This window comes from Streptopelia decaocto (assembly GCF_964273445.1).
Source record: "Streptopelia decaocto genome assembly, chromosome: 4".
In the NCBI taxonomy this organism is placed as follows: domain Eukaryota; kingdom Metazoa; phylum Chordata; class Aves; order Columbiformes; family Columbidae; genus Streptopelia; species Streptopelia decaocto.
The window spans coordinates 44297914-44523950 of record NC_138658.1 but is presented as its reverse complement, the minus strand read 5'-3'; the positions used below and the strand labels follow the sequence as shown (position 1 = coordinate 44523950).

General features: G+C 39.6%; 8 protein-coding genes across 24 annotated transcripts in view; 4 read left to right on the top strand and 4 right to left on the bottom strand.

Moving 5' to 3' along the window:
- Positions 1–14395, top strand: part of PDLIM3 (PDZ and LIM domain 3) — a 21732-nt gene extending 7337 nt beyond the window's left edge. For 2 of the 6 annotated variants that reach the window (XM_082051507.1, XM_082051506.1), the window contains 5 exons: positions 4452–4519; positions 7822–8085; positions 10193–10320; positions 11476–11587; positions 12415–14395. In XM_082051507.1, coding sequence (XP_081907633.1) covers positions 4452–4519; positions 7822–8085; positions 10193–10320; positions 11476–11587; positions 12415–12604 — 762 coding nt within the window. In that variant the 3' untranslated portion in view covers positions 12605–14395. Of the gene's footprint in view, positions 1–3832; positions 4021–4451; positions 4520–7821; positions 8086–10192; positions 10321–11475; positions 11588–12414 lie in introns of all 6 variants that reach the window. The other 4 variants (XM_082051508.1, XM_082051511.1, XM_082051510.1 and 1 more) reach the window with 4 other exon arrangements.
- Positions 14396–24235: 9840 nt separating this feature from the next.
- On the bottom strand, positions 24236–36181 carry CFAP96 (cilia and flagella associated protein 96). 4 transcript variants are annotated; one of them, XM_082051013.1, is made up of 9 exons: positions 36060–36181; positions 35191–35377; positions 33510–33698; positions 32255–32474; positions 29194–29331; positions 29030–29105; positions 28433–28612; positions 26284–26456; positions 24236–24449 (listed from the first exon to the last, which is right to left on the bottom strand). In XM_082051013.1, exons 3-9 carry the CDS (start codon positions 33604–33606, stop codon positions 24401–24403), a joined length of 933 nt encoding a protein of 310 aa, XP_081907139.1. In that variant the 5' UTR covers positions 33607–33698; positions 35191–35377; positions 36060–36181; the 3' UTR covers positions 24236–24400. The 4 variants fall into 4 exon arrangements, with proteins under 4 accessions (XP_081907139.1, XP_081907140.1, XP_081907138.1 ...); XM_082051014.1 differs by having other exon boundaries at positions 35260–35377; XM_082051012.1 differs by lacking the exon at positions 35191–35377 and having other exon boundaries at positions 36060–36136.
- A 123-nt stretch (positions 36182–36304) lies between these two features.
- UFSP2 (UFM1 specific peptidase 2) lies at positions 36305–49005 on the top strand. Of its 2 annotated transcripts, none has more exons than XM_082051327.1 (12): positions 36305–36383; positions 38162–38240; positions 38344–38524; positions 38601–38667; positions 38996–39150; positions 39930–40122; positions 41584–41730; positions 42179–42343; positions 43643–43767; positions 45871–45947; positions 46512–46636; positions 48029–49005. In XM_082051327.1, the coding sequence occupies exons 1-12, from the start codon at positions 36342–36344 to the stop codon at positions 48113–48115; spliced, it is 1443 nt and encodes a 480-aa protein (XP_081907453.1). In that variant the 5' UTR covers positions 36305–36341; the 3' UTR covers positions 48116–49005. The 2 variants fall into 2 exon arrangements, with proteins under 2 accessions (XP_081907453.1, XP_081907452.1); XM_082051326.1 differs by having other exon boundaries at positions 38993–39150.
- ANKRD37 (ankyrin repeat domain 37) lies at positions 48749–51614 on the bottom strand (the record flags this gene model as incomplete). Of its 2 annotated transcripts, XM_082051328.1 has the most annotated exons (5): positions 51303–51614; positions 50810–50962; positions 49998–50089; positions 49265–49485; positions 48749–48885 (listed from the first exon to the last, which is right to left on the bottom strand). In XM_082051328.1, the coding sequence occupies exons 1-5, from the start codon at positions 51327–51329 to the stop codon at positions 48872–48874; spliced, it is 507 nt and encodes a 168-aa protein (XP_081907454.1). In that variant the 5' UTR covers positions 51330–51614. The 2 variants fall into 2 exon arrangements, with proteins under 2 accessions (XP_081907454.1, XP_081907455.1); XM_082051329.1 differs by lacking the exon at positions 48749–48885 and having other exon boundaries at positions 49257–49485.
- A 3458-nt stretch (positions 51615–55072) lies between these two features.
- Positions 55073–65133, top strand: LRP2BP (LRP2 binding protein). Of its 2 annotated transcripts, none has more exons than XM_082052033.1 (9): positions 55073–55096; positions 55203–55619; positions 55995–56110; positions 57261–57374; positions 58785–58927; positions 59001–59106; positions 59585–59808; positions 61445–61610; positions 63984–65133. In XM_082052033.1, the coding sequence occupies exons 2-9, from the start codon at positions 55247–55249 to the stop codon at positions 64047–64049; spliced, it is 1308 nt and encodes a 435-aa protein (XP_081908159.1). In that variant the 5' UTR covers positions 55073–55096; positions 55203–55246; the 3' UTR covers positions 64050–65133. The 2 variants fall into 2 exon arrangements, with proteins under 2 accessions (XP_081908159.1, XP_081908160.1); XM_082052034.1 differs by having other exon boundaries at positions 55076–55096; positions 55998–56110; positions 63984–65093.
- A 33-nt stretch (positions 65134–65166) lies between these two features.
- Positions 65167–149549, bottom strand: SNX25 (sorting nexin 25). Of its 2 annotated transcripts, XM_082052031.1 has the most exons (19): positions 148816–149549; positions 136433–136505; positions 127285–127501; positions 114386–114558; positions 113343–113529; positions 107989–108059; positions 97323–97513; positions 93136–93267; positions 90918–91193; positions 86885–87040; positions 83135–83266; positions 77255–77395; positions 76551–76664; positions 75887–76051; positions 71079–71196; positions 69800–69866; positions 68182–68363; positions 66949–67049; positions 65167–66176 (listed from the first exon to the last, which is right to left on the bottom strand). In XM_082052031.1, the coding sequence occupies exons 1-19, from the start codon at positions 149263–149265 to the stop codon at positions 66102–66104; spliced, it is 3021 nt and encodes a 1006-aa protein (XP_081908157.1). In that variant the 5' UTR covers positions 149266–149549; the 3' UTR covers positions 65167–66101. The 2 variants fall into 2 exon arrangements, with proteins under 2 accessions (XP_081908157.1, XP_081908158.1); XM_082052032.1 differs by lacking the exons at positions 113343–113529; positions 114386–114558 and having other exon boundaries at positions 65170–66176.
- Positions 149550–155430: 5881 nt separating this feature from the next.
- On the top strand, positions 155431–186478 carry CFAP97 (cilia and flagella associated protein 97; the record flags this gene model as incomplete). 5 transcript variants are annotated; one of them, XM_082050747.1, is made up of 7 exons in its annotated part: positions 155500–155539; positions 161687–161745; positions 163756–164628; positions 164718–164789; positions 175282–175544; positions 183630–183780; positions 184484–186478. In XM_082050747.1, the coding sequence occupies 5 exons, from the start codon at positions 163776–163778 to the stop codon at positions 184609–184611; spliced, it is 1467 nt and encodes a 488-aa protein (XP_081906873.1). In that variant the 3' UTR covers positions 184612–186478. The 5 variants fall into 5 exon arrangements, with proteins under 5 accessions (XP_081906871.1, XP_081906873.1, XP_081906872.1 ...); XM_082050746.1 differs by lacking the exon at positions 155500–155539 and adding an exon at positions 155688–155709; XM_082050745.1 differs by lacking the exon at positions 161687–161745 and having other exon boundaries at positions 155431–155539; positions 184484–186477.
- Positions 186479–191472: 4994 nt separating this feature from the next.
- Positions 191473–194338, bottom strand: SLC25A4 (solute carrier family 25 member 4). Its single transcript, XM_082052057.1, has 4 exons — positions 194121–194338; positions 193319–193805; positions 192664–192804; positions 191473–192308 (listed from the first exon to the last, which is right to left on the bottom strand). The coding sequence occupies exons 1-4, from the start codon at positions 194229–194231 to the stop codon at positions 192151–192153; spliced, it is 897 nt and encodes a 298-aa protein (XP_081908183.1). The 5' UTR covers positions 194232–194338; the 3' UTR covers positions 191473–192150.
- Between the last annotated feature and the right edge of the window lie 31699 nt (positions 194339–226037).

Sequence of the window (226037 nt, the reverse complement as noted above, 5' to 3'; positions counted from 1 at the left end):
GGTAGATGTTTTAAAGTTCACTAAGAAAGTTTCACAAAGGGAAGTCAATAATTTAATGCACATTATAAGCCAACTGAATAACAATAATAGACAAAGACATATACAATCTTCTTAGTAAGTATTGAATTTCTATTTGCAAGATAATTATAAATGAAAGTAAAACATTTTAAATTGTTCAGCAATTTGGCCCAATACTTGGCCAAAGAATGCTCACTTTAGCATCAATGAATAAAAATTATTCTGTGGGTGTTTGGACATAGCTATGCGAAAACGGATGAACTACATTCTCTGCCTACCTGCAGCTATGGGACAAAGAAACTTCACACCACAGCAAACTTTTGCATTAGGCTGAGCATCCCCAAAGAGTCATTTGGAGATTCACAGAGGCAATTGTCATAGCACAATGAAATCTCTCACTATTTTTCTTCTGAGGAGAGGAAGCTGAGGCAACAATTCTAGTAAATAATTTGCAGCAACAAGCGGCTGACTGAGATCCACTCTTGAAATCTACACTTTGCTACATAAAAACCCACCAGCTAAGTCTGTTTGTCTGGAGCAACCTAGAGTGTGACGGATAAATAATAAGAAAGTATTACTAATACAATCATATGGTATTCTGTATAAAAGCAATTTAGAACATAAGGTTCACGAAGAATATAATTAGGAAGAGAAGATAAAATACAACAATCTAAATGGCAAACTATCTTATAAAAGTATTTTTAAAATCCTTTCTACTGTATTGTCAATGTAAAGCAATACCATGACTTGTAAATTTTTTCATCTTAAATGAATTTGTTTCCATTACCACAATTTCTTGAATTGTTTTTATTTGGGCTTTCCTTTTTTATTTCTAACTTTGCCTTTGAGGATTTTGTTCAGTGTGACCAGCCTTTCAGCCATGAAAGACATTATACATTCCTGGGAGATATAACTATGCTATTCCATAGATAAGTATTAAAAAAACAAAACAAAACAATAATAAAAAAATAAAAAACCATGACACCACTATTCTAAAACGTAAGTTCACAGTCTATTACCACTTACAATCAAGTTTTGAAACATGATATCTCGAAACAGAAAACATCTGTGTACTCTCATAGCAATTATCACCAAGGAATGCCATCATATGGTCTCTGTTGGATGCATTTCTACAGACTTTAGGGGCTACATTCACTCTATTCCTGATACCTGTACCAATGCAAAATGTAGTTAGCCCTGCAAAAAGGACATCAGTCAGATAGAAAAAAAAATAAGAAATGAAACACTGTAATTCTTGAATATTCCTGATTAGGTATTTCAATAACCTCCAGTTCTCATTTAGCTTTTGAACTACAGGAGGACTTTTCACAGATTCAATGAGATCCAATAAACACAAGAGCTGGACTATTTTTGCTGCTGTATATTCTGTCACTGACGTTTTATATGAATAGATGAGTTAAAAGAAAACAGAATTCAGGTCTAACTAACTGCAAATACTTGTTTCAAAACTGTTATATAGTAAATGTGCTATTATGGTGCCATGTCTTCTGTGCTGTTCATTTGTCAACAAGAAACAAAAAAAGGGGATGAAATTACAATGTTCATGATTGGTTTTGTTCATTTTGTATCATACATGGATTTAAATCCATTTTAAATACTTTGACATTAATATCTTTCATTAAGTAGACATGAACCTAAACACTACTGGATTATTTCCATTTACTAATACATTTTGTTAATCGCAACCCAGTTCTATTAGACAGAAATGAGGAATTGCAAGTAAAATCTTTGTGCTCATTCATCCGATTGCTGCTTTCAGTATCCTCTCACAGTGCAATGCTGCTAAACATTTTCATTTAATAAAACTGCTTTTTACTGTTTGCATTTTCTGGTTGCACATTCTATATAACCATGACTTTTCTTTAGGTCTGTTCCTAAACGTATTTCTGAAACTGTTGTTTTAAATTAAAACAAAAGGGCCAACTCACACTTAGGTTTTCGTCATTTTTATAAGTTACTCACCAAAACTTCAAACAGAGACTTGATACTGTCTGAGAAAGGAAATGATGCTCTGAAGAATGAATAAAAACCTAGAGATGTCCAAATTGTGTCCATGTTTATCCAATCTGCTCTTATTATATTGATTTATTCTGTGATTTGACTATTCAAATATCTATTTTGGGTTCTGGTTGTATTTGTTCTAACCATTCCCAAAGGCTAAGGTAATTTCAAAAAGGCATTTCTGCGTCAAAAAACCTTTGTTTAGAGTTTTATTTAGCAGAACAAGGAGACTAGTTTGTACAGCTTGCAAAGCATAAGTGAAAGACCACAATTGCACCTGAATAATTTTAGAGCTGAAGATGTTGGGTGTGTCACCACTACAAATATGTGACAGCAAATACCAGACAGCAGAAACTGTACACAGTGATTAAGCCAAAAGCTCCAGTACCTAAGATACAAGCTTCAACAATTTGAAATAAAGCTCATTCAGCAGTATTGAAACTTGGACTGTCCATAGGTCATATGACAAAGTCGTATAGCAGCATAAATACAGAGATGGTCTACAGCATTGTAGATGGATTCCTAGTACACCAGTCACACTCAAAACCGAAGCCAAAATACAGAATTGGCAATGATTTCTGTGAAAATTGAAGTATAAATGACTGACACTATCCAAACATTAGAAGTTCCAGTCTCTAAAGAAGAGACCAATTCAAATTGTAAAAACTTATTTGTTAGGAACAAGAGCTTTTTATTCCATATGGATAAAAGTTCAAGTGCTCTCGCAGCACCATCTCCAAAGAGCGCTGCAGGACATCAGGACGAGGTGATGAACTACAGCAGCAAACGCTCTTCTCTCACTAGCACAGAAGGTAAAAAAACCCAAACCCTCAGCATATGACACCACCATTTTTTCCAAAGTCTGTATTTCTGTGGATTAGTGATGGATCTGAGGTGACAGGGACTCAAAGGAGACCATAATGAATCTGCACAATGCAAATAAGTGAATTTGCACACAGACAACAGTCTTTATCATTCCTGGCCTATCACTACAGGAGAACATTGTAAATTATCTGAAAGGTCATCAGATATTTTGTTTCCAGATCTTATTCCTATGGTTTCCACAACTGGAGGAAATTACCTGGGCCAATATTAAACAAAATCATATTCCAGAAATAAACAAACATAGGCAGAATGTTTTCCAGTTTACCCATTTCTGGCTTTTACTTATTTATGATGATTTCACATTATATTTAAATTATACAGCATCAAATTTCTGATGCACAGCTATGCTTCAAAGTATGGCATAAGTTCAGAAGAATGTCCACAATCTGATGTACGTTCAAGACTATTTCAGTTAAAAGAAATGTTAAAAAATCTGTGTTTTCTAGGTAAGACACTTACAATAAAGTCTTCATACTTTTGCAAGTCCCTCCATCAGTACGTGACAAAAATGCAGAAGCCGGAAATTAGCACTAAAGCAAAGCAATTAAGCTAACTATACATGAAATGTTTCTAATAGAATGTAAACAGTGCAAAATCTAGAGAGCAATACAACAGATTACTATAATATTCATCCTTCCCATTTCTTCTTAGAATTGCACACTATTTACAAATGTGGAATGCCTTCTGTTTGCCCTGAGGCAGAAAAATAATGGTTTCTGAATGTGTATGGCTTAAGTAGGATATAGAAAATTCATGGGAAAATATAGTATGCTTGCACCAGATACAAAATAACAGTCGCAAAAGTAAAAAATGCAGAGATTAACAATACTGATGTTATCAGTTTTACTCATGAGTAGCTTTGGTGTGCATTGTAGCTTTGTGTATTTTGTCTGCCTATCATGTACAGGAATTCAAGCCTATTGGTTCAGCTCACAACAGAAGGGCCCAGCCTTTTGTTGCAGCAGCAAATATTGATGACAAAAGACAGGTAGTGAGTTCCGCCTATAATTCTCCAATTGGGCTTTATTCATCTGGCAATATTCAAGATGCACTCCATGGACAACTGAGGAGTCTCATTCCTAACTCATCGCAAAAGTGAGTACTGGTATTTACTTATAATACACAGTCATTTGTGGTATATCACTATCTGTTCTGTTTTCAATTGAAAAGTCCAGCTCTTGCTGTTTTCTCTGATAATCAGGAGTTTATTGATTATCCAAAAACACGGTGATAAACGAAGAAATTTTTTGCAACACAAACACTATCCACTCAGGTCTGTAGTAGCAATGCTGCAGGTAGCTAAAATTCGCCCTCTGTGCTAGGCTGCACCATCATCCTCTCTTAGAACTGCACTTTACTCTGAATGTTTCTCAGCAACATGGTAAACATATTTTGAGCACCAGGAATGTACAAAATAAACACGGTTACTTCATGGTTACAATTTTTAAACTTTGTTAACTACTTTTTAACTAGAAATAAGCATTTGTAAGTCAAAGAAAGTTATGCTAACCCTCTTTTCTTTACAGGATATCAACTACTTTGAACACAGGCATAATATTCGTCCCAAACCCTTCATAGTCTCAGGCCGAAGCAGGTTATAAACTTTGAGTGCTGTGCTGGATTTGGATGCATGGTGTTATTTTTTAACGGATACTCACTATTCATGTAATAAAGCATACTGATGCATTTGAAATTCACTTATAGTAGTTTATAGGCTAACAGTGACATTGAAAAAAAAAAACCAAACAAAACCAGAAATGGCTGACTTGCAGAGATCAGGCTTGAAATTCAAATTTCTATTTGCAAAAGAAAGCAGATCCATGCTCCATCTCAGTTATACTGACAAGTGTCTGAAGCAACCTTATTCAGTTTACAGTGTAGCACCAGATATTGTATAGTTATAAATCTATGGCACTCTGAAATTCTTCTGTCCAAATGCAAATACATGTAATCTGTTAACCTGCTAAATAAAAGACAGATAGTTATATAAGTTATTATCCAGGCTATTCAGAGATTTTAAGTTTGCTTTTCAGCAGACCTCTATTCAGAAGGCAACCTAACTCATAGCTAAAATACAAGAACTATCTTTAGGAGAACTTTAGGAGACATGTAAAGCTCTAAAATACAGAAAAGCTTATATATAGACATCCAACAAATTAGTGTAATGTCCCTCTATCACAACTGAGAATGAAATGCCTCACTATTATTTACATTATTGAATACAGAGGGGGAATAAACAATGTACTCTATGGCTTAAAACAGAAGGAAATTTAAAAGCACCTGGGTGATGCCATCTATTGTGATGCCACCCTTTATACTTTCTTGCAGTAGCAGTTTTTACCAGCAGATTTAGTGTTCTGCGTTTCATTCTGAAAGTTTGATATGCCTGCATTTCAGTTACACTAATTTAAGTCTGAGAAACTAGACCAGAAAAACAGGATGGTAATTGATTCCTGTGTACAAAGGACAACCTTTTGTGGATGATCAGTTTTGTGAGATGTGTCAAATTTTTCAAGCACCTGCGTGATAAAGACTGTAGAAGGTTGGTAGAGTCCATCCTTCTGTGAACAAGAACTATCAATGCAGAACACCACTGCAGTAGAGAAAAGGTGCGCATCTCTCCTTGCAGTTTAATGCTGATACAGGGTAAATGACAAAGCAGTCCTTAGCCAACATGCCTGGCCTCTAGCCATAGGCAGCACTTACCTAAACTGACTTTGGGACCACGGGGTACCATTTACAGGTACCTAATCAGAGTCACAGAGAATCAAATGAGTGTATCAACAGCCTAATCTCCTCATTTGGAAACCTCAATTACACAGTATTTTCCATTAAAACATTGAATTAAATAGCCATTTTCCAGCATGTCAGATGTGGTAAAAACCTGCAAAAATTAACCCGATAGCGATGAAATAAGCATCAAGACTTCAGCTGGGCAAGGTCTGTCAGGTGTTCTAGCATCAGAGAAGTCTGTGTCTACAAACTGCAGAATCTCTGACGTGGGCTGCTACATCTACAAAATCTTTGTTGTCACAGTCTTTGCTACTTTTTCATCAATCTGGCTTGATATATATCCTCTGCTAAACACAGCAACAAAGAAAGAGCCACCTTGACTGTAAGCATCCCTTTAGGACAGAGAGCTGAGCCTAAATAGGACTTTGATTCAAAGAAGTGCTGATTCTGGAGTGTGGGTTTGAGCTGACAGGTTGGACACTAGCCACAATTCTGGACTTTACCCTGGCAAAACTAACTGGAAATTACATGTACTATATAATTGTATTTATGCTTATAATTTATTCTGTTTTAACATTACTTTGGCTGCTCATAGCAAGAGTTGTGCTTTTTCTAGCCTTTTCCTGCTACTTCCCATTTACTAACACTATCAGCACTGACAAAACTTATTCTACTGCAGGATTAAACATGATCTTGATTATTCTAAAAGAAAAGACTGTAAATTTCTAAGTTGCCCCTGTGTGAATTTTTTGGCTGGCTCATGCTAGGTGATGATGCAGAACTGTACTTTTGCTGTAAGGTCTGCCTATCATTTCTGGAATTAGCCTTCTTTTGATATGTCTTTGATGGTAGAGCATATATTTCCCTTCAAATTTTTGAGAAAGTGGTCCTACACAAATTCCCCTCTGAATCAAAAGGGAGGATTTTGGGTCATCTTCTCCACCCAAGACTAGCTACTTGGCAGGTACTGTACTATCAAACTGTGAAATAGAGTATTCTCCCAGGTTTACACAGAATCATTCAGCTCGGAAAGAACTAACCACAAACCTGGTACGCAGGTTGGAGAGAAGAGATTAAGCATTTATCATCTCATAGCTCTGAATGTCACATAAATGGTAACCATGACTGTGGAAAGCCTGGGTTATGTGCTGTTACAGAGCGAAAGCAAAGAAATATCCTGTAACAAAGAAAGTCTCTGAGGTGCTATGAAGGAAGGACTGAAGTGTTCACACAGTGACACTGAAGAAGACTTTGGGCTTAATGTTCACATTATTTACTAATCCTGTTCCAGAGATGTCAAATTGATGTTCAGCAACTTTACTTCAGTAATGTCAAGCAACATTAATATTTCTAGAAAACTGTACATCTTTTTCATTATATATAAATTATATGTAAAATCTACTTTGAAAGCAGTAAAATTAGTTCTCTGAATAACCCACTGTTCTTGTGAAGGACCACTTTACATTCTACTGGAAACACTGTAATTTAGAAATGCAAAAGTATGTCTGTCTGGTTTAGTATCTCTTCTTTGAAATGTTCAGCAACTATAAAAAAAAATATATGTTGTTAAACTAATTTTAAAGTATTAATAAATATCTTATTGTAGAACTGAAGAAAGTCTAGGAAATATCACATTCATTATTTTACACTACTTTATAGTAGTTGCTTCAACTGTGGACTGAGATGGTTGTGAGGTACAGGACTGGAATGATGTGTCTAGAATTCCAGCCCTGCTGGTGTCTATTCTGTCACTGACACAGACGCCACACATAACCTTTGTATGCTACGCTTTGGTAGATGTTAAGAATTACTCATCCAGAACAAAGAATTTCAGGGAGGCTTAATTAATGAATAAAATCCAGAGTCAAAAATGTAAAGAAATTACTATGCTCTGAATGATACAATCAATCAAATTATTTTCACTACCTTAAACGCATGCCAGAATTTTAAGGACTGCTTTATAACTGGCATTGATACTTTTTACAGGAAGATACTTTTAAATGAATACCCATACTTTTGCTTTTCTCTACTTTCACTTTTCTGCATCTGTTCTATCTACACTTTTCAGCCCCGTTAACATCACTGTATTCCTGTACTTTTGTCTTTATTCTCTATAATGCGACACACGTTGCACCCTTTCCTGTAATCTGACTATTAACCCAGTGGATGCAGCACTCCCTCGGGGATTGACTGTGGCAGTGGACGCAGCACCCCCTCCTCCATTAGCACGGTCAGCTCCATCTGCCCCACCGAGCTGAAGGCCGTCTCCAAGATGGCCCCAAACATTCCCCTGGAGATGGAGCTTCCCGGTGTCAAGATCGTACACGCTCAGTTTAACACACCTTTGCAGTTGTACTCAGATGACAATATCATGGAAACACTGCAAGGCCAAGTGTCTACAGCTCTGGGGGAAACACCCATAATAAGGTAATTAGAGGAGCATCTTTAATGTTTATGAATATCCAAATTTAGAATATACCAAAAATCATGAGCTTTAATATCACATTGTTTCTATGATAATGGGTAAGAGCGTTAGGAAGAACTTAAGTCATTTAAAGCCATTCTGTATTTTCATTAAAATATTAGTAATTTATGACTTTTAACCCAAAGTATTAAAGGAGTCTTTCAGAATTTACAAATAAATACTTCATAGGAAATAATCCTCTATTTGTAGCTAATAAATAGAAACTGATGATACTACCTGGACTATTAGCTGACTGAACATTCCAAGTCAAGATTCTGATTCCCTCCAAAATTCAAAAGTATTTATTATTGGTATAATAATTATTTATTTAATAACATCTAATAATTTATTAAGAATTAATAAAATACTATTATTAACTCACGTTTCTTTCAACTGTTGAAATTCAAGTTATGAAGATTAGTAAATCTTGTAGATGCTTATAGTGTTCTAGGTATGTAACTCCCATTCAGGACAATTTGTTCAGTACGAATAGCTCTTATCCAAAAAGAGACAGCATCTACTTTATAGGCCTACTGATCCACCTCTGACTTATGAATTTTATCCATGGCAATAACTAAGAGTCAGGTAGGAACATTATGTATCTGGACAACAACAATGATTAAACAATACAAAGTTTTAAAGCAGTCTCCATTTTTTTTCAAGAGACAGTTCATCATTTACATTTCTTTACTTTTGCATAATAGTAGCTTAGTTTTCTGGTTTACAACAGTACTTAATAATTAATAATATGTATGGTGTAAACTAAAGCTAATTACTAATATTTTGAATAAGTAATAATCACCAATGAGCCTTTTCAGCATCTTGCAGAATTGGGCTGTTACTAACCACAAAAATCACATTTATATAGAAGTATTCGAGTTCAACTTATCTGATGAAAACTGTAGTTCATAAAGTCTTTGCAAAGTGATGTTACTCTACTGCATGAATATTTTCCCTCAGTCACAACAATTCAAGAACAATACAAGAAAAATTTGCTTTTTCTTTATTCTGAAATAATGGATTAAGCCCAGAGTAATGAGATTTCACAAACTCCTGTGGCACTCCCAGTGTGAAATCTCTCTTTGGTTGTGGGATTGGTTTTCACTCTGTATGCACTCAGAAATGTTATCTCACACATTTATGTAGAGGTTGGTTTTGCCTTCCGTATGTAATTGTATTATCACTTGTTTGATGCTTAGAAATCTTAGAATTTTAGCGTTTTATTAGCCTTTGGTGAGAACTGTAAAAACCAAGCTCCTTCAATATAAAAGCTTGTGACTAGAGAAGAAAGTGGTAATTTCTTTACTAGTTTAAAGATGGCTCAGAGAAATCTGTTGTCTGATGAAGATGTGAACAATTAACATCAGCAACAGGGGCCACTGCCCAACTGCGGCTGCTCTTACTGTGCCATTTGACAGCTTAGATGTTACCCTGGGAAACAAACCAAACCATATAAAGCAAAACCCAGTCTAATTCCTTGTGGAACTAGTTGCTTATTTCCAGTGGAAATTTACCTAAGGTTCAACAGACAGTAGGAGGCCAGTTGTAACAGGAAATTTTACCTGAACATTTATGTATATGTTAGTGAGATAACAGACTTCATCAAAGTAAATTTGGACCTTTCTAATTAGCCCCTTACCTTACATAAAGATATGAGCTGTGATTTTAACAACATTCTTGAGACCAGCTGCCATGAAAATGGAACTTCTGGAGCAAAGAGCATCTGGTAATACAGCAGCTGATTGCAGAAATGCAACTGCTTTGAGGTTAAACACAGGTACCAGCTTATTTCCCAATGCTGTAAGAGCCAGAACAGTAGTTATTGAAATACTTTCATTAGTTTGTAGATTTATTTTTGTAACAATTGCACAGATATTTTTTCCAGCATTTTTTAGATCTAGAGAAGGCTATATAAAGCAATGCTACCTGGAAGAAAGAGCCTTTTGGTAGCTGTCAAAACACATTGTCTTAATGTTTGTTTCCTGAACCACATTCTGTGCCTGGTAGAGCTATTGCTCTGAAGTCACATTTGTTAAACTGCTTTATCTGCTCTTTGTCCCTGTGATACAGTGACCCATCTCCGAACGCAGTGCCTCAGTCTGACGTGTACAGGATGCTGCACGCCAACCAGGAGGAGCCCAGTCAACCTCGCCAGTCTGGCTCCTTTAAGGTGCTCCAGAATTTAGTCTCCGAGGAAGGTGGTTAATAATGACATATCCTACCTGTTCAAAGTATTTCTAAATGTTTGTGGGAAGGGGGAATCTGAGAAGAAAATACGAGAGATGAGAGCTTTAAGAATTTCTGAAAGCTCAAGTCATTCTGAATCTTCTAGATTACACACCAGCCTCCTAACATTTTTCACCCTTGCTTTTATAGTTAGCAATCTCCCATGTGAATAAAATGGTAGTGTTAATCACATTTTTCAGAATTTCTTCTCAGATTTTAAGGTTGTTAATGTAAAAGTTTACTTAAACTGAATGATAATTTTTATGTGAGAGAACTTTCAGGACAAGCTGCCTACACTCATGACACCAAGAAAGAAAGCACTCTCTTCCACATCCAGGAAAAGAGAAACTAAAACCAACTCCTAAAACAGGTTTCACTTATCCCCTCTTCATTCTAAATAAAAATTGAAGAGGACAATAAAATTTACAGTCATATTTCCTTCAAATGAAGACATTTTGAAAATAGCATTAGTAAAGGCTGCAAGTCTGTTATATTTACAGTAAGTGCACATAATGAAATACAACCAAAATTAATCTAAAAGGTAAACATTTAAAATTTTAATTTTTACTCCTCAATATTTACCAAAGATGTGATAAATACATCTAATAATGTGTATATATATATATATATCTATATATCATTGTGGGATTTTGCTTGGCATTTTCTTGTGTTTTGCTAATAATTTTGTATTCATATCATGTTACTAATCTTTCTGAATTTGTTGTATGGTTAGTTATATGAATGCAAATCTAATGATAGGTCTTGACTATGTTATGTTGCTGTATTAAAGCTAAATCCTCCTCCCTCTTCTGCTATATGCAAGACCTACTATCAGAGAATTAGACAATGTCACTGAGACAGAGAGCACTATGTATATATTATATGTACATATGTATATGTATACATATGTATATATTCTTGCTTTTTGGCTACAGCTACACAATATTTTTCCCAGTTCCAAAGAGGTGGAATCTGGCCCAGTAAACCTGTAGAGAGAAACTCCATTGTTTGTTGATACAAGTGGAAGCCTGTAAATACATCCAGGAGTGTATTTACAGGAAAAGTATTTAAGTGCACCAGATGCTTTTGTATTAGCCTGCACATAACAGGATTGTTTTGATTCTCAGAAGGACGCCCCATGGGTACAAGAAGTGTGAAAGCTCCTGTAACAAAGATACCTTCTGCCATGCCTGGTGCCCAGAAAGTGCCACTGTGTGACAAGTGTGGGAATGGGATTCTGTAAGTTGTTTCTTTTTAAGTTTTAGGAATCTCTAGTTCAAGCACATGTCCTGAGACACCACTGCAGACTACAGGCACGTTTTCTCAGTGGTGGTCTCAGTCTCCATTTGCACTAGTAGAAAAAAGCTTCTAGAGAACAGAGATATAAAAAAATATTGTTCTAAATCCCAAATTATTAACTTTCACCTAAGACACTTTAGAAACAGATTATTTCAGTTTCAACAATGTACCATCAATGCTTTAATTAAGATTTCTCAGGATCTCTTACAAGTCAATGTTTAACACATACGTAATGAAACCAGCAGTTACCTGTGCTGCATTGTCGCAGGCTGTGAATTCTCAAAAGTTTCATGGTAGTGTAAAGCATCCTTCCCTCAACCCAGCAGGAGTATCCAGAAAGCTCTGTGGGCCTGTTTTAAAGCTACCAGATTTCTATTTGAATGACATCACTAACTTCAGCAAAGAAGATAGATACTGGTGAGCTCAGAGAACAGAGTCACTGAGGAAAATAAATGTGTTTTTAAAACTCATTTTGTCACCATTTTGATCGGTTAGACTGTACTTTCTGTGTTGTGACAAAATGAACATGTTTCTTCAAACTCTTGTTTTCTGATGAACTATGTGATCAACTCTACAGCATTTTATGCCACTTACTCAAATGCACCTTCCAACCTTAAATTATATAGTAGTTGGCAAAGCCCTGAGATGAACAACCTAAAAGCCTTAAGATAAATACAGAGGAGCTTACTTTGTGTCATACTGTAGTTTCTCCTCACTTTCAATTTATATGAATTAATTTTTTTTTTCTTTTCATTGTTTCCATACAGAGGAACAGTGGTGAAGGCACGTGATAAATACCGGCATCCAGAATGTTTTGTGTGCTCTGACTGCGGCCTCAACCTGAAACAAAAAGGCTATTTCTTTGTGGAGGGCCAACTATACTGTGAAGCTCATGCACGAGCTCGCATGAGGCCACCAGAGGGATACGAAACAGTTACCGTTTACCCGAAATGCTAGTCTTATGTTAACACACAAATCTATGCATGCACACAAAAAGCCACTAACAGCTTAGAACTGCAGTACAAGAGTCAGGACTTCTGCCTGATTTCAAAGTAGCAGCTTTTAAACCTTTTCTTCTGGGATTCTGAGGGAGGTGGAAGTCCCTGTTAGGCAGCAGTAGCATGTTTATACCAGTAAAATTCTGCTAAAATATTATCTTTGAAGTTGCCAAAATAACTCAATGAAGTATAAGCTAAAACATCTGTAATGGACTAAAGAAACTGAAACAGCTGAGGTAATACATGATTACTACAGCATATACATAAGTGCTCTAATCAAGACATTATTTTTAACAGAAATTAAATATCTGTGCAAACACCAAAGCCATCCAAGTGTTACAGGCTGGGCCCTAACAAATGTAGAACTTTTCCACATGATTAGAAAAGCAGATATTTTACATGGATAGTACAAAACAAGCAGTTGTTCCTGTCCGCTTCTACCATCCATTATTCAACCATTAACGTACGCCAAAACCAGATTTTGCTTACTCTGCTTTGAATTTGGGATTATATTGACTTAATTTTCTGGTGCAAAAACTGTGACAAGGAATAAGTACCAATTCATACAATAAAATGGCTTGCATAATAAAGACTGTTCAGTAAAAGGCAAAATAGAAGTTCTACATTGTTTTAATGATTTGCAGTGAAATCAGCTTTCACATCACTTAGCAGGAAATTGTTCTGAGGCATGCACACACATGTATTGGCTTTTGGAGGAAAAAACAAACAAACACACCAACCCATGTTCTAATAGGAACTCGTATGAGAATGAAAGTAAATTTAAAAACTTTTCTGCAGAAAATGGTACTGGTTTTTTGCATCTTCATCTTTCAATTTCCATAATAGAAACAATGGAGAAATATCTTCATAATATCCTTATTACTGGTAAACTAAAACTTGGACAACTTTAAAAACAAATGTCAAAATATGAAAAGGAAAGATCTTTTTAAAAAGCCTGGTGAAGTCCTAAGAAAAAAAGGCTGGAAGAACACATTTTTTTAAATCCATTTCTGAAACTCTTTAAGGGCTACATTGCTTTCAGGTAGGTGGCAGCTACGCACCTGAATGACAAACTGAACCACAGCATTTTCAAAAAATATCAATGCAATTCATAAATGATTTATTGGGGTATTCTGAACCAACTTTAAATAGAAAAATCCACAAAATTTTCTATCAAGTCTACAAGACTAGCAGAAATTAACAACTTGGTGGCAAAAACAATTTTACATACTTTTCTCATTCTACAATGAAAGAAGCTTAAAATGTAAGAAAATGGAATCAAAACAAGAAGCTGTACATACTTTAAATCTATTTTTAAAATTCAGATGAGTCCCAAAGCTTGAAATACAATGCCACATATTCAAAGACTTTAAAAAATGTCTTCAAAGTATTATTTCAGAATTTAAATGTTTTTAAAATGTGTGTCACTGCATTTATAATTTATGTCTGCATATCAAAAGCAGACATAAAGAAAGTGTTGCACCCTTTCAAAGGTTATTTCCCAAATCATTTTTGGACACAAAACATAATTCTGCTCCCCATGTATCATTGAGGATATGTGTAGCATTTATAGCATTTATATTTTTTCCACTGATAAAGCCCATAATCTGAAAATTCTTTTGAAACTGAGAGTGCATATAATGCCTATTTTTACAAACCTAAAATGTCATTTGTGTTTTAAAATATTTGCTTAATGTTCATTTATTTGTGGAGTAACTAAAGATAAAAATAAATCTACATATGACAAAGATTCTGTATTTCTTTTCAACTGGTATGAAAAATGAGAAAGTGTGAGTGTCAAGTGACTTGATAATAATAGAAGTTTGGCATTTTCAGCCTGACAGAGCAGTATGCTTCAGATTCACCATATCCCTGGCAAGAATGAAACTCAATTTTTGTATGCATTTGAGTATGTAATCTGGGCAAAATTAGCTTTCTTTTCTAAAACTGAATGAGATCACGTGCTTTCAAAACTGAAGACCCAAAACTGTTCTCTCTTTAACAGGCCAAACACACCAATGGTAACTGTGGGTAAACTCTCCATAATGTAAAGATAGGAACTGTTAGGTTAAAATAAAGTAACAGAACACGACCTGTTGCCAAAACTGGGGACAGTGCAGTGGTCACTGCACTGTCATCACACACTGCATCATCACATGGTGCTACTTTGAGGGGTTTGAGGTTAGACATGACTTTGACAGAATTAGAAGGTAAACCTATCTAACTGCAAGTACCAACCTATGTGAAAACCTTTACAGCAATATAACATAAAGGAAATGAAGATTTTTATTTAATGCAGATTCTAAAATCCTTGATCCTGATAGAGGAGAAAAATAGGAAATCTCATCCTACAGTCTCTTCAGTCTGGGGGACTTGAATATAGAGATTAAAATGCAAGAGAAAGATAGAGCGATTCTCTGTATCCCATGCTCACAGCCCAGTTCTTTATCTCAGCAGAGTGTCAGTGGTTCCTGGCACAAATCAGTGTCCAGCTAAAGGACTATCTGCTTTATCTTCTGGCTTGAGAATGGCACAGCCATTATATCATTATAGCTTAATGCTGCTATGCCTCTCAGCTGTGTCTGGACTTTTAATATTTATTACAAGCTGAAGAGAGCCATGGCATTTATTTTTAGATGGAGAGAAAGATAGTAAGTGTGACTTCACATGCTCGTTATCTCAACTCTTCAGATGTTGATCAACAGGTGTGAAAAGCTTTCCTCAGCTATGCTACTGCTGCATAAACAGAGAGGCTCTTCTGGGAGATGTTAAAAACTTACATGAAACTGTAATTGTCCAAATGAGCAAGGCAAGAATTACATCTGAAAACACACACGTTAATTTACATGGTACTTTTGTATCAATTTTTCCAAGACCAATGCTTTTGGTCTTTTAAGTAATGCTAAAGTGCTGCCAAAAATTTGAAACCTAAAAAGTTCTCTGAAGCATTTAAAAGAAATTATGTTGTTTCCACCAACTCAAAAACATTTTTCAGTTTTTTCAAGCACATTTTGTCACTTAAAAAAATCAGACTAGCACTTTTGTTCAGATCAGAAGTATGCTATTGAAAGAAAACCCCCCATCACTCCCAGTTCCTGCATTCTGGTTCACACCACACAACAGCTTTGGAGTACACAAAGTGGTTTCCCTTACAATGAAATTCAGGTGGAAGATCATCTTTGGGAGGACTACTAATGCACGCCAACCACGGATGGGAATCCAGCCCATAGAATCAAACTAAAGCTAAATAGCTCCTCCCTGAAACACAAGTTAGGTAGATGTCCTCAGTGCCAACTGATCTGCTTCTACTGCACCACACTGCCTGCTTGAAGCATTTCTTTCAACTTTCATAGTGAAAAAGTTTCTTAACAGAAATTAAATTACTGACTGTTTAAACCCAGAGATACACCCAGTATTTGTACCTGGCTTCAGATGTTCCAAAGCTCCGAAGTGTTTGATCAAGAATTCTGGTTCTAATTTCTATAAACCATATAAAAGGAAACAACTGGGAAGTTTGGTATAGTTCTGACTTGCATTTAAAATACATGCATTTGATTAGAACTCTATTTTGGGGGGACGTTTTCACAAGGACAAGATTATTATTTACCTAATGGATTCAAATATTTATAATAAAATGGTGGAAATAAAACACATTTGTTGACATCAATCCAGCAAACGTTATCTCCAAAGGCAATCATAGTCTGCAGATTTGCCCTTTTGTGTTTCTTTTTTTTATCCTCTCATCCAAGCAAACTATTCAGATAACTTCTTTTGAAACTGTTAACAAGAAACATCCACAAGCCAATTATTCCTTTTTTCTTAATACATGAAGTTTTAAAATAAAATGCATAAAAGCCTTCAGCCTATCCTCAGTACCACCAGCTAAAATCTTTGTCTCCACAGCATATACTTGATAAGTAATATTACCCACACACTGTCCAAGTTCACAAAGCATTTGCTTTCTATATATGGTAAAGCTCACATTTGTTTCAGCACACTAAGTGAATGTTTTTAGTTACATTTGGTCTACCTAATCCCCCCCCTCCTCACACTAGGGCATGATCCAAAGATCAGTAAAGATTTTAGGAAAGTCTTGCAAGATTGTATATTATATTACTCTGAAAAAAAAATGCTCACTGGCACAGGCTAGGACAGTTGTCCAAAATAAACCTTTAAAGAAACACTGTTACATACAGTTCATGTGCTGACAAAAGTACAGCTGTGCTGGAGTGACAAAGCCAGAAACACAGAACAGAAACAGTGGAGTCGTTAAAAATTATTATTTATTACTCAGAAAACCAATCATTCAGTAAACACCCAGAGGGCTCTGAGCGAGAGGAAAAATCTCTTGTAAGTTTTTCACAGTCTTGGCTCTTTCAGCAGCCTATAAAATCTAAATATTAATTAGACCAGATACACTAAAGAGATATGACTGGAACAATATGTTCAATGAAAAAAACAAAACAAAACAAAAAAACAAAAAACAGGTTCCATATTACCACAAAGAGCAGTGTTGTTTATGATTTCACACAAAACCTGTAAGGTGTCAGTAGGACCTTACACTTCCACCACAAGGTACAGAAATATTCAATCCATTTGCAAATGGAAAAGAATCTCAGTTTTCCAGCACCAGCTTTGCAGCCAGTGCAATTACAAGGCGCCTGCAGGTTGTGCAGACACCCAAAGCACAGGCATGGGTAGTTTCCTTCAAGCAAGAGATCCCAGAGAGAACCTGACTGCACAAATCACAATCAGTCTTTCAGTCTCCTTACAGCTAACATAATCTGTTCAAATACAAATTAATGACTACACAACTTCAGGGATTTCAGGAGATGCCTTGATCCTAATATAGGATTATAATTCTAAAAACATCCACTTATTTATTTTCTAATTCATAATTCATCCATCCTTTTCCATTCTCACTATGACTTCTCGTGAGATACTTCTCTATGAACACATACATCACACAGCTCTGATAATTGTCTTTCCTACCTAATTCCTATTCACTTCTTACTAACAACCAGCCTTCCTGAACCAAGAGCTACTCTCACCATTGACAGAGTATGAAAGAGGAGCAGTTTAGAAATGACGCACTGAGATACAGTGCCATCTCTCCTTACAGGTCCACAAAAATGCTAACGAGGTAAGCCCCTTTATTAAGAGTGGAGTTCTAATGACCCTGTGACATAACGGCTGTTCTTTGAAAGTCACACCTAAACACAGATGTAACTTCTTATGTTTGTTAGCAAAAAATGTACCAGCTATTGCCCTGCTCTAGGTAGAAGTAAGGATTGAGTAAAATATGCTTCACAGTGGTAGCTTCTGGGCAAATAAAAAGCTGTCAAATCAATCATGGTTCTACTGTGGCATGTAAGGGAAAAAAAGCAAAACCTTTGAGGCATTCAGAGTGCAGTGCTGCACTGGATCTCATTGCTATTTCCTAAAGGCCATTTCATGGCAATTAAATTTCCTAAAAACAACCGTTCCTCCTGAACACTGAAAGGGCTCACACTCATATTCTCACCACGAAACAAAAGATAATACAAGCTTTTGAAAGTACGACAATCTCTTTTTTCCTCCAAATTCCAAGGTCAGACAGACAAAAATTTTAAGGGTCTAACCTTACATCTTAAGTACCAATAACAGAGGATACTGGATACATGGTAAAAATTAATTAGTAGACTACAACAATATAGTAGTTACACTCATATAGATTCCTACACATAAAATTGGGCAGGTTTGCCATAATGGTGACAAAATAATTCTCTTTTGATTTTATATCTTAAATGACTCTGCCCTTGATACTTCAGGTGTCTCTGAAAGATGTCAATTCACGTAAAAACTGACAGTAGCTCTGACTTACACATTGTCTCTCAAGTTAGAGAAGCAAACTGACATCTCCAAATATTTAATGTATTCTGGCCCTATGATCAGCCTGTCACATCCCAATGCCTCACATACTTGAGTACTTACTGCTATCGTGTTTTAATAAACCTGTCTAGGTTGCACCTGTTCAAAGGTCTGTAGAACATGTCTACTCATCATCTCACAATAATCAAGAGGTGACAGCTGTCCCTGTAGCTGATTCTAACATTTCTGTCATATTTAGGGACACAGACAAATTCAATCAGCTGTTCATGTTTAGCCCACATTTCCCCAAGAAGACCCATGGGGCTATAAAGACCTGAGCCATGCAGTCTCAAGACAGGTTGGCATCTGATACTGCAAGTTATGAAAACAATGGACTGTTTCCAGATATGTCTCTCTCCTGTTTTTCTTTTATTTTTAAATAGAAACAGTGAATGCTGTTGCTCACTCTTTCTGTGAAAGCTGTCTTTAAGAAAAAGACAATCAATGTCAAGTATCACTTATGGAAAATCCTAGTAATCCTCAGTAATTTTTGCACCCTCATATTAGAATAGTAATGCCTACCATTCACCTGACATTTTACATTAGATGATGTTGAAGTGTTTTGTGAAATAAATCAGTATTTTTGCAATCTTTTCAAGAGAGGGGAATGTGTTCAGCACCAGTTTAAAAAAAAAAAAAAAAAAAAGAAAAGAAAAGCAGAATTCTCCTTATGTCTTCAAGAAGAAACAATTTACCTTCCCCTTCAGTGAATGGCTCTTCCATCCTAAAATTACTATCTGTAAGAGATAAGAGAAAGACTTAACTGAAACCATAAGATGAAACACTGTTTCACATCCCTGGCTGTTAGCAACCTCTTCCAAAGGTTTCTTTTTTCTGCTTAGCTCAGCAAATCAAGACAAGGGCTGAGCAAGCACAGGCTTTTTCCCAGGCAAAACATTCGCTCAAAATATATCACTTGCCCTTCCCCCAAAGATGAGTGTTTTTATCCAATACACATTTTTCTGAAAATTGAAAATGTTTAGATGTTCACAGCTAAATTACTATAGTTGGAAGAGGCAAGAAGTTGTTACATAAAGGATGCTTGCTTTCTGCTCTGCTGAGGTGAGACCTGAAGTTTTCTCCCATCTCTTTTCTCTATCTGCTTTTGCACAGTAAATCCACCAAGGGAGTAACTTCATGACAAACAACTGACTACTTTGTACATATGTTTATCGAAAAAATACATTTTCAAATTGATCTTCCTCACTTATTGGAACTTGTTCTACAGTTTATACACTCTTCTTGAGGCCTGGAATAGGTACTCTTTGTCAGAAAAAATATTTACTTTCTCTTTTCTAAGTCAGGTTTTACCTCCATATCCAATTCACTTATTCACAAAGCAGAAATTACTTTCCTGTGATGTGACCAAGCAATTACATACTTTCATGCCATGACTTTTTTTTTTTTCACCAAAACCTTTAACATGAGATTAGGTATCACACTCACCCATTGTAGCACTCCCATCTCAAAAGGGATCCAGTTGGCAGCCCTCATCTCTTAAAGCAAACAATAGTGACTGAGATGAGTGGGACACCCTAGGTACCACACAAGTATAATGGCATCCACATGGTCCCATTCAGAAACTAATGCCAAAACCATCTTCTGGGGCACAAAGGGGATCTCCACTACCTGTACCTGGAGACTGGGACTGTGCAACAAGGGTTCAGTTGAGAGATTTCTCCCCTGATCCTGCCTTGGTGGCCACAGAAGTCCTGGTCTGGCAAGCTCTCTGAAGAACATCCATGTCCTGAGTCATGGGAGAACACAGGCAGCTGGGAGGTCTTGAAAATTACCCTCTCCATCGCACAAGGTGCTGTACATTGTTTCTTTATAGGTTTGTGCTGTCCTTGTTTGTGGGCTTTGTTAAGATGGTTTTTGTTCTTATACATACCAACTGCTCACTGTGTTTTTTTATTTATAAGACTTCCATTAAGTGCATGCCAAGCTCATCCCTAAAGTGTAACTGCTGCATCATATCATCTCCTCTTTGTGATTTTTGCTTTGCAGATTTTCTTTTGTTTTCTTTTCCAAAATTGCAATTTGATAAACTCAATTTATGAAGCCTGATAAATTCCAAAATATCATCTTTAAAGTGAACATGAGGCTCTTTCTACCAGATTTTTCCTCATTTTTTACTCTCTGTTCACCACTGAAATTTGAGGCTGAATTAAGCATTCTATCAGCTCTTCCAAGTTAGCTGAACTGCCTGAAAATTGTTAAGGATACTTCATAAATGTCTTCGTATTTTAAATCTGTCATACAAAATGGATACCTTTTGGAAGTTGTTGGTGTTTTTCCTCAAATATTATATTATTCCCCCAACTTAGTAATAGTCTCACAACTAATAGCCTTGTCCTTACTCAGGTAACGGCATGCTGCTGAACAAATCCTGTATCTCAGAATTCTGACTACTCCTTTCCTCATTTCACTTGTCAGTGCTTCCTGGATTTCCTCTACTCTTTGCTATGCTTCTGGCCATTGTTCAGATGCACTGAATTTTTAGCTGCTGCTCCATTACGTCTACTCCTGTCCTTAGTTTTCAGTTTCTTTTCCTTCCACATCTCTTGTGAAGATTTTTGGTGGTTTTTAACAAGAAGCCTTTTGCATTGCAGTTGCAATTTAGATGAGACTTTAGCTTAAAAACAGGTAAACAAAATATTATGGAAAAGAGTTCATGAGAGAAGGAAGGACAGCTACACATATCTCCACTGGCTGCTAACACAGAACTAACACAAACTGACTGAACCAATTCTTCATTTGTTTTCTGTGATTTTGTGCAGTGTTCAACTTCCTGGCGCTTCTTTCCGCACTGGAAAATCTTCCTGTACATTCAATAAGAAATCCAAAAAGAACATTCTGTTATTGCTGGGGAAAGAGACAACCTCTTATGGGTCAATTTCCAGATGTGTTTATATAAAATGAAGTGCACAATATAGTTTATTTCTAAACAAAACAAGGCACTGGTCTTGTTTCAAATAAATATGTACAACAGAATTTAACAATTATCAGATTGTTTTCAGGCCAAGGCTTCCATAACTAATTCTCCATTTATCCCAATTTGTGACTAGATGCTTCTCTCTATTTAGGAAGCTGTTTTATTTTCAGTTTTCAAATAGCTGATCTTTTTATTTAACTGCAAACAAGAGCTGACAATTCCAGAAGGTTTTTGTTGTCCTTACTGGCTTTTCAGGAATCTGGGAAGCTCACAAGAACATACCAAGAACAGTCTCTATAGCAGACACACCCTCTGATGGTGCAAACAGGCAGCAGAATACCACAAAAAACCTTCCAACTCATTGTTATTTTTCAGAATAGATTCATAGTTTCATTATTGAGAACCTTTCTTCAGTCTTTAAATTGGTAGTATACCACATGATTCGCTCTCCACTGACTGAGATTCGCACATAGACTCCTGGTAATACTAATTTGACGTGTTGTATATGTCAATTCCTACACGTATCAGAGGGAGAACTCACTGGTCTTAATGGTTCTGACAAAGATGATGTAATATTCTGAGAATTTTCCACAATTTATACCAGAATCATTAAGGGGCTGAGCCTGAAAATTATTTTTACTTTTACTCAGTTTATTCTTCTTGCATCACTAGTTCATTCTTCTTCCTCTTGCACTGCTTGGCAGCAAAGCCTTCTGTTGTCTTACAGATCTTTCATGGTGTAATAGTGTCTTCCACAACTTATAAACAATTTGTAAGTTATCTTTGATAAAACAGCCTGATGTAAAAAAAGCCATACTTGATTTGCTAGCATAGCTTAAGGGCAAGCTGAAATGCCTGTTCAAAAATAAAAAATATTAACTATTAAAAAGCCATTCTCAAAACCTTAAGGGCAAATTTCTCCATCAGTGACTCCCACTAAAAGGTTCTAATTCTAGTTCACAGAAGAGTACTGAAGAAACCCCTCTGGAGACAACATTGTCACTAGTGTTAAAAAGGATCCATAAAGACCTCAAAAATTGTAAACAGGGAACATATTACAGTGACAGATTTCATGTTCTGTTAATTACAGATTGTGAACATAAGCCCAAACTTCTTTTTCCCCTTATGATGCCACAAAAAATGAAAAAGAAAAAAATATCTGGGTTGGAAGGTAACTAGCTAAAGAGAAGATTTATTTTTGTTGGTGTTGTGTAATACTGCTGGACTAATTCCAGCCATGAAACTCTTCAGCTGTCCCTTGACAGGTGTAAAGCGGTTTCACTAACTTTGTACTTCTGCAAAAACACGTTAGAACTATTTGGAGAGCCTGAAAACCTTGAATATTACAGCTATGCCATTCTTAAGGACTAAGAGTCATGATCCAAACTTAGCTCTTTTATGTACATAATTGCAAACTAACCTTGCAAAATGATGTTCAAATGTACCACTATCAATGTCTGTCTCAGCCGGTGGAACTATAATCTTCCAATGCCATAAGCACACACGTAAACTTTTAGCGTAAGTGCTGAATGACAAGTCCCATGACTGAAAATTAAAAAACTCAAATGTCTTCAACATCACCCACAACTAAACTATTTAACCAACTCTATTATAGATTTCACCCACTCACTCTCTGCCCACCCCCCAAAAAAAAGTTAAAGAAAATAACTACAAACAATTTGAATGTGAAATAAAAAGGCTGAGGCTTAGTTTGTTCTTTTATCAACAAATCCCACCAGATCCTTACCTTTTATGCAATGTTTGGTTTAAAAAATATATAACTTCTACCAATACACTGTCATACAAGCTTTAAAACCTGACACAAGTCAAATTTAAAATAAAATTAAAACACTTTGACTTTGGTAGCACTGCTTTCCAAAATAATGTCAATGACAAATGTTAGCAGTTGCTTTTGCAACCAAAGGCTTCCCATGTATGTTGGCCTTACAGGTGCTTTAGGAGAAGCAATGGGGCTTAACAACCTGTGTCTAATTTACAGACTTTATTCACCTGAGCCCCCTAATTAGGTGAGGAGTCTTTCAGTGAAGTTATTCATAGTGAGCACCTGCTTTTGTACTTCAAGCACAGAAAACACAATGTATATTGTTCATATATATTTTAGGAGCTCCAAATATTTTGGTAGGGAAACCTTTTTTTTTTCCCCCAGCAGGATGAAACTACATTCATTGTGATCTCTTTTTAAACAATGTATGGCAGAATATTAATTTTCAAATGTAAATTATAAAAAACATATCACAGATACAACTGCACTGTAGAGCAAGACTGCCCACAGTCACAACGCGTGGAGATGTGTGCAACAAAAAGTAAAATAAAATAAAATAAATAAAATAAAATAAAATAAAATAAAATAAAATAAAATAAAATAAAATAAAATAAAATAAAATGTAAGAAGGAGGCACCTGGCACGCAGGCGCACTCCCCTCCCGGCTGTCAGCGGTGATTCCGAGCAGGCAGCTGGCGCCGGCCCCTCAGTGATGGGGGAGAGGCCAAGCGGGTCCCCCCGGGGCTGTGGCAGCACAAGGGGCGGTGGGGCAGGAGTTCCTGCTGGGACAGCCCCCTCACGCCCCCTCCACCGCCCCGCGGGCTCTGTGAGGGCTGCGAGGGGGTGGCCAGGGCCGCCTCTGAGAGAGACACTGGGCGGGTGAAACGTTAATTCTCAGTGTTCGTCATTCACATTTCAAAAGTGCAGTCAAGCAACAGAGATGAAAATTTGGACTTAATAAATAAATTATCTTAAATTATTTATTATAGATTTATATTTAGAAACAAAAGATCGCACCCAGAATAATCAGACTGGATTGCCATATATACTTGAATGCCACTTTGCATGTTTTTATTTCCTTTGTTGACAGCTCACAGTCTAAAAAATGTACCCTTCACCTTTTGTATTTAATAAAATGTCAGCTGTGGATTCTTGTAGTTGTTTGAATTTAATGATCTGAAATGTAAATGAAGAGAAACGTATTAGATTTTTGTAGAATATCACTGTAAGTTACAAGAGTTTTTGTAAAAATGAAAAACTGTGGTACACCCACTCCTGCAAATAGATTTAATTACTTGGATCCTCGGGAAGTTAAATTTATTTCAATACAGCTCTGTGTGAGAACAAGAATCTACACTAGCAAAATCCAATTATAGGATTACAGTCCAAATATCAGAAGATTTCCATTGGAAAGTACATAAAGAACTGTAATTCAGTGGGGAAGCAGATGAAGTGAAAAATGTCTTACCATGTTTCTTAAAATCTGTGAGCCTCATACTTAGAGTAAATTCAGTTCACAGTTCTCATTTTATTAAACCTAGTAATAACCAACCAAAGATAAATACATTCCTTGCAATTATTAGGAAGGAAATAGTAGTGCAGAATTTGAAGCACCGGTTTTTATTTCTCTCTGTGGAATTTCTGTTGGATATGTGAGACTTTTCTCTTTAAAAACATTTTTAATGTGTCCATCATAAATGTATCAGTGAGCAGGTACTGATACTTCACAATCAGTCCCCACCTTTCAATTTTGAAACCTATTTCACATACAGTTAGGGTTTTTTCCAATAAAAACATTCCATTTGGGAACATGAATATTTATTCTGTTGATAAAACAATAATGCAAACAAATATACTGATAAGAAGGCTACTCAGGCCAAGCTACCACTCTTCTTTCCTTTTACTAGTTTAACAACACCTGTGCACAACTCATGGCAGGTTGTGTTTTCTTACATGAGTGTTGGTAGTTACTGTGCTTTTTGGTGTACTAAGAAGCTACTTTCAATTCTTTCTTATTTTCCATTAGTAATGAAAAACAAAGTGGAGTAATATATAGCTTCTGGTTCTGCCTTGTCATTGTAAATAAATCTTCAAACCATACCTGCAACTTAAAAAGTGATTACGCAAATGCCAATACATGGTGAAATAAAGGAAATAGAACAGCAATGGGTGAATAAGGGAGGTGCATATCTTGGACTTTACATATGATATGTAAAAGGTAAATCACAAATGTGAAGCAGACTCCTCTAAGACAGTTTTTCAAATTTTAATCAAGTATTTCTAAAATATTTCATGCTACTCATGGAGTATGCAAAATAATATGCTTAACTGATCTACATACAATCTTAGAAGTCTGCATTTGAAAGTGATTTCTCTAAATAACTAAAGAACAGTCTTGATTTTCTGCTTGAATTACAACAGAGCCAAAACCAGAAAATAAATTTAAGTACAAAGGTTATAGCTTAGTAAGACAAAAAAGCAAAGAATTATGTGCTTATCTATCTAGACACATACACTGTGTACTATAGATCTTGTCTAACATTGCACAGTGAGATGTTTGGAGTTAGAAATCCAATCTGAGTGCCATTGTTTCAAAAACTTCCCAGGCTTAGGGAATAACACGTTTGCCTAAGAACACGTTTGCCAGCAGAGGGAGCCAATCTTATTCCATAAACTTAATGGAAGACAAAAAACAGATTTTGTTTTTAACAGGAACTTTCCTGGTCTTTTTATATTTACCAAGTCAGAAAAGAATAAAAAACAATTTTTCAGTGACACCTGTATACCATGACCTTGAAGGTCTCTATGATATGTATAGCCTTATAACATAACCTGAATTTGCAGAAGAGAGCACGAATAAATTTTGAAAGCCAAGCACCTTATACATTTCTTACCTTTTTGTTAATAATTCATTCCTTCATTTACTCAATTATTTTAGAGAGTAATAAACAGCTGTGCTACAGACTTGTGGTAGAGAGCATACATGAAACATGAACTCAAAGGAGCTTACCTTGTGACATTCAAAGCTATTACGCTTGTAACAGGTCTGCTTTTTGGGCCAGGAGAAGGATGAAAAATTTTTCGTTCTGTACTGCTTCTGAAAGGCTGAGTTTTTTTAGTTATATAAGGTTCAGCTGAATGACTTGGGTAAGGATCAAATGTGCCTCCTTTCATGCCTCCTGGCTGAAAAAAAAAGAAAAAGACCTTTTCAAAGTGCTAATCTACAATATAATTGAGATGATTAAATATTTTTCATGCAAAAGCAAGTAAGAATACTGAATAACAGACTACATCATATTATATATTAAAAAAAAATCTTTAAGTCACAATGGAAACTTTAAGGAAAATTTTAGTTATTATTTTGATGAATTCTTAGTTTAAAATGTTCTTTTCTAAGTCTAGATTTTGAGGAAAGGATCTTGAAAATGTGACAGAAAAAGTAAAAACATAACTAACTGAAATGAGCTATGTTAAGAAGGGAATTCCAGTGTCACTATTAGTTTACTAGTACACCTCCATGTTCAGTACTGGTGCAGGGATTTTAACGTACAGCAGGGCTCAGACATTATTATCAACATGCTTTCTGACATACAGGATTGAATACAATATTGGCTTTTCCCAGAATGTTACATCCACTAGTACTACAAGAGGGGCAAATTTTAATTAAAAAACATGCAGATACCTGATTCATTCTTTGCAATCCCCTAGTACAGCTAAACCCCACAGTCTGCTGAGGCTGCATTCCTGAGAAGTGCAGCAGTAAGTGATTCAACCAACAATAAAGCAATTTTTCCTGTAAGAATTTATACAGCATAAAGTATGCAGCAGCTTGGGAAATACAGCTAATTTAAATATATGGGAAAAGCATATATGGTAGTGAAGGATGTGGTGCATGGAGCAGGATCACCAGCACCGTCAGCCAGACGAGGTGCTGAGTTGTTAGCAGCTAACATTTCTGAACAGATTTCCATTCTCAAAGATCTCAGCTGCCTCATCTATGAGGCCAAACACCCAACACACTTATTCATGTGTAAGCATTTTTGCTGTCTTTTTCTGAACAATTATATTTTCCTTGCTTTCATCATCTTCCTCAGATGAATTGATGTCAGTCAAGTCAAGGGTGAAGGACATCACAACAGGAAAACAGTGGTTAGCACAGTACTAAATGATTGACAATGGAACTCCAAAATGAAGAGCTGAAAAGTGACAGATTAAGGGGTGTTACTGTATTGAGTATCTGGAGTCACTGAAGAGAAAGATATTTATGCAGCTGAAACCCATTTCAAAGTGAAATTAAGGTTTCACCTAAGGAGAATGGCATAAACAGAGTATCTCATCTCAAAAAAAATATATCAAGATGGAATGTTTTATGGAATGGGAAAATATCCATTTAGCTTTTATGAAACAATGACACTAAACAACTGGAACTAATGAACTATATTCCTATATAACCTTCATAGTAATGCCAGGCTTTATTTCTTATGCCCTCTAAGCCCTTACACGTATATTTATTCCTACCCTTTTCCTCCTTTTCTCCTAACTACTGAGGAGTTGGCAAATTCTAAAGTGGATTCCAAATTTGTGTCTGCTGATGAACAAGCAACAGGTAACTCCTGAGTTTATTGTTCAGCCTTTCCCTGAGCAGAGGGACTAACCTGAGCTTTTCTGCTCCTTCCAGCTATCCATTCCCACAACACTTCTGGGAATTCTCTTTTAAATGCTTGTCTATATAGGCTGAGAGCAATTAGCAGGTTCAAAAATAATATGAGTGATTGACAAGATTCCAAAATAGGACAGTATTTAATTTTGCTACAGTAATCTAGTCTTACTGTCATTTATTGCGTAACCTTCTGCTTTGTATCTTTTTATGGTCTATGCAATCGATTAACTGTATGTTAACCACACTATACACAGATTTTTAAGAGAAACACTTTTTAGGCTACATGAAAGTGGTTAGCAATTGTTGTTCGGTCTAAAAAGATTCCATTGTTTTGTAAATTGAAAACAAAGTAAATGGAGTAATATCTTTTCTAATAAAAACAAGACATCATTAGCAAACCTAAGGATTTATTTCTATCTTATGTACTGCAAGCAAAGCTTTTAACAGGAAATATCTGAACACTTATCTTTTGCCTCCAGTAGCTAAAAGACAAACTAACCTTTTTAGCAGGAGAAGGTGGTATGAAAGGTGCTGCAATTAGCTTCTCTGGAAGTGGTTTCTTCAAAGGTGGCAAAGGTTTGTCACTAAAATAGGGATTCTCATCAAAATACGCCTGGGGATATAGATTTAACTTGAAAGGCCCTCCTTTAAGCAACCGTATATGTTCCTCTCGCGCTTTCTGTAAAACAAAAACTTTGAAAGAAACAATCTTGAGGATTTTTACTCTAGGTTATTCTAAGAGAATAATGGAAAGCATTGGAATTTAGTCTTGGAGAATGTTCACTCTAACTTTCTTTGCTCTTGTTTGATGATGGAGGTATTTTATATACCCACCATGTATAACTGAACATAGCTTCACTGACCAGGAAGCACAATAATCACTATGAAGGTATGGTAGGAAAATGTCAGGAAAAATGCTGTGCATTAAACATGTGTCTAACAGTATTGTATACCTGTATCTTGGGCATATACACATACATGCTTGAAAATTCTGCCTGCCTGCATCGCAGCTGCTCACACTTGGGTGGGCACAAACCACCAACTTTTAGGTTAACAGCCAATTACACTAATATATAATAAAGACAAATATTTTTACCTTTGCATTTATTCTTTCTACTTCATACCCATCAGCTGCATGAGGATATTGTTCACCTATGGTAAGGTTCGGATAACTGTAAAAACAAAATGAATTACTTAGATGTTCAAAACTCAAGAAACATTTAATAAAATACTCTGCAAGAAGGAATATTGTGAAGTTACCCATATCCAGTTCCTTTCTTTCCTGGATTAGTATAAAAATTCTTCCCAGGAGGAACGTATTTTTCTCTGCCCCTCAGTTGTGGAGTGAAGTATGGAACTGGACCTCCTATGGTTCCATAATAGGTGCCAAACCCACATCTAAAAATAGCAAATGAACACATTAATTAATGTTTTGCAAATATTTCAGGCTTTCCATATCTAGAATGCTAAACCCAAGTAAGCAGAAAACCCAAGCAATAAATACATCCCAAGAGTTAAACATAAAACCGGATAGGGTCCACTGTCCATGGCTCTACTACTACAGCAATTCCGTGTGCAGTATTATGGGCAAAAAAGAAACAAGATGACAGCAGAGATGGAGTTTTAAGGAATCGTAATAATATAAATATGCTTAATAAAGGTTGTTTTAATTTTGCACCAACAAGGTGAAGTAACAGTGGTAGAGACAGATTCACAAGCAGAGACCCAGAGGACAGGTTAAACAGGCTTGATGCTTGATGACAAGAAGACAGTCTTTCCCAGAAGTTTACAGAGAATAGTAAGTTAGTGTGATAATGGAGTGGCAGGCAACATTGGGTACCTGTCTGAAAGGGTATTTTTCTGGGAGATGTTAGGACTAGTTAGCTTTCTGTCTTGTCACAGAAGGAAAGTAAAAGGAGGCACAGCTCATATAGAAGAAACACCTCTGCCTACAAAGCTGCAGAAATTTGTAAAGGCTGTTTTTCAAAGACCACCTTGGAAAACAGTATTTGCTGACAAGCGTATGACGTGCTCTCAAAGTACATGATCATACAGTTGCTAAAGGAGAAAAGGACCAAGACAAACTAATGAAATAGCTGAATGGCAATTTGGTCCACTAAGCTGCAGCTACAGTGGTCAGAAAAAAGTCCAACCAGCCAAACCTCTGTCCCCATGTCCCAAAAACCCAAAACAACAACAACAACAAAGTAACAGGGGCTACTGTATGAGATCTGGCAACTACTCCAGATAGTCAAGGTAATCTGCTTTACCTGTACTGTCTCCAGTTATCGTGGGGAGAGAGTAAAGTGTCTCAATGAGTTCCTACTTAAAAGGGCAATGAGTATTGACATGACTAGGATGCCAAGATAACCTTGTCATCTTTGCACAGAACACTAACCTGCCTGTTCATTACCCTCTCTTTACTTAGGGACTTCACATATCCATATGTAGAAAAAAACAAGCAAACTGACAATGCACAGACAACCTTTATCTTCGTGTTACGCAGCCCTTAAGCTCATTTCATATTCTTTAAATGTCACTTTTGTGTGTAGGCTTTTTACATGTCAGTAACAAAATAAGAGACATATGAAGAAAACAAAGGCCCAGGTTTCAAGTCACATATCCAGATTACAGCAGCCTTTACATTTGCAGCCAACAACAAACATGGCTGCAACGTAAAAGGAAAGATTCCCAAGAGCTGCGTATCATTCAGGCAGCCAAGAATAATAACTCAGTGAACAGCAACAGAGCTCTGCACTAGTTCCTTAGTTATGATGGGAGTCTGTTTTGGATGTAAGAAGCATATAATCACTCTCAATAATGGCTTCAGGATTCCATTAAAAGACAACCTAACCACTTTCCCAGCCTCTGCTTTGTACTGCTCTGCCAGTACAGATTATAGGGAGGATAAAGATAATAAAAAACCTGTCTTAAAGTTCACATCTAGAAGAATTCAAAAGTCTTACAACAAGAAAAAGAGCACTAGCTGTTGCATCCACAGCCAACAAGTGCATTTGTGGAGGCAGTACATGGAAGAGAATGCATTAGCAGGTTTTCATTGTAAGCGAGACTCGCACTTTTGGACTCAGAACACAGCAAGTAAGTAAACAGGACTCTCACTGATTGACGCAAATTTGAAATCAGTGCCTAGCTGTTTCTGACAATTAAGCCTTTATAAATAATTCACTGCTATAAAGTAAATCTTTAGTTGAAAGAAAGTTTTGAACACAGGGCTCAAACATTGTCTGTCCCATCTGAAATAGCACATGAATATCCAACAGAAAGCCTACACACTATGTCTTACATTCCTATTAAAAGCTAAGATTCTTCTGTAACACACACCAGAACATACCTAATCCTTGCATCCTAACATACAGATATAAAATAAACAAGAGGTTACTCTCCAAACTTTCCGAAAGCAAAGCTGCAGAAAGATGTGACTAAATATCACCATGAGACTGCAAGAACTAGGCCCTGCACACAGACTGAATCCTCTTGTCTCATATTGCAACAAGAACAAAACAAGATTGTACAGTTATAAATGCCTAACCAGGATCTGTCTGGTTTTACATGTGAATTATAATAGTTATATGACATCAATTGAACTAGTGTAATTTTGTCATGCAATTAAAGTGGTGCAAATAGCAAAGATGTATTTATTTTAATATTATCCACATATTCCTCAGCTCTGTAACATCTTCTGATCATCTGACAGGATAATTGGTATTTTTTCTAGCAAAAAGATAATGGATATGGATTTGCTGAGAGGAAAACATTGCACATGGATAATGGCCCCTTTTCCTAATGTCTGTGCAATATATATGCCATCTCTATTTTTGAAGGCTCAGAAATGGGAGGGAGAAGATATTGTATCTGACAAGCTCCAACAGATTTCCTCCTAAAACAAAATGAAATATTCATTTGTTAATTATTCACACCCTTTCCCCATAGCCATCTTCATTTTCATTGAAAATAAAACACTAAAGGGTAAGAAAACTGCTTGCAGGGAAAAAAAAAAAAAAAAACACACAACAAAAAAAACCACAAAAAACAAACAACCACAAAAAAAACAAACAAAACCAAAACATAAACAAACAAACAAACCACACAAAAAAAATCCAGTAATTACAAGCAAGCATCAGGACCTGATTTCTACCTGCATTCAGCCTTACCTGTGTTGCTGCTCACAATTCTTTGCTCAGCACTAATGCTACATTGTATAAAACAATACTGTAGTCTCATTACAGGCTTTATAAGAAACAATCTGTGAAAACCACCTTTAGCATACAGAAATAATTTAAAACATTTTCACAACACTTACGGCCATTTGTCTCCATTACTGGGAATGAAAGCTTTGCCCAAATTTTTCTTTGCTTCTGCCAATCTATAGCGTCTCCTTAGCTGAACAGGGTCTGAGTAGGCTTCACCTTCGAAAATCCTCACAAACTCAGGATCAAAATAACCTGCCTGCAGAGCTGACATTGTTTTGGTCCCCCCAGGTAGCATCTGTCTGTTCTTGGTCGCAGCTTCATTAAAAGGGCCTTTAAAAAATAAGCACTGTAAATAACTGTTCAATGTTAAGTGCTTCTCTTAGCCTGCATTAAAAAACTAAGGTCTGGATCTGGGCAGCTCAAAGAATATACTACAGAGCATTTTACTTGTAAATCATGCTTGTAAATGGTTGTGTCTGAAAGATGATGCTTTGAGAAGGTATTTGTAGCACTTAATTTTAGTTTTCTAACCCCTGCACTTGCTTTAAGGCAATGGAGAGAGACTGGTTACTCCAGACTACAACCCACAGCTAGAGCTGATGCCTATTTACATACTACGAGTAATACTTCAGAGGAGCATCTCTCCTTCCCACTGAGCACAGCCGAGCAGAATAGATGAAGTGCCTTTGGTTGGGTTTTGAATGCCCAGCAGCTCAGTGTGGCAGAAGCATATCAGCCAGGGTTCTGGTGGACATGTTCATCACTGACACAACAACACAGAAGAAATGTCTGTATTGAGAAGCCAGGATTATTTTGCTTTATCACTTCAAAGCAGCTACTGAGGGTTAAACTTCGTAACCTTACTAATTGCAAAAAATACCTTTCTCCATGGGTATTTCAGCTAAGCAACAAGAAAAGGAGGGTACTCTTTAAAAAGACAAGATGGGGAATCTCACACAAGTCAGCTCAGAACAGAAAAAAAATTGCAACACTAATTTTAAAATACTGACAATGTAATTGCCAATAAAATAAAACCTGCTGAAAGAGCACACCAAAAACACTATTGTTTTTCACAAGGAAAATACTGGCTACTTGCAGATAATTAATATTAAAAATAAATGTATACACTAAAATATTTTATCAGCCTATTATGCATATGTATCTTTCAGTTTTACTGGATTTTTTCTTTCTTCAACATATTCATTCCAACATATCAAGCCTTTCTCTTAATAGTACAGACCTGAGCAAAAAATATGCATAAAAAAACACTTTCCTCTAGCAAATAAAAAATAAAATTAGAAAATAGTGATTCTGAAAGTAAATGGATACTAGGGCTGGTCTTTATCAGTGATTAAATGTACTTACGCATATAACTTGATACATATTTATCTCCGATGGTGACATAACTCATTTCACTGAAGAGGCCAATCCTCTCCATATCACTTTTCCCTTCCACAGGCATGGCTGGATCTGTGTGACAGTGCACTGCACTAAAAAGGGTTGAAGTATCTTTGTTTATTTGTTCTGCTGCAAAAGTCTATAAGCAGTCCACACCTGTAAACAAAAAGTTTATTTAAGTAAAATGCAAGAAATTTTGGTTAACAGTGTTAGCAATAAATATAATTTGAAGAAAGTAATCTACAATATGATTGACAGCTTTGGTGCTCATAAGACAAATGGACTATTTGGCCTTTAGACACCATTGTATCTCCTCTATTAAACAAATTCAAAACATGAGCGGAGAGAGAAAATCAAACACATTTGCAATAGAACTGGAACAACTTCTTTAATTCATATAGTTCGGGTCAAAATTTTATATCAGGTATCTTCATGAAGAGTACTAAGATGACAGGGTTTCATGGCATTAACAGCTAGTGATAAAACATGCTGAGCAGCCTCCTTCTTCATCTTGTGGGTTGCCTCTAGCAATAGTTTTCAGTCACTTTCTAATAATGGTACAGAAGGTCAGTGTATGGACAAACCTGGGGTAAAGCATAAAAGTGCAATTTTGGAAGCTCTCTAACTACTCCAAGGCCTGATCATGGTAAATATGTCCAATTTCTTCTTGTTTTTAATGCAAATGATTTATGGTAAATATTAGGTTTTCCTCATCATCGCCATCATTGGAGTCTGACAGAACTAAGGAAAATGCCTGGTCAACAAGTGTAAGGAGCTCAAGGGCTTGAATAGAGAGCAAGCTTAGTACAAGGATTACCAGGATCTGATTCCCAGGAGCAGAGATGGGAATTAGAATCAGCTAGAGGATGAACTGCCTTGAGGAGGAAAACAATGATGTATGGTAAGTTCACCAGGAATGGAAATTAAGTTCAAAGAAATTGGTTAATATGCTAGGAAAGCTACTTCTGTAAAGTCATGAAATATAAGAATTATCCAAAAATTCAAGGTTATCTGAACAAAGAGCTGAAGTATCTGTGTCCATACAGCTCAAAAGAGAGCAGGGAAGTTAAGACATTAGGGTGGAATACAGATTAAAGACAATATAGATTGAGCCCCATGTTGGTATTAACTATGGGGGCAAAGGCAAGATGGAAGAATGAAAATAACTTGAGCAGCAGAGAACTCTGAGAGATTAATATTACACATTAGCTGCACCTGGCACAGGAGCACAGAGTAGAAAAGCAGCAGCATAGCAGTTGAAATATACATAATAACATAGATTTTATGTCTCTTATTATATGGACAGGTCAGCCACATTTTGCTTATGCTCAGCACGCAGGATGAACAGCATACAGAAGTTTTAAAAAATTCGGAGCAATTTTTTTTGCAACATGCGGAGGTTCATGCAGCATAAGATGCAGCATACCTTCATTAGGTAAAGTCAGTACTGTTCTTTGATTATTGGCAAATCTACACGTTGAGTAAGGACCCAAAGGGCAGATAATAACTAATAGCACTGAGATCACAGAAACCTGACCCTTGGAAACAAACTTAAGGGTTCACTGTTATGTAGCTAGTTGGCATTAATGAGGAAGCTAGGAACAAATTATTAAAATTTATCAAATCTATTAAAAAAAAAATAATAGACCTGGCAATAAATTCCACAGTGTAATGCAAAGATTGCTGATCAACGGATTAATGGGAGGGATTTTTGGACCTCAGCAGTTCAGTGCGACTGAGGAGATGTAACAAGGTGGACGAGCCTGGCCCTGAAGCAGCAAGTATGGTGGGGCAGCAGGCAGGCTGGCACGAAGCTGGAGTGTCTCCCAAGGAATCTGTAGGAAAAGTGAGGAAATACCAACACTTTGCCACCAAGCGCTGATGCCAAATAAATTGGACTAAGTATAGCAGTGGTTGCCCAAGCTAAAGAAATCTCAACTCTGCACACTGCCCCACAGCCCAGCAGTGAGGGCAGCTGCACCACAAGGTGTGGAAGGCCAGTGAATCACAGAACAATGGAATTGTTTGGTTGGAAAAGGCCTTCAAGATCATAGAGTCCAACCGTTAACCTGACACTGCCAAGTCCACCACTAAACCAAGTCCCTAAGAACTTCATCAACGTGTCTTTTAACCAACTCCAGGGATGGTGACTCCACCACTTTCCTGGACAGCCTGTTCCAATGTCGGACAATCCCTTCTGCGAAGAAATTTTCCCCCACCTCCAACCTAAACCACCCCTGGCACAACGTGAGGCTATTTCCTCTCATTTGTTACTCGGGAGACCAACATCCTCCATGCTACAACCTCCTTTCAGGTCGCTGTAGACAGCGATAAGGTCTCAGCCTCCTTTTCTCAAGGCTAAACAGCCCCCGTTCCCTCAGCCGCTCCTCATCAGACTTGTGCTCCAGACCCCTCACCAGCCTCGTCGCCCTTCACTGCGCTCTCTCCAGCACCTCAATGTCTTTCTTGTAGTGAGGGGCCCAAAACTGAACCAAGAAGGCACTGAGCGGCTCGTACTTGCCGGAGCCGGTACCTCCCGCGCACGAGCACTGGGAGCCTCCGCTCGCCCTCCGCTGGTGCCGGTTGCTCAGGAGGTGGGAAAGTCCAACCGGCGGAGGGGGGGCAAGTCTCTCCTATTGTTCCCCCCCCGGCTCCCTGCGTTGGTACAGGCCAAGGCGATGGCGACTGTACGGGGCGGGGGGGGGGCCCTGGCGGTTCCAGCTGTCACGTGATTCCCGTGGCCGCCTCTGAGGGGCGGGCAAGCTCTCCTCCAGGCGGGAGCGCGCATGCGCGGGGAGGATGCGGGCGGGTCCGGCCCCCTCGGCGTCGCTGACGGACGTGGTGAGTCCGCCCCTCCCGGGGCCTCGGGCGGGGCGCCGCGGGGAGTGGGGGTACCCGCTCGGGCTGGGCGAGCAGCGGGGCTGGGGCTTGACCTAGAGGTTTCCCAGGCCGTTCCCCCCAACACCCGAAGCGGCCGCGGAGAGTGGCCTATGGCAGCGGCTGCCGCTGTGGCGAGCGGGGGGGGCTGGGCCCGCCTGGCCGCTCCAGGTGGGTCCTCCGCAGCGGTGTTCGGGCTTACGGCCCCCAGGGACACCCGCGGGGAGGTGCTGGGGCCCCTTGGGCAGCTCAGAGTGCGAGGCCCGGGGGGTGTCAGGCGGGGCTGTGGCACCTCCCGTGCTGCCCGGTCCATCCCCCCTCTCCTGTCCACCTTGGGAGTCTCAGACAGGGCTGCGTGGCTTTTGACAGGGATTTGTCAGATGACGTCATCATCCATGCTGAGCCGCTATCAAAAGGCCGAATCCTGCCTTACTCTTTTTGCAGAGCTCCTATTTTAATTCGTTAACCTTATGTTGTAATCATTCAAATAAAAAACATCTTTTGCATCAAACCAAGTTAACTGTTTTTTCACATGATGGCACTTGTGCATCCCCCACTCAAAGACCTTTCGAGTGTAGATAGCTCTGTTATTTAAAATAATATCCAAAACGTTATGGACACTGCAATCTTGCCTTTTTTGTTTATTGGAGTAAACTTTGGCTCTCCAGAGTTAGGGAAACCTGAGAATCTTTCAGCCAAGGTTAAGAGTGTAGATGCCTATATATTCATTGGTCATGCATTATGTATTTCTCTTATAATACTTTTAATGGAAAGAAAATTAGGTCTACATTTTGATTCTTTTATTTCATTAATGATAGCATTGCATCTGGAAGTTTCCCATACTTTGTAAACAAACGGTTATGTGACAAGCCTTTCCAAAAGGGTTTCGTGTGATTATTCTTACAGGCGTTTGGTGGGGTTTTTATTTACATCTGTGAATTATTTCTTTTGTGGACTAGTAGATTAAGCAATACCCACCTTCTTCTGGGCTGGCACTTCTTGTTCCTCCCTGTACTGGCCAAACTGTTTTTGGAGTGGTATGTTGAACTTGACTGGGAATTCATCTAGCTGAAAAAGTCTTCTCTCAGTAAAAGGGTGGTTTTCCATCTGCACGAGTTCTCTGATGAAGTTCATGTTAAAATGTCTGAAATGAGCAGCAGTGGGGACACAAGGCGGGGACTTCAGAAGGTGAAGGAAACAGCTGGGTGGTCCCTGTGCTGGCATAAGCAGCTCTTCTGTCAAATGTGAAACTCAGTCTGGGTTCTAGAGGTTGTTCCTCCCGCCCCCCTTTTTTTTACTCCTCTCCCTGAAGCTGTGATTTCCTAATCAAGCTGAGTGCACGCTTATGGATGTGCTTACTTAGCTTTCTGTTCTAATGCTCAGAGCAGTCCTTGGTTTACTTGAAGGAGAAGACAACTCATAAGATGGAAAACATATGACATTTGGATAGAAACAATGATGTTTTAACCAAAATATTTCTAAATGATGAAAGTATAGAATTAAGACTGTCTTGTTTAGGTAGGAAATGTGTTTTAAGGACCATTTGTATCAGCACTTGTGTAACTGAGGTACAGGCTCTGCAAATATGTGCTGCTGCGCTGCTTGGTTCCCTGTTTATTCACCCTGAGCAGCTGCAGTAATTACTGGTGTGCTCCTACACTGTGGCATAACAGCCAATTGTAACTTCAGAGAAAACATGTTGAAATAACTGTTCATTTTCATGGCTTCTTTTTTCTCCTTAGGTAATTCTAGAAGCTATGGACATAATCTTTAGAATAAGAGGAGGCCTGGATCTTGCATTTCAGCTAGCAACTACTGATGGTGTGTCTGTAAGACAATAATAGATTTCTTAATAAGTATGCCCAACAGCTATAACAAAAGTGAGGGAATTTTCTATGCTAATTGTATCCTTATTGTATTTCAGAGGCATCAACAAAAAAGGCATTAGGATATGTTTTCAGTGATCTTGCAAACAAACTGTCCTCTGATGTTCTTGTATTAAGAATTTGCCACAGTTCAGTGTATGTGTGGCCTAACAATGGTATGAGCACTGTTCCAGAGCTGACTGATGATTCTGCTTGTAAGGAGATAAGACGATTTATACAGTGAGTATATTTATTTTTTTTTTTTTAATAGATCAATTTCATATTATATAAACTTCTCTTTCTGTTGATACTTCAGATTTGATCAAGATGATGAGACAAAACGAAAGCTTGGCAAAAAAAAGGATAAAAAGTTACAAGATACGGTATGTGTCTCACCACACTAATAAATTATATCAGACAACCTATCATTTAAACATTTATAGATCTCTCCTCCCTAGGCTTGTCTGTACACAAATGGACATTGACATGACTTAAAATAATCCTTTTAAAGTCGTTGAGGCTCAGCATGAATGCGAAGTTCCATTTACAGTAGATCAGCACATAGAAGTTTGTCTTTAACATTATGAGGTGTTGTGTTTTTTTAACCCAAATATTTCATCACTGGGTTTGATACCAAATATCAACAATCTTGCCTTCTTGGTGGATGTGTTGTTGGAGATGTACTATTGGTGTCTTTATTCTCTGCAGCAGCAGATAGTCAATATAGACCTCATGCTGGAAATGACGTCTTCCTTAGCTGCTTTGGCTCCAGTCATTGAAAGGGAAAATAAGGAACACCATTACATTAATATGACGTTACCAGTTGATGTTGTTCTATCTGTTTCTCCAGAAGAAACATGGGGAACGTAAGTGTTATCCTGAACCTGTAATTTTCAGCTTCATTTCTACCTTTTTTTTTTTTGAAATAATGAAGTAAAGCTATATCATTAATCAGTGTAATGAAGTGGCATATAGTATTTTTGTAGTGGAATTTAACTGCATAAATTATAAAAGCTCCTGTAGATAGCTGTTAGCTTTAATGATCTTGAGACACAATCCTTTTGCTGTCTACAAAAAAATCTGTTTATCCATGACTGATAGATTTGATAACTTGTAACCATCACTTAGCAAGGAATTGAGAAAGTTTTGTTCTAAAAATTCTGTTAAGTACATGAGTATGTGTAAAAGTGAGAGTTGGAGGGTATTTGATGAGCCTCTCAGTACTACGTTAGGGGCTGAAGTTGGGTAGGTGAAGATGGAAAACATTCGTCTTCCTCTGCATTTTTTTCCATAGAATTTGACTCTGAAGGATGCTTAATGAGGTGAATAAAATGCAACAAACCCCCGTATAGTCATATATGTAACTTTTATTCCAACAAACTCTAATAATGGTTGTGTTTCTGACCAGGGTACCTGCGCTTTGAAGGGTTGAATCACTAGGGAGTAGTTTCTGTGTATGGACATGGTTTGAGTAAAGCACAGTGAGGTTCTTCTGTCTTTCTCTGTGAGAGTGGAAGCATGGAAATAATTTCATCAGACCAAGTGCAAATATGCATATAAGTATTGTATAACTATTGGACCTGTGAGAGAAAATGATCCACCATCAGTGTTCTGCTCCTTAAATATTCTCCCTTGTATATTGCAGGGTACAAAATCTCCTGGTGAAAGCAATTCACAGGCAGTTAAATGACATGGAAAGGTGTATAATGAAATACATGAAGGGAACATCAATTGTCGTGCCAGAACAATTTCATTTCATGATACCAGGAAAAAATCACCTTGTAACAATCTCGTATCCTATGGGTATTTCAGATGATCAACTGGAAAGTTACAGAAAGGTAAAGCCAACAAATACTAACAGAACCTTATGGGTTTTTTTATAATTACTAATATTGTAACCAAAGCTGTAGTAAAGCTTTTCACTTAGCCAACATAAAATAAATACTAACAGATACTGCTATTTTAAAAATTTATTTTTATTATAACTGATGCAGTACACTGAATGTGGAAGCTTGATTTATTAGAAGTTACTTTATAAAATGTGCAAGATCTAAATTTTGTAAGGGAACAATAGAAGCTTTAAAACTACATAGGATTTGTTTTAGATAGGTTTTATCTAAATTATACTTCTGGTGCTGGATTCTTTGAATTTCTCCTCTTCCGTGGTAGAATATCAGATTACTTGTGGCGTGTTAGTACTATCAAGTTCTAATATGTGTCCTGAAAGGATTAGGCTTGGGGTTTTTTTTTGTTTGTTTTGGTTTCTCCTTGGGATTGTGTGTTGCTGAGGTTTTGTGTTTGTTTTCTGAGGGCTGCTTTTTGTGGCTTACAGCTGACCAGCCTGAGCTAGCTTTTGTTAGGTTGTTTTTTGCCTTCTGGGCTGGCACAGCTAGAGAAAGGAATATGGGTGAGGTGGATAAGTGTTCAGATATGGTGATCCTTTCAGATGGAGACATGTATCTGGCAGATGGCACCTGAGGTCCCATAGTTACACATGCTGAGTGTGGGGAGTGCATCTTCTGCTGCTTTAGAGGTGTAGAAGCCACAGGGATTTTTCATCTTCTGTTTAAAGCATTACTGGGTATATAAAGCCTAATCTATTCCTTGCACTTGCAGAAGCCTCAGGCGGTGGCACATTAAGTCTTTCCTGCTCTCTCCTGTTCACTCCTCTCCACTGATTGCTGTGTTACTCTAGGTTCAGTGTTGCATCATCTGCGTAAAATACATTACCTGTGCTACACACATCATCGTAGGTGATCTCATCATTCCTTTCACTCTTAAGCTCTGTGAAGTAAGACAATAGATCTCTTTAAATGCGGCTGCTGTGTTGTAAACAGTGCTTCAGAGATTTAAAAATACACAATCTGCTTACACCATAAGTTTAGTGTCTTTGTCTCAGTACACAGTATTTGTATGTCTTCAGTAGCATTTAAGATTATAATTTAGAGTGTGTCTGTCTATACTCGTGCATAGATAAAACAGTAATCCATTTCTAGTATGGTGTATTTTATCATACTTCCATAAGACACTTGTTGCTCGTGATCTCTTCAGCGGGGCTCCAGTGGCAGGTGTTATTTAACAGAACTGCACAAAATAGTGGGCCCATTAGCTGAGAGCTAGGCCTGCACAAGGGGGGAGGTGCCATAGTAAATGTACATGCTGAATGTTTAATTAAGCATATTTTAATATATTAATTTGCTAAACTAATCTCTTAAACTTGTTTTTTACTTACAATGTGATGTTTCTTTTAATCCAAAATATGAATTGTGCTCTTTATTTTTATTCTAACTTACATGTAGGAGTTGCATGGGTTATTCAATCTGCCTTGCGACAGGCCATATTTCAAGAGAGCAAATGCTTATCATTTTCCAGATGAACCATATAAAGACGGATATCTTAGAAATCCACATTTACATCTTAATTCACCTGGTATGGAGTCTGGTATGGTACGTGTAAATTGAAACATTTGTGAGGAAGTACTTTTATTTTACTTGAGATTTATTGAAAGAAGTAATTTAGAGAGTATTGTATAGATGAGAACGTGAAGTAACTGACTTGGCCTTTCGAGCAAAAGGGCTTCTTTGCCCAAAACAGCATTGCTTGAGCTATATTTGTCCTAAAGAAATTGCATTTTCCTGGAAAACAGTGTATACATTTTTAGCATTTGTTTTAAGAGTTTCTTAGAACCAAGAAAGAAATGAAAACTATGAACTGAGACATTTAGGAGACAAAAACAGGAGGAGTAATCATTTGTGAATAACAACCCTTCATTTCTTCCAAAGACTTGCAATTCCCACCTAAAAGCGCTTGCAGTGCAACTGATAAGTTATGTGACTTCTCTGAAAATTGATGTGAGTGTGATCAGGTGCATTTGTATTATGTCTTCATGTGCAGGTTTATTTAGTGCATGGTGTATATAGTTATCACCACTATATGCAGGATCGGATTGATGACAGTGGTTGGGGCTGTGCCTATCGGTCTTTGCAGACAATCTGTTCTTGGTTCAAGCACCAAGGTTACATCGATGCCCCTATACCAACGCACAAGGAAATCCAACAGGTACAGAACATTTAAGCAGATTAATAATGTTATGCATATGTGTCCGGAAAAATTTGTATAGATTACTTTTAAAATACCAAATTCATAGTCTTTGGATTTGCATGTTATTTTTAATTTATATCATAAGTTGAACTACAGCAGCTCTGGATTACTATTCTTAACAAGTTTTATTATAGGAGGTCTTTCTCCAAATGTTTATTAGTGTTGGGTAACATTAGCTGTACAAATAAGACTCATTAAAATAATCTTCTAGATATTTCTCTTGATTAATGTTCTATTAGAAGCTCAGATTATGATATTTTTACTGCTTTTACCAAATGAAAGAAAACAACCCAATGTGTCATATTAAAATCAGTTTTAATACTGACTTTTGTATTCAGTGACAGCTGGGTTGGTCCCCAGATGCTATGCATTGATTCCCTGCTTGCTTTTGCAAAGTTGCTTTTGAGAGTAGTGGGCTCTTTCTTTTTTTTTTTTTTTTTTTCTACTGTGAATTCAAATACATACCTGAATATGTTCATTTCTGTTAATAGCACTGTAGAAAAACTGTAGGCTTGGGTAGCTAGTTTTGTACGCCTAGCAAGAAATACTGCAATTAATTTTCAGTCTTCTAAAAAGTTGTATTTATTCAATGAACATTTTAAGCAAAGTTTGATTAGTCCATAAACCAACTTTGATCATACCTAACAGGGATGTGAGCACTGAAGTTGAAAACTGCATTTCCTGAACATTTCTGAGTCCCACACTTAAAAGCAACTGAAGTCCATATGCTCCCATAGTATTTTTAGACATCTAGAAGAGTGTGGTGGCCTTCAGGAAACTTTGTGGGCTTTGTATCCTGAGTGGAAAAGGCCCCTCTCAAGTGCTGCATATAGCATACAAGCCTCAAAATGGAGAAGAGTTTAAAATAAACCGCAACCCTCAGTGTATTTCAGTGGCCTCTTCCTCAGCGCAGTATTTTATGGATCCTCTTCAGAGATGCGTTGCATGGGACTCCAGGTACCTCAGTCTGTGAAGTGGCCCCTGCAGCACAGGCGATTGCAGCCCAGCCTGAGCTCTGCCCGTGGAGCTGGAGTTAACACTCTGTGCTTCAAGGCACTATTCTATGGTAGTGTTCAAGTGACCTTTCTGAAACGGAACTGGAATGAATAAATTCAACATCCATTTGTCTGCTTTTGACTGGCTAGCTTTAAAACATGTTCCCATATATATAAACCAACTTAGTTCACAAAAAATGGTAGAATTGCCAACTATATGTTGTTGATGTTTGTTTTTCTTGTTCATCATGATATTGTGAAGGCGCTGGTTGATGCTGGAGACAAACCTGCAGCATTTGTTGGGTCACGGCAATGGATTGGTTCAATTGAGGTACAGCTTGTTTTAAATCAGCTTTTTGGAATAACATCAAAAATATTATTTGTCAGGTAAGAATCAGTATCTGTTTAATAGCTCAGTAATTATTAAAAAGACTGCCTTAAAATGCAAATTACCATTATAATATGTGGAAAAATAGGATAATAAAAGAGATAATAAATCTTTTAAGGATTCCTTGTTCATAAACCCTTTGTTCCTGCCTTTGATTGTGCTAAGTGCTTACAAATGAAGATGTTGCTAAGTTTATTGTGGGCTTGGGGTTCCAGTTTGCAATTGCTGTAAATTGCTTAACGATATGCAAACTGATGTGGAATTCAGCCTGTTCCTTCGCCCCACAAACATAATTTTTGAAGCAGGCACACAGTCTGGCAGTCATAATGAACAGAATGTACACTGGCCATAAATTATTACTTCATCTGCAGAGCTAACCTGTCAGCTCAGGATTGAAGAAAATTGCTGAGCAGCCTGGAAATATTGTTCTCTTTTGTGGATTTGTACGACAGATAAAACAAGGGATATATTTCAGTTCTGGCAATGTGATGGTCTCATACACAATAAAGAACCTGATGAATGTATTTGGGAGAAAAAGAATAAAGTTCAGCATCTATCAGAAGTAAAATTACTGGACTTTTAAGATTTTGGGCAACACTAAGCAGGCTAACAAATCCCTGAACATTTTGTAATAAATACAGTAATGAAATAAAGATACATGCTAATGTAGCATATATGAAAATTCTGGTCTAACAAAATACTGCTTATGAGTTGTATTTATTTAGAATAAATTCTACTGTAGATATTCTAAAAGAGCATATGACCATGGTGACGGTGATTCTAAATGGTAGGAAAATGGTTCAGTTCTTCAATATTCTGTCAGGATTTATATAGAAATTTAAATGGTTTTTTTTGTTCCAGAGCTTATATTTGCAGATGATCCACCTATTGTTTATAGCAGCTGCAACAGGCCCTGCCAGTATGAAGGTTTTTGTTCTTGCACATAAGACTATAGAGTAGATTCCTTTGTGGACTGAGTAAGGTTGCTCATAGTGCTGCTATAAGGAAGCACCAATGTTTTTCAGGGTTCTGAAAAGCCAATGTAACTAACAGGCTAAGAAGTGTCATGCATCTTTTTCAGCTGGTCCCTGGCAGTGGACAGCATTTCTGTCTTGGGCTTATTTCCAGCTAGCACCTCTAACTCTGCATAGAAATAAGACTTCACAGCTGCACCAGCAACATGAGTACTGAATTCATTATTGTAAATGCGCCAGTTCTCAGAGTTGCAGTTTTGTGTTCTGTCTGCATTTAATCTGTCTCTCCAGGAACTTGAGAAGCAGGCATACAGGCTTTCTTTGGGTTTTCAAGAGAAATACAAAGACCAGATATTAAATATGTTTGTATTAATTTTCTGCCTAGCTTCTGTCACCACTTTGGGGAGTACTGTCAGTCTTCTAAGGGGCATAGGAGTCTCCATCACACATACTGTCTTCAGCTTTGAATCCTGGAGTGTGTGCATGTATTATGTGCGTGCCTTTCCCTTCCTTGTAGACTTTTGTCTGTGGCTGGTCTCCATAGTTGAAAGCAGGGAGGTGATAGCAAAGCTTAGTCCAGTTTTGCTTTGAACAGATTACTACTGTTATTTGAGATTTGATTTTTAAAGCCAGCTTGGGACTGAGTACTGTAATTGCTTGTGCAATTACAGTGGAAACCTATCTATCTTAAGAGATGTAATTATAAACAACTTTATCAATACCTTATTTTTGTTATATTTCTGATAAAGTTCTGTCACTGCAGGCTCTCCCTTGCTGACAGACATAGTCTGTCTGTTTTTCAGCCACTTTAAGGGAGCCAATGGGGTTACCAGCTGTCCCCGCTGTGGGAGACAAGCAGCAGTCACGTACAGAAGCTGGTGACTCCAGGTGCTCCAGTGGGAACTAGGCTTACAGCAGACTCATTGGTCTGACCAGAATCTGTAAGTTGCATTAAAAAAAAGGTTTTTTAAAAAGAAAACACTTCTTTTCAGATTTTCCCAGGATGTTTACACAAGAAAACTCTGAGCAACTTTCTAATCAGTTACCTATGCACTTAATGAGTATAATGGATAATTAGAGAATTAAGCCTAGTGAGGATGACCAACCTATTATTGTTTTCTTACCTAGCCAGGGTTCTGAACTAGCATTGCAGGGAAGAGAGCTTGCTAATCATTTCAAGACTGAAGGAACTCCAGTTATGATTGGTAAGTGCTCAAGTGTTGAAGAACACCAAGGAAAGTGTGTGGCCTCTCTGCGCTGAACTTAATTTCAATTAGAATTCATTCAGTTTACTGTACAAGAGTTAATCAAAACTCTAGCTGAATTAAAAATTATGCTTTTCCCAAGTGAGACAGGAAAATGATACAATTTAGTCTGGCTGGTATCTTTTCACTCAATATTAAAGCTGCTAAAAAAAAAAGTCCATCTCAATGGTGTTCTTAAAAGCTGCTGTGAGCAAACCAGCTCTTTGAAATATTCTTGACTTCATCTGGTGGAAGTGCTGAGGATTTAACCGTCCTTGCTGGCATGGAAAAAATTTGGAAAATAAATTCTTCAGTTCTAGTAATTAAAATAAGTAATCTTCTCTAGTTGAAGTAAAGATACGTTGTTTAAGAATGTGAAGAATCTTACATAGGACAGCTTCAGAATCATTTTGATAACCAAGCTAATCTGATAATAGAAAGTGTTGGTGTGCTTTTATTTTAGGCTTGCATATTTAGTCAATCTCAGTGAAAATTTTTTAGCAATTTGTGTTCCTCCTATTTTAGGTGGAGGTGTTTTGGCTCACACGATACTAGGCGTGGCTTGGAATGAGATGACAGGGCACATAAAATATTTGATTCTAGACCCACATTACACTGGAGGAGAAGACCTGCATGTTGTTTTGGAAAAGGTGAGACTCGATGCACTTAGATACACACACACATAAATAAAATACAGCCAAGTATGAACTGGTCATTCTATGGCTCTTCAGTTCTTATCCCAGTTAACCTGCATATATGCTTCTTATTGTTAGTTACTCAAACTTGGTGTATTTGGAGAAAATGCACCGAGTCAGCAACTACATAAAGTTATTATAGTACAAAGAAATGTTCTTTACTTCCACTGAATTAAACCATCTCCCCTTTTACCCAGTAATATATACAATAAATGTGTTTAGTATTTTGGATGGAACAGAAAAATCTGTTCAGCCTGTAAAATGCTGTTAACTGAAGCAGGGAAGGTAACTATTTATTTATTTTCAAATACAAAACATAGACATTCTCACATCAGGCATTAAACTAAGGCAAGTATTGGGTACTGAGCTATTTGGAAAACCTGGGAAAACTCTGAAGAACTAAAGGATATGTAATGTTATTTCCCTATTTAAAGCTACTGAAAGGGATGACAGTGCATGAGAAAACAGTAAATGTAGTGTCAAGAAACTTAAACTCTGAAGGTGGCTAAATCATCCTGTAGGTGTTAAGCAATCCATTTCTTTTCTGTTCTTCATACTAAGTTGCAAATACCAACTTTTATTTTGTATCTTGGATACTCTTGGGTTGGGCCCAACCGGAAAAGCTGTTGAGGAAACATTTTGCTAGCCCCAGAAGGATCAAGGCTTGAAATAAATACAGGAAGAAACAATTTACAGCGGACATGTAGAACCAAAAGCTTTTACAGGTACAGGTTGTTCAGGAGTCATCCAGGAGGATAAAATAGATGCTGAACTCCCTTTCCTCATCAAAAGTGGGAGGTGAGGGGAAGACCTGAGGTGGACTGTTAAGTTTGTAGCTTTTCTTCTTCAAAAACACCTGATACAATTATGTGGCATTATGCAAACTTCAGAGCTTTGCTAGACTGTTTTTCTGCTAAATCATCACCAACAACCCACCTGTTTGGCTGTGAAATATCAACAGTTACCAAAGGCTGCAAGGATTCTTCAAGACAAGAGAAATAGAAACAGAGAATGGTAGATCCAGAATATTAGTTTCTCTGTAGCAGCAGAAGGTAGTGGGAAGTGGGGAAACAAAGAGGGAGAAAAAAAAACAAATGGAGAGAGATGCTACTTTTTAGAAACTGGGGCAGGGCAGAGAGAGAGAGACTCTGTGAAGTGTTTCCCATTTATGTGTTTCCAGGCATGTAGAGAAGTTTCTGAAAATTGTGTCGCTGCATTCTATACACATTTTAAAAGAATTCATACAGCTTAGATTAAAATCAGTAAAATAAATATATCCAGTAGTAGTAGATAGGAAAATTGGAATTTGTACTGGATTTAAATGCTCTTTTGCTTTCTCTTGGACAGGGCTGGTGTGGATGGAAGGGCCCGGAGTTTTGGAACAAGGACGCCTATTATAATCTTTGCCTACCTCAGCGACCAAAAACTATTTAAATTCCACTCTTATGCTGGAACATGCTAAGCCAGAATACTAGCTGATCTAGATATAACTGTCTTGTTATTTATCAAAATAATGCTTTAAGTCAATCAAAACCCAGTTTGAAATATACATGTTGCTTGAATAATTTGTTTTGTTGTTTGGGTTTTTTTGTTTGTTTTTAAATGAAACCTCTAAAAATAAGAGTTATCTGATGTGAATTATATTTCTTACAAATACATTTAGTAGGTAACTAATACTCTATTCTTTTGGCTAGGACAACTTTATATAGCAATTTTTGTTATGCTAAAATCTTTACAGATTAAATGTCCAATCCTTTCATTTTATATAATTATTTCTTGCCAAAAATATAACTGTCCTCTACCTTTCAGGTTCCATACAGCCAGTTGTCTTGTGCACTATGAATCTGTTGCTGCAGGTATTGTTGATAACAGCATTTTAGAAGAGGAGTTGGAGAAAAATGGCTAGATGTACTAAATTTTATGAACTTTGTTCTTATATTTACACAGAAAAAAATGTGAGAGAATTATTACATGCTTATTTATTTATAGCTGTATGAATACAACTATGCTAGGAAAAACCCCACAACAGTCTTCTGTAAGAAGTAAAAATAAACAAGCTTTCCTCCTTCTCAGAAGGAGACAATGTACCAGCATCCACCTGTCTTCTCAGTGCACAGTCCAATCATATTTCTTCAGACTTCAGATTCCCCTCGATTTCATTTTGGGATTACAAGCTGTTTCTTTTGTCAGCTAGGAGACAAGATCTGTCATATGAAAAAAACAAAAATAAGTCTCTATCTATGCCATCAAAACATGAAGATAAACCTGTGATGTTGGTAAAGATGCTGTCTTTGTGAACTACACCATTAGTACATCAGTAAAAGCGCCTATGATGCACTGGGGTTTTTTTTTGTTTCCACCCCCCTCGCCTCCCATTTTAAAGTCACCTTTTCAGTGGCCGTCCCCATGTACAATCCTTTTATGACAAGACCATAACCTTAAATAACCAATGCAAGTTGATCTTTACTGGGAGGCCTCTAAATCCAACTTCTATCTAACACCAAATTTACTTAAATGCCAAAAGCATTAAATATATATATATATATATATTCTGAATTGCAGTAAGCAAGTGGTATTACACACCATCTGATCTTCTCCTCTTCCTGCTTATGCATCTGCCACTTTGTTCCCGTGCAGCTGGCTCTGCTCTCAGCAAGCCACATTTGTCACTTAGTGAGCAGCCAGACTGTCCTCTCAGTTTCATTGTCTGAGTGTGCTCAATTGTTGTGAGGAACTTGGCACATTCCAGAAAACCATAAGCCAGTGCAAGGTCTGCTGCTGTTTGCCCACTGTTGTTGCACAAGCTGAAATACAGAATTAACAATAACCATTCAATTAAAGTGGAATATGTATGATGAGCAAGCATTAATCAAGATTAATTAAGTGGTAACTTTAGTCTGAAGTATAAAATTTAGTATGGGCATTCAATACCAAGACAGCTTGTCAAGGATAGCATGGGGCTTTCCTCATACAGAGGGCTGATATTAAATGGAAGAAGGAATAATTACTTTAAAATAAATTTGTCACTGGACTATGACTGGCTTAGCATATCAGACAGGCAAGAGGAAAGTGAGCACAGCATTACTCAGAATGGAAAAGTAGCAAGGAGAATTAATGCTTAGGAATATTCTCTTAGCAGTTACTATTAAGGTCTTCAACATGGAACTAAACAACAGTGTATGATCTGTGCTACTCTGGTCCTTATGGCAATTTTTAATACTGCTGGTATTACTATAGACATGGTATATTTACAGTCATAGAATTTGTTCAGGGTGTGCATACTGTTACTGAAGTGACTAAATGCAGTTCAACTTACTCAATTCTGGCATCACCAGCAACAAGAAGAGCAAGACATTCCAAACTCCCAACTTTTGCTGCTTTATGAATCGGGGCTTCTCCGAGGCAATCCTAAAAATGCAATTTATATGTAGCAGTTATTTGAAAGAAGGGTAATAGGATGTAGCTATCTTGTTCTCCGCCATGACTGTTTACAGGGTGTTACTCTGTATACTAGTTTGTTGTGAATTGGAGAATTAAATTAAAGGAATATAGCTAGTAAAGTGTGCTCAGTAACTGCCATTAAATGTTTAGCATATTCATCACAGCAAAGGAGAAATACTGTCCCATGCACTACACACTGTTTAACCTTTACTTTCTAAAAGATTATTTACACAGAATACACTCTGTACACTGATGAACAGCATCTTTCAGCACTGTTCAGGGGAAGGCTGTGACCAACAGCTTGCTGCTACCAGCTCAGAGGCATAAGCAAATTAAACTTTGCAGCTAGAGGAAGGATCCTTACGTTTACTGGAAGTAGAGGCAAAAATTCAGAGGAAAAAGGAATACTCATTTGTGTAAAAGAATTAAGTTCCTTTGACATCTGCATGCAGCACTGCGAGTGTGGAAATTGTATTATACGTATGGAATGAAATCATTAACACAATATGGATAGGATTTCTGGTTCACACTGTAATAAAGTTACTCTAAAAGAAGCAACCCCAGATACCTTATGCACTACAACTGTGTATCTAAAGCTTCTCTTAGATAAATTATGTATATAATATTAATTGGATTTACAGACGTGCCACATTAGAAGTGGGAGAAACAAAATTTCTCTATTTTTACCTGTTGGTTCAAATTTGCCCCTGTCTGCAGTTGCCAAAGTAGGAAAAAAGCTTCACCACCACAAGCAGCCAAGTGAGCTGGAGACTGACCAGAGGCATCTGCAGGTGCGTTCACACCAGTTCCTGCCTCGAACAGATCGCTGACACTGCCAGACTAGAATAAAGAAGATATTACAAAAAAAAAGGCACTAAGGCACTATGTTATTGCCAATCTAAGCCAGGGCTAGTTAAAGGACACTGCACCATAGCAGAAAACATCCCCCTCGGAAATCATTGGAACTTTACGTTCCTTGAGACTGCCCTTCTAAATAAAATAAAATGAGAAAAACAATTTAAAAAAAAAAAAAAAAGGAATCCAAGCATGACAGAAATACTGATCGCCCCGGGCAGCGCCCCATCATATCTCGCAGCAGCGCAGGCAAGCTGCAGTTCATGGAGTTCCGCAGCTGGCTCCTGAGACAGAAACAGCCCGACCCTGCGCAGAGCTCACTCACCTCGGCGCTGCAGCCCAGCGCCAGCATCGCCGCCCTGCTGCTGCGCGCTCCTCTCACGGCTGCGGGGCGGCCGCGCTGCGGGGCCCGGCGAGCAGCTGCCACAGAGCGGGAGCCACCGCCCGCTGCCGGCAGCGGCACGTACACAAACAGCAGCACATGGGCGGAAAGCCGCCCGGCCGGCCCTGACTGGCCTCCCCGGGGTCGCTGCGAGGCCGCCGTCCCGCCCAGCCCCGCCTGTGCCCGGCGGCGCGGTGCCGGGAAGCGGAGCAGGGCTGGCGGCGGGCGGGGCGGCCATGGCGCGCGGGGGGCCCGGCACGTCCCTCACAGGCGGGCAGGGCAGGGCAGGGCAGGGCAGGGCAGGGCAGGGCAGGGCAGGGCAGGGCAGGGCAGGGCAGGGCGGGAACGGCGGCCCCGAGCAGAGCGGCCGGGCCCTGGGGAGGCGCCTGTGGAAAACTCGTCACGCCGTCGTCATCAAGCGGCACACGGTTTCAGTCGAAAGCCAAGCCCTGGGCCATATGTTCATCATTTTATTTGCCTCGTTTGTTCGTTTGAGGGAGCTGTGTCTTTTCAGCTTGGAGAAGAGGACACTGAGGGGGTGACCTCATTAATGTTTATAAATACCTAAAGGGTGAGTGTCACAAGGATGGAGCCAGGCTCTTCTTGGTGACAACCAATGGTAAGACAAAGGGCAATGGATGCAAACTGGAACACAAGAGGTTCCACTTAAATTTGAGATGAAACTTCTTCACACTGGAACAGGCTGCCCAGGGAGGTTGTGGAGTCTCCTACTCTGGAGACATTCAAAACCCACCTGGACACCTTCCTGTGCAACCTCATCTAGGTGTTCCTGCTCTGGTGGGGGGATTGGACTAGATGATCTTTCGAGGTCCCTTCCAATCCCAAATATTCTGTGATTCTGTGAAGGGCAACTTCCACAGTGGTTCTGCCAACTATGTTAACGCTGGTTTGTGAAGTACACATCAAGGCAGACTTGGGTCTGGGAAAGCAAAATATAGAGGATTAACTTAGAGTTCTTCCCCCCAAAAAAGCCGGAGTCGGCGTGAAGAAATCCCTGCTATCTTCCTGCCCAAGCACAGCCAGGAGGTGAAGGAGATGGAGCAAGTGAGACAAGTGCGGCCGCCCATGACCCGCGGGGCTCCTGTTGGGTGCGGGTTACAGCAAGTTCCTCACCTGTCTGAGGGGGGCTGGTGATCGCAAGGGTTGAGAGAGTCGCCTATTACACCTCTGTTCAAAGCAGTTTTGCAAAAATTGAATTTTCATTTTCAGTTCCTTGAGCACTGAGTATCAGAGATACAGTCAGACGTACTCTATGGCCTAAGAACACAGACAGCCTTTCCACCTATAGACCAGTCTGTGCTGGAGACATGAACCAGCCACACTCAAAGACAGTTACCACCAAAAATAAGTGCTTGAAATCTCTTGAACGTGGTGACAGTGACGTTTCATGGCAAAACCAGCTTTTCCCTCACAAAACTCCAGTACTGGTGTCCGTGGTGGCTGGGGAAGGCAGGGGTGGAGGAGCTGAATGTCCATGCGCAGATAAACCACACTCCCCATCATGGACTGCTTTCAGTTTTCAAAAACAACTGCAGAACTACATTTTGCATGGACACAGCCTTTGCCCAGATTATGTTTAAAAGCAATTGCCTGTCCTTTCCATGCTATAAAATCCAATTTGACAAAGGATTCAATTACCAGTTATCACACCTCGCTATTAAAAGCCTCACGTGAAGAGCATCTTAACCCAGTGTCCACGGCATACAAGGGTGTTTCCTTAGCACTGTAGTGTGTCAGATGCCTAGATGTTTCATATGGAAGTTACTCATAATTGCTACTATCATTTTGAAAAAAAGAATCAAAGTCATGTTAAAAAAAAATCATGGTTTTGATAAAACGGAGTTAAGGGAAAAGAAGCTTAACAGTGTTCCTTTAGGGTACATATAGTTCTGAAATAAACACACAAACGTTATGAAAATTACCTCCTGCTTCACCTTTGGGAAAGCAAATATAAATTATTTAGGTAGTGGAATATGAACATACATTATATAATTTTTAAAGGTGCAAAAGTCCAGGTAAATAGGCAACGTATAAATTCAGCAGAATTATTTCAGTAAGTGACAGTTTTCACCTTTCCTTTCATACGGAAGGAAATACACCTGAATAATTACCAAATGTTTCTTTTTCCTGAAGAGCTAGCCACGCAAATTAGTTAATAAACAAATAAAACCCCAACTCTTCTACCTGTGCATTGTTAGGGATTAAATAACTCTGCACAGATGCCAGAAATCCACAGTCATTGTTTATGTAGCTATAAAGACTCTTCTGAAAACACACATATCCAGAAGTAGCTTAAGAGTAAAAAGTCTTGGATGGCCCCAGAGGTATTTTTTAATTAAAAACTCTCCTCCCCTACATTACCTCAACAATTCGGAGGTTTCAAGCTGCACCCCAGGAATCCCGTGTTTCCAGCCCAACCACATGTGCAAACTCTCACATCCTGCTAGGCACAACTCTCTTCAAATTCTTGCTATTAATTAGTTCTTGAGCTTCATGTCACATTTTGCCCAGCTCATTAGCACCTGCAAAACTCTTCTGCCTCTGAAGAACCGATACTTGTATTGGTTATAAACACAGCTGCAACAGTTCTGATGTATTTCTTTTGTGGCCCAGTCCAAGTGCCACTTAAGGTCGAGGCTTCCAGGCTGCAGCTGTTCTCCTACAAAACTGGCTAAAAATTCCTCTGCGCTTCATATCTCAGACTACTCATCTTGCACAGGTATCCAGAAAGTGAAAAACTGGCTCTAATAAATCCATGCAAGCAATCGGACAAGCCCAGGTGTGCTGTTGAATCTCACACCTTTCAGCATCAAAAGCAGCAACCCAGCCCGGTGTTAATGGCCTTTGCTGAAGGGTATTGCTCTTCACTCTGCCTGTTAAATCAAATAATTCACTGATGCTTTAAAAATAGTTTATTTTCCTGTAGACTTCTTAGGCTGTGTGACCCCCACAAAATGAATCAGGGTGAGTTTTAGGAGTTTTTTGTCACTTAAAGTCAATTGGGACTGTTGGAAAACATCACACAGAGCCCGCAGGTTTAACCGCACCAATGCACAAGCATTCCTCTGCTGTTTTCACTGTTGCCTCTGTCCCTGTTGCTAGAGAAACAGATTGCATAGCCAAAAATGAAAGCATGATAATCATCTGGGGGGGAAAAAAACCCTGGGAATGCAGCTAAAGATTATTACTTACAGCACTCTCACAGCATTTTGGTATAATCTCCCTTTTTATATGAGAGAGAGCCCAAAGCTGTCAACAGAAGTAGAAACAATGCCTTACATTTCAGGATAAATCAGCTTCAAACAGCATTTTCTCTCAATTATGCTTCTAACTTTTGTAGTATCTATATGGGGAAAACAAACTACATCACAGCAAACTGTGATCGCTGGCAGTAAAGAAGTCCCGTCTGCCAGACTGAACTTTCATGGCCTGGTGCCTTTTTAATGGAATGGCGCTCAGAGTTTCTGTCATTTTCCCCTATATTTGCTTTCTGCACAGCAGAAAGGCTGAGGGAGCTGGGTCTCTTTAGCTTGGAGGAGACTGAGGGGTAACCTCCTTCTCTGGAGACATTCAAAACCCGCCTGGACGCCTTCCTGTGTAACCTCATCTGGGTGTTCCTGCTCCAGTGCAGGCATTGGACTAGATGATCTTTCAAGGTCCCTTCCAATCCCTAACATTCTGTGATTCTGTGATTTAATGTGCAACAGGACAGGCAGGTAATAGGAAAGCCCCTATGGATGCCCAAGCTGCAGCGCGTCCTATCCCGTCATGTATTTTCACATTTTTTGGCACTGGCCAACACTAGAATTTTTATTTCCACAGACTCCCGGCCTAAATGACACTGTCACTTTCCCGTCTGTCGGAAAATGGACCCCGTTTTCCCACCTTGTCGAAGGCTGTGGGACACCAAGGCCTGGCTGTGGAGCGGTGCTTGTTGCCGCCGCAGCCCGGGGCGCCGGGACAGCAACGGGGACAGCTGGGACAACGGCCTCCACCCGCCGCCTGGAGGCGGCCGCCGCTTCACTCGGCGGGGCGGCAGCCGCCACGGCCGGGACGCGGGTAGCCCGACACCAGCAGGCCCGAGGCGCCGGTGCCCGGCGGAGGCGGCGGGGCGGACCCGGGATCCCGCCGGCCGGCAGCCCCGGGGGAAGGAGCCCGCTCACCGCCGGGGCGGGATGGAGCTGCGGAGCGAGCGGCTGCCCCGGGCCTGCAGCGCTCGGCCCGCCCGCGGGCCGCCAGGTACGGAGCCGGCAGCGGGGCCCACCCCGCCCCTCAGCCGCCGCGCGGGCCGGGTTCTGAGGGTCCCCCAGCCTTGTTGCTTCCCAGCTGACATGGAAAGGCGTTTTGTGGTGAAAGACCCCCTCTTTTGTTTGGGTTGCCTTTTAAGCTCTTCCATGGAGAACTGAACGTTCACAAGGGTCAGCTTTTTATCAAATAGCCCTTTCTTTCAACTTAGTCTTTAAAAAAATAATAAAAAGGGGACACCACCAGCTTCAGACCTTTAGTGTGCTTATTGATGCCGTTCCACCTGTTTCAGGGGCGGGGGGGGGAGGCTGGGAAGGGCAAGGAAAAACAAAACAAAACACAAACCCCAAATGTATGTCTATTTTTAAGCAGAGAATTGCAGCCATGCTGCTTTATTTGCAAAAGCAGAAGAGCTGTTGGAGAAGAGAATAGCACGTGGAGATACTCTGGCACGTTTTCTGAAAGGACAACTGTACTACGAAGAGGTTGTTGTTTCCTTCTTTTAAGTAAATACTATAAAGCCGACAATATTTAATACCATTTCAGTGGAAAAAGAGACACCTTAAAAAAAATGCAATGTCTGGGGTTTTTCCACCATGAAAATCGTCAGGTGTTGCCCCTAAATGCATTTTTCCTACACTTTCCCCAAGCATCTAGTGGTGTCTTCCAGTTCCCTCCCAGGTCTCACAAGTCTGTCCCTACAGCTAACTTCCAAGCTGAGCTGGTTTTTAGCCAGCTGACAGCCCAAACACAACACGCAGTGTTTGCAGTTATGTGGTACTTGGTCCCTGACCAAAGATGCAGCTTTCAGTCTTTGTTCGCTAGCTAACAACTGGTTTTGATGAAACTCATTGAAAAATGTTATGTTGGAGATTTCTGTACCTGCCTACTTAAGCTAAAATTGGTTGCCCCTGTATTTGAAAGTAAATGCTCAGGAAACGCTGTCTGTCTGACAGGTTACTTGAACATCAATTTACTGTGGAAATTAGAATAGCTCAGTTCAAGAAGATGCAAAGAATGTAGTACACATCCTTTCAAATGTGACGTGCATGGATTCAGTACTGTTTATAGTGCAGAGGTGGCACAGTGTAAATCACTTTCAGGGTTTGCATCAGGAGCAGAATTAACTCACTCAGGGTTTCTGCTTCCTGGGCCCTGTTCTTTGTAATGTTCTCCTTAATGAATTGCCTGATTTTGGCATGATCAAGACCCCATGGAGCAGAAGACCTGCCTGTTTCTTGATGAGCTGGCTTGGATGTCTGTGTTACATATTGCTGCCCATACATAAAAAATGACAATACATTTAAAAGATGGCATTTTGAGGGAGGGGAAGAAAGGGTATTGGAATGTCTTTTTGTTTCAGATATGATGTCTGTATAACACTACTTATATGTAGGGGTTTTTAAATATATGTAAAAACAATGAAAGCTAGTGCATCCACCCTATCCAACTTTCTTGGGGTTGTTGACTTACTCAGTTTCTGTTTTCTGCCACTTCTATGGTTGCAATTTTTTGTTCTTTGCTCAAGAGGAAAACGCTCCAGGTTGAAAAACTGTAAGAGTACATACCGGAGAGTTAAACTGCCATATATACTCTTTGTTATGTGTACTTCATTGTTTATTGTGTCTTTCCTAGGGGCTCTATGAAGAAGCATTAATACAATTTGAAAAAATCAAGGATACAGACTTTCAAGCAATGTATCAGCTCGGTGTAATGCACTATGATGGACTAGGCACTAGAGAAAACCCTGTGAGTAATCTAGCTATACACTTTTTACTTTTCATATTAGCTGATAATTACTAAGAGCTTCTTTGTAAACTTGATTAAATATTTAGTTTAAAATAAACATGTCTTTGCTTTGGTTTCATTAAGTACAGATGTTTATTAAGTGTCATTAAAGAGGGTTCTGAGCTGAAGAATTTCTCAAAAAGTAGCTACAATAAAATAGGTTTATCTGAAAAATATGATCATTTGTATTTTAAAATATAACTTATAAGGGTTTGTGGAAACTATGTTTAAAAATTGCTATTAGTTACTTTCTAATAAGCAGTGTGTAGAAATGAAAATGTGTAAAAATGGAAACAACTATATTTCAAAGTGTAAAACATCTGTTACACAAAGACCTTTTTTTAAGGTACTTTCAATTCTCTTAATATGGGTGCTATAGCAGATTGTGCTTCTGCCAGTGGTTGGCAGTAATATTTTTAAATTAGACAAATGAAGAATTACATTTGCAAGAATTTGAAGAATTAAAATTTTAAAATTACATTACAAAAAAAAAAAAAGGACGACAAAGCAAAGAATTGCTACAATAAGAAGAAAAATAGTTAATTTATTGGAGAGCATGACCTTAAAGAGTGGTATGAGGAAAGAATACCAATAGGGTGAAAGAAAGGGTAGATATCAGGATGGGAGGACAAAAAAGTGAACCAAACAGTATATTAGCAGATCGGACTTGTCTGCGGCTTAGAGGATTGTCAGCAGAGCAGAAAATATTCTGGTGCTTTTTAGAGGTGGTTCATTTGTTCTGTGTGCATGTATAATTACCACACTGGTTTCCTTGCAAGTAAACATTTTAGTAAATTTTTTCTTCTTTTTTTTTTTTTTTTCATGTATTGCAATATGGGATGTGAATACAAGAACCTTTCATGAAGGACAATCTCTAGTGTATTTTAACAGGGTGTCCATACTAAATCCTAACAGTGTAAATTTTGCTTCCAAAATACTTATGAGGTCCTTGGATGATACACTGTACAGCTGCTCATATGATTTTAGATACATTGTGCAATATGAAAAAGTTACAGAAGTCTAAAATTGAAAATGTAGCAAGTTTACGATGTTACATTCATTTATGTAAGCGAAAGAATATTTTTGACAAAATATTTATCAATGAAGAGTAATATAATATCAGATGACCCTTTATAAGGAAATGTTTCACATTAAAAATATATTGGAGTCAAAGATCATGGGGCTGTCTGGTAACCCAAGATGAGTTCTGCTTTGATATGATGCTGTTCTCCAGACTGTCCTACCAGTATGCCTCAGCCTTTCTTCAAAGTGGAAAAATTACCTGTCTTGCAGAAGTTAGTGGATTCTCAGGTTCTTTAATTACATCCTCTTTGCAATCTGAATGTTATAACTAAAATGTCTCCATTTTAGGAAAAGGGAGTGGAATACATGAAGAAAATACTCTCTTCTGATTCTCCAAAAGCAAGACACTTGAAGTTTGCAGCTGCATACAATCTTGGCAGAGCGTATTATGAAGGATGTGGTGTTAGGCGGTCAACTGAGGAAGCTGAGAGGTAACAGCAGTCAGTAATTCTCCTGACAATTATAAGATGCTGTATTACTTAAACTTTCTCCCCTTTTCCTTAGGTTGTGGCTTATTGCTGCAGACCATGGGAATCCAAAAGCAAGCGTAAAGGCCCAGAGCACTTTAGGACTGTTTTATTGTGTGTCAGTTCCAAAAGATCTGAAGAAGGTAAAGCCCACTCATAGCTCTTGAGTTTCATGAGTCCAAATTAATTCTGAATTTCACAGAAAGATTACGGTGATGCATTTGACTCTGAAAGCTGTATTTTAAGTACTGCTAGGCATTATCATCCATTTAAGCCTGTACAAACAGATGGCCAGAATCCCTCATTTTGACTCACTTGACACTGCTCAGGAAGGTTTGGTTTTGGGTTTGTGTGTTTGTTTTTTGTGGATGTATCAAGGAGAATGATGGAATGGGTTGAGGTTTTGTCAGCTTTGGTAACCTTCAGAAATCAAGCAGGTGTCACTGATTGACAGCTCTGACTGTAAATGAGGCAGGTTCAAAAGCCTTACAAGGATTCCACTTTCTTTTATGTATAAGCACACTTCTTGCAGGATGGGTGATACGAAAACTTTGATGGAAAAAGTATGCAAGAAAGACAGCTCAAATAAATATATCCTCCAACTTTGTGCCTCTTCTTTAGGCTTTTTTCTGGCATTCAGAAGCATGTGGCAATGGAAATCTGGAATCACAGGGAGCACTTGGTGTTATGTATCTCCATGGACAAGGTGTAAGTCAAAACACCAAAGCTGCTGTGGAGTGTTTGAGAGAAGCAGCAGAACATGGAAACACCTATGCTCAAGGCCATCTTGTGGAATATTATTACAATAGAAAATTTTACTCAACAGCTGTTGCATTAGCCAAAAGGTGAAGTTAATTTTGCTTTATTTTTTATTATGGTTCTTCATGTAAGATCATGTAACTGGGATTAAAATGATTAGGAAGTTCATGCTCTTATCTCTCAAAGTCAAGAGATATTTGAGACAATGAATTACAAACGCTCATCTTTAAAGAAGGAATAGCAAATCACAGACAAAATTAATAGTAAAAAGTTTTTAGTTACTCAGTATAGTTGGACCTTTCTTTCTGATCCTGTGGAGCACAACAGCCTTTAACCAGAATGCCCAGTAGGCAGCCACACGCAACCCTGCCTTCCCATCTCCTCAGTCCATGACCTCCTCCAGGCTCCTGCCTCCACCGTTCCCTTTTAAACCCCTACAAGTATTATTCTGCTCTCCATCTCCCCCATCTTAGTGTCATTTCTACCCTCTGTCTTCTACTCTATCACTTCCTTGCTCTGTGGCTCAACGTGCTTTGGTCCCATTCCCATGTCCTTTACAGGAAATGCAAGCTTTGATACCAGGTATATATACTGGGTGTTTCTTAGTACATACAACCTGTATATTCCACTGCATAGCAACAGCTCTAGTAATTCAGTAGTTGGGCTATGAATGCTGTTTGTTCCACTCATTGCTGAAAAGGATTGTTTTCTCTCTGAACTGCCGCTTTTCTTTCTCTTGCACTGTAAGAAGACTGATGGCTATTCAGTCTAGTCCAGCTTGTCTTGCTTGGAATGCATCCCCTCCAGTCAATGCTGCACGGTAGATTATTCAGACAAGTGAACAGCGCACTTCATCAGCTGCAATTGTGATTGCAGAAAACAGCAATGGAATTCCCACACTGCAGCCAGCAGTGACAATTTCTCAACCAAATGATGCTGCCACCGGACTTGAAACAGTTCCACCGAACTGGGATTGCAGTTGGCCTTGAGGCAAAAGTCTCATAGCAGTTCAGCCAGTTGTATCAAGCACCTTTCCTGCTAAAATTTGTTTGGCCTCCTACGTTCATACCAACTATGCAGGTTGTTACATTATGTACAAACATACAACCATTATGTGATTATGTACAGTACAACCTTGCCTATATAATAATTGAGCTGAACTAGATGTAAGTGGTTGTCATAAGTGGGTCTTATAACCTGAGGCTCTCAAGTATGTTCAAGATCTTCAGACTACTATGACTTGCCAATATCCTAGTAAGAACCTGAAATTTTAGAATCACGAAATCATGGAATGGTTTGGATTGGTCATCAAAGGACCATCTAGTTCCAACCCCCCGGCTGTGGGCAGGGACATCTTCCACTAGATGAGGTTGCTCTATCATATTAAGAGCTTTGCCTTTCTTCCACATAAATATTAGTTTCCATGAAATATTTTAATATAAACAATTGGCATAAAATATGCTGCTTTTTATAACTAGCATAACTATATCAAAAGTGACTGCAAAAGTAACGTATTTTTTTACTATGTAATATCACAAGATTCAAATAAGACTAAAATACTGAACAGAAGAATCCTCATCAGGCTGCTGAATACACATAAATTTCAGCTTATTTTGGACAATGATGGAAACGGAAAGCAGGCATTGTCAAGTCATATGTGGCCAACTTAGATGATTGCTCGAAATAACATTATCTGACCTAATGCTGCAAATTCCACAACAGGGCTACAGAAAACGATGACATCGCTATGCTGGCAAAGATCACTGATTGTCTTCCGACATACGTAGCCAAGGGGGCTGCTATGGCTGCTTTCTACCTGGCCAGGTGCCTCCAGCTTGGCCGTGGTACACAGCAAGATCAAGCTGCTGCTGAAAAATACTATTCTAAGGTAAGCCGGGGAAGTCTGTATCTCATGAAATTGAGTGACACCTCAGATTTGAATATTTGAATTTACTGTCTGGTTAAAGACTCCAACATTATGTTAAAAAAAAGAAATCTGTGCAAGAAAATGAAGAGTGATAAAATTACATTGAAAACATCTAAAAAGAGCCTTGAAAGGATACCATCTGCCCACTTGCTTAACCAAACAATGCATTCTGCCAAACAAACAAAAAAATCTGTGATAATCGTGACAGCGCAGCTTGGTAACCTGCAAGATAAATTAGCTGAACTATTTTAATATTTTTTTCCCCTATTGATTTGCCATCTGTCATTCTCTCAAACTGAAAAATCATAACTTATCTTCTACTATAGATTCTCTAACAATTACAGCCTTCATTAACAATACTTAAGTCAGTCATAACTACTTGTCATGCTTATTTTTATGTTTACATTTTTAGCGATAGCTGAGGATCTAGTGTTACTTGATATACGGGGGGGAAAAACAGGTCACATTTTTTGAAAGTTCTGAAGTTGAAGTAAGATTTATTGCTTGAGGAAGAAGATCAATAATGGCTTCTAGAAGATGAATCTGCTAAATAATATCAGTGATGCCTAAAGGTACAGTCAAGGCAAGATGATTATGCCAACTAAAGGGCGTGTAGCAAGACTAGATCTGTGCTTCAGTGAGATTCTATGATTTCTGTGCATGTAGACACCTTTTGTTTCTGCAAGTAGAATACTTTGATGTCCAGCTTGGTGCAACACAAATAAATGGAGAGTTATGTAAATGATAAGTTGTCAAATAACAGGTTTCATGGCTCCTTACTCAGTGAAGCTGCTGATACAAGAGGCCTGGCAGAGCAGGTGATCCTCTGAATGCGAACACTGCAAACATTTTGTTCTCCTGCTGTGACAAGTGTTCTAGAGGACAGGATGAGGAAGAGACCACAAAAGGAACACAGGCTGGGGTGTTCCAAACACTGTAGCCAGCACTACTGGTGAGAACCCATCTAGAATATTGTGTCCAGTTCAGGGCCGCTCAGTTCAAGAAGGACAGGGAACTGCTGGAGAGAGTCCAGCGCAGAGCAACAAAGATGATTAAGGGAGTGGAGCACCTCCCTCATAAAGAAAGGCTGAGGGAGCTGGGTCTCTTTAGTTTGGAGAAGAGGAGACTGAGGGGTGACCTTATTAATGTTTATAAATATATAAAGGGTGAGTGCCACGAGGATGGAGCCAGGCTCTTCTCGGTGACAACCAATGATAGGACAAGGGGTAATGAGATCAAGCTGGAACACAAGAGGTTCCACTTAAATATGAGAAGAAACAACTTCTCAGTGAGGGTGACAGAGCACTGGAACAGGCTGCCCAGGGGGGTTGTGGAGTCTCCTTCTCTAGAGACATTCAAGACCCGCCTGGACATGTTCCTGTGCGACCTCACCTAGGCGTTCCTGCTCCAGCAGGGGGATTGGACTAGATGATCTTTGAGGTCCCTTCCAATCCCAAACATACTGTGATACTATGATAAGTCTTTGGGAATGGAAGGGCCCACCAGGCTTGTGCTGCTGCATGGCTTTGTGGGAGTACAGCCCTTCCCATCAAGTCTAGTGTAAACACTACAGCTGAAAGAAAATTACAGCTTTCACTCATCATTCACTAGCGGTACATCTGAGACCGGTCTAGGATTGTCACTAGCTTCTTAATACAAAGAGAGACAATTTCCGTTGCCTGGAGCCATGTACCTCTCCATCAGCAACAAAAGCGAAAGGATGGAAAAATACATTAAGCTACCTGACACACAGTAACTGTAAAACAAGACAAAAGCTGTGGGTGTGTTAGGTTTCTTTTGTATCTGGAAAAGAACTCTCATGTTAACTGTACAATTATATACACTTAAATGCAAATCATGTTCGCTTTTTTTAATGAACTGCTCAGCTGCATGGTTGGCCTACCGTTCTTAGACCCAGTCAGTTTTGAAAGAGGCGAGAACGAGAAGATGGGTGTCCCAGAGGGTACTGAGGTAGAAGGTGGAAGTGAATGAAAGCCATGCAATCTGCACACAAATTCATGTCTCTGCCTGTGGTACCAGCACATGCCATACCCACAAAAAGAATAAAAAAATAAAACCAAGCCTAACACTACAGTCAAGTATGCTCATTTTAAATACTGCTCAAGTATGCTCATTTTAAATATTTTCTTACGTGGCATCAGAAACGGATTTAAAGCTGAATATATTAAGTCTTTAATATTTTAACAAGTCAATTATCTGAGATACTGCCAACAAAACTTAAAGAGCTTATTAATGTTATATTGACAACACACAATTTTATTTTAGCTGTAAACTATTAATATGAATAGAACTCCCTATTCTTTGTTTTCAAAGGCATGCCTTCTGGATCCTGCTGTTGCTTCTGACCTTCAACTGGCAGCTAATCTTGGAAGAATTTAGTGGTTCCTTGAACTGCAGTATATAAATGCATTTCCAACAATAAACCATCTTTAATCTCCAGCAATTATAGACTGCTCATAACTTACTGTTTGCTCTTCAACTTTCTATAAATTATTACTTAAAGCAATTTACTGATTCTTTTTCATCAAAAAAAAAAAAAAAGAAAGCAAAAAGCTCACACTCATTCTTTAACTGAGTAGAGGCAAAGGCAGACTTTTAAAAATGCTATTGAAGACTTCAGGTTTATTAAGGACATTTTACTGGGACAGATATCCTATGTTGTCTTCATGTCATACTGCTATATAGCACATGAATCAAACCAAGACCAAATAAAAATGGTTGGTTCCTTTTTTGAATTTTTAGTATTTAAACATTAAATTGTAAGCTGAAAAGCCTGAACCCAAACTTGTCTAGTCTTCACATACAACCCACTCAGAGGTCACAGCCACTCTTAAATCTTCCCTTTGTTAGCGGTGTGTATACTTCCCTTTACATGCTTTTCTAACACACCTTGATCTACTTACGTGTCTTAACACATTTTACTCTTGGACTGCAGAGATTCAAAGTTAGAAATTGGCCTGTATGACACTAAGCTTCAAACCATGTCAGCTTCTAAAACTAGAAGATAACTACTTACAGAACTGTGCAAAAAAACATTAGTATGGAAACATCCTACATACATGTCCTCTGCACAAAGCCCATGCTCCTCAATCCTTCTTCATATTGCATTTATACTGCCTCTGCTTGTACTACAAATAGTTGAAAACCTTTTGGCTATGAGTGTGTGTCCCTGAGCAATGTTATGCTGAATCTATTATCCAAAGATACTTTGATTAACCACTAGTAAATTTTGCTGATTGCTATGACAGGTTTGCACACTTTTAAACATCTGTTTACTTGTAAAACTTTGTATGTGCAAAAATCAGCCTGTTTCCTAGGACTCTGGCGTGACTTACACTTTTTTTAAACTGTTGGAACAGAAGGCTAGATGTTACTAAAAACATTGATTGAAAGACAGCATAATGGGTTTATGTACCTTAACCTACAGCCAGTCCTTACTGCAAGCAGTTTTTCTAAGAGCACAACTGTACTGAATTTAAAATAATGAGTGTCATCTAGGGATTTTTGATGATGTTTAATTATTTAGATGTGCATTAAGACCATATTTACATATTTTTACATAAATTAAAAAACCCACCAAAGACATAGTTTTCTTTCCTTGTATAAAATAAGGGAAAGATTTGAAGGTTGTTTGAAATTGGAGTATTTGAATAAAACAGCCCTGAGTAATATCAGGGAAGTTATTCGAATGGTTTAATTAAATGTCTACTTAATCATTCATAGAAGCAATTCATAAGCACTAATCTCTGAACTAACATTTAACACAGGCATTCTGTTAGGACATACCAGTTTACAATACATATTTTGACACAGACTTCAAAGTAACGTAAATATTCCTTACGAACCTAGTGCTGTCAAACGCATTCACTAGTTGTCAGTACAGCTTCATTATCAAGTACTGCAATCCAGTTGTGTTATTTATTGCTTACAAATGCTTCAAACTACAGGAAATCTTTGGTAAAAACAAAATCGATAAAATTCTCACGATAGCTTTACATGTAGTATTGCACGACAAGCTTTTTCAATACACAAGAAAAAAGGAATGCTCAAATCCTCAGTGAGGAGATTAGAACTGTACAACATTCATTAGTTTACCACTATAAGCAAAATTTCTTTTCATAAATGTTTAAAATATTTTCTGGTTTCTTTCAGATTATATGAACATTTATTTTTCAATCTATATTTGAAACAGAAGAGTAGTCAAATAGAACAATTTAAATAAAAATTGGCAACTATACAGCATTATCTTGTCTACCCTACTACAGCATCAGATCTTTTCAAGTCTGTTTACTTCACAAAAAACTCAAGACGAAAGAAAAATGCTAAAAATAATCATAGTCCTCAGCCCTCTATGGAAAAGAGGAAAATAAGTTTCATGTCTATTATTGGACATAGACATTTCTCTAGTGGTCCAATTGTGCAGATTCAAACCTAAGTGGCATTAAGCTGCTCTACGTGAGCTCTTAGCTCAGGACACAGTTCAGTTAGCAGCAGTTCCAGCAGAACCTGAAAAACAGAAAGGAAGTAAGATCAGCATGGGTGCCAAACGAGAATTTGTTTTTCCCTTCTGACGCGTTCAGAGCGTCACACATCGCAGAGCACGCGGGGCCACTCTATGCAGCATTCACACAACTACTTGTCTTTCACCCCAAAGTAAGCACGTGCCCCACAGATGACACAGGGAGTGTCTTCAGGCTGAAGGAAGGCAAGTACCGTGGGCAGATGCTTTCACATGGGTATTGCCACCCGGTATAAACCGGTGGTGCTCTGCAGCAGCCGCAGCGGCCACACCAGCACCGGGGCGCGTGTGGGCTGCGACAGTCACTGGCTGCTGCGGGACTGCACGTGGATCCAGTCCCAACAAACAGCAGGGGAGCGGGACTTCTGGAGAGCGGGCAGGTCCAAACTGTGAGGAAGTCCTGATGCTCTCCTTCCCTAGGGCTCCCCAAGGTATGTTTGTTATTCTCAGCTGGATGAAGGAATTAGTTTGCAATTTACAAAGTCGGGCAAGTTGGATGTGGTAGAGGATGTCTCTTGGACAAACGCAATACTGTTTTTAAACTTAAACAGCTTTTTGTTATTCAAAATTAGTTAAATGATGGAACCCAGTATATTTTGTCTGACTTATTTTAATACCAAAAAATGTTACTTGCACACAGAACAACAGTACAAAATAAATCTCTGCAAAAACACACACCCCAAGTTTTAATACTGAGTGAGCAGAACTCAGCAATTAGTAGGATTATAAAGTTAAAAGGCTACTTTTCTGGTTACTCACATAGAGTAGATGCTTGTTAGCTTTTCTTTCTTGCAACGCATTGAACACTTTCACTACACCGTGACGGGCATTTTGTTGTCCAACAAGACTCTGCAGAGTATCTGCAACAAACGGTACTTCAGCTTATCTTGTTTCACTCAAGCTGGGCAGAGCCCAGAGCTAACACTGCTACCAACAGCGCTGCCCACGGAGCGGGGAAACAACCACCCGCTCCATGGCCCTTGGTTACGAGATCCACTGTGCCCATCACCAACCTTTCAAAAACACACAGGTAACTCAGGTCACGGGTTGAAAAGATACTCTTATTCTCAAGTAACCCCAGTTAAATAATAGAGTATGCATCTCTGTGACAACATTTTAAGTGTTTTGACATGATACATACTATGTTCATCTCACAGAGCGATGTCTAACCTCATACATTATTAAACCATTCACCTAAATGTACCTTCAGCCACAAAGACAGAATTCCTACAACACTTGGAACAGATTTAGGCCAACTGTCTCTCAGTCTTTACAGAAAATACTTCCCACAAGTACAGCAGATAAGAGAATTCTAAGTCAATTATTTAGATTTTGTATTAAATTAGAGAATAAATAGTGATCCAATGCTGCATGATTGAAGTGCATTCAGCAAAACCACAAATGAACTACGGAAGGCTATTCTGGGTAAATAGGTGAGTATATAACAGGGAGAGTAAATGGAGGGTTGTTTACACATCAAATGACAAATATTTTGCCCACATACCTTCTGCTATTTTTGCAGTAAAGGCTGATTAAACAACCTAATACAAGGGGTATACAAGATATCTCAGTGAAGCCATAAAGTAGCTCATTAAAGTGCATTCTATACAGATAAAAGGGAAATAAAAATCATTCAACCTATGCTTAAGTGCATTTCCAAGGGCTAAAGGGAATGAACTGTGTTTCTTCCCTGTTAGATGCCTTTGGATTTAAAGGTTCTCTGAAGAGTCAGAATTGCATAACTGGCCTCCAAGGCACGTGCTGAAGATGACACTGCCGGGGCTCGGGAGATGACAACAGGCAAAGGGAAGTGCTGGAAACCCCACTCAGTCCAGGATGCTGAGTAAGGCCCCAAATTATCCTTATTTATGCAAATAACTGTAATTTACAACTCTACAGGGAAAATCTAAGATGCGGCAGAACAGTGTTTGATTAACCAGCTTCCTTACTAGTTATTAAATCTGTGACTAAGCAGAATGAAAGTGATCTCACCTGGAATGTTTTCAAGTAGTTTTTGCTGTGCTCTCTGTTTTGTCTCTTGCTTTTGTTCGTTGCTCTTGGGTCTTGGTGGTGGCGCTAACTTTCCATTTGGCCAAAAAGCATCTCTAAACACCCCAATGTAGTAAACAAGCATTGGTTCACTGAACATCCAGTGTACAGTGTCACGGATTTGCCTGTAAAGAAGTGTAGAAGGGAGCACATTAGAGCTCGTCTTTCCCATTTTATGCAGATTTATTATTTTTACTCCTGAAAAAATAAGAAGTGATGCTCATTTTCATCCCATTTGTCTAAGCTGATTTCACCAGCATCACAGCAAGTCTTATTCAGCACAGTGTGCTCTAGGATCTGTATCACTGCAGACACCTGACTGAGATGTGGAAAAGGCTACATTTCAATATAATCCATTTCAAGGATGGACAGTACAAGGGCTCCACTGGATAAAGCTATAAAAATCAGCTAATTGTAGAGAACTCCAAACAGATGTGCCTGGTGGGATGAAAACAGATGAAGTTTTGTATAACAAAAGCACTGTAAGTTCCCTTACAGATACCAAGGGGTCACTAGGGAAGGGATTACAAATGGAGGCAGCAGCCTCTACGCCAGAGCCTCCAGCACAGAGCCCCAGGCAGACAGCAGGCTCTGGGCAGCGCTGCCCAACTGTGCCAAAACCCTTAAAATCAAATACATGTAAAAATTCAAACAGCTCAGGAAAATCTAGAGAGCCGCTTGGCATGCGTGCTGTGCTCACACACACACTCACTGTCCTCTCTCAGGTGTTTCTTGTGCTGGTTATCAGGAGCGTGCAAACAAATGAACCGATGAATTTAAAACTCAGCGAACTGAACTGTTTTAAAAGCCATGCTGGCCTGGGCAGATTTAGTCATTGACTGGCCAAAGGAGCAGCCTGGCCTGTTGGTAGAATACTCTTCCAAAATTTTTCTGACCAGTGACACAGCTTTCCACATGTGAAAGGTGCGCACAGCCACGCACGCTTTCTCCATAGCCTCGGCCAGGCCTCACTTGGCAGACGCCTTCAAATGATACAGAAAAATACCTTTATGAAAACACATCACTGTTACACCTGTACAGGTTTCATGCTATAAATTAATAGTTCTCATAATGTAAAAACACTATTTTAGTCACTGTAGATAAATATGTATTTGATGTGAAAGAAATTACTTAAAACTGAAACCTAGGTTCAGATCTGGCAAAAATTCTTCATGAGACTGTAAGATAAAGCACAAACTAATAAAAGCCATTCAGAGCCATTCAGAAAAATAGGATAGGATAGCAATTAACATTTTTTACATATGTATGTGTATATACATATATGCAAAGCTGCCTCACTAAAAAGAAAGAAGTCTCTTTTTATAATTCTGCCTCCCATAAAATACTGTGTTCTTCCAAAAGCAAAGCCCTCTGTAGGGGAAAAAATAAGGAAAAAGATAATTCATGTATCTGTGTATTGTCTAATCAACAGAATATATTTGCAAACTGAGCAGATTATGATATACAACAGAATGTCCAGATAATTGTTTTAACCATTCTGCTTTCAGCCCTTTTTTCATAGAACAACGATGCACGTTCAGTTAAAGTAACAGCTACTTACTTGTTGATAGTTCTTCCAAAAGTGACTTGTACTAGTGCAATTAATGTCTTTCTGACCCACTTGAACACTAGAATAATGAAAAATGACAGAAAGGTTAATAACAAGAGGTTAATAACATTAGGGAACTCATGACCATATACAAAACCTTCCCAACCTGTCCCCCGCAACCCCCCCAAAACACAGCCCACCCCTACAGTAAATATATCTGTTAGAATCCTAAGATTTCACTAATTGTACATGAGTCTCATTTTTCTTCACTGCTTTCCCTGTACTATTTGCTATATGGTTTTTAAATCCTGCAGATTACATAAACATATCTATAATATGCATTTGTAGTTTATACTGTAAACTTATATGTTTAAGACTATTTCAAGTTTATTGAACCTTACAACTACCCAAGCCTCTTTCTCTGCTGGAAAAAAGAAAACCCCTCAAAATTCACATCCTTTTCATACCTACTGGTACATTGTTGTACACACAGCAGCAGCATTAAAATTCTGAAAACATGTTCACTCAAATAAACCAAGCAGTTAGCTTTTCAATACAAATAAAGGAAACACGTGTGCCTCCTAGCAATTATTGGTTCTTTCATGCTGTTCAGCATCAGCACAAGAAAGTCTATATTTGGGAGATACATCTGCCATTTTTGGAAGGTGCTGCATTTTGTAATAGTTACCCTGTAAATAATTTTATAGGGCATCAAGTATGGCTGCACATTCAAATAGAAAAAAAAACCTGTTTTCTTTATTACCATAGTTCAGTTACGTAAAGGAGGAAAAGAAAAATCTGGTACTGAAAGACACCAGAATTCTAGCATCTTCCCCATTATACAAATTTTAGAACTAAAATGAATACATAATACACTTAAAATGAACATTAGAATTATGTTGCTTTGTCAGTGACATGTTCTATGATAAAGCCGTCTTTCCTTCCTCATAATTCATACATTCTAACATGCAGCCTATTTACAGAAAACATGCTTTTGTACTTCTTTTTTTTCCAGATTGTTTTTCTAAATGAAAAACTTAAGAATATTGAATGTAAATGCTCTCCACTACCAGTTACATTGTTATTGCCATGTTCTATTGGACTTCAACTTTTGAATAAAAGCTCTAAAGTTATGAGCTACTGAAGAACAGCTCTGTTCCAAACAAACTGGCTATAATAGATTGCAAGAACATTTCCACTTATTGAAATAGCAGAAAAATCCAAATTACAAAGCGCCCCAGATTTCTTGGCCAACGGATTCCACTAGCAAATAAGCAGGTTTGCAGCTTACTTCCTCGCAGCTCAAAAATCTCTCCAATCAGCATGAAACATGGTTCAGCAAGAGAGTCCCTTTTCCCATCCATCTCCTCTCCGTAGTCCGACAGGTCACTATCCTCTTCTGTTTCTTCCTGGGAAGAGACACAATATGGGTATGCACTGCAGCTCCCCATCCTGATTCCAGAATGGATTTAGGTATTGCCACACTCTCAGGAAAGGGCACTGGAGCCAAAAACTCTGCTGCTGGCAGGATCTGGCAAACGGGAACATCACCAGGCAGTTTGCAAAGGGACTGCACCTCCCACCAGACAAGAGCTGGAAGGAGGAGGTGGCACTCAGAAGCATTTGTGATTGCAAAGCCTCCTCCGACACAACACCCAGGAAGGATATGCAGGATGGGGAGTGAGCCAGCTGGAGCTGTTTTCAATGCGAGCAGTGAGGAAGAAAGGGGGAGAATCTGGTTATGGCACAGGGAGCAGCAGGTAGGTGTCTCCCCTGGAGAGCAGACTGTGCTCAGCAGGATCAGGCACCAGCCAGCTGTCCTTGCAGTAGAGCCAGGAACCCAGCCTGGCAGCAGAAGAGGAACTGGCCACTGCAAAGACAAGCACCATTAATGGGTACCAGTCACAGGCAGAAACATCATGTGGTGGTACTTAGTGACCTGAGCCTGAGGATACCCAGGCTTGGGACAATGAAGGGAGTTACTCAGAATAGACCCACAGGAGAAGAATGGATTGAACCACCTCAGTTTTGGTAGTACCATTTATTCAAGAATAAAGCGCAGACACCAGGTTGTTTCTCAGTATTGTCAAGATCTGCTTCAGCATCAGGACTACACCACCGAGCATTACTCATGGCAGCCAGCACATCCCTTTGCTTTCCTGGATCTTCCCCTGCCCATCGGTGCTTAGAGCAAAGCCACAGTGAGGGAGACTCGACCCCCACAGAGGCCGGGGCAATGTCCCAGTCTGCTTCACGGATGGTCACAATGGCAAGCGGACAAATTTTCTTTGTTCAGCCCTGGTTTTCAAAGAAATCAGTCATCTCTTCCTTTGCCTTCCTTACCATTCCATCATCTAATATTGCTTTCCCCCCACCTTACCATCTAGACTGGAAAAGCATGGCTCTCTTTCTCTTGCATTACTTTGGTATTTTTCTTGGCCTTATTCTTATGGTCACAATCTTTAGTCATCCCTTGCCCATCACTTGATCCCTGCTATATAGAGAGTACCCTACAGTATCTCAGCTGTACATCAGTTTGCCCTAGTCCTTCCTCACAGCCTCCAAATCCCATCTAAAGTGCCTCATTGCCTTTGGGTACGTTTTCAGTCCCTGAATCTTCTCTAGGCACAGCACTGCAGAGTAGTCTATAAATAAATAACTCCACAGCGCCGCGTATTCCAACACATACAGATCCTGTAGCCCTCACTCCCTGTGTCACATTTGGCATTTTCTCCAGCACTGCTCAAGATGTTGCTTCTCTCCTCATAACCAGAAAAACAAAAGAAAAAACCCCACCGCACTGAAGTGCACTGTTAGAAGTTCATGCAGACTGCTGTTTACTGACTTCCACAGCTTGATGACTCCCCAGCTTTTAAAAGTTTCTCCTAATGCTAGGCTAAAGCTGTGACCGAGGGCAGGGAACAAAAAGCCACGCTATACTGACAAGAAATGCCACACAAGGAAACCACAAATCATGACCCATCTTACCACAGAGGCACACAAATTCACTGATGATGAACACAGTTTTCTCCAGGGACAGAGTCTAGAGCAAACTTCCTCTGGTCAACAGGCTTCTTGGCCCTTCATCATTTTAATTATTCAAGAAATAAGGTTTTACTTAATTATTCACAGTAGATATCGTTCCATATTTTCATTAAGCGCTTCAGCAACAGAACAGAAAACTGAATTTGCAGGTGAGCTTCCTGAATGTGTAGTTGAGCCCACAAGGTGCAGTTTGATAAAGTCAGATGCAAAGCAGCAATAACTCACCATGCGAATGCAGGAAATAGAACAATTGATATTGATAATACTAAAGAAAAAGATCACAGGGCCATACTGCTGTAGAAAAGGCAAGTGTCATACCATGATGTTTAAGCATTAACATAATTTCTATGACATACATATATAGATATAGAAGTTATTTTCATCCATGGGAATAGGAAAACCTAGTGGGAGTCTGGTGTTTCAAATTTTAGTCACCACATTTCTGAGAAAAACAGGGATAATCAGATAAGCCCAGAGAAAACCATAAGAACTAAATAATACACAACCTAACAAAAATCAGGAGACATTGGGACTGCTCAGTTTAAGAAATAAAAGAATAAAAGACAAAAGGAAAGTAGTGACTCCTGATAACTGAGATGATCCTAACCCAAACTGTTCTGTGTTTGCTGCAGACAGGACAAGAGATTGCTGGCTAAAGAAGGAAGATTCAGGTTAGACAGTAAGGAAAGGTTTCTAACCACAAAGACAGCTGAGAACTGGGATATGCTGCCTTGCTCAGCTGGAGAACATGGGATACCAGAGACTTAAAAACACATTAGACAAACGCGTGCCAAGAATTTTGCCAATACAGTTGAGTCTGCGTGGAGCAGGAGAGTAAACCCGACAACCTCTCTGAGGTCTCTGCTCTATTTTTCTGCTGTTCAGTGAATCCCCCGTCATTTAGAAAATGCAATGAGAAGTGTAAATTATTACACCGCAGTATCTTTTCATTAATATTTCATAAACCTAAAAGCCCTTCCTCTAGACGATATCAACTGCATTTTTTCCTCTGATTTGGTTTTGGTCTTGAGAGCTAACAAGTATGTTCTGAAGCTAGCCCCATCTAAGGAGCTGTATAGAAGAGATCTGAAATCGCTGCAGTATCAAATCCTGAAAATAGCTCTCAAGAGTTAATGTTGTTGCTCTAACGCATATTTGAAAAACGTGAGGTGAGAGGTAAAAGGCAAAAAGAGAGCTGTATGAGAGGATTCCCCTCCACAAAGTCCAAAATATGAACTAAACCAGGAATTCTTAGTTACAAAGAGGACACAACTGTAACAGCTTTGTAATGCCTGGTTTAACAGAACTAACTCCATTAACGACCTGTACCAAATGATTTAACCCTAGTTTAACCGCTTTAGTAAATTATCCAAAATGCTGTCACTGGGCAAGATCAAGCTGATCTAAAGCTCACACTGAAAGACAAGGGTAAACGACAAAAATTAGAGCTGATCCCAGACCACCTCACAATTCCCCTCCCTCCATTTAATTTTATCATTATTTTTAAACCAGGACAAACATTTGCCATACTGATTCAGAGTCTAACAGTTTCCTCTTCTCCCTCCATCTGTATTCTGTTGTCTCACCTTATGTTTAAGCTTGGGGAAGGAGGGGGAAGGTGAATGTGAACCAGGAAGGTCTTTGCATTTGCACAGTGCCTGGCATAATACAGTCCACCCAAAATGAAGCTCCTGGTCCCACAAGTAACAAGTAAGAAATAGTATTAAATTTAAACTAAGAAGCTATGTTCCAACCCCTCTGCTGCCACATTCTCTGGGAAATTTTGCTGTGCTTCCTTCAGTTTTTCAGTACCAGTTCATTCATTTCTGCTTCATTTCGTTGTTCTCTCTCCTTTCTTACACTTACTACAAACTCCCTTTCCTTCTCCCATATTTCCTATCTATCTCCTCCTACGCACTCACATAATACAATATATATATGTGCAGCCTGGCTTTTTTCTCAAGTATGTTTTTCAATTAAATAGCAAAATACAAATAGCTTAATGGTTTATGCTTTTATGCTACTTCTACCTAAGAGTCACTTTTGTGAACATACTTTTATTTTTAGAACTGCAGTACTTCTATCAAAGTGTAAAATCAGTTTCTCAAACTTTCTTTGAATTTATTAGCCTGAAATGAGACACAGGCATTCAGCATCTAGGTGCAAATACAGTACATTTTCAAAAATGAAAATATACGGGATTTTCTTAATCCCATGAGATGCAAGACCTCCTTTTTGCCCATTAATCAGCTAGAACTGCATAAGTTCTCCAAACTCCATTTATCCCGCGGAAGACCCGTCTGCTGCAGACAACTACAGCATGTAAGAAAGTAATTATTCATATAATGTATAACTAAAAAGGGGAATAGTCACAGTTCCTTGGAGTCTGCACATCTGCAGCATGAATGACACAGAACAGAGAGCCATGGAATTGTGGTCACATTTAGCCAATGAGCTATTTTAGTCTCTGATCTATTCTTCACTGCATTGTGAAAGACAATGGCTTTCTATGGCTTAGTGTCAGATTCTCCAACTGGTTTGCCCACATGGGCTCCCACCTGTATCTGCAAATTCCCTTAGTGAGCCTGTACCATTTTCTGACATTCTGTGTCAAAACTGGCTTTGCTTCAGAAGTTGTCCAGAAATTATTAAGGACACACAGCTGTTGCCTGCCAAGAGAAGCTTCCTAAAAAATAATTATTTTTAACAGATAAAAACCCTCTGAAATATGCATGTCAAGAGCACAAAAAGTAGGAAATTCTGCTATAAAAAATAAGCAATCCCACATGGACTGCCATTTTTTTAGTTATGATACGTTACACATTTGCCTACATATATTGAGCAAAGAGCAGGAAACTTTTTTTATTAATAAACACTTTTTAAATTTGTAGACAGCTCTTATTTCTGACTCTTTGTTCACTTACAGTAATTAAAAATGACCTTTGGAAATGCCTTCCAATATTACCTGCCATTCAAATGCAATATATTAATGGCTCTCCCTGCTTAGTTTGGATAAGTAATTGAATTTGAGACGATTGCTTTTCTACCACTTACCTCCTGATGAGAAAACAAATCACCAGGAAGTCGCTCTAGAAATGAGGAGAGTGAAAAAGACGACTTCTTTCCTTGCACATCAATAACTTTGAGGTGCTCTGGGGAAGGGCTCAAGAAGGCGTAAAGTGCTTCACTCTGGCAGAGTCTTTCATCAGAGAGCAGTTTCTGTGAAAGAAAAATAATGACACAAACAACACATCAATGAAGTATTTCTTGTTACGGAACAAGATGTGTCATGCCATCCAATAAAACCGATTAAGACTTGGCTCAGAGGTAGAGTGAGAAAAAACCCCTCATGTCTCACAAAGATACTTCAAAGACAGTTTAGGAAGCTAATTCTTTCTTTCTAAATTTAAAAGTTTTAATTTGTAATAAATTTGTTGTGAAGTGTTGTAGTTAAAAGTGGCAATTACAGGATTCATTATTTACTATTTCTTAATTAATCAAGGTTTAAATTTACTTACCACTAGAGCAATGGTTACTATCAGCCAATGGTTACTATCCAGGCCTCTTAGACAACTTTGACATTTATAGTGTCAAACTTTACATCTGACCTATTTGTTCTAGGCTCTCTCTTTAGTCAACAGAGGGAAAACATCCACTCCAGATGAACAACTCAGTTCTCTTGTTTAGACATGTGTTGCTTTTGCCTTGGTTTTCTTACCTGCAGAAAGTTATTAAGCTGGTTCTTAGATTTCTCCATGAATTTCTGGTCTACAGATTTGAAGGGCAGCTTGCTGAGGGAAGGCAACTGAACTTTCTTTAATGATGGAAAACACTGTGTAGGAAAAGGAAAGCTCACTTAACATACATGCGCAGAAAAACATACGTGGTTCAGAATGGAAATGAAAATGTTCCTTTGTAATCCCACCTCCCTTTCACACCCCTCTCAGCACCTTGGAAAAAAAACAAACCTTCCCTTACCCAGTATGGGCTGACACGTCTAAATCCCTTCCCTTCACACCACCATCATTATCTATCCCTTATCCGAGAGGTTAAAGCACTGTAAAAGGAAACCTTCCCTGTCCCCAAAAGCTGTCTTTTCTAATATCTCCCTGGAAGCCAGAGACAAAATCTAGTTTTTAAAGCAGGCTGTTGCATGACAGTGCAGAACACATACTATTTTGACATTGGGTTAGTCCATTAAAACAGTAATTATTAAGAAAAAAAGAAAGTAACAAGTTCTATAAGCATCTGGTAAGAGGACAGAAATACAAAGACAGAAAACTAGCTCTAAAAGGCTATAACCGAAGGCTGGCATACAAACTGGCAATATTAATGTTTTTATCTAGTTTTCCCCTCTCCAAGCATCATTCTGACAAATATTAGCGATTTGCATCTACTCCCTCCCCTGACTACGACTCGTACCTCACTGAGTTTCCGGTGCAGGTTTTGAAACTCACTGAGCTTCCTGGGAACGGTCCAGTTCTTAGTTTCAGCTCCACCAACTTCTTGTAAACTCACCATGACAGAGTAGCAGGGCACTTGTTCTCCATTCTCTTCTAAAACCTTGTGGGGAAGAAACCAACAGACGAGGTATTACCTACTTTGGAAGCAAACAGTGGAACATTTGGGCTGGCAGGTGACTGGCTCGCAAATTCAGTTGTCATCACTGTCCCATGCTTCTCCTGCAGTTTGAAGGCTACACATGGAGCAATACTCTTAATAGACTAAATTTTACCCCAAATGCTCTGTCAGTCCTGAATCGGCCCCCCAGCTAGCCACTATTCCACTTCACATAGAGCTTCACAACGCTGTCCACCAGCAATCAAATCTCTCTGACATATCTTTCAGCTTTTAAGGCACCTACCGCACAGCTTCCTGCTTGTTCACCAGTACTCCATCTCTCTCGCCTGTGTTTTCCTGACTGTTCTCCCACTGTTCCCATCCTTCTTCCCCAGTGCTGGTACCCGGGCTCCCCCACACGCTGGGCACAGCAGCTCCAGTTTCAGAGCGATTTCTCTGCTCACTCGAGCTGCTCTACGTGCACAGAACATTCACTACCCATGTGGCATTTATTTCTGAGGGCTCGCAACTTTACAAAAATACTAATAAATCAACAGCAGCCAGAGGAAGGGCGAGCGACTAACCACATCGTGCAAGTGGGATGGGAAAGGTACAGCAAAGAAGTTAAGTGATTTTTCTCGAGACAACAGCAGCAGTGTGACCGTATTCTTTCTTAATTTGATGAGCCACCCAGAATTTCACCCTTATGTCCTAAAGATAACAGATTTTTGTTTATTTATTTTAATGAGACAGCTAAACAGATTATGAAAGGCAAATAAAGGACATGCATAAAATACACAGCTTTTTTTGGCAAAGCCAAACTCTCAAATACTTGGTTTAATATATGTGCAAATAACACAAAGGTAATTACAAAATACCACTCTCGCACAATCTTTTTGAGGAAAATAATTCTTTTTAAGCTTTTGGGACTTTTTTTTTTAAAGAATATTTAACTAATTAAATCACAGTAAGAATAAACTTTAAAATTCATATAATTATGACACATTTTCTGAAAAGCCTGTAAAGGTCTGACAACACTTAATGCTAGTGACAGATAATTTGACAAGCAGCTGCATCACCACCATAAAAGAGACACAGCTAAATGTATCTTCATATTTTATGACTGTTCAGGGCTGTATGTACATGGATAATATTCCCTGCACTGCACTCCTCCTGAAGCTCCACATGGATCACAGGGAAACCCAATCTGAGGCCTGGGTTTCACATCTCTCTCTCAAAAAAAAGCTGCAGCAGCACCTGGACAGAATATAAAGCACCAGTTTGAACAGCTGAAAACGTGCCTGGTCCCCAGCTCAGCTGTTTGGGGAACTGCCTTTCTCCTGCTGCAAAAAGAGACACCTGAATAGCCTCAAAAACGTAGGTCAGAGGGACCTGGCACAGAGCAACTGGGATCTCCTGGGACAGGCCCTGTCTACCCCATGCTAGATTGGATTTGTGTTTGTAGGTGACACAAACACCTCCTGGCAGCTGCTTCTGAAGAGTGGGAGATCAGAGCTGAAAATGCTGATTTGAATCACCCGTATCATCCTCCATTACACATTTGTCCCCAGGGCAGGGATTCGCGTGTGTGTAGGATCACCTGAACTGGAACTGTCAGGAGAAAGTCATTCCCCTGGAAGCACGATCTCAAAATGGGAGGACTTAGCACTCCTGCTGCTTCCAAGTTAGCATCCATGTGCAAAATAATTTAAATTCTAATTACTAGATGGAAACACATTACAAATTCCTTCAAATAACCTCATATAAATATCTGAAAGTCTTCAGGATCTCCTAAAGAATGCAAAAGTTTTCACCAACTTAAGTACTTGTACATTTGTTTTTCAAAATTCATGAGTCAACTGGAAAACACAGAAAAATGGGATGTTGGGAGGTCTTCTAAACCAGGAGATCTCATCCTTTGCTGTAACAGGCACCATCTCACGCAACTGCTATCCTGAATTAATTCAAACTTGTGAAACAGTTTTTATTCCATCCTTGCTACACTAAATGTCTGATCTAGACCCTCACCCTGGTCCTTGGAAGTTTCCTTTCAATTTCTAAACTCATTTCCCATTTGTTCCAGCAACTCTTCACCCCTCCCTTGTGTTGCCTTATCAATGTGTTTCTATAGACAGTCTTATTCCTCTGTTTCTCCCTTTTGCTAAGCTAAGCAAACGAAAGTGCTTTCACAATCACTTCTCATGGGAGAAGTTCCTCATTCAACCCATTCGAGTCCACCCTTCTCAAACACATCGGCCCAGCACCTGCAGAGCAACTGTAACACTTCCTCATCTCAAATGGAATCTCCTTCCTGATGTATTCCAGGGCCATGTTTGCCTTTTCCACACCTGCAGCCCACTGGAGAGGAACCGCACATCCAGCTGGAAGCAGTAGGAACACTGGTGGCTTCTCAGAAGGTGCTCCAGTGGGTCACAGCAAAGCTCAGAGCTCCTGCAGAAGGCCGAACCTCGCACACCACACTGTGAAATTTCACCGTACTTCTAAGAATCCTGTCCTAAAAATTATCCAATGCTTTGAGAACCATCCTAACCCTCTTCCGGCTCTGCTTCTTCATGAGCATAAACTTAGTGTTTGCACTCTGGTTTGGTTTTCCCAGTCCAAAGGTCCCGTGACAGCCTCAGCCCTGTCTCACAGCACTGGCATGGGCTCTCAGAATTAGCCCATAGGATGCCATTTCCACAAGGCTTCTCCTCAGCCCTTTTCTAAGCCCCTTTCCTCAGCTTACACATGAGCCTTTCAGGTTATTTGCTGCTAATTACCTGGCAAGGACAGAATCAGCCCTCAAGTACTCAAAGGGGCTCAAGGCTATGGGGGCTTTTTGCACTGGCAGCAACTCCATGGCCTCAAGACAACATAAAGATGAATTATTTCAGAATTTGATGTCTACCAGTATGCCACAGACACCTAGTCCACAAAGGGTAAAGATTTCTACCTTCTTTATATGAGGCACAAAGTTCTGAAGCGGATAGTGATATAAACAAGAATGTTGACACACCTACATCCATTAATAAAAACTGTAAGGCGTATGCCAAACATGAGCACCTCTTACCTGGGTGTGTGCTGTGCTAACAGTAAGAAACATTCAATGAAATATTGCAAAAACAAATGAGGAACAAATATTATTAAATACTTTCCAGGAGAAGCTAAAGCTATTAGCTACAGCAGGTAAAATGTAAACTTAACATTTGCCAAAACTGTAACAATAGTTCAATAAAGTAACAAGCTGCCACAGAAAGCCCTTGAATCACCTGTTAGAAGCACTAAAGGCTGGCCCAGACATCCATCAGGAACTATTAAACATTAATAAAAATTAGGCCAGTCATTAAGCCAGTGAAGACCTGCATGATTCACCAGGAACTTCTTTCAGCCAAAGCAGCTCTCTGAAGGAGCCCAACCAAGCTGTGCAGCAGTGAAACTGGGACTAACCAGACTGCTCTTAAAACAAAAAGGTCCCACAGAAGTCTCTTTTAAACAGAAGGGCCATGCAGAAGGTGTATCGGGCACACCCTTTTCTGCAATTCACAGGAAGCTAATTTTATTAACTTCCACTGACCACAAACATCCTGAATTCCAGTATATTTAAATGAGTAGGGCAAACTATTTTTTCACCTTATTCAAATCTACAACCTCCATTCCTTATGAAAGGAATAGATTTTTAAAAAGACGTCCTGCTCTGAAACAGAGGAGGCAGAACAGCTGCTACAATATGAAATGATACAAGTCCAAAACCACTAAAGCAAGTAGAACAGGTTAGGTTATGTAGCTGTAATTTTTTACATCTGCTGGCATGGGGAAACGACTCACAGAAATAGATTTGTTATCATGAGTCCCCTAACTCTGCATGTTCCTACTGTCTTTTTCCACCTTCTTCCAACCAGCCAAAACACTGAGTCTCCAAAGATGTTTTATCAGAAATATCAGTTACCAAAAGACACCTGTAGGTTATTCCATTTACATTGATTTTTTTTAATATATTTCACACCCACACACAGCTAGTGCACTTAAATGATTCAAAACTATAGAGACTGAAAGATTCAAGCTAAGAGGGTACAAACAACAGTTTTCCCCAAGTTTAAAGTAATTCTAGGTTTTTATGCATTATCTATTAACTGGTTTAATAAATCAGTTTAAAAGGTTGATGACAGGCTATTACAGTTTCAGCTCAAATCCTATGACAAAATTTACTTTGACTAGGCTTTTCTGCAAGAAACATAGGCCCACTAGGTTCTTCTCTCTCTGAAGTCACAGAGCTACAAACTAGGATTAGCAACAGCATCTTTAGCAGCTAGGTAGACAATGTCACCTCATGTCTCCCCAAATCAACAATGGCAGCCAGAACATTCCCGAGCAATTAACTAACACGGATAACTCCAACACTGACGTTTTCTCCAGCCTACCCTTTGAAGCACAGAGTTGCTAACAGCACAATTAATGCAAGCCTACATTTAATTATCTAATCCAGTGCTGTTTACAAGCTATAGTTAAGGCAGCAAGTAATTAGAAGCCTCTCCCAACCTCTCTCTTGCTGAGCCCACACCTGGGGTCTGGTGAGCAGGGAGGCGCTGGGCAGCTGCTGTTCCACAGTCCTGCCGCACACTCACAGCATTGCTGGGTTTCAAAACCAGGCTCCCAGAGCTACAAAAAAGTCTTACTAAGAGCCTCACTGCTCTTAACTGTGTCACCTGCAAACACCATTAAACCTAAACCAAACCCAGATGTTTACGCATGGAGAATCTGGTTTTAAAAATGGCACCTTAAGGTTTTAACCTGTTGGATTTCTATTTATTTCTTCTTTTACAGACAACGAGTTTAACTGTTGACAGACCTGCCAATAGTTCACAAGAGCTCAAGACACAAGTAAATAAACTCAATAGGATGTAATGTTTTTCCTCCAAGAAAAATTACCTCAAGGAAACTGCTTATTTAAGGAACATTTTCTTAACAGCACAGGAATGCAAGCCACTAGAAATCAAATCAATCTTTAATTCTCTGAAGTGATACTGTCAGGATGATTGTTTATGGAAGGTGTGAGCCCACAGTTACTACATAACAAGCGTTTGTTGGATTCCTTTCATGGCACATGATAATAGAAAGCCATGGGATGGTAACACTTTGTTTCCATTACAACTTTTTTTACATTCATTCTACAATTGTCTGTTCATGCCCAAACAGAAGAGCAGAACAAGACAGAAAAAAAAAATGAAAAAAGAAAAATTTAACTTGAATTTAACTTGTCTCTCAACTTACAGATTTAAAGCACCTTCTTTCTGGGTATTCCAGTCCCTTGAAACTGTACTGCCATTAAGTATAGTAATACAAAACATAAAAAGTTTAAGTACTGCATCTTTGAGACACAGCAGAGACAACTGCACCCAAGTGTGATAACATGGTAATATAACAAGAGACAATTCTTATTAAAAACAATGCCCCTAAGATAGCAAATTACTTTACTCAATGCCAATGCCAGTTCACATACACGTAGGTATTTTTGTAACTCCACTACAACAGTGTCTGAGGACTAGAAATGTTGTTTATGCCTCATAATAGTCACTGGGGAAACAGAGAAGTTCAGAAGAGGTTGGGGTTTCCTTCCTCCCTCAAGCAAATATGAAATATACACAGTGTACACAAAGGTGTAAGGAAAGTATATACAGGTTTTTATTCTTCTCTTCTTGCAAGTTTGAACTGACCCAGAAGATAAAAAGCCACAAAACCCCATACCTCGCCTGAGACAATGAAGGCTTTCCACATGCCAAGATTCTCACACCACCAGTCTGTTCTTGCAATGTGCAGCTGAAGGTCGCTGTGCTCTCTCTCCATCAGAGTAATTTCATCCTTCAGCTTAGAAACAATCTGCAGAGAAAAATGTATTGATTACAACTCGTAAGAAAAAGCTTGTGTAACACACCTAATTGTGTCTTTAGGGACACTATTCAGAAAGGAGAAAAAGCACAAAAGCAGGGGGAGAAAGAATAACTCACATTAAAAAAAAAAAACCAAGTCAGAGAATCTGTGATGCCCCTTATGAACTTGTAGGACACACAGTAATCTTAAAGGTCAATCCCGACACTATAATAAAAAAAAAGTTAGAAGGATATGCTACTATCACCATAAAAGGCACTTTAGACAGGATTATATAGTATACATTATATGTTTTATATAAACTTGTAATTGCAATAACTGAAATATGGACTACTGAAGACATTCTCCTTACCATTTTCAGATGTACATGACACAACCAAAGAACCTAGGAATAGATTTCATTTCTGTGACTTAGCTATGATAACGATCACTCAGGAAGTTACCACTTAATTCATTTTAGTTTTGGAAAGGGAACAATTTATCATTGTGGAAAGCACACATTTAAAAAAATGTTCTTATCAAGACATAGCTCACAGTCATAATCTCATAAAGGAGAAACAGTGAACCTCATCACCTCAGCCAGAAATAAGTAAACATAAATACTACCAGCAGACAGTATGACAAGAAAAGGTGGAAGTATACATAAGATGTAACATTAGAAACACAGCAAAAGCAGCTGACACTTTTTTAAAAATTATGATAAGATTTATGAGACTTAGTTGTACGACTTGAACCACAAGTGGTATGTTCGACAAAGCTAAAGAAAATCTTTTTCAGAATTTTTGTAAGATGTGAAATATTATCTATATGACAGCTATGTAACAACCTTCTACCATATACCTAACCTTCAGAATAATTTTGTCGTTAATTATATTTACTGTTGACATACTGTTTTCTCTGCAGTCACCTTCCATGGACTTCTGTAAGTGGCATCCAGGAACAATCAATAAATACAGAAGAACTGGTAAGGTTTCATTGTAAGTCAATAGCTTCTATGCTTATAAAACAAATATTGAGACTTAATAAGGATACTGGATCCATTTTATTATTCTGTTTTAAGTAAGTGTACATTTTCAAAGACAAAGAATATTTTAGGATTAAAAAAAAAAATACAGGGAAAAAAAATCACCACTTTAGAAGAAGTACAATCCCCACCTCCCCAATGGCTTAAGGTACAGAAAGAATATAACTATTATTTCTCAAGAATGCAAAGGGAACATTCAAGTGGTACATCCACGTAAATGCAACAATATATAAATGTTTAGTTATATAGCATAGTACTTTTCATATCAAAGAAGAAAAATCAAAGCTATAATGCTACAGAAACAAATGCACACCCACTTTTGTTTAGTACTTGTTTTGTACTTCTGTTTTTACCCATGGTGCATATTTTAACTGAAAACCTAACTGGTTATAAGAGCACCTTTTACAATTTTTCACAGTGAGTTTTATGTTAACTCCTGGTACAGCTCCACTGGAAATGCAAAAGATCTCAACCATTAACAAAAACCCCTCCAGCTTCCACATAATTCCTGATATAGACAGAGGCATTTTTTCTATTCAGTAAAGTTCCATTTAATTTCAATAATTGCGTCACACAGTTTTGTTTGAAAATACAGCTTAGAAAGCTAAAGAAAGTGCTCTGGGTGGAGAACATTAAGGTTTCGCCTTGCCACTGAGGATGACAAGATTGGACTCTAGAAGGAATGTGGTCCCTGCACATGTACTGTGGCTGCACAGGATGGCAGGAGATGTCACAGATCGCAGGGAGACACAGGCACTGAGCTTCAGGCAGGAGACACGCAGCCAAGGTGGCACCACAGTGACAGACCTCCAAAGGTGAAGCCACCTTCTATGGCAGCGGACCTTGGACTCCAGAGACGCTGCCTGAGACTGCTTGTCATCTTTTCGCATCATGTTTGCTACTCTTTATATTCCACAGAAAGAACTGAAATAAGACTTCTCCCTACAGAGCATTTTCTTTTAAAACTAGCATCATTCCACAGGCAACTCAAATGAGCAGTTTTCTTCCTTGACTGTCTGGCATCTGAGTCACAGAGTCCTAGAAGCCACTTCAGATGTACATACATGTTTTGTATGAGTCTCGTGGCAAAGGGATTTCAAAAAGAGGAAAAAAAAAAAACAACCCAGGAAAAGCTTGAGGTTAAACCTTCTAATACAAAATGTGCATTGCATTCATCTTCATATGGCACAAAACTAGAATTTTTAGAAACATCTTTTTTTATTTCATATGACCAAGAACCAAAAATGTTTACCTGCCACATCCACAGGAGAAAAAAATAAAGTCTCTGTCACAAGGTGGTATCACACTGTCTACCCTAAGTGTCCATTTAAAAGTTCCACAGGTAAATGCTACTGCAGTAATACATGCAAAGGATACATCTGTGCTTTTACCACTCTGAACAGGAGTATGGTAGATTTATTTTCTGCCAGCTGAGAACACACACAGCAGAGCAGCTGTGAGAGGGACACCCCAGAACAGCTGTGGACACATTTCCAGTTGTCCAGCAACCTCTGGCAGCAGGGGGATGTGGAAGGGACAGAGGGAACACAACCAGTCAGGGTGGCCTCCAACACCACCATCCACATCTTTCTCTTGGATGTAGCTACCCCCCAGAGCTGGGGCAGCAGAGAATGAGCAGGGTGGCCACTTCCATCCAGACCAGCACCTTGGCACTCACCGTGAGCACAGGAACAAATGTACAAAGAACCTGGGTGCTGAGCAATGACTAATGCCCAGGTACATTTTTGCTGTCTCTACCAGGAGGCCGTTTTTAGGGAGACACCTTGACTACTTGATCATCTCACCCACCATCTCCATTTGCAAACAGTCTTATTACACCCAAAAAGCTTGGCCCAGCTACATCTGAACAACAGTCGTGCAATATCCTTGTTAGCAATGCAAACCAGTTGGCCTAAGCCAAATGCAAATCACTCGCTTCTACCTGAATATGTTCTTATATTGCTTAACTGTTGCAATTTGCAAAAATATATGGTTTTGGGTTTTTTTTAATCCAAGTCCAGAGAGCTGAAGACTCACACCCCTTAGAATTTTTATTCTGATGAAAGTGTGCCCTGCAGATTTCTCCTAGCTCCTTACAAAGGAAATCAGCCACTTCTATAGGTTTGGGTTTTCCCCCCCTGCCCCGCATTTGAGAAAGCCCATCACAACTGTAGAGATTGTGAAATTGTGCTGTAGTGTTTCAAAGCCAGCAGAGGGAGCAGCAGTTGAGCAGCACAGCCCTCCGCTGCAGTGCTGCAGATGAACAGGTGAACAGGGACATGAAACCATCTGCCTTAAAAAATTATCCAGACACAGGTGGGTTGGGATGGAAGGAAGAAATGCTATTTGCCACCAACCAAGGAGCAAGACCACTGGGAGAGATGTCATTATTCTATGACAACCAAAGCAATATAGATCTTATTTGCAATTTCAGTTATAATAGTTTTAAAACAAACAAACAAACAACAAAACCAAACCAAACAACAACTAAAACTAAGCTCTGATTTCATTTTCTATAGCAGGCTGATTGAAATAGCAATCTGTTCTGTCTAAAAAAAAAGACTGAAGACACCAAAAGTACTTACCTTTTTGTCTGGTTTTGGTGAATTACATATGGAATTTAGAGCCTGTTTCTTATACTCAAGTTTGTCATTTAGCTGGCGAAGTTTATTTACAGCATAACTGGCCTGTTCATTGATTCTTGTGCTGCATTCTTCAGTAGTTTCTTGACAACCTTGGCTCTAGGAATGGAGGAGGGGAGTAATTGCATCATTAATGTAAAAAAGGAGACTTATTTGCTCCATAAGCATTTTATTTATAACTTATTCTTGATACAGACAAAAATGTAGATATAACAGATTCTAACAGATATTTCAATCATGAGATCCAACATAAAACAAAATTGTTAAAAACAAACAAACCAACAGACAAAGCCTCATTACCATTTATACAACAGCTCTTTGGCAACTCTTGCCAACTATGTAAAATGACCTTTAAGCCAAGGCTTTAATATGAATGAGAGGAAGAATCAAAGTTTATTTCAAAAGCAACAACAGCTTAATCTTTGGAGCCAGGTAGAAAGGCAAATAGTTAACTCTGAGCTGAAAGATAGTGAGACTGGGCCAGGGGGGGACAAAACAAAAAAAAACAACCAAGCCACCAACCCACAGTTCTAAGAAACAGTCCTGCCTCCCACAAACCTTCACAAAACAGATTTATCAGCCTGCAGAACAATCTAAACCAAGCCCTTTCTCTTCATAAACAGATTATACTGCTGTTTTTAGAAGTGTTAATAAAAATGTGTTAAAAGCACATATGCATTACCCTAAATAATTTTCTTATATTCATTCAGACTAACCAATAGCTTCTTCCATCTTGTGTACTACAGGCATGCAAAAAAACCCAGAAAACTTCACACCTTTCAGTGACATTCTCTTTAACATCTTTTGGCATTTGCCTCAGCCCCCTCTTTCTTACTGTACTTGCCCAAATCAGCATGAAGACCTTGTGATCCAGCAAACGCAGCCCTGTGATGTTACTGTTGCCATGTTCAAAGATCTTTGAGGTCTGCTTGTGATTGAGTAAATTTCAATTTATCTGTGGGAGGCTATGAATCTAATCTCGTGAACAGAAGCTCTGTGTTATTTAATGATATTCCCACTAAGTAAGCTGTATCTTTATATAATTAACAAAAAGGTAACAGAAGGAAGCCTCACAGTCTATTAATTCTGTGAGTTTTAGAGACAAACCTACTGTAAATTCTGCAGTATTTTACATATTAGTTAAAAAAGTCTGAGACACAGCAGCAACAATAATTAATCTCCTTAGTGTGATCCTCATAAGGGATGGTAACGTAATGCAGAAGTCAGGAGTTCTAGGCTAAGAAATCCATGCCCTTTTCCAGCTCTGCATTTGCCTGCTCTGTGGCTGAGTAAATAACATTAACCCTATGCCTCATCCTTTCTTCTGCCTGTTCTGCATGGACAGTGAACTCCTGAGGTCAGAGGCTGCCTCCAAGCTCAGCTCATGGAAGCTTGCTGCTGTCTCCTGGCACTACAATAATACAAAGAATAATCAGCAACACTGGGTGTTATTGAAAATGCCTTTGAACACAGCCATAAAAAATAATAAAACAAAGGTCAAAAAGAATAAAAAATTCTATTTTCAACACTGAAGAATTAAAAGACTTTTCATATGAAGTCTGGTTCTAGTAATCAAAGGATTGCAATTAATTACCAGTCAGTAAGGCTCTGCTCCCAGAGGCAGGCTACATGATTTCTTTGTCATTAACATTTCAGACAGAGCAAAAAACACTGCTGAATCACTAGGTTTACCACAAAGGTGCTAGAATTACAAGATAACAAGTTACCTGTATTCAAATTATCAAACAACCAACCAACACACTCAAAGCTGAGTTCATAAAGGATTGTGCTATTTTCCCCTGCTTGCTGAACTGATCCTGACTTCCATTTCTATGAGCGCTGCAGAACGCACACTCAGGGCTCATTTGACCCTCTTTTCTTCAAAATGCTGAATGCAGGCACTGCTTGCTTCAGTATTTTTATGTCTACTCATGACCTTTCAGAGGAGGTTTGTCCGAGGAGCAAAAAGTGATGACAGATTGGAAGGAAGAAGGAAGAACAAAGAGCTTGTTCCACGTGCAGCAGAACCAGCAGAGTTCAGCCTTGCCCTGATTCCTATCTTCTGATTTGATCTTTGCACGTTTAATCAGGGCTCATCCTTTTGTCCTCCAGTTCATGAGGACACCAGATGGCTTTTTACCTATCCAGCTGTAACAGTGAAATTTATAGAAAATTAACATCAGTAACTCCCACAGTGTCCCAGGAAGCGAGGACACAGACCTCCAAAACACAAACTAAAGTGAAAACAAGTAGTATCTGCTAACAATACGAATCCCTCCAGAAACATCAGATTTCTCAGCTGTGATTTCCTACAAACAGGGAGGAAAAAAAAACAGGGATATTAGCCAGTAGTGCATTTTTGCCAACACTTGAAAGCCCACTGGAAGCTTCAGGAAGAAAAATTTCTTGTAATTTATTTTCACCACAAAGACCCTGAAGCATGGCACAGAGCCATTACGATTGCTCTGTTCGAGAGATGCTCTAACAGTATATGCAACTTCAGACGTGGTTTGTCGTTAAAAATGCAAAACCACTTTAACCATATAAGCAAACTTGGCAATGTGTTAGCCTTTAAGGTTTCACAGCAGATGCAGCCTTCAAGTCTGGCACGTATATATCCAAGGACTCAGAGGAAGGACAGATGATGCTGATGTCAAAAACCTAATTTTTCAGCAGCTATAGTAAATGTTATCTGACAGAGGACAGCTAGCCCTCAAGTGTTGTGTCAGTTTTCTTAGAGAAATGGTTCTCTGTTAGACTCCAAATAAAATATATAAAGAGATTAAAAAGCACAACGTTGTAGACAAAACCAGTAACAGTCTTCTCTCAAAGTCCCAAGGACTGCAAACACAAGGACAGAAAGTCTTTGAAGTACCTACCACCCTCAACACACAGCTGAGTTAGCAGTGAGAAAAGTAGAAAACGTGTCTTGAATCTTTTATGAAGGAAAAGAATACAGGGAGAAACAAACAACGAAAAATCCAAAAAGCTCTAAAAGTTTGCCTTGGAAGTGATTTACCTATAACAGCGCATCTCTGCAGACTACAGAAACTATACTAGCTCACATACAGAAATGAAAGTCATATTTAAGCAGTAAATACTGCAGCCTTAGGTTCTGGAAAAATTGTTTCTAAATGGCAGAATGTAGATTAGCACCTCTGGATTCTGCTTCTTATTTACCCATTTAGATCCAGTTTTAGACAAATTATTACACATTGTGTTCTGAGCAAGTCCACATGTAAAATGAAGATATTCATGCTGATCTGAAGCGGCAGCCTGACGGAAAGATGCTCACTAGTCTGAGAGATGCTCTTGTCAAAATGTTCTTGGATAAACATAACACAAGTTGCCCTGACATGACTGATTTAGAGAACCCACTGAAAAACCCTGCCCCAAGAGAGCTGCCATTGGGTTATTGCTTATGACATTTTGAATGCTCGGGTTTAGTATTTCCAGTTCTAGTGTTATTTCAATCAGTTTTATCTTCCAACATGGCCTATTAATTTATTTAATAAATAAAAAAGCATTACTTTTTCTTCTATTTTCTGCAACTTTTAATACCTATTTAGTACCTAGTTAACGCACAATGTCTAGATAGAAACCTACTGATGTTCCTGTGAGGTTTCCTCATTGAAAAGCAGAGCAGTTGATCTCATATGAGGTGTGTTTTGTATTCTCTTGATACTAAGGAGCATAACAAAAGACACAGAATACAAAAGGCTTGGAAATCTGAAATATCTACTTGAACTAATTTAAAGTTTAAGCAGTCAGTCATTTTGTACCACTGTTTCAAAGAGCTTGTAAACATACAAGGATTACCTGATTTATTTGAAAATATCATCACTCCTGTAGTTTCATCAGAAAAAAAAAGAAAAGTAGTCCAAAGCTCAAGGACAGAAGATGCTACTGTGCTTTTCTTGGGATTGTCTTCAGATCACCTTAAATAACAGTGAAAGAAACTGTCCATGTGACTCACCACTTCATCTTTGTCCTCAAGAGTTAGCTGAGCAGAACCTCTTTCTTCTTCCTTCTTGACTGATCTTTCGTACAAATCACTGACAATGAATGAGGGGTAGTATCTGTCCTTTAGAGTTTCGTAAACATCTGCCTGAATTCTGTAGAATACTTCAATGCCTTTATTTCCCACGAGACTTTGCTGTATTTCTTTATAAAGGGATTTTTCCACAGGTATTTCTCTGCTTTCCACAAAAAAATTCTGATAAATTTCACTCACTAACTGAGGTATTTCAGCCTAGGAAGTAAGAAGGGAGAGGGAGAAAGAAAAGTATAATAAAAACATGTTAAAAATATCAGGATGACTCAGAATCCAGGTGCATAATTTGAAGAATGATAAAGCTAATTTCACACCCAGATGTACGAGAACACATCTGTGAATCTCTTACTGAGATCAAGCACTCAGCTGCACACCAATGCTAAGCAGTCAGTTTCACAAGATAAATATCGATATTTGTTAGGTGAAGAAACAGCTGTGCTCTAAAATCACCATAGCTCCCACATGCACAGCTTTTAAAAGTATACTCCAAAAGCTGTTATTAAAATAAAAATAAAGTGCTAGAGCAACACTGCGGTCACCATTTTAAGTTCAGATTGTGGAGTTCAGCTGTATCGGCTCTCCTGTCTTCTGCTGGATAGGATCAACTCACTTTATGTGTGACTATGATTTTTAAGGGGGAAAAGAAAAAAAAAAAAAAAAGAAAATAGAAAAAGCGCACTTGAAGACGTTTACCAGTACATGAGGCCAGGTATTCCCAGTGAGCACAGAACAGTGCACAGGATTGAACTTTGCAGTAATAGAACAGGAGAGAGCCAATGCAGCACAGCCCATGATCATCATCCCTCTGAATTATCATCTCTCTAAACTGGCCCGAATTAAAAAGGTTTTACCCACTCCCTAAGAATGGCACAATGTGGCTGCCTGCCTTATGTGACAATACCACAGCCACATGGCTGCATGATGCCACTTTTTTGTAATCGAAACTGCCCCTATAGTGGCAGAGAACTCTCACGTTCTGTGGAGCAACAGGAGCACAGAATGGTAGAACCTCTTTAAAAAAATGGGAAGTCTTGAATAAGGCACTCCACATACTGTTTTGAAAGCAAGGAGAGAAATCACAGCTGAAAGCTCAGAAAATGATTTATAGCACCTTTTTTCAATCATGAGCAGTTTGCAAATCAAAACTAATTCATCCAACTCTCCTCACAGTGCCTGACAAACCCTTTTTGTGAATGCCTTCTAGCCTGAGCTGGTTGTTCGCCATTTCTTCAGATCATGCGAATGGCTCACTACTCATGCTCCACGATTGGCCACTTTGGTTACAGGATATTATTTGTGTTTTCCAATGGACTAGAATATTTTTACATAGAAGAAAATTACAGTGAACAAAAGTTAAGTGATACTTAATAATTAAATTTGTATTCCATGCTAGTGTGAACCCTGGAAATTTAGAAGTTTCTGCCCAAAATCCACCCCATTGCTCACAAGCAGCAAATTTGTCCTCTACATTCTTGCTCTGCACCATTGCTCCAGGGTACTTCTTGCATCTTCAAGCGATATTTCCTATCCTTGTTTCAGGGTTATCATTACTACTTTATTTTCGCACAAATTACAGTATAACATTGTTTCTTCCCTCTAGCAGCATTCCCAGAGAAATGTAGCTGCTTATACACCAACAGAACAGGGAGAAGAATTGGTCTTTCAAAGTAAAATTTCTTTTTCTAAACGATTTTAAAACATATATACACATTTTCTCATGGTTTTGGATTGAATGGGCTACCTGTAATTGGCAAGATGAGAAGTTTATGTACAGACTATCAAACAGCAATGTACTTTTAAGTTTCACATGAACTCATACAACTAAAGCCAATACATTACTGCAAGTTTTTTCTCTGGTGGAGAGGGAAATAATTCTACTACTTTTGCTCATAAAGTATCCTCCTACAGGTCACGTTGCTACACAAAACAACAGTAAACCATCATCACAACAGCCCACAATTTTTAGTTGCCAAATTATCCCCAAACTTTGATAGAAGGAGTTAAAAAAAATGCTAAATTGCTTAACACCCATTCCATGCTATGGCTATATTTAAAACATCAATACAAAGACATTTCCTAGCAGCGAGACCACAACATGCAGAGATTCCAGTTAATGCACAAGCCACATGGACTTGCAAACCTTGTTAGCGTTCTTCAGATGCTCCACAGACTCCCAAAAACAGATAAGGGCCATCTTGTCCATCCTTTCCATGTAGATTCGGAAGTGCATTCGGTATGAAGGGTTGGCCAAAATTTCTTCAAACTGAAGAATCTGAAGAAAGGAAAATTAAGAGTAAAATCTGGGAAAATACCTAACTCCAGCTTCTCTCCATTCCTTACAGAGAAAAATCTTTTTGCTTGATGTGCCTCCAGAGCACCATGCATCCCACAGACATGTGAACTGCATTAAATTGCACAGACCTTCTACAGTAAGAGATTTTTTTCATTTAAAAAAAAAAGAAAAGAAGATAAATGCATCTATGCTCCTACCAGATAGAAAATGTTTCCACATGTTTTCTGTCCAAGAGTTAGGACTACCTTTCAAAGGACTAAGATGGCATTTCAAGTCATTCATGAAATGCCATTGTCAAAAATGTAACTTCCAGTGTTTCTGAAGGGCAGAGGAGCCAAGCTGAAAGCTAACTCATCTACTCTTTGCTTGGTTCAAACAAAGAGTAATACCAGGGTAGTTTCCATGCCACAGAGCTTTGATACGTATCTCTGTTACTCCCAGGAACACAGAAAAGATGGAGTGTAGTTCTTTACCCTGGCAGCTGGTCTTCAGTGGCCAGTTCCCATTAAATGAGTGTTATTGAAAAGCATCTATCAGAAATGCAGCCAGAGAGGAGTATGGGCTGTGATATAATGCTCAGGACCCATCCTGAGGTGAGAGAGGAGGGTGTATGTCAAGCAGAAAAGGAAATGAAACACGGACTTCCCACACGCAAGCAGATGCTGTAGCCATTAACCTGATGGATTAAAAAAACATTATCGCTTCCTCATCCTCTACCATTGTTGTCAATCTAGGCCTTTTCTTTGAGACAAACACCTCGAAAGAAAACATCTCCCTGACAAAATGAACAGACCTTCCCACATTGAACAAAATGAATTACCTTGTCTTTTTTTTGAAAAATAGGACCAATTTTCAAAACACCCTATCAAAACCAAACACCCCGTCCTCTCCAACTTTTCAGTCTAGCAGCTAAACCAGTTTTCATGTAGCTCATTTAACGCCATTACTTATATCACCAGGAATCTAAGTACATTTGAGTGGTCTTGGTCTCTTGGTTTGTACCTCACAGACACCAACCAACCCACACTGACTTCTTTGAGAAAAAAAGCAGGTACTTAAGTACCAGGGCTAATGAATCTCAACTTCCTATGACTTTGAATTTTACAGCAAAGATAGTTTGGTATGGAACAAGACGTGTATTCCAACTGAGAGTGAGGCATTAATAATTTCTCTAATATGGACTTTCCAATACCCAATAATAACACAATTCAGGTCAGGTATCAGCATCTCTCTTTCTGGGAAGGTTCCTCGGCATACTACCTGTGAGACTCTACTACCAGGTTACACTTAGGAAAAACAGTTTGCTGGACTGAAGCTGTACAGGAGGAAACCACATACGTATGTACATACACAACTACTGGCACGAGTCACTTCTTTAATGAACCAAGCCAAAGAAGGTTCTTTAAAAACTGTAGCCATGTATGTTTTATCTGAACCAGCTCCCCCAAATTTTGGACAGTGCATCTGCCTCAGCTGAAACATTCATTTTCATCTTTAAAGTTCCCCAGTGACACTCATGTGCCATTCCTCTCTTCATCCTTTCCCATACCAGTATCATCTGGACATGGCTTGCTCTTAGCTTAAGAGCTGTTCAGGCATATGAACATAAACTTCTGCCTTTCAGAGCCCACTGTATAATACTCATTGAACAGCACAGAGAGGCTTGGTAAAGCCAGGCGTATTACAGCAATGGTGATCAAACTGCCAAAGAGAAGAATAGAGATGACAATTTGAAGACCAGTCTATGTTTTGGCCTCATTGTTGTGCATCGTCATACTTTTTATTCAATCATTTTATCAAGGAAAACTATTTCAAATACAAGTGGAAGAGGATCTTTCAGCCTCTTGAACAGAGATCTTCACCATCTCCAGGACTGTCAGCTCTGTAAATGATAGCAGAGGTAATAAATCACTTGCAAAGCAGAGTACGTGCTGTCACTTCTTGAGGGAGAGGTCACCTTGGTCTCTGTGGCTCTACTGTCCAAGGTATCCCCCCCATTCAGGCTCCCAGCAAGGAGGGTAATTAATTAACAGATCAAACAAATGGTCTGCTGAATAAACACAGACAACAAGAACTCCATTAATTACTGCAGTATGGTGCAGGTACAATTCTGAAGAAAAAGGACTAAAACTACACTGACCATAAAAAGATTAGAAGAGATGCTTTATATATTACACTAATTCAAGCTGCATTTTCTCTGAAAGCAAATCTAACACCCAGGGCAGAGCATAAATCAGTATCAGAGCTAATGACAGAATTCGGATTCAGACAGTAGCTGAGGTTTGTTTGTTTATAAATAAATTATTATAATTCACATACTGAGGATTTCCCTAGAGAACCCAGATTCAGGACAATGAGGTGAGTGAAACATGTGCAAAGTCTATAGAGTCCCCTGACTTTTATGTATTTATTAAAGAGAAAACTGACACTGTTTTATAATTAGCTTCTGCTGTGAAAGGAAAAAAAAAAATTCCAAAGCACACAATTTTTGTTTCTTAAATCTGTAAGAGGAGAACATTGGTAGCTCCAAATAATCCACCACCTCCACATCCAGCCTTCCTCAACCTCTTTCCTGGAACAGAATTGGGGACAACAGAAAAGAAAAGCAGTTTTCTTATTTTCTACGCTGACATGGGTGTGGATAGGTTCTAGGGCTTCCTCATAGAAATACATCAAAAGCTTAGCAGCAGCGCAGCCCCAGGTCCTGTAGTTTCCACCATCACTACAACAAATGCCTGTGCAAGAAGTCTTTATTCCTATTAACTCAATATGGAGCTGCTCACGGGTATATTTGCATGATATAATCCCAGGTCAGCAGCTTCCACCAAAATCCATCAGGTCATAAAACATGCAACTTTAACATCAGGAATTCCTCTGATTTCAATTACAATAATATCATGTTTTATTATATCTCTGACCAACCCCTGCTCCTCTCCAGTGCAGCTTCACTACTTAATCCAATTCCTGAACAATCTCATGTCACCATGTATCTATCCTGGAAAGTCCGTAACATCTCGGCAGGCACCGAAAGTGGCATCAGTGGCTCATGCGGTGCTGCCATACGCTTCCCTCTTCCCCTTTCTCCGCGGCACCCCTCACTACACCCAGCTCCAGGAAACAGAGCAGGACTGCCCTGGCACAATCTGTGGCGCACCACCTGAAATCACGCTCTAAGGACGAGTCGGGGTAGGAAATTGCTCTCTTTCAGACCTTATTCAAGAAAGACAAAACAAATAGCATGAATGATTTCTCCATCACACGACTTTTTCTTATGTGCCATTAAATTACTATTATTATAAAGACATCATGAAAATTAAAGATCCCTGAATGAAGAATTCTCTTCATGAAAAAGATAAAATCTTCTTTCTAATTTGAATATATCAATTACTGTGCTTTGCCCAAAGGGGACAGAGTAGATCACACAAGGAAATCAGTAAACTTAAAGTTGAGCAAGGATAAGTACCCATGGTTTAATTTTATAGATGTGGCTAATACAATGGTAGGTTTTTTAATTCCAGACTACACTGATGTTGAAAACCAGCATTTAGTCAACAGCTTTACCAGAGTTTTTCTTCAGCAACTGCCCTTAATTTTGTCAACTGCCTTCTACAAGTGTCTGCCTTTTGAATAACTCAGTACGTGCAAACCCCACAGGTATTTCCTACAGTAAATACAACAAGGGCCAAAGAAACATTGCACATATTTTAGCAATCTCTTAATTGAAAGCAAGTTGCTGCCTTCGGAGGGGCCACAACCATGTCCTTGTTGACTCCCTACATGCAGTATGTCTGAAAAAATCACCCCTGCTCATGATCCACTCAGTCCCTTATGAAGTTTCACATTTAGCAATATTTCAAGCTGAGTGATCAATGTGTCTTTTTGGGTACTTCAGTGATCTTTTCCCACGATACACAAACTATGCAGCAATTAATTTGTACTTGCCTCCTGGGTGAAAGGAGGGATAAATGACAGTGAAGCTAATATGATCCAGTTAGAGTGACCTTCAGAGGATCTATGTGGTATTCGATTTGTACCTTCTGACTCTGAGGGCCATCGCCTTCATCAGAAATGCCATCTTCCTGCTGATCATAAGCAGGCCCTCCCAGGAGCCTTATTCTCTTCTCACATTGTTTCTTTGCCACCGTCAGCTGATTAATGTACCTCTTCACATTGCGAGCCCTCAGTAGGTCAGCTTTCATTGCCGCGGTTTCTTTTCCTTTTGAATCTAAGAATAAAGCACACCAGAGACAGTCATTTACAACATGAAAACATCATCGCACCACTGCCTGTGTGACCTGCCCGATCAGAGCATTAGTCATTCGGGAATCAATTATGTATATAAGCATAGATACTGGAAAGTTTGTATTTGAAAGAGAATGACAATTCTGAAACATTCTCCAATGATACCTCAAGGGTTTATATAAAACAGTTGTCCTGTTGTCAGATGGCAGAGAGTTTTTTCCTAGTAGCCAGTATAGAGCTGTGTTTTGGATTTAGTGTGAGAATAACATTGATAACAGACTGATGTTTTAGTTGCTACTAAGCAGTCAAGGACTTTTCAGCTTCTCACACCATGGCAGGCACACAAGAATCTGGGAGGGGACGCAGCTGACCCCAGCTGGCCAAAGGGATATTCAATTCCTTATGACATCATGTTCAGTATGTATTTTGGGGAAGCTGGACACAGGAATCACTGCTCAGGAACTGGCTGGTTATTGGTTGATGGGTGGTGAGCAATTGCATTGTGCATCACTTGTTCTATATATTCTTTTATTATTATCTTTGTTACTATAATTATCATTTTCCCTTTCTGCCCTATTAAACTGTCTTTATCTTAACTCACAAGGTTCACCTTTTCTCCAATTTTCAACCCAATCCCACTACAGGGGGGAGGGGGATGAGTGAATGTCTGTGTGTGGTGTTTAGCTGCCTGCTGGATTAAACCACAACAGTGATTCAGAAAAAAATCCTTATTCAAAATGTCCGGTGAAATCTAACCCCTCTGTCTCTTTTTCCACAGCTTGCAGCAAGACACAGGCCCAAGACTTGTACTACAGGGTATACATTCATCAGCGGGCATTAGGAAGTTACCTACAGCCATTGCATATGATAACACACGGAGCTGATGGCTTGTGGACCTTACTGAACGTAACACAGACTGCCTGGAGTCATGAGGGACTGCACTAAAAACCCTCCAGCCCAGCATCACAAGCTCCCACACACCCCATTTGCAAATCCACATTTTTTGAGCCTGATGTGAACAGCACATGATACAGTGTCTGCTCCAGACAACACCACAGACCAAAGCTCACTCAAAAAGGTCAGATGACTAAGAAAAATTAAAAAAAAAAAAAAAAAAAAAAAAAATCTTATAATGTCACATCAAGATGGCACGGTACTGCTAAATAGTGAAATAACATGAAAATGATAGTCATTTGAATAAGACTTGGTAATAAAAGGTGTAATGTTTGTGTCTTCTACATTCCAGCCTCTTCAGCTAATTAACAGGGCCTACAAAAAGAAGCAGCAGATAAAACAGATTTTAAAACCCTATTGTGTTGAAATCATTATTGTTTTATATCTGCAGGATGCAAGTGATTCACTTTATATACCGGTTTTATTTTCCTTTTGTTCAGTAATAATACTCTCGCTTTTGCAGGCTGCAGCTAGAGCTCGGTAGCAAAGTACCTGGTTTGTGATCAGCTCTGAATTAATTCATTGCTCAGGCATAAACGATAGAGATCTCTTCTAGTGTGTTTTCAAAATATCAAACACTGGTAAAATGATGTAGATGAAAATGGCATTCCATTTTCAAAACAGTTGCTGGAAAGAAACACTCAGACAGCTACATTTATGAATGCATACACAGAAAAATGAAGTATGATTTAAAATAGCTATTTTAAATGCATTTCTAAAATATTATGGCACCTTCTCCTTTTAGGACTGTTTCATCCTTTTATTTCCCTCTCAAAGGTACATGTAGCTACTGTACACGACCATAAGTTTTGTCACTTGTATACTGAAGGACAATGGAAGTTATCTGGAGCTCCCTGAATTTCTACACATAATGTGAGTACAGATATTCTCCCAATATATTTTCCCAGATTTTTAATTTCACTTTATTCTCTGCATGTATTCATGTATGCTGGTAGGGAACCTTCCTGATTCAAAGACTGTTAGTGTTTTAATGGATAAGTATCATTTGCATCTGAGCCGCCACATAACAGTGAACTACAGAGATGATACTTGCTGAAGCAAAAGATAAAATGAGTTTACCATGGAAAAAAAAAAAGCCATCTGTTTTCCTGGCATGTTATCTCCACAGGGAAGTCAACAGAGCATTTAATTTAGTGTTTCAGTTCCCTGACCGGAGGTACTAGTATTAATGAAAGAAAAAGAACGGAGAAAACAAAAGGCAGGAAAATACCTTAAGGACAAAATAGCTCTTCCCCTCAATTTAAAACATTTACAGCTAATACAAATACATAGACAGCAGTTTAAAGTGAGGATTAAAACCCAACATTTCCCCTTCTGCACTTGACTCTAAGATGATTTTTAAAGGTTCTCAATCCTCTTAATAGTTTAAATACTTTGGGCTCAAAATGCATACCTGAAAACCCACACTTTGAAAGCCCATGATCAGTGCTACATGATGACCATTCAGCCTTCTTAAAACAGAAGCACCCTTCTTCAAAAACACAAGGCATTCTTGGAGGGTTTTCAAAGTAAGCATGTCTATTTTACCTGAAGTCTTATCACCCTGCAATTGCAGCAGGCCTCTGGGAGAGACTAATGAGCCCTTTATCCCACCTGCTTCCGGTGATTAATTACTTTCTCAGCAAAGATCCTTCCAAAACATCTGCCTCACTCGGCTCTTCAGACCCATAAGGAGTCACTCCATGTAAGAAACACGCAGGGCAGAGTGATGAAGATTGCGCTGCCAGCTTGTTCCTGCTCTGTTGGTCAATGGGACTGGTCCCCGTGGAAGCCTGGCGGCCACGGCCTTCACGAATAAACCGGCAGCTGATGAAGAGCAGCCAGCACGGAGCGCGGGTCACGCACTGCAGTGCCCGAGGGACGGCGTGGGAGCACGGACAATGCTGAACACGACTGCCCCCGTCCAAAGTATGACAGAGAGGCCAGCAGAAGTCAGGAGGAGCATTTTCATGTTAACTGAGGAACGTCAGGAGTATCATTGGATTTTCCTAACTCTAACCACCTTCTGAGATTTTTGAGAATTCTCAGAACTAAACAGCTCTGTGGTTGTTGTTGTTTTCCCATATTAAGTCCTATCAAAAAGGTATTTTAAGCTATAAAGATAACTTATCTTTTTAATCTGTTCTTGCCTGATTACATCACCACTAAAGTACTGAGATATAAAGACCTTTTTTTGCCATTTCTGCAGAGATGTTCACTACATTCATACTGTTGCATAAGCTAAATAAAAACAGAAAATTACAAAAAAAAAAAAGGTTTGCCTTTATTCACATACCATTCAGCAAGCTCCAATAAAGGGAAAAGGAACAAATACATCCTACTAAGTAAGACATTGTTTCATCACTATGCAAGAAAAGGAAATGCATCCTTTGGACTTTTTTTTTTGTTGTTTTTTGCTAGTAACAACTTTACAGTTTGTGGATTATATTATTATTACAAACAAATCAACAAAACCACTCCTCATCAGCCAAACAAGAGAGATGCTTCTTTGGCGCCTCCTCCCCACATGAGTTGCACACACAATTTCCAAGGACAGTTGAGCAAGGACTTCACCTCCAAAGGTGGAGGCTTTTAGCAACTTCTTCCAAAATAATTCTCCTTATCAGCGTGAACTTTGAGACGACATGCACTGCCAGGGCAGAATTTCAAAACCCAGAGGGGTACTGTGCACCCTGACCAAGGGCATCAAAATGCAATTAGTACCAAAAGCAGAATTTCAAACTCTGCTTATCTATCCACAGCTGCAGACAATTCAGGTCGCACTGGACAATATTAAAATACAAATGGTTCAAATGAGCTCAAACTTGGCAAACTGTAAAAGTAAAGATATCTGTTCAAATATTTTTTACTCCATCCGCTTTTGCACATCTATAGTGATTTCTGACCAAGCTTCCACATTCTCCTCTGCGTTACACCTAACCACCTGGATTTGAACTATGCCAGAAGTGGCTCCTAGAACCCACAAAAACCATTTCTGAGAATCGATTCCTCAGACCTAATTTTCTTTGCTTGTCTTTTTCAGTAGTTCTGCTACTTGGTCACTAAATACATTGCACTGCAGCATGTATTCACACCATCTGCGTTTCAGTCAGAATGCTGGGTCTTGCAAACAATAGTCATGCCAACAAACCCCACACAAACTTTATTACCACACACCACAGTGAATGATACAATGTAAAAATAATGTAAATGAAGACAAATACAATACATAAAGACTGCTTAAAGCACAAACTACATTGTATTGTAGCACTTCCTAAGTTGTTCCTTCTCTTGATAGAAGCAGCATAAAACAAAGACTTCTTAACTGCAAAGTTATATTGCAAAAACCTGATTAAAATTGGAAGTACAAGTTCTCACTTCTTCACAGCTGCAAGAACTACAGATTCCTGACACATGGCAGCACGTACAACAGCACTGACTCATCCGAGGTGTCTCAGAGGGAGCTGTGTGCGCACACATCGTCTGCGTTGCTGCAGGACTTTTTGCGAGAGCCGAGTTAAGCACCTGCAGTGCCTGCTTAATGCTGCACTCAAGTATTTAGGGAGCAAACAGATTTAACACTTGCATGTAAACAGTAACCCTCACCTTCTATATGTAATTTACCAATCACCACAGACCTCTTTGAACTCTCAGAAACTTTGAATTACACATTTACTGTGTAATTTCCACATAGGCCTGGAAAAGTATTCGTTCAATTCTGCAAGAGCAGGTTAGACTTTGAGAACAACAGTACACGCTGTTCTTCTACTGCCCATAGTACAAGCAAAGGGAAAACCAGCTCTGTGGTCAGACAAGTGAACGAGAAAAAAAAAAAAAAGTTGTAAATTCCACACACTTCAGGCAACAGATCTGGGGGCAGGGACTTCAATGGAGACCATGGGAGAATCTGGGCACTGATCATTAGCAACACATGGTGCAACATAGCTTCCCACATCACAGACACAGCTGAACAAAACAAAACACAAAGTGGCAGTACAGTAAATTTGAGTATGGCAGCAAGTATGTACTATATAGTAAAATAACATCCACCATATATAGCCTCTGTCTGTAGGTCCCTGTGTCCCCCTTGATCACTTCTGTCTGACCGGTCAGCTTCTGCCCTTCCCCTTTCACTGACGGGCGTCTCCCCAAACCAACTGTGGACAACAAACATTATCATCAGCAGCACACAAAGGATCTCAGGAGGAGAAAGGCAACCTTCCTCTATGAAGCCAATTTGAAAAAAAATAATCACAAATCGAAACAAACGAGCCTACCCCAATCAGGGCCACAGTAACCTTCACCTGCATCCATGAGGATTCCCTCCACACATATTGCCTGAGCACAACCTGCACACGCAACAGTAGCTCTTTAAGCCTGGCCAAAAAGCCATGCAAAAATAATTGTGTGTGTGTGTTTATCCCTGTGTGGAGGATGGAGGGGGAGGAATCATAATATAGTTTGTTAAAATTAAATTAGATGGCACCTGTAATGCACTGGAACGCAGAAGTATCCATTTTACTTCACTCTGAATTGTCATCTTGGCAAAACCCACACATTGCAACCCACACACCTAAGTTAGCTCGGAGCCCCAGTTTCTAAAAGAAAAGTCCCTTTTTACAGTGGAACACTCAAGCCTCTTTTGGAACCACAGTACCTAAAAAGCCTGCCCACAGGCACTTCTGCTTCTGTACCACTCGGTAGCTCCACTTATAAAAGCAAGTATCTAGATGCACGGGGGGAACGCTCAGCAGGAAAAATCTTCCACTGCAACACAGCAGATCTCCACATACAGATATGGCTGCTTATTCCATCTGTCTTGCAATCCCTGCTTGCAAAGGAGCAGTTTTCTCAACAGGGATGCCCTGGGCTCGACTGCAACGTGGTATCTGAAAAACAGTCCCATCCCATCATTGGAGGGTGGTTTCTGGTCACGCTGTGAAGTCACGTATAAGGTAAGAAGGCACAGAAAGTAAACCAAACAAATCCCTTTAGAGTGTTGGAAAAGAGAAAAAAAAAAATCTGTTGACAGATTTGCCCTGTTTTACCCCAAGACAAGGCACATGCCTTCATGAGTTTTTGTATTTATTGTAAACAGCAGCTAGTAAAAATAGATCCTTGCTCAAATTCTTGTAGGATCCTGTAATATAGCATTAGTAAGACAAGAAACAAAAATGTTTCTGTTAAAATTAGAGCTAGTGTATTTAAACAGTTTCTTATTCATATTACAGCAAATATCAACATGGCAACTTACTTTTGTTTCTATTTCATTATTGTTTTTTGAAGCCTTTTCATTAGAAAAAATTAAGATCTACTCTTGCTTCTAGAAACTCAGGTCCTCTCTCACTCATGCTACAGTGCCTGATCTGCATAACTGTCCTCTTACATACAGCTTTACCAGATCAAAATGCAGCAAACGTTTTCAGATAAGCATTTCCAGTCCTTCAAAATCCTTAACGTATAGATTTTGTAAAAACACAAAAACAACAACAACAAAAACCCACACAAAAACAAACAAAGAAACAAACACCAAACCAACCCACAACAAAAAAAACCCACCATAACCTAAACCACCTAAAATTTAGCTCAAATTTGGTTCAGTACTTCCAAGGAATCTTTATCAAAGCGCAAGATGAGGAGAGATGTTTACAGTTAGGTATATAGAAAGATGTGGTTTTTCCAACCAAATATCAGTTAAAAAAAACCCCAAACAAACAAAAACCCCACGAACAACACAAACCACCAAACCAAGCCTCCTCCTACAGTCACTTCTGGAGCGAGCCAGTCTGTTTTGGAAGAGGATACATGGGAGGACCCGGTTTGGAGAAGTAACACAGACAGAGGTACACATCAGACTCAGCACTTCTGTGCAAATGAGGGAAGCAGTGTAATGTCAGCATGCAAGATAAGTGCTTCTATTTACAGTGGCCTGTACTGCTCTGAAATAAACCATCAACACCTCTGAAAACACTCATGCTACATTAGGTTTCTTATTCAGCTTTAGCAATGAGCAAAAGCAATTCCCCTGGCCACAGAAATTATATTATCTACCCACAACAGGCATCATACTGTAGATGTCTCAAATTATTTTGTGTCTCAACCTTTTAAGACATTTGACTCTCGGGGAGTCAAATGCAAAACTTACTGCTTAACATGAATCAGATGCTTGTATGTTTTTGTTTGCTCTCCTATGCTCACATGCCAGAGGATTCTAGTGACAGAAATCTGAAAAGAAAAAAGACCCTATAGCGTGACATTTTTTACGACAGAGGGTTTAACACAATGAGGTTTAGAAGTACTGCAATGTACTTTATTGCTTTCATTAGAGGGCTTTAACAGCTAAATATTTTGCCAACAGGTGGCACCAACACTAGTTAAATCAAGTGTACAGAACAGTGTCCTTGCTGAGGGCCAAGCCTTCCACTCCAGCCCCTCTGGGCACCGACATTAAAAATGTGTATTTTGGTGTCACCAGATAAAATAGTAAAATAAGTCAAGCAACTGTAGCTCATATGAAAAGTCATCAGGCCAAAACCTGGTCCTCAGGCTATTAATCCTTTAATAACAGACACCTAAATCTTTTTATAAACTAAATATTTTAAAATAACTAAATATAAAATAACTAAATATTTTACAGACTTAATTATGTCTCCTCAACCAATAGCGAAGGTATACAACCCTGCTCAGACATACTTATGGTTAGTCATGTACTTGCACAACACTTACTTTGCTGAGATTGCAGCTAAGCACCCACTGCTGCAGAGTACTGGCCACTCCTGCTGCACTAAGTGTTCCTCACATTTGTTGTATCTTTTTCTATAGAAAGCACTGCCTCAGGAGGCTCCCATGCCTCAAACTGATGACAGCTGAGACCATATTAATGTATATATTATTCTGCACTTGTTCTACCCTTATAGTCTGAGAGTTGATATCAGGCTCAATAGACTGCTGGCTGGCAAAGGTTCAGCAGCTCCAGCTGAACACCCAGGCACTAAAGAAGCACTTAAATTTTCAGGATGCAACTTTGCCATAGGAAAAAGGAAATAGCTACCAGTAAGATGATGTCTTGCCAGGCTGGAATTGAAGGTAAGAGATGCTCATGAGACAAAAGGCAAGAGCTCACATACCAGCAAGGATGGGGAGACTGTCCTATACAACAAACACCCATGCTCACACACATTATTACAGGTATGCAACAGGTATTAGGGGAACAGATTAAAAAGAGAAAGAATGAGAGTGTGCAGACACACTTCCATTTTACATAAAGCTTACATTTAGTTATTCACCATGAAATCCAACTGTTGTAGGGGTAGCAGTATGCTGTGGCAACCAGAAAGGGAAACATCAAAAGGTGACTTAAGTAATGTGGTGGTCTGTTCTACAAGAGATCAGCAATGTTTGTATCAGCAGTGAGCTGTGCTGGGTGTTCTGTTGGCTTTGTTTTAAGGAAGGTAGCATAGGTTTTTCCTTAAACTTTTCTTTCTAAAATTCAGGAACATGTTAGACTCATTACCACATTTGGAAAAACGTCTCCATCTACTCCGGGAAAAACAAGACACAAAAAAGGCTTCAGAACTAGATTTTAACCCTCTACAGTTTTGAGAGCCCTCCTGAAGTTTACTGTAAATAGGCTGAGCCTGAGAAACTTTGGTAGTTAAAAACCTGAGCAGAACAACTCAGATTACAAATCTGCCTTACATTTGTGTGAATAAGATCATATTGTATGCTTCTGTTGGACATACTGTTCCATATGTGTCAAGCAAAAAGTGCCACCTTTTTCTCCAGGCACAGTGTGAACGACCACCGGCTATTTAATATATAAAATGTTTAGCCAAAATAGCCCCACTGGCTATTATAGCCAGCAGTGGTAGTCAACTCATAAATGAGATACAAATTTGCCATAGGACTACACTAGTAATAAAAGTCAACACCTTAACACAAAAGCTCATCGCACCAGCTAGTAGAATTTCTGTTTCTTAACACAGGTAAAGCCAAGAGCCCATAAAAATGCACAACCAACTTCACCACAGAATAAGGGGAATCATACCTATTTCAGCAGAATAAATAGCAGTAATCTTTTTATACCTATTCTGCAGTACCAGGCACTTGTAGCTTCAGAAAAACATCTTGTGTTCAGGGTTTAGAACAGTGAGTGGATAGTTAATGAGATAAACTCAAGTGAGAGAGAGGAGATTGAGACAGTAATTAGTTGTAGGAACCTGAACTGTACAAAAATATTCCCCAAATCAATTCTTGTCACAACAAAGACCAATGGCAACATAAATGGAAATACAGGCTTATGAAGACTGATTTTTTGTAATGTGTAATATACTCAGAGTTAACTTCCCTGTTCTCTTTTTATTACTTTATTAAGCGGACTTTCCATTAAATTAACTTTCATCTGAGAAATATTAATATCTCTTTCTGTAATGTACACTCGAGCAAAAACCAACGCCTCCCTCTCCCTTTGCCTTGGTTTGACACAAGTAAGTGATCCTATGGGAAGGCACATCTAGCTCTATTTTAGAACATAAAAGGCATATCAGTGTTGACAATCTTGTATTTTCAGAAACCTGAGCATAGAGCCCAAACTCTTCAGAATGACCAAAGCTTTCTCCCCACCCACCACCCTCATGCCATGTTTATTTTCCGTTTCTGGATTATTCATTACACTTGAATCACTTTTAAAAGCTTTCCTTTGTGATACAAGGAGCAAGAAAAAGATTTTTTTTTTTCTTTTTAACCTGACAGAGATTACATTATAAGCTAAGAGCAAGATCTTTTAGATTAGTTTGTTTACAAGCAAATTAATTTATATTGTCCAGTGCTTTTTATTGTGCTTTGGTATACCTTAAGTATACCTGTCCAAGCAAAAATTTGGTCCATAATTTTGCAATCAATATAATCTCCTGAAGATATACCATGGTTTTGATACATTATGAGAACCATAAAAAGCAGTATATATAATAACTTTAAGTACAAATGCAAGATGCACGTGCATTTTAAAAGGCAGATGCTGACTACACATTGCAGAAGGATTTAAGAGCACCCTGTATTGCAACACAAAAACATAATACAATGAAGAGTCAAAATAAAGTCTGACTGACAATTATGCCGTATCATTCCTTCTTCTGTGTTTTGAAAGGAGAACAGACTGAGACTTTAAAGAATAAATTGCATGAAAAAGACAGAGGAAGTGAGATTCTCAGCATACAAATTTGTAATGCCAAAAATCCTAGTTGCAAGCTCTGAAAATGAATGCATCATAGATATGACCTTTCTCATGATCCATCAGCTTAGATGAAGATGAGGTGGGGGGATAATCACACCATGGGAACTTCTGGAAGAATCAGACAAATTATACAAAACTGAAATACTAAAAACATAGCATTCCTAAAATCTGTCTAAAAATCCCACACACACTGATTGCATATGTATATAAGGAGTTCAAACAGCTTTTTGAAATGAAAACAACAGATGTGACTTAACAAAATGGAACCTTACCTTTCTGCCTCTTCACTTGGGGAATATTGCTGATTGTGGTTGCCTGAACTATTTCCACTACAATCTGATACCTAGTTTTAAAAACAGTAGGGGATAAGGGTGAAGAGGGAGGAGAGAAGAAAAAAAAAATGTATTAATTTTTTACAATGTATTCTTCATACAGCACACTTAAGAATTAACAAAAATGAAAACACTTCCACCTTGTCGTCACCTGGAAACAGAATAACTTCTCAGTATATCTGCTACCTAAGGAGTAATGTGCATATGGAGTAGGGAAAACAAAGTTTATACTGAAACAAAAGGAAAATCTCCAACTAAAAATAATACCACCCCTTCTCTCAACTGCTGGCACTGCATAGTCAGTTAATAATATTCACTGAACACAATGTAAAGTCATGCTTTTAAGTGAATATAAGTTATCTGTAGGTAACCATGATAGGAGTTCGGTTCAAAAGCAAAGAGCTGCCTGTAAGGTTCTTCTAAGCGAATACCCTCAATACATATATGGAGCATAGAGAACTTAAGAAGAAAAACAGTATTAAACTAAAATAACTAAAACATTCCAGAAACCACCCAGATTTATCTGTTTATCACCCAGAACTGTACTACATGTAATAGAAAACAGCTAATGCAGTTAGTAACCTGAATTTTAAGTAACTATCAGACACTACACACTGAGCAAAGAAAATTACTCCTAGTTAAATCTTTCATAAACATCAAAGTTCTCATCATAAACTCTGAAACCCCCCTCTGTGCATTTACTTTGGCAGCTACTGATCCTAGATGAAGGCTGAAGCCTCCTACCAAGTCTGCTATTTCCATGACTACTTATTCTCTGTTTAAGCAACTGTCCATGATCTTTAAAATCTATTCTTTCTTCCATGTACACTCTTTCACCAAAATTATTCAATTCGCCCCATTCCTCTTGCCTACTAGAATTCTCTTAGGATTTTGATTGTCCCTGCTTCTTGTATGTACATACAGTTTTACATACATAGCATACACTCGCAATTCTCCTGTGATCTTTATTCTACCCAACTCCTTCAATTAACAAGTTGAAACCTGAGAACCTGTTTGCAAAGCCTTATTTTTTCTAACCCTATTTCCTTTTGCCATCGCTGTATCTTGGTTGTTTCCACCCACCCCCACAGTTCTTGCCCAGTCCTTCAGAGGAAGAACAGCCCTGTAAGTGAGGGTGGTTATTTTGGTGACCAGAAGTCCACAGTTAATTCCCTGCTCAGACACAGGCTTCTCAATGACTCTGGGCAGATGACTTGGACTTTCGGTGCCTTGGTGCATCTGTAAATGCGTTATAAACAGCATTCATTCACCTCACTCAGCCATTGTATGGTAACTGTGAGCATTACAAATTTATCAAATAAGGTATGGACAATCAAGTAAATACTGCACATGGAAGGTAGTTGCCACTTTTACCGTGCAACTTCTTTCCTTCCAAACTTACTCCCATTTGTTCACAGTCAGAGTTTTACATGTTTTTACTATCAATACTGTAACACAGCACCTCTTTGTTTTTGTTCCTCATTACATTACCTCAAGTAAGAGAGATGGTCTGAGTTACATTCTCAAAGATGCTATTTAGTCTGTTCCTCCTAAGCATGGAGCTCTGGCTGTAACTACTCAATGAGAGTGTGGTATCATATAGCCTTGCACCACAGAAACACCAGCCCTGGCTACACTGTCAGATCGTGATCCCCTCTCCCTGAAAGACTGCTCCAAGTATTCTAGCTGCTACATATTCTGAGGTGCTGATGAGTAAACATTTAAGGACATTTTAAATGTGATGTATTAATTTTATTTTCAAGCAGTGAACTGTACTTGATAAACTGGTCCAATCATGGGTTCCCATCCAGATTACTTCTACCTTCCCGCTCTTACCTCCTCCCTGTTCTTCGTTATATTCATCCCCTTCCCTCATTTCTTAAGTAAAAGATGACACAGAGCAGTGATAATGGTCCTTCTTACCATGGATTGTGCAGTGACCTTTGCTGCTATTCTAATAAATACCAGAATAATGTGATCTTGAAAGCAGAATGAAAAGTATCCACCAGTGTCTTTCATTATCACTGTTTTTTAACTCATCATGTCTTATCTCTAGTCTTCTTCTGACAGAGCAAGCAAATTTATTTTACACCCGTTGTGGAAGAACTCATCTTGTCTTCCTTATTTGTAGCAGATTTCCAATTTATCCACGCTACCTTAAATCTGAGGGGAAATGAAGGTGAAATTTCACTGCTTAACTTTTTCTTCTTCAAAGAAATACGGGCAACACATTTTGTGGAGACCTGATAAAACAGGAAAAAAACTCTGCCTCCCCCTTCATGACAAGCAACAATAAAGATAAATATTATAAAGAGTGACTTTGAAGGATGTTTGTAGATAGCCACACAATGGTCCCTTCTCTGCAAGCTTTGTTGATTTAGTTTTTTTCCCCAAAAACAAATCCAAATTTTCAGAACACAAAGCTATGGGAAAAAAAAAAAAAGACAAAATAACTCCTCAAAAATCAGCAAATGACTTTTTACGAAAAGAAACATCAGCTCCCCAAACGTCCCTCTGAAAAATGAAAGGGATATTTCCACAAAGAAATACAGATAAAGTCTTGTAAGAGATATAGTGACCACATGTTTGAGGCCCACTATATTAATAAAATGTACACCCAAAAGTATCTCCAAAATTAATAAGTAGTTCCTGCATCATTTGAATAAGTTTTAAAAATAAAATCCACAAAAGCAATGCAGAAAATCAATATGATATTTCTTCTTAAGGTAATGCTTCTAAGCAAGGAGAGAAATAAGATTTAGAAAATCCGAGTATAATAGATAGTAATTAATCTGCAAAGATAAAGCATGGCAGGGATGTTTCAAAATAAATTATTTTCCCATCAACTGTAGTGCCTTGGGATAAATTTCCCCTCAAAGCTAAGCCAACACAGAAAATTGTTACTACTTATATCTGCTCTTTACCAAGATGCTACATGGCAACATTAGGAGTAATAGGAGGATGCTTACAGTTCATTAATGTCTGGCACTGGCTTAGAACAAGTACTGAAAAATTATTTCCAAATAAAATCAAAAATAGGAATTTTCAACAAATAGAATATTACGCAGAATAGCATCTACCTGGGAAACCTGTTCAAGTACAAGTTGCCAGTGATTTATTTTTTGCAGGAAGAGAACACTCCAACAGACTCTAATTGTGTTTCTCAGTGATAACTGCACAATGACTTATTTGTTTCTTCCTTCCTCTTTAATTCCTTCTATACAGATTTTTCCTGTGGTTGACTGTTGTGAATTACAACCTGTAATATCATTTATTTTGCTCACCTAAAGTATCACCCTTTTTTTCCAGCCATACAGAGACCACTGCTTGGTTTCCTTGACATAAATCTGTAAACTTTCCCTCGTACGTAACTTGGAGATGACCACAGGTTGGCCCATCTCCCTCTAGGTGCTCCTGTAGTGCTGGAGACCAACCAAAACAGGAATCCCTCCTCCCGCAGGGGAACGCTCTTTAACCATCTTCCCAGAGATTGACTTTGGAGACAGTGTTCTTCCTTCCTCTGTTTGTAAAGAGCTAAACACTATTTCTCTTTGAAAAGAAGACACATTTTCTCAGACATTTTCCATTCAAACACTGATCAGCTCAAACTGATCAACATTACACAGGGTGTAGAGGAACACATTTCAAGATAATGGTAGTGGGACTCCACAGGCTAGAAAGGAAAAACCTAAGTGCAGCCAAAATCACATATTTCATAAAGCAAATTTGCTATCTGATGTTAAAGAACACAATTTAAAGTGACCTATCAGCTAAAAAGAGAGCACATTGAGCACTAATGTGCCTGAAAAACAACAAAAGAAGACTTGGCTTTCTTTTGAAACAAGCAGATCCATTAGTGTGATTATGCTAATAAATATGATGTCAATTAGGTTTTAGATGGAGTCTAATAGAGACTAATTTCTGCTCTCAGGGAAGGCACACTGGCCCAGAGTAAAGAGCAAATTATACAGCAGATGAACAATAAGTAGCCAAGCAACAAAATCATTTCACCGTCACCTGAATGCATTTTCCCATCTCAGAAATGCAAGTGGTTTCAGAATCAAAGAGAAGAACAAGAGAAAGTAAGAAGTTATTTATGCAACCCACATACTCCCTCTCTGCAAACCATCACTTGAGCTGATCAAGCCAACTCTATTAGAAGGTCTGGGTCACAACAGATGACACAGAGTGCACCAAATGGGATCGATGTGATCGTGTCTTTCAGATGTTGCTGCAGGCACCCAGGAAGAGAGAAAGCTGACCTGCAGCAGCAATTTGAAGGGAGTCAGAGAAGAGTAAAAAATACCAGTTCTGATTAGTGGTAAACAGGTTAGAACAAACACTCTGGAAATTACTTCAATAGCTTTGGTGTTCTCAACAAAAGCAACTCACAGACATCTACGGAGAGCCTACAACAGGAGTATCTCTGCTCCCTGCTTCCCAGTCACTTGTTTCTTATCCTTTCCTTTATATCAGAAATCAGAGGCTAAACAGCTCAGCTATAAAAGAGGTCAAACACAAACACCTTGTATTTGGGCAAGCAGGCTTGAGATGCAAGCAGCATCTTAGGTTATGATGAAAGATGGAAGGAAAAAGAGATCAGATTTTTGTGAGGTGGGGAATTAGAATCAAAGTGAGCAGGTGCTATTTGCATTGGAAAACAGGACCATCAAACAAATATGTAGGAGCTCAGTGTTTTCTTCTGGTCTTTAAGGAATTCTTCCGAGTTCATTGACATGTTTAAGAAGGATGCAATTGGGAAGCACCTCCCTGCAACAGTCCTGGAAAACCTCTGATCCAGTGGTAAAATGTGCTGGAACTCAACCCCCTCTTTCTGTGTCACAGAATCACGGCAAGCTGCTCTGAACACCCAGTGTCCATAGGGTCACTGCAGTCCACAGTCACCACACCACCATGGCCCTCCATGCTTCACAGAGATAATGGACATAACCACATACTAGTGGAAATTCAGCGTATTATTTCATCCAACTCCACAGAGGCAAGCTGTAAAGAAAGGCCCAGTATGCCTTCCAACAATACAGTCATCTCCAGCATACGACTAAGCGGAATTTGTTAACATTTTCTGCCACTGAACTAAAAAGCTGACTATATTAGAGATTTAATGAATCTTCTGGCTTATCAACCTTACTGCCTCTGCTTCACCAAAAGAAAAATAAATGTAAAACTGAATTTAAAAAGAAAAAAAAAAAATCACAATTCATTCAAATCTCAGTAATGGGCTGGTAAAAGAAGCATGTTTAGTTTTGAATGAGCTACAGAGGGACATTAAATACCTCAGTTGTTTCAGGAACTCAACATCGGAGCTGCTGTTAATGAGCTTGATGAAGTCCTCATAAGATGGAGCATATGTGTAGTCTTTCTTCTGTTGCTCATTCATCTGTTCTCTGTACTCCAGCTGGCTGAGGAGCATTCGGTTAATATAATCTGGATCACTCAGCAGTTCCACCACTGGTTTCAGTACTGGAGAGGAAAAATATTTTAAAACAAAATCCTTATGCTGAAGAATAACTGCTGTCCTTCAAAAGAAAATTGCAGATAAAAGGCAAAACTAAATATGCAAGTTGACAAAAATCCAAAATCAGTCTTCTGGACCACACAGTACATTTGAGATTGCATGTACCTTCTGTTTGTTTATTCTATCACACAAATTCATGTACATCAACAAAACTGAGCTCTATTTGGAAAATTCCAAGTGTTTTTATTCTTTCTACTATGTGCCTTGAAGGCTATGACATTACAGCCACTATAAATGAAAAGTAAACTGAATCACATAATATACTTGAGACTTCATGACTTCTGAATTTGACTTCAGTGACATAAGAAATGACTAGTGTTTTATAATCAGATTTAAGTGTAGCCAATAATATAAAAAGCAAACCAGAAAGCCCTCAATTAAAAAAACACACTAGATAAATTGAAGTCTGAAAAAATGAATTAAATCTGTTATCATGATTCAGTTATAACCACATCCTTAAGTCTATGGATTCCATGTAACTGAATAAAACATAAAAGGACAGAATTATTCATATAATCACCAAGAATAATGTCATGGAAGACTGGAAAAGTGTTCCTCTATGAAAAAGTGGAAGAATTGAATGAAAAAAATCATGGTTTATCCTGAAAGGTACTCAATAGCCTGGCATCAAGTTAGGAAAATCAAGTAAGTATATGCTTTATTTTGAGAATATATAGTGTGTTACTGATTATCACAGAAATCAAATTTTAGAATTTAAAAACAGAGCATCAAGACATATATAATGAAGTCTGTAATCACTAATATCGTACAGATGCAAATGGTTAATCATCGCTGATCTACCTTTTGTTGCAAGTATTTCTGCAAGGACTATGCGCAAGCTGACAGACTGGACATCCTTTGAGGGTAGGAGACAATACACCAGAATTTGGGAACATTTTTGCAGGAATCTTACTTCTTCATCAGAGCTCCTCAAGCACGGGTGCAGCAAAAAAGGTCTGGGTGGATCTTCCTGCCTAAGGTGAGGAGTGCAGGGGAGTTGGGGAAGAAAGAAAAGAAGGAAAGAAGAGAGAAAACTTACATACCACTTATAATAATTACTTGTTAATTGATAAAATATCCACAAGCCATTACCAGGTAAGTAACTTCAGTAAAGAAACACTTTAAACCATGTATATTTTTCAAATCCTGCTAATTTTTCATAATGATGTTAAGATACATTTCCAAATTCCTTTGTCCTGTCAATGCTTTCACCTGCCAAAATAGAAATACAGTATTTTAAAATAGAGAGAGCCCAGCAAGTGGGAGGAAAAAAGTTTCTCTGAATAAACAACCTAGTTGTTCCATCACTGCACTTACAGTGAAATCTTGTCCAGCTTTTCAGAACAATCAAACTCTAGCAGCAAATACATTATCGTAGAGCAAACTAATAACATACCTGAACCTATCATAACCTGTTTGAGAAACTGGTCTACCTGTTCGATACTGAAATTACCATCTTTCCTTAGCTACTAGCAAATAAATCTCCCAGTAAATAACTGGCCTGTTTGACATGACTTCTCCTAGAACAGCAGTTTTCAACTTGCCACCTGCAGGCTGCATCAAATCGGTCTGTGCAAGATACCTATATACTAACAGACTTGGCATTATCAGCCATCTACACTGTAAGTGGAAAATGAATTTAGAAAAAGATTTTAAAAAAACCCACTCACAGATTTAGAAAAAGGGTGGAATCGTGACAGCAAACAGAGAAAGGTGAATTGACGCCCAAATGGCAAAGAAACTTGGCAAGACAAGTACCCTCGGGAATTTGACAAGTGAGAATCGACCATATTGTTACCAGTGGGGTATATAAAGCATGAAACTGGAAAGCATAAACTGTAGGGGCTCAGTGTGTGTGTGCAACCCCACCATTGGGGCAATACCCCTGTGGGCAGCATGCTCACCCCAGAGGGGATGAGAGGCCCTGGACTTTAAGCTCTGCTCAGTCTCATAGGTCTGAACCTGCATCTTTCAAGTCCCATCCAAGTCAACTCTCAGCTAAATCACACATTTGGTGAGTCACCTCTTAGCCAGATCAAGTAACAACATTTGCTTGGATCTGAGCATCTCAGGCATGCAGAGATCACAGAGCCATTCAGAGAGGAGACAAGAGAACTCGCCTCAAGCTAAGTCTTCTGATCAGCAGGATGAAGCTGGAACATGCTCATGTTTTATACTAATAAATCACAGATTAAAAAAAAAAAAACCACTAAAGAATAAAGTCAGAGTTCTCCTCCACCATCCTAATTGCTTCAGAGTCAAAGTTCATCTTGCCTGCCTTCGGTGGAGTCAGATCCTTTCCTCTGGATAATTCTGGTCCAGCTTCAAGAAGGAGCACGAGAATATTCTCAGCCAGAAGTCACTCTCAGCCCGCTGGGGAAGGCATTCACTACCATCCACTCACTAACTGTAAGGGTTGTGCAAGATGGATACTAATGGATGGAGGAAATTCAAAATTTCTTGCTGGTTTCAATTTGGACTTGGTGAAAGAATTAGAATCCTAACTTACAGAAAGTACATCATGCCTGGAGTTCACACAGGTATAGTGTGCTGTGCTTTACTTTATAGTAATGTATTATACTAATATACTCCTTTTCCTGCCATCAAATACGCAAATAAGTCCTCCCCAATCCTCGCACTTATGATAGGTGTATTTTGAGAAAAGGGCATGACACAGTCTTTCAGAACTAACAGTGATGGGGCAGTTGTGCCTTTGCTGCAGCATGAAGCAGCAGGTGGGCACTGAGCACCACTGACCAGGCACAGCAACGTGCAGCTGGATGGGCCACGACAGCACCAGCTGTGGGGTTTGCAGACTCCCCACAAACAGCTCTTCTGATCACAGCTCTGAAAGAAACAGGCAGCAAACCTCTCCCGCCTTGATTTTGTGCCAAATACCAACCAGTTCATTTTCTCATAGGTGCCAGTGGTTTTCTGAACTTCTCAGAACATGTTTGACTGGACATGCCAAGGGAACTCCTTAGTACAGGCCACAGCAGCACCTTTTCTTTATACAAAACCAGCTGTAGAAGCAGAGACAAGGTGCCCTAGCAGTTCGTTCAAAGCAGTGTGCTCCAGTCACAGATGTACAGTTTAATGGCAAGGTGACCATGCCAGTGGTTACAGCGAGACAGACACAGAGTTAGCCGAGAGGCACCCCGGTAATCTCCAAAGGCAGCCAGGACTGGTCTGCAGCAGAAGGCTCTGAGGTGTTACAAAGGTTCAGATGTCACATCTCACCCCAGTGCCTCCCCCCGCAGTCTGTAACGTCTGCTTCCTTCCCAGAGCTGCTGTCCTGGTTAGAGTCAATCGACTCACAGAGCTGCTCCAAGCTCATTGCCTCTGTACATGAAAAAAAGTGACCAAGAACTGTACCCAGTCAAATCCAAAAGTTTTCAGTTACACACAACTATATGGCTGCTACTGACAGGCAGCATTGTGTAACTACTGATTTTTGCCAGCCAGTCCAAGGAGAAGGCAAATATGTTGGAATAGTAACAACACTCTAATAGCTTTAATTCTGTTCTAACAATACAAGTAATTTGTCTCAAGGTGATGCCAATAATTTTTAATTAATTTTCAGAACAACAGGAATGTAAAGATGACATTTGGTTCTGATTGGACTGAAGACTCTTATTCAATCCCAAATCAAGTGTTTTGTTTTCAAATACGGATCATGAAGAGGGTTTAAGTTATTACAAAACAAATTTCAAAGCATGTCCCTTGGATGCAAACACTTTGTTATACTGAGGAGCAGTGTTTTATGACGATGATGTGTAGTCTTCATTATCAACCAGCACAGGTGGTGCAGCTGATGGAGCTCAGAAAGCTGTTTATCTTGTTCTGGTAGAATCTTTTCTCTCTGGCAGCTGAATACCCAGCTATTTTCCTCAGTGCATTTCCATTTCTCTTGCATAGTCCAGACATATCCTACAGCCTTCTCTCTACACTGCATCAAACGCTCCCCATCACATGCTCTCCCTAAAGGCATTCATTATTTATCCAAAACCAGACAAGTCCCAGGCAGACTACTGGCAGACAGAAAGTCTGGGTTGTTCATGTACATTCACATCTCATTGGGGAAGTAAAGTCTTCCTCTTCTGGACAGGTTGGTCCATCCAAAGTCAGCCACTTAGAAACACAGCCAAGAGCATATGCGAGATGCTAGCAAACAGAATGGCTTACACTGAACATCAGCTGGCCAGCAGCAGACTAACCTCTCCAAATGACCGATTACTGTGTATTAACAAGATGGAGTTAGAACTAAAAGCAAGTGGTGACTGCTTTTTTGCCCGTGAACACGCAACATCCCCCCATCCTTTTCGGACACTCTTACCTTATTTGTGGGGCATCCTGCATAATGATTAGATCAAGCTATCCTTTAATAACATGTGTAAAGCACAAAGCAGAGCCATAATACACACATAATTTCACTAAACTGAGATTAGTCTTCTTTGCCTTCCGTATCTCTCCACAAGTCTCCTGCAGAATGCCAGTCTGTTTGGGACTGCAAACACCCTGCAGCATTTACTGCACCTATACTATCATCCATGCAGGAGAAGTCATTTCTCATAATCTTTGCCTCCCTATTGTACAAATTTATTCTCAGTCCACAGCCAATACATACAGCTTGGCTGAGTTGGATATATGCCAGGACTTTCCTGATACACACTCAACAGAACACAAACAGAAAATGGAACAGAAATAAACAAGTAGGAAGGCAAATATTTGATTCTTATCCTTCTAATTTGTCTAACAAGTTCCTGCCTACAGGAATGCAAGGGGGGAGTGGAGCTGACAAGCCATTTAAGAAGAGTTTTGGTTTCCTCTGGAGTTATCTCCATTACCTATGAAGACATGACTGTCTAGAGGAGCAGTTCTTACAATTGTTTTCCTAGCTAAACTGTACCTATTAAGTGATCTAAACAAGCAAAAGGGAAGTCACAGAACCTCATCAGATTTTTACAAAAAAAAAAAAAAACAGAGAAACAAAGTCTTCAGGAAATTCAACTCTAAACAAGCCTTGTACATCATTGCGAACGGTTGTGTTAACAAATCCCACAGTTTTCATTGCTGTTTGGCTAAGAGAAATAAAGGGGACACTGAAAGAGGGAGAGGAAGCTTGAGGGGAGACCTAACAGCTACAAGATAAATCCATATGCCAGTGGTAAAACAGACAAGACATCCAGGTTTGTATCTTCCTTTACATTTACACATGAAGCATTACAGTTCTATTTGCCTCAATATAACCATTGATCAGCTTGCAGGGAAAATACATTGTATGCCAACAAAAACTCTGCCCAGAAAATAGCATCTTTTGTATCGCAGGCTCCCCATTCACTGATACCCACTAGAAAAAAGGTGCAGTGAGCAATCACAGAAGTATTAACGCCACTGCCCAGCTATTGAACCATGCCTATTCTTAAGGCTTGATATAAAACCTAAATCTTCAACTCTGTGGGAATGTGAAGAATAAGGCACCGTTCATTTTGCAGAGACCAACAGCAAAAGCAGAAACTTAACTGCAATCCACATGTATGTACACAAAGCAGAGTACTGCGACATCTGTCCAGTGTCAATAAAGATACTGAGCACTATTAAATAACTCAAATAGTAACACAGGCATTATTTCTCTTCCTATCCAATTTTGAACACGTTATTAGGACTGTGTGGCTGGATTTTCCAAACAAAAGGGCACTTACTAATCACAAAAAACTCTTAAGTAAAGCTGTGTGCAGATCTTTATTTAGAGAGCTTTGAAAGCCCAGCCAATTATCCATAAATTCTGAGTACAACTGTGTGCAGTGAACTAATATAAATGTGGTATTCTAGCAAACAGTTCCAAAACAGGCACGATCCAAGCTGTGTAAACCAGGCTCATTTTATCTGCTTTAGGTAACAGAAAAATAATGGCAACTGACAACTCTAATTCATTTGTGTCTTCTTGAACAATCAAGACTGAAGAAATAGTGACACATATTGGTGTATCAAGATGCAGGTGACTCTAGTGATTTAAAACAGTAGACAGAGTTCATGCTTTACACAGCACGCTTATGGGTCATATCCCTCTTCACTCCTACAAAGCCAGCCTTAACCTTGTGTAAGTTTCTTTTCCGTAGTTTTCATTTTATGAAATCTTTAAGCCTGATCTGCATTTTTAGCACTATCTAATGCTATTTAACAGCATCAGAACACAAAGGGTTCTCCTTCAGCTGCCTCCCAAACCAATGGAAGATCAGGCAGCAGCCTGTGAATATAGACCTATAGGCAGGGCTGCCAAAGCGAGTTCCTTTGTTCCTCATCTGCTCCAAGCAGGTGCTTTTCTTTGGGAACAAACCGACACCTACTGTAACTACCACCCGCTCCAAAATCACTTCGCGCAATCACTGAGCGTGTATCCTGCTGAACGCCATCAGTACTAAGATTACCCCTTACTGCTGCAAACCTGTGAGTTCATCCAGCACTTTATAATAAAGGAAGGCAGAACGGCAGATTTGCTTTGGTGTCCCTGAAGACAAACAGTTAAAACATTACCAACATTATAGAAATATAATCATTTCCTTCCCATGCTAAAACTGAGCAATTCTGAGATAGTATCAAGACCTCTTTAACAACAATTCCTCACTTCTCAGGAATGCAGGACCCACTGCAGCTCTGTAATACTGGACTATCATCTATGACTGGGCTCCCAGGCTTTCCAACACAAGGACCTCATGGAAGTATATTTTTTAACTAGGATCTACTTTAAAAAGCTAAAGTTTTAATCAGGACCATCTGGTAACTCCCTGTACAGACTCATTACAGTCAGGAGTATTAAAAGCTCTTGGTAGTTGTGGTTGGGTACACACTCCTGACAGGAAGTATTGTCTTTATATAGTCTCAACTCTCATGATGGCATGGAAGAGCTTTAAAACGAATCCTAAAGGAGTGAAAAAAAAAGTAAAAGCCAATCCCAAAGTTATCGTTTACAATGTCCACCCAACTTGTGACTTTGCAGGTTTGAGGTTGGTGCTACCACTGGTTCAAGGGCAAGAAACCTAAAAATAAGTACCCTGATTAGGAGACATGCACAACCAGGAAGTTAATGATGATGATGAACAAGATAAATCTGTCTGCTTTGAAAATAGGAAGCAAGCAAATAAATTATATCCCCCTCACACCCAAAAAAACAACAAGCAAACCAAGAAACCCAGGAGTCCGTAAAAACATTAACAACAATTCTACAGGAAACTGTAAGGGTTCTTTCTCTTTAAATAAATAAACAAACCACAAAACGTTCCTTTCGGCCTCGCTATTTCTTTAATTACTCTTTCAAGAGAGCGTCTTGCCGAGTTACACTTAAGGCTCAATCAGTGCAATTGTGAGCTGAAGTGCACATGTAACTCACTCTAAATGACTTTCATCAGTACATTCAACACTCACCAGGCTCTTTCATTAAACTGATTCTGAGAACTACCAGAACCATATGCAGCCTGCATCTCTTCACCTGCATCGGCCTCAGTTCTCTAGGCTTCTTAACAATGCAGCACAACGAAAACTGCTTGAACTTTCTAAGAAATAAAAGAAACAACTTTATACCCTTACAAGCCAGCATCATAAACACATCTGAAAAAGTACCTAAAAAAACAAACAAGCTAACAAAAACACACACAAAAAAACAAAAACCAACCAAACCTCTGAAAACAAGACACACCAAATCCAAAAAGCACAACAGAAAACAAGGACAAAGCCAACACCACCATTTCCACAACTGCCAATTTTATCAAGATACATCAGCAAGTTTAATAAATCGCTTTACCCAGCATTACTGTGAGGATAACCATACCGTGTATACATGTCACAGTTACCTCTTCCAGGAAAAAGTATTTGATAGGTCACGTTGATAACAGACCCACAGAATGTATGAATGGCTTACAAGCTGCGGTATGGTCACATCAGCACTAAGAGGTCCTAATGATTGTTGCGGTGTCTGGGTGATACTCAGTCATTAACAGGAAACCCAACCTCCCTGCACTGAAGCTTGAAAGCAACAGTGAGCTTTAGACCAGGTGCTACCCATGAGCTCACTTTAACAATGTGCTCAGACATCGGTTTTTTGTGACTATTTTGTTCTCAGTACTTTCATGCAGCTGCTCCTATTTCAACAAACTTCTACAATTTCATACTAATCCTCTTGATACTCTTTTCCAGAGGCTGAGTGTGGTAAGTTGTTCTTGGTATTCCTGGTTTGTGGGTGGCAAACAGAATTATAAAAGAAAAACAAGAACTGTGGGAGGTGTTAGTAGCTATCCTGACAACTTATATTCATCTATAGTATTAACCAAGTTAAATCTCAAGTGCCTAAATTCCCTTTGCATCAATCTGCTGTCGATCAGTTTGTGGTGGCAGCATCTTTTATTTTTACTAAGTATCTTATCACACTACATATCGTAATCACAAAAAATACAATAGTTATATATCCTCTACATGCAAAGTCATCCACATGAGCCAAGAAAATTAAGAACTGAGTTTTCTCTCCCAACCCTGTCAGTAACACATAGAAAACAAAAACATGCACAATACAAACTTAAATCCCCACATTGCTTGTCACACTGATCACTCAAAGAGCAATCTCCCTACAGTGTTCCCTCCAACTCAACTTTCCAAGAGTTCTGAGCCCTTAATTAAATGTGGGGTTTGCATCAGGACTGGGAGTAGCCTGCAGCCCCCAAGCATCCATTTTGTTAAGTCATGACTTATGCTGCTGTCCCGGTTTCAGCTGGGATAGAGTTAGTTTTCTTCCTAGCAGCTGGTATAGTGTTGTGTTTTGTATTTAGTATGAAAAGAATGTTGATAATACACTGATATTTTGATTGTTGCCAAGCAATGTTTATACCAAGCCAAGGACTTCTCACGGAGGAGACTGGAGATGCACAAGAAGGCGGGAAGGGACAGAGCGGAATCCAAACTGACCAAAGGGCTCTTCCATACCATACAACATCATGCTCAGTATATAAAGCTGGAGGAAGAAGGGATGGGGCAATGTTTAGACTGATGGTATTTGTCTTCCCAAGTTACTGTCACGCATGATGGAGCCTGGCTGTCCTGGAGATGGCTGAACACCTGCCTGCCCATGGTGAATGAATCCCTTGTTTTGCTTTACTTGCATTTTTAGCTTTTGCTTTACTTATTAAACTGTCTTTATCTCAACCATGGGTTTTATCACTTTTACTCTTCCAATTCTCTGCCCATCCCACCAGCAGGGAATGAGTGAGCAGCTGTGTGGGGCTTAGTTAGAGGGTGGGGTTAAACCGTGACAGTTGCAAATCCAGGCACAGGCACACACACACAAACACTTCTGAGCATCCCACCAGATGTCATGTAGCAGTCAACTTGCCAAAGCAGCCTGCCACACCACATACCCATATCTGCAGAAGCCAATTCTTCCTCTACCTTTGGGATTAAGGTGCCCCAGCTGTAGGTTAAAGACAAAAAGAGAACAGTCCAACCGAAAGATGTAGGGATGGGGGGGGCAGGAAAGCGGGGTGGAAATCAGTGTCACTGGGACCTCTTCTCACTGGTTTGTTCAAAGACACAGCTTGTCAGGAAGTTCAAAAAGAGCCAAGGATTAACCATCTTCAGATCCCATTTAACCAATTTATGCAGGCAAATCTCACTTTGCCTACACTGCAGCTTAGAGACCACCAGCACATGGTGTTATTTATCAAATATTAATAGTTCCGTAGTAATATCTGATGTGATTGATTTTAGCCCACAAAGAGTGTAAGGGAACTTCCTCTTCCTTTCATGCAGGCAGATTCACAGAAAGATGCTTACTATTTGTTTTCACTTATAAGTCCCTCCCATGCTGACTGTGCATTTCATCCCCAGGAATAGCTGCCTCTTGCTTTGAACAAACACATGATGTTACCAGAGCAAGACCACATTCCTGGGCTCAGGTAATTCTAGCCCCTGGAAGGTATACCACCACCACCACAGACAACGCTGCACCCACATACCAACGTGAATGCTTCCAGCATTATACACCACCTCACTCAGCTCACAGTCTGTCCTTGATCACATAAAATGGCATTGCCAGTACTCAGTTTGCTTATATTATGCTTAAAGTAGCCAAGGAAAGACACTTGTACAAGATACAAAGGAATGAAGGGCTAAATGCTGCTATAAAACAAGAACGGCCAAATACTACCTGTTCTACCCTGCAGGATGCACTTGGCTAAGCTTGTTATCAATGCACTCCTGATTCTGTACAACATAGGGGAAAAGAGCAGTGGCTTCTACCAATAAATCCAATGCTGATTTTTCTTCCATATGCCAAACTCAAACTAGCTACCAGTGGACACAGGGAAATATCACATTCCATTTCTACACTAAGCTAATATTAGGAATGAAACTGTTTCCTGTCTAAAATATTCTGCACCACCACAAATTTTGTAACTGAAAAGTGACAGGATCATTTGGAACCCCAGCTGGACCTCAGGGTACCCCCCATGACACATGTCAGATGAAAAAGTTGGGAGTTGTCTCTGTGTTGTGTCACCCCAGACAATTCTGCCCACGGCTAGAGGAGCATCTCTGCCCTTATTTCACTCTGTAGAGGTGTCTGCCAGGTGCAGGAAAGACAGTTGCCATTAAAGAAAGCCAGAGCATAGAATATAAGGGGAAACAGACTTAATTCTACCAGGCTCCTCCCTCCTGATTCCCTGCCTCCCACTGGCCAGCATGGAAGCGGCCTCTCCTCTTTTCATGCTCTCTCTCATTCAGAAAAGCATTTTTCCTCATCTGTTGGCCATTTATCTTGAGCTGTTTATTACTAAGTGGAGCCTCGCGATGACTAAGATAAGACAGAGGGAAAGAGGAGCAAAAGGAAGGGCTGTAGCATCCTTCCTCATTCTGAAAGGTCGCAGTCTATTTTCATCCCTTTGGACATCCCGACCTGTCATATATCACAGGTCAAAGTTAGTCACCGAAAGCATAAAAGTGATTTCTGTGGCTGATGTGGATCCAGTGACAAAACACATGAACTTCACACACTGAAGAAAGAGACATCTCTGTCCTCCTGGGCACAGACAGTTTCTTTCTGTTACTTCAGTGAATTTACCTGTTGTCATATAGGAAAAATGAGACAAAGTGGCTTAGTTGGCATCCCCTCCAGAGGTGGTACAAGAAGTATTTACCACCAGATAAGAGACAAAATGCCCTTTGCTGTCACACTGCAGCGTAAACTCAGCAGCGGAAAACAGATGCAGTGCTCCAACAGGCAACACAACAGGAAAGATACCGTGCTCTGATTACAGTCTCTCTTCCAGTACATTTATTATCCAAAACTAGCTTGATTCATTATTAGAGACAGAGGGAAATACATTAACGCAAAATTAAATGTACTACCATCTTTAAAATTTCAATCTACCTTTGTTTTCTGTTAACAAGATCTCTGCGTTCCCTACCTCAGGAAGAAGACTCTTCTGTGTTTGAACTGTAGCAATATAGGAATGAATTGAAGGATTTCCAAGAAACTCTATCTTCCAAACCAGAAGTGACATACTTTGTAGTCCTCAGTCTATAGCTTAAAACGTCAGCAGGTTCTAGCACAGCAAATGCGACAGTAGTAGGCAATTTAGTACAAAACTCAAATTATTCTTAAAACCACAAATTCCCTTAAGAAGAAAACAGTATCACGGTCTTTGGCTGTGCTTCCAGGTTTATTACATGCATGCTGAGATCATCTGGCAGTACAAATTCAATCTGTAGCATATGAGCACAACATCACGTTTCTGCTGACTTTGCCATAGCGCACACATCGCATTTAAGCCCTCTCTCCATCTGCCAAGAAAAGGTGAGCCCTGTGCAATTTTCATAAAGCTTCCTGGACTTTTGGAGCAAGTCTGGATGAGCAGCTTGAGGATATACTAGTGCATCACATTTTGCATCATGCTGCTCATCTGCTGTTACGCATCTTAAAACCAGACCTGTCTCCTTGTGAATTCACAGCCTTGCAGCTTGTGAAAAAACAGTCAACAGGTCCAGTTTCAACCTATACCACCTCTGCAATTACTGCTCTGCAGTTTATTGAGGTTTGGTTGTGGGGGCATTTTTGGTTGGGTTTGTTTTGGCTTTTTGCTTTGGTGGTGGTGCTTTGTTGTGGTTTTTTTTTGAACATACTATCACATTAATTCTTAATAGGATTCTTCATTACCATGTTAATACAGTCTGCCTCATCCAGCATTGACTAAGGTGCATTTACCATGCCAAAATGAAAAAGTTAATTGGGAAATACCCAAGAGAATTTATTTTAGTTCTATACAGCAGACATAACAATTCAACAAAGACCTGGAAGAAGCGGTCATAATTCTCAGTAGATAAAGAACCTCATCAAGAATCAGCATGAATAATAATCAATAATTCTACAACAGTAGATTCTACAGCCCCAGCTTCAAACAGGATAACATTTATACTTAAAAAAAACCCAAAACATACCATCCTCATCCTTTAACTGTTGAAACCAAACTCTTGCCAAAAGCAAACACTTTACTGCCATAAAAGTGCAAGTAAAATGCTTAAAAATCATGGAGCACAGTTAAGAGCTTTACCTGACCAAGAGATTTCTAGCACATTTCAGGGCTGAAAGAAAGTAATATCTGAAAGTCAATGCAAAATCTATTGCAATGTGCATACACTTTAATTTCCTCTTTTCTTTAATATACCCTTTAGTTTACTTTTTGTGTTTATTTCCTACTCATTAGTTTACATAAAGCTGGCATCTACTTCAAATACATTAACTCTATTTTCTGCTCCAGAACGCAAAGAAGTGTGAATGGCAATACACAGACTGGTCACTGACAGAAAACTGCTGATCTTTTTTCACTGAAGGAGTGCTAAAATATGTGGACCTAACTGCAGGCAAAACAACTTCATAGCATAAAATGTATAGTCTAAATCTGAATGACCCAAGTGTATTTCAATTAGAATAAATGAAATGCAGGTAAGTGCAGACACAAGCCAAAATTCTATGCACAGTTACACACAAATTGTGCATTCAGATGTGGGAAATGCACAGGCTAAGAGTTCCCATTTGCAATTATTAATACAATTTGTATGCAACTCTAGCATTTAGTGGATGGCTGACCTTTTTAAGTGGACAAAGAAAGCCTTGCCAAAAGGAAATTCATGGAATTAGCAAGATAACCTAAACAGAGAAAGAAAGTCTAGCCAGCATTTTTCTCCAGTAGAAAAATCTTGTTACTGCAGGACAGGCCACTTACAAATACCACAAGGCTTTGCCTCCCGGAGGTAGAAGAAATGGGAAACGGAATGGAATTAACCTTGGTGCTATTTTTGGAAAGGTGCAAATAACTATCTTCTTGTTTGTTGACAGTGCTGACAGCACGTCTCCATTCCCTTGTAGGTCCACACTGCTTGCAGGAACTACTCACACACCTCCTACCATGAGCAAAGGATTCAAGGACGAAATGGAACAGCAGCGAATCCGAACTCTGAAAAAAGGATGACAAGTGTTTCCTTCCACAGGTCTTATAGATGCCCTGAAGCCTGCTTGATCTCTAAAACTGGTCATAAGCCTGAACTTCTTTCTTTATCAGTTGCCTACAAAGGCGTTACACTTTTCATTGCTTTGATACAGCACATCTGAAAGCAAAGAGAGAAGCAGAAAATTCCAATGAAAGGCAGAGTTTTGGTTTTACCTGGCATTGGCTCCTTTAAGGTCACAGAAGTGTGAGAGTAAAGCTTTCACTACATCATTGCAGACAACTTTAACTACATCAATGTGACTCAGCCTCTGTCGCAGCTGCTTGGCAACCTCCCAGAAGTCTTCAGATAGCAGCTGGTACAGCCGCCCTTCATCTCTGCTGAGGTGCCCATACCAGGACAGGATGTAATCTCTATAGCTGTGGTCAAACACTGAAAGGAGAAACAAAACAATAAATAGCAAAAACTGCAAAAGAAGGCGGCACATCAAGATAGGAAAAACATAGCCATCCACTCTTCTCCTCAAAAATTAGATGAGTAATAGATTTCAAATCTTCTTCTCTGGGTTTTAAGTTCTTGCCAAAGAAAGTAAGGTTAGCAAAGTTCCAGAAATCTGCACCTAACAGGTTACTGTAGGTCACTTTGCAAAGCAAAGCCTGTAAGTGGATTTGCTCAGTCAGGTTACTAGCTATATACTAACCTCAAACTAATACCTGTCTCTCAACAGTGGATTTGGTTATACAAACTATCATATAATCTGACTGTGGCTAGGCTGTTGCAGACTGAAAACAGCCTTTTTTCATAGGAATTCAACAGTCTCTACTCCAAACTCACAGTTAAAGGGGGAGGTGGTACAATTTTTTGATTTAAAAAAGTCATATACAGTACTGATGAACACTGCAGAAAGTACATTATAGGATCAGAAGAGCTAGAGATAAGAAAGAACAAGTGGATTAGTAAAACAGCACAAACTTCAAAAATTACGAGGTATTCCAAACCATATCTACAAGCAATAACCAAGATTACCATAATTACAAGTCCCATGGCAACACCACCTTCTGCCATTCTGACTTTTATTTTTGACATTTGTCTGCTGCCAGTTTTATTGAGGTTTCACTATAGCAGATGTCCCAGGAGGTCTAGGAGGGAGCAGGAGGTGCTCAGGGGGCATGCATGAGCCATGTTTAGCAGTTACAACAAGATGGGGAAAAAGTTGGAGTAGAAGGGTCAGTTTGCATCTACCAGAGGGATAACTGAACAAGGAAGGGGAAAATAAGGCATGTGCCTGATGATCCGAACAGCTTCTTTACTAGACATTCTGATTTCAGACTTTTTGTATCAAAAGTACATCTCATTTGTCAGTGTGAGCCTGTGGTGCAAAGTAATCGTGTGACTCCACTAGTTCTTACTTCCCACTTTGATAGAGGTAGTTTGTTTGGCAGCTTAGCAAACTATAAAAAGCTCCCTGGCACTGCAACAGTGAACTAATAACATACTGACAGCAGAACAACTTAGGCTGAATACTTTTGCCTGCCTGAAATACCAGCAGACGTCATCCAATAAAACATTTTGAAAGAAAAGGCTAAAATTTATAAAAGTTTCTAGTCAAGTGCTTCATAAATGAACTTCCTCGGGTTTATAAAGAAAGAAACTGAGTCACTTCATCGAGTATGCTGAAATAGAGAGTTAAATGCCTTTTGCTAAGTCATTTCAAGGCTTTTAAATTAATTATTAATTAAATAAATAAATAGAAGTTTTTTCTGATCCAGAAGAGAAAAAATATGCAGAGCCACACTGCAGGATGGGTACTTCCAATGTTGAAACATATCCAATTTCATTACTTTTCTAAAATCATATTTTATTGAAAAACTCTCAGCACAAATAATACAAAGTGATAAAAACAGTTACAAAGGTAGTGGTTTTCTGATAAGCAAGCTGAGAAATAATCCCTTGATGCACTGAAAAGCAAATGGGAACAGCATTTTAAAACTGAAGTTTATTACTTATCTAAAGTCTCCCATCACAAAACACATTTTAATTATCTATTTTTCCACAGCTGTCCCCAGGTCCTTCTGCAACCACCTTTTCCTTACAGCTTGGTTACTCTCTTCTGTTGCAACACCTGAAATGCTGTGGAAAGCTGATCACAGCACAGATTCTTCCCTTTTATCTACTGTGTAAGAGACCCATAATTTCTCAAGCGCATTCACAACACAGTGCATTGCGGTATTTGTTACCATCATCACTGGTAAACAATGGCTTTTTCAGATTTCCTTACAAACACTCTACCCTTTGCAAGGGTGCAAAGTAGCATATTTCAATGGCATCTTTTGCCTAAGAAGCCAAGTCATGGTATAGACCTAAGGATATCCATTGGATAGACTCTACAAAACAAGAGTACAAGAGTAAAACTTCCATCTCAACCCCTTAGACCACATTCTCTTCCAGAATACAGATCTACTCCCACCAACCCTTAATTTAAAACTGCATTTTTAGGCAACTCCTCTCTAAAATGAGTTCTGTTCCTCGTTCACTCCATAATCACAATCACATCCAATGTTAAGTCTCTGTGCTCTGGTAAAATACAACATTCAAACACATAACAATGCTAATTAGTAAAATACCATGACAGTTCAACTCTTGCAACTTTACTATACTCTCAGTTGAAATACCTGGAGCAAGACCTATTACGATGGGAAGACTCCTGCTCAGACTCAGCAAGGTGATGGTACGGTTCTTCATCTAGCTGCATCAACATAAAAGAGCCATGAAATCTAGCGGCAGTATCAAACTAGAGACAAAAGATCACCTATCATCACCAAAAATTAAGCCATGCAATTATGACAGACTTCATTTGTGTTTCTCGCTGCCATTTACACACTTTCAACAGCTTCAATGGATTATCCCACTTTAAATCATATTTTCCTGCACCTGCCTTTTATAACTCTCTTGCTTTATATGCTTTCTACAGTTCCCTTGTCACTTTTGAGCCTTGTTGCCCTTCCTGCATCACGACAGTTCTCTATAAAAATTGCGTACTTTAGTGCCCAGAATGTATGCTCAAAAGATAGCTTTTATGACTTAAAAAAAAAAAAAAAAAATATGAAATTTTAAAAGGACACAAGCCACAGACACTAAGCAGACACTGCCTCAGCCACGTGTGTCATCCTGGCAATGATGCGCTGCTGCTGCTTTGGTTTCATGCCTATCAATGCATCTGGTGCCTCTTTCAACACTCTAAAGAAATACAGAAAATAAATGTAAGAATTTTATAGAGCACAGCTTGCTTCCTTCAGTGGAGAAATCTGCTCATAAATCTACTCTCATTATTTTTACACTGTATGTTCTCTAAAACATTGAAAACAACTGCTCAGAAGGCAAAAAAGGAATAAAAAGAAAAGCAGAACACACTTTCAGGACAATAGCTTACTACCACTAGCTCAGCTGCTACAAACACGAAACAAATTATTCGGATCAAACCAGGTGCAGAAACAACAATGCGTCTGGTGCAGAACTGTAGAAACTTCTACTGGGTTTTCTAAATTAGTTCAGAAGATCCAAGTCCCCAGTTGTTATAAGCTGATTAAAAGTCACTTCTGCACGAACATGAAGCTGAGCCTCCTCCATTACTCTTAAAAGATTGTAAACTGAGAGAGTGTTGGGAGTAGAGAGCCATGCTTGTACTGAGGTTAGCGAGGACACCCCTCCAGACCCTTCCTTCGTTCCTAACTCTACTAGGTCTACAGCAACTGCTACCCCCTCTTCTTCCACATTCATTCATTCATTCAGAGGTTCAGCAGCACCCCAAGAGCCAGTGGGTCAGAATGGCTTCAAACCTGCCATTTACAGACCGTCACTTTAGACAGGTTTTATGCTGCTAAGATTCATTACCCAACTTTATGAAAAATAACACAGGAATCTGAGCAACAAGGACTAAATACCTACCCATTTTCACAGAGCACAATTAAAAAAACAGATTAGAAATATTCTCCCTCTGCAAATGCAGGCACAGACTTCCAAGTTTCAAACAAGAAGTAAATACCTTTTTCTGAAAGCACCAGAGATACCAGAACCATTACATTAAGTTATGGTCAAATCCAAAACTCTCCTGTGACTACAAGAACAACAGAAGTGAAGGTGTAGCAACAACACTGGCTTGAGTTAATCCACAACAGCAAGCATTGCAATCCATAAAATAGAAATGCAACATTAATATGAATTGTGTAAAGTGCTGGATCAGGAAACCACCAGTCAAGAAGTATTATTGTAATCCTGTGCTACTACAGCACTAGATTTTACATGCATGATACTGTTATCATAAGCTATACCCAAAAGAAAAATACTTTCAAGAAAAATTCAACAGAAAAATATGACAGACTAAACCAGTGTTACGTACCTGACAAGGAACAGTTCTACAGAAGTAAAGTTAAATGCTTAGTTATATGTTACAGCTACCGCTTACCCCACCCTGCCAAAAGCCAATTCAATTTAAAAACAAAAAAAACCAAAAAACACAAAACCACCATCAACAAAAACCCAACAAGTGCCTTATTTTCGTCCTCAGAAAATCTACCTCAAGTATTAAAGCCACTATGTTGAAGTCCCTAAAAATTACTCTCTGAAGATGGAGCTCTATCATTTCCAATACATCGATTTCTAAATTTGAAGATATAAAGGCCATTATTCACTTAATTGTATTTTAGATTTTATTATGTTTTAGCTACACAACACAAATCAAGATGAGGTTTTATACTTAACATTAACTTTATTTATTGAAGTTTCCCATGCTCACTAAATCTTTATTTGGACCATGAATGAAAAAATGCTGTGCAAATGCCTGGACTTCAGTGAATGGGAACCTGCCCCAGTCACCAGCAACAGTGATTTATACATTTCAGTTCTCTTGTTAAAGTTTGTGCTTGAAAAAACACTAGCACTTCTTTTACTTGCATTTTACAAAATTATTCAAACTCTACAAAACAGACATGTTTAACTGACCAGAGGTTATCATTGTGCATAGATGGACAGCCCCTGTGCAAAGGGATTAGACCCTGACAGTCTCACATTCCACACCATTTATTTTTAATTAAAACTTTCTTGACATTTGCTTCTTTAATAATCATTATGAATGCGCAGGAAAAACATGTAAACACGTAAAATAAGAGAAAAAAATGTGTTAAAAAGATCTAGGAAACACATTAAAATATCAGGCAGATTTCTGTTCAAATAGTTCTGCCCATGTACCCTTGGCCAAAAGGTCTTAGCTCCACATGTTTGAAACCCAGTAGCAGAGAGAACATGAATTCAAATTAAATCTTCCTCATATTTTGGACTCAACTCATTTTTGGAGAACTGTGTGTGGGTAAAAAAAAAAAAGACAGCTTTTCAAACAGGGGCAGAAGCTGCTGCATTCTTTTTTTTCTAAATGTCAGTGTGTGGATCTTAAGTTGGGAAACGAGACAGGGAAAAAACTCCTGTAAAGGCAAGTCCTGCCTTAAATCCCTGAGTTCTTCTAAAGGGTCAACTAGAACACAGACAGGCAAGATCTGATCCACAGGTACAATCTAATTAAATTCCCAAAATATTTCCAACAAGGTCACCTCAACACAGGGTTGAAGAAAGATAAGCCACTGTGAAAGATGAGGTGGCTCTCTGGCATTAAATATTTTAAGAGCTAGGAAACACAGGATATGAATAAACAGTCAGTTTTCACAGCAGAAGAATTTCACCAGTGGAGTTCTGCTGGGATCCATGCTACGGCCCATGATGTTTTACTTACTTGTAAATGATCCCGTAAAGCAGGTAAGCAATACAGAGACCAGTCTTCCTGGCACTACTAAAGCAGTAGAGACCAAGTCTGACCGTGAATAATAATAAAAAGACCAGACAATATGGGACAATAAAAATTAAGAATGAAATCCAGTTCCTGGGAGACTGGCTACACACACAGCAGGTAACCCTGACAGCTACAGCCCTCAGCCCAAACCGTGTGCTGAGCAACAGCAGCACAGGTCTGACCAAGCACAGGCTCTCTGAAGGGACACAATCCTAAACTACCACCATATGACATGGGCTGAAAACATGAAGTTATTACATAAGCAACAGGAAGCATTAAAAGGCTAGAAGTATTTGTTAAAGTGGGTCTTTTTTTTTTTTTTTGCATAAGATAAATGAATGGCAAACAAGAATCAAATCAATTTATCAAGAAAAAGCATGAAAAAATACTGAAAAATCCCCAACATTTCAGTGTTAGTCACCCAAGTACTGAAAAAGGGACTCAGGGGTTTAAAACTAAAACACCTGTTCTTTCTGCCATATTCAACACAGAAAACCTCTTTATACCGTTACACTTGTTCTGGTTTTGAGTATTTAGATTTAGTAAAACACACCACACAGTAGCAGGGCCAATCCACAGCTTTCCCTCGCCTTGTATCTACAGCTTATGCTAGTACACTGTAATTAACAATGAAGTAGCACTCTGTAGCACCGTCCTTTTGTATTACTCTCTTGACAATGGGAAACAGGAAAGAAGTTGAGAACTGAGCTGTAAACCCACATAAACACAATTTCCTTCTTGGTGGTGCTTGGTGACCAACATTGTATAGTAGAAAGAAAATTCCCAGCAACTCTGTCACACCGGCTTTTGCCAGCTGTCCAAAATACGAGCAACTATTATCAGCCAATGACCATCACAGGAAAACTATATAAGCACCGTAACATTTTTAAATTTATTGAAACAAGACTGATGGTTGCAATGGAAACAAGCTCAACTCCTTCAATTAAAACTAAGGATGATCACTCATCTCTGTCCTTCCATCCACATTAACGGACTGTCATGAGAACATCAGGAAAAATGCAGTAAAACTCGTGACAGCTAGTCAAGCGAGACACACCACAGAACCTCAGGAAAGACAGTCTAAACTCAGAGAGAAAAGTCCCCACAGACTGGCTGTAACACCAGCAAAAGCATGGCATGACTGGGGGACCAGCCAGCAGGCAATTTGGGAGTCAGCAACTAACAGTATTAACCAAACTAACAGTATTAACCAAAGGGCTGTCTCTTCATAACCAGCCATAGCATTTCTGAAATTAGGTGATGCTGGCTCCTCTGAAAATGTTACCTTTCATCTCTAAGGTAATGTAAATAAAATCTGATTTTAAAAAAAAACACTGCCAAACCCCATCAACTGTGATAACCTGACAACATTACTCAAAACCTAAAGTGGTGGTAGGAGTCTGAACTGGTCCCCAAGATTAAAACCTCAGGAGAACTGAAAGTCTCTGAACTAAACAAATGAGACTTTTAAAAACATTTTATTGAACAGCCTATTAGATCTAGACAGCAAGAAGCTGGCTAAAACTTCTTGTATCTACAAATACTTTAATCCTCATCAGTTTAGGATTGATTAGCATTAGAGTATGGCGATAATGAAACAGAAATGCAGACAGTATTTTTTATATCGTTAGTAATAAAGTTTTATTTAACCATGAACTTGTAAAACTTGTAAAAATCATTTATAATGTGAAGACAACTCCAAATGTCTGAGCTGCCACAGGACAAGGAACACGTCTATTTTCAGGCAGACCAATCATTTTACTCTAATTAAAAAAAAAAAAAAAAAAAAAATCATTTATTTTTGCTACTCAGTATCTAAAACTTAAGTTGACTTGGACACTTTCCAAAACCAAAAAGTTTGCTCAAGTCTACATGTGGTAGAGTGAGAAGTACAGTCTCATCCTTGTGAAACTGCATAATGGAGGAGAAGCTGGCTTTGTTACTCACTACAGTCTGGAAGGAATACAACCAAATCTGACAGGTTTGCTCTCCAATATTCAGAGTGAGAATGGAAAGTAAAGGCTACTCTGAAAAGAAATAGGAGAGAGGCAAGTAAGTTGTCACAACAGAAGATCCTCAACTCAAAAATGAATCCCTTCAATACTGGTAACTTACTTTCAGCATTACTGAGCAAGGATGGACTCATGCATCCAAGTGAATGATCTGCAGGATAAATACCTCAGGAGAAGACGGCTCTGTATTTTTTACAAACACGAGTTAGTCCTACGTGCACGTAACAGGAGGGAAGCATAACACAACTACTTTTCCCACAGTATTTCACAATACTTGTTGTCTGTCTCCAAATAATCCACTCCCTCGAATTCTGTGCCGACTATGCCAAGGCTTCATTTCAAATTCCAAAGCATGCTACCCGAAATGTAAAGTACGCACGTGAGAGAATACAGCAAATAACTTGGCTGTGCTCATTTCATATGTGTAATGTTTAGATACTACTTTCCTTTTTCACATCATCAGGAATCCTATAATCTGACTGATTCCAGATGAAAATGCTGCCTAAAAACATATTATGATACAACAGTTCACCTTCACAGAAACATGACATAGTATATAAAGTGTTCTAAGCTACATATCCTGCTAACAGTTATTCATAAAAGTAACTTTAAAAACATCACACATCCCACAAAGTTTTCACAAGACAACCAACCTGTTTAAAGCAACATTAATTTTCATACATACTCTCCAGATGTGAAAAAAAAAATGTAATAGTGCTGCAAAGAAATCTTAAAGGAAAAAAATATTAAAAATTAGATAGAATATTTACAAAAAGACTGAAACAGCATCAAATTTTATAAATATATTTTAAAAGCTATAGTACACAACTCTTCATGTGTTTTCTTCTTTTAATATACAAGCTAGATCTTCCCCCCAAATCATCTTTAAGTTCCAACCTAGCATAACTTTCAAAGTAATAAAACAACACTTTTTTGCTTTAAATTCTGACACTATCCAAAGTTCTACAACATTCTGTACTATCAGGAGTCGGTTAAAAGATGTGTGTGGTAGTAGTTACTCTTTATTTTAAAGAATTGTAAACAGGATATTTTAAATCCATATGATCGTAGGTCACATTTTACAATCTAAATCCCAATGACTGTACTGGTGATCCACAGATTTCATAGACTGTATCAGCCAGAAATACAAACGCTGATTTTAGATTCAGTTTTCATGGCAAGAATTACACTAAATGCAAAGACTGTTTGCAAGAGTCTACAGGATTGATCGGAAGAATCTTTGAAAAGCTTCCCTTTTGGTTTGTGCGCAAGTACTAAGGACTCTAATGTATTTCTGTAAAACACAGACACTACAATAACTAGATACCAGTTACACTGCAAAAACAACATCATATTACCTACTACAGCGGACCTCCCGTGAAGACAAAGACCTTGCACTTTTATATCAAGGAAGAAGTCACGGTCATATTCTAATATCCTGGAATCTTGTGCAGTTTGCTAAGAGGACAAGAGATATTCAGAATCTAATGCTATTTTGTTCAAGTTAAGACTCACCTTCTTTCAGTGCTTTATCCATGTTGTGAGAAATGACCACTCTCTTTGACTGGACTGAATCAGACCGATTATTCTGAAATGCAAAGAGAACATTCATCATAAGAAGAAGGAATAAATCAAAAATGACAAAAGAAGTAAAACTGGAATTCAAGGTGAGAGTACTATATCATTTGGATTTCATACAAACATTGTCACCCCGTATGATTAAAACAGATGAGCGTCAACTGTCCATGAGATTATTATATATTATTCATTAAGCACATATTAATACCCATTGTCATATATTGTACACTGTACAACTTGCTCAATTATCTCAAGTTTGGGCTTTTTGGAAGAAGTGAGCTGTTATCCATTTGCAATTCAATGCACTGAGAACAGGACATGCATTTAATAAAACAACTGGAACTCTTCCATTCAGTATTTTCACAGCTTTATAGGATCTTCAATAGACAGCTCAATAGCAAACAGAACAACTTCATAGCCAACTGTGATGATGGACTTCATTTAGTGTCATAAACCACTTTTAAAATAAAAGCAAAACCCTTCAGTCTCCTACAGTAATTTTCATTCACATTCTTTTGGGCTTTCTCCTTTCAAAGACGTTTCTGGCCGCTGCATTTTATGCTGCTGTATTGTAGAAACATCTGTCTATTTTGAAGTATTAGCTCTTATAGTGTTCAAAGAGGTGGGTAGACCGAGAAACGTTTTTCAGGGTGTAAACAAAGACCAGCGATTCATGCTGTCCTTACACAGAAAGGAGTGTAGTTCAAATCAGAAATAGAAATTGTCCCCAGTGCCACTCTGCTTACTTTGCTCCCCTTGATGGGAGCTCAGAGTCTCCTTGGTGAGGAGACCAAGCTTCAGAAACATCCAACGTTCACCAAATAGAGAACAAGAACACAGTTTAAACTGTAAGGGGGATTTAAAAAAAAACCCCACTCTTTAATGCTTTTACAGGTAGTATGCCATTATGTCAGCCAATTTGCAGGCTAATACTCGGTGCATTTTGGTGTAACATGTTTTCCCACTACTGCAGATACATGCACATGGAGTCTGGTAAAGCACATCTAACGAGACACGGAAGGAGTTTAAGGACTACCACAACAGCAAAATAAAGCTGTTCAGACTCGCACGCCCCTACCACACAGCATTGCCACAGATACTTTGCAGGCCTTGAGTGCCCCCTTTCCACCCACACTTATTTTGTTACGACTTTGGGGCGAGTGCATCAACATCTCCTAGACTTATTCCAGTCACTACCATGGCTGTGGTCTTCTAACCATTTTCTTCCCATCTTGACAACACTATCAATGGCAAGAGCAGCAAGATTTCAGCGTGTTTGCCTCCATTTGCAGCCTGCTTTTACTACCAGAATGATAGTTGAGGAGGAGTAAAACCAGAGCATTATCTGAATAGTAAACCACTACAGATTTTCATGGCCCCTTTCATTTGAACACGATGCTGGTAAAAGCTAAAGCCGTACCCACCTAAATGGCTGCAGAAAGTATTTTTGCTGTTTAGAAGAACACCTAATAACAATATTTGCAATGCTCCAGTACATCACCTCTGACTGCTAATGTTGCCGTGCTTCCTCCACACAAAGCTGTGTTAATGCTAGTCACACAATTACTGCAGGATTTCTCTGCTTTATTTGCAGCAGGAAATTGGATGATTCATAACCACTCCGACTTAAAAAGAGAAGAGAGAGACTCACAGAGACATTAAACATCCCAAATACATTTGGGGAGGGGCAAGGGATTCAGAAAGTCCTATTAAGCAAAGTCACTCAGGTCTTTCTGTGAAGAAAGAGCTCCTGAACATGAGGCCACAATCCTGACTGAAGCTCTATGCTCAACACACTCCATCTTCCTTAACCCCCATGCTACTGTACGTATCCTACAAGACTAAACTTTCTGTTAAATCCATTCATATCTTCAGAGAGGTCGGTAACCTCAAGCCCCTAACTTGGGCATCAACAGTTCCCGTTTGCACCTCGTTTGCAGGAGTGGTTTTGTATGACCTAAACATCAGTAAGCGCTTTCACAAAACACTACCCAAATTAGTCCTTTCCAAACTTGTTGAAGCACAAGCTGGGATAAGAAAATTATAAATGCTGAACTCTGCTTCACCTCACTACCTGCCTCTGTTCAGGACTTCTTATCAACTGAGGGAATACAAAACAAATGCTTTCAGAGGGGATCCATGGTTGCAAGTAGCTCTCTCTACATCACCACACTACAATCCAATCTACACAGTTCCACAAAGCAGGAAACAATCCTTTTATGTTTCAATCTTGAACACTCATGTTAAGAACATGACAGACTATTGCCTCAGTGAAATGCTGCCTCTTAAATACAAAAATACAAACTCACATTTCAGCTTGCAAGACTATATTTCACTGACAGCATCCTTTATAGTTGGTATGTTTGACTTTGAAAAAGCACCAGCTTTTTGTAAAAAAAAAGGAGTAGCATCCATGTTTGGCACGGGAAACTTCAAGTAAGACAAGTGATCAAAAAGAATATAAAAGGTAAGAAGTGAACACCACCACTGGCAATGATGATTTTGCTGCTGCGCAAATGTAATTACTGAAGAGCAAAGGAACATAAACAGTATACCGTATTTTCTGAGAAATTTTCCATACTCATACCGATATTGCATACAAGACCATGAAGAAACTGAGAGAGAATTGCAGAACAAGAAATAAACCTTGTTTAAAAACAATATTTCAACTTTGTTTAAAAACAAACTTTCAAGAACAGATGAGACTCTAACGTTTGAATAAATGGGAATTTTTAAATGCATTGGAGTGATCTTGGTTGGGTTAGTTCAGGCATAAGAAAAAACAATTCAGAGAAGACCCTACTGATGTCTCCTACTACCAAACAAGAGGGTACAGAGAAAAGGGCACCTGGCTGTTCTTGCAGATGCACAGGACAAGAGGCAAAACTACTTTAATTATGAAGCTGGTCAAATCCCAGAACGGGTGGGCTGAGAGGCTGTGGAGTCTCCATCCTTGGAGATATTCAAAACTTGACCGGAGAAAGCCCTAACCCACCTTACCTAGTTGGACCCACTCTGGGCAGCAAGGTGGACTAGATCCCCTCCAGACATTCCTTCTAACCTGAACTATTCTGTAATTCTTGAAGATACCTCAGAGAACTGTGAACTTAATTTAGTGACTGATAATGGACCAGATCTTAAATTGCCTGCTTATCAAACTCCTCTTTCAGCCTTACAAACTTGCATTCAGCAGAATGAAGTCTTAACTCTTGTTAGCTTATATCTGCTTTTAAAACATTCTGTTTCTGTGACAACAATAATGATGAATTAACTAAATAAGCAGGCACCACTGAGTTTGATTACAGACGGCAACAAACACCTTAAACCCAACAGTAACAACTTGGTAACATGGGTTTACCAGCACCTGTGATAACCGAAAGATTTCAGGAAATTCACAGTCCAAACTCAGCTCTAACAACAGAATGAAAACTCCAACAGATTTCACTGTAAGATTTTCTTCCCACCCCTGCCTCAAGTCAGATGGAGGGTGTATGCAGAGAACAGGTTCAGCTAGAAAGCCTAGATTTGAATATTTTCACATTTTTCTTCATGTTGCTCATCTAAAGGAAAATGGTGCTACATTTCATGAAACAGTTGGCATAACCCTGACTGAGCCAAAAATGTTCATAAATGGATTTAACAGCCAAAGCTGCAGCTTCTCTAGCTTAGATGTTCTTTCATACTGATTGAAGCCTAGTATGTTCCCATTAGTCCTGACTTGCTCTATCACAGCTCCCAAAAAATGGGCTTCACTCTGCAGAGTTTATTGTTGAAGAATGTCAGAAACCAGGCTGAAACTTCAATAAAGCTTGACAAAATGACTTGAAAGAGCAGGGTGGAGCACATTTGGAAGGCACATGCAAAGAATGAAGTTGCTAACAGGGAGGCCTGTTTCCTGGAACAGCTGAAGTTTTCCCCAGTTTTGACTTTGTTTATAGGCTGAAAAAAAAGAGGATGTGTGCATTTCCTGGAGAATTCTAACTAACAGCCATTGTTTGATACTTTTGAGAATTATTTCAGATGCAGACAACAACAGTCTGAAAGACCCAGGAAAAAAAAAGTCAAGGCTGGCATTGAGCCTGAAATTTTGTCTTAGGTTCAACCTCCAACAGAAGCAAAAATGAAGTTAATGCCATTTATTAGTTTAAACGATTTAAGTAATTTAAAATTAGTTCTGAATAAAACAATAAATGTTAAATGATAAATTAAGGTGTTTCAGCAACTACACTGAATAAACGTTAAAGCATGGAGAACACAGGAATACCTTCCACCATCAAGAAATCCATCTGCAACACTCAGTCATCAAATGCAATTCTTAAAACGTAACAGCAGAAAGCCAGGCACATGTTACAGGCACGCCACACACAGACTTACTCTGCTATGCCATTAAAGCCAGAAGCAGAGAAAAATTAGCAATTATTTCTATTACATTAACTCAATTACAATAAAACTAGAACAGAGCTCAGGACAGACCCCACAATATAAATGGGCATTGTGCATGAGATGCTCAGTTTATTCACTGATCTAAAAGGCAAAGACAACATCTAATTCAGCATACAAGAACCATCCAGTTCCTCACAGCCACTCGCTCCACCTACTGCTGCCCTATTAACTTACTTCTTTTCTTTGTAAAACATACATTGACTTCAGATTGGAATTGGATGATAGAGTCACAGCTTCAAATAAAACTCCACTGAACTCTCCACGAATTCAGCTGTAACTGATCTGGATAGAGGTTTTCTTATAGTCTTAAATATTAGTTCAAATTATGATGCAAAAATAAGTCTTCTATTCACAGAAGAGTTAGTATTTTTAATTAATACCTATAGTACTATTTTAGATTACAAAGCATGTATGTATTTGTCACGTTAAACATTAACGTACACATATTAAGGGATACCATAACTACCCATTTAAAAAGAATCAACATACTTAAAGTATGTTAATCCTATTATGTTAAGAATCATTATCTCAATAACATTTTTATTAGATCAGCGTATCTTATTTCCACTAACACAGTAGCTTCTGGAACATGTAAACTGTGTTCATTATATAGGGATCTTCTATCTTCAATGTACCACAATCAAAACTGACAAAACTGTGGTGGTATAGAAACTTTATATTCAGGGCAGAACTTCCTTCACTCGAGATTTCATATAATACTAGACAGATAAGAATATGAAAATGAAACTTTTCTCAGGTAATACTTCCATTCCGGTCAGTACAGCTAAGAAATAATTTGAAATTAAGCATTTCAATTTCTGCTCAGCAAGAAATACAGCATTATTCTCTGCTGGGATCTTTAATGTCACCATCAAAAGGCCTATATGAATTCTCAGGGTACATGCACAGCCCCACCCTACTGAGCATCTCTACACTCTCCTCTTCTGTTAGAAACAGAGAAGAACCTATGGTCTACACTTCAAGGCCAAAGGAGCCATATGCTATGAAAACTGAATTGCTGCCAAGCCAGAAAAATCTGCACAGGCTCATTTCTCAGCTGCAGAGGCTCAGCTTGATGACCAGAGAGGAACTCCTGCCTTGCCTATTGCTATCCCCCCCCTCCCCCCATGACTTTTCACCCTACAAACGTAGGGTGTTCTATCTTTAACAGAGCATTGCAAAACATGCAGAATTAAACTTGTTCTCTTTCACTGTGCTCAGGAGGGGAAAAATCATATAGAATTACTGGTCATATAACTCTCCCATGGACACAACAGAAACTTGTTCCCCTTACAACTATACAATTTTTTTTAATCATTTAACAAGGTGGCAGCTTGGGAAATTATATAGTGTATAAAGGCATAACTGCCTTTTTCTTGGGTAAATTTTGCTGCTCTCCTTTGCAGAGCATGACAAACCAAGACCTGGCAGTAAGGAACATGATCAGATTTTTTTTTTCAAAATGTTTCTGCTACGTGTGTACAGTACTTTCAATCCCAAAGCATATCTTGAATGTAAGAGGCTTTCACTCTTTACCTTGCTACAGAGGTTTTGGTTCTGCCTTTAGGACTCCCCTGCCAGAGACTTGGACAGTAAGAGCCCCCTGAGCCCACCATCTGTCTTCCTTACTGACTGGCCATGGCTCTGTTATCAGAAGTAAACTGGCTCCCTAGATACATTGTCTGTCATAAAACACTTTAGAAAAGCGAGGAGCAGTCCCTACAAATGTAAAAGTAGCCTGATCCACACCAAAATATAAAATCTCAATCTACCACAATGTTGAGAAAACTAAATGTCAAGCACAATACAATGCAGAGCTGAAGACGACACCGGATACAATAGAAAGAAACAGAAAAGGTTGCATGACAAGACAATAAAACTCTAAATATACATGATGGACAAAAAACTGCACGGAAAACTAAGTCTGCTCATCTCTAAGGAGTTATGGGACAAATAAGTGAGACACTGAGCCTGAAAAACATTTCATTTCCTGAGATCAGTCTCCTGTGAGAATAAAGTTATCACTTCAAAGTCACACCCGCAGGTAATCAACACATACAGTCCTCACAGAACTTCATTTCTGAAAAAGGTTATAAATCCATAAGGATAACAGATATTCCACAGATCTCTAAAAATAAACTGTAGGAGAAACGTCCAGACTACAGGCCCCAAAGTGTTGCAGGCCCCCCACTGAACTGAGCATTTGAGATTCATGCAACATTACCTTAAAATTTTTAAATATTCCTGAAATTGGAAGGCAATGCTATAATATCTGTTGATTATTTTAATTTCAAGACCTGCCTAATAGTTAACTCACCCACATCATCAGAAGCTGTTAACAAGCCTATGTAAGAAATAACACTAAAACCAGAAGTATTAGACTCTCAGTTCTGTTAAAAACAAAACTTAAACACATCCTCTCCTTTTTAATCCAGAAACAAGTGATAAATTAAAAGAATGGCAGTAGATCAGACTATTTGGTTGCAAGCCCATGAGGATCTAAAACAAGCACAACAGAAGAGCAGCAAGCAGAGACTGTAATGACTGGCAGCAGTAACAGTAAAAATCCTGCAATATCGGAGCTCTAAATACTCCGTAATGGAGCAGAGAATGAGACAGACCATGAAGCATGCTTGGCTTTCGGTTGATAAAGATCCCATAAACACTTTTGAAGGCTTACTAAGGCGTAAAGATCCAAGACTGCAAGTTAGGAATTTTCCTGTCTCCCTCACAGCTGCTTCAAACTGCTCATCACCTCAAGAACTGCTTTGCATCACCCTTGAAACTGTTGCCCACAGTTGGCAAATCTTCCACTCCCTACAGCTGCTGGGGCTGCTGCCAGTTTACCTCCACAAGTTCCATCGGTGTGAAAAGTCCAAGAATGAAGGAAAATAAAACTGGGTGTCCTTTCTCTCCGCTTCCCTTATGTTCATCAAAAAGAGCAGAGCACTCTGCTTGGATACCATGGCAAATTCTCAGCCTAGGTTAAGTTGTCATCTCATCTGAATCACTCGGAACACTTCCAATAATCTCACTACTCATCCTCCTATGGTTTAAATAAAAAACAGTACTATCTTCCAGGACCCAGAGATTTCAACGATTACATGATCCAATGAGAAAAGACTTACCCATGCCCTCCCATTAATGTCAGATTCATAAAGAGTTCATGATCAAGGACAGAGCAAGCCTTTAAAAACATAAAACACGGTCACATTTGTCTCCCTCAGAGCCAGAAAGAGTAAACTATTTCTGAAAACAGAGAGCTACTGAACAGAAGAGAATGAGAGTGACCAAATATGTCAGGAGCTGAGTTTTCAATAAATACTCAAAACTGTTGGCTACTGTTAGTCATAAGAAACTAAAGCCAGGACATTACAATAAGCTTACCCTTTTTGCTGGCAAAACACACATTTATTACTTTTCTGTTAGTACTACAAGACAGACTAGGTAGATCATTCACTATAAAGAGAACCACGCATTTAATCTGAATTTTAAATGCAGTCCTTAAATCTAATAAACTAATCCTCAGATTTTGCATTATGTAAATGAAGTTGATAACCCAACTCTCTATCATTCAGAGTTTTTGCTTTGAATCAGAGTCAAAACACTATGCTGAAAAGAAAACTCTCTTCTGCCAGCTTTTTTGGCAGAGAAACAACTCACACTGGAAATGTGGGAAAATGCGTTTTCCATCCCCTTCCCACTAACTTGTTAACATGGCTCATTGTATGAGTCAAAGCCATCTCCCCTACGACCACACAAGCTAAAAGCCGCATAGGGAGCAAGCTTGAATTTAAAAAGGTGACACATGTTCTAACCCGGTCTATCTTCCATATGAGCAAGTCCACTGATACTTGAAACATGAAAATCCCCTTTGAGACATACATTTTTGCAGATTTACAATTGGGTTGCCGTGCCTTTTTCTTGTCTGCATTTTGCTGTCCTCCTCCACCACAAGTAACCTTAACCTAAAACAGCTCCTGAGAAGTGCTGAAAAATACCTGACAATAGCATAATGTACAATTTCAAGGTGTCATTCGATTCCCACTATCAATGGAAACTACTTCCCAACATTATTAATGCCTGCAAGTACTTAAATTATTAAGTAAAACAGTGTTATGAGTTGCCTGTACACCCTTCTTCCCTTCTCTTTCCAATGAAAATATAAAAGAGCACAGGAAGAAACACATAGCTTTATGCAGAAGACTGCCCAGATACACCTTGCAATCAGAGCTCTCATGTACAGGAAGACTACGTTGAAAGCACCCTTCACTGAGGGGATGTAAACTGCACACCTTGCTTTGCAGTTCTTAGCAGATTTCAAATGCTCTTGCTGAGACATCTGACTTTTATCAGAAAGTCTTCACCTTTCAAGTCCCAGAAGGGTTACACAAACAAAATCTGGGACAAAGCACAGCTTCACATTTGGAAAGATGGATTCTTTAGTAGCCAGTTCAAGCAAAATGGAAAAGGCACATACCTCGCTATTCTGAAGTCTGAACCCACCACATAGCACATCTTCACCCAAGTTATTCACTTCCATGAACAGGTCCACAGAAATCAACAGCACGGAACTCACATTGTAAGTGCTTACAGAATTGAGAACTTAAAAAACTCCCTTTTTTTCAGCACAGCATAAAGAACTCTATTCAAGTCTCTTTGAAGTTGATCAAGAGTACTCCCACTCACTTTCCCACAGCTGAGCTTGACTCCCACTAGAGTAAATATTTATTACCAAATACTTAGTGTTTCTTCATTTCTTAACCCCAACGTGAAGATCACTAAAAGAATGAAAAATGAACCTATCTGCCTTGAGTCACGTACATACAACACATGCAGAGCAAGATGCCAGCCATAAAATTATTTCCTAAAAAAAAGGTTTAAATTATTAGGCCAGAGGGTTCTTCCCTATTCTTGAGGAAGAGACATAACAAGGTTGAAGAAATTATAGCTTTACAGTCATCATACTACTGTCTCCCAGAAAAGACAAGACAACAGGATCACAAGGCTCTATGAGAAATGGGAGAGTAACAACTGAATTATAATAAAGCAATGTAAATACAAAAGGATGATGTATAGTAAAAAGATTAACCTACAAATTTTTCAAATATAAATGTATGGAGGAAACTTTGCAATAAACATTTTAGTGAATGGCCTACATTTCTATATGCTGCCTATCTAGACACTATTATTTTCTTCACCTACACGTTGCTGAAGCACTAATTAAGCAATCAGCTAAACATATACAAAACTGTGTTCAAAAAAGTACATCAAAGAGCTTTGTGGCCCTGAAGCCACTTTGTATCAGAAAGAAATCAACAAAACTAAATTGAAGGCATGAGAAACCCAAATAAGATGCCTGGAACTACAGCTCCTTTTCAACATTCCCTTTCATACAGCCAGGTTAAATTTTGAGAACAGTGCAAAGAGGGAAGAAAGACAAATTTTAACTGGATCACAGAGAGGGTAAAGAAACGATCCCAAGAAAAGGACTGCAAGCAGGTACTGCTGCTTTAGCAGTGACTTTTAAGTAACGGATTTCAATTCCCTTCTGAAACAACGAACACATACCATAGAGCTACAATAAATCCAAACACCATGTACTAGACCACAGAAAGCAAGAGCAGGTGTGCACTATTTACATAAACAAATCCAACAAATGGACACAAAAGGAGAACATCTTGAAGAGAAACAGATAGTAACATACCATAAAAAGATGGTGCGTGTGGTTTAGTAACTGAAGTGATAGTTTTTGTCTCTGGACAGTTCTACTTTCATTCCTGTTCAGTGGTCTTATGTGTTATGTTTTTCACAAAGGGAGAGAGAAAGGGAGCAATTTTTTTTTTCTTCAATTCTTGGCTTCCCAAATTAAATGGATTTTCATTGTTTGGCTCTTCCACAAATCTGGAATCATTGTGGCAACAGGGAGATTACAGTTATTAAGTTTATATAAAGATTTTTTTGTACTATGTATACAATACGTTCTCCTAAAAGTAAATTAACATGTGGATGACCACATGTTCAGATAACTATACCAGCACATAAACACCACTGGAGCTATGGCATTATGAGTGAAGTATTTAATCTTGCAAAACTGAAGGCAAAAGGAACTAATTACTGATGCATTTTTCTTTTATCTGTTTTTTTTGTTGTTGTTTCTGTTGGGTTGTTTTTTTTTTTCCCATTTGGTGTAAGGTAGTTGAATGGTGAAATGCAAAAACATATAGTACTTTACTAACCAGGTGCTTATGCATTTAATTCATATTTGTTCACAAGCATTCCTACACCAAAAAACAGCTGAACAATCCCTAGCTGTACCCACCTAATACAATACATACAGGGCAGGTACCTTCTGCTTATGACTTGTGGACTTCTTGCTTCCCCGTTCCCTCTTTTAATGCTTGTACACACTATTTATTCTTCACTCCCTTCAAAAAGCTGAGTATGATGTTGAGTCTTCAAAGCAAAGAAGATTTTAAAATAGTCTACCCAGAAGACAAAATGAGTATCACACACACACACTGCCACAAACAGATCCTGAACACACCTTTGAGAGTTGTATTATTCACTGAAGTTACCAACCCCCATCCCTTCAACTGACAATAATGTTCTGCCAGATACCATTATGCAGGCCTAGAAAAAATATTGCTCACAAACACAGGTTCTTTCCCTCTCTAGGTCAAAGAACGGAGGAATAAACCACTGCTGCAGGTCATTAGCCAGTTTGATTAGCAAGATGGAAAGAAGGCAAACTATTTCAGCGAGTGATTTCTAACAGGTGCCTTGTCAGCACTCTCTGCTTTCTGAAAATTCAGCTGCATCGACTGCAACCCAAAAACACAGAAGCAACAGGGTCATCTACTTGCTACTAACAAGAAGAGCGCATGTACTAAATGCAATGAACTGGGTCAGCAGAACAGCTAGCCTGTACACCAAGGTGGCACAAATTATGCTCCTTTTTCTCTGCAAAGCACTCTCGGGTACCCTCCATGACACTACCAAAGTTAAACAGTACTTACGTGGTACTGTCTGCTGCTGCAGCACTTCACCCGGCTAAGGTCTATGACTCAGGGGCGAGGGGCCATGCACACATCCCTGTGACCCATGGGAAGAGCAGGAGCACAAGCAGACCTTCATTTTCAGCAGCAGCTTTTTTGCACCTGTCTAGGATCAGGTCTGGAATGTTGGATGACTTGATAGGGAGCAGGGGCATGGATGGGAGGAAAGTTATTTTGACCAGCACCTGCAGTCAGTCTCCAAAAACCTTGTGCTACCAGTCCCATTCAGAAGAAACCAAAACAACACTCCTAAGCAGTGAGCTACAAAGAGCACATGAACATGAGTTAATATGTTTTAGATGTACAGAAAATAAATTTGTTTACCTTTTGCACAAGAGGTCTGCAGCTGTTTGAGAACACATTGGTACCTCCTTGAGGCATTATGATAACACTATCTAAAGCTGCCCAACTTTAAAGCACGCATTTAAGCAAAGCTACACTGGCTCTTTGGACACGTCTCCCTCTTTTACTAATGACATTTCAACTGAAGGAGCAGAAAATTATTTGAGACACAGCCAACAACAAATTGCTATATGAGCGTTCCACAATCCGAAGGTCTCTCTCAGAACAAAGTCTCGATTTTCCCTGCCAGCCTGCTACCGTCCAGCACAACTTTTCTCATGTAAAGCGCCGACGAGCGCAGAGAATGGTCAGGTTGCTGCGGCCGCGGGAAGACAGCGGGACACCGGGTTTGGGTGGCCCAGCACTCCGCGTCGGAGCGAGGGCCCCGTCGCCCCGTCCCCTCCTCCCGCTCTCCCGCCGCTGAGAAGGGGAGGGCGCGCCGCCCCGCCGCCCGCCCCGCTCCCCGCCACCACTTACCACCGTGACCCGCAACACCGGAGCGGCGACGGCGGCGAACTCCGGCGGCGGAAGGCGGCGGCGGCCGCGACAGACGAGGGCGATCAGGGTGCCCAGCGCGGCAGCGACAGCGGCGCAGCCCGCGTAGAGGGTGAGGCGGAGCAGCAGCAGGGCCAGGCACGGCGGCCCGCCGCCCCCCGCCTCGGCCCGTTCCTGCCCCAGGTGGACGACGGACACAGCCAGCAGCCCCAGCCCCGCCGCCAGCACGAAGCGGGACGAGCCGGGATCCTCGTCCTCCTCATCTTCCGCCGTCTCTTCCTCGCCGCCGCCGGCCACAGCGGCGGCCGCCGGAGCGCTGCGGCGGCCGGCCTCACCGCTGGGGCCGTGCGAACCCGGCGGGCCGGGGGAGGCAGCCCCCGCCGCCTCGGGCTGCCCGGCCGTACTGCTAGCGCTGTCGGCACCGGGGAACATGCTGCTCCTGGCGCCGCTGGGAGCAAGAGCATCTCCCGCCGCGGCAGCCCCCTGCGAAGGTCGCCGCTCTCGGGCCCCCTTCTCTCCTCCGCCGCCTCCTCCGCCGCCCGCCGCCGCCACTGGCACCGCTGCGGCCGCCGGGGGAGCCGGAGCTCATGCCCGGCGGCAGGCGGGTGCGCGGCGGCCTGGCCGCTTCCTGGCGGCCCCTGAGAAGGCAGCGCTGCCCGCCGGTGGGCGGCGGGAGCCGAGCGCCGTGGCGGCAGCCGGGGAGGCCCCGCTGTGCCGCTCCGTGACCGGGAGGGGGAGGAGGCGGAGGCGGTGCCGGGCAGGCGGGCGGGCCGGCCGGGGACATGTGCGGCCGCCGCGCCGCCCCGCGGTCGGGACCGACCGTCCTGCGCCGGAGTGGGCCCCGCGGTGCTCCGCTGTAGCGCGGCGCACAGGTCGGGCAGCTACTGCTCTCGGACTAAACCAGGAGGGGGACGTGCTGCCCTGCGGGATGCCCGCCCGCTGCGGTGTGGAGCAGGGACCCGCGGAAAGCTGGGGGCTGCAGGCCGCGGCTCTGCCCAGCGGGGCCCGGAGTGGTCTGGCTGTTGCACCGAGGCCCTGGAGTGTCTCTGAGGTCCAGGCCCCTTCATGAGTAGGCGCTGTACGCAGCCTTCTGCCTGTACCCCTTTGATCAGCCAAGGGAAACCATAAGTAACTGTATTATCTGGAATATTATCTGGAATATTGTGTCCAGTTCTGGGCCCCTCAGTTCAAGGACAGGGAACTGCTGGAGAGAGTCCAGCACAGAGTCACAAAGATGATGAAGGGAGTGGGACATCTCCCTTATGAGGAAAGGCTGATGGATCTGGGTCTCTTTAGCTTAGAGAAGACTGAGGGGCGACCTCATTAATGTTTATAAATATATAAAGGGTAAGTGTCACAAAGATGGAGCCAGGCTCTTCTATGTGACAACCAATGATAAGGGGCAAGGAGTACAAACTGGAACACAGGAGGTTCTATTTAAATTTGAGAAGCAACTTCTTCACAGTGAGGGTAACAGAGCACTGGAACAGGCTGCCCAGGAAAGTTGTGGAGTTTCCTTCTTTGGAGACATTCAAAACCCACCTGGACACCTTCCTGTGTAACCTCATCTAGGTGTTCCTGCTCTGAAAGGGGGATTGGACTAGATGATCTTTCAAGGGCCCTTCCAATCCCTAACATTCTGTGATTCTGTGTGATTTCAGATATAAAAACTTGATAGAACAGCGATTTAAATGATATAACAGGGATTCTGCCCAAAACAGCCCCAGTACCCCAGACAAAGCCTGCAAGCACTCCCATCACTACCCCCACCTCCTCTGGTCTGATGTTTTATAACTGCTTGTGGCAGATTCTGACAACAAATTCCTCATATGGCAAAAGCTCTGCCATATTTCAGCCGTGCTTGGGATCCTTGTTCACCTTGCCATAGGTGTGGTGCAATGACAGGTTCACAGCAGCTACCAACCACAGCCAGAGTGGGAGGCCTTGTTCTCTTCAGAGTAGGAGTGAAAGACAATTCTTTCCTTGAGGAAGCCAGACTGTGCAAAAGTTGATTTATAGGCATGGATTTCATTTTAAGAGCAGTATCCCATTGGGAAAGTTAAACACTGCAAAAGTGTTTGCATGTATTCAGACTTGTGGGAAACACTTTTCAGATTGCCACTACTCTGTGCAAAATAGCCCTGAATGTTACCTTTTAAACAACGGCTTTTGGTGCTGGGGTTCAAGTCCTCTTGATTTATTCGCATTCTGTAAAACGTCTGTATACAAAATTATTTCCATATACACATGGCGTTATCTGTTAGGGGTTTGCATAGCAATGTATTTCTCCTCAGAATCCCAAAGTAATTTCGAAGTGATTTTAGCTCCCGTTTCAGTCACTAATGAAAAGAGACACTGCTCCTTAATCTGATCCAAAGTCCTTACAGTAACTTAAATACTATTTTATTACACAGTTTATTCTATTTAGTGGATATTCAATTGCACAAAGACCTTTTATATGCTAGCTCAGACCATTCACAGAGTGTCCAAAATTGATTACTTAAGTAGTGTGACTAAAGGTGAAAATCATACCATAACAGTGAAACTACTAATGCAATGACAGTCCATTGCCATGTGAACTACCATGTGCCAAAAGATCTTGATGCTTCACCAAGGGGCTTGGGGAACAAAGTTTTTTCAATACGCCTGATCATTAAGACCAACGGAGAGTGGGTCTTTCAGAGTCTGAAAGCTTTTGGATAAAGCCCAACATGCCAGAAGGTTTCTTATAAAGTTATTTTATTCTCATCAAGCAGAAAACAAAAATCAAAGATCCATCTCCCAGCACACACTTTATTCCTCAAAGATTTCAGGAAATACAGGGCTTTGGACTGAGTTCAAGATCTATTCTTGGATCTTAATAAAGATCCACACAAGAAACCAGACAGAGTGTGTGGAGGCCTTCTAGTGCAAATGCATTCAGGAAACTGCCCGGGCCTCTGTCAAAACTACTTAAGGGAGCTGAATTTTTAAATTAACCTGAAGCAGAGCATGTAATGCTGTTAGTCCTGTGTAAACAGAGATTATTTTCTTATTAGAGTATTAATTCTCAGAAGTGGAGAGGAAGAGAAAAAAATAAACCTACCTGCAATAACAGTTTAGTCCTGCAGTGCTTACGCACAAAACCAGTTCTTATCTGAATGAGTAATCCCACCAATTTTAGCTAGGATTTGCACATCATACCCCAAATTAGATATGTCTAAATCAACTCCAGGGTGTATCCACAGAAGTAGAGGGAGATTTAGTTGTTTTTCTTGTGGTTTGTAATAAGATTCTATGACTTTTCAACCTGAGGTACAATTCTTAATATTTGAGATGACATTCTAGCTCCACTGAAGTCAACGGCAATTTTCAAGTTTACTTCAGTGTTATTTGAACTTCCCCTTTTGTACTTTAAAATTACTTTTCTGTACAAGACAAAAGGACTTCGGAGGTCAATTTTCTGAACTTGGGGTTATTTTATTCTCCTTTTGTAACTATTTACTCAGTCGTGGAACTAGTTCATAAGATATTCAAACTCTACCTTGATCAAGCATTACAGCAAATACCGTTCCTACAAAGCTAAGACTATTTTAATCTTGTTTGAAAACAGAAATTATGTCTGATTTAGGGGAAGAGTCAGCATCTTCACTCTTTTCCTTTGAGCTAGGAGTGTAATTTACCTGTTTATAACATGGCCTTGACAAGCCCCACTGGTCTGAACACTTTTACATCTGTCTTTAGTGACAATCTTGTAACTTTCACCTTCACAGTACTGCAAACTTTGAACTTCAATAAATTTGCATCTTTAAAATGTTTAGACAAGCCTAAAATGAATACTTTCCTAAAGTTTTTTTCACATTTACTTTCTGTTTTGTGAGCCTTTCTGGCTCAGATCATATTGCTATAAAGGTTTGCAATTTGCCATTTCTCAATTGAAATAGAAATTTACACTATAGGCGGAAAAAGATGCATAAAGCAAATACTTAGTTCATATTTTTAGCATACTTACAACTTTGAATTAATTACATGCATTTTTGTAACTGCAGTAGTGCTACATTGTAGTTATAGTCACATTAAGAGTTCATAGAAATTCTTAAAAGCCTCTTGGGCACAAAACCCAGAAGTGTTCATGAACTTTTAAACCTGGTGGTATGGAAAAGTGATAACTAACACTGATAGGAACAAACATAGGAAAGAGAGAAACAATATTTACTGGATAGTGGATGCAGTTGATTTCATGAACCTTGGCTAATAGAGCAAGAGAAAAGGAGCTTGTCTGTTATGTTTTCTCAGCGTCTTAACTCTTATTTGATACCTTTCAAGAAACTCAAGAAAATGATTGTGATTATTTCTCAAAGGCTAGTAGAATGAAGGTGCTCAAAATTGTCAACATTTTTTGCCTTTTAAAACTTCCCGTACAATGGTAGATGCTTTGGACTTGACTGAAAACATAAAATGCAGCACATTTCAGTGGAAACCATATAAACAATCTGTCAACATTAAAGCAGAAAGAGCTGGTCTGATAAAATTTTATCTCAGTGTTTTTATATTACAACTGGAAAATTTCTACTTACACTGTCTTTTTCTCTTTACAAGAATGCCATTGTAAGAACATTAAGATATAGACTTTACACAATCATATACTATCTTTCCATTAGGCACCATTCCTCCTCTACTGAAAATGAGTTGAACTGTTCTCAGAAGAGAACTATTAATTTTGTTGCCAATATTTCTACAAAATTTGTAAGTTACACTAATATTAACTGAATTTAGGTTTTTTGCTATGCCTTTTCAAGACAATAGCATTTTATTTTGTATATTTGCAGTTAGGAACCCAACACACAGGAAAAAAAGAAAAAAATTTTAAAAAGACAAAAAGCACCCAATGTGAGGGACCTAAGACAATTTTTTTGAGTGCTCAGCATTTTATAGCCCTTGATAATTTCCAAATACAGCTTTCACTGATTTTAGCCGCAGTTGTGATTATTCAGCATTTCAACAGTGAGTCAAGAAAGGTTACAGAAAAATAAGAATGAAGCACATGGCCAGGCATGAAAAGTTAGTCTACATAATTTGCAGAACCTCCATTAAACACTGTGTAGCACAAGTAGGACTAGACTCTAGTTAATGTAGAGACGCTCATCTGTCTTAATCAAGATATTTTCTTTCTTTTCTTGTAGTGTTCTGACACATTCACTATTTATATTTAAAAATGTGTCTCTATATATACACATACACACACACATATATCTGTGCCTCTATGTGTATGCATGTTCATGTGCCAAGTGAAACATGGACTTATACACAACAGTTGTCTTGACTGCACAGCCCCTATTCAACTCAGAAAAAAACACGTGGTCATATCGTTACATCTTTTCCATGATGAACAATGGGGCCAAAGTAAAGTTGAATTTTTAGTTTTAAATGCTTGGATCAGTAATTTAGAAGCCTTTTCACATAATTCCTTCCCGATTTGTTAGAAGGTAACACTATTATTAAAGAAATACCAACATCTGACCCTTTTGAAAGAGCTGAAACTTTCCCACCCTTATACAGGATACTACTGCTTCCTGGTGGCAGATCACAGGCAGGTAGTCACCACTTACCTAGTGAGTGCTGGAAGTAATTAAACTCTCCCTGAAGGCTTCATCCATGTTTCTGCAATACTTCTGCTGAGATTCAAGGATGCTGAGATCAGGTTCACTCACAGAAATATCCTGATCCGACCCCAAAGATTTGAGTCAGATGTCCCAAGAAGCCATCCAGATCAGTTGTCCCGCTCCATTTTCTCAGGATGTGTAGCTTGGTCCCACAGTCCTGCCACTATAATATGAGGGCCTATCTTCTCAGCCTGGGGCACTGTTGTCTTAACATGGGACACCACCACCTCGAGGTGGGGCACTTTGACCTCAGCCTGGGGCACCATGCCCTTGATGTGGGTTGCCATCCCACCATGTGGGCTGTCAGAACCTCAACAAAGACTGCCATCATCCCAGCTTCAGGCACTCTTACCCCGACAAGGAAAACCATCACCTCAGCATGGAGCCTCATGGCCTCAAACTGGAACATCATTATCTCAACCTGGGATGCCATCACCTCAAAATGGAAAAGCCAGCACCTCAGCCTGGAGCACTACTATCTCAACCTGAGGCATCATCACCTCAGCATGTGGTTCAGGCACTTCAACATGGAGCTCTGTCACCTCAATCTGAAGCCTCATTGCCTTAGTCTGAGGACCATCACCTCAACTATGGGCACTATCACCTCAGCATGGGACCTAACTGCCTCAACACAGAGCATCATCATATCAACCTGGATTCCCATCACCTCAACTGGAGACAGCATCACCTTGGCATCTGACCCCACGACCTCAACCTGAAGCCCTATCACCTCCATCTGGGGACAGTCACCTCAGCTTGGGGGACTATTAACTTCAGCATGCAGCCCCATCACCTCAGCCTCGGGACTATCACCTCAACTTGGGGCGCCATCGCCCCAGGGACAGTTCCAGCTTCCCCCCCCGTTCCTGCGGAGCCGAGAGGGGCGGGAAGGCGGGGCGGCCGGGACTTCCCCGGCTGCCTTCCCGCCCCCCACAGGCACCGCCTTTCCCCGCCCGGCGACGCGAGGGGGCCGGCCCGGGCTGCGTAGAAGCGCAGCATCGGGTTTGCGGCCACAACGCTGCGCGGTTCCCTCTTGCACTCTGTTTCTCTTTCCTCCCGTGCGTGTGAGTATCTGCCCCGGCGGCTTGCGCCGTTACCACAACGAAGCCGTGAGGGGAGACGGCGGCTGCTGCTTTCCGGGGCTGCCGGCCCGGTCTGGCGGCAGCGGGGCCTCCGGGGCTCCGTCTCGGCGTCGCTGATTGCCTCCTCCCCACGGAAGGTGCCCGGAGAGCGGGTGTGTGGCCGTTGGGGGCGGCGGGAGGGGGCGATAGGCATTTTCCTACCCCACCTGTGGTAATTTTTGCCTCATCAAACAAGGCGGGGGACGTATTTTTTTGTTTTTGTTTAATTTTTATATATATATATATATATATTTAATAATTACATAAGTTATATTTTTATTATTTTTTAATTTGTTGTCTTCCTACTTGAGTCCGTGCCTGAGCGACACGTATGTAGGTGTCTCCCAGGCACGTTGCGCGCACGGTATTTGGGGGATGCGGCTGGCGTTGCGCCGCCAGAGTTTAGTCACGGTGCCATGAGACATGTTTTACACCCGCTTCAGTACCGGGCCTGCTCTCTCTGCTCCCCGGGGGGGCTGGAAGAGAAATGGGAGGTTTTCCCTCGAGGTACCGCGCGGGGCTGCGGCCCTTCTTCCTGTCCCTGTCGCCGGCTTTGGGAGCGAGTTACCGCGTCCTGCGCGCCGCCCTTAAAGTTGTCGGGCGAGGGGGGACGCGCTGAAGCGGTGCTCGAATAGAATTTAGTCAAGTGTTTTGGCGGTGTGTAATTAGTGCGAATTGAGTCAACCGGAATGGTCGCTGTAAATAGCTTCGAGTGTGTTGTTGTAAATGATGGGCAGTTTCCTCAGGCCGGCGGTGTTGTGACTCGCCCTGCCCTGCACTAACGGTTCCCAACGGCTGCAGTTTGGAAAGATAACTGACCGCCGAATCTCTTGGCCCCTCTGAATTTGTGTGGAAATCGGAAAAGAGGTAACTGCAGATCCCGGGCCTTGCCTTGGCTATCGTGTGTGCAGCCCCTGCAGCAGGGCAGAGTACTGAGCTCATTCCAAAGCCTATCAGCGAGATGGTATAATGAAAAGCAATGTATGTTGTGCTTATGAAGCTCTTTTGTTTTCTGGAGTTTTTACAGTGTGTTAGGGAAATTGGCATTTTAAAGTATAGTGCAGGATGGCTTATGGTATAACATAATCTAAGGTCATGTGACTTTTATACCTTGCTGAAGTTTTTCGCTTACAGTTCTGTTACACACAGTTTTTCAGAAATCGGTTTTATTACAGTATACAAATATTTACACTTGCTCATTCTTACTATAAAACATATATTAAAAGCATCTAGTTTGCCTTTGGGCATGTATATATTTTAAAATTATGTAGTTAAAACTTCTACACAACGTTCATAGAAACAGCAGGAAAATTATGTGGGATTGAATTAATGTGACAGAAATAGCAGTGCTAAATTGCTTTTGTGTCCCTACTTTTGTCTGTTATAAGGTGCTCAATAGAGTGCATTGTGCACATTTTTGCTTCTGTGAAAAAATAGTTAATCTCTTTTCCTTGCATAGAAAGCAATCACAGTTGTTGATGGAGAGAGAGCAAAGTTCCACAAAGTTAAATTCTTCAGAGGAGTTATTTAAAGACTAAAATGAAGTCATTATTACTAGAAAATTGGTTACCAGACATTAGCTGAAGAGTAGGTTTATAAAGTAATTGGAATTTTAAAATGTAATTTCCAGAAATCTGGACTTGGCTTTTGGACTGCTTCAGGCTCTCCCACCGCTTTATCCTGTCTGTGGGTTTTTTTGTTGATTGGTTGGTTATGTAGTGCATATGTTGTACCTTTGTATTTTCTCAGCCTAGATAATACTCGTAATTGTTTAGCATAGAGACCAGAGAAAAGGAGAGAACAAGTAATTTTGGGACATTCCCTTCTTTTTCTTGGGTCTTAAAGCTTTTACGAGCTACTGGGGTTTTTGTGTTGTTTTTGTGCTCTCCCATGTTTAAAAGGGCATTCAGAGGGTCCCATGTTTCTGTGTAAGAGTTAACACAGATTCAGAGGGCCATCAGGACTGCAGACCCTGTTAAGGCTTTGGAAGTGTAATTGGCCAGTCTCTTCAGAGGCTTGGCCCAGCAACACATACAGGTGCTTATCTAGGGAGTCTTTCAAAATTTGCAGGATAGGTGACATGGTCTTCAGTGGCATAGGTGACAGAGATTTTGAAAGTCTGCCCAGTTGGACGATGTAATAATATATCTGGGGCTTAGAGGTAAGAGTCTGAAAGTGAGCTAGCTCGTGATATCTCCTTAAATTCATGGGAGATAGGCAGACCATTATTATGATAGATGTACCTTAGTACTTCTGCCAGAGCTGCTTTTTAAAGCTTTTTTTTAATTCTTTGCTTCTTGGCCTTATGCTTCACCAAAACTGGTGGTAGCAATGGTCTAAAACATGACCTGTGTTCTTTGGCTAATGTTTTCCCATCCAACAATCTCAACTGATGTTTGTCACAATTCAGTGATGTGTATTTGTCATTCTTGAAATGTTTCATTTTAATAACATAATAAACACTAGAACTCCAGGAACCCCATATTATGTTGAATTCAAAAGAGAGCCCTATCTTTCAGCATTTTATCTGTTCTTCCGTACTGATACTTATCATCTGAAGAAATGAACAAGTCAAAAATATAAAGCGAGCGAGGATCTCAAGACATGTTTACTTCATTTGCTCCCTACACACATTCTAAGGAAACATAAGTATATTCAGACTATTCCCAAGTGATATCTGTTTAATCTATTTCTTGTATGCTGATTTAGTGACTGAATTTCTGTACTTTACCCTGCTCATCTGTACCAGATGGTGCTTGTTCCTTTTACATAGAAATATATTCACTGAAAATTAACGGAGTTGCATATTATTTTCAGTGGCTATGGAGAATGTGATCACTGTCTCTGTAGAACCGTATATGTATTTTCCGAAATGCGAGAATAGGTGTAATCGTGTGGTCTCAAGACTCACATCTGTTTGATCTGTGTGGAAGCACATCTATGCACAGTGTTGAGGGAGATGCTGATGATTTGCCTATTTGTGTAGTCATGTCACTTAGCAGACTAAAGCCATAACATTAGAAGCATGAACAAAGTTCTAGTCCAGCGAACATTTCTGTTGGAGGCAGGTCATGTGTTGTGCCACTTGGTAGGGATGGCCTGGTATTCTGTAGTATGCTGTGATTTATCTGCTGCCAAACTCTGTCAGTAGTTTGTGAAGTGGTGTAGTTGTTTCCTTTGTGGTCCTGCTATCTATTTTGGGACAGGCTCAGGGGCAAATCCAGAAAATGCCAAGAAAAGTGGCATGTGCACAGTATAGATAGTGAACTCTTGGATGAAACTTTCAATGCTCTTAAACTTTCTTAGGGCTTTAGTTTTGAGGTCTGACTTCCCAACAGGAGCAGATAGGCATCTGCAGGTTCTAAGCATTTCTGTGCCATACCTCTGCTGCGTGCAATGCACAAAGCAGGAGCACAGGTTGGGCACATACAGTGGCCACTTTTCCCCTGGAGTCTTCCTGCTGTTTGGTCCCTGGGAGAGCTGGAGGCAGGACTCTTCCAGGTAGTGGGGAACAGGGCATGGCAGTAGGCCCAGGAGACTTTGACATGTGTGGCATCACTCCTGCTTGTAAAGGTGAAGTGCCTTATGAAGGACATCCTTCTAGAAGCTCTGATACTTCTATCAAACAATGTATGATTCTTTGTCTTTTGTTTGAACTGGTGTGTTTTTACGTGGTAGCTTGTTTAATGATTGTTATTTTTTTAAATGTTAGTCAGATGGTACGTTTCGCATTTTCACCCTTGCCCAAGTTCATAATAAAAAGAGGTGATTTGGTAGTCAGCAGGTACAAGGGGGCAGGATCCCTGATGGGGGGCAATAATGAGTAAATAAGAGTCAGAGGATTTTGGAGTGTCCTAAAGAACATCTGCCATTGGTAGTATAAATCCTTAATTAAAACGCTTGGACCTTCCAACCTGTTAGCTCTCAAACACTTGTTTCTGCTTTCTGGGATCAGGACAGTGGGTCCCTGTTCTGAGGAGGTAGAAAGTTGGAGCTGAAAGGAAAGGTGCAATCTGTGGGAGCACTAATTGTATGGGCTGGGAGAAGGTTGCCTGCCTGGTTACTTCTTTCTGTATCCATTATACTTACAAAGCAAAATTAATAACTCTAAACCAGAAGGTGCCTAGTTGGAGCTGAATACAACGTTATTATTCCTCCTGATACTTTACATATATGGTTGTTAATATATCCTAAGATGACGTCTGTTCCTTTTTCTTGCAACAAACATATTGTTGACTCATCTTGAGTGTACTGTAGCTGTGCTGTATTATGGGTTTTGTGGTGATGCACAGTATGCACACAGTAAGGTCAGAAATTTCTGATTCAGCCCACAGCATGCGTAAGGAGCTTGTTTTCTACTTTTATTAAATACCAGGATCTTAAGATGTCCTGAAAGCACTTAAGGCCTTCAGAGGATGTATGGCATACAAATTCAGAGTGTGATGTTCTGCATGCTAGGAATTTGTATTTCACTAGATAGAGAGGAAAGCTGTTCTTTTTCTCTATGAACCATTCTCTTCCTTGAATATGAAAGTAGAATGTTTAAAGAAAGTTGATTGCTGCTTGTTCTTTAATGTTGAGTTGTTTTTGTGTGGTTTTTTTTGTGATTTATTTCAGTAGTCTCTGATACATGTATTTCAGATGGTATGCATGAAAAAAAGTGAAAGATTGATTATATAACTTAAAGGTTTAAGCAAGTTTAAAACACCTTGAATATTTCACTAGGTACTTAATGTACTTCATAAGTGTTAGTTTCCAACATTCAAAAATGTTATCAAAAGGCAGTATATGTTGAAATGCAAACTCGCATCTAAATCCGTATCTTCACTATATCACTTTTTACATGCTATCTTATCTTTATACTTTATATTGCAGCCATGCCTAAAGGCCTGCTATTAGGCATTACCAACAAAAATACTTCAGGTGGTGTAGTTGGCAGGTTTGCAGTTGACAGGGAAAAAACACTCAATGCTTTTAGCCTTAATAAGATCTTGATCTTTGTTTACCATGGAGGGAGGTGTCAAAATACTTCTTGTCCTCTTGGCAGCGCAGCAGCAGGCTGAAGCTGAGTGGTCTTTGCTCTTGTGGTAGCTGTCTGGTGAGAACATGGACATGATCTTGGCATGTAGTCAGATGATGAGAAAGTGTGAGTCCCTACTACCCTAACAGCCAGGCTGCATGTTCTCCTTCGCTGCTTGACAACTGCTTTCCGATATTAAATGGCTCAAGATTGGTGTTTACAGGTGAAGGGATTAAAAAGTGGTATAAACGAGGAGGAACTGCAGTGAGGAAGAGCCAAACAGGAATGGATATTCTTGGCTGTGGTAATGGGTGGGTGTTGCAATTAAAAGAAATAGGGGGAGAAACAGAGAATTACAGAGGGAGTGGAAATATTACAGTTAAAAAAGATCTGACAAATAAAGGCTAACCCGCTCATTTGAGTTATCATATTTGTGTTAGAGGGTTTCATGGCAGAAAGCCACAGGAAGCATATACTTCTTTGTAAATAAATATGGTGGTCATTAGAATCAGCAGTTAATGATAACTATTTGACCCTAATGACTGCTTTATTGGGATTTCAGAATATCACTTGTTGATTCTATATTTTAACAACTAATAACATAGGAGAACTGTGTCCTTCTCACAGAAATAAAAATGCACTATGCCCTGTATATGAAGTGGTGTGTGTGTATGTGTGTACATGCACAGCCAATTTATTAATTTTGGCATTGTTTATCAGCAAAATTGCTACTTCCGTATTACTACTTGGCAAATTCCAGCTCCCTTAAAGACATTCTAAATGCATGAGGGCAATAGGAACCAAAAATACCATCTCTTCACTTATATCCTCTTGTTTGTTTTTAATGGAAACTACAAAATTCATTAATGTTTAGTTTGTGAGTAATTAGAGTGTCAGTGAGAGAAACTGCCCAACGCAGCATGCCTGGTTTCCATTAAGATGAAGGCTGAAGTAATTAGGGGTTTGTGCCAGAGCATTTGGAAGGAGCATTTGGCAATGAAGTGACTGGTGTTAACAACTGCTGCTTCTTAAGCAGTCAGACTACTAAACTGCATTTCTCCTGCTAACAGTGGTTGCTGTCTGTGAATCAGTTATGGCTCAGTTTTCATAGAAAACAGCCCACTGGCAGGTAAGCTAGTCCCAAGTCATGCAAGGTGGGAAGGTGTGGGCTCCTTGGCTGGTGCTAATGATGGAAAGGACTGTATAGGCTCCTGGCTATCTTTTATATCCTTTTGCCATCTCTACTCTGCCTTTTTGCTGCTGAGTTAAACCTTGTCCTCACTTAAAAGATCATGTTCAGAAAAGAGACATCTGAGAAGTCATGGTATGACCACCTATTATATTATAGCCAGTGAGATACTGTTAGTTTAGTCTCCTTTGCAGGCATAGTGTTACATAAACTAAAAATACATGGGCGTGTATATTACAATCAAGAAAATTTTATATTTCAAGTTGTACTTGTTGGTCTGCGTCCACCTGCAAACCTTTTTTTTGCCTTATTTTATGCTCAGTATGTACAGCATTTATGTACAGCAGTGCTAACAGTGTATCAACTGTGTGTGTTTGAGACAAGTGAAATATGCCACATGGCTGCTTTTACCTATCAGTCATAACCTATCTGAAGCTACAAACTGGTGATGTGTTAGTGCCTTAAGTGATAAAAACCTTGCATCATGGAGAAGAAAGGGTTTTGGTTTAATTTTAACTCTGTACTTCCTGTATTCATTTTTGTCATAGAAATGGCTTTGCCCAAATTGTACTTGCTAAATAAATAATTAATAATCTGTAATCTGCAGGTAGTGCCCAAACTTCTGCTTGGTTCCATTCTGGTTTAGGTTACATGAAGTAGAAAATTAAATGTAAATAATGTGTTACTCTCTTCTGAGTTGTGGTTTGTTTTTTTTTTTGTTGGTGTTTTTGTGTGTGTGTGTGCTTTTTTGTTTTTTTTCTCCTGTTGTACATGTTTTGATGCATTATTCTTCTAGTAAGCTGTTCTAGGAAAACTTCAGGAATTCAAATTACAATTGGACATTGCAGACTATGCAAGCTGCCTGAAGCCAGGGATCATGAGACATGAAATGATGATGGAAAAATTCTATGTAGCATTTCAAATTGAGTTCCCAGGTGCTTTACTCCTTTTTTCTATTGCTTTTGGAGAAGCTAGGTGCTTTAATAAGTTTCTCTTCATGGCACCAAAGTTCACCTCTGCTTCTGTTGTTGAATAGCATTTTCAGTTTTATACAGCATATAACCTTAAGTCTATTTTCAGTTTTTTGGCTTTGTGAATCTTAAAACCACAAGAGATTCCACACCTTTTGCTTTTAAGGTTTGTCATTCACCCCAAATACAAAAAGCACATTTCAAATTCCCCTAGAGCTGAGTATTATTTGAGAAGTGGCAAGACAACTGAGTGACACAGACTGTTAAAAATTCCTTATTTTGAAGTAATTTTAGCTAGAAGTTTTCTTGGAAATAGCCTTACAGTCTCAAAGTAAGCTTAGGAATTCCTTTTTCACCTTGGTTTGCAATGACAATAAACTATATGTGGTTTAAGGGAGACCATCCATCTTGTAAAATGTTCTGATTCTCCTGCCATACATCTGTTACAATGTAACCTACAGAGCCATGGATCTTTTGATGCAAATTGAACTTGCTATTACTTTAAGTGCTGTAAGTCAGCAGTTCGAATGGCTGAGGCAGCCAAGATGGTGACCACCATATACAAACAAGGTTTTTAATATAAAATCCAAATTGATGGTAACTCATTAGTGGTTCTAGCTTAAAATGACCCCAGCTTAAAAGAACAAAATAAGACACTTCAATTGCTTGTCATAGGCAAGACTCTCTAGCCACTGACAATGTTGGACTAATTGCCTTAGCAGTAAAAGTTTTGAAAAAGTGATGGGTTTTGTTGGCTTAAACTAAAGCGTTTTGATCTAATGTGTGAGCTGTGTACAATAAGGTGGCACAAAATCTCTTCATAAAACTCACTACAGAGTGTCCCTAGCAATATAACATAATTAACTGCAGAATTACAAATTACTAGAATGAAAAGAGTAAAGAACAGAACTATTATACTTGAAGTGTACTTTGATCCATTTTTATGCTAACCTTTGAAAACCTTTCCTTATGGTTGCAGGTGGCACTTCATATTTCAGTATGGACCAGTTTCAAGATGTATCAGATGGTGAAGTGGATCATGCTTTCTTTGACAGTGATTTTGAGGAAGAGAAAAAGAAAGCTGAAGAAAATGGTAAATATGTAGAGAAAGGCAGTACAAAGGCAGTTCTTGCAGACCCTGATTTGGTTTCTAATTTAAAGGAAGCAAAATATTGTGAGGAGGAAAGTGAAGAAAAGCAGAAAGATTTGCAGGAAGATCAGTCCCACGAAAACAGCACAGGTCATCTTGGAGATGTGTCGTCTTTGTCACTTTCTCCAGTTGTGGAGAATGCAGGTACATCTGGAATGTCATCTGCAGCAAGTAGGGGAGCACAGGAGAATGTTCCTGCTGGAATCCCCAAAATAGTTAAAGAAGGTGAAGAAGATTATTATACAGATGAAGAAGATAGTAGTGATGATGGCAAAAAAACGAAGGTTAGGCCAAAGTCAGCTAAGCAGTCAAACAACATAAAAAAGGCTAGCAAAAAATATACTAATTTCAGCTCCTCATCCTCTTCTTCCTCATCCTCTTCCTCCTCGTCCTCATCCTCAAGCTCAGATACAGATTGTTCTGATACAGATTCCGATAGCTGTTTATCAGATTCATCTCATTCTTCAAACACTTGTAGGAATGCTCTTCTGTCTCCAAAACAAAAATTTAAGTCGGCAGTGAAATTAGCAGAAGGAAAACCAAAGTTTGGTGATTACCTGGAGGAGTCTGAAGACACAGTTACTGATGTAACACCTCTATCAACTCCAGACATCAGTCCTATCCAGTCTTTTGAACTTGCAGCATCAAATGATAAGAAACTAAAAGTAAAAAGACAAGAACATGTGAACCAAGACTTATATGGTAATTTTGAAGAATTTAAGTACAACACAAAATTTGTAAAACTTATGGGGCTGGCAAATCAAATCTTATGTCTGTATTCTTTTCATTAGATTCCGAGTTTGATCGCAGATACAGTAGAAAAGTCTTGCATGATGCCATGGACCTGAATCAGCTTTTGAAAGGTGACTTTTAAATTTTCTTTTAACCAAGTATGACATCTGTACACTGTTGAGAACAACTGAGTTCTAACAGGATGTGTCACATGTATTTTTAAGACTGGTTTGTGATTAAGCTGTGTTGATCTAATTATTTGAATTCTTATGTATGTAAATAGTACTGATTCTACAGTGGAAAGAAGGAGCATGTATATGAGCATGTGTTGGTATGCATATACCTAGAAGGAAGATATGCAGATGGGGTGAATCTCTAAATAAGATTTGATATAATACAAATTGAATAATAAAACTGCACATGCATTTTGAGAAATCAAGGTTTTCTGGACTATGGCACAGTTTACTATCTAAAGCCACCAACCTTTCTGATAAAATGCTGGGTTATCAACCTTCAAAATAGAAAGGCAGTCCAAAACTACATGGCATTATATATGAATACAAACATATATCATATTTAAACTTCTGGTAGTTTTTTTGGATAATGAAACAGAATCATTTGAAATTCTTTTTCTGAACTAAGTGTTTGCCTTCTAAAATATCATAAAGTTGAGTAAAGGTATTTTAAAGAGAAAAATAACAGATAATCTTTCCTATAACTTGAGCAGTTGCTTCTTGCCAATGGACTTAATAAGTCTTAATAATGTAGTCTGAGAGAGAGATTTGTATCTCTTCCACTGCATTCATTGCAAACCTTTGTTGTATGGGTTGAGAATGTACTGGATGATCTCATGTATGTATTTTAAGGTCCACACAGTGCTTTTGTGCTTGTTTTCATGTACCAGAGTTTTCCATAGTAAATTCTATAGAATAAAAGAGGCTTGGCTCAAATCTGCTGATCTCAGGAGAGGAAAGCTTCCTAGTTCACGTCTGGTGCATTTCAACCCAAGTTTGCCATATTGCTGTAGGTTTGGCATGACTAGAACTGCATGTCTTGTCTGTCTTCACAGATTGCCAGACTGAGCCTATAGGGAGTAAGGATTCAAAATACATTGTAGGCATCATTTAACTTTCCTATGAGTAGAAATGAGGATTTTACTTTTATGGAAATTCTGCGGATGGATAGAAAAGCAGAGCTAGCCATCAGGAAAGGCAGAGTTGATTTTCATCTCTGATAGTGCTTGTGCTCCAGCAACTCTTTTGTACTAGAAAAGTCTCAAACCACTTGTCAAAACGTGATGTTAGAACAGTTGTTGCTAGGCAATTAAAAGATGATGTCCTACATCTTCATTTGTTCCCTGATAGCAAGAAGCTATTTAATAACTGGTGATTATGGAAGAATCCATCTCATCCCTAGAACAAATGGGTATTATAGCTCTGGATAAGTATTCTCAGAGGTGAGTCTCTGTTTGGAGGTGTGTGGGGAGTTATTTCCCAAAACTGAAAAACAGTTCTAAATAACAGTAATAAAGATTGAGTAATGAGAAGTAGAATTCATATAGTCTGGCAGCTAATGTTCCTGATTAACATGCATATTACTCCCAAGTGTGTCTCTGAATTGGCAAGCACAACATAGCTTAATTACTTTGAGTATTTTGAAGTTTAAATGGGGCAGGATTATTAATGATGGAAAGTAACTAGTCTGGGAAAACAGGAGCTAATCTTATTCTGAGTTATTGCTTTCAGGTTTTTCTGTACTCATTAAAAAAAAAAATGCAAATATGCTCCCCCCAGTCTGCATGAAATGTTCATCAGAACTGCACAGGCCTGAACATTGCTTCAGGTGAGAGCAGGATAAGACCAGACCTGGGTGTATGGAAGAGGATTTACATGATCATCAGGATGTCTCCAATTTTGTTATAAAGTATAATATTCAAGTAGTCTGTACTGGTGAAGAATTTAGTTTAATTTTTTTGTCAAATGTGCTTGTAATATTTGTAAATGCTTGTAAGCGTTTACAGCAGTTATGTGAGTTTGATTTCCCAAGGTCCCCAGAAACTTGCAGAATTTCAATGTGATCTGTTACTGTGTTGTTTCTAGGGGGCTTGCAGTAATTAATTTTGTACAGTTCTATGCATTGGTAATGTGAACATTTGTGAAGACTAGAATCTCTTGTATTAAAAATGAATCCGAAGAACAGAGAAAGGGAAGAAACCTGTTAAAAGCACATGGTGTTCTAAGAATAAGTTTTGCATTAGAGCAAGACTCTGGTTATTAAGCAGCGAGGTATTTTCTGTATCTTAAAATAGCATTAACTTGAAGCATTTAGAAAAAATCTTGCAATTAAATTAAAAAGGAGCTGAAATAGTTTTTCCTCTGTATTATCTGCCATTGATACATATTGTGCTCATATTGCAGACTATTCATTTTTATAAACATTTTTTGAAAACACATTTAGATTTAAAAAATTATCATGCCCTTACATCTCCTAAAGCTATGCTTGTTCTTGATAAAAAGCCAAATTTTAAAGTATGCTATTCTGAATAATTTAAAATCTCAGAAATAACAATTTTAGTTGGAAATCTCGTCGTTTCAATGCTCTGTATTTCACTTTGATTTTTAGGTGAGTATTGCTGTGCAGCGTTATCACTGTTTTTTAGAAATATTCTTTAGTGACTTGAACTCTGAAGAAGAGATTGATAAAGATATGCGATGACACTTGGTTACTAAATCTTAAAGTTGTTGTTTTATGTGTGCTTTCACCGAAGTGAGCATTACCAGGTCCTGCAGCTTGCTATGCAGCCTCTGTTTGCCCCATGGAAAGTAACTGCACTAGTTTTAGTCAAAATGGCACAAATCTCTTTGGTAACAATAGCTGAGGGCAAAGTGGAGATTACGCTTGAAAACTGGCAAGAAGCAGGTTCTGCATGTTGCCAAAGACAAAGCATATGAATGTAGTCCTTGCATTGGCATTGATTAGGCAGGGGTCGAGCACTGTTTCAAAGGGGAGGAACAAGTACAATAAACTGTGCAGTTTCCAGAACCCACAGATTGTGTGGCTGTACCAATGTGGCTTTGTGTTTATGCTGGTGGAGGAGGAGCATGTGAACATAAAAGCATTTCTACATAAATATAAATTTACAGAAACATAAATGCATTTTTACAGACATAGAAGTCAATGTTTAGGAGGCTTACATAATTTCATTACAATGCCGAGACTGTCATGTAGCTGACTGTTGTCATTGCTGTGCATGACTGTATGAACTATTGTGGCACTGTGGAGTTGGGCAGCCTTGCTGCTTAGGAATTCAAATATCAGTGTGGCCAAGAACATAGGTACTCACAATTTCAGTTACTCAGGGTTAGTAGAGTTTATATTTTACAGGCCTCTCATCACTGTTTACTTTCTTCCACCACCTGCATGGAAAAAATACAGGTGTGATTATGATTTTTCAGGTGGAAATACAGTTCTTCAGTTGTTTCATGATGTAATATAGATTTCTGTATGTAATGCTTTTGTGAGCTAATGCTATTTCCACTCTGCTATAAACCTTGAAGATCTTTTAGAAAATTAAAATAATAACTAACTCAGAGCAATACTCAAAACCCATAATAATAAATGTCAGAGTTATCTCCTCTGCTGTACTCTTGAGTAATCTGAACACAAAAAGATAATTAAATATGCCAATGCAAAGAAATAGATTGTCAAAAATTAGTTTTATAAGGCTTCATGTTAGAAAGCTAGTAAAAAAAACTGGAAAACTTTCTTACGCTGTTTTGCTTGGTCCTGTGTATTGATCCGATGTCCCATATAATTGTAAGGAACTGAGGTCACACAGATGAAGAGATGGGTTAAGCATACAAGCGTGAACTGAGCACTCATCCATTTCTGTCCCACTATGCTACAGATTTAGTTTCTGTCTTTAGGCAGGTCTCTTGATTTCTGTAGTTTAGAACAGTGTGGCATGCTAAAACTGCTGTCTTTATCTAAATTTATGTTGGCTATCCATGCAGTGGTAGTGGGATTGCACAAGGTATGTAGAGTGAAGAATTTAGCACTTTGTGTTTTCTTCTCTGTAAAATGAGGTTTTACAAAAGTGTCTGTGAGAATTAGGCTGTAAATCCATGGTATTAGCTATAATTAACTTGAAGAGGTGGTGTGGTGGGGTAAGTAGGACAATGGGCCACAGGCTGAAGAACTGACGCTCCTTGACGCTCTCACCTATAATGCTCCCTGATAAATCTTCTTGCCTCTTCTGTGCCTTAGATTTTCTGTTGTAAAATAGTCAGAGCTTACTCAGTGAAAGCACTGTGGTATAAATATCATTATTATTCAAGTAGAAAACTAAATAGCAGCTTCAACGGAACATGTAGCGATTGCTTTAACTTTTTTTTTTTCTATAATTTGTCACTCTGGAAGTAAGTTTTTTATAACTGAAATTTTCTCATCTTAGGAATATCTTATCTGTGTGCTCATTCATGCTGAACTAGTGTAGTTGTAGAATAGCTGTTCAATATATACATTAGAAGTAGACTCTTAAATATATACATAAACATGAAAACTCTGCAGCTGGACTAAATATGTGTAGCTTTTTCACTAAGTTTTTTTTAGTTTGTGTGTTCAGAGTTTTAACTGGTTGTGTATGTGTATACGTATGCATCGGTTTTGCAGGTCTAGTAACTCATGTTGAGGTAGAAGAGCAATTATCAGCTTATTCTGATATTTAGATTTTGAAAATCTTTAAGATTGTAAAGACATCTGGACTTTTCCAATATCCATAGGAAAATGTTTAAATTTTGGGAAAAAAAAATCGGCACCTGTAAGGTATTCGTTGTCTTTCTCACGGCATCAAGAAATGACTAGCAGTCCTATTTAAGGGTAAATTTTTCAAGAGGAAAACTTACACTTGAAAAGCACAATCTCCTTTTCTTCAAATAACATCAAATCACGGATTCTCAAAAATCTTCTTTAAAGAGTTCTGTGACATGTAATAATGGGTTTTCTAGGAAAGATTTGTTTAGAGATACTGCAGGGAAACAATTTCAGACTGAAACTATTAGAAATCTATGAAGAACTGTGATTTAATCCTTTTGTATTTTACAGTTGTATTACAGATGTGGTAATGGAGCAGGGAAACTCAAAAGTGTAAGCACTAATGTAATGCATCTTCCTCTGCTGGGATTGTAACAGTTACACTGAAATGTGCATGATTTTAATTTTAGATTTAATGCCATTAGGACAGCTGGATCACCCTGCCTTAATGCATTTGACTTGCTAATTATAATTTGTGTTTTATAGAAGGTTTGGTCTTTCTCACTCTGCAAGGTCATTTCAATGCTTACAAATTGAAAGCAAATAAACAGCTTGTTTATTGCTTAAAAGAAAGTCAGGTGTCTCTCCATGGAAACCAGCCTTCATAGAAATCCTGTGAACACCAGAAGAGTTTTCTTTTACTGCTTACCAGTAAATGGGAAGTAGAACTGCACACTCTGCAGGTCTTTATGCAAATGCTGCTGCTTGTTTATCCCCCTCCCCCAAATTATTGATTTATGGTCTGGCTTACAATTAAGTGGTAAATAGGGATTTAGTTTAAGTACTTATTACGCACTGATAGAGTAGGAAGCTACATGTAAATCTTATTTAATTGTTCCAAGACTTACTAACTCTTTAGAACCTTAAATCATAACCATAAACTGTAGTGTTGCCTCATGTTGTCATTGGCCACTAAAAAACAGTCAGATAAACCAGTGAAACACTTCTGCTTTTTGATTAGAGTAGTGTGAGCGCATTGTTAAATAAATCATTGAAATGACTTTGAAACTTGAATATTTGAGTTATATAACACTACCTGTACTGTTTAATAGTATTTAGAATAAATGCATTTACCTCTTAAATGGGGTATTGATTCTTTTTTGTTTATTGGTGGTGAATGATCCCTGTTTTTGTAGGCTTGTGCTGAGCTCAGTTAGACACCTACTGCCTTTGCCATGAGAGCAACGCAGTTGCCAGTACGTCGAAGCACATTCAGTGCATGTTGGATATACATACCTGCTGTGAATTACATAAGTTTCTGCCATAGTGAGTGTGCAGAGGATAGGAATGTGTTGCTGTGTAAGTGGTGTTCTGCAGAGTGCAGCTTGGACAGTTTTTCAGCCAGGTAACTCTGGAACTAGTGGAAACAATTACTGCTGATTTGAAGGTCTAGGATCAGAAGCCTAATTGTGGATCATGGAAATAGTGTCGTCCCTGCTTCAGAACGACCCACAGAACCTTTTGCTTGCTGCTTTGTTAGATTGCTACTGCGGTTTATTTGAGCATAGTTTAAGGATCAGTGATTTCATGGATGCCCCCCACCTTCTGCTTGTTTTGTTAGGAACAAGCTCTGAACTCTATTATTAGTGATTCTCTTTCCATAAGTGGCACAGCATACGTTTTGTTGCTTTTTTTTTACTAAAGTTTTCAACTCTCCTGTCATGCTGTTCCTAAGGAGATTAATGTTATATTTGCTGTGATTTAAAAGAGATTGTCTATGGCTACGCTTCAGTCAGTTATGGTTAGTTTTGAAGTGGTCTTTGCAGCTTAAATTCTTCCTTAACATAGATCTTAACTAGAAAAAACACAACTGTAATTTATTAACATATGGGCTTGAAGAACCGTAAAACAACTACTCTTAATGTGTTATCTGATTCAATGCATTGGTGTATTGCAGCATTGTTGCTGCAAAGAGCTACTTGTGAAATTTCAAGTGTAGTTCTTCCTTAGGTCATACAGAAGGCTAACTATAAAAAGATAGTTGAGGAACTGAAGAAGCTAGTGAGAAACTAGAGTTTTAGACTGATCTTTTTCCCACATCCCCTTGAAAACCTGCTGCTGCTCGTGTTGTATTTGGCCTGAACTTCTGTTGCAAAATTCATCAATCTTCTGTAATTCAACAAAGTATCAAGGTAATAGTTACTGGGGTTTGGCCATCTTCTGCTCAGGATTCACTGAATAACTTCACAGCAGAACCTTCATGATGGGCTTAGCGCTTCTGCTTCATCAATATGTTTCTTTTGAGTTGTGATACACTTGATACTATCACTGTTAGCAAGCCCTTAACTTCAAAATTCATTAGAAAGCTGTTGGCAATAGTAAGGTCAGTTTCTACAATTAGTAAATATAAATAATAAATACTAGTGAGGCTGAGAATGGACAACATACTGAAGAAAATGGTCTGGAGTCTCCTCTGCCTGCCACAGGTGGGAAAGCCTTTGTGGTGAGGCGATAAAAGGTGTGGATGAGGTACTGTAGAAAAAAAATATATTGAAAGGAAAAAAGATTTATGAGATTAAGAAGGGGAGGAAGAAAGAAGAGATGAATGGAAAAAAAAAAAAACTTCTCTGTGTTGGGGGGCCGTGATTGAAGAAACTGTAAGGTGAAAGTAAAGTTAGTAAATTTTGTCATATTTACGTATATAAGTAGTAGTTTTCAGTAGAGTAATGCGTGGAAATGTACATAGATACATATTTACACTGGCTACCAGAGCTTCTGGTAAAATACCAGCGATGTTTAATGCTGCAGAAGTTCCACACCACTGCCCCTGAGAGATTGGAGTGACCCAATGCTTGTTGAGCCCTGCTGCAGGGCTCCTGAAGCAGCATTTCTAAAATGCTTCCTGACCAGCATTGAGAGGAAAGGGAAAGGTGTTTGTTCCACGCCATTGCTCTGGTCTTGTGTGTGGTGTTTTGTGTGTGTGTAGTTTTGGTTTGGTTGTTGGTTGTTGTTGTTTTTAGGGGTTTTTTAATCACAACTGGTAGGGGTTTAATGTGTATACTTCATAGCTGCATCTGAAGAGTATCCCCTCTCCACCAAAGTATATAATCAGCTTTAAAACAATCATCTACCAGCGAAGACAGGAAACTTGTGTTTCTAATTAAAAATGTCCTCATTCAGAATGCCGTTGCTTTAAATGGATTTTTACTAGTTCACACATTTCACAGAAAAAAAAAGAGTGGTTTGGAATTTGCACTGACAGTTATTCAGAAGCTGAAATGCCTCTTGGAAGAGACTGCATCACCAAGAGCATTTGTGCCACAAAGCTGGGTCAAGACTTCGGTTGAACAACTGTTCTTTGCCACAATCTGATTTTCACTCTTGTATATGATATGCAGTCTTGTTTAACCTTTGTGAGGCTATGGACGTAAGGCAAAAGTTGAAAATACCTTTCATAGCTTCATAATAATATGATTATCAATTATATAAGGTGATATAAAATAAATATCTTCTTCAGATGGTTGTTCAAATCACTTTCTTCTAACTGTGTTCTGCAGTGCTGGTTTTGCATTTTCCCATAAGGACATATTATTTTTTTACTGAGAATTACACAGCAGCTTGATGTTACCATGTGAATTGTGTGACTCTAGTTATTTTCTGTGTATTTCTTTTTGTCCTTTGTAGGTATATCCAGATGAGTCTCATCCCAGGTTTGTCCCCTCAAATGGTGTTCCTGGCTGTACTAGTTTTCACCTTAGGGTGACTTACTAAATTGTAAAGATGCTTTTCAATACATTTATACTTCATTAACCTGTTGGCACACTTGATCCTGCGGTATTTTGCATTGTGTCTTGGTTTTGAGGTGATTTGCAACTTTTCTTGACAAAGTAGACCGGTATTTGCTAGTGTGAACAACCTCACAGAGCTGCTGGTGGCAGTTCTTGCTTATATTGACAAGTGTTCTGATGGTGGAAGCTTACTAATTTCCAGAGGAATGTTGACATTTATTAGCTGTTTGGATTTTGACTTTTAGATACTGTTTCTCAAAGACAGTAGCAAGATTTGCTTGCATCAATTTTGGAATAAACACAGTTAAGATACTGCAAGAAAGATTTTGTTTCATTTTGTTTTGAAGTAAGAATAAGTTTGTCATTCTTTGAGGTTTTTAAGCTATTAAATGCTGCCTCAGACATCCCTCACCAAAAAATTGCTGATGTGGAAGTATTTGCTGAGGAAATATTACTGCATGCTTGTTTTTCTTCTGCTTTTCTCAGAGCTCCTGCTTTGGATGCTTGTTTTGCTTTTGTGGAGCTTTTAGGGGTGGGAGTTGGGGGGGGGGGGGGGCCGGATTTCTGGGAGCACTGTGATATTGGATGAATGTGGGGAATGGCTTGAGTAAGGCTTCCTGGTGTGTATCTCAATTCCAAAAATCTTTGATCTAACCTGGTGCTGCCATTCCTGTACCATAGATAATGCAGTCGTTTGGGGTAATACCATGACAGCAAAGCTCTTAAAACAGTTGCCAGAAGATCTGCTGCAGAGCTTTAGAAAGCAAAGACTCAGAAATAGGTCAAGAGCAAATCTCCACTGGAACTGTAATAAGCATAGCTTGCTCTGGCTAAGAGTGAAATTTTCCAGTTATCTTATCTTACAATTGTGAGAGTCTGTCTTGCTGTGCATTTTCAAGTGTGTGTTCTTTGTTATTTTGTCTTGAAACCTCATATCAGGTTTAATTTGCTGTTTTTCTTTCACTGTTCTAGATTGCCAGGCCCCAGTGATTTTTTTTCTTCTGTTCTATATGCTCACTCATTTCTCTTCATCCATTAAACTGAATTTTCATCTTTCCCTTTGGAATTCCTGCACCAAGGGGATGTAGGATTGCTTCAGGAGCAAAAGATCAACAAAATCACTTGAGGAAATGCATTTTGTTTCTCTGAGTCATGCTTCCCCAGTGTTAGTTTTCTATCTGAAACAGCATTTCTGTTTTGCTGTTCAGCTGAGGCAGATATTTTAGATATCTTTGGAGCACACTTTAAATATCTTGCCACATGCAAACATCTAAATACTAATTTTTGTTTTAATTCTTGCTTCTATAAGTTATTTCTAGTCCTGGCTTCCTGAAGCTGTGTTTTGTGTTGCTTGGAAAACTTCTCTGCTTTTATTGATGCTACAGATTATACCAGTGTGGTAATGATTATGTTCGATGTAGCCTTCATGCTGTGTAATGGTAGCCCCATTAGCATGTATAGATATATAATTGCTTATGCTGATTGCTGGTACCGTAGTAACTACAGTAAAAGTATTTGAGGATTGAAGACTGAGCATATTGTGTCAATGTAGAAGCTGGGCAAGCATACTGGTAAAGGTAGAGATCAAGAGCGGTTGGAGTCCAAGGGAGGATCAAGAATACCGACCATGCAGAAGAAATGACTGTGCACATGAGGGTGATTTATATTCTGATTTCTAAATAACAGATACATTCTACACAAATGCTTACAAAGTGTCTGTGTGCATATTGCTGATTCTCTTGTATTGCTCAGTTGTTCGCTGCATCTGTTCATTTCTTCTGGATTAATGGTCATAAATGGGAGGAGAGGGATTCCTAGTGAGAAACAAGCAGATGGGCTTTAACCAAGCCAAAATTAGACTTAATTTTGCTGGTGAAACTCGTGTAAGATCAATATACTGAGGACAACTGAGTATCCCTGAAAAATTTTGAAATGCATAAACCTGAAATTCAGATGGGTGATGTGAAATGTACCTTTGTTTTGAAGGTCTGTAAATAAATCCTAGTAACAGAATGCAAGGTTTTGTAATTGTCTTTTTAATTTTTTTTTAAATCTGAGCATTTTACTCTTTGCCATTGTAAAGCTTTCCTACAGTTGGAGAAAAAAGAAAAAAAACTAACCATCGATCAGCCATCTAAAGGAACAAGGAAAAATTATTCTTTCACTAATGAAGAAGTAAGACAGATTGATCGGGAAAACCAAAGATTGCTAAAAGAACTGTCCAGACAGTCTGCAAAGCCGAGGAGTACCACTGCATTGAAGAAGTCAGCTGTACCGCCTCCTAAATTGTACCACACTGCCCTCAACAGGCAAAAAGAGCAGCAAAGAATTGAAAGAGAAAACCTGGTAAGTTTTGAGAACTGGTTTGGATCAGTAAATTGAGAAGGACTGTGTTGTCAGATGAAGTACTGATAAAAACTTACAAAACTGGTAAGGCAGCACTTGGAGCTTTACTGCAGTAAGTCTGCAATGCATTTCCTTTACTATGCTGTTTGCATAATGGTTTGTGGGTTGTGGGGGGGAATAATTTTTTTTTTCAGATGAAAATAGGTTTTACTTTCTGTGAGTTCACTTTAGTATTATTCAGTGTAAGAGGAACAGCTATTGTTGTTAGACCGCTATCCAAAGTTATGAGCATTTTAACTCTATTCATCCTGCTTCACACAATACTAGTCTCAAGAACAGGTTTGCAAAAAAATACAGCAATCAGTATGATAGCATCAAACCCATTATATTTGAAATACAGAGGATACAATGTAAATGTCAGTTTTGTTTTTTGACCCATTTTATAGTTATCCATCTCTTTCAATATTTGTAGCACTCTGCTTGTCAGAGTGTTTGAATGTAACGGCAATGGCAATGACTTTAGTAGAAAACAGAAATTCAGACTCATTTATAATGATATTGGTAGAGTTGTCACATAAAAAAATAATCTTGGTTTGAATAAGATTTTTAGTGATTGAATTGTAATACATATAATGACATTTTCGTATATTCTAATTGTTCATTAGTGTGTTTGAAAATGAGATAAAATATAGTTAAAATATTTCAAAAATTTATAGTGGAAGTAATTTATTCACTTTTTTTCTTCTATGTAAGCATGGGTTGCCATTTGCTTTTATACAGATAGATATAGATTCAATGTGTAAGAAGTCTAAGGGACCTATTCAGGAAAATCTGTTGGCTTTTAGGTCTTCCAGCTTTCAGACATCCTGATTGTTAACTTTACTAAGTAGGAACCATTCTCCCCAGCTTTACTAAACTGCAGTTAACTAAAAGAACGTTCTACTTCACACACTGAAAGAATTTGGCATAAATACTTGTTATGCCTGTGTGATACTTCTCATTGTTTGGGGAAGAAATGTTTTTAGGCTTTGGTGTTTTTAGGTTGGTAGCAGGGCTTTCTTCATGTGTTGTGGGTTTTGTTGTTGTTTCTTGTTTATTTCAAACGTTGAAAGTGGGACTTGCACTTCCATGTGGATGTTGATAATAGGAGTGTATTCGTAGGCTGTGGGGAAGAAGTGCTGTGTCACAGTCGCATCCAATCTAGTAGTACTATGCTGTTCTACATAGAACAATAGACGATTACTGTAATATTAATGTGTATGATATTTTACAATACACTTGTTTACTCAAAGCCACAAACCTAGTCTCTTTTGATATATTGCAATATTTTGTCTAAGAATGCCTTGCCTTTGCAAGTTTTGAATCAGAAATTCAGCAAACCTAAACACATATAGTCATTTCACACATTGCTGGTTTAGTACGTTAGAGATAAATGGTGGTTGCTTGCAGTCTGAGTAATAATATCCTTCGTTTCCTTATTAATTTATGCTTTAGTTGTTGTCATCAGCAACATGAGTAGATGTGTTTCACATTAGAATAATTTCTTACCACTTATGTTAGCACATTATGCTATTTTAGGCTATAAAAACATTTGATTTATTCTTTTCCCCAAATTCAGGATGATATATTCTGCTCTTCTTTCAGAAGAGTGATTCATCAGTACAGGTCTTACATTTTGTTTAACGTTTCTATCATTTTTGAGCAATTCTGTTTACTTTTCTATTCTGTTTGAAGTGTATGTGCACATAGAATTGTAACATTGATTTTTCTAGCACTTCCTTTTGGGATTACGAGTATGACATGCTTTTCTCTGAGACTGTAAATGAAAGAGCTGACCTACCCTGCCCATTGATGAGGGGTTTTTGTTTTATACAGCTAAAAGTATGTGCTTTATGAACTTTGTTTTCTTCTGGTCAGCAGCTTTATTTACCATTGTAGATTGAGGAGCTGGAATTCCATTGAGCTTCCTTATCAGTCTTTCTTCTGTTACTTGGCAGGAGTTTTTTTCTTATATAAAAGGCCTGAGGTACTGCATGCAGGATATGCTGCTTGATACACTTTTGCGAAATATTTGTTGGAGAAGGATGCAGGGTTTTATAAATAAATCAAGAATACAAATCTACAACAGTAGCCTGTGCAGGAGGTCAAAGAATTTTGATGCAGAGATTTTTTTTTATTATTTTTTTTTCCCCATTGGCTTACAGCTTTTATAATTTCTTGTTCTGAAGTTCACACCTTGTCTAGGGAAAACTTTCACTTGTTCTGCTAGAACATTCTTGGAGTAATGTCTATATTTACTGTTATCAGAAAGCTAAATTTCTGGTGTGGTCTTGTGGCACTGAAGGTGATGCAGGGCAAGTAATTAAAATATTAGGAGACTAAAGAAGAATTAAGCAGTTTGGTGCTCTCCAGCTTTGTGAGAGAGTGCAAGGAAGTACAGGGAATATCTCTTTCTCTCACAGACTACAAAGAGCCATGATGGAATAAAATGGTGCATTGCCCCGAGGAACAGTAGTTATAAGATAGCAATTAGCAATTCATGGAAAAAGTACAATTAGCAAAATGTGTCGCTGTTTAAATCGCTGTAAGAATTGCTGCTTTTGACCGTGACCTGTGGAACCCATGTTTGATTGCTTATCTGAGCCAGCAAGAGCAGAATGTGTCTCTTGCCAATAGAGGATGCTGCTGATTCAGAAAACATTCTGTCCTTGTGTTTGAAGATACTTCCAGCCCCATCTCCTCTCCAGTGGAAAGGAACATAAGTGTGACTGATCTATTACTTTTTTCCCATGTCTGCATGTATGTGTCTCTATGTTGAAATATTAATCATCATTTCTGCCAGTATAAGGTACCCAACTTTATAGACTGGACACTATACACCATTTAATGGTTTATTGTACAATGCAAAAATCTATACGAGTACATACAGGTAATTATTTGGGGACCCTAAAATACAGATTTGCAGCCAGTACACTATTTTTTAGTCATTTCCTCTAAACTTAGAAATAGTTAATATCTGTTTCACAGTTGGGATTTGGGTGGGTGGGTGTTTGTATGTTTTAGGGATTTGATTGGTTATTTTTTGTTTGGTTGGTTTGTTTTTGGTTTTTGTTTGTTTGGGGTTTTTTTTTCCTTGTCATTTTTCTTAATTGACTAAGATTTAGGTGTTAGATGACCTTAGTGAGCTAAGCTGTTGTGTTCAGCCAAGTTCCTAGGGAGCAAGTGACCTTTTGAGTTCACATTGGAAGATCTGAGCAGGTCTAGGAGAGCAGCTGTCAAACCTTAGATCAAAGGGGATGAGGGTATTCTCCTTTCTGTGGATATTTGGTCTTTCTATGCATCCCCGTGTGTTCTTCCTACCCCTTCCTCTTATGACTCACAGCACATTGTGGTTCATTCCCCACCTCATACTCCCTAAGCCCCAACAGATCCAACTCTGGTCCCAGTTCCAGTATAGTCACCCTCCCACACAAATTTTAAAAATCACTTTGTTTCTCTGCAAAGGCTGTCTTTTTCTTTTTACCTGCTTGGTTCCCATAGATGTGTGTGCTGCAGATGTCATTAATGCTTCTCCTCACTGCTTGCTCTGGTCATCGTGGCCTCTAGCAGCACAGAGATCCTTCAGCCAAACTGGTTCCCTTCTCTTGCAGTCTGGGCTCCCTTTGTTTTGCTGGAAAACCCTAACCTCCTTGAGAAATGAGAGTACTGATTAATGTATATTCATTTGTCTCCTCTTGATTTAATGGTGCTGATGGGCTGTGGTAATTGGATGGAGAGAAAAGGGCAAGGGAGGGATAATGCCTCCAGCCATCCCCATAATGGGCTGCCGTCACATACAAAGAATTGACCTTACCTGGAGCCGCAGCCTTCAGCCCTGGGCTGCACCGCACCTGCCCTGCCATCCCTTTGTGCTGCAACCAGGGGGAGAACTTCTAGGCACAGAAGGGAACAGGATGGGGAAGGCACTAGTCCATCAGGGCTGTGCCTGGGCACCTGGTACTTTCCTTCCTTAGTGTCTTGCACTCTGCTTTTCCTCTGCCTTCCCTTGTCCTGTCCCCAAGGACCACCCCCAAGTCTGAAAGCATCAGTCCTCAGCTGCTGCATACTTACATGGTTGTAGAAAGGATGCCAAGGTTGTTCGGCCTTACTGGTCTCAGTCTGGAGGAAAAAGCTGTAGGGAATGCAGCTGTGAAAGAGAATGTAGTCTTCTGGGTCATCTTAGCTCAGAAATGTTCATGTTGTGTTGGTAGCTCCTTAGAAACAAAAGCACACAGAGTTTTATAAGATACTTTCACTTACTGGGTTCAAAGTCATTGTATACCAAGGCTAAAGACAAATATTGGTAGTTCCTGAGATTACAAAGTGCAGTGCAAAAAATAAAGGTTTCCATGGTCTTTTCATCAGGGGAAGCTGTCGGGATGTGGGACTGGCACACAGATGTGCCTGGCTTAGAATATAATATACTGCAGTACAGTGCAAATATAGTGCAATTCTGTGATCATAGTATGTAGGATATATAGGCACTTTGTGGTCAGATTTTTTGTGGTCTGCTGATTCCTGACTCAGACTCAAGATTCCTGAACACTGCTGTGGTAATGATAATAAAGATTGACTAATTGGCAGGTTTAAGGAAAGTTATGTTTATTTTGCACACTGCTCAATTTTGTGTGCGGGGATTGTTTTTTTTGTTTTCATTTTTGTAATCTTAGTGTGCTTTCTTTGTGGTAATGCCAGCCGCACGTAAACTTGATAGCTGTTCAGTTAAAAAGACTTTTCTGTGGATTCAAGAACTTAAATTAGAATTTGTCAGGTTAGAGCTAATTAATGCAACTGGCAGTTTAAGAAAATTACAAATACTTGTACTGCTAAGAAGAGAAAGCTGTCCTTGAATGCACTGTTATCTTCTTTCCCCTCCCCCACCTGGACTCTGCAAAGGTACAGTGTGGTCACTAACATCAGTGACATTCGAGGAGGCATAATATAAATAAATTTGAACAGCTGTCAAGGCACACTAGTCAGCTGGTTAGGATTCAAAGGAGGTGAAACTGAAGCCTTGGTGCATTTAAAAAGCAAAGTAAAACAAGAAAAGTAAAGTTGTTTTACCTTCTGTCTGAACTCAATTTAGGAGTGCTGCATTTTCAGTGTTATTTTTTTTTCTTTCCAACATAACTGCAGAAAAGTGTGTACTGATTCTTTTTCTCCTTCCTTTTCCTGACAGCATTAGAATTACTTTAGTATTGTCCTGATATGCCTAAAGGTACATTAGCAGCATTTATCATGGCCCACTGTATAGCAGGGATCTTTTGATACAAGGTTGGGTTCCTTTGTTCTCCAGTTGTTGGCAATCTGAAATTTTCTTCTGTCATTCACAATATGTATTTTATTGTCTTATAGATGCTAATCTACATCCGGATGCCTAGATTTAGAAAATATTATCCTATTCTTAGAATGTAATCATGCAGGAATACTTTCTGGGTTTTTTTTTTCTTTTCTTATATTATTATTCTCTTATTGTGAACTCAGGAAATAGAAGCCTTGGGAGGCTTTTGCCAAGCTGGGATGTCATCAATGATATGACAGAGCTCTGAGGACTTACAATGCAATTTAGAGCAGCTAACGACATTCCTGCCGTTAATGTCTGTTACTTTCTTTTTTCTTTTTTTTTTATTACTTAAATCCGAGTGAGAATATATATTTGGTTCTGAAGACCTGGATTATGTTCTATGGTCTGATTCTTTGGTCATTAAGATCAATGACAAAATTTCTACTTCCTTAGTGGTGCAGGATTAAGGCTCCAGAGATTTAGCACTTCAAAAGAACAAGAAAAGTGACAGTGTTCTTCAGTCCATCTCTCAAAAGAAGAACACAATGAAAGAATTAGTAGATTTATATATATAACTGAAAAAGAACATTTGTTCAAGGTACTTGTACTGTTGTACAAGGTAGTTTGTTAGTTAAGGACCTCAAGATTGTAGGGGTGGTAATAAAAACATAAGAATTGGATTATTTCTGGATTACAGATGTAGTAGGTCAGGGCTGCCATTTCACTGTGTTGCTGAGTTCCTTTCTGTAATGCAGCAGCCTGATCTCCAAACTGCAAAATTCACAACTGCTAATAGCGTGCAAGTTAGTGTGCCCTTGGGACAGCAGAGGGCAAGGGAACCGCAGGAGCTGTCCTCTCATTCACTAGAAGAGCTTTTCTTAGAACAGTTCTGCACCACAGAATCTGGATCTGCTCTTTGCTTTGCTCAGGGCTGTATCAAGTCCAGTGTTAACCTGTTCAAAAGGTAATGTTCTAGTACTGAGAGAGGCCTCTTTTCTTGCTTTAGTCCTGGGGACTTGATACTTGTCAAAATACAGGCATAAAAGCAAAAGCAGAGAATCGTATTTAGGCTACAATAAAGCGGGCCTATGTAAATATTGTATGTTCAGAACCAAGCTTGAAATTACTGCATTGTTAAGGTATAAAAATAATATGAGGCTGTTACAGTTGGAGTGCAGACTTGAAACATGTTCGACTTTCATAAGGAAGTCACTTCTACAATGTACCTGATCCATTTGTGATTGAACTGAATGTATTAAGAGCTTCCATTTTTAACATTGAAGGTAAAAAAGTGATCTCTGCAAGTCTAAATGTATGTAGTTGTGTTAAGAGATGCAGATGAAGTTGAGTAAAATGTTGGATGTAACATTTAGAGACAAGTCTACCATTTCACGTTCTGCAACTGGCTTTAGCGAAGAGCTATTTCTAGCTGAAGTCCTTCCTTTGACTTTTGCTTACTTAGGTATTTCCACTTGACGATGAACGGACTGGCACTTGATGCAAGCGCTTGTGACATATTGTGTCTGAGCCAAAATCACTTGTCCTTTCTCTCTTGTGCACTCTGTGCGGGTTTCTAGTGCCTGTGCATGAACTACCAGGAGTTTGTAGATTCCTATTACAGCTAGACAATGACAACTGATATCCTCTGAATACTATACTATTTCCCAAGTCACTTTCTGCAATTTTTTTTTTATTCTTAAAAATAAATACATAAGTAAAAATCAATACCTAACTGAGAATGAGGAAGAATGTTTCATACAAAGTGCAGTTTAATGGCTGTACAAACAGATTCTTGATTTCTACCATGTAACTATGCATCTAGACAATACATTCTTATTAACAGAGGTTTTTTTAGTACTTTGGAGACTTGGGTAATCACAGTTTGCATTGTCTTTCATTGGTAGGATGCATGTCATAACCCTGACCAGCAATGCTTGTGTCATTGCCAAATGTTTGTAGATGATCAAATGAATTGAAATTAGTTAGGAGAGGGAATGTATAGATCTATGCAAGGCAGGCACTGGGAGCAAGATATATTAAAAATGTGAAATTGTTAATTGGGAGTTGTATGTGGCTGAGTACTTTGAAATTTTTCCTGTCATCAGGTTCTCTATCTATAACAATTTCAACTAGAATTTCTGAAAATTACATTATGGATAAAGCAAATAGCGTCCAGATAATATTTGTGCTTTCCTTTTTATGTTAATTCAGAGAACTGAGGTCAGTAGTTCTCTCAGGGGATCCTGTTGAGCAGTATGAAATGGTCTGTTTGCCAAGGAGAGATAAAAACAAACAAACCCGCAAACAAACAACAAAAAACAAACAACAAACCAACCAAACAAAAATACCCTACACCAAACACAAACAACCAAATTTTCACCCTCCCAAAAATCTAGAAGAGAGGAATAACCGAAGGTAGGATTAGGAGAATGCAGTCCATGTTCCCACCACCTTTACTATTGCCAAACAGATGTGTTGTTTCAAGCTGCCAAAGTACAGAGAACTATGGGTTACTAAGGCTGTACTCAGCATAGAACTGATGATTGGTAAGGGATACTTACTATTTGTGTTGTATTATAGCACTGAGAAAAGAACTGAATGTGAGCAGAATAGCCTATGCTGGTCACCAGTGGAGCAGTTCATGTTGTACAATGCTAAAAATTTGGGGGGTTTTTGCAGGTCAAATAAAAACTGTGAATGTTTGTTTGTAGCTTCTTGTTCATTCTTTCTCTTTCTTGATGATATTTTTATTTGATATTAAGGCTTTCCTGAAAAGACTGGAAGCAGTGAAACCAACAGCTGGTATGAGGCGTTCTGAACAATTGATGGACTATCAGCGCCAGATGAGTTACCTAAGTTCTTCACCATCTGTAAGAAGAGGAAAATCTGCTTTCAGCCAGCTTAGTCCTTCGAGTAAGAACTTTGAAGCTGTAGATTCTTGCATTTTTTTGCATGTGTTTATATTTTCGAATTCAGAATGGTAAAGCACTTACTGCTAAGTATACCAAATAAGTTCCTTTTTCTGTCTTTCTTTGGTCATTTATCTCACAGAAATCATTAAAGTGATTTTTCTTATCATACCAGAAGTATTATGACCATATGAATCATTTACCATCCTAAATTTCTAATAAATTATCTTGTTAATCATGTTTTCCAAGAAGGCCAGACAAATCACTGTTATATGGAAATATTTCCAATTTTGCGAGTACCCTTTATTGAAAGGAGAAGAGAAGGAAAAGAAAAAACAACACACAAAACCACAAAAAAAAGTTCAAATTCTTATTCAGAAAATGTGAATATACTGATAGTAGCCTTATTACTCACACAATTTCTAAGAGAAACATTCAGAAGCGGGTCACGGGTCCCCATAGATCCATATGTGTCAGGTTACAAAACCTCAGCACTATGGCATAGGCTTCAGTTCTTTGTTCTGATTGTTTACAAACAACTCATAACATTTTGTGTTGTATTCAGCATATTGTGGTTGGGTTTATTTTTTATAGAAAACTATGGTAATGAGTGTTGCAGTACTAAAATAGCATGAAGTTTTCTGTTGTACTGAGCATAAGCATTCTTATTCCTCTTTTTGTGTGTGTGTGTGTGTGTGTGTGAACAGGAGGCACTTCAAGAGCATCTGCTGTACCAAGTACAATGAGCCAGAGGAATGAAAAACCTGTGTCTGATTCAGCCAGTGGGGCATTACAGAGACCTAAACCCACTAATGTTCGTGCTGCTTGGTTGTAAGTGCGTTCTTTGCTCTGCATTCTGAGATGATCCTCAGACTTCTGGTTTTAGTGCATTTGTAAATTCTATGTGCAAAAATATTTTCTGCATTGTTCAGTGATTAAAATGCATTGCAGTTGATATAATTGCTTAGAAAATGGTTTTAAGTGAACACTTCCACTTTCGTCAGTGTATTCCATGACAGGAAGAACTTATGAAAGAGAAGGAAGTATTTAAATGGACAAGGTAAATAGAAATTGATAATTATTATTTTATTCTCAAATTGTAACTGGAATTTGTATCCATAACATGGAAGGACAGAATTGCTAGACTGTAAGTGCAAGATATAAAGGAAACCTTTAAAATAATATTTTAAAATATTGCAGTATACTCATAAGCATATGGTTAATTCCTAGATCGTCCTTGCTTTTCATCCTGGTTCTAGGTGAGCCTTCTGGACTTTGTGGGTCATGTTGTTATGACTGAAAGAATCTGTATTTAGAGCAGCACGAAGGGGTGAAAAGCAGATTGTTTATTGTGCATGGTTAGCTTGAATACTGAAGCTGCAGAAGATGCTGTTCTGCCACTCTCGCACTCCAGGTGTTCAACATTTGGTTTGTACTCAAGGCTGTTTCTCTTCCAGATTTAAAAGAAATTTGGAAGTTGTGTTGGGACCTTGTGTAGGAAAAAAGCATCAGAAGCTGTTTGAACAACAGTAAAGACTGAAGCTGAACAACAGTTTCAGATTGACTCTAAACAAGAGTAAGTTTTAGTTACTTCTCAGACTAGAGAATACTAAGCAAGGGAAATATTTCAAGGCCCTGCTTCCGTAGATTCTTGCCTTTCTCAGTGGGCAAATATAAACTTGAGCTGCAGGAAACCTGAACATCTGATTTTGAGAGCAACTACTAACCAGTATTTAAAAAAAAAAAAAGACAGTAGAAAACAGAACATCTTGTTATGTTTTTTAACCTGTTTCTTAATGTCATGTTCATACCAAATGTGTGTTGTAGTGTCACATAAGCTTCAGTAACAACAGCCATTTAGAAGGGGAACAAAATTTAATGGAATTGGTAATCACAAATAGTAGGTGATGTGTTTTATTTCTATACATAAAGGCGAACTTTGAGTGAGTTTATTTTGTAGGACTGTAGTCTTAATGAAGAGCATAAATTGTGAAGCCAATATCCATGGATATTGCAGGAACCCTGCTTGCTTCCCCAGCTGCTTCTCAGGAGACATATGGGAAATCTCTTTGTATTATGCATAAAGAAAAAAAGTTATATTCAGTAATGCTGGGTCTTAGCCCTGTGAAAAGGGAAGTTTATTATTCTTTGCTCATGCTTGCATGAGGGCTTAGGCTTTCAGGTATTCTGCATTGTAACAAACTTTCTACTTGGTCCTGTGTGATAGTTTGGCAGAGCTTCTGCACCTGGTGACCTGCAGATCAAATTTAGCTGTTTGACGGTATTTGAACTTCTAACTTTGAGCAGCATTGTGGCAAACAGATTTTTGTTGCAATTATTATTCATGGATAGGGACTGTAAGGAATTTTTTGCATAGTGCTGCTGTATTTATTTGTACTATTGTGCTACTTGAAGTTATTTACTATTTAAATATTTTTGTCTTTGAATGTGAATATTGGGGTCACAGTTTAAATACTTTTGAATGTTCATATGATATTTTTTCTGTGAAGGGATTAATGAAATTGATTTCTTTTAATTGTTTCATCTTATTTGACTTTGGTATGAAAGACTGTCAGTTTTCTATGTCATTTTTGTATATCATAAGAAATAAAATATTTAACATTAATTGTTTGTCACTGCAGTGGCTTCTTTCCGAATTTAATAATTGGTATTAAAGTGCAAAGGAGAGGTCATGGGAGAAGCGTTTTGTACTATATGTAGTGGAGGACAATGCAAAAAAAATCAGTTTATTCATTAATACACTTTACCTGTTAGTGACTCTATTTTTTTTTTTTTAAATAAGCCATATTGACAGGTCTTCATTAAGTTAGATAATCTCATCTAGGTGTTTATAGCAAGAAATCCTGTTTCTAATAAACTTTTTTTCTGTCTTTTTTGTAAGCTGTCACTTAATTGTTCTCTTCTACCTTTTTTTATTAAAAAAAAAAAAAACAAAACAACAACAACAAAAAAAAACCACCAAAAAACAAAACCCACAACCTTTCTCCAGAAGATTTCTTAGAAAGAAAAGTGCAAGCTGCTTTTCTTCCTCCTTAAATTGACCTGCCACACTGGTTTGATACACAGTTTCAGGTGGGGGCCAGTCTTCCTTCTGAAGTGACAGGATTACCAGTTTGTGGGACAGTACCGCTGCATTGATCTCACTACTATGAGAAATGGAGTGTGATGCCTCTGTCATGTTTTTGCTCTAAGTGTTCCTGCCTCATTGTGGTCTCGATTTCTTCCGGGATAGGGTCCTGCTGTGTAGTCTTTCTACAATACTGAAGGTCGTACAGAAGGCCTCACATCATTGGGAAGAACAGGAGGCGATGATGCATCCCTGTCTGGGTAGGTGACATGTGAAGGGCATTTCCCAAGCAGACCACTGAATCCTTCAGAACTCAGTTTTAGCTCCAGCGAACCAAAGAGACTCAAGCTAATTCGGAAGAATCACACAAGGCCATTCCTCATCTGATATGCATAGACTCTGCTGTGCCAGAACCTGTCTTCTATCAGATTGCTTGCAGTCTTTACTGAAGATCCTGAGGTATCTCTTCTGTCATCCTGCCCCTCAGATGAGGGTTTGATTGTCATAAATCAAATGGCTGGCTGGATTTGTATGTCTTCCATGAGGCTTGTAGACTTTACATTGGACTGTATTTTCCTGATTGTCATCTAAGGAGTTTCAAGATAAACCCCTGTAAAGAGCCTGAGACACTTCATTCTAGCAGATGACCTATAACATTTTTTTTAATCCCAGTGCTTTTCCTTGTTCTCCATGGTCAACAGACAAAAATAACTTGTGCCTTCCCAATGTGAGCAGCTCAGTGAGTCACCTGGCAGATGAAAGCTAGTGGTTTTCCCTGGAGCACAGTCTGCACATCAGTGTGATGGAGGTGATCGCAGTGATTTATATCAAGACTTCTAGCTATGCAGTCGTGACTGTCATATGTAGGCAGTGATGAATACACAGTGACATATCAAGAAGCTGAGTGGTGAGGGAGAAGAAAAGGCTCCTTTGGTACCAAAGCGGTAAAGCTTATGAACCCAGTACGTGGTGTATGTCTTTGTGGTGTTTACCTGTTCAAAGTTTTGAGCAAAGTAGTGGATGAAACATGTCACCTGATGAATGAGGAAATACAGAACTATAGAGCTGTATGTGGAGCCATCTTCCAGGACTGAAATTATGGTGAGGTCATCCTGTTTCATATATTGGCAGAGATTGCTAATGCCTGTGACACCCATCTGTTTTGCCTTCAGGATGTGTGGTTCTAATACCTTGCTCAGGAAAGCTGCTATATGTCTCCTGGTAACTCTCCTCCTGGCCAAGATAACACAGGATTTGGCAGCATTTATCCTTGTAGCTGTCACTTCTGGTTCCAGGACCACCTGTTATTCACTGCAGAGTCCTAAAATGCTGTTCTCCATGATTTTTGTTCTGGGCCCTGATTGTGTACAAAAAATTTAGTTCTCCTGACTGTGGTCTGAGCTTGGAACAAAAATGACAGGTCTCAGTTCTCTGCACACGGTGGCTCTTAAGCTAGAACATGCTATTGAGAGATTTTTCTGGTTTGAAGTGAGAGGGACTTCACAGGGGGAATGCAGGTGTCTGAGTTTTGCCACCTGGGGCATGCTGCTGCTTTCGCTGACATCCTTGGTTGGCTGGTGGGACTTCCCATCTCCAGCTGAGGTTATCCAGTAACTGTAACTGAGGCATCCCTGCAGATGTACTGTTCTGTTTTTTTTAATATCTTAGCAAAGTCTTTTTCCTTCTGCTATGCTTCTCACCATGTCCCAAACTCTTCCTTATGGCTTTTAAAGAACTGATGGCTGATTCTTCCATGACAATTGTAGGGCAGAGCGGAGGTTGTCACCTTCAGAAAGGGAGGGAAGGTTCAGTCTGCTGTCACAGGTTCTCCCCTCCCACTCTCTGCAGTAGGCTATGCTCTTTAGAGACAGGTTTCTCTTTCAGACCTACCCGGAGTTCCTGACTTCATGTCATTGAAAAGATCAGTGCACCTCAGTTCCCTCCCCAGGTGGTGTCTGTTCAGAGCTGGGCAGTACACTACATGCTGCATGGTAGGGGGGCTTGTCTTCCTGTGTTAATAGGATATATTACCAGGCTATTCAGGGCAGGTTTCCCAGTGTTCAGGTGTGAGATATAAGGGAACAATGACTTTAATGCAGGCTTTTGTCTGCATAGTTTGTCTATTAGTATTGCAAAGGTGCAAAAGGATTTGGGCAGTGGAATTAATTGTCTGTGACAACTGAGGGTCATGTGACTGGTGTTCAAATACCAGTTGGAGACTATCTGCAGAATCTTCTATTTTCCAGCTTTGCAGAGCTGCTGGCTGGATTTTAGGTTACACTTTCAGCAAGTGTTAAGCTGATTGCCATGGGCCCAGTACAGAGCTGCTTTCAGGTGAATGGTTATTTCACTGACAGTTTTGAAGTCTTACCTTTACAGAGAGTGCTGCCAGAAGTCTGCACAGGGTGAGCATGTGCATAAACATTCAAGCAGAATTAAGGAGCAGTTTACCTGCAAGTATTTTCCATGTGTATTCATGTATTATCTCTTCCCCCAGTGGAATCTTCCTCTATTGCTACTCCTTACTCTCCTTTTTAATAGACTTCGCCTATTTTTTTTTTTCCTCTGGAATATAGTAACTTCTTTCATTTATGCTCATCTGAAGGTTTTTTTGCTTCTGCTCTTATTGCTCTTTACACATACACTTCCCCCCCAGGGTTTGGTACCACTGTATTATAATCTTTTGTTGCCTCTGGTATCTTTGTAGCCAACTTAAGATCTTCTCTAAAACATCCAAATGCCATATGCAACCTTGTCAGTGAGGTAAATATGGAATGAATAGTTGCAGTGTGTTTGCAGGTGTCTCATAAGGAACCATTAGGAATGTGTGGAGGAAGGAAAAAAGAGAAAAGGGCTGAAGCAGGCAAGTAAAGCTTTTAACTAGAATTACTGCAATAAGCACTTTGAAAAAGAGTAGAAAGATTTCTCTGTACAAACTTATGGTTCAATATGCAGCAACCTTGGTTATTTACTAGTTGAAAGAAAACAGACCAGGTATCTAGAAAAGAGTGCCTAAGTGAACACAAAAGAAAGGAGATTAAATTGGGCCAGGTTGAAACAGACAATATCTTCATGAGAAAAAATAATTAAATTTAGGTAATTTTAAAATTGATGATAATTTTTGGACCATTTTTTTCCCAAATGCTTCAGTTCTTCAGGTGGATGGTTGTTCCTTCCAGATACTGTTTAGTAGCTTGTACCTACCTGCCTTCAGGGAGAATGGAGCTGATGATATGAATCTGTAGCAGAGACACACAGCCCATCAGACAAAGTGACAGAGAGCTAGGACTACCTGCATCTGACAAATTAATTTCAGCTATAGGAAAGGGAAAACTGGAAACCAAAGCACAGAACTTCAAACTGATCAAAATGTGAATCTCTTAGCTCTCTATCTACTGCTACTCACAAAACTGGTAAATCCAGAGTTCTCATCTGTATACTCAATTATAAAAATCATAGAATAAGTGTGCTCCCAGTCCCTGAGAGTAACTGGATAGTTCAGTGATAGTCACATGCAATGTTAACCAAGATAGCGTCTACAAATAAATGCTTTTTGGGAGACTTGTTCCATTTATACTCCAGAATAATACATTTTCAGAGAACAAGGGATGATATTCTTTGCAGGGGCTTGCTTTTGCATATTGAACTGCTCCAGCTTTCACACCAAGCAATGCTGTGAGACCAGGTGTCAGGGAAATGCAGCTGACAGTACCTGCATGAATGTCCCATTTCAGGCAGTGATAACACCTTCAACAGAGCAACCCTGTTCACTCAAATTCTACTAGCCCAGATATGATCTCTACTGCAGTTTATATTCAATGTGGAAATTGCCAGCTATGTAAGTAACTACTCAGCCTTTTACTTTCAAGTACAGCTAGTGCAATTCTAACATTTGTTTCCACAGGCTTTTTTTCCTACCCTAGGGTGCTAGAAATAACAGACAGTCCAGAGTTTTTATCAAAAAAATCCATGGAGGCACCTTACTTCCACCTATAAAGATAGAAAAGGTGCAGCTGAAATAAAAGCTTACATGAGTATTACTTGGTCTTATCCCTTTTCCTAGGTGGATACATAAAACACCTGTTCATATGTAGCCTAATGGAACCACTGAAATGGATGCAACTCACTCTCCCTCCTTTGTCTAATTACAGAGCCTATTCTTCACTGAGTTCACAACCATGCAGTATCTGATCTCCATGGTAATTAACAATACTTCAGACTACACCATTATTAACAACTTGAACTGTTATTTTAATAACTCAGAAGTATTCCATTCTAGAACACCTTTTCAAGTAAAATAAGCAGTAATGATTTCACTGTCAACTGAAGACAAACTTCAAAATGTAATACAAATAAATTATCAAAGCAGCTAAGACTATATGGTAGTTTATCAGTAAGACAATTGGCTGCAGTATCCTCAAGCTAAATACCCTTGGTTTTGCTACTGTAGCATTATCAATAACCATTCCACCCACCTAAAGCTCTGTTGAAAAACTTCTAAGAGGCTTAGGCAGTACCAGCCAGTCACTAACAGTGTGCTGATTAGCACATCACCTTAAAGGACATGTACTTGTAATGTGTTCAGTGTACTGAAAACAAGGAAAAAAGTTCATTAATATATTAATTTATTTCATTATTTCAGTTTTAGTTCAATTGCACATCAGAGCAGCCAACTTTTTGTGTTCTGAAGATACAGGGCATTTTTGAAACACTGTATTTTTCTACAAAGAATGTTTGAAAAAACAGATTATGGTTTCAACCATATGATGGTATAATTCATCAGTTAAAAACTCAGCCTGGTGCTTTAGTATAGTTTATATTTCCAGACATGGTTTTAACTTAATATCATATTAAAAAAATACAGCCTTAGAAGAAAACATGATTTAGATTCATGCTATAAATGTCATCATGCTGTTGGGTAGCTAGAGACATCACTTAGTATAACACATTTCTGAAGATCTCATTCTGTCAGTTCACAACATTAGATTTTAAGCTAGAGATAAACCACCCAAGTCTTGTCTCTAGACAAATGTTTTACCTGAAATTTGAAGTATAATATATACACAGGTTCCAATACAAAATGTTGGAGGAATTTTCATACAAAATGAAACTGTGATGTAGTGGACAATTTTAAAATTAATGCATCCTCATCTCAACCAGATATGTTACTCAAAATTCATTCTGTTTCCCTAGGAAATATTTCGTTGTCCATTACATCACAATAGCATATTTTTTAAAAAAAAAAAGTTGATTGAGAACAATTGAACTACATTATGATGTTAAGTTTTAGACGTATTTCTTGATTTCATCATAAAGGACTAGTACAAAAGCTCCGCCCATGCCTCTCAACACATTCGACCAGGCACCTTTGAAGAACGCTTTGGATCCTTCATCTTTAGCTATCTTCTTCCAGCAATCAATTGTGCCCTTGTACATAATATCAGCTGTGGAGACAAGACATAAAAGGTCAGAATACTTAAGTTGCACAGCAAGTCTGTTTCAACTTTCATATATTTAAAACAATGAATAAGCAAACTACTTAATTTAAAATTCGCTATAATCAATTAATGGAAAACAGCTTTAATCTCCATATGGAAATCAAACCAAATCAGCTCTCAGCCTCTTAAGTGAACATGACAGAAATAACCAGCAATGAGTTTCCCAGTTTTTTTGTATGGGTTCCAATAAGGTCAGTAGTTTTTTATAAGACAAAAAAAAAAAAAAATACCCAGCATCTCCCACCAATCTCAATCAAGAGATGCTCTGTTGCCAGAACACCACAGGAGCACTTATTCTCACCTCCCTTTCGGCCAGACTGCATCATCATCCTACGTCGCACAGTATCAAAAGGATAAGAAACCAGCCCTGCTACTGCCGTGACAGTCTGGGCAATCATCCAGCTCACTACGATATGCACATTCTTTGGATCAGGCAACATACCTGCCATCAAGAACAAAGGAGCAGAGTCAGTACAGGGGGAAAAGGGTTGTGGGACAGACAGCTGTGGAAGAAACAATAACCCACGAACACCAGGAGTCAGTCTAGCCAGGCTGTTAACAGGTACTATGATGAAACAAGTTTACAGGGCTGCTGGATTTTGGGACCTAAGCCCTCCTCAAGCTCTCTGACCAAAAGGTATCTCCCGCAGAACCCTCCCAGGCGTGTGTCATGAGCTGCAATGAGTAACCTACCATACAAGCCCATCTGCAAGCTTTCAGACAAAGAACTCAGAAAGTGTCTGAAAACACACTGGAAACCCAAGGCTTCTGCTGAGAGCAGCAAGCGGAGGGAGGCAGGAATGCATTTCAGAAACACTTGTGCATATTCTAGTCTAGCATTAGCACCCTGAGCTGGTGCTAAGCCGAGCCCTGCTTGTCCTTGTACTGCTAAATGCCCTGCAGTGCCTTTACTGGATGGATCTTCCCTCGCAGACACTTCTCCATGCACTTCTTACCCTTGGCCGTGTCATAAACCCCAAAATAGGCTGCTCTGTAGATGATGATGCCCTGGACAGACACACTGAATCCTTGGTACAGGCCCTTCAGGCCATCAGACTTGAAGATCTTGACAATGCAGTCGCCCAGCCCAGTGAACTCCCTCTCACTGGCTCCTTTGCCCACATCAGCCGCCAGCCGGGTCCTGGCAAAATCCAGCGGGTAGACGAAGCAGAGGGAGGTGGCTCCTGCGGCACCCCCAGATGCCAGGTTCCCCGCGAAGTAGCGCCAGAACTGCTTGTGCCTGTCCACTCCTCCCAGGAAGATCTGCTTGTACTTGTCCTTGAAGGCGAAGTTGAGGGCCTGGGTGGGGAAGTACCGGATGACATTGGCCAAGTTGCCTCTCCAGAAGGAGATGATGCCTTGCTCCTTGGGGATGCGGACTATGCAGTCAATGATGCCCTTGTACTGCTTCTCGGCCGTGATCTGTTTGCTGGCATGCTGGACCTGTACGGGGGAGAAGGAGGAGGGGTGGGAGGGTAGAGAGAGGACACTGCAGGGGTGACCCCGCACGGCCGCCCGCTGAAGGGCACGGACGGGACAAGTCCGCCCCGCCGCCTGGCCCGGCTCCCGTTCCCGCTCCCCCGAGGGACCCGGGCAGCTCCCGCGTAACCAGAGCCGGCCGAGCTCCTTCCCATATTTAGTCACGCTGGCCGGCGCCCGCAGCGCCCGCACCCACCTGTGGCGCAGCCCCGCCGGGGTCCCGCCGCCGCCAGCGGGGCCGGGGCCGCCGCCGCCCCCCGACCCCCTCCGCCTCCTCACCTGCAGCAGCAACTTCACTCTCTCGATGGGGGCGACAGCCGTCTTGGAGATGGCGGCAGCGATCCCACCGGCCAAAAAGTCCTTGAGGAAGCTGAGCGCTTGGTCACCCATGCTGGGAGCCGGTCCGACACCCCCTGCCCGGAGAGAGCCAACGAGCCGCACACCACCCCACCCGGCCGCCCCCGCGCACCACTGGCCAAATGGCCCACGGCCCCCCGCCGCCGCCCTTATATCCCGCGGCTTCTCGCGATAGGCAGAGGTGTCCCCTCGGAGCACGGACATTGGCTGGGACCCCCCTGAGCCCGCCCCCGCCAGGGGGCGCGGGGCAGCGGCGCCATGTTCTCCTGGAGGGAGCGCGAGGGCCACTGGGCTCGGGACGTTTAAAGGGCAAATTAAAGTTATCTGGTCGCTGCCGGGGAACGCTATGTCAGAGCATGTGCCTGCGGTATTAATAGCTCCCGGGAGGCACAGGAGGGGACTGAGGAAGCTGGCAGGAGTACCTCAGGCAACATTAACTGTTTCGTGCAGGCCAGAGGCCGGCACCAGGTGCTGAAAGCTCACCCAGAGAGACCGGGATGTGGCAGCCAGTCAGCTTGTTGACTGAAGCCAACCTGAAGAAACAAGACTTTAAGTCGTTTAAGCAAGACTTTAAGACTTTTAAGTCTTGACTTTGTGTGCATGGATTGGCACCAGGAATGGTGAGGCAGATACAGATCCTGGGCAGGCACCCTGGTGTGGATGTTGTGCCCTCCAGCAAAGGTCACAGGGGGTCTATGGTCAGCCTGGGAGGTGGCCCAGTGGGGCCATGTCATGAGCACTGGTAACCAGTGATGGGCGAGACCTCTCTGAGTCAAGGACGAAGAGAGCTGCTTCATGTTGGATGTGCTGTGTGAACTTGCAGGCGTTGAGCTCTTTAAATACCCTGGCAAGCTCCAGGACCTGGCTTTCCTGAAGAGGAGACAACAATGTGCCTTCCTGCATTGTACCCGCATTTCAACGCTGCAAGGTCAGACCCTCGCAGGGGCTGCAGTCAGTCCCCTCTGGAGAAGGGAGGAGAAGGGACTCCAGGAAGCACATGCCACGGCAGCCTTGTTGCTTGACTCACACCAGATTTGAAGGAAGAGTCAAGGCTGCAGCGAAGCTCTGCCTTCATTCACTGTCTGGTTCTCAGGGAAATGTTTGAGTCTCAAATGAAGATTACATGACTCCCTCACTAGTTTCCCTGTTTTTCATCTGTTCTTTCTGGCTGACTTCCCTAAGAAGGCAAGAGCTTATGATTTCACTGTTGGGTGTCTTTGTTGTGTGGAATAGTTATGTGAAAGCTAATGCAGCAAGTTGTAGATGCATAACTAAGAGTTTGCTTTAAAAAGGCATTGAGATGTGCCCCTAGGACAGTGTTATACTGAGGAATGAACAGGGTAATGGGGGCTGCTTTGATTTGGTAATAAGGTATCAATAATGGAAATAGGATTCATCTTAATGTAGGTGATAAAAGGCTGGCTGTTCCATGAAGAGACATTCTCTTCAGGACAGCAAATCTCACTGACGTGTTTGTTAGCACAAGTCAATGAGACTGTAAATTTGATCCCCCATCTCTCTTGCCCTTTGCTGTACATATGTCTGTTGGGGTAGAGGTCTTCTCTCATTAATCTCAGTTCTGGGAAGCAGACAACAGCTTTAACTTCTAGGAGCAGCCTTTGCACCCTGAGCATCCTGAACAGATGAAGCTTTTCCCCAGCTTCCAAGAAAGGGGAAGAGCATCCTCCTGAAAGAGACCTTTTCCCTCAGCAAGAACTGAAAGCAGGTCCAAGCAGGAAGCATAGGGAATCCCTAGAATTATGCTGTGAGTTGAGAGGAGTATTGTTTAACATATGTACCCTTGACCTTTCCTTTTTCTTTCTCATGCTTTACTCACTACGTCTGGTGTCTCTTCACAGGAAAGAAAATATCCCTTTAACATCTCAGGGCTTCCACTGCTGATTGTGTACAGACCCGCAGGATGCTGGTTCTCGCAGTTGCTGCCCCGCTGCCCAGACTGATAGGGTCTTGTCAGTGTGTGCACTCTCATGTCACCTGGTGCCCTGCTGACTGGTGTGTAGTGAGTGAGAGGCAGGAGAGTGGCAGTGGGATGCTACCGGGGAGGGAGTGAAGTCTTTATCATAAGAATTACAGTTAGTTTTTGAAGGTATTGTTGTGCATCATCATCCCACTCCACACAGGCTCTTTGATTTGATAGGTACTTCTGTAGCAGTGATACTGTTTACCCAAGATTGCCAGTATTTAAAAAAAGCAGCACCTAGAAAGTGAACAGCCACTTTTTCTGCCTCTGCCCTCCCTTCCCTGAGCCCAGATGTCTCTTTCTGGGAGATGCTCAGCTTCCAAGCAGTTTTAACAAAACGAGGGCTGGACCAGAACATGCATCTGCTACGCTGAGGGTTATTCTTCATTTGCTCAATTTTTGCTTCAAATGCCTGCTTTGCATCTTTCCTTTGTATGACAGTGAGGCTTTTAATGCTACTTACTGTAGGAATTCAAATGTATCCAGTAAGGAACTTAACTGCTGACTCCACCAGTACCACCAGACTTGAGGATGAGCATTTCCACTAGCTGGAAATGCCATTTAAACAAAAGTTAAAGGAACTTTGGCTTTTCATACAGTTATCTGGTGTTTGGTGTTCTATACTCAGAATAGTTACTGATACTCTCACAGATAAATGGTTAAAACAGTTCTGAAAATGCACACTTTCTGAATTATTGAAAGTCAGCTTTTAAGCCTTATCTTGCTTAGATCTTTGCAGCTTGGAAAGGATTAGCTGGCTTTCTAGACTGAGTTTGTGGATGCTCTCCACTGCTGACACAGCATAAAGACACTGGAATTTGTTCCTAAAAATTCTGAGCTAAAAATTATAACCTAGATCTACATTTCTAAAGAGATTAATGACTGACTGCATTGTTCTTTGATGTGTGAATAGCCAGCTTGAAACACTACAGGAGATCGACTTATACAAAGTAGTGTGTGCCCTTGTTTATTTGCATTTCCAAGGCACTGGGAAACCTAGTGTTGAGGCTAGGCCAGACACAAAATAAAACTTTCTCAGAAGTCAGCAGTCTGGGTCTGGCAGCAGTCACAAGGGAGAGCACAAGGAATCTGTCAAACCATCCTGACCCACAGCACAGACAGTGATGAGTGGCCAGTGTATTGGCAAGACGCCAAGAAGAAATATGTGGGGTTTTTTTTCAGGAAAGATTTTTAGGGTTGTAGTAGATTCTCCACTTTTGTTTGTGGTCAGGAGGAGGAGAACTAGAGAGCCACAGAGAGGCTAAATGGATAACAGGATTGGTAGTGCAAAGATAATAAAGGAGTGTGGGGTTTGAGTTTTATTTTGGGCAGATATTAGTGGCTGGGTATTGGTGTTTTCTGTCTTAGGAGCCTACAGCTGGAGAGGAGGAAAGCTGGACAGTAAGTGTAAGCAGCACATTGAGAAGGGAAGTCTTAGTGCTGGAAATAGTAGTGGGAGCCAACACAGGGTGTGTTTGTTTATTGGAGTATGTCTGTAATGGGAGGACAAGGAGTTGGAGGAAGGGCAAAATTTCAGAAGAAAACTGAGGAAGTGGATAAAAATGGATATTAAACAGATCAGAAGTTACATAGTAACAGGGTAAGCATGAGGTGTAAAAGTAGGAAAGAAAAAATACCCAACATGTGACACAGGGAATGGACTTGCAGGAAGCGGGCAGCACTATATTAACATTTCCTTTGGCAAGGATTCGTGCAGAAGATGTTCAGGGAGAGAACATCAGAGAAATGCATTAGAAGTAGTGAAAGGCATTCAGGTCTTCAGTTAACTTGCAAAAGTAGGAGGAAAAGTTTGGAGGATGGCACAAATGGAAGGGGAGACAATTAAACGGTTGTGGATGAAGTAAACCTGATTACAGGCCAAGCAGGAAATTGAAGATGAAGGCAGACTCAGGGATGTGTTGGGCAACCAGACTTCATAACTTGTGAGATAGGAGTAGAGAGTAAGAAACAGAATCTACAATCAAATATGTGCTGGAGAAAAAGCAAGAGGAAGAGGCCTGAGATTAGATGGGATTTTATCACTCTGATGAGATTAAAGGTATGGAGAAAGGAAATGAGAGGACATGAGGAAGGACATGGCAGGCAGCAGAGATCAGGGGTAAAGCAATGGTTACTACAGGTCACATCAAAGGAGTGGCTCTTCCAGGGAGCAGGATACTGCGTGATGGGTGAAAGTGAAATGGACAGACCAGGGCAAGGTCCTTCATTGTAATTATAAAATTAATCTATCCACACTGAACAGTGCCCTCACTCAACCATTATTCATGGGCAAGATGTGCTGAAGACAACAGAAGAGAATCTGGAAAGGAAACAAGTAAGGGTGTCAGTATTGGGCTAATAGCTAACAGGTTTCTTCAAAACTGTAAGCTTGCAACATAAGCTGCTGCAATAATATGAAAAGTCAAGGTCATATTTATTCCAATAATACCTGTAAAGCTTATTCAGAAAAAGCATAAAGCAGAAGATGAAATCCTGCATTGCAGCTGCAAGGAATGTTGTACTTTTGATGTAGACCTCTGCAGAAAATAATTTCTTTAGTCATTGCCAAACATGCCCCATTACATGGTGGAGCATGTATCCATTCTTGGATTCAGTGTTTTTCAGTTTTTATGCTTCCAGGATCAAAATACTTGCTGAGAGGATCTCTGATGCTTATATATTTAATTATTTTTTAAAAAAATTGTAGTTGGAACATAAGTTGCATGAAAAAATGAGATCTGGAGATTATTTTGCTCTACAACAGCTATTCCAAAACTGTGACCTTCAGGGCAAAGGGAAGGTCAAGAAAGTTTTTTATTTTTCTTTCCTTCTCAAGAAAAGCCTACATTTCCAGAGTCCTCGTCTTTATGTTTGATAGGTACTCAAAACTTCATTTTCCTACTTTCTACCTTGAAATGTTCTATTCCTATCATTATTTGCTTTATTCTTCCTAAAGATAGTAGTTTGCTTTTGGTTTTGAAATAGCTGCTAGGAGATAATTAAAATTGTTCTTTGCTTTTCTACATGTTCCAGTTCATTCCCAGAGATCTGCTTCTTGTGGTACTGACCAGATTTTTTTGAATGAATGACAGCTGCAAACATTATCAACAACATCTGGGCAGGTATGTGATCAGAGAAAAGCTAAGTTATTGGCTTAAGCCCACTGTACTTTCCATAATACGCGATAAAAGTTTCTCTTGCTGCTAGTGGGTAATAGTTTCCAGCAGTAGCGTTTCAGCTACTGTGGTCTAGGTCCTGACCAGGGAAATGAGTTCTTCACCTGTTCTTCTACTTGCCTAGTGTTTCTTTATGTTTGTTTCCAGACTGGAGAAACATTGGGTTCTGTGAATGCAGAATTCAGATGTGCCTTCCTAAGTTTCATGACCTAGAAAAAAGGTCTGATTTGCTTTCAAAACTTAGAAAAGTGAAGCTATTAAAAAACCATAGTATTAAACCAGATTTTTTCTGACTTGAAGTTCGCAACATGACCTTCTTCAGAAAATCTTTTGGGTTGAAAGAATGTCTAGTAGGTCACCTAGCCTTCTCTGCATAGTGCAACATTGTTCTCATCATTCCTGCGGTACCCTGAGGGATGGCTCTCGTCTTCAGCTTTCCATGACTCTGGTGACTCTTGCATGTTGTTCAGTGTCCTTCCTCTTCGTAGAGTTGTAGGGACCTGTTCTGTCTTATGTTCCTGTAAACCAGCAATTGCCCTGTTGAATCAGTGATACAACATTGGTGCAAATCAGTGACTGTGAGGGAATTTCATAGCTTTTTTTAGTGTTTGGGGGTTTTGTTGTTGTTTGTTTGTTTTTATTGTGTTGCTCAAGCTTACTCTTCCAAACATTTTTTTATATCAGTCTTAATAGGACAATGAAAATACTTGATCTTTGGTCTATTCAATTCAATTTTTACCATCTTTTCAGTTGCAGTAATTTTGGAGTGTCAAAAAAGTATTTTAAGTTAATCTTTTTATGTTTGTCATCTTTGCTTCTGAGTGTTATTTGCTAAGTTGCTTCTGTGTGCTATTGTACTCTTTTGGGTATTTACACTTTTAAAAATCTGTTGTTTCAGGCTGACAGATTTTAATTAAGTGAGATTATTTAAGTGATTTGTTTGGTTTTCATCTGCTATCTCTGACAATATATCCGGTTATAATAGTTTTCATTTTAATAACAGTATAAACACTGTTAGCTCCTGCTCAAGTTATCTCTTTCTGACTTCAGGTATTTTGTACAGTTTCTTATTCTGTGCTTTTACTTTAGAGTAGTCTTTCTTCTGTGAACTAATTAATCATTTTCTTGCTGACAGTTTTTTTTTTTTCATGTATTATAGGACAAACTGAAACCATTTCTGACAGCAATTACAGAATTACAGAATAACCGAATTACAGCTTTGTCCTCAGTCAGATAACCTGCATTGCGATAGCAAAAAAAGGTAATAATATTATTAAATTACAGAAACTATTGCCGGCATTAAGCATAGATGTCGCTGTTACACATACTTGCAACATCTATTACCACAACAATTTTAATAGAAATTCAAGCTTATTTTCAAGTAAGTGAGAAATTAACAAATTATATTGCTCAGTGGCTGAATCATCTATTTCTTATCACACTGTGTGCTGCTTAAATAGTTCACAAATACATTGTTATTATAATTCAAATAGCATTGGTTATAGTGCTAGACATGTTTTTATAATAAATTGAAGTGTTACTCTTTCTATATTTTGCAAGAAAATGGCAAATTAAGGCCAGCTCTACAACACACATTATTAAAAGTGTAGCTATCTTGATCAAGACTGTGGGAAAAAATAATACCCCTGGCTTACAGAATTATACATACACCTTTCCATCCATTATGGAGATGCAATTTGTATTGGCAAAGGAGTTCTTTTTTATGATACAGCTTATTTCATTTGAGGTGCTTTGATCATGCAGCAAAAAATCTTATTTTTTTTCCCCAGATAAGCTGCCTCTCTGCTAAGAGACTTTGTTAATAGAGAGATTAGTTTTCCATATTTGCTCATATACTTGCCTCATTCCTGGTTACAGGATACCCTCACATTGAAGCAATAGCTAGGTAGTTGTTAAGAATAGGTGTGTATAATGTCTGCAGCCTATTTTCAGGTCATGTTGGAGATGAAGGAGTGGGGCCATTGCTCCAGAAAATATGGTATTCTGATTTAACTGATCAGCTGAGGCTGTGAAATGGGACAGTGAAATAAGGGACCTAGATTCTTTTTAAGTTATAAGTATGCTAGTAGCATTTTCCCCCCACACACACCTTTGTTATGTCAGTGAGTTTTCCTCATGAACCATTTTCCTCTAAAACTACCTGAAGCAGAGCGAATCAGGACTTTGCCAACACCATTTTTTTCATCAGAAGTTATCCATATCATTAAAGCATAAGCAGGGAGATGTATTCATTTCAGAAAAAAATCCTCAAATCCAGCATATATGCACGCAGGAAAGAAAGGTCTGCAGAACAGCCAGAACCTCAGCAACTAGGAGGCCAGTAGTGAAGACAATAACCACACCACTGAGGGGAGAGTAAAGTGGTTGAGACAGTCTTTAGATACCAGAGTTAATTCCTTCTCCTTTGTGAACAAGATCCAGAGAGGGAAAAATGGAAAAAAGCCAGTAGAAACAGAAACTGAACAAAGCAGAGAGAGGGCTAAAGAGTTGGAGGCTGGGAAAAAAGTACTTGGATGAGGATGACAGAGGAACACCCAGGGATGTCTGGGACAGAGCTAAAGAAGATGAGGATATGCATGTCCTAATGAGCACCTTTCTTTGATTATTCTTGGCGTAGTTTGTATTGAGACCAGTGTGACAGATCTGTTCGCTTCCATTCTGACCTCTATCTTAAATTATCTTAGGCTAAGGATCTTAAAAAAAATTAATAACTGGAACATCCTCTGTCCGCTTGACTTACTGGTTGGACATATCTTCTGATGGATCAATTCTGGTTTGTTAGTCTGTGATATTTAGCCTCATAGTTAGTGTAATATTTAGTTTAATTTGTCTAATATTTGGCAGGTGTGGTTTTCATTCTGTCTGTGGGTGATATTGCTGAGCCTTTTTGTTTGCAGTGATCTGGTCTTTCTCTCTAACTTTTGCAAACTTTGCGTAATAAATTTGAATGTCTGTTATTTTAGAATGTTAGTCCTGTACAGATGACTGTCAGTAAGTCATTTTCATGCCCTTTGTGTCCCTATCACTGAGGAGAATGTGGGTAAGAACACATCTCCACTTCTGCATCGTTAACAGGCTGAAACCACAAGACAAAACCATTATCAAACTGAAAAATTATATGCAGTAGTTTGTGACTCTGCTACTTCTTGTGTGACCTGATCTGGTCAGCTGCAGACTTGAGGACAGTGATGGTGACTGCATGGCCAGTTGATGGACAGCTGAAAGGAACAGCAAAGGTATGAGCAGCTTCTGCTTCTCTCTCTGGGTCTGACAGTTAGGAGGTGCTGCTCTGTGTAGTCTAACCTGTTCAATATAGGATGTAGCATCTGCCAAAGGATTGTGAGTCCAATTCAAAGCTTCATGTTTAAACTAGGCAAGAGGGATCTTTGAAGAAGATGTCCAAGATTGATTTAAAATAGCAAGTGGTGTCAAATCTGTTATGTCCCTTGATGGGATATTTTACTGCTTCAGAACTCTCTCTGGAAAAGATCCAGTTTGAGTCCAGTTCCAGAAATTCCTTTTGGATTTGAATTTGCCCAGCTGAGCTGACATACAGGATAGGAAAGGGAAGAAATTATGGGGATAGAAACAGAAGTGAGGCAATAATGACATTATGTGGTATGTTACCTTGGCTTGAGAAAAACCCAATCTGTATTTCATCATTCCTAGGAAATGACTGCCTGTTTCTGATTCCCTGGGAGAAGAGACCTCGTAATACTTTCTTATACGTCATAACAAAGAAAGGAAGCTAGTATATTAATATGTTCTTAAATGTTGCTATATTGCTTGAAATTAATGTGTACTGTGTACAGTTGTATTATAGGTAGGTGTGAATGAATATAAGCTGTAAAAGTGTCTTACAGGTGAACACCATAGAAAGAATTGTCCTTTTTCTCCATTTAATTTCTTTGCATTTATAGTGGAATGCAGTAATGGAAGAAGCAGAGTTATTCTCTAGCTTCCATACAGCTATAATGGGAAAACAAAGAGAGGGGATGTTCACCTATTGGGAACATGGAGATCATGGGAACAATCATCCAGACATAAACCAGCCTTGAAATAGTCAGACTGGGATAAATTACCTGGACCAGCTAAATTACTTCCAGGATTGTAGTGACGGAGGGTTCACCCACAAGCTGCATGAATCTGCTGCTTGTGTATTATTTGACTTCTTTTTGGTTGCCACGGGGCTGTAGGCTGGTACCTGTTTTCTGTACCTAGAACTAGACCAGTGACTCAGGTCAGAAGTAACAGTTCAAATACAATAGATAGATCTTTATGTAATTGAAAATAGTTCCTGTGGCTTCCATGCATTTCCATCTATGTCATGCTTCATTTTTGTGTGGCATTTTTGACATTGCAGGCTTTCTTGTTTACTGGTAATAATCCACAGACAGGAGGAGCTAGAAGAATGAAAAGCTGTGAGACAGCAGTGTCCCTGAGTCCCAGCAGCTTCTTCTAACACACTTTTGTCGCTGTTCTACCTCTCACCTCTACAAAACAAGATAAAAAACCTCTTAAGCAGAGCAATCTTCTTTTCTTCTCTTCCCCTTTTTCCTTCACTTGTCAAACACCCTTACTTCCAGAGCAGAGATCCCCTTGACACGGTGTTAGGGAAGGCTACTCTGAACCTGTGCACTTTCTCCTACTGGGCACTGCTCAGCTTTGAGCACTAGTAGTGGGGGCGGGAGGAGGCTGGTTCCAGCAGGGGAAGAGAAGCACACATTTACATAGGCTCCTTCTCCCGGCCACCTCTCTGCTCTCCGACAAGCGTGGGTTTATTTTAGCATTGGCCTTCTGAAGTAGGATTAATTTTCCCCTGAATAGGTCAGCCTGGGATGGAGCCAGGATCCATGGCCTTCCATAGCTGGGGTGAGTCGGGAAGCCGGAGATACCTACTAAGTAGACCCTGCCGCTAACGGCTGGGCCTGTGCCCAGTGCCAGAGAAGTGTCCTGGAATAACCTTTCTGACAAACAGCAAAGCAATCCGTGTGGGGTCTTTTTTCAGAGGCTGGTGTGAGGCTGAACCAGGCTGTAGTGCTGCCCTCTGATGGTGGGATTCGGGAAACCGTAAAAGGCAGTGGTGAAAGTCAGAAAAATGTTAACAAAATTACTGGGAGAGCAGCAGTATGTGGATATGCGAGTCTTTTCACCCTCTCATTTCATACTAGGCTTCACCTAATTGAAATGTGCCCTCATCTCTTCACTAGCAGTTCAATTTGTGGCAACAGAATATGGCTAATGGTTTTACTGGTATTTAGCACTGGTAGCATCCTCACAGCAGTGCAAAGCATCTTGTGTCCCAGAAATCACACTTTCTGGCATTCTTCTGTGTGCTTCAGTGTGAAGGGGAGATGCAGAGGAAGGAATTTCTATCAGTAAGTCAGATTTTTGTAACTTTCTTATTTTTATTATTAGTACGTGGAGTTATTTAATTTCTTACTTACAAGCACTTGATAAAAAGTTGTGTAGAAAGCTACAGCCATCCAAAATAACTCTTGTTTAAGTAGAGGATTCATAGAGATGTCTGGGACTTTTTTTCCGTAGCTAACCTGTGAGCCAGTGTGGAAGCAAATGAGAAGTAATCTGATATGTCCATAAGAACTAGAGGGAAGTGCCATTGAGGGGCATTTCCTAGCCCTAGTGCAGCACATTCCTGCTAGACATGGGGCACGGGTAGCCCTGAACTCTTGCGCATCTGCAGACATCCTTGGTAGCTGTTAACAGCTGTGCCTGGGGCTCGGTTCTGAAACAAAACAGCCTCATCTGGGCTCATTTTAAGGCCCGGCCAAAGTAAATGGGTGTGTGGTATATGATTCAGGAAATTCACTGCTTTGCTGCTTCCCAAAAACATGTTATAATGTTAAGCCTTAATTCTCATCTTAATGTTTGTGCCTTTGGTATTCGTGTTTTGCTTTTTGATACTGATTTCAAAGTCCTTGACTTCAATTTTTTTTTTTTTTTTTTTGCCTCAGACATACTGCCCCTACTGTGTGGGACTTTGATTGAGCTAAATAAGCTTGATTCTCACCATGGCTTAAAGAACAAAAGTGGTTGCTCTCTTTCAAAGAAAAAAAACACCACACAAATTCTCACTTTCTGATTAGGGAAAAAAAATCTAAAGAGTCTAAATAAAGGCAGAGCTGATCGACAACCCTGTGGTTCAACTAGTGTTGTCAGCGATCAATGGAAGTAACTGCAGTCATTAATCCTGTTAGCAACTCAACAAATTGTTGTATGATATGCAGAGGTTAGTGGCAACATTTTGTGTAGGCAGTTCCTGAATGATAAAATGAATCAAACCTTCTATCAAAATATGTAAGTTAATTAATGATTTCTGGAAGCGTGATTTCATTTGGGGAAGTGGCTGTAACAGTGGAGCTGTGAGGCTGTTCCTTGGCTCCCTCTGCTTTCAGAAGCGAGTATTTTGATTTCTCTTAGAGAAACCGTTTTCTAACATTTGGGCGTGCACCCTCAAGCTGAGCTTTAAAGCTAAGGACTTTTGTGCTTGTGTTGTAAACAATAATCAAGCCATAACTCTGCATCTGTTTGAGGGAAGACAGAGAACCAGTAAAAGTGCCTGTTTAACTTTCCACTTGGTTTGCTCTTCAGTTTTGGAATAATTTGGCTTAATTTCTCAGGCTTCCAAAGCAGAAGAGAGAGGAGAGCTACTATACCATTACCTGTCTGAAATAATGATTTGCTCAAGTGATATTCACACCTCAGCCAGAAAGACCTCATTGACTAGAACAGTGATCATGTTGCTCTCTACGCTGGTTTTTGGTTGGCTAGCATTTGCAGCAGAAAACAGTTCTAATGGAAGATTAAAAATTGTCCAGTTTTACTTGTAGTCTCAGACTTTGAGGATATTGGCTGAAAAAATCAGGAATGGGTAAAATCTGACTGTTTCTTTTCTTTCATAGATTTCACAGATAAATGGGAGATGGGAGAATTGGTCCAGCATCTGGTGTGACTGCAATTATAGCCAAGTTGGCAAAATTGTTTGTCTGATTTCATTTCACTCTTGGCCAAGCTCTAGTAAGCATCTGTCCAATTACATTTATTTTGTTTAATTTTTGAGCATTTTGTGAATGTGAGCTGCTGAAATCTGTGAAATTCGAGACACAGAAAAATCACCTGTGATAGAAGGGAGGGATCTTTTTCCAAAGATAATAGTTTTTGGACAGGATGCCACAATTTGGTTCTACCACAGGGGCATCCTCTGACGTGTCAAAAAAATAATGCATTAGAAATGCCTGTATGTCTCCATCACAGGTAGCTGGTTCACATGTAGATAAGGACTGTGGATATCTGCACTGGGACAGGTGGATTGCATACCACTTTCCTGCCTGCAGGAAAGGAGAATTGCTGAGAATTTGTGGGCTCTGTTGTATGGAAAGTGGCAGCATCACCATATTAATTTCAGGAAGGGACATTTGCACACGCTTGCACAGCCTTCTTTCGTTAGGTGGATTTTATAAATCCTAGGTGTTTGGGTACTAGTGTGGATCTTCCTGATTTCTTTTTGTTGTTGTTGTTTTGTTACTGTGAGTTGCTCTGCAGAGCCTGATCCCTCAGTGAGCTGTCAGTGCCTTGCAGCAGCAGACAAACCACAAGCAGTGATCAATAGAGAAATTCTCAGTCTGTGTCACATTTGGACTCCTCCTGCAATATGAAGCTGAGTTTAAGGAGCCAGGTGGGAATATCCCATGTGGAGGAGAATCCCTGGTAGCTTAGAAACCTTGGCATCTGGCTGGCATTTGGTGGATGTCTCACGTGCTCCATTAACTGCCTACCTCTGCCCCTGGGTCACCAGAAATGCTAGCTGCTGGACCCCAGGATGATGCCTGCTCTTCTCTTTGCAGAATGTTTCATCTGCCCCGCAGCTGGAGTTTGCCATTGTTACCAAAAACTGAGTTTAGATCTCATGCTATGTAATTGCTAATGTTTCTTTACCGGGGGCTTTCTCAGTGCAGTAGCCTTTATTCTGGAGGAGTTCAGGTCACAGAGCACCAGTTCAGAAGTAAATGCTTAGTTTTAAACATGCCAGCAGTGTGTCCTAAATGATTCACTACTGTGCTGGGTTGTTTGAGATCTTGGATATGTTGTTTATATAAGGCAGTATTTTTGCAAACCCATTAAGTCTTACACCATTCCTGTACAGTGTGGGCTGGAGCTGTATACTGGGAGGGGGAAGGGAGACAGTTTTCCACTTACCATTTAGGGTAGGCAGCATATTTGAAATGGAATTGGACCCTTTCTCCAAGTGATGGAATCTCTGGTTAAAATAGGTTAATCCTTTCTCTAACCTAGGGCTAATTTGTTTTCAATGTGTATGAAATTGTGTTTTCTTAGTATTGTTTTGTCTTTTTTACATTTTTCTCAGAAAAACTGACAAATTTAAGAGAAAGGTCATGAGTTAGCAGAAGTTTCAGACAGCTATTGAGGGCAGTTAAGAATTATTTTCTTTATCCAGAACAACCTAGCTGTGGGAAGATGATAGAATTTTAACTTCCTATGGACATTCCGTAAGCAGCCTGTCTCTCCGTGCCTGCAGCTAAGTGCATTCAGGGCATGCATGTTGTGTTTCTGTATAAGGGAAACTATGTGAAGTAACCAGACGTTTTAAGGGGCAGGGAGATAATGGATTTTCTAGCTGATTTTTCATTTTCAAACCACAGCTGGACAATCTTCTGCCACCTCCCCATCCTCAGTGTGCCCAATACACTGATATTCTGAAGTCTAAAAATACGACAAGCTTTTCATTATTCTTAGAATGATTATTTTTGCGTATTCTAATCAGCCACGTTAGAGATTCTTGTACACTGTCCAGAGCAGCGTGGTATCTGTAGCGTCAAAGGATTGTACAGGTCACTAAATGTCCTATGTCTTTAAGGGGAATGTTGCATGATGGCTTGATTTTATTCCCACTTCATTCTGAATAGTTACAGAGAGCAGTTCACCCCTGCTACCAAGGAAGTAAGACAGAGACATGTCTGAAGCTTCAAGAGTTGTCTCCCTGGGTACACATCTCCTGCCATCCATCTCTAACAGGGAGATTTCAGCACTGTTCAGGAATGAGTCTGACAGCTCCAGACAATGCTTTGATTGCAGTCTGTCTGAATGTGTGGAGGCATCAGCAACATGGTGGTTATTAGTCACCAACTTGCATTGCTTCAGCACAAATTTTCTTCCTCTTCTGCACTTTCCAGATTTATTTCAAATTCTTAGGCCACAATATGGAGTTTTTACTGCTATCAGTGTTTTCACAGCAGCAGATACCTTTACACAAGGGCCCTCACAATCCTTTCAGATGGAAGCCTGGCTGTACCCGGCTTCTGATTTTTCTGGCCATGGTATACCTGCAAAGGGCTTGCACTGAGTCTCCAGGATTCTTCAGCCGTTTCCCCCATTCCACTAGTGGGCATTACTGGGTGTTGTCCTGGAAAATAGTAGGTGATGATTGGAGGAGATCCCCCTTCCTGGTCCCACAAATAGAACCAAGTCTTTCCAAGATTGTGGGTGATGTGAAGCTGTCCTGTCAAATAGCTTAGAGACTGGGGTTCCCAGAGAGGTTTCTTCTGTGCTTGCCTCTGGAAATAGATTCCTTTTTGCATTGCTTATTCCAGGCTGGGAACAGCAGGCTTCGCTGCACCTCCTACAGTCTCCTTTCCGCAGGGAAATAACTGCCATCTTGATTGCCATCAGTTACCATAATTCTTCACTGTTTCTTTCTACCTTGCTTTTCCTTTGGGTGTATTTAAAGACCTCCTTGTCTTTGAGGTGCCATTTCAGTCCATTGTTGTGTTGCCAACAGAGCAAAAGACTAGAGCTGGACCATCAGCTCTGAAATGTCTCTTTGTGATATCTGCTATGAAAAGCAAATTGGTTGGATATGATGGGTTGGCTATGGTGAGCAGCTAAGTCATCACAGCTGCTCGCTCACTCTCTCCCAGGCTGGACTGGGAAGAGAATAGGAAGAGCAAAAGTGATAAAACTTTTGGTTTGAGATGAAGGTGTTTAATAAGTGAAAAGTACAAAGGGGTGCAAAGGCAATCAGTTGCCCACAAGCAGACTGTTGCCTCGCCAGTCTCTGAGCAACAGCTACAATGGCTACCTTGGAAGACAACCCCACCGCCAATTTTTATTGCTGACCGTTATATGGTATGGAATAACCCTTTGGCCAGTTTTGGTCAGCTGTCCTGGCTGTGTCCCCTCCCAGCTTCTTGTACCCACCCTCACCAGCCTGCTCACTGGAGGAGACAGCGTGAGAAAAAGGGAAAGCCTTGATGCTGTGCAAGCACTGCTAGCAATAGCCGAAAGGCTGGTGTGTTACCAACAGTGTTTTAGTCACAAATCCAAAACAAAGCAGCACATGGGCTGCTATGGAGGGAGCTAAATCCATTCCTGCCAGACCTGGTGCAACACTGATGTGTAGTAGATCAGAAATTGAGGGTACAGTTTCATAGTTGGTGTAAGGATCCTGATGACTCAATGGCAGCTCTCAGCTCCTTCTCCCTTCCAGTCACATGTTCCCCCATCTTGTCCCACGTCAGCACTAGCAATCGTGCAGCCTTGCAAAAAACTAAGTTTTCAGCATATCCTTAGTAGTTACATAGATGTGGGGCTGGGGGAAATTACAGAAGTGACCTTTCTGGAGTAGACGTGTCAGTTTGTGACATAGCTGGGTGTCTGTCATACTGTGGTTGTACTTCACCATTCTCATATGCTCCTAATTAATCACTCCCACCTCCACTTATTTCTTTCTAAATGAGTACTGTTACCATGTGGTTTGTAACTCCTGTTTCAGCTTTAAAACAAATAGGTAGATAAAACTGCATATGGAAAAAAAGCATCCAGTGGTTTGGTTTTCCAAAGCTATGATGTGTGAATCTCTCGTTAACAGTTAATAAGAAAAAGGAACTTTATATTTAATGTGTGCTACAGAACTACATGTAAAAGTTGCTCATATATTATGTATTTCAACACAATATGGATAGAAGAGATTTTTTACTTTCGGTGTTTTTTCTTGGTGGCAGTCTACAGGGGTCTTTAGCGTGTGACAGAGAATGTACAATATTTTGCAAGTTTTTTTTAGTTAAATCTGAAACATGTACAACAATGCGGGAATGTTTCCATATGAAGTAAGTTCCACTTTTGAAAAACCGAAGTGGTATTTTTGGAATGTCCTTGCCACTAGATGGCAGGGCGCCCTTGGGGTAAAGGAAGCCCTAAACAGGCTGCGTTCAGCACCAATTTGCTCTTAGCCTGGCAAGTCTCTCATAGAGTTTATCGAGAGTTCGGCTGGAGTGAGGACCGGGTAGAGTGCTGGAGAGCACTGTAATTATGTTATGACCCTTTGACAGCACTGGCATGCAGCTTTACATTTTTGCCAGTACAATAAGTATCTTAATTGAATTCCACAGAGCTTGACATAATGAGATAATAAAGAAAAGCTGTCTTTTTAACCACAATTAAACCACAAGTCAGTGTTGGTGACATTATTGGAGAAATATCTGCCTCTTGTACATGTGCTGTGTTTGCTGTGCCAGGTTCTGAAGTACTCAATCAGTCCTTGAAGTGAATTGCTAAGAGGAGACTCGCCCAAGTTGTGACCTTGTAATCTGGCTTTAAATAGTGTAGAATGGCAGTTTGCTGCAGGTGCATTTAGAAGAGTTAGAGCTGTAATTTTTATTCTTTCACACCAATTTCATCTTCGTGTAACCCTAATAAATTCAACAGCATGAAACTTGCGTAATGGTGCTACGAAAAAGGATGCTTGTGTTTAGGCTGGAGTTATTCTAGTCATCAGAATATTAAGAAGAGGAAGCTGTGCACATTTACTTATCTCAGACATACAGGTGCATCTGGGCGAAATGGGTGTAGCGCCTCTCCGTTCTCACATGGAGCAATACACATTGGCAGATGGAAATGACCACACTGAGATCGGGTCCACATCACTGAGCCTGTGAGCTAATGAGAGTCACATGTAATAGACGTACCAAACCAGGTGCTTTGTCACGGTGTTTGTAGCATTGCATTTCTCTACTAACATATCTAGAAAACTTATAGGGAAATTCTCAAAATTATGAATTTATTATTTTAGTTAATAGCTGATTTTTATCAGTTGACTGATAAGTCAACTGATACTTATACTTAAATAAGTCAACTTATACTTAAATAAGTCAAACAGTTGACTTATTTAAGTATAATGACAAGTTAGCAGTGACTGTATCAGGGCATAAGATACTCTTAACACAATTGCTTAAAACAAAATAAATTTGAACAAAAATGCCAACATTTTCAAGTTTATATGTTGTGGTGTTTAGAACTGATTAATTTCTCTTTTTATGGAATAGGTTTTTTATACTTCATTACAAAAAATTGAAAATTCACTTTAAAATATTTTAAATTTGTTAACAAAAACAATTGACAAATACTTGTGAAAAGCTATTTCAGAGAGGATATTGTTCAACATGTTAACTTCAGTGAAAAATGTTTTCAAGTGGTGTTGTTTCATGTTGTGCATTTTTTTATCCCATTTTTAGAAGCTGCTTGTAGTATTTGCCACTGGCTAAGCTTTGTTACAAATTACAGTGCTTAAGCCTGTTGGATCATGACTTAGATCCTTGGGCTTTAATGAAATATAGTAAGTTTTGCCAAGTTTTGCCCACACTCAGTTTTGGAAGGATCTGCATCTGCTTTCAGAGGAAAAAGGTATTAGCTTTCCTAGTTTGTTACACAAAAATGTAGCTCTCTTGAGGCTGCCTGTGTTGCACATACACTACTCATACACTACTCTGTTGCACTTAGCCTTCTTCTCTCTCTTACTCACCTGTGTGCAAGGGCAGATTTTAGAGCAGGGTGATCCAACTGGTGGACTTCCAGTCACATCAGGGCTGGAGCTGAACATGTATTTTTCCAGGGTATCAGCCTGGTGTCTCTTGTGCTCAGTCAGGAGGTGCTGTATTTTTAGCATCCTTCGGGCATGCGGGAGCAGCTGCAGCGTGCGGGTCCCAGCTGTGAGGAGGGCAGGCAGCCCTGGGCGGTGCTGGCAGAGCTGCAGATGGTACAACGGCTTCTTGCTGAGAGGCACTTGGTGGAATTGCCCAGACAGCATCAGCGAAGAGGAATGGAGTAGCAATTGCTTTAGTCCCTATAAGATTTTTGTTTTGCTTTAGCAAAAATATGTCCAAGTTAGTAGTGGTGTTTTTAAGGTTCTTTTTCAGATAAAACATCCTGTGTGGATGCAAAGCTCTTCTTCTCTTCTTCCTTTTTGTATCACTTTTGTTTGTTTGTTTTGTAATAAAGACTCTCTTTTGCTGCCTGCACTATCTGAATGGCTTCTTTTTGTTGTGTCTGTATCTAACTTCAGAAATCTGCAGTAACATCTGTAGCTGTTCTTCAGAGTTGGGAAATGGCACCTCTTGTACCCTTCAGGTACCGAACACTTTAATTCTTGAATCAGGAAGCTGCTTCTGAAAGAAGTTTTCAGCAAGAAAGAATCTGTTATTCTGTTTGGTAGCCTGTTACCCACCCTGGATTTTTCACCCATGGTTTAGAGGTGTGGCAGTGCTCCTAAAATCAGCCAGAGCAGTTCACACCCTCCATTGCATGTAATGTTGACAATCCAGATGAAGAGCTGGGGTTTACATCATCTTCCTTCACATAGCTGATGGGAGGCTGCTGGACAACTCCTGGATAACAGGTGTTCTCAGGCCGCAGTGGCATGGAAGCTAGACCTGAGCACAGTGTGTGATACAGCACTCAAAAGTAGGGGACACAGCAGTGGTCCTGCGTGGTGTCCCTGTATCTGAGCTTAGCACCCACAGAAAGATAACTCTGATAATTCTGAATTGGCTGAGGAAATTCTGTATCCTGGCAGAATCCCCATGAGGTCTCTCGAGATGGTTGTTGACTTATCACCTGCTGTTGGAGGAACAGTAAGGAGATGGAACTAAGGCCTTGTACTTCCCATAATGAATGTACAGTTGGTAATATAAGTCTAACTGTTGTCATTTGGCAAACTGATGGACCTCTTGGGGAAAGTGCTACAAGGCAGAGCCCCAGCAGCTGAGGAATGCTTGCAACAGCAGATGCTTACAGGGCTGTTGTAGGTGTTTGCTGTGAAACAGATGTAAATGCCAAGAATGGAAGTGGTTAAGGTGACATGTTGGGAAATAACTGTGAAAGAGTAAAACAATTGATTAATTGGAGAAACATTCTGCAAGAAAGATATTGCAATAGCATGAACTAATGATGACTTGGAGTTGAATTGCAGTAACTGAGTTATTTGAAATATTACGAACCAGAGAGACAACCGCATATGAGGAAAGTAGGAAACAGTCTGTTTGGTTTGGTTGGTTGGTTTTTTTCTTTGGTTGTTTTTTGGTTTGGTTTGGTTTGTTTTTTTGGGGTGTGTGTGTAATTTTTGTTTGTTTATTTTTGTTTTGTTTTCCCCCTTTCCCTGCCTCTGAATCTTGCAGGTCAGTTTTCCCAGGCAGCGTTTCATACAGAGGTGGCAGTGGTTCAGCTTTCTAAGCCTAGTTTTTGCATGTTAGATCTCTCCTTTGGGAAAGCTGCCTGCCAGTCGCAGTCTGGTGAGACACATCTGGTGCCTTCCTCAAGAGTGATGAGAGGATCGAAGGGCCAAATAGGCACCAACACCACAGATGAGGACACACAGATATTTTTAGTGTTTGTACCATGAGAGGTGGAAAAAAAAAAGGTTTTCTGGAGGGAACTAGAACCTGTGATTTATGGCAATAAAACATAATTTTAGAATCCTCGATGTGCGTTGTTATATTCTCTTTTCACAAATATTGAAGTACTTGCCCAATGTGTTGTTGCTGATTCCTTAAAAAATACAAGAGAGTCATTGCTTCTGATCACTTTGTGACTCTCATTCATTAATGTTGCTTTCACAGGTGAGATACCTGGTGATCTCTTATAAAATACACAAGAGATGCTGAGGAGGGGCCATGTTTTTCTGAGCAAATGCAGCATGTAGTGAATTCGTCTGCTGCCTGCCAGCAGAAACCATGATTTCCACACATGTGTTTGCTCATGGGAGCTGTGTGTCTGTGCACCTCCCAACTGCCTGCTATTTCTCAACTATTGCAAGTACCTCTGCCTTGCCCTTGAACAGATCTGAGGTCACACTGCTGGAATAATCCCCTTAGCTTTTCTGTCTGGCTATATCATGTCCTGTTTGAAAATTCCTTACACCTACTTCTCCTTACAATCACATCACTATAAACATGTCATTCTTCCTTCAAATGCCTACCAGAGTTTTAGGCTCACTTATCCCTCTGACCTGCTCTGCTCTCTTATTTCCCTTGCTGTCTCTGCTCCTGCTAGTCTGGCATGCTAGTCTGGGTACCCTATTAAGTTATTCCTCCATGCTTTCTGTGCTTCTCACCAATTGCTTACTTGCAGAGGGTGGTTTTTTCATCTTTTCCACTAATGACCTCTCTAAAAGCCGCTGTTCCCTTGGTACCCAGGAGTGGTGTCTTCATAGACGATTAAAAGACACTTTGGTAACTGACTGAAACAGTTGCTGAATTTCCCAATGTACCTTATGTTCCTCTCTGTCTCTTTGATTTAAGATCCAAGAGGTGAGAACTGCCTTTATTTGGGGATATTGCAGGTATTAAACATATGATAAAATGGAAATCACAATTTCCAAGTTTGCATGTGCAAATGTAGGTATTGGTACGATAAACCACATTAGACTTTTTGCAGGTGCTCCCTTTGCCAGGGTTCTGGGCTTCTTGCCAAAGCATTTTCTCGCAACCTCGCTGTTAACCAGTCCCTTGCGTTTTGCATGAGCTTCTGTCTAAATAGGCTTAGCCCTCCAGTTAATACATATCTTTCTCTCAAGCCCTGCCCATTGCACCTGCTTTTGAAAATGTGCCCTGGAGAACCCAGTGATTCATCTGTTGTGTGCTGTTGCTGTTTGATTAAATAATTGCTCAGTTTCAGGTGGCAGCATTTGTGTGCTGGAGCACTTGATCCTTCTGTTTACTGCTTTCGTATATCATGGAAGTGTTTGTAAAGCTTGAGGAGAGGTTCAGAATGAAAGGTATAATATCAGTATTTGGGATAACAAACGGTATAGGCCATACACTCTCTTCATTCAGTGCTTTTTCTGTTTCCACACCAGTGAGCACGATGGATGTAATGGAAACACAGCATGTTTCCAGAAATCCTAAGATCAGTAATGTAAAATAGGTCTTTGGAATTTTAATAATGGAGAAAATGTCAGTATGCAAAGTTGGTGCAGCCTTGTTCCTCCCTTCCCCCAGTTTTACTCCTTCAGACCAGTCCATGTATTTTCTGACCTTGCAGTTATGACACATTGCGGGGATAGGGAACCCTCCAGAACCTTGTATGGATTCCCCTCTTGTTCCAAAAGGATTCAGCACCTTGCAAAGTAAATATATACAGGTGTACTTTTAGACCAGACCTTTAGATCAGCTCCCATCTCCCTGGAGGCATTTGGGAAGCTTGGGGACCTTCAACAAATGACTTTTGACATCTCCTAAGAGGGATTGTGGTACCCAGAGATGACAGGGTTCTTCCCAGGCCACTGTTTTTTCCCAGCCACGTCCAGAGAGAAGTTGTGTGTCGCTGCTGATGCTTCAGTCAGAACGGTTCGAAGGTTTTTTTAAACTACCAGAGGTGAACAGTGAAGTGTTCCAGAGAGCATGATTTTGACCCATCCTCCTTGTAGGAATAACATTATTTATTTAGCTCATAAAATGATGGTGCTATTTTTCTCAAAAAATATATTTGTACACTGTCAAGTATATGTTTAGGTTTCAGAGGTCAGCTGCCCAGGTCAGGTATCACAGATCACAGTTATAGGCTAATACAGAGGAAAGAGATAGTTAATTCTTCTGTGTAGGCATAAATAAGTTTTTCTTGGCAGCTGGTGGTTCAGTAACTTTCTTGAGCATTAAACTTAGACGACCTTTTTTTTTTTTTTTGGAAGTCTCTCCATGTAGCATGATATGCACAGCAGTTTGAGACCTTCTTCTTATGAAAAAAGTGTGACCAGCAGCTCTCATTGTGATTGCTGCAGTGGTGCGGTTCACTCCATGTTAGCGAACTGCCTGTCTAGCTCAGGCTACAGTCAATAACAAGTTATCAGCCTCAGTAAGTGAAATTAAATGAGCAGTTATTCAGGGCTATACTGATCCTATATAATGAGAAATACTCTCAGAAACAAGTCATGAGCAGATTTGGTTCAGTACTTACTCATTTGACTGTCAAAGTGGGATTTTTTGCTTGGTTGGTTATCAGAAGAAGTGAAGATTTTTCTCTCTAATTTTAAATAAAAAATTTTTGTCAACAAAACCAAACCATAGTCTATGTTTGTTGTTGTTTGGTTTTGTCTTTTTTTGTTGTTGTTTTGGTCTTGGTTGTGTTTTTTTCCATACAAACACTTATCTTGGCACAATCAGAGCACCCATCTTTTGCTATGGAGAAGGAAAAATAATACAATCCAGAGCCTCCAGAGAAGTCTACCTAATTAATAATTGAAATATTATTTATTTGCAGCTAAAGGTGCTAGAGTAGTCTGAGTGTGAATCTCTGTCTCCTTCTAGGCTTTACAAAAATTCCTGTACTGAGATAAACAAAGAGAAGTACAGCCTCCCTGCAGTAATTATTTAGCCGTACTCTAGGAGAGGACAAAATGCATAGTAACCATTAAGACATAACTTCCAATCCCATGAGCCTGTTTTCTTCTCCTTATTCCTGTTTTTCAGATCACAGCAATTCTTTGTCTTAACTCCAGAACAATGTGCAAAAGGCTTAATTTTGCTTTTTGAGCAGTCTGTGGCTTTGTTGCTCTCCTGCCTAATTGAAGATAGTGATGATAAATACGAAAAGCCATTTACTTTACCCCCTTGCTATACAAGACCATAAATGTTGCATTGCACTAAGTGGACTTCTTTTTCTTCCTTGGATCTCATGTATTCCTTTACATGGAACCTGTCTGGCTTTCTCTGTAATTATGGCTACATATGGAGAGGTAACATGACTAAACAGTCTGTCTGTTTCAGTTGTAGAGCTAGAAGTTTCTGATTTACTTAAATTTTTGGTTCTCAGCATAGACTCTCAACTGCTTATGCCATATATACAGCCTCCAGGCCTTTCTGGGATGGCACCCCTTGATGCAAGTGGTGGAGAGAAGGATTAGGAGACAGCAACAACAGGAGATTTTGTTTAACTCATCCTGTAAACAAATAGATTTTGTCCATTGATCACACATGCAAATAGCAAGTCTTCAAGTGGCCTGTGCAATGGTGTTTAACCCCAGAACAGCTATGGATTCCCGAGAAGTTGTTGTTACTGGCACACACAGACAAGTTAGTTTTTATAGGTAAAAAGTGCTGCAGGTTGACATTGTTTCTGTGTGTGTTTATGTGTACTTACAGAACACAAGCTTCCCTAAACGCACGTGTCTAAATGAAAAGTGACTGTAGCAAGTGAAGTTGAAAGCCAGTAAAATAAGGTACTGTCAGCTGAGGGCAAATGCAGAAGCAGCTGTGTGTGCCCTCCTCAGCAGACTCCCTCAGAACTACCGCAGGGGAAAGGATTCTGCAGAATGAGCCATTCCCCTTACTCCAACCTCTGAGTCAGAAATCCCCCAAATAAGTGAAGGACAAATGGCATTCCAACAGACGGGTTTCTTGAGTTATTTAAAATGGGAAAACATGATGATGAAACCAAAACAACAAATAAATACTATGTCTTGTATACCCTTTCTTTGCCTTGCCAAAAAGAGAATATATCCCCCCAAAAGTCAGCCGAGTTTTATCAGCTTTCCAAAATAATGAATGAAGGCCTTGTTCTTTATGATTGCTTAAGTCATTCCTGTTTATGCCAGTATTTCAAGGATTATGTTTTGATTGTTCTGGAGAGGTGAAAACACTTTCTTGCTGATGAATAAACACTGCCACTTTTAAATATTTGTATGCAAAATGTCTTTAAAGCCATTATTAAATGCTTTCCAAAAGCACTAAGAAGCTGTTTCCCAAAAAGACAGTTTTTCTCTACATTTTCTTTCATGCTAAACAGTCCAAATGAAAAGCCTTTCAGAGTTAACTAGTTAAAGCAATACCAGTGTTTTAGTGTAATGAATAACTTTTTATCGAGGACAATTGCACACAGTTCAATATGCTAGTATTTCTATTTCTGTGCCCCACCAATGCAGGGATTCTAGGGTAGAATTTCTTTCTTTGAGAAAGCTGAAGCGATCAAAACCCTGATTAACCTCTGATATTCACGTGGTGCTCTTGATCTTGAGGACCGAAGCAGTAACAAAGAGTTAATGGCAGCCATATGCTGGGGGTATTGTGGGTACCGGTGACCCAAATGTGAACCCCGTGAGCCAGCGCTGCTAACTGCTGTTTGTTTCAGGTTTGGCGTGGAGATTACTGATGAAGAGTTTGAGCTGCCACTTGACAGAATCCCCCTTGATGAAGATGGAAATGTCAGATACCCCCAGTTCATGGCCAGGTTTGATTCCTGCTATGCAGCATATGCATTTTATTTCTCATTTGTGAGTGGAATTATTTTTAATCTGAAAGGCTCACATAACATTTCCAGGCTGATTCTCATTTCTTAAATGTGCTCCTTTATGAGGTATTTCTTGCATGGAGAATGCTGATTACATTTAAAATTAGCTGATGTTATGGGTATATACTGTTTATAATTTAGTTGCTCTTTAGATGCCAATGACATTTTTTAGAAGAAAGACTTCAAAAGCATGTAACGTACCTTCATTCTGTAGGCTGGGAAACATGACAGACTTCTAAATAAAAGATAATGATTTCCCAAAAGTGGTAATAAGTATACTTAGTATCACTTAGAGAACCTGAAGCATTTACAGGCCCTAAATGTAGTCTGAAATACTTCTGAGATGGTCTTGTTGCTTCATAGAAGCTCTACTCAGCCTAACTGTGAATTAGAGTTTGATTAAAATAAAGAAGCGTTGGGGTAGATAGAGATATATTATTATTTTGCAAAAATTAGGACTCCATCCCCAAAACTGTCATGCCAGTAGCAGGGCAGAAGCCGTGACATAGCTGAGGTGAGTGAAAGTCTCTTGTAGAATCTGGAACTGAAGAAAACCATTCCACCTGTGAAACGTGGAGATGGAAATTCCAGCATTTTCCTGCACGCTTGCATGTGCATATAAAAGTTAGACTGCTCAAACAGGAATGCAAATGTTTATGAGCTATTTAGGAGGTAAGGGTGTGGACAGTTTGCATGCACACATGAGGGGTGGGTAGAAGTTTGAATTCCCTGTACTGAAATTACATAGGGTGCCTTCCTGCACTGCAGGTAACAAACCAACTAAGTATTGCAAACCTGATGTGACTGCCACTTCCTTTCTATTCCATTAATTGCTCTTCCACTCTTTCTTTTCCTCAGTCCTTGTCTTACTGCTTCATGAAGCTTTGGGGCCAAATTCAGCTGTCCACACATTTGCATACGGGGCTGTCAGATATGACACAGGATTCATAAGATGTGTATGACCTTCTGGAATGGTATCCCCCAGGCAATCTCCAAGGGTGTCTCAAATGACCGTTGAATACATTTGTGTGGGTTCCTGTTTCTTGGATACTTTTACTGCCAAGGCCTCCTCTCCCGTTCTTGCTTTCATAGCCCTCTGACGGGGTTGCAGATATCCTGGATTCAGTTGTGCATGAATTTTTGTGAAGTGTCTTACCTCCAGGAGTGTTCCCTGCTTGTCCTGTGGTAAGAGTGTAGAGAGGTGACAGAGGATAAAGGCCACCTAGCAAAGCTGACCAACCTTTGAGAAACCAAAAACATACAAAATAAAATATACAGAGCTGCACAACACTGGACCCTACCTCCTTCCTCTTGCTATGCACTCAGCTGCAGTAACCCTCCTTCGTGCTTCCTGCCTTTCTTACAGACACATTGCTTCAGCTGCCAGGTTCATGTAAATTCTGAAATTAAGAGAAGCTGATGTCCCTAAAAGAGGCAAGATGCTGCTTCTCAGCAGTGTTTTGTCTTTGTATATCAATTCATGTATTAAGATGGATTTGGACACCGCATTTATTTCTGTTTCTAATAACTATTTTCTTGTGTTTACTTATGGTTAAGGTGACATATTTTCACCACAAAGGAGCTGCATTTAGCCCAGGGTGTACCATGGGCTGTCACCTTTTCTTGAAGTGTGTCCCTAACAGTATGCACAGCTACTCATAGCCCTTTAGGAGAGTTATCACTAAGCCCTTCTTTCAATAGTAAAAACCTGTGCTGTGTAACGTTCTTGAGGATGCCAGCAAGATAGCAGTTCACAGACAGGCTTGCATCTGACATTCTTATCGACCAGAAACAAAACTGAACACCATGATTCATAGGGACATGTGAGAAGCCTTATTTGTACCAACCAAGCTCTGCCAGCTTCAGGCCCTTTGCAATCCAAGGTGAGCTGGGAACACACTAGGAAATAAAAGCCTGCCTCTAAGGCTGACGTCTACCAGGGAAACACAGACAACATCCAGGACTCTGCTGTTGAATTTCAAAAGTCATTTAGAACACTTGGTCCAGTTACATTAAGCAGTAAAGGAAAGAATCTACAATAATTGGCAAGTTAAAGCTGCCTGCTATAAATGGGAGAGCAGTGGGAAAGGAGCCCGGATGCATAGCACACAAATGCCACAGGAAGTGCAAAAAAAGCCGATGGGGTTATGAAGGCTCTTTTCCCCAGGTCAGCCAGGGATTTATGGACATGTCCAGCCTCATATCTTCCCACAAATAATAATGGGACCCTAGAAACCAAACTACCATCTCTTTCCAGTGAGGTACTAAGGATTCCCCTCAGAACCTCTGGAATCTGAATGGTTGACTACACAAGTTGAGTTTTACATGGGTCAGGTCTTGCATGAGTCCTGTACGTGTTTTGCTATCAAATGCAAGAATGGGCTTAAGTTAGATACGTGGGCACTAGCAGCATCTGGGCTTCTTTGCCAGGGAACCCTCAGACATACCAACATTGTCAGACCCAGGCAGACCATATCTGAAAAAGAGGATGAATATTATAAGGAGAAGTGCTTTGTCTTAATTGTAGGAGAAAGAGCTGTTAGATTAGAAACTCAGAATAAGGGAGGAGGGAATTTTAGGACTAAGGTTACAGCATGGCTTTCGTCATAGCACAGAGAACAGAACCTGATCAGTCAGTGATTAAATGCTTTCTCTGCAGTCTTTTTTTTTTTACTGCTCAGTCCCATTTCCAAATCAACCTACAGAATTCACTAAATCTAGCAATTTCAAAGATTATTATTGTGCCTACACCTGTTCTTTAGAAATAATTAGTGTTTATACAGAAATTGTTATACTTCCCATGGCACAATTCTGTATTTGAATGTGATACAAACAAATAATTATATATGCTCCCTGGGACTATTGTTGCTCAAGTTGAGTGGGAGAGAGTGCACAGGCACCATAGCATAGTTTAAGTAACAGCTCTTTATTTACTTTATGGTGAGAACTGGAGGCCAGAAGCATCTCTCAGATTACATCTGTGTTAATATGGGGTAAATTCATTTACTCCAGTGCAAAACTGGAGTGTAACTCAGAACACAGTGTAGGACTGAGATAATTTTCACTTCCATCACCTGCCTCCAAATGTTTTTCCTCCTATAAAACCAAATGTTGCTTGCAGGCATTGTCCCAGACTCTCTGCTGTCTGTGGTGGGTTGGCCCCAGCCAGCAGCCAAATTCCCAGCCAGCCACTCACTCAGTGGGATGCAGGGAGAAAGTAACAGGAAAAGCTTGTGTGTTGAACTAAGGACAGGGAGATCACTTACCAGTTTCCACTGCAGGCAAAAAAGACTTGATGCTGAGAAAGGTGGGGAGAAAGGTCTTCCCCCTTGTGTGTCTTAATGTTTGTCTTTTTTCTTCCTAATTTAGTAATTAAATATATATATATATATAAATTGGCAATAAATTAAATTAATCTTCCCCAAATCAAGTCTTCACTCCTTGACTCCAGACTCTTCTTTATTACCACCACACACAGTCCCTTCAGTGAGGAAGCCAGTGCAGTGACATGCGATGGGTAGAGAGTTATAGTCAGATGTAGTGACTTCTCTCTGCTCTTCCTTCCATTTTGCTCTTTTTTTCTGCTCTGTCATGGGCCTTCCATGGACTGCTCTCCCTTCCAGGGTGGAGGGGTGCAATGAGTTGATTTCTATCTGCTGTAGCTCTGAGATGGTGCAAATGCCTTCTGTCTCTCTTATGCAGCTGCTGCTTCATGGGCTTAGAGGACCTGACATGGGCTCCTTCTCATTGGACCTTTGGCATCTAGTATGCTAGGGGAGAAATTAAGAAACCACCATTAGGTGTTCTAAATCACACAGCTGCATGAGTTTCAGCAAGCCTTGGAGTCACAGTTCCAGCTTCTCCATATCAAGGATGAATCTGGAATATGTTGTGGTTCCTTTCTGGTCTTCCCACCGACAGCACAGTGTGTGGGAAGGATGTCACTGGAATGGACATAGGTTGTTGCCACAGTACACAGCCAGGCTCAGAGTCTGGAGCCGCTCCTGGCTGTCTCAGTTTAGACATAGTTTCAGAGTTTTTCTTGCTTCCATGAACCTTTCTTGCTCATCTTCTCTTAGGAAAGGAAAGAGATTGCCTCTTGATTTTTTTCATACCTGTTCATCTTTAACTTCTGTGAAATAGGAAGTTAAAAGAAGCACTTAGGAAAGAAAATCTAAGACATCTCCTTAAAATGGCAATGAAGATGTTTCATTTACTGAAATAGCATTTTAATTGGAAATTTGGTTTACTATAAGTTAAATGCATTGTTTTTCTTCAAATAAGGTGATAATTTGGTTGGAAAGGAGCATTCTGAAAGATCTAACTAAAAAATAGCTCTGCGTTGGCTTGTGATGATTTCCCCTTTCACATTGTCATGTGTCTCCCTTATCCCTCCCTCGTTATCCAGCCAGGTGGGCCTGAGACAAACCATAAAGGTACACGGTGAGTCCACTGTTCAGCATCTGAACAGTGTGTTCGTTCCCAGTCTCATAGGTGTTGACAAGAGAAGAAATTAATTGCATTGACTGGAAGGAGATAGCTTGTGAGCCTGAGGGAATATAACCATTAAGGATAATGTGGAAAGTTTTGTCCATAATTGTAGATAAACTATACAGGGGCTTAGTGTAGAAAGAACAGTAAAATCTAATTTTTTTTTCTATAATGGAGTTTCATACTAGAGGGGATGGCAAGTGCATGAATAAAGACAAAAGTTATTAATAACCTGCTATAGGCATAGGAGACATAAGTGAGACAAGGTTTTTAAGGAAATATAGTATTTTGTATAGTACCTTTGAAACATTAGAAAAGACTTATGTGCTCAAAATGGCCTTTACTCCTTATATACTCCAAGAGGAGGACACTACTCCAGAAAGCAAATATATCACCAGCTTGGCTCCTACTGCCCAATCTGCAAATCGCTGACTAAAGCAGCAGGCAGCTGTTTGCACGCACAAGGCAGAATGGTAGAACCAAGGCACTGGCTGCCTGCCTCTGACCTCCTTCCCCTCACAGTATATTTATAGAGGAAAGCTTTAGACTGCTTCAGTTTTCTTGATTTATGTTTAATAATGGTACTTTAGATTCCTTGTCTCTTACAGTGGTGCTTTGTTGTCACTGTTGCCTTGTGAGTGACACAGCTGGAACTGACTCCTTCAGTTTTTGAAGGAAGATTATGCTGTGTTCATTCTTCATACAGTACATGCAAGAATACATTACATACAACAACTACGTAGGGTAGAGTTTCAGCAGTGCTCAACGTATACTCTGATGTCAGTGAAAAATATGGTTAAACCCCCTCCCAAGCTTTGTCTTTTCAGATAGAGCAGCTACATAGGAAATGCATTTGAAAATGCTAAGTAATTTGCCTCTGTATGTTTATTTATAGCTATTCTATAAGAAGAGGAAAGTAGAGTGCTAAAATATTGTGTGAGCTATTCTCCCAGCCCATAGCTTCATTAGGGTATGCTGACACCAAGTCACTTGGGTGGAAAGCAGAGGGCCATATATATCTCTGCAGGAACAGTTATTTTGCCTTGCAGATGAGCTTTATAAAGGGTGTATGTTTTTGAAGATGCTGATTGAGAAGTTATAGTGTCACCTGTAGACCCCAATGAGCTAGGCATGGTTCAAACCTACAAAGGTATAATAGCCTGTACTGCAGAGCGTGTACATATTAGCCTTGCCCTTGTGGTTTGCTGGGTCATTTGAAGAGTTACACTGGTAGTTACAGCCTGTGCTGGATTTCAGAGACTCTGACAACAGGCAGGGGTGATTAAGACGCAGGATGAATGTCAGCTTTCAGTGCTGCATTTGAGAAGGAGGTAAGGTGAGAGGCCAGCTATCAGCTAAAATCTAGTCCCATCTGTCCAAAACTGCATGTGCCCTTGAATCTCTCACCCTCTCAAAATAAACCTCTCTTCCCTGTTGTCTCCCCAAATCCAAACTGCATGCAGGAGGTGAACATTTTGGTCTCTGATTGCCAGTCATCCTCTCTCACACAGATTTCTCATTCCTGACTGGCTGTTGGACACAGCCTCCTGCCGCAGTAGCTAGTGGGTTGCTTTTTCCTCCTGCACTTTCTGCTGGGCCTGTAGGTCAGTTAGCTTCAATACAGCTTCATTTTCTTTCTCAGTTTTCTAGATTTAGGGTTTCTTTTTTTCCCTAATTGGCAGCCTACAGCCTTGGAAAATAAATACCATAGTCACAATGTTAAATTGGAAACAAAAGCTGGAGGAGGAAAAGGAATATTTAAAGAATTTATTTTTTTTTTTTAGATGTGATTTAAATCCTGTGAAGCTTTGATAAGGCAGAAGAAGTCTGGCAGAAGGCCAGACAACAAGGAGGCTCTCCTACTCATGGCAGAGAGATTAGCTAGATGGAGTAGGAGAGGAAAATGACAGGTGATGTGACGTGCAGAGGAGCAGGTAAAAAGACTAGGTCAGTGAGACAGGTCAGAGCAATTCTGTGTTACTGTTCAAGAAGAGTTTTTTATTAGACCCTGAAAGCTGAGACATTTGAGGATGAACCCATGATGCCTGCAAGCCTTTATCGCTGTCAGTTTGAACAGCAACTCACTCATCAGTGAGTGGCTCAGACATGCCGTGTCCAGGTCCATCCCTAAACAGCACAAAGCTTTTCTTAGTGCGGGAGGTGCAGCCAACCAGCTTCTGCTCATCGGGGCTGCATTTGTCAGCAGGTGGAGATATGCCCCTTAGGGATGCTTTTAAATATACTACCTGGGGTCTGATGGCCAATTTCCTACACTCTGCAAAAAGCCGTGCACATCCCAGTGGATGTCAGATCTTGCAGTCTTGCTGCTCTCCAGTTAAGTAACTGTGCTCCAGAACTATAAAGAGCAGCGGTAGAGATGTGAGATGCTCTGTCAGTGAAATACTGCAGGACAGGAGACCATGAATAACAAAATTCACTAATGTGTACTGGCATCTTTTCTAACTTGGTGTTCTTTCTTGTCTCTGTCTCATCATGTCCAACTGAAGTTCATATTTTATTTTCTTTTGTCAGTTTTTCTGCTGCTTATTTTTGCCTTTTATTAATTCTCTCCTTTTTTAT

Excerpts from the sequence above, each read along its gene's own strand:
- CFAP96 (XM_082051013.1), bottom strand. The coding sequence starts at position 33,606 with ATGCCTGTGGAAGGGAAAAGTGATATGGAGAGGATTGGCCTCTTCAGT. Across the intron at positions 29,332-32,254 it reads AGTAATGGAGACAAATGGCC|ATGTGGGTTTGGCACCTATT; the intron begins GTAAGTGTTGTG and ends TGCTATTTTTAG. Across the intron at positions 28,613-29,029 it reads TAGAAAGAATAAATGCAAAG|AAAGCGCGAGAGGAACATAT; the intron begins GTAAAAATATTT and ends TTTGTTTTACAG.
- UFSP2 (XM_082051326.1), top strand. The coding sequence starts at position 36,342 with ATGCGGGCGGGTCCGGCCCCCTCGGCGTCGCTGACGGACGTG. Across the intron at positions 42,344-43,642 it reads CGCACAAGGAAATCCAACAG|GCGCTGGTTGATGCTGGAGA; the intron begins GTACAGAACATT and ends GATATTGTGAAG. Across the intron at positions 45,948-46,511 it reads AGGAACTCCAGTTATGATTG|GTGGAGGTGTTTTGGCTCAC; the intron begins GTAAGTGCTCAA and ends CTCCTATTTTAG.
- LRP2BP (XM_082052033.1), top strand. The coding sequence starts at position 55,247 with ATGGACCCCGTTTTCCCACCTTGTCGAAGGCTGTGGGACACCAAGGCC. Across the intron at positions 57,375-58,784 it reads TAGGCACTAGAGAAAACCCT|GAAAAGGGAGTGGAATACAT; the intron begins GTGAGTAATCTA and ends TCTCCATTTTAG. Across the intron at positions 59,809-61,444 it reads GCTGTTGCATTAGCCAAAAG|GGCTACAGAAAACGATGACA; the intron begins GTGAAGTTAATT and ends ATTCCACAACAG.
- SNX25 (XM_082052031.1), bottom strand. The coding sequence starts at position 149,265 with ATGTTCCCCGGTGCCGACAGCGCTAGCAGTACGGCCGGGCAGCCCGAG. Across the intron at positions 77,396-83,134 it reads CCTTCATTGTCTCAGGCGAG|GTTTTAGAAGAGAATGGAGA; the intron begins GTATGGGGTTTT and ends CTTCCCCACAAG. Across the intron at positions 67,050-68,181 it reads ACTACTTGAAAACATTCCAG|ATACTCTGCAGAGTCTTGTT; the intron begins GTGAGATCACTT and ends CGTTTGTTGCAG.
- SLC25A4 (XM_082052057.1), bottom strand. The coding sequence starts at position 194,231 with ATGGGTGACCAAGCGCTCAGCTTCCTCAAGGACTTTTTGGCCGGTGGG. Across the intron at positions 193,806-194,120 it reads GAGTGAAGTTGCTGCTGCAG|GTCCAGCATGCCAGCAAACA; the intron begins GTGAGGAGGCGG and ends TCCCCCGTACAG. Across the intron at positions 192,309-192,663 it reads GCAGTCTGGCCGAAAGGGAG|CTGATATTATGTACAAGGGC; the intron begins GTGAGAATAAGT and ends TTGTCTCCACAG.